Here is a 288,358-nt window from a genome sequence, read left to right as displayed (position 1 = left end):
AATTAAATAGTTAGCGTTTTGGGGGGATGTAAAGTGATCTGAAATGTGTGACTTGAAGTCACAGCTTTTGGACAGCTTCATGTTATGTAGTTTCTCACTTTCAGCACAGAAGGCAAGCATGTACACTTAATGTAGGTTTAATAAAATAGAGAGTAGTGACTAAAGGACTATATTGCCATTAGTATTAATGAAAAAAGAAGTGGATGGCTTCAGGTTAAACAGGGATTCTATTTTATGTTGTTCACATCATCTATTTTTACTGCAACAACTTAGCTGGTATGTCAGTGCTCTGCAGTCAGTCTGATGGGAGAAATGCACAGATGGAACTACAGTTACAAGCACCGCCTAGGCAATATTTAGTCTTGACAGAGTTCTGTTGTCAGACAGCTCACAAGGAAACTCAACACCCCCCCCGAAATTGCTGACTACTGGTGGCCCTGATAACTGAATACCCATGTTAAAATCTCTAAGAAGAAATAATAGCTCAGAAACATGAAGATTCCTCAGAAAACCTTTTCAGTTTTAGGATTTAATAGAACTGTATCTCTGAATGCTGTAAAGATGGATGGACCATACTAACATATTCCTCACTTGCTAATGTGTCCTGTTACAGTGTATTGACCTTCTGCTGTCTTGGGTCAAGCTTTCGCTGGGGACATTAATGTACATTATAGCCAAGATTGTCTGTATCCTCAGCAGTCTGGTTTTGAGGTCAGTGTTTATAAAGCAAGATAGCAGAAAGGGGAAAAAAATAATCATTTTTTCATCATACAAGCACTCCAGTAAGCATGAGTAAATAGCGGCTGAACGGTGATCATTAGGAGAAGGTGAAATAGGAGAATCAAAGAAGTTGAGAGTTCTAAGCTGCAAATTAGGAAGTCTGCTATTTCATCTGTCATTCAAATCTAGGTGGAAAACAGAATATAATTGGGAATAGTTCTTTTTGCCCGTGTTGAGACTTCATACCACTGTTACAAAGAGTGTGGCCATGCTGATCTAACCATATGTAATGATTCTGTTCTGTTTCATATAGTTCAAAATTATTTTGATTAAATAGCACTGGATAAATTATTTAAATTTGCTTGTTTAGAACATGGGAAAAGTAGGAAACATTCTGTGAAATTTCCTATTTTGAGATTAACTTAGAATTCTCTGCAACTGGATTTTTTTTTTCTCTATGATCTTTCATATGAATCATAGCACTTGTCATTTTGGATATGCCACTTTCATGAGCTTTTGATCGTGTCTGTGAGTATTTTAAGCTCTCTTCACATATCACATATTACTGAGAACCTTCTCTAAGCAAATACAGCCAATATGTATCTGGAAAAGAACGGAGTGTTTTCAAACAAAATATTTATGTATTTATTTTCTCTAAAGTGATGGCTGTTTCTGCTCAGATGCATCATCTAACTTGTGCTTTGCTTACAGACGTTTCACAAGCAACAGTTTGAAGTTTACGCTTAACCAAATGCCTAATACAGAAAACACATTACATTTGTATTTGACAGGAAGAAATACAGCACAGGGTGTTTATTTTATCATTCCATTGGCTCCATGTGGTTGTAGAGCTGTGGATTGTCAAGAGCTTGTAGAATATGTTCTTCTATCAGAACTGTTATTCCCTGTGCTGACCTCTGCTTTTTTAAATGCTTTCCAGCTCCTGCTTATTTTTCTGAGGAATCTCTGTAAAATTATTCAAGCCAAGGTAACAGTCTCTCAAGAATTTTATATTTGTTCTCAGTTTTCTTTTTGCTACTTTTCTTTTGAAGAACCAGATGAGACACGTTTTTATATTACTTTGACAAACTTCATTTTACCATTTAATAAACAAGAAGGGAATTGACTCCCTTAGTACTGAAAGTATCATACATTTATCACTGTGATATCTACTTGGTCTTTATGCAGACTATTGGGCAAGCTGATCCTTTGGCTTATCCTCTGCTGCTTGTTTTGTTGTTGTTGTTGTTGTTTTTAATATTTAAAGTATTTTAAAGTTTATTAATTAGCCTTCTCTTTGATATTAACTATTGGTGTAAAACAAATGTATGTATACTAGTTTAATGAAGCATTCAGTATAAGCTCCCTATAAGAAATGAAAACTGTTATACGTCAGTAACTGAAAGCCAGATTTCAAGAACTTAATGTTACTGACATGCAGCTGTTCTCTGAGTGGTAGCCAGGAAAGGAAATTAGGATCATCTCCTTTGAATTAAATAAATAAGGAATATTTGTTGTGGAAAAGATCTGGCTGAGGTGTTGCAGTGCGTAATTGAGAGTTGGAACGCTTTTCCAATGAAGGACGCGATGCTGAAAGTTTACTAGGTTAAGTCAATTGACAGATTAGCAGAAAACAATCTTTTAAGGGCTGTTGAACACAAAATTTCTGAAAAAAAGACGTGAAAATAAAAACAAACAAACAAAAAAAGCAATAAAAAAGAGTTCCATAAAGTAACAAATCTGGATTCTTGTGCAGTCAGAAGTTAGACTTGTCATAAGGAATAGTTATCAGTCTTTTTAATAATATGTATTTTTGGCTTGGACACGGAAGTTGTAATGATTATTTGAAAAGTAGCATCTGTTATGATGGAAAAAATAATGCATCTCTGCAAGAGACAACAGGATTTGTTTTAGATCCATTCAACTTAGTATCTCAATGGCAAAGTGAGGTCTTTAGGTGGAAAAGCATCCAGACTATTTCACGGTCCACATGTAACAAGTACCACTGTCTCACATTAATAATTCCAATGATCGCCTTTGTATATGAATACCTATTGCCATTATTTATGTGCTATCGTATTTAAGAGCTAAGGCTCATTATTCTCAAGAATATTGTAAAGCTAGCTGGTGTTTTGGAACAATGGATTAAACTGCCTATATGTTAAACAAGAATTATAAAATGCTTTATATAATTATGAATAATGAAATACAAAGTAGAGCTAATCATTCATACATGCTCTGAAAATTTCACTGAATTCTACAAGTTATGACTTGACTGTTTTATTTCTCAGTTTGCTCACAAATTGATACGTAGTGCCAGTTGCTATAAAGCCAAATTCAGGAAAATATCTACAAGCGTTTCTATATTTAATGACACACTAAAGCACTCAATTTTGGCTATGCTGAAATGAAATCCCAAACTTCTTTTATGCCTGTTATACAGGTTTTACTAGTGCATATTTTGTGAGAAAAGTACCTTGAAAGCATATAGTCCAAAATTCAGGAAAAAGCTGCTTTTTGCTGCTTATTATAATTACTTCAGAAAGTGGATCTGTATAACTATATAACTACTAAATATTTTTTTCCTAATGCTAATCCTAGTAATTAAGCAACATGAAAAAAATTTGGAATAAACATTGAAATCTGGACAAAAAATACTAATGTTCTATTCTCATCTTGTAACTTTTTCATATAACGAACGTGGAAGCCATACTACGTGGTATAGCAAGGAAAGACTAAAATAATTAAGGAAATATAGCCAATAAGGCATGTGGAGATTATGTGGAGATTCAGAGCATCACAGTAGAAATGTGTGTTCATTCCTAATTCTTAGCTGAGGGTCATCAGTAGCTTATCAAAACAGTGTAATATCAAAAACATCACAAGTGAGTATCTGGTAATACCCTTGGAACAAGCTATATGTCCACTGGCCAGCAGCGATTTCTATATCCCACTGATGATCTGAAAGAATACAGGATAATATCTTGTCTGGCAGAGACTACTCATGGTAAGATGTAGTGAAGCAGATACATTAAAGAAGAGTATGTTTCTCTACTTACAGATCCTTAAACAGAAAGGTCTAATTTGAGACGGAGTAATCTGGTTCACATAGGTCTCAAGAATAAGTGTAGTAACACATGCCTTGTGAAGATATTTATTACTGTGATCTACTATGGGAAGCAGATTGTTTTTTCTAGCTCAAACTTGTTTATTGACTATCATTAATTCAGGAGCTGAAATAGTTGGAATATAATTTCCCTTGCAAATTAAATAGTCATTCCTTTTCTTGTTGCTTGATTGTTTGTGTACAAAGTTGTTGGTTTTGGTGCCCAGTGAATGAAAATCCTATCAGTATGAGTTATGCCTCTTCTATCAGGACAACCCATCTAAGTAACAATCTATGGTAAGGAAGCGAAGGAGTAATGTTTTTACTGTATTTAGTAGTATTTTAAGATGAAATATTTAGTGTTGCTTTTCATGCTGTTTACTGTTGAGATCTTTCAGAATCTTTAGTTACATAAAATACTTGAGCTCTAAAATTAGCAATACCTATTTAAGCTAAAGAAGAGATACCAAGCCATTGTTAACTTGTAGAATCTCCACAGCATGGTTCTATAAGTTTAAAGTTTCATGATTGTGAAGAAACTCTTGATCATGTAACATCAGGTCTAAGGGTAAATGAAAAAGAAATCTTGGGCATTATATGTCAAAACCAGTCTCACAGTAAAAGTAGTTGGAGTTTTAGAAAGCTTGGGGAAAGTGATTTGTCACTTCTGGCTGTTCAGCTCTTCAAAAACTCTAACTACACATCTGTGACCTGATAAGCTGTTTTCTCCTTATCAAAGTGTAGTGTGAATCAGACAATAATGAGGGTGATTTTCAAAATGAATGGTCTGCGTTATTAAAGTAAATGTAGCATGTAGGCCAACTTCTTATAAACTGAAGGAAAATACTAATCTGTTAATCTGGAGAGCTGTAAGTAAACTGCTCCCAGATATGACTAAATTGATGATTGGGTAGCACAATCCCAGCAGAAGTGGTCCTTCCTCCATCTGTTTTGAGGAACAAGATTATGAAAGTAGGTAATAGAACCCTAATTGTAAGTTCTATCCCAGTTTCATTCTGTTCTCATTAACAATGAAGCTGTGATTCTGATTTCTGCAGTATAGATAATTCATCCCTCCCCACCCCCCCAAAAAAATAATTATGCAAAACAATAATAGAAATAAGAGCAGCCCATTACAAGCAAATACATTTCAAATTGGATAGAATTTGTAAGACAGAAGATGGCAAAAGATCAATGCATCTGATTCCTTTTCTGGTCACGTATGTGTCCTTTCACTGGGAGTCAAAACAATATTACAGTTGATACCGTATTAGCATTTGCAGGTTAGTTCTTGGATCATATATTTTCATTTCTTTTGTCCTTTTATAAAAAGAGTGAGTTTGGAGGATTTTAATAAGCATTACAAAGAATATGCAAAGTAAATAAAAATTTAAAAATGAGAATAAATATAGAAGTACCAAGACCAGGTAATCAAAACTCCGTGTTGATGTGAAATGATGGCAGCTATGTATTTGGAATGCTGCTAGATCAGCTGTCTTTAAGAGTCTATTTAAAAGTTTTAGAAATTAAATGATTTAAAATTAGAAATTATATTTAATTAACTTCATCACAGGCATGAAAATGAGGCAGCACTCTATTAAAAATAAAATAAAAAACAACGAAAAACCTACAGCAGTTTTTCAGCTATTTAGAGTTTTAAAGCTCATATAATGTGCTAAACCACTGCTGTCTTCATTTTATTATCTTGTAGAAACATTCAATTGGAACATCCAGTCATAATCATTTTTCATTCAAATTGATCACAGCTTTGAAATTTGTGCTGTGAAAGTAATTGCATCATAAGGAAGACAAGAAATTAGGTCACTTGAATAAAAGGAAAATTATCACACAACTAGAACGCATTCGTATCTCCTTTTGCATATAGCCTGTCAGGGAAAGTTGCACATACAGCAATTTCATATTCCCTCAAATGTTTTAAGTTTTAATGAATTATGAATGATATTATAGCTGGTATTGCCTTACACAGCAGTTGAAAAAATGTTTCTAATTACAGTGTCCTGTGACAGTTCTCATTAGTTTGTCACTCTGAATATTCTCTTGAAACCAGGCATGTGACAGATATCAAATAAAAAATATTAGTAATTCATAATAGAAAGTATTTGTTGTCATAATGAACTAAAATGATCTCTTCTAAGTGATTAATTTATTTCCATTAGAAAGAAAAGAAAGATAGCTTCTCTGGAAATCAAAATTCAAAAATAATGAAATTACTAAGCAGGATTCTAGTAATAGAAGTGCTCAGGTCCCAGACAGATTTGCCTTTGTCAGCCCCTAGGTGGAGTGCATAGAAAAAGAATGATGTCAAAAAACAACAACACAGCTTCCTTCAAAGTATGGAACAATTTATACTTTTCAAGATACAATAAGAAGATTGGCTTTAGAGTGTTGTTGTGCTCTTTTTATTTGCTGTAGTTTCCATGGAAATATATAGGCATTATTTTCAGAGCAACCTATGTACCTTTTCTTCAAACTGGGTATAAAGATTTTAACTTGGTACTACAGAGCACTTGTTGCACAAGAGAGCCATGGACTTCTGTCTGACTCCACACTGCCTGCATAAATGGGGAAATCCTTTGCAATTGTGGGGAGCATGCCCCAAAGCATCTCTTTCAAGAGATCTTATACTGGGCATATTTCCACCATAGAAATCATGTACAGCTTAGCTTGAATTTGAGTTCAGCCATCTAGAGAATACAACCCTTTTATTTTTCAGTCTTCTACTTCAAGAACTGATATGAGAAAGAGATCAAATGCATGTGATTCTTACCTTTCTCATGTTCCTTTCTCTCAAATCCTCAAAACTTTTGTTCTTTCTTTCAGACCAAAAAGGAAATTGCTTCTTTATTTAATCCCTCGTGTATCTAAAGTGGCCAAGAGAAATTCAACCGGAAATTTACAAAAGGACTATTTGCCTTAGGTGAGAAACCTACTAAGACAGATGGGGTAACACTTAACTTCCCACTGAGGGCAGATTTTAGAGCACACCCTTCTAGTTGGATCCGTAAATAATTCTCTGTTTTGAAAAATGTTTTCTATTGAGGTAATAATGGTTGCTTTTTACAGGTCTAACTTGAGGGCAGGTTGGTATCTATAACTCTGAGAACAGAAATGAGTTTTGAATGTTGTTCCCACAATGAATCACCATCTTTTACCACCCTACTTATCTTGCATGTATGAAGCATGCAGAAAGCACCCTTGGCAAAGCCAAGTGCTTGTCATGTGCATCACGAATCTAAAGCCCCACCTTCTGCTAGGAGCACGTTAGTAATAAAATAGGAATTAAAATAGAAACAAAATGTTCTCCTGAGGACAGTGTCTCTCATCTAAAAATTTAAACAAGAAGCAGATCCTTGATAGGCAGTTCACATCAACATTTCCTACTAAACAGATGGCGGGTGAGCTTTTCCTAGCAGGAGGCATTTTCTTTGAGACATATCAGCAATAAAATAATTCTTAATAAAACAAAACTTTCAATGTAGTGAAAATTCCGCCTAAGGATGAAAAAAAGTATTCAGTTGGAAAAGCTCAGTTGAAGCCATATGTTTTCCATAGTGCTGTGTTGCTAGTGTGTTTCCTATTTCTCTTTCATTTATGGCAGGATGTATTTTACCACGTTGATTGTTTCTGATTCTTCAATAATAGATTTATTCATTCTGCATCCTTGCTATTTGGTTTATTATGTGGAAGATGAAATTCTTTGTGTTTTCTTTACTGAAGCTTCTGATATTGATACGGTTTATGCAGTAGAGGAATTAACACGGTCAGATTTACTGCTGTATTCAGGATGAGCTGATTATCTCTGAGGACTATAAGCATCCTCATGTTTCCTGTCAGCTTGGGCAAAGTGGAGATTTTAAACTCTGTCAGTGTCAGCATCAGTTTGGATGTAGGAATAAGGGAAGCTACATGATTCTTTGTAATGTATAAAAAACATAATTTCGGAAAAGAAAAAAAAACCTCAAAAAAATGTGACTTATTTACCATATAAAACATTGTATTTGCAAATATGTTCACTAAGAGGGAAACAGAGGTATAATAAGCAAAAATATGTGAGGAAAAGATAGGATCGTTTTAGAAATGGCTGTGGAAAATTAAGCTACAAATGGTCTCCAGCTGTTTGATATGGTTTCTGTGCTAAAAACTGCTGATCCTACAGCTGGATTAGAAGATAAAAATGTGTGCACCCCCCATTTCAATATTTCTCTGGTTTAGTTTGAGTTTTCTGATGACTTATAGCGAAGTGCTGGTCTTCTTCCCCATTCATTCTTCTCTTGACTAATGTAGCAAGTTTTGTACAGATGCTGGAAATGATAAAGATTTGGAACCTCTGCATTCATTTCAAATAACCAAATGGTTATTTTTCATTTCCATAGCATAAAAAAGTACAGTATTGTCATTTTACACCCCTTCCAAATGCAACACTATTGTGAGATCTGTGTGTAAATAACAACAAACATTTCATAGCTTAACAAAATGAACTACTTTTCAGTTGAACTAACCAAGTAAAGGTCCTAGATAGGAAGTTTAATTGATTTTAGCCAGTTTTGCCCTACATTTCAATTAACTTAGTGTTCAGTAATTACTAAATCTATTCAGTGTTTAGTATTTTAAATACATTTCTGTTATATTTGTCCAGTTCTATTTGTTGTTTGACATAATTTACATCTAATACTGAAAAGGTCCATAATTTAAAATGTGGTTACATTTCTTTGTTTGTTTTCTTTCTTCTTCTTGTAATAAGCACATATATAGGTATATATTGTGGTAATACAATGATGTTGGCTAATTGTTTATGCATTTCTTTCTTTTCTTTTTGAAGAACATTGCATTAGATTTCTGGGTTACTTTTTTTTCTTGGATTGGAAGCTCATAATTCTAGACCCAGTTTTATATGGGAATCTTTCAGGGGGTTTGAATGCATAACTAATTTTACTGATAGCAAATAATGAATTTCCAGGTCGCTGACATATAATTGCAGTTTGCTTTTCTCAGACTACATATGATCATGGATTAAGATGTGTGACCGCAAATACATTTTCATCCTCTGAAGTGTGATCAGTGATCCTCACCTTTTTTTCTTTAAACCAAAAAACCTGTGTGAATACCAAACATTGTGTGGAAGTGCTGATCAGCATTTACATGCCATGAATTTGATAAATAAACATAAATCAGCAAGAATGCGTAAAATCAATTAACTGAACAAATCATGCAGAACACTCCAATGATAGAATTCTAAGTGCTGCAGGTGCAGTCATCTGAATCTCTAGTTATGTCTACCGAGATAAGAAGCTCTATTTAAACATTCTAACATGGAAGGTTTTTGGCAAAGAGTAAACTTAACTTTCTGTTGAAATTAATGACAGAATTCTGGTTCATAATCACTCGTGTATGTTTTGATTGGAGAAAAGTCCAACAATCCCCTAACATCTACAGTAACGCATAGCTCAAGCTTTCAAAAGTAATTAGAGAGATTTAATCAGGTAAACAAGCATAGCATCAATTAAATTTTCTGTATGAGATACAGGGTTTCCATAAATAGAAATTATGAATCTGTCTGTTCAAAGAGCTTTTTCAATGTTTGCCTGCATTCAGAAGAAATATCAACTCAAAGCCTTATACAAATGGAGAGAAAAGAAAATCACAGGGAAGCTTACTAAGTAGTAATTACCTCTACGTGATTTTTGCTCTGCTGAAAAGAACAGTCAGGAGGCACTGATTTCAAAGCACGATACAATCTGAGTGTACTTAGTGGCAATCCTAATAGAAATCTGAGATATAAAGATGTAAAATACCATGTGCATACAGCTTCAGCACAACTGCAAATGAGTAAACCAACACAAGTGGTTCAACACAGACTGCAGATACCTCATCAGTCTGGAATGGAAGAGGTTCATCTTTTGTCTCAAGATGTGGAGTTGCAAGTGATTACTGAGACTGCTCTTGTTGTCCTGAGAGGGTCACTCAACTGTCCTTTTCTGGCTTTAGGTGATGTTTCTTCAGAGAAATCCAGCTCCCCTGGCTGCCCCACAGCTCCCCTGCTTCAAGGAGAACCAGAAAGCTGCAGGTGTGTGCAGATGCAGCAGCTGGGGGGACTAAGATGAGGAAGCTTCCTTAGCTGGCCTTTAGGAGGCCTGAGTCTCATGGAGCCATGAGGAAGTAACTAGTGTTTAGGATAGTGAGATTTCCTTTGGAAGATGTTTGTCAGTAGCTTATGGTATTGTAATGAAGGAAAGATTTTGTGAAGTCTAGACAGTGCGGTTTAATTAAACTCCCTGTGCATCAATAAGGTATAATTTAACTTAGCTCATTCAAAGATAAAGAGGAAAACGTGTGAAAATTCAAAGACCTTTAGCATTTCATAAAAGGAAATTACTGTCAACAGGCACAAGGTGTTAAATGGGAAAAATAAACCTTTTTCCTCCCTTAAAAAACTCTTAATGCCTCCTAAAGCAGTAGTTGTTACAGTAGGGCTTCAGGAACCTTTCATGTTCTCCTTCAGCCATTAGTTGTCTATCTGAGAACCGAAGAAAAGTAGTCATTATAAGGTATAGTTTTATTTTTCGAAGTGTTAAACATTCAAGGATATACTGACAAGGAGAGCTCTGTATACAAATACACATTCAGTGTATTTGAGATCCTTGCCAATGTCATTTTCTAGTGGTAGCTCCACACAGTTTATTACAATCTGTTGTAGTTTTAAATGCATCCCATTATGTTTACATCAAACTTCTGTGCAGGTTGAGACGTCAGACATTCCAGGAACTTGTTAAATCATTTTTGAAAGGTAAATCTCTAACCACTGATGATTTACCAAGGCTGGTGCTAACTCATACTTGCTACAAACGGGTTTTTTGTTGCAGTACAGGCCATGACCACATCTGTATTTCATGTTTTCACAGGGCCAGAATAATCCCAAGAAAACAAAAGATACACTGAAAACTCAGGTAAGGAGATCTGTTTTAAGAGGCTTTTGTCAATAAACTTTTAGTTCCTAAGAAAAATACCCCTGGGAATTCTTTCCTATCTTGGCATGCATCAGGAAGGCAGGAAATAACTCAATTTAGGGTTCCCAGCATGTGTACTTTGTGTGTTTCAGTTGTGAAGAGGCTTCCTATGTGCCAGCAGGATACATGGACAGGTGGAATGCAAAACAGCCTTATTATCAGCAACGGTAAGCAAATATCAAAATACTTTCTAAAAGAAGAAATTATTTCTGCATTACTTGGATAGACATGCTCTATTTCCATACATTTTCTAGTTCTCTGTATCCCTGAATTGTCTTTCCTCTGTGTTCCTGTCTGAATGAAGAACTAAGCAGTTTTCTACTGCTGATGTAGCAAAGTTTGAAAAGCATTAATGGTGCCATTTGGATGCCCTACTAATTCTGAATGGGGAAAAAAGTTTATGGATTGAATGAAGGAAAAGATATAAAAGCTAATGATGGTTTACAGAGGAGAAAGAGCTGAAAAGGAACCATTCATGATGGTTATCAAATAGGTAAAGGAAGAAATAACTGACAGATTTCATTATGAATCTGTTCCTCCTGAGGAATATCAAGGTTTACTGAAAAGAGTCAGGAAAATAAATCATACAAAGTATAAATGATAGTTTGAAGCTGCTCTAGGAAACTGCAAGAAATATAATTTAATTTGCTCTTAATAGCTGCCACACACCACACATTCCACAAAATGCCTCCAAAATTCAGGCAGAAACACTGCAATTTATTTCCATCATGTGCATCATTTAGTATGTAGGAGACTTCTGTGATGATACAGGATATTTTCCAAAGGACTGGCACCTGAGTCCTGTAGTAGATGTCTATAAAAATAGAAAGCATCAGGAACTCAGAAGACAGGGATAAATGCTGTGGTGGATGGTGACCATTGGTCAGATTTTGTGATTATTCTCTTCTTAAAAGCACGATAAGGGCAGTGTGAACCATTAAAGAGAAATGACAGAAGTGTCTTCATTTCAAGGAAGCTATTGTTAGAAGGTAAACAATCCAGAAAAACAAGAGACAGAAGTCTGAAGGAGCAGGTGCACAAATCCTGTAGCTGTTTAAACCTAGAGTAAATAGAGAACAGATCCCATTTGTCAATAAATACTCCACATAATGTGTTTTGCAGAACATTTTTCATTAAGCTAGTAGCTGCAGCTCATCCCTCTCGCGGTGTATTTTCTCTTAAGATCATTTGGTTTTAAAATGAAAGTGAAATTAAAGAGTATTTCTTAATCACAGGTTAATCTCTACTGTGTAGAGATGTGTAACTTCAGGGAGCCTGAGCAGATGAGGGCAATCTAGGTCACAGTGCAATGAGACAACAGTAGCCAGATTGTGCCAGTTCATTCCCAGGATACTGAACTTCCAGCCAGGGTGCTTATTTGGAATATTAAGAAGGAAATCTCTCCTTACTATTGTCAGTACCCTGTTCAGGTTTGGTTTCAATGGTGTTTAGATGTTCGTAGCTCTGTAAATGTTTGAATTTACATCTCCCCTTGCCTGCTAAAAGTCTAATAGCCTAGTGAATGTTGATGGAACAGTATACAGAAAATGACATGAACTCTCTCTGAAGAGCAGTAAAACAGTCAGAATGACCATTTAATTAGGAAGGAGACCTGGCATGCTTCCAAACTAATGGCAGTATAAATATTCAAACTTCTAGGAGCAGTGCTGAAATTCACGTCAGTGTGATCTTAATTTCCCTAGACATCCCTGTTAAAGATATTTGAGAGCCTCAGTTCAGAGAATTACTTTAAAATACTCCTTGTGTACATTCAAAACAACATTGCCTTGAAAATTTTGTTTGTTTGAGTAGGCACTAATAATTTTTAGTGGATTTTAGTGTTTTACTAATGATGAAGATATGTCGTGCAAATATAAAAATATAAAACAAAGAAGTCTTAATATATGCTGGGTTTTTGTTTTTTTTTTTTTTGTGGGTGGTGTTTTTGTTTGTCTGTTTTCCCTTGAGTCACAAGGCTAACTTACAGGAGCAAATGGGGCTAGTAGATTTTAAGATGAGAAATGTGCATCACCATCATCTCTTCAACACAAGTGCAAGTAATACCACAAACGAAATATATGAAAGAATCATGCCTCTTTTTTTTCCCCTTTATTTAGAGTCTTTTTAAAGGATTAACTTATATTTTCTTTCTGGTCAAATATTTTAACTTAAATTTTCTTTCACTTAAAATATTTTCAAGCATTTAAGTGGATGGAAAGCATGTATAAGGCAGACTTATTCTCTTTTGGTTTATGTGGAATCTGCAATACTTCTGTTTCTCAGAGGTTATCTAAAATATTTTCTTGGAACTGTTTACTTTTTCCTTATCAGATATCCTGCTGTTCCATATCAGACATCACTTCTCAAACTCAGATAAATAACTGCATGACAGAATGCAGTATAAAGCTCATACAATTTGATCAGCATTACAGTACTCCTCTGCTGCCACACTTATCTGCAGTACGGTATGCTATTAGCATTAACCAACCGTAGACTTAAATTGTTTATAGTTAGCTGCATATCAGAATACAGTACCTTTAGGCAGACAGGGCTGAGGGTTTTCTCATGTGTTTATTTAAAAGAATAATCTTACTACATGTTTCAAAACTAGGAACTGTCTCGAGCAAACTTGTTGACTTGTTTACCATATACAAGTGGTGTATGGTTTGTAGCATTTTGCATCTTTTCCTTCTTACATTAAATTAGGAGAAAATCGGTGCTGGAGTTTTTGTGTTTTAAAATTGCTCTTTTATAATCTATTATCCAGTATACAAAAATTCTTTTCCTATCAACGGTGTCTCAGAGATGTGTTGGTTTCTCCACTCCCCAGTTCTTCCATGTTGCTCTATGTGATAGGTCTTTGTTGTTGCTGCAGTTCATACTGACACCTAATATGAGTGCTGGGGTCAGTCACTATCTTCACATCAGAGGAATAACAGAATCTACTGGTTTCATCATGCCTTGTGCTTAGAGGTCTGAAAGAATAATTCTGTAGTTACTTGGTACTCCTACTAATACCACCTTATTATTCTCAGCCACTCATATGGTGGTAATTTCTAGGCAATAGCAGTATATTCAAACCAGATACGCTTTATGAATATACTGAATCTTACAGTGACTGTCCTTGTATCGCTTTCTTGCCATGACTCTTCTCTATAAGAAGTTGTAATTGCTAGGAAATAATTTACCTGAATAATGCATGTATTTATAGCTGTAAATGGGAAAATAACACAGGATGTGTAGTTATGACTTTCCTGGAATATAGCTTAAGGATTATTTTAAAATGCTCTTGCTTGTTTCGTTTCGATTTTTGATGCCAGCATCAAAAAATTCATTTATTATTGAGTTTTGTTTGACAGTCCTTCAGTTTCAAGCTTCTTGAGATTCTGAATATAATCAGAGCAGATATGTGTACATCTCTTGTTGCTTGGCTGAGCACAAAAGACTGAGAAGCAATCCTCCAGGAAAAAGACCCATTCCCTTTAAGCATTCTTAAAAATCATTAATGCTTTTTGGCTACAGCATGGAAGGCAGTTGTAATAGTGGAGCAATATAATTAACCTTCTTTGTAAATGAAATGTGCAAATCTAATATGTAGCGCAGAAAGTAGGTAGAATTATCTCTACTTCATTGTAGATTTAGTTGGGAATAAATAGGTTCCTAACAGCTGCTCTGTGGACTGGGAATTTGAAACATCTTTTACTTCTTCTCCTTCAATGATCTACTGAGAACCTGGGGCTAAGAATGGCTCAATGTGAAATGTAGTCATATATTATTATACACAGAATCAATATTTCCAAAGGCCATCCAAACTGTTTGAGAAAAGAATAATTTGCCATACTTTCTGTAAACTTCAAAAGAACTGAAGCTGGTAATACTTGTTTTTCTTATCATTTACAGTTTAACCAACAGAGTTCTGTGTTAAGCAAAGATGTCAAAAGAGGAAATTAATTATTCATGTAGCCACCATTGATTGGGAATACTCTTCAGCAGTTGTGGGAGAGAAACCTTGAATAATCCATAGAAGGTAAATATATTATTCAAAGTAAAAGAAAATTGTCTGAAATGAAAGGGGGGATTATTCTAACCATTTCTGCATAAATGTGGAAGAGCCATTCCCTTCCTTAAGGACAGGGGTGAACACAATCCTTATCTTTTGTGGGATTCTTATTTACATACCTGAATTTTACTCCTTGATACATAAAACAAAGAAGATGCTATGGAGTGTTTCCAATGGAAAATTTTCTATTCTCTATCTGTTTTGGTAGACTCTTTTCCCAGGAAGTAAATTTTAGTGTCTAGGTTTTACACTTTAGTCAGGATGTGTTGCTGTGAATTCAAATATATGATTCTTCCTCTTGGCTAGTTTTATAGCAAGCTTGGGAAATCTGAATGGCATCTGACCATCTATTCAGGAAAGTTAAAGGGTGTGATGGGTATGTATTACCTACAGAAATGGATTTGCTTCAATCTTTCCAGCCTAGTGATGATTTCTTCATTACATTGTAAACAGCATTACAAAATAATGATGTTTTGGTCTCTGTACGCTTGTGGAAGCAGAATTTTATCACAGTTGAATGTTGAAGGCAAGAGATGCATCACATTGAATATCAAGGGACTGTATGCTTATTGCTATTATCCTTACAGAAAAGCAGACCATACCTGATAAAATACATTTTGCTGCCTAGGGGGGCTGTTTAGTGCCATTTTGATGTTCCTGAGCTAGATAAAGTATCTTCATTATGCAATCAGAATAAGAAAAATATTCAAATTTATTGTGATTAAGATGTGTCAATATTTGACTGATAAATGCCCCAGGAACTTCAAATGATTACCCCCTGAGATATTCATCTGCTTCTGCTGTCACAGAGCAATTTCAGGGAGCACTGAGACACTGGTTATGCCGCCTTTTGGACCAGCTAGTCTATATCAATTCAGATATCAGTGTGATCTCTAAAAGCTCCCATGATACCTTCTGTAAATAGGATCACTAACCCCAATATGCTGCCCAAATAACGAGTTCTGATATCATTCAGTCAAGCCAAATTCCCCCTGTACTCCTATGTCAGGTATATCACTCTTCACTTCCTCCTGCTCTGTTTTCTTATTAAACCTCAGGAAAATAAAAGCAGTCAGGACTGTAAGTAATCAAACCTTATTCCAAAAATAGTTTTTCCTATTTTTCCCTCTTCTTCCAAAGGAGTCATTACAAAAGCTGACTTTAAGTTCACTGCAAATTCTTTGCTATATGACGAGACTCAGATATCCAGGTCCCTAGCCTTTTTATCCATTACAATTAGAGGCAGCGCCCAAATATCTTAGTGTGTAGACATATTGGTGGAAAACAGAGTAGGTATTCTCTTATAGAAGTTAAAAATTAGGATTAAGGCATCCGTACTAGAGTACTAGTACTAAGTCTACGTACTAGAAATCACTGTAGCCCAAGAACTTTTTTATCATCAGAATTTGTAATGGTTGTTTAGCCAACCCATCAGTAACCATCTTGCTTCTAGGATCCCATAAAATGTCTTCCTTTTCCTAAAATGAGGTACATAGGATAAAGCAATTAATAGCAAAAAGGTTGCTAGGTTGCTGTCACAGCAGAGCAGCAGAGATCCGCTGCAATTCTGACTATATAGATGGAAAAGCAAATGAAAATTGAAAGGTCTAGTTTTGAATTTCAAACATATATGTGTATCATAATACTAATTCTGTATTTATGTATTAATATATGTATTAACGTTAGAGCATCTCTTTCCTTTTGGAGTCTAAGATTCATCATTTTCTCCCTGCATTCCTCCGCATATATGCCGTATATTTTAATAAAATCACAGTTTGAGGGTCAAGCTCCAGATCAGTTCGTTGCCATTTGCAAATCACATGTTTTGAGACCATTTGGAAGCCTGTTGCAGGATAAGAGCATTCTTTGAAAAGCAGCAACTAAAATTTAGCTTCCCGAGCTCCTCTGGAAGCAAAAAATCTATAGGAGAGCCAACAATAAAAGGACACTTTGGGTTGATGAGGTTCTTCCATCACTCCCTAGGCTATGGATCAACCCAGAGGCTGCAGGTATGGACAAGAGAAGGCTGAGAAAGTGGCAGGTACTGTATGTACTACACAAATTATCAAATTATAATGGGATCATTATAATTATAATGGGGCAGTACTCTGCTTTTAAACATGAGCTCAGTCATCACATTTTCTTTAAGAAAGCTTAAATTACTGTGATACACCAAACACATTTGTAATATTGTCATGTTCCTCACCAAAAAGTTACATTAGATTCCTGTCTCGTATTCCCCTCAAATTTCAATTAGAAGAATTTCAAGCATAGTGAAAGGCAAAACAGAATTAAATAGAACTGTGCAGTATGAACACAGGTCATGAAAATATTTTAATCTGGGGGCAGATTGGGACCCTAAAATATCTTGTACTGTATATGAAGGATTTTAAAGTGTCATTATAGGCATTTAGTGGGAAAATATCTTGATAGAACTGGTTGTTCCTGAAAGAAAAAATACTGTTTTAGCTACCTTATTCATATCTATGACTATGAGTACCATGACATTGGAGGGAGGTGGGCATAGTTATCAGGATAGCAATGAAAATACTGATTTTCTTTGGTGCTTTGAACAACCGTCAAGCAATATGATAATAGGGAATACAAAGTTTTTCTTTCATGCTTGTTTACAGCTGTAAATCTTTTGTGAAGAATAATGAGATAGAATGAAAAGGAAAACAACTGCTGATACTTTAATAACCTGTCCTGCAGGACAGCTGGAATTTTAAAGCTTTAGGTCTATGCATTATGCAAAGTTTGAAGCTTATGAGGAATCTTCCTTTCTGTCCTTTCCTTCTTGTATTTTTCCTTCTTATGTTATCTCTCTGTACCTTTTGAGTCAGGCTAACTCCACTGGAAAGATTGGAAATTATCCTTCCTCCCTTAAACTTTATATATTGCATTGCTGTGCTAGTAATAAAGTCCTTTGCTTAGATTGTTATCTACAGAGGTTTGTGCAGCTTTTGAAGTTCTTTTAGATGTGGAAATGCTTGTCATAGTCAACATATTTAAGGTAAAAGCAACTGAATTTCTCTTTCCGTCTTAAGATTTGTTATCATTTCGTGCTTGCAGAGTAAATAAATTCACAATTCGTTTGGCAAGCTCTAGTTACAGGTACACCAGTTAAAACCAAGAAAATAAAAACTATAACAGGAAAGATTTGTTTAACTGTATTAGCTTTCCTCTGATATTATTCTTCAACAACAAACTTGTGGCTAAATTAACATAAACAGAAGTGGCTCGAGTGTATTCTGTAATTTCTACATTATTGTGAAATTGATGGCATTTCTCTTATAAACTTAAGAGAACCACAGAAGTGCAGGGCTTGGAAGGGATCTCAAGTGATCATCAATTCCAACCCCCCCTGCTAAAGCAGTTTCCCTACAGTAGGTCTGGGCAGGTAGTTGTTGACTCCACAGGTAGAAGGTGACTCCACAACCTCTCTGGGCAATCTCTTCCAGTTCTCCAGCATGCTTACCATAAAGAACTTATTCCATATGTTTGTATGGAGCTTCCTCTGTTCAAGTTTTAGATGCAGATCACTCATGCTTTTTTCATAAAGAAGATGTTCCGGGCCTGTTATCATTTTTATGGCCTTTTGTTGGGGTCCTTCTAGGAAAACCCTGTCTTTTTGAACTGAGGAGTGCAGAGTTGGACGCAGTATTCTTAATGTGGCCTCACCAGGGCAAAGTAGAGAGAGAGGATAATCTCCCTCAACTTGCTGGCCACAGCCCAGGATACCATTGGCCTTGGCCACAAGGGCACACTGAAAGCTTGTGGCCAACCTGTTGTCCACAAGAACACCCAAGTCCTTCTCTGCACATCTTCTCTCCAGCAGGTCATTCCCTAGCCTGTGCTGGTGTATGTTGTTATTCTTCTCCAGGTGCAACTCGGAGTAGTGGAAAAGTTATATAGCGGTGGAATAATTTCTGTAAGAAGTAAAATGGGTCAAATGAAAAATTGAAAGGCAGAGAAGTAACTATGAACAGTTTATTAGAGTCTTTTGAAATAAGCTCTGGGAAAGCAGATTGGTACAGTCCACAAATTAAGTCCCAGCATCATTTTTTTGGTAGTCATTTCATTGTTTGTAAAAACGTGCCTTGTTTGATAGCATTGGTAAAGGCATGGATTTACTTATGGAGGGCAGTTTAGTGCTTTAAATGCACATTCATAGAAATAGCCCCAAGGGATAACACTGTGGAAATCCAGAAGAAAAATATCAAGCTGGAATGGAGATTACGTGCAATTGCCAAATAAGATTAACCCAAATGTATCACTTTACAGTATGACCCATCACAATCATTCTTTACAGTTTTCCTCTCAAATCCACATAGCTCTCAGAACACAGTCAGGGGGAAGATCTGAACTTGTCATTTTCAACATCTGCCTTAGTGTAAACAAAGTTCTTTGTTTAAGCTTCTGCATATTCTTGGGCTTTCAGAAATTCAGTTTATTCAGTAAAATGTAGATGACAGTGCATCTTTAGCTAGAAAAAAATGCAGGAAAATTTATGTGTATTTGGAGCACTGAAGAGATAAACAGTAATGGGGTAAGGTGTGTGCTATAAGTTAACATGTGAGATTTGCAACCCTATTGTTATTTTGCCATTTCAAATTCAAGTGTAGCTAAGTACATTTTGTAGACAACAACTTGCAATGTGTCCCATTTATGAAAATGTGCACTGTAGTGCTGTAAATACTGCATAGTTCTATTCTGATCTAGTGAGGATGCTATGAAGGGAAACAATAATTGATTGCCTTTTTCAGCAATATTAAATCTGTCTGATTTTGAATTTTTGTAATACCTGAAGTAACGTAGATCCATTTTCCTAGCCTTTAATCTACATTCTAGCTTTTAATATATGTATTTATCCCAGGATTTACATTTATACTATTTGTACACTGGTCCTGCAGTTAATTGTGCAATAATAGAAAAGAGCTTATTTACTTTAGGAAGAAACAGAACAACCTTTCTACTGTGTCTTACATTGTCTCTTTAGGTGGTAATTTATCCCTTCTGCTCACATGAACATCAGTTGAGATGGATTGTGAAAAATGCCTTTCCATAGTAGTAAGACTTATTGTAATAGAGGTAATTCAGTATATAACAAGAAAAGAAAAATGCTATATAATACATCTAACCCTCTTGTCTCCATGGATTAGATTATAAAAAAAGGTATTGAATTTAACCACTCTGGGTTTAAAATCTCTGTCAATTTATCCACATAAATTATTCTCCTTGCCAACATAATAATATTTGTTTGTAGCAAATCAAAGAGACATTCAGCAGTTATTGCATTGTCAGTGTTTAAGTGTTGAGACTCTCTCATCTATTAAGAATATACTTGTACTGTTATTTCTTAATAGAAAAAGTGAAGATTACATGGCTATTTACATACGTCTGTGTGGATTCATAATGCAGACATGTTGCTTAATAATCTTTTTTGGCTCATTCATGTATGATCTGATATAAATGTTACTGCAATAAATTTTGCTTCCTTCTTTACCAAGGTGCCTAAATGTCTATATACATGTGCAGACATTACATGTATCTTTGTTTTCTCACAAGGAATTGAGTAAGTCATTGTTTTCAGGTTGCACTTGTGATCTGTAATCAGACCAGATGTGGTTGTTCACTAGTCCACATTGGACTATTATTTCATTACCTCAATAACTGTCCCACTGTAGATTTGGACTATTTTTCTTTTAATTTTATTTTCATTTCCTTTGTTTCCCGAGTTAATGAAATACTTTGAAAGCACTCTTGCAACTTAATAAAGTCTGTGTAATAATTATATATATATATATATAGAGAGAGATTTATTTAAAGTATAATAAGGCTTTGATAATTAATCAAGTCAGACCATTATGTGCATTACCATCATACCACCAGTGCTGTACAGCATTTTCTCCTTACATCTAAAAGATTTTGTATGCCCACTGCTCTTTCATTTCTACTCCTTCGTTTTTTTTCATGCTTCTTAACACCAAACTGTATTGCGGATGGACAGAAAGTTCTTTTTATTGGTCTTATATATACACACAGCAGAATTTAAATAACAGTAAAGAATTGCATTAGGTGATAATCGTGTCTGTTCATCATGAGATTTTACTTTCCTTTCAGCTTCAAAGGAGAAATATATCTATTTGGATTTCTGGTATTGAGTAGTTTAATTGGAAAATTGGAAAAGTTGTACCTTAGAGTTCACATTTTTTTTCCCCTGTATATGAAATAGCTTTAAAATGTCTTCATAAAATGGCAAATAATTCTGAACTACTTCTTGTTTCTATGACAACCTTTCTGTGGAATAGTGGTAGGATAGAAATCCTCTGAAGCCGCCGGTGACTTCATTAAATATTGTATTTTAAGAAGAGAAAACGACACTGTTTTTAACCAGATGGGCTTCTGGACTATTGTTTTAGTTTTTGATCATAAATACACACTTAGTGAACACGTAGAGGCAAACTTGATTTAGTGAACGGAATGGTGTAGCAATATTTGAAATGTTGATGAAACTGCTGTCAGAGCTTGATCTAAGATCTTAAGAAATCAAGGTAAGGGAAAAAACTGGCCAAGACACTCTGCTGTCCAGAGGCAGATTTTTTTTTTTTTTCTGTTAACATGTGAAAATAAAACTGATAAACTTTCTTGAAAACAGATACTGGAAAACCCGCTCTAAAAGTTTGGCCTGCAGTCAATAAGGTCCCTGTTTCACTTAAAAACTGATTTAGTCAGGGATTTGTTTCTTGATAGACATTTAATAGATAATTTTTACTTGTAATTCCTACTTATCCTTATAGATGTCATATTTTATTTTAAAATAAATGTTACCTAAGCATTTTATACCACAAAGACTGCTCTGAAAGTAATGCCTCCTATTTTGTGCTTTCAGCCCATGACGTCAGAGGTGGATTGTGGTGGTAAAGCAGTAAAGGCTGAATCTTCCCACAAGTGCTCCACTCCATTCCATTTTGTTGCTGTGTGACAGATGGCAGCAGAGGGGCAGTCTGACAGAATGGTGACTGACATGGAAGTCAATAATTGCACAGAGAATTTCAATTGTTCAGCCGTAGGATTGAATTTAAGATTTCAGGTAAGTTTCCACATCGAAAAAATTGAAGATACTGAAATGCTGGGCATGCTGTGTTTGATGTTATGGCTTTATGAAGCTCAACAATTTTGGATGAGTTTTGTCTACTTTATTAATTTAAAACAAGGGAGAATGCTTGCTTTTCAGAAAGGGGAGGCAGCCTACTATCCTCTGTAAGAAATGTACAGTGTGCCACTTTCTTAAACAGTTAATCTAAGGAACAGTATCAAATCCTATAAAACAAGAGGTTTAAAAGAGACTTTCTACCTGTCTACATATGATGCTGCTTTTTATATAATACATTTCTCATCCCATATTTCATATGGTAGCATTTTATGTATTTATGCAGCTTTTTATAAACAGCCTCAGCATGCTACTCTGGGCAGCCTTTTCTAATGGTTGGCAACCCTGCCCACGTCAGGGGGGTTGAAACTAGATGATATTTGAGGTCCTTTTCAACCCAGGTCGTTCTATGGTTCTGTGATTCTATGTACAATGGAAATCAAAGTTCAACGCTTTTTCAGCCACGATTAAGACATTACAATCTGGGCTTCTGCATTTAGTGTTGCTTTTTCAGTTGAAAGGTTATAATCTCTTTCATAGTTGGGTTTTAATGCATAGTTTGCATTAATTATAGTACTTAATAGTAATATTTTTCTGCTAAATGTATGTTTTCAGTTGTGTACCCAAAAGCTGAACTGATGACAATTCACTGGGAGTATTGGTGAGGACAGATATGATATGAATAGCTTACAAAAGCTGCTTTTAAGTTTGTCAGTGATAAAATGTGAAGGGGTAAAATAACTTGAGCCGTTACTTCTGCAAAAAGGTCTTTACCATTCAGTTTGCTTCTGTCTTTTTTATTGAAAATAATTTTGTTTTTTCATTGGCCATAATGTTTTTCAGCCCAAGATGTATGTTGGGCTGTTACTATCCAATGATAGAGCTAGAATTCAAGAGACATAACGTGTTTTCCACATATTTTTTCTCCACAGAGGAGTAAGTTAGTAGTGGACAATACAGATCAAAGCATAGCTCATTCAACATATTACTGCATGAATATATAGCAATGAAAATGACGTGTTGGATATTTTTCATCTTTGTTGATGTGTACCTTACCTGTCATATCTACCTATATCCAAAGGAATAAATTCTTTGACAGCACAGTCTTTTCAAAGTGATATTGCATACAGTCCGATAGAAACTATTTCTTAAAATCCAGTAATCCTTTTGAACATATAAAGATAGTAAAGTTGCCACTTCAGTATAATCACTTTCATCCCTAAATACATATTTACTTTTGCTGCTTGCTAACTAATGCATCTTTTAATCTCTCCCATTTGCAATTTCATAATGTGAGAAGAGAGAGACTAACCGAAATATTTAGATGTTGCATTGTTGTAGGATCCTGAGAGGGCAGAGCAAAGTAGAAAGAATTGAAAAACGAGCATACCAAGATGCATGAAGAAAAATGGTAAAAAAAAAAAAAAAAAAAAGAAAAAAGATGTGAAGGAGACTGGGAAAGAGTACAGCTACACCTAAAGCTGTTCTGAGCAAGTAATAGCAATTAAAGTAAACCAGGAAAGTAGTGAGGTAAACGCCAGTAATTCACAAAATTCTTTGTTGAGTCTTCTCCCTGGCTTCTTTAAATAGCTTCTTTAACTATTTTGATCTGCTACATGACAGATTATACCAGTTTCATTCTTGATTATATTTTGTGTTATAAACCTGTAATAATGACTTGTTAGCTGTGTTTTGCTTTCCTGATTCTTTTTCCCTATGAGCTCCTTCTGTGGCTTCAAATACTTAAAATAAACTTAACTACCTGGGACATATTTGATATGCTTATTTTATTCCTTCCAGGAGAAAAAAACACATTTTATGTTAAAGAAAAATTAAAAAAAAAATATTAAGCTGCATCTGGTAGCTAGAGCCAAAGTCTAATGGGAGCAGGTGCTCTACAAGCTTTTCCATAGAGCTCTGCCAACAGAGCTTGCTTCAGTCCAGCCAAACGCTTGTCATCTCATTACCGGCCCTTTCCTGGGCAGCCTGACAATTGGGCAAGCTTTCTTTTTTGCTACTAAAGAGCAAATTGGACTAGATTGCAAGTACTTAACTCATATCACTTCTAAGACACATTTACCTGGAGTTTTCAAGGTATTGCTGTGGCCCTGAGAGCAGCTTTTAGGCTTAAATGTCTTGATTAGTCTCATCTGTGTCTCCTCCATATATCCTGCCCTTGTTATGGGATATCCATTTGAGCTCAGGGATAGGGACCAGGTCCTTCTTGAACCAGGTCCTTCTTGAACTGTACTTGTCTTTGCTTCTCCGTGGATGTTACACCTATGCTGTACCCTTGTTTCTAGCCCTGCCTTGTCTCCCTGGACAACCTTGGTCCATCCTTTCGCCACATCCAAATCTTCCCACTCATCCCAGGCTCTGTGAGGCAGCGACTGTTGGAAAAGGCACAGCCTGTGCTTGGATCACCTTCAGTTCCTCATTGTCACCCTCCACAGAGCTGCCCTGCTTCCACTGTTCCTCAAAAGGATTGTCTTTACAGGGAGTCCAAAAGCTTTGCTACAGAGAAATATGCTGGGGAAATTACACAGCCATGTTTGTAATATTGGAAACTAGTAGAAAATTTCTCCTGATACAATAAGCACGGCCATTATCTAACTCATAATCCCCTACATAACTTAGGCAAGCTTAGATGCCCAGCGCAGCTTTACTAAGGAGTCCTGTGGCTTAGAGCCACATCTGTTCAGTTTATGAAATGGATTCTTATGGGAAAACAGGTAATTAAAAGTTGCTAGTGATGACTCTTATAGGTAGCACCATGAACCCATGTAATATCTGTCTAGTCCAAATTATTTGTATTGGCATCCATTGAGAAGACAGTCATTGTAATGTAAGAAGGAAAAACTTCCCCCTACTTGTTTATCTTGTTTCAGTTCCTTTAATGTAAAAAGGACTCACCTAGTATTTCCTCCTCTAACCTTTGTGAAATCTTAGAAAAGCAATTACTGGAAGAAAAATATCTGAAGTCTTTACTGTTAAGATAAGCTTGCATCTGTCTTTTGCTGTGAAAGGACAAGGGCTGTAATTGACATACAGCCGCACTCTGTCTCCTCTTCCTCTACCAGTTCTCACTCCTTGTGGGCTCAGTTCTCAGTAGTTCAGCAGCCTGGCCAATTTAAATCAAAAAGATAGTATTATTACTTGGAAATGCTGACTTTCTGGAGGATGGTGCCTATAAACTTGGTATGTTTTGTATTTGGTTGTTAATTATACCCTCAAGAAATTCTAAATCATGGAATCTAATTATGCAGCTTTTACTCAGTCTTACGAAAGTTCAGGAAGGAGGGAATCAAAGATTAGGGCAGTACTTTACATCTAATAGTTTTGGTATTACTGCATATGGGTGCTTAATCTTACCTCGTACTGGGAATGTCCTTTGTTCTGACAATTAAAAGAGTGAATAAGTCTCCATGCTTATGTGACCTTTGTACATCCCTTCTCTCAACATCACTGGTGAGACGCCTATTTCTTAAACTTAATTTACTTTCCATGTCTGTAAAGCTGTGTATCATTTGTTTAAGAATAAACAGCCAAAAAATCTGGGATGGTACCAATTTCACACCTGCTACCCCAAACCAAAGTTTAATTAGCACAAAAACAATGTTCCTAAACTCAAGTATTCAGAATTGCACTGTGCAAAGTCTCTAGCAGGTGTTCATCACAGGAGGTGCCATAATGATGTTTTTTTAAGCGCTTTTAAAGCATTATATTTTGAATTTTCTTACTATTATTAATCTATTTTCTGACAGCATAATTTACTGTAACTTGTATAAGCTAGTGACAAAATATAAATGCTTGTAATCTCTTTGTCTTAATTTCCTCTTGAAGATTTCATTTTTAATCAAAATAGTCCTTCATAAACTTCACTTTCCTTTTTTTTCCCCCCTCTCTCCTTGAAGCTTCATCTGAGGTTCTCTGGAGGCATTTCACTCAATTGTAAAAGGTTTTCATCAGCTTTTGAATGCTGCATTTAATAGGAAAAGCAAACAGAAATCAGTGTCTTTTTTTATTATTAATAATTATTTTTACTGCCCTGTAGTTGCTTTGAATGTGCAGTCACTGACTCCATATTGTGCCTTGTTGATTTCAGTGGTATGTTGGGTAATTGAAGCCGATTGTTTCTCTCAGGTGACAAACAACCAGAGAATCTCTGTTTTTCGCACTGAACTGATGAAAGTTAAATACAGTAATTTTGGTATTTCAGTAGTATTTTACTTTAGTGTAAATAAGAGTGAAACTATTCTTCAGTAGTAGGGATGGGGCTGATTTTTTTTGCTCTTGTTTCTGCTGTTGTTAGTTTTACAAGTTGCTTATAGATTTGAGAAAAAAAAAAACAAACACCAGACACTTGTAACAGCTTGCAAACCATTGCACTATAGTACAGTGCAGCCTAGTGGTTATTCAGTTGACTTTCAATGCACAGATGGTTAACATGGAGCACCTTCCATGCTCAAATGCTGCTTGCAAAAGGAAATCCCTATGTGTGAAAGTAAGAATGAATAAGATTTTTTTATGTGCTGATACTATTGTTTCAATTTTACGTTAGAAAAGTCCAATTCATAACCAGTATGAAAAAACTTTCTTGAAAGTTGTAGGAAAGGAAAGCAATGAAACATGCCAGATGAACTGGAGTTTTAAAGGGATCAGTGGAGTTCCAGCGAAAATGCTCTAAGCAAGCTATTTGTATTAGTATTGTATTTTAGGGGAAGTGTAAACAGGAGGGAGAAAACGGTTTACATTGGTGGATAGTGATAGGACAAGGGGGAATGGTCATAAACTGAGACAGGGGAGGTTTAGGTTAGATATTAGGGGGAAGTTTTTCACACAGAGGGTGGTGACACACTGGAACAGGCTGCCCAAGGAAGTTGTGGATGCCCCATCCTTGGAGGCATTCAGGGCCAGGCTGGATGTGGCTCTGGGCAGCATGGTTTGGTGGTTGGTGACCTTGCACATAGCAAAGGGGTTGGAACTAGGTATGATCCTTGAGGTCCTGTCCAACCCAAGCCATTCTACGATTCTGTGATAACAAGGAAAAGTGATGTACAAATTTGTTAATCTTAAAAAACAAAACAACAACAAAAGCCAACACAGAACCCACGTTGTGCTCTATGCTTCAGAATTCTGTGTTCTTACTGAGGACCTGAAATGCTGGTCCTGGGACATATATAGGCATATATAGGCATCATGCCTCTTATTGGGGTATTAAATGAAAACTGAAGGACAGAAGTGTTTGCTGTAAATGAACCTGTGAATTAATCTAGTCTTTGAGTTTATATGAAGTGGAGTCTTCAATGTGAACTCCAATCTGATAGCTTTCTTGGATTATTTGTTTTGAACATGTAATAAAATGGTTATTATTGTTACCTTTAAACACTAAAAGCATCAATCCCATTATTCAATTTCTAATTCACAAGTCCTGTAGCACAGACTGGGTTCTGTCTTCACTATTCACTATTGACTTCTTCTATTTTGTGTACAGACTGTGTTGTACTTTACAGTCTTAGGGTCTTGGTCATCCTGAAGCAATTCCTATTTAAGTGTGTTTATAGTTCACAGTCCCTGAAATAGTGAAGACAGTGCTGCAGCATAAGCTGTCTTTATGGCATGATCCCAAAAGGTGTGCAAAATGCCCTCCGGTATGCTATGAACATGTATGAGCATGTGGTAAAAGATATATACTTGGGGAGGGGGTGAAAGGGGAGAGGGGGATGCCAAATCTGATAGTCTTTGATGAAGCATTTTTGCAAGTCAGTCAGTGAAGTAAGGGTTGTATTAGAGGAAACCTATTAATTCAGTTCCAAAATACCTTTGCGCAAACTAATATATATGCTTTGAGGACAGCTGGAGTATTAGAGTGTATATATTCCTAACTGTTTGGTGTAAACCTGCCCTCAAATATTTATTTAGAAATTTAAAGTATTGGAATTAAGATATCTTCATTGAATTTGTGTTCTTCAGTTTTGGAAAGTTCCATGTATTTGTGCTGTACTGACTGTTGCAGATACAGAATTGATGTCTACTCCAGTTCGTAAGTAGAACAGTGTTATAAAGTTACAGTAAAATATTGCTTTTCCTAAACAGGTAAAGAGCATGTTTGGTACTAGAGCAACAGAAGTTCTATATTCCTATGAGTTTCCATATTAATAAAATTACACAGCATTATAATTTATATTTTATACAGACTTAAAGAACATAAGCCTCTAATTGAAGAAACAAATATTCTGGTAGAGATTTACTATACACTAATAACAACTATGTAAACTGTTTTCTGATTATTAAATGTTTATTGTTATTAAGCTGAACACGAGCCAGTAATAAGCCCTCATGGCCATATCAGTACACAAGTCATTCTGAATGTAATGCCTCCTGTATATTTTTGTGGAGACTATGACAAAAAACATAATAATGTTCAACAAAGCAAATTTTAGCTCCAAAACACTGGTTTTCAGCATAGTCATCACCATTAGGTGTATATTCTAACCAGCAGTGTACGAGAATCTTCACTGTGCTTGCATCCATTGTTTGGCTTCCATAAATGTTCAGCAAGTGTCAGTGATTGTCAGTAGGTGGTACCTTTTCCCCTCATGGAGGAATTCAGTGGTACATTTTTGCTTTGTATACTTTGCCATGTGAGATGCCATTTTGCCAGACTGGCCTTCTGCTGCCATCTGTCACACAGCAACAACATACAGTGGGTTGCTGGTGAAAAAATGTGACCATGTCACCAATACCTGCTATTGATATTGTGGGGCAACATAATAAAGTAGAAAGCATTACTTTTGGAGCAGCCCTTACATGTTGCAGGCATACACTGTAAAATAGACTATAATAATAACAATTAAAAAAAAAAAAATCTCAGTGATGGCAGTAAATCACCTTTGTCATATATGTTGTATTTATAACAACAAGGGCTTTTTGGGGAAGAACATTCACATTTGCAAGGAAAAAGTGGAAAGTCATTTTAGGTACTTTTTTAGTAACCGAATGTATTGACTACCAGAAATGACAGATAATATTTAGATGACAACTTTAAATGCCATTAATTTAGAACTTATACACTACCCTCTAGCAAAGAATATTCATTAAAAGTTACTCCCATTTTTTTACTTTTAACAAATGTCTTTTCCCTTTTTGTTTGCGAACTGTTTCCTATAACAAATCTACTAGTCATGTTCTTTGCTTCTGTCATGGGGTATTGATTTTGCTTCTAGAATTGTTACAGAGGCTTGGTTTGTTGTTTTTTTGTTGTTTTTTTTTTTTTTTTTTTTTTTTCCAGTAATAGAAAAATGATGAATCTGGTAAGTTTTGTTAGATGCTATTTCCATAAGTGAAAGATTGAAAATACCAAAAACCAAAGAAACAAAAGTCAACCACTATCCTTTTGATTATCCAGTATGTCTCTCAATATTGGAAAAGTGTCTTCAGATCATCTTCTTCGTATCTAGTTTAATTGAAATTAACTTGAAACAAATAGCATGGGTGGATAAAAGCCATCATTACAGTTGACCTTTGTGTAATTTCTTTTCATGATGACTTTTTACTGCTTTAGTGCTACCTTGAAAATTAATAACAGAAGGATATTTTTGGCAATAATTTTCCTACCAGTAGCCACTGGGTCAGGATTTAAGGCAAATTAAATAATGAACCAAGTCCCAAAAGCAGAGCCACAGTGGAAAGGAATTTAAGAACTAATAAAATTCATATATAAAAATACTAACAGCAACTTCAAGTACTTTGGAAAAAATCAGCAGCCATTCAAATTTAATCAGCAATCTATTTGTGAAACATTAACTTTCATTCAAACTTCAAGTGTCCTACGAGTAGAGATTTAGCTTATGGTCTTAAGAATTGCTTTTAAACATCAAGAAGGTTGCATTTGTAGCAAATCAGTGTTAATTTGGTTTTCTTTAAAATAATTGATAGATGTTATCATAATGTGTGACAAATGTACTGTGCTTGTTACTAAGCTTTGATATTTCCCTCTTATAGGGTAAGCAGAGAATAAACACCATTGCTAAGCTAGACTCCTAGCAAATAGTGACCTCAGTTTAAGTCATACAATATAGCAATGGAAAGAAATAGGAAAATATTGATATATTAACTACATGATTTTTTGTGTGTATTTTGTTTGTTTGTTTTCGGAATATTTTGTTTACATAGCTTACAGTGCAAGGAATAGCGTGCAGCAAACAAAGATGTGTTTGTTATTAGTTTAAATCAAACTGGCAGGAAACAGTGCATGTATTGAAAAATGCTTCTGTGGTTATGGCAAAATAATCTTAATCATTGAGTTCTTAGCACAGAACAGAGAATAGCTGTTCTATTAAGTGTCATTATAAGAGTTAAATGGTCTAATTTGATACTTATAACTCTCACATGGCTGCAAGTTGGATATTTGGTGAAATACTGGAGAAATTGAGCTTACTTATTCCAAATCTGTTCAGATTCTGGAAGTAGTAAAGCTAAGGTAAATTATCTAATGCTGAAATGTGTTCTGTTAAAGTTTCTTGAAGTTCTGTGCTAAATGGTTTTAATCCTTTTGATGTCTGACTTGTTATTCTACAGAAGTAGCATTATATCTGTACTCCCAAATGAACTTTGCCTGCGAGGTTTACAAATGCATCTGAATGCTTTGGAGCCAATTGAGAATGAAATTTATTGAATCACATGTTCATACATCTATTGATAATTTCGAATTTTATTTACACTTTCAGTGCATCTAAATTTCCATTCCTTTGAAATCTAAATTCTCCAGGATCTATCAAGGAATGATACATCTCTTTCACGGAGACATTTAAGGAAATTTGCCATAGTGCAGTTTTCTGAACCCCCAAAAAATTAAGGGAATGAAATAGGAAGAAGAACCTAATGCCTTGAGCCATCACCTCCAGTGGTGTGCCAGAAGCAGAAGTGCCCCATCCTGAAGCTGTAGTCTTAATAGTTTATAGTTTCTATATCAGTATCTATCCCTGAGGCAGGTAGTTACATGACTTAAAATCTTTTCCATTCAGTGGTAAATTACCAAGAGTGGAAGGATAATAGAAACTCAATATTTGATCTGGAAATGTGGCTCTTCCTGCCTTAGTTCGTAATCTCTTTCTCAACTCTATGCCATTCTTACTGTGCCCTGTATTAAAAGGATGACTCTAATGGAAGAACACCACAGCTATGTGAAAAATTGAAGTTATCCATACCTTCAGCTCGAGGAGAGATGTTTTCAGCTTTTAATAGAACAAATATAAACATAAGGTTTTTATATACGTATATATATACACACACATATGGCTTCTGATTTATGCCACTGTAGGTGAGACTAGAATACAACCTGCAGCTTTCCTGTCAACCACAATTTGACATCTGTACGTAGGTTATCTCACAAGTTTTGAGTAGACCATATGGTCTTTGTCATGAGTTCTCAAAGTACTGTGGCCTTATTCTACATTATATTGCTATAACTAAATATAAAATGATGTCTCATTATTAATCTAGACTTTAAGGACGTTCCAAAGGTAAATTAAGGAGAAACCGTTTTTCCATTAAGTAGCCACATGTTATGTACAAAAATGCTAATATTTTGTTTATGTACTGAACAGTTTTTCTCCTTATTACAAGAAGCTTAATCAGATGAGAACACATATATATAAGTCTATTTGATTCTTCTTCTCTACCAGCAGAGGATATATTGGTGAGAAGTACAGTTTTTGTTGCAATTATATGACATGGCACTGCTGTAAAATAATAAAAAGTTCATTTATGTCATCAGGAGATGTATCTGGTTATCTAACCCTTGAGTCACATGATTTAGATTCAGGTCAGAAAAAGTCTCATTAACAGCTTTTTAGCAGCTGATAGGGTGGGAGGTGTCCTTCAAGTACCTGACACTTGAAAGTCAGTTGTTGTTTTGTGCTTTTATGAAATATTTTACAATATGCTATCACAATCCCAAAGCAAAGCAAGGTTGTTCTTAGGCCTAAACCTAAGTACCTTTTTCTACCGTGGAAAAAAGAACAAAATGGTAGGGAAAAAAACATCTCTATGCCCTCTTAAAATGTGGGAATGAACTCTCTTAGAACACTGCATTAGCACTTGCAATTACTGCTTGAGCTGCTCCAGGCACCACGGGAAATGCAAAAGCTACTGAATCTAATCAGCAATCAAGATGTATACTGAATATATGGAAAGCAATTACCTTATAATAATGCATTACAATAAATTAAGGTCATGTTGACTACACTAAATTTGAATAATTTAATACCATTAAAAACAATATCACATACCTATTGAAACATTCATTATAATAAATTGTTTAGGCTACAGAAAAGCTTACCATGCAGAATTAACAGCCTGTTTTTTCCAGACAACAATTAAAACCAATGATTTTGAGTCTAATATTGAAATATCCTTAATTGCAGTGGAGTTTTTTATTGCAGTGAAGATACAGAAAACGTTAAAACTTGCAATTATGAATTACAGCACGGTGTAGTGTACGAGACAGTTTATATGTGAATCAATATTGTTAATAAAATTGAATGCAGCATTTTTTGAGAAACAGTTTAACAGTCAATACCTGGGCCTCAAAATTGTGCAAAGAAATGAAGTTGCTATAGACAGAGCAAGATCTACAGGGTGTTTTTTTCTTCTTTTTCTTTTTTTTTTTTCTTCTTTTTTTTTTCCCCCCATCTGATTAAGGATAAACTATCATTAGCTTTGAGGGACAGAGACATTTTTAACTTCTGCTCTAAAAGCCAAATGGTATTTTAGTGTTGTCTCTGTGCCATGCTTTTCTATCGTACTTTATTGTGAGATAACTACATGCTAACAAATCCCAGAATATTCTTTGCACAACCACTTCACTTTCTGATTGTTACCATTTGCATTAAGCAGTATTTAGCAGCCCAAGCCACTGTAGTAGATCCTGTGCAACAACATGTAATGGAGGATTGCTGGGAAGTTTCAGCCTCTCCTGCCATACCACCAGCATCTGCCTCTGATGTCATGGCCCAATGTAATAAAGTAGGAGGCGTTATTTTCAAAGCAGCCTATCAAAACTCATTTTCTACAAAGTAGGTGAGAATTCTTAATTAAAACGACTATTCTCAGAGCAGTCTTGATTTTTTCCACTTAAGAAAACATGATTTGTAGAAAAAGCAGACTTTATTCAAATAAGCAGACTTTATTTAAATAATTTATTTTAAATTTATTTAAATAAATTTTAAGCAGACTTTATTTAAATTATATTTCTGATTCAAGAAAGTTATGCATATCATATACATTTTGGATGCTTGTGCATTTCATCTAAGTAGGCCTCAATTTCTCTGTGAGATTACTTGTTTTGCAACTTAGGTGTACTTCAGTGTTGATATGTAAAATCCAGGTTACCTGGAAGTGGACACATTTCACTTTACTAACTAAAAAAAAAATCAGACCATGAGCTGAATTTCTTGAATGCTGCTTTAAGTTCAATGGCTATTTTGACATGATATATAATTTCTAGTTTAGATGATGATCATCACTCTGATTGAGCTCTGTTTTTCTCAAGGTAACACAAGGAAAGTAAATGCAGCACATACAATCATATGTGTTATTTTGTGTTACACTGAGAAAAATGGCTCTTACCTTCAGTGTGTTCTGGCTTTCCCATGTGAGGTGGCAGGACTGAAAGAATAAAAACTACTTTGTAAATTTAGCAGAGGTTATATGGAAATCGCTGAATATAATTCATAAATGTGATTTGCTTTTTTTAATTTGTTTATATATATAAGTTAGTGTATGTAAGGTAAATTGTAACCCACTGAAATTACTGAAAGAACAAAATCCTATAAACTTGGAAATAAATACTGTGAGTACTGAAACGTTAAGTTTTTATATGGTAGATGGTTAAATAGGCAGCATTTGTTTTCTGAGATTACTAACTTTCTTTTGAGACAGAAAATAGGCAGCACAGCTTTTAATTACAGGTCATTGAAATAAAAATAATTCATCAACATTTTAAATCTGTAAATAGAGTCAGAATAAAGTTTCAAAATTAATATGTTTCTCTATAAATAGTGCAGTTCTGTTATTGTCATCTTCTTTGGTGTTAATTTTAACCATTAACTCTGTCCAGATTTCTCTTAATATCTACTCAGGAAAAATAGCAAAATAAATGTGATTATAAGAAGTACTGAATATACTTTGTGGATTCAAACAAACAGAAACAGAAAATATTAAATAACACCTTTCAAAATAGGATCACTTTGAAGTTCAAAAAGAAATTCTTGTGTTCCTTCACGTTAAGACCAACCCTTCCTCTTTTTTCTTTTCAGATGTTATTCAGCCCACTGGAAATCATCTCCCCAAGAGATCAATACTTCGCCTCAGTATGCTGATTGAGTTAGCCTTCAAAAATACACGGAAGGAAATAAAAGCCACCGACGCTAGCAAATCCAGCTAAGCCACGAATGAGTCAACATGTCCGTTAAGATGCATTGACTTTCCATCCATTTACATTTAGAGGTGAGTACACATTGCAAATGAGAAATTGTTAAACAGGTTGAAATGATTCACCGCACTGCCATGCAGCAAGCTAATTTTGTCTACTACTTTCTAAGAGTCTGTCTTGGGTGTTCTTGCTGTGAAACAAATGTAGCTGTCTTAGATGTCATTTAGCAAAGCTAGCTTCTTGCCAGAGAGAGCAGTAGAAAGTTAGTAGATCAAATCTGTAATTCTTTGTGTAAACTCTGAATTATATCAGGATTTATTTATTTTTTATCTGCTTTTGCCTTCCCCTGTATTTACAGAGGTACTCAAACTCATAAATAGGCATTTTGTTAGAATATTTTCCTGTGTTTCCTAAATAGGGTTGGAATATGTTAATCTAATAAGGCATTATATTGACAATTCATGCTATAGCGACAATATAACATTAATTATGCTAGAACTACCTAATCCCCAGTAATAGAATTCCTGCATAAGATTATATGTTCTTAGTTCTGTATGTCAGCTTGATTACTGAATCCTCCTCCATCTGTAATCAGTATTATCTCATGGCTTTAAAACTTCTATTCATGGAAAAAAAAATTGGGCACCTAATTCTGCAGAAATTACTTTATAATGTAATTTTTCTAGAAAAAAAACAAAGACTGGGTTTGATATCAGTGTTTCATTCCTATTCAGTATGTACACATTTGCAGATTTATTACTCTCTGAAGGGCTAACAGATAAAGGAATGAATGTTTATGAAAACAGTTCCGACTCTCAGCTCTGTACAACATGTAGGTATTGCCAGTGTCCCTGTGCCACACATTCAAATAATCAGAAGAATATCTGCTTGGTTTTCTACGTGTGTTACAGCCCTGAATCATTCTGAACTATAAACGGAGGCCAGGGATCTGTCACCTGGTCTGACACAGTTGAGATGGCATTCTCAGACCTACCATTAGTCCTAATGCCTGATGCAGGATCTGAGTCTCATCACATGAAATAGGATGTGTTCCCTTAATTTTTAACAAGAGCTTTTTATCCTTGCCAAATGGATAGTGATAAAATATTATGCTCTGCAAGGTAACCAATGAAGTGATTACCAGTGGCTTAGTTTGAGTGGTGAATTATATAGTTTCCTAAGTATACGTGTACCAAATTGGCTGTCTATATATACTCAATTGCCATGCAAAATCAAGCATATGATCTTAGTAATGATTTCTTCACCTCCTTAATATTTTCATTTAGCAAAGCAGTGAAGTACAAGTTATGTTGAAATGAGTGGCATTTGTTGGAGTTGCATATGCTCACTCACACAAACAGTGCCATACTGAATCTAGTCCAGTGTAACAGAGGGGAAGGAAAATGGTACAGGAAGGGGCATATGTTTGAACTGACTTATATATACATGAAGAATGTTACAATTTCCCACTAAAATTACATCAGAAATAATAACATTGTCTAATAGTTACTGCTGACACACTAATCAAAAGTACACTTCACATATTTTGTTCCACAGCTCACTATATTCTGAGCATGTTTTGAATGTGATTGTAGAATGTTACTTGTGTGCTGAGGATTTAGGAATTTATGTATAGATATTTTTTGTTAATAGTGCAGTACTTGTTTTTTTGTTATAATTTCCTTTTTGTTATCAGCTTTGATGTGAACAGAAACACTATTGCTGCCTGTGAGATACTATCAGACAATACCTCTGCTGGATGCATACATATATTATATATATACACATATATTATTTGTGAATTATTATGGCCATCCTTTCTTTGATCCTAAAGATTGCATACTGTCTAACCACTTACCTCCTTAGGAGTTTTCTTCATTGGTCATTGTAGAGTGCTTTGTGTTCCACTGATCCTTTTGTCTGTGCTTGAAGGACATGGAGGTGTAGCCTAGCATAATAGCATAATACAATAAATGTTTTACACTCAACAGTATATATTTCAGTGTCTTACAGGATCAGTGTCATCTCACTAAGAAATGTGAGAGCTCTTATCTATAAAGTATACCTTATTTATTATTTGTTGATGTAGTGGACTCTTACTATGCCTGACAGTTTCTTCCAACCATATATTTCCCTGCTTCCCTGTTAAGAAGGGAAAAAGTACTTTGATGTAACTGTTCTTTCAAATTTTTGCAGTTACATCTGGACCTATGGATTAGGTACGCAATTTTCCTAACTGGTCCACTGGCCAAAAACTTAATTTTAGCAGTGCAGATGAACAAACACTGAATATATATAAGTCATCAAGAAACACGGAGAAAGAATATTAAACAATCTGCATTTCAGAAAGCAGCTTGATTTGGTATGTCTTTTATTAGACGCACATCAATTAAATAGAATTTCCGTTCTCTCATTTAAAACAAAACAGAAAGCCCCACAATCATGAAAATTTCCTCAAAGCATGATTTGCACTCAGCTCTTTGTGGAGTGAGCTCATATTAACTACCTGTCCATTATGTTTTGGATCATATCCTGTGTTCTGCACTGATTGATGCTTTTATTTCAGTCAACATCTGCTTACTCTGATCATTACTAAGAATGGATTGCTCTCTTCACGTACACTAGTGCAAATGGATTTCCTAGATCACTGTGAAGGGAAGCAAACTTTCTTTCTACAGTTGTCTGCAAATCTGTATGAATAGTGCCAGATACAAACTAGTATCATGCAAGAATTTGTCAGGGAAAATACAAATTTAAATTATAAATAGAATCAACATTTCTCAGCTGGATGTTGTACTTTGATTCTACAATTCACATTAACAAAAAAACAGAAGTAATCCAAACGTCCTTGTTTAATTAAGATATTGTTGTACAGTACTCTTGGCGCATGTCTTGCAGATTAGAAACAAGATCACACTTCTATTGTCCAGACAGATGTAACAATTCTTTTATTCTTTATATACCTTTTCTACTGAGATTATTTCTACCAGTTAGGATGCTGCATGTATGCTGAGTAGAACGTTTAGTCATTACTCAGGCCACAAGCAATACACATTACGTACTCTGACAGTGTTACATGTCCAGTCAAACAGGAACATAAAACATTTTCTTCCAGGTAAATGATTAAATACGTACATAATTTTCTTAACTGTTTCGCTGTGAGATGATCTACTCTTGTCTAACACTGAATAAGAAAATGCATTGAATGCTTTGCACTGTGAGAATATGGATTAATCAAAATCAATTGGATCTAGAAGAAATGCTTCTAGGATGGATGGCCATGTTTTTTTCAGAAGCTCTGTAATACATTTCGAATAGATGGATTGTATGGATAGTTAGACTTGCTTTACAAGGCAAGATGTTGCACTAATGTTACTTCAATATTGTGTTATGCATCAGGGAAGTCCTTAGCAATTCATTTCCACCCATATAAAAAAAAATCACTAGTTTAGGAACAGGTCTGACTAGAAAATTAGTACTCTTTTCAAGGAAGGCATCAGTGAACAAAAAGAGTATTGGCCAGTTTTAGACATAATGTAAACAGAGTAATTTAAAGTACTGGTTAGAATATTGCAGAAATTGCAGTTTGTGTTCCGATTCAATGCAGCGTCTTAAATCTGGAGCTCAGGTACTTAGGTGTGTTAAGAAATTCTATTTACAACAAAATGGCTTGCTCCAACTGAACAGAAAGGATTTGGTGACCACACGTAGTGAGTCCATGGACTAGAAGGATTTTAAGTTGCAAATTTTTGCACCAAAAGCAAATAGTCTACTTGGCTAGTCTAAAGTTGAGAAAACAAGAGTGCTCCTCCACCAGTCCACAGCAAACAGCCAGGTACATGAGCTGCATTTACACCTGCAATAGCACAATGGCATTTTTGCTGAAGTTGTCTGTTCTTACTTTTAGAATTTAAAAGTTTCTCTCTTCTGCCCTTTGTTACCATTTTCTGTATTTAAAGCACAAAGCCTAATCTAGGCATGAAATCACAAGAAAGCAATATTTCCATTACAGTGCAAATGGCCCAGTTCACTTTTTTGGTTGTTTAAATTGGAGTCAAAAGGCATTTTTATTAAGGGTATTGAAGACTGTGTGGTTATCAATACTCCCTTCAGTCTCTAAGATTGTGTATAAGTCTTTAGAAATTTGGCTTCAGACCTAAATACTGCTTGAAAGTTTCAAAATCTTAGTGGGAATTTTAGTACATAATCCTAATACAGTGATATGTCCTTGCATGTATTAAAGCTGTTTCAAATATTCAGATTAAGTGTCAGTTATTTCCTGACTGACTTCTTTACTTGAGTTTCAACCTAGAGTTTTGCTTTTAGGTTTCAACTTGTTGGAATTGGTGATGTAATTGTGCATTATTTGTTGGGGTTTTTTTGCATCATGGCATATATCTTCCTTCTCCGCATGCCCCCAAACCATGTTAGTTATTTATTAAATTTATTAGGAAACCTTGTTTGCAAATAGTTGTAGTTTCAAGAATTTTTAGAATTAAGACATAGAAAAAAAAGGAACATTTCCCTCCTGAGAGGAGTAGTAGAAGGGTGGGAGTGCCTCTGCAACCAGTGCTGTGCCAGAGCATGGGGAAGCATTGCCACAGCTGCTGTGTGTCGGAGTGGGGACAGTCCTGCTGCAACTGCTGTTATGGTGGGGACACAGCCTGCTGCCAGCAGCACTGAGCGTGGCAGGACCTGTGAGAAACAGAGCTGCAGAAGCTGCTCGTTTTTCTGCCACAACTGCACCACCGCCTTTCCTCTCCTCAGAGGAAAGTCTAGTGGAGTGGCAGTGGAAATAAGTTAACTTCAGAACAGGAGGAAAAAGGTCTCCCTGAGTGCGTTGGGTTTTTTTCTTCTTATATTTGAGGCAGTGATCACTGGTTTGCTTTGTTGTACAGTGAATTAAACTAATAAAAATGGGGATGTGGTTCCTTCTGAGGTCCTGGGTGCAGCATGGAAAAGCAGCTATTTTGCACATTCCAATCAATGTGAGTTGAAGTAAAATGACTCCACCTGTGGCTCCTGCAAGGTCCAGGGGGAAAGCAGGTGTGGGTTTTCCCCCTCTTGTTAGGCATGAGCATGGAAGGTGATCACCAGAACAGCAAAGGGCAATTCAAGTAGTAAATCAGAGACTTGTTAGAAATGTTAGGCATCTACAGAACTGGATGAAAATATATGGAAATACAAAGTCAGGACTCTCAATTTAGGATTATCAAATTGGATTCGTGACAGAGGGACAGAGGTGCTAGAAGGCTTTTTTTTTTTTCCTCTTTGTTTTTGCTCCTCAGTGGATTTTCTGTAAGCAGCATGTGGAATTTCCTTTGGTCAGTTCATATCATCATGTTGAATAGAGACAGCAGCTCTCAGGACAGCACAGCAGCTCTCAGGACAGCACAGCAGCTCTGCTTCATGGCTTCAGGTAAGGTAAAATAATATTTTTGAAGCAGTTTTCTCCTGGCATGTGTGGTATTATTAAATGTTAATGAAAATTTTTAATTACGTTGTTACATGGTTGAATTTACAACTTGGCACGTTCTCTGTATTAAAATGTCATAATCAGTTTGTTTGATGCTTCTTAAAATGTAGTGTAAATCTATTAACTGGAGCTCAGTCGCTGGCCTGGCACTCTCCTCAGTACTAATGGGGTTTTAGTTCACTGTTCTCTGGTTTGAAATTCATTAAATCCTTCTGAGTTCAGAGGATCTGCTGGTAAGTTGTTAGATTTGAGGACAGCTAAAGTTTGTCTGTGTTGTTGGGAAAGGTGCATTTAGTTTTGTTCCTGTGCTTGTGGTATTCAAGACACATCCTGAAGTTATAGGATGCCTCTTCCTATTTCAGTACGGTTTACTACTATTTGTATAAATGAACAATCAAAATCATAGTTCACTGTGCACATTTATGTGCTATGAGAATCTTTGTGTAATTGAGGGTTATAAACTTAGTGTTCATAATACAGTGTTTGTGCTACTGTAAGAAAAAATATACTTAAAAATATTAAATTAAATAGGGCTTATCAGCCAGCTACTTTGGCACTCTGCTGCTTAAACGCACTGTAAAAACAACAAAGCAAATATGATTGTGTAAGTACATTGCTTACTATTTAGAGATAATTACAGAATTTGGAGCTAAATCTATAGAACTTAAGAGCAAACAAGTCTGTTATGGTATTTAACCATCGAGTATCATAATCCATTTCACTTCATGTGATCATTCTTGCATTGTTGTACATGACACAAATGTTATCTTAAAGCAACAGGACAAGCCTATTTTCTGATTTAGAATTATATAATGGCTTGGTTTGGAGAGGACCTTAAGGATCACGTAGCTCCAGCCTCCTGCTCTGGGCTGCGTTGCCACCCACTGGATCAGGCTGCTCAGGATCCCATCCAACCTGGCCTCAAATGCCTTCAGGAATGGCACATAAGTTCACATCAATCTTTTTTTCCCCCAATTTCATCACATGAATGAATTGAGCACAGATACAAAAGAAAAGTGAGTGGTCTTATGCTTTCTGATCAGGATATGCAGAGTTATTTATTATGCAGTTTTTCATTTTGTATGGTTTTACTGTGTTGACTTGGAATAGATGTGCTGGCAGAAGGAGCTCCAACTCATCAAATAATGCTAGCTAGAAAATGCAGGGCATGTTAGTCAATGGTACAGAATATGGAGCAAGTGGAATTGTACATCTACTGAAAAGACTGGATATTTTTTCTGTTCATTTTATTTTTGTTGTTTGTTTTGGAATCCAAATCTTGCTGGAGAAACTGAAAGGTCTTCTACAGTGGTGGTAGGTTGGACATATCTAGGTTAAAACCTCATGCTGAGGCATTGTCCTTGTCCAAACAAGTGTAACAACAAAAATAGTTGAATAAAATAAAGCTTTTTTTTAATGAAGAAAATAACATGAAGCTGTATTTTCCTGTTACTATATTACTGTGCACACAGTAATAATAAAACAGCAAGTACCTTGAATGCCTAGTGATCTCTGTTTTGTTGTTGTGAGAGAAACACTTTTGCACCCAGTTCTAGGTATTTTCAGTTGCAAAAAGTATCTGGTGATTGTAACTATTCAAAACTGCAAAGAGTTGTTGGCTTTGAAATGAGCATCTTTTGGAGAGTTTTCTGTAATTCAACTCATCAAAGGGATTTCTTATTAACATATGTTATACCTGAACCTTTGAAGATGCGGAGCTTATAGATCGGAGTTGTGTACACATTTCGTTATTCATTCAGGCACCTTTATGTTATATTAAACTGTTAGTCTTCAAAGTAGTTTTCTGTGCTGTTGGATTTTGGAGAGGGATTGTTTTAGAGGAGAAATTCAGGATTTGTCTGTTTTAGAAGAAAAGTTTCTTTTTAAAGCTTACTTTACACTTCAAACCTGCAGTTGCAATTCAAATATTCAAACATACATCTGAAGCATCCCCAACTAATGTGATAAACTGACTTTCTTCGGCTCCATATGGAGGTCAAAAGTCCAGCATCCCTTAGTACTGTGAAAAGCAAATTAATAATACTCTTTAGGCGCCTGACAAATGAGTGTTGTGATGACTTTAATACTGTATTTATCAGGATAAAGTTGTAGTGTTAGTAGTAGCAAGTGTTACATCTGCATACATAGAAATATACTAATTATTTCTATATGTATGACGTCTTCAAATAAGCAATCTACAGTTAAAGAAAGCCCCAAGCCACGCTGAAATGTTTTAGTCATGTTGGCTTTGACAGGGAAAAATGCTTGGTAGGTCTAGGATATCAAATCCTTTAAGAACAGTTAGTCATGTTTTTTCTGCTGTCTCCTGCAAAGCAGTGTTCACACTAACGTTTATCCCTTTCAAATGGATTAAAGAGAGCCTTACTGAAATTATCATAGTACCACTGGAAACGTTTTCATTAGATTAGAAGAGCTTTAACTGTAGATGTTTTATGGGCTTCAGCATTTTCTATCACCATTAAGCCATAGAAGGTTTAGTCCTTCTGGTACAAGTTTTAGGAAGTCAAGTTGCTTATATAATAAAAGGTGCAACAAAGCTTCATGAAAGCATTTGCTTTGCCAATTATTCCATGTGTGAAGTCAATTAGAAGTGAAAATTTACGTGTGCTTGTACAGACTTGCAGTTCTTACAATTTTTTTTTTTGCTTTTTTTTTTTTTTTTTTTTTTTTGAGAGAAGTATTGTAACTAAAAACTGAAATCTGTAGACTGTTCTATATTAGTAGCAAACTTACTGTAGGAATTTTTGTGTCTTTAGTGAGCTGGGATCTTCCATTAGTCTGTTCTTAAACTGGTTGGCCCTGCAATATAATCTTACACTTAGACTTATTTCTATATATATATATATATATATATATATATATGGTATTTCTATAACATGCTTTTAACAGCCACCTCTGTAAGGTATGAAGTTCTATGAGCCCCACATTGTATTGTGCCCATAGAGCTCCTGAGTGTAGGTTGAAAATGATGTGAGTAAATAAATAGGAAGAACTGTGTAGCATCCTTTTATTATTGAATTTATTACATTTGGAGGACTTAGAAGAATGGGAAGCCCTAAAGAATTGTTACCTGGAAATTGTTTTCCAGGATGTGTTTTTCAAACTTAATCATCTTTGAGTATCTTGACCTGAGCTTATACAGTTAGCTTCTATCTTAATGTTGTATATCTGAACAGAACAAAGTAGCAACAACGTATCAGAGCAAAGTAGAAAGGACGGTTGGTGGCTGTCTTGTTACTCAGTTCTACTTTTACTCTGCCTTATCAAACCTGGCAGTTGCTGTTACTTAAGTTGTAATACCTCCAATGAACTATTAATTTGAGAAAAATAAATTAGCATAAAAATTAAATATAACTTTTCAGTGGTTTGAAAGTTTATGTAAATGACCAATTTCAAAAAGAACTTAAAGTAATCACACAAATTCACTTCTCTAACTGAACATAAAATGTTCTTTGCAAATCTCATTATATGCAGCTCATGAGAATGTAATTAACTTCCTAATTTATATGCAGATAGCCATCTAAATGTCAAAGCACTTTTATTCAGCAAATTCCTTCCCATTTCTGTATCAGTACTTTAAAAAAAAAAAAAGTGCAAGAAAACTTCACAGAGGCTAAATGAGAGGCATCTAGTCCTTCTTGAATACCATTTTGACTGTTCTAAGCAAAAGTGCTTTCAGTTGTCTCTGTTTTCAGGACACATTCTACATCATGTGGTTTTATACATTTGTCTGTTTTAGTATGATTGTTAGTGTAAAGTATGTGTAATGAAACAACTTGGGTTTGGGTTTAGTTTGAGATGTGTTTTTTGTAAAGTCAGGAAAATATATATTGCTATAGTCTCTGTACTTCATACTGTAGTTTGAAGTCATCTATACAGCGTTGCATTGTTTCAATACTTTAGACGTGAATATAAGAATAAAGTGAATCTAAAGTAATCGACTATTAAAACTATACATCAAAAGCATAAGAGAGGTTTCCAGCAAGCAAGAAGGAATATCAAGGACAGAATGATTTTGTTAGAAAATATGTGAAGAGAGGTAAGATGTTACTATGATAAAATATAGATGTATGATAAAACAGATGCACAATAATTTAAAATATTACTTTTCAAATAATTTTAATCTTTCTAAATTTTGAATGTTAAATATTTAAACTGGTATCTACCAGAGAAAAATATCCCTTGCTCCGCAATCACACCTTATTCACATCAGTGCTTCTTGACAGTAAATATCTGACAACAACTGTTTTCAGTGATAAGTACAGGGAGAATAAAATGTCATCCAAAATGCCTGTGAAACCCAAGAAATATCCTCCTAATTGTATACAGCCTAGGCAAGCTAAAAGGTTGAACGCTCATACTGTGGTGAGTTTGTGTCAGGAAAGTTTTGTCACATGTGTTTTAGAACCATGCAGGAATACACAGTTAATATTATGTGATGAAATATGCTGTTTTATCTCTTTGGTTAAATCTTACCCAATAAATGAACTGGGGGGTGGTGGGAGGATTTAAGTAGGAGGAAAGGGAAGAAAACGATGAACTTCTCAGTAGCTGAACTTTTCCATCTGAAGTCTACCCTGTCATTGTACAAGTTTCTAATGGAAACAATCATGACTATTCCATACAGATCAGTGTGTTGGTGGCCAGTGTAGTCTTAGCTTTGGTATTCTGGTGGTTTATAAATACTGTGGTGGAGGTAGACTCATTATCCTTGTTTACTGTGATGCAGAAGTGAGACAGACTTATATGGGAATATATCTACTGTGATTGTAGAATTTCAGGTAGCATCCAAGTAAAAACTTTCAGATAACCTGTAGTTTTGAAATTAAGTGTAATGAGTGATCTTCTCTTTCTCAATTATTTCATGTGCTGGTGTTTGATTATATTACCAGCAGAATTACTTTGGCTTGTCTGTCTAGCAGCAGTATAATTTCCCTGAATTTTAAATAGATTTTTCTCACTAGTAACATTGTGTTTTCCTTTTGTATAGTTTGCATGATACTTTTCCTTCTATTCAGGACTGTGTTTTGTTCCCCCCCCCCCCCCCCCCCCCCATGAGATTCAGTTACTATTCATCAAGAAAATTATTAACTTATGTTAAAGTATAGCCTCCCTTTACTGTAGCAAGGAAACAAATAATTGTTTCCTCTTAATACTCTTCTTCATAGTAAAGTTTTTCCACATGTCATTGTAGAGTTCAACATTCAGCTAAAAATTCCAAATAACTTAAACACTGAGATTAGAAACTTGAGTTGTTTATATGTGATTTGCTGAATATTATCTTGGTTTTTTTCTTCTCTAAGTGTTTCTTTTATCCATACATCATGAACTAGTAGCTCATAAGTCAGACTTAACTGTCAGGTTGAGTGGAGCTGGAGAATATGGAACATTGTAAAATCTTACTAAAATGGAAAAGTGCACGATTTCCTGCATATAATTCAAGATCCATGCTGTATGATTCAAACACCTTAGATACTGTGCAGTATATCTACAATGTGGAACAATACGTGTGTTTTATACTAACCTACACTGCTCCAGTGGTGTTGATGTCAGTGGAGATGCTCAGGGTCAGGCTGGGTGGGGCTCTGGGCAACCTGATGTAGCTGTCCCTGTTCATTGCAAGGTAGTTGGACTAGATGATAAGGGTCCCTTCCAACTTAAAACAATTCTATAATTCTATAGGCAGCGAGATGGAACAGATACATTGCTATTGAGTCAATAGTCAGTGCTGTCTAATTAGTGAGAGCTTTAAAGAAGTACTGTAGTAGTTATGACAACCATTCTGTCTCATTTGTTTCCAATTAGCATTCATTTTCATTCGCATGGCTAACTCCAGTTAGTAATAGGGTGATTCACTGTGTACTAATCCCAGTAAGATCAGCAGAGATCCAGTTATTAACATGGTCGTGTTGACCTTGTAGGCTCTCTTCCTTTTACACCAAGTAACAAACCATAATGTTTTAATTTAAAAGGAAACTGACAAGCTTGGTTATTGTATGTTCTCTTAACATTCTTTGAGCTTTATGTATCATTTTTTTGGAATAGCAGTTTTCATAATGTTTGGGATGCTACATGGAAAACATTAAATATTTTGGAATAGAACAGTATCTCCAACCCTAACTGAGTAAAAAGGCAACAAGAGGAGGTATTGGCAATTCTAAGACAGAAACAAAAAAAAAAAAAAGTCATATGCAGGTATTAAAAAACAGATGTTGGGTAATTTTCAAAAATGCATTTAGTGGCTGAACTTTCCACAAGTGAACTTAATATTTAGATGACACATTTACTTTTTAAAGTGCAGCTTTTCCTGCCATTTTCTAAAAGGGCACATTGCTGTATTTCAAGATATAGTGAATGTGTGGTTATAAATCAGTCAATTTCTTTCACGTTTTTAAACTGGCCAGAGGGAGAAAAGAGTAGCTGGGTGAATGCATCAATTTGGCTCAGTTTATTTCTTAGGCTTCTGCTCCTTTACTGCTGGAAGGAGTGTATACAGAGGGAAATAGGAAGGGAATGATATTCTATAGCTTTACCCTTAAAAAAATAAAAAATTAAAAGCCCTCCTTGTGTATGTTCTCGACTGTGTTTGAAAATGATGGTCCTCTTTCAAAATATATAATAGTAAGAGCTAAGTTGAACAGATAGTCACACTCAAAAATACAGTGATTGCCATAATGGCTGCTGTCAGCTTCTGATTTGCTATCATAGTATCATAGTATCATAGTATCGTGTGAGTTGGAAGGGACCTTAGAGATCATCGAGTCCAACTCCCAGGTTTCGAGCCCCCTGTGTAGCGAAGCGGCACTTCTACCCCTGCGCCACAGGGGGGGGATTCGAACCCGGGCCTTCCAGTGCCGCAGGCAGCAGCTTAAACCACTGCGCCATACAATGTTATACACTTATAGAATGCAGCAGAGGCTAAATCAGAACTTATGCTCAAGTATTAAATAGCTGGATAATTGTATATCTAATGATTAAAAATTAGGGAGAAAATTATCTTCTCTGAAAACTAATGGAGTTGTTATTGAGGATATCAACGGATTTAAACTCTCTTGGAGTAAATGCTGTATTTGGCTTAAACCCCTTTTGGCTATTTCAGCTTTGCAATTATTTCACCACGAAAATAATTTCTTAGTCAGTGTTTATGATTTGTACAATGACTTGCTCTTGTACTTTATCCATGGATACTGTATAAATAACTCATGTTCTTGTTACTAGCCACCTATTGCATTATTTGCAATTAAATATAGGAGGCTTGTCTTATGCCTAATGAATGTGACAGATACTTTTCTTCAGAGTCACTGAATTAAGATCTTCATAAGTGCAGTTTGGATTTTGGCTTCCCCATTTCTGCATGCTGTTTGAAGTGATTGCTCGTTTATCATCCTTCCTCATGTATTCTGATTAGCTGCTGCCTGTTAGCTTGCTTAGAGCTCTTGTCAGAGATGTTAAACTAGATCATGGACCTAGCACTATTTCACCGTGGGGCTAAGAGAAGCATTTCCTTGATTTACCCTTCACTTCTAGAGAGGATTTGGATTACTTTTGTTGAAGTTTCTGAACTCTATGGGAAGATTAAAAAGAAAATTAAAAAATATATGGACTTTTTTTTTGTCTTCCCTAATAATGCTTGCAGTTGTTTCAAATTATGGCATCTTTCCATGAGAAAGGTTTGGTTTGCTCTAGCATTCCTGCTCTGCTTGTAGCAGTAATAAACTCCTTAAGATCTCAAAGTAATGATTTGTGCATGCGTTCCAAATAAACAGTGCAGCTTATCAGGATACGTGTACATAATGTTGTCATGTCAGGAATGTGAGGTTAAGTGGTGGGAGTTGGGAAAGAGCAGTTATGGAATGAGAGGCAAAATAGTCTTATTTTTCTGGGAAAATGTTCTTCATGGTTAGTCCTTTAATAGCTGCTTAAGTTGAGATGCATATCCACTGGATATACCAGAAGTGTAGTCTTTTGAAGGTCCCTTATCTTAAGCCACTTCTAGTGGAAGAGAAATAATGTTATGACAGTTCCTGAAATTTTCTTATTACATTTTACATCATTTGCAAGCTTCCCTTATTTTTTGTGAGTTTATTATTCTCTTATAGTAAAATCTGTATTTTAGCTGTTTCAATTCCAGAAGTATGATGTCTAATTCTGCTTGAGGCAGATTCACTAAAACAAAACAATGCCCCAGCCCCCCTCTTTCATAATGATCTAGTAAAACTGACCTGAGTTGTCTTGGTTTTGCACTATTGTTTTCATAGTGTTAAAAAATAAATAGGATTTGGAGGAAAAAAGTAATAATTATTCAGATGTCTGCTCTTTAAAATAATGAAGCACCTGATGCGCTTTGAAGCCATAGCGTTAACAGAAATATTTAGTGAAAGGGAAAATGTTCTGTTATTCTGCTGAAATTAAAATGTTATGCCAAATAATTTTAATAGCCTAAAAATGATTGTTGATAACATCAGATCTCCTTTCAGCTCTCAGGCTGTTTGGGAACATACATCCTTCTTGGGTTCCTTCCTTAATTAATCCAAATCCTTAATTTGATCCTTCTTGGTTTGTGTTACCTCTCTTGTTTTACCTTGTGTTGTGTTTTTTTTTCTCCCACCCTTCCTTGTGAATTAATTGCTTTGAATAGAATTTTTTTTTTTTTTAAGACACTATTGCCCAATTAAATGTTAGATTCATTATAAAGTGCAACTCTTGTTATTGTGCAGAATAACCTGAGCATTAGAAGGAAATTATTCAGTGCCAACGTCTGGCTTCATTCTATTTTATTATTCTGTGGGGAGCAGCATAAGTCAGACTTTGTGCTTCGACTGTACCCAATCATGACAAGCTATAAACAATTTATGTGCTGTCGTGGTGGTTTATTTTCTTATCTTTCCTTTGTACACAGCCTCTGTACTGTTAGGAGCTAGGCTCAATAATAGAAGTTCTTAAACTTATCATGAACCCAAGAGGGGAAAAAGAAGTCAGAAGATGATCAGATAATTAAACAATCAGAGTTCATTAAAGATTGGAGTTGTTTAATTTAGAGTCATAGAATCCTCAAAGTAGGGAGCAACTATGAGTTATTTAGTTCTGCTCAACATATGGGAATGTTTCTGATTAGTGATAGATGAAAAATGGACAATTTTTATCTGGACAGGTGGTTAAAATAAAAACAGTTCATTTTTGGCTAAAATCAGTTCATTTTTGGTTTAGATCCAAACTTTTCTGTAGAATAAGCAATATTGGAGTCTCGTAATCTGAGGATGAGGAGAAGGGCAGGAATGGGGAAGCAGGGGAGAAATTGAGGGTTTGGATACAAGCTGTTCATGTGGAGCAGTGAGATTTCTGGGGAGTTAATCTCATTTCTTCTCCAATTGCAGAAATAAAGGTAGCCACTGGTACAGATGAGAGGCCTGCCCTCTTCTTTATTCTCTTGCATGGAATTGAATCTTGACCCTCTCCCCAAAAGCAACAGCAGTGCAACTACTTCAAGGGTTTTGTTAGAGTCAGAGCAGATAATAGGACTGAATCTTTTTTATATGCAACTCAGTTTGTTGTAGACTTCCTATTTAGTTTTGTCTCCCTATTTCACCCGTACCTTGTCAGCTCTTTGTTTCTTACTGTCTACTCAGAAACTCTCATTTCCCTGTTCACAGCAGGATTCGAACAGGAATCAGGTTTGTATCTGTCTGCAGAGGAAGAACTTTAAAGTGCACAGCATAACCAAGAAGCAAACTCTTTTCACTTTGCTTCCCTCTGTCTTTCTCCCAATGCTTTTTTTGATTTCTTTGCTTTCCACTGTGTGTGTCCGCTCTGTACACACAGTTTCATTCACAATGATATGTGTTCAGACCTCTCTATCTTCTTACGCCTCGGTTTATATCAGTCCTCAGGGAAGCTTTTGGTGTCAAGCAGTGCTGCTCATACTTTGCCAGTCTAATGGCTTTTTGTTTCACAGTGTTACTGTCACCGCTGTCTTCTTTCAGTTGCTCTTCATGTTTGTCATGACAGGATGCAGGACTGGCTTACTGAGTCCACTGCCTGCCTGCCTTTGTTCTTGTTAATGTTGTGGAACAGGGTTATTAAATTTTGTCATATAAATATATTTGTTTGTTTGTTCAAATATGGCTAAATCCATCAACTTTGAATTTTGTTAAGCAGTCTGTGAGCTATGGGCACTGGAATGTTTTGCTTCTCTCTCAAAGTAACTGTCTCCAGTCCAGCACAATCTAGTTGGACTTCTTAGAAACAGCGTAGAAAATGAAATGTGTTTTATATTCATGATTAATTGGTCTTATGGTATGGTACCTCTCCAGGGTATGGTGGTTTCTATGAAAAAGATTATATTTGCTTCCAAGAAGAGGGAGGGGGGGAATCTTTTTCTGACTGGCAAAACAATCATATTCTGAGACCTGTTTTGCTAAGGGATTTTCCTAATGCGTTTCAGCTCTGCCAGTTTGGAGACAGAGTTAATATTGTTCCCATGTTATGTGAAATGCTGCTGGCCAAAGCACAGTACCATTGTGTAACAGCTGTGATCTTAGTATCATCTGTTAGCTGACAAAGAAACTTGAGCTACATGAGCAAGCATGTCTTCCTTATTGTGCTTTCAAAACTGTTAGACTTGAAAAATCAGTTTGGTGAAGAAAGTCCAGGAGAAAATATGAGAGAAAAAGATTAAAAACTCCATGTGGTCAGAAAATTCTTCTTGTTTAACAATTATTTGGTAGAGTTTTCCTGTCAGATGTGGATGATTTTTTTTGTGTTCCTTCCCCCCCAACCAACTTTGTCACATATACCATCAGAATAGAATCCTTTAGAGCTTACAAGAAATGTGAGATCTTTCTTCTGTGACAATTCTGATTGACCTTGCCATGTCAGGCTTTGTTTTACATAATAAATATTCTATAATGATAACTCCTGTGGATGACTGGTCTAAAATAGATGTAACTTAAAAACTCAAAAGGTTTTCTTTCCATTTTGGAGCTGGTTAAATAAGATTTACGCTAACACTGCAGTTTCTTATCCAGCAGGGCTACACTTCAGTCTTTATTAAGTTATGGGAATACATAAAAGATTGAGACTGACACAATGTAAGAGACATCATATTTGCTCCTGGTTTGTTGCTTGTGGATCCATATTAGAGTGTTGATACTAAAATGTCAGAGAAGAAAAATGTTTACCCTTTCCTCCACTAGTTGCTGCATTCAGATACTGGTGAGGAAGGGAGAGTAAGAACAGTTGGAAAACAGCACTGAGGTTATTCTACACCCATGAGGTTTTCATTAATTTCCATAATTTAGAATGTATTATAATTATCTAATTTCAGTCTTAAAATGTATCAAAAACATTATTAGAGTACCTAGGTGTAGATAATTATCTGGGAAATTTGTTTGTATTATTATTTACCAGCAAATACCATAGTATGTGAAATGTAAGCTCTATCTTAGTTGCAACTCTGTGGATCACTCAATGTACTTTTTACGTATTTTTCTGGTGGTGCTGTATTTCTGCACAACCATTCCAGAGCTCAGAACTGGGCGGATTTATCCATGTTATGTTAGTTGGTCCAGATCCCTAGTGGTGTTTTAAGGTCTTGGAGTTCTTTACAGGCTTGAAACAGTATATCTCAATATTACACTGCAAGTGGAAGATGGGTGCATTTCCAAGGTACTCGAGGGCAAGTAATCAGCATTTGGGAAGCAAAACTTATAAAAGTAACCCAGATTTTTTTTTTTTTATTATTATTTCTTAAATATTCGTTAAATTGTCTAAATGCATACTTCAAATGTGTTTTGGAAAGTGGAGTAAAGGAATTGCATTTCCTTTTTTTTCCTTTTTAATTGCAAATTACCCTCTTGGGTAGTAGCCAGGGAATGTCTGTCAAATGCATGTAGTCTAACTCCATTGGAAAGATGTCACCTCTAAGACATAAATTACTGATGGTTGCACTTGGCATAGCTGATAATAACATTTTACATGCATGTCAGATGTAGGAGAACTATGAAAATCTCCTTTATTTCTCTTTTATGTAAATAAGAGGTACTGGGAGATCAGCACTGAGAACTGGACTGCTGAGTTAGATGTTCGTGTTAACTACAGAAGGGTTTTGTCATGGAAGGCAAGGGAAAACATTGAAGGGGAATAGTCCTGGGTCCTCCAAAAGTATCAGATATTTCAGGAAGTCAGTAAGCACTGACTTAAAACAAATTAAATTGCTTTCAAGTCTTATCTGCTATGTTTTATGAGTGCTCCATCAAAGTTCTTTATTTGAACAATATGAGAAAGAAACAGTGCTGGATACTTCTAGTATCTGCGGTAGTATCAGATTCCCACCAACATAGCACCTTCGTACTCATTTTGACAGAGTGCTCCTTTCCATTTATTTATTGACTTAAATGATACCTGATTCAGTCAGGTAAACTGATTTGTGTCATTTACAGGTTTGCAGGTTTCATCTAGTTCTGTTTTAATGCACTAATCACCCTCAAAGATGATTCCATAGGATACTTAATAATGTTCTCCTGTTAAATGTGGTGCTGTTATCTGGTTTTCATTCGCTTGTGTTATGTAGAATAATGTGAAAAGCCATGCTAAATGAAACATTTTATTGTTCACTGTCAATGAAGAAATGGCTACACAAGTTAAATGAAATTAATGATAAGAAGCATTGGTAGACTTCTGAAATACATTTTAATGCATTGGAATGCATATTGAGTTTTACCTGATATCTAAAAAGGATTCATTTTATGCATTGATTGCAATTGTGTGTCAGATTGGTTAAACTTATAATAAAATAATCATGCAAAACTCAGGTTTTAATGAAGATGCTGCTTGAGCAGCCAAAAGTTAATCCTTACAGGTAACAATGTGCATTGCTAAAGATTCTACAACAAAACTGCCTGCCAACAGATATAATTGTATAGCTAGGTGAGTAGGGATAAAATTGCTGCTGTGTGAATTGAGGGGATTCATGCAGATTGTCTTCAAAAAATGCAAGGGCTGCTCTGAAAGTAATGCCACCTTTTGTAGTATTTGGCTCACAACATCAGAGGTGGGTGTTGGTGGTACGGTAGTAGAGGCTGAACCTTCCCACCAGTGTACTGTGACATGTAACTGTGTGACGGATGGCAGCAGAGGGGCAGTCTGACAGAGTGGCATCTGATATGGAAGCATGTGCAAAGCAAAGGTGTGTCATTGAATTCCTACATGCAGAAAAAATAGCACCTGCTGATGTTTGTTGATGCTTGGTAATTCTGGAGACCAGAGAGTGAATGTGAGTGCAGAGAGGCAGTGGGTAATTTGTTTCAGAAGTAGCAATGCTGGCAGTCACTTCTGCTGGTGCAGATTGTTATGAGTGCAGCATGCAGTCTCTTGCTCAAGGCTACTGAAAATGCACAGCTACTGGTGTTGACTTTGCTGAAAGCTAGTGTTTTGTAGCTAAGAAGACTATCAAATAGTGTTACCGTGCTCTTTCTTTCAGAAATGGAAATAAACAGGAGGCATTACTTTTGGAGCTGCCTATGTAAATTAGCAAAGATAAAAGCTTTTAGAAATGGTACAGATATCCACTTATAAGCAGCCATAGTATGAATGAAATTTGAGTAAATTATTTTTAGTCAGCTCACTGAAATGACTTCAGTGGCCTTGTTCAATTACAGTATTCTTATGTTGGGTGTTGAATAGTTCTCTTTGGGTAAGTATTGTTTACAGGTTACAGTGGAGGCACCTTCTGTTAGCACATATGTTGAGAGTTCATTATGCTGACTGTTCTTGATAGTACTACTTAGTGAAGTAAGTAAAGATTTGAATGCATACTAATTGTTAGAGAACAGTAACACATGAATCTCCAATGGTCTCTGTAGCATTTCTTGTGCCCCATATACCAGTGTTATATTCAAACACACAAATCTTGATGTAAGTGAAACATAAGAAGCAAATTTATGTTTCTTCTTGCTACTGGCTCTAGTTTGGTTTTGCGGTAATATCCCGCATGCAGCATTTAAAGCTTACAAGCTTTTAAAGTAAAAGGTAACATTTCTGAATGTTTGTCAGCAGCAGCCTTACATTAAGAAGAGCATTTTGTATAGAAGGAATTTTCACAGTATCGCAGCTGATGTTAATGAGTCAGTAGTTTGATGAGGGTCACAAAATGAATTCAAGGCAGCTGAAGCCAAATATTCAGACTTTCATTCAGTATATGACTATGTTCAGATGAACTTTGAGATTACTGAGGGTGAAAATGGGAGGAGGAAGAACTTTTGCTCTTTAGGCTGTCATAGCTATTATAGCTACTTGTAACTCTTGTATTTATAAGGTGTTTTTGTTTTTGTTTTTGTTTTTTTTTTCTGATAGTTTTGTGATCTTTTTCTTCAATAGGACGTCTCTCAGTGAGATAGCTAGATGGTTTTTACATATGCTGTTTTAGGAAGTGAAACTCCCTTCTGTTCTCGTAGTCATCACAAATTAAATATTTGATAGGTTTTGGCAAGAGTAACTAATCTTCACTGAGATGGAAAACCTAATCTGAATTGTTTGTTTGTACATTTTTAATAAAGTGTTAAAGGTGAGACAAATTCATAAAATATCCACCAGGGTAATAGTGAATGGTTGCATGGGAGAATATTCATCAGCTGTATGATGTGCTCCATGAGATGCTATTATATATTCCTTGTTTACTTTTGGAAATCTATTCTTGTGTTCTTTGGGTTTTCTGTTTGTTCATTTCTGTCCAGGTTTGGTTTTGGGTGTTTTTTGTTTATATTGTTCCTCTCTGTTAGTTTATGCTAAATAGACATGGTAGGTTCAGCAAATTAATGTACTGACTGAATTGGCTTTTTTCAGCATTACATTACCCCCTTTTAATTAGCATCTGCCACAAATAAGATATATTTTATATATAAATGTTTTTCACTTCACAGTATAATAATTCTGGGTTTGTTTATTGTCATGATGTTTATCACATCTTATGCCATAGCCAATAAATGCGTGAAACTAAATGTTATCCTTTTGGAGATTCTTTTTCTGCGGAGCTAGCAGGGTGCATTCTTGATATGTATTTAATTGCTAAATGTGAACAGAGCAAAACAGTAGACAGCATTTCAAAGTTAATTTCCCAATAAAGTATTAAGTTTCTCTTCAAGTGAGTTTTTATTATTTTCTGGGAAATGATTCTTTAGAAGAATTAATACATAAAAATAGAAGTATGTATTTAAATGTGTTAGTTCAGTGGCACAGCAGTATACAAAATAAGAGAATAGCACATGCAAGCCTTATCAAGAATTAGGGTTATAGCTGAGTATTTTAAAAAACATAAAGATTACACTTGGATGTCCTCACAAAAGCACAGGGCTTTTCCTGCATTTGCATGTGTCCTTTAAGTAACGGGAAAAAATCCTCAAATGGTTTCCTTTCTCATGGAGGAGAATTGTTGGCAACTGCAAGTACAGAAATCGTGAACTCTTATAATTTAAGTATATATTGTGAAATATGGGCTGTAGTGATGCAGGAAGTGATTCTCAGGACCTTTTAGTGGAAATTCCTCATCAGCTATGGAAGCAGAACAGCTGATCATCAGTGTAGATGAGATATAAGCAGGAATGTTGACGCAGGGATAATATCTAACATGTTCCACACTGCATACCAGCTGAGGGTGTTTTTTGTCTGAATACATACATCACTGATGTTCAAAATTGGCTTCCAATGAAAACAAATTATCTCTCCCTCTTCATAATTGCCATAGTAGAATTATATAGCCTCTCCTAGGTTTCTTTCTCTTAGTGCCAGGGTAGTATCTGAGATGGGAACTTTGAAGGGTATGCTGGGAGCACGTGATGCAGTTGAAATGGCTGTGACTTGCCATCTGTGTAGGACAGCTGACAGAGAGCTTGGATTTCAGTTCTCAAGAGTAGAGCTGAACTTGAGGAAGATGAGCTCACTGGGCTGGAAAGCGCCGAATACTTGCAACTGCATATTAATGTGCTACTGAGAAATTATGTACTGCTGTTATTGTTGGTGGTGTTCTCTGAAAGTGTGTCTCTAAAATGGGCTGTCCTTGCCCATGAATCCGAGAGAAATAGAGGGGAAGTTCTGCTTTAGTGTACACACAGACACCTGTATACACGTGCTATTTGCTGATTTTCATTTGAAGTCCTAAGGCAATTGTAAGATGACAAGCTCTGAATTAACATTCATCTAATAAATGATGTAAGGAATTCCCAAATAGAGCATGGGAATAAATAGTTAGAGCTAGAAACATCTAACTGGAAAGTATCAGGAATGGAACCAAGCCTTTTTGTCCAGTGAAATTTCTTCACTCGTGTATTGACTAAAATTGTCTAGTTGTAAGGGCAGTTCAGAATAATACTTATTATTGCCAATTAACTTGCAGGAAGATTGTAAGATGTGGGTTTTTTTTTTGTTGTTTTTCATTGGATTTTTTTGGTAAGATTTAACAGAAAAATACTAGCCTTAATTGTTGATGTTGAGTGGGCATAATTGGGTGGTAATTGTACTTTATGATAGCTGTATGTGTTTAATTAAAGAGGATTATAAGTTATGCATTAAGGTTTGTTTATTTTAAAGTTAGTTTAACTTGACTAATTTGAAGGGGGGGGGGGCTGGGGTTGCTAAAGGATCTGTTGCAAAAATGCTTAGGCATAAAATTCTTTGAATACTTTCAGGCTTCCATTCCAATTTCTACAGTTCAGGGTCTTTTATAGTAGAAATCTGGAAATGTTATTTCAAAAGTAATCAACTATTTAAAAAATTAAGAGATCTTGAATTAGTCTTTGCAGCGGTTTAGGGTAGATATTCTCATAGTATTTTAAGCTTTCTATTGCTGAAGGGTGTACACAGTCAAAGCTATTAAAACAAAGCTCGAGCTTTTATAGCTAGAATTGAGTGGCAGCATGTAATGAGCCTGCTTAAATACTGTAGCATTCCGCAGTGAAACGGATCTTATAGGCATTATAAATGAATTTGTGTAGTGGAGAACATACCAAGTGCAGTTGCTATTTGGAGTCTATTTTTTGCTGTCAGTGGTGTTTTTAAAAGATAATAATGAGGAAGTCAAAAGAATGCATCATGTTGAGTAAACACACTGTGAGTCTGAAGGTCAGTCAGAGAAATATTTAAATCTCTCAAACACATGTAATTAGTAAAAATAAATTAAAAAAATGTGACACTTAATCTAAAAATGCATTTGACCCAAAGGACTTTCTGAGCCATTAATAACTGGCCTTTTTTTTTTTTTTTTTTCCTGGCGCTGTTGTCATGAATGTCAGTGAACTGGCAAAATTATCAATATCCTATATTTTTGGCTTTGTTCTGTGATATGGTCTGTGACCTTTACCTATCAGCTTTACCATCAGTTTGCAATCTGTGATGCAAGTAGATTTTCTTCAGAATATAAAGTATTGAAATGCTCACTGCTGCTTCCTTCTTGCAGTGATATGAAAGTGCTGTATGCAAACAGTATCCTGGCTTCAGCTGGGCTGGAGTTAATTTTCTTCATAGTAGCTGGCATGATGCTATGTTTTGGGTTTAGAAGAAAACATTGATAGCACAGCAGTATTTTTTTTGTTGCTGAGCAGTGTCACCTGGTAGGGTATTTTAGCTTCTCACATTTATACTCCATTACCATAGATTGATAAATGTATTTTCTATACAACATATGTCAGCTATAAACAGCACGCACTATGAAGCAATGTCAGCATTAAATAGTGTTCAATTGCTACTATTTCTTCCAGTTTTAAAATAAAAATAGGTCATTCCGTGAAACAGTATCTAAAGCTTAGTCTTTCTAAGGAGAGTCAGCTCCAAGGACATGGAGGTACTGGAGCAGGTCCAGAGAAGGGCAACGAGGCTCGTGAAGGGCTTGGAGAATCAGCCCTATGAGGAGAGACTAAGGAAGCTGGGGCTGTTTAGTCTGAGGAAGAGGAGGCTGAGGGGAGACCTTATTGCTGTCTTCCAGTACCTGAAAGGTTCTTACAGTGAGAGTGGGGCAGGTCTCTTCTCACTACTGACTTGTGACAGGACGAGGGGAAATGGCCTCAAGTTGCGCCAGGGCAAGTTTAGGTTGGATATTAGAAAGAACTTCTTTACAGAAAGGGTGGTTAGGTACTGGAATGGGCTCCCCAAGGAGGTGGTTGAATCGCCATCCCTGGATGTGTTTAAGAGCCGCTTGGATGTGGTACTCAGGGATATGATTTAGCAGAGGTTTGTTGTTGTGGTATTGTTTGTGGTTGTTTTTTAAGAGATAGGCTACTGGTTAGGCTGCGGTTGGACTTGATGATCTTCAAGGTCTTTTCCAACCTGAGTAATTCTATGATTCTATGATTCTCTGGTAAGATCTTGCAAGGCCTGTACTTCTGGCTCTGACTTGGTCTTCCAAAACACTAGAAAATAGTGAAGATAACATAGTTTGAATGTATCATGCAAATCTTAAGAGCTGTTAAACTGTCAGCATTCTAAATGTTGAAGTACAGGTGGCGGAGCATTCTCCTATAAAGCATTAATAGAAGTTCTCTTGTCTTTATAATATGTAATTGGAGACATTCAGAACTACAGAAACAGATAGCTAGCATGGATTCTGTCTTCCAGAAAAAAAAAGTGAAGCTGCTATCTATTTCTAAGAGCAGTATCCAAAGTTTGTAATGTGCATTGAGAGTAACTAGTGTAGAAAAACATTGTGAATATTGTGGCTAGCTATTCATTTGGAACTGCTGTTAATTTTTCCCATTTGTACATGTTTCAACTGCAGAGAATGAGATGACTGCTTGCTTGGCCAGATTTAGAGCAGAGGTTTGCTTTCTGACTCTCTTTACCCAGCTGTGAGTGTCTTTAGAACACTTCTCTGACTGTTCTCTGATTGCTTTCCTTCTCTGATAGTATTTTGTTTTTGTTGGACTGTATCAGTTTAAACAAGAAGCCTCCATTTGAGTGAATCGGTATCTTCTGTGTTAAACATAAGTAAAATGAAAGTTGCTTGCTCTACACAATGTCTTCAGAGCTGTTGATGGGGCTTTCTGTGGTGTTGATTTCTTTTTTTCTTATGTCTCTGAAATCATTTAAGCTAGAAGGTAAAAATGGTGTTTTTGAACGTATTGTGACTATTTAGACAAGGAAAGTTGTGAGAGAGCAATGCAGGTGTAATAGAGTGACTTAAAAGCAGAGGCAAAGAACCTGATGATAATGCAGTCCATCAGAGAGTTGGAAAGGGAGTGTGCATACCCCATATTTTTACATATTTTCATATGAGATGTTTTAACTCAAGGACTTTTTGGCGCTTTGTGTCTTGAAGCTTTATCAGATGCTAAGAAGAACATGTTAATATACTTAGCTATGAAGTACGAAGTCAGAACCCTAAAGTTGACCTGTATCTTTGTAGATTCAGGTACTGAATGTGGAAAACTTTGTCCTTAGTGTAATACATAGGTTTATAATTATACATAATATTTATGATAGTCAGGTCTCATTCTCAAAGTTCAAGTTCAGGTGGGATAGTGGAGGACAGAGTGAAGTTTTACAAGTAGGTATTTCTATGTGTTTATAAGCTGTTCTGGGTAGCTAGTCAAAGATTTGGATGGTTAGTTCTTCTCATTGTCTTTCTCTTCATTGTCTCACTCCTCCTAGCACCAGAAATGTTATTACATTATTCTTGGATTTTTGTGCTGTTTGTATTTCAGTACTCTGTGCATAAGATTCTATTAATGCTTTTGAAAATAGCAAGTCAGTTGTACTTTATTAGTTTTCTGTGAAATGATACTGGAATATTTTCCAAGTGTAATGTGCTGTTACCTGACTGTCTCTCAGGAATATCTCGTACTATTAAACATCTGCAGAGGCCAGATCACTTCATCTTTGTCCAAACAGGCAATTTAATGGTGCAGAAAAATTCTTTATATTTTTTTCATTTTATCAGGAGGTTTAGAAAGGTTAACTTTTACATGATGTGATCAATTCCACATCTGTGTACAGAATGTTTACGTGTAAATGCAGAGTGAGTGAAGTAATCAATAGCCCTCTTGAACAGAGTATTCATTCCTTGTGACTGACTTTGTGGCACTGAAAGAGTTGGAGATAGTTACACAAAGCATTAGGGAATGTTCTGAAGTAGTCTACTGTCCAAACTCTCAGCCTTGCTTTTTCCACCTTGCTAACTCAGTCTTCTCATGGTACTGAATCATTTCCTATAGATGAAATAATACTCTGGCATCAGAGTTTCCAACTGATAGGAGTATGTCGTACAGAGAGATTACATTTCTGGGCATATATATACAACTGGATTTGTGAGGTCAGAGTTTGATGTGTTGCTTGCCGAATACCAAAATGGCTGTAGTAAGGAAGTACTTGCAGCTGGTGCCCACGTTTGTGTTCAAATAGCAGAAAGGTCTTAGGAGCAAAATCGAACTTGCTAGCTGTAAGTTAGAGGTAGCGTAGCAGCATTTGGAGTATTCTCAGTTGCTATTTCTGATGCAAAACCTCCTTGCAGACAGTCTAAATGACATTTGATAAAACATAGTGAAGAGGAATATCGTTTCATTAGGAACTTGGGAGAATGTTGTATATGAGAAGTCTGTAGTAATGATAAGTTACATCAAACTAAAACATTATTATAAACAACGAGGAAAAAAACATGGAACTAACTATTGAGTTGTTGTTTTTTTTTTGTTTGTTTGTTTTAAAGCAAGTTATGGATGCGGGCATCTGGGAAGGGATAGCACATGGGTCAGAAGAGTCTACTCTTACAGGATTATGTTACAAATCCTATGACAGGATTGGTTAAAAAAAAAAGATGTGAATAGCAGCTCAGGTAACTGGGGCTGTTTTAATAGGGGAAAAGGAAGCTTCATGGCTTTCAATACCTACCCAAAAGGAGATAGCAGTGGTCTGTATTCTTAGATAATAAGTGGAAGGCCAGAAATAAACAGCTTCAGGTTGCACTGGATTTAGACAACTTGAGGGAGAAATTTGTCGTGTGAAGAGGAATTGGTCGTTTGAACTGGAGGAGTCACTACCTCTGGAGGTATTTAAGAGATGTGTTAATGTGGCTTTTAAAGATGCAGTTTAGCATTGGACTTGTAGAGGTAGGTGGATAGTTGGACTTGATGTCAAAGGTCTTTTCTAACCTAAATAATTCTATGTTTCTGTCTTAATCCAGCTTTATTGTTTTAAATATTCTTATACATATTTCTTGGCAAGTCATGACAAAGGTGCAGTTAACATGCTTTTTGACATTTGGTGCCCAGAACATAGTTCTGAAATAACAGGATTGCAGTCCCTATAAACCTGATCTTATTTTGACACATCCTATTTCTGAGGTCCTATAAGGGTCTAAGTGTGCTGTATCTGTGGTTTATCACAGAACATTACATGCAGTATATCATCTATCAAGTAGTAATATTCTTTGTATTGATGCCTTAAATTTGTAACTTAACATCTTGTAGCATCTGTTTCAATTTAACCTATGCTAAACATCCTGTTGATATGGAACAAATAAAAAACAGGAGGAAGAGATACGTATGATAGCAGAAGGATCATATTCACAGTAGCAGATAAGATTATTTGGAACTTCTCCAAAAACTGCTGTACTCTTCAGCTGGCAATATTTACAATAGAAAAAGATATATCTGATTATTTGGAAGGAAAACCTTGTTACGTATGGGTTATGTGCAGTTTAAGAAAGTTCAAACAGGGAGTAATAGGCTTTGTACTTTATTGTGGAAATCTCATAAGAGTGGGGGATATAGATTTTCTTAGTTGTAGATTATAAGTGAGTTATAGATTTTCTTGGACAATAAGTAATTTAGTATTCTGGCATATATCATTCTTAGTACTCTTCTTCATCGTGTACTTAGACCACATAAAATTGAATTTGTTATCATACTAACAAAGGGCATTTGTCAGGATTTTTCACTCTTTCTCTTGCTATGAGGAATCTTATTCTTTTGCAGATGTGTAATTACAGTGAAGACAAAATGTATTTACACTGTGGAATATAATGCACTGCTGAGGAGGTGTGAGGAAGGAGTGTTAATAATTCATTTTACATTTTATTTTCAGCACAGTGTACTAAGCCAACTGAACCATAAGTCATAGGTGAATAGACTTCTCTGCTTGTGGTATTTACTACGTGCTTAAATTAGGTGTTCATAGCAACCAGCTGTCAACCTCCAGATGTAACACAGGCAAGCTGCATAAATTCTGTAGACTCAGATGCCACAGTCTCCCCTGATGAAGGGTTTGGTGGGCTGCTGTAAATAATTCCATATTGTGTAATCTAATTTCATGCCACCTTTGTTTTCGTTTTTATTTTTCCTGTAATTTAATGGAAAGCATGTCTTCGGTAGCAAAGTCTGATTGCAACAAAAGCAGTTGGAACTCTGCTTTCTGAGAACTCAGAATTGCAATAAACTAGGGAACATGAAATTCCAGCTACAGCATTTAGGGAATATTAGACAATAAGTGAGTGAAGAATCCTGATTTCTAATAAACTGTATAGCTATAATGCAAAATTACAATATTAGTAATATAACATGGAGGCGTCTTTCTCCATTCTCTTAATTTTGTTGCTCATGGTGGAATAAGACCTTTAAGAGTCTGAACAGATGAAAGATCTCAGTGGAGCTACTGAATAAATCTGATAGTATAATTGACCATCAAAGCATCACAATACTTTTGATTTTGGTAGCAAAAACTGAACGTTGGATGTTTTTTGCTTGATTCGTATAAAAAAAAAAGTGTATTGCTGTTCTAATTGAAATTTATTATATATGGGCATGACATACTTAATTATGAAATAATAGAATCTGTGTGTTCTCCTATTTTCAAGCACCCGTGCTTGCAACTTGAAAATGTGCTGTGTTAAAATGGAATTAAAGTGCCATTTCAAACTTGAAATGATGGAGAAGGAGGAAAAAAAGGGTTTCAGGGAGGTATGAAGTTGAGTTTTATGAAACCAAAGCCTTTAAATTTTATGTAGTAATGTAGACAAAAAAGAAAAAGACAACAGCCAACCAATACAGCTGAACTGATGCAAAATAAATAAAAAATTGAGAGCTATTACATTTGTCAACAGCAGATTTCAGGAACAGTAGAGTATACTGGGTGAAAAGAGAATCGTAAGGTAAATTTGTGCATCTGTTTTTACTGCAGATAAAGAAGGTGGAATTTTTAGTCATCTATAAAATGATTTTGTGGCTTGAGGGGAAAAAATAATGCACAAGAAAAACCTGTCTTCACAAATCAGGATAGTAGGCGGGAGGTGGTTTGTGCAAGCCTTCCTAATCCTGTATTTGTAGGTGCTTTAAGTTCACTGTATTAAACAAGTTCCCAGCTTTTACTTAATTTTAGGAAAGTTTTTCTCTGCATTCAAATTCCTCTGTTTTGATGGATTTTACTAAAAGGGATTATAGATACTTCCACTGCAAGGCTATTGCCAGTGCAAGGTTTGGTCAGCAAGAGTTAAGCATTTAGCTGGGCAATACTTTTTGTTACCCCTCATAGTCACTTTTTTTTTTTTTTTTTTTTTTTTTTTTTTGCAACTTTAAGTACCTTGTAACTTTTGTGAAGCTATCCTCTGGAAGACCTGAGAGAGTATACTAAGAGTATGAAAAACAAACACACAGTTCTGTCCTATCCTCCTCTCTAGGCAGCTTGTACTACTCTTGTCAATTTTTCACCTCTCTGCTTCAGTGTGACTTTTTTCTCTCACATAACTTCCACAGGTTGCTGTCAAGGTCCCTTGCATCAATTTTAATTCAGGCTGAATTCTGAGCAGGTCAGAATTGCTTAGTATGCCACACGTGTTCTTGTACCTTTGCTTTGGCTGTTGATTTGTTATTGTTGTTTATCCTTTTTGTTTCCTTCCCAAAGGCTTCTACCATCTTGTTTTAGTGATATTGTCCATAAAGCTACTAATTTTCAGACTTTTTGTATATTTCAAGAATGGAGGGAGTCTATTTTGTACCTGACTCTTGATTTACTTATGTAGTTTGTTTGGTTTCTTTCCATTCCTCCGTGGTGATGATACTTCTAGACTTCTGATTCCTCACCTAATTCTTGTAACAAAGTTATGTCTTAAATTAAGACAAAAGATATTATATCTTGTGTTTTGGCTTTACTTAAAAATATTATTTGAATACTCCTATTTAGAAAATGAATTGACACATGACATTAGGGTAGAATAAATATCCTTCAAGTACCTTTGTCCTCTGTGCTTCAAACTTTCTTTACTCGATAAAATCAGATGAAGGGTTTATAATAGTTTAAGACAGATATGTTGAATCTATGGTTCTGCAGTTGAGTTAAGAATCAAGTTACGTTAATGTGCATTATGTATTATTATGCACATTAATATGTAATGTTAGCCATTGTAAATTGATTTTTATTTTTCAGGTTTTGTCAAATTTTCTAATGGAGATAAACAATTAATTCACAGTTTCTAACAGTGCTTGCCAATATATGCTGCAATAACTCAGGTTTCTTGAAGGTAGAGATTTGCTTGAGTTCAAATTCTTCTACCTTAGCTGAAGCAGGTATTGCATACTCTGCAGAAGTATAGCAATATCAGTTTTTTTCCATGTAAGCTTGTATGGAGTGTATAGGTCTAAAGTCTGTGTGAATGCTGAGCTATTTTAATGGCAGAGCAAAGGGAGAAAGTGGTGAGAAAGTCTAGCACGTTTGTGTATGAGTAAATTTTTACTATAAATTTTTTATGCTTGTTTTAATACTTGATGAACTTGAAACTTTTTTGAGAAGTGTTTAACCTGGTATAAAAAATATTTTAATTATTATGTGATTTAGTTGATCAGAAAAATAAAAAAGAAAATAGACAATGCCTTATGCCATTGTCTTGTTAGTATTCCACTTATTGCTTATACTTCTGACTGCAGCCAACTACCTATTGTGTGGCTTAAGGTTACTTCATCAAATTACTGTAGTAAAAAGCAAGTCCAGTTAATTTTAAGTACTATATGGTCACTGTTCACTATAAAAATAACAAAAATAACCTCTTTGCTGTAAATTATTCATAGAAGGAATGCAGATAGGCATAGTAGAAAGATGATGCTTATGCTGTGCTTCTTAAAACATTTTCAGAAAGTTTCCATGTGCTTTAAGTAAGCACACATCTATTTGCTTGCTTCTGCTGTTTTCACATGACAGCCTAAATACTCATCTGTCCTTACAATAGGTCAGTACAGGAACCTGAACCAGTGGGAATTGAGAAGTGCAAAGTATACCCTGTTTCTGCAGAAACAGTCATTTCTGAAATGCATAATACCTACTTGTCATATGATGTGGTTGAGCTAATGAAAACTGGGAACGTTACTAAGATTGTCATCTCATTTGAAATTAAATTCGAGAGCTCCTTTGTTAGTCTGTCTAGGTAACTTGTTCAGTGGATGTCTACATTCACTTACAATTAGAATCAGCTAATTGTAGTTTCATTGTCAGAGGTAGCTAGATTAAAAAAAATTATTTGTGTTCTTGTATGAATTGTTTGCAGCATGTGCTATGGGTAACATACCTTTAAAGACTGCTGTTAACAATTTTTGTCTTCCCAAAAGTTCCGTGCTTAATTCTATTTGGAAAATGGCTCTTGATAATGTTAGATTTAACACGTGAAATCAAAATTATTATTTCATAATTCTGGAGTGGGTTATGTGAAAGTACTCCTGAAGCATTTGATGTGCCAGCCATTAAAAATACGATTTCAGTCCCTTGTGAGATTCATATTAATGTTGCTTTACTTACCAGTTTGTTTTAACATTAACTGTGCATATTGTCCTTTTCTTTTAGATTTTTATTATGATTCATTAGAAAACTAAATGGAAGTTTGTGCACACATAGCAGGGCATACTTGATTGAAATGTGTGCCTCTGTATCATTATTTAGAGGGCAATATGATAAGTAATCAACGAATTTAAAGCTGGTATTCATTAGACATATTCAGATACTTATTCAAACAGATCTTATTTAGCTATGGGTTTATTACTTGTGTTATTTAGTGACGTAGTAGAAAGCTTTTTATCTAAGAAATACAGGCTATAAAACATGATGCACAAAGAATGGGTGTGAATAGAGGAAAGGAGCACAGGAGAAGTTGATACAAGAAGATCTTGACTACAAATGTTTTTCATTTGCTTTCTTTAATTTTAATAGAAGATTAATATTTTAACAGTGGCTGCAGCCATAGCTCTAAGGAAGGTAAAATCCCTGTATTTCACTATTTAATACTTGAAACAGTGGTGACTTTAACTAAAGAAAATATCATAGATTGCTTAAAAATTTTTTCTTCAGCATAGAGGCTTTACTAGTAGTTACGTCAGTAGGACAGACTATCACTTGGTATAGCATTGAGGTCTGATTTATATTAGTGATGATGTATAAAGTTTATTTATTGTCAGATTTCCTGAATTAATTTCTAACTCTCAACCATGTTTTTATTTTTTTCTTTAATCTCATATGTCAGAATATAAAGTAAATATGAGCTTAAAAATAGCTAGTTTTCATGAGATAAACTTGCCTCATTAGTAAACATCTACAGTTGCAATTTAATTAGGTGCTTCTGAGGCTAATTGTGGAATAAATAGCTTGTGGTATGCAATACTGTAAAATATTATGAGGTTGGTTTACAGCTGTTGCTCTGAGTAGCTAACCAGAGGTGCTAACTGCTATACAGAGACATCTGTGTTGACTTCTGCATGGTTTCTGAATGATATTCACTTTATGTAAGTTGTTATGCTCATGATCTTGTTTATAGGAAAACATTAGATATAAAGATAATGTTTTTTTTTAATATATATATATATATTTTTACTGTAACTAATATTTCAATAGGCTAAACCTCTTAAGTCAATGTCCATTACAGAAGGAGAATATATCTACACTGGAAAAGGTCTCTGTACTAATGGACTTTAAATTATTGTGTGTCTGCTTAGCAATGATGTACTCCAACTCCCTGTGTTATGTATACCTTTTCTCTCCTCCCTTGCGTGCCCGTATCAGCATCTTTATTCCAGCATTGGTAGTAGTAAGCATACTACAGCAAGTCATCAGTAAAAGCAGTTGTTTACTGAGGGGAATATCATGTTGTTTGGTTTTCTTTTTTCCCTCACTTGAGTCCACTTTGGGGGTTCTTTTTATTTGTTTGTTATAACATAATTTGGTTCTTGCTCTTTCATTTTGGTCTGTGGCACCGTGGTTTGTCTATGTGTAAGATGCATGATGCTTATTGTGTATGTTAGATGCTATTTCATTGTTTCTGATTACTCTTGAAAACCCTTTTGTCTAGATCTGCTTTTCTTTAACCACTGATATAAGTTATATCTAGCCAAGATATTTCACATGCTAATGCTCCGTCCCACTTACTGTCATCCCATGCTTGTGTTCCTTCCCACTGCCTCTGTGTATCTTCAGCTCTCAAGGCCTCTATTATACCAGGTCTGTATTCTTTTATATCTTACATTTGAATTGAAAACTTGTGATACTATATGGAGATAAGCATAAAACCAAGTAATGGTAGGCACAGGTCAATTAGAAAAATTGTTATTGCACATAAATTCTTCAACATAAAGCTTCAAACATGTAAATTTTAGACGAGAACTCTCAGGAGCCTCTGCTGAGAGGAACTGCAAGCTTAGGACAAGGCTTCCAAAAATTCTAAGGCTTTCAGCTAACAGCATAATCACGTTTCATTAGAGGTACTGAACAGTAAGAAAAAAGATTTCTCAGTGGCTCTCATCTATTAGATTAACAAAGCAATTTGATATGATGTTCCCTAGTTTTAGGATAATGCTTATTCATAACTTTTTTTTATATATCTGACATTCTTGTTTAAATTAAGGTAAGATGGCTTTTTCTCATATACTTAACTAACAGCTTTATTGTGATTCAGGGTGTGTCTGTGGCATTATAATTGTTGATCTGTAATTGTTACTCAGCATTTTGGCCAAGACGTAGTGTAGTGTGGCATCTGTCATTACTATGGTTGTTAATAGTGCAGCCATATACAATGTCATCATTTGATCTGAGTTTCTGGTGTTTACATGCTTTGTGGTATTGTCGATGTATGAGCAATCAATGTCACAATTCTTGTGAGACAACCACAGTACTAACTTTGCCAGCTTTCAAGATTTCCTTTTGCAATCTCCTGTTTTCTCTAGCAAATCAAAGACTAAGCACTTGGACTTCACTTAATGACATGATTCTCATAAGGTCATACTGATCCATTCTGCAAAGCTACCTGGTCTTGTGTGTTTGTGTTCTTCATCAGTCCATTTCTCTTTCTGCTCTTTGCTATTATGCTGTTCTTTTCCAATTTCCCCTGCCCTGAAGCAGTGAGAATGTCAGTAATTTGGGAACATGTAACTCATGTTAATGCATTTCATTTAGATTTTGAATGCTAGAGTACTAGCCAAGTCCTCTTTTAATATCAGTATGAGAAACATCTGTTTTGAAACAGCCTAGTCCTGCTGTTACAGACAATCCTTTCATTATTGCTGTTCCCATATGTGTTCCCTTTTCTTATTTGTTTGTGTGGACGTGAGAATTGAAGACTCCACTAAAGATTTAAATTCCTCTGAACTGTATGATAAAGGCTTATGGGGAAAAGGCAACAAATATTTCTTACCGCTTCCTCCAAGATCATTTGAAATTTTAGAAGTATTTTGTTCTCAGATGAAAATGATCACAATATTTTGCTTTCCGTTGTGCGGCAGTTTCCCATTAATGATCCTTGTGTAGCTTCTCCACTGTAGATTTTTCACTATTTGATTTTCTTGAGAGAATCAGACCTGCCACAGGAGGTTTAAAATAAATAAAGCAGGACTCTGTGGGATTATATGATGTCATGGTATTTCCTCATGTTCCTGTTTCAGTTGTGCCAGGCTTTTGGTCACTTTGGTTCAGTAGAACTGTATCTTCTAACTCCAGATTGTTATCTTCGAGTGGCAGCAGGTGTAATTGTGTAGATTAAGTTGCAGTTATCTATTTTGTGCATGCCTTACTTAACAGTCATCTTTGTACAATTTTGACCTTTTTCATCACCAGTTCACTTGTTATTTTGAAGAGCCTGGTGATTGCTGCAATACTTTGCAATGTCATTAGGCTACATAAATCAAGGAAGTTGGCCATTAACAAAATGTATGGATTTGAGTAAATATCAGCTCACTTCATCTTAGTATTTCCATTTGTTAAGTGATATAATCATGTATTCTTTGCAGTGTGATCTGCTCTCTCTAAGTATGCTTTCTTCATCTCTTCATAGTAGTGATGACTATTGATTGCCACGTAAAATGATTTGCATGAAGCTGCATGAGGACTTCCTAAGCAAAGCAACTTCAATCTCTAATTCATGTCTAAAAAAAATGCTGGTTTGCTGTCTTGCAGGTTGGCTTGCATATTGAGCCTGTGTCAGAATCTTATTTTCAAACGTGTTATTTGCTCTACCACCTAGTTTCCAGATGGATTAACTTGTAAATGCTGAGGCAGGCAGAGATATAAATATTATGAAACTAATAGCCAAGTAAAAAATAAATTCATATTTCATTAATATCCAGGATTAATATAAAAATATCCCTGAAAATATAGTCATCTTCAAGTATGGCTTTGAGAGGTTCTTAACCCTGAAAATCTTCAATAGGAAATAGTAGCAGGAGTTACTATGTAAACCACTTGACATCTGTCTGAATTTATAAAAATAGTTGTCATTTGTTGCAGTGTATTTACTCTAGGCACACACAAATGAAGTGTGACAGACATCCTGGGGGTTCTATTGATGAGGAGATTATTAAACCTTATACATTCATTATGACATCTGAGTCTGTCAAGTGTTGATATGGACAAATATTGCATTGACAATCAGAAGTTATGGCAGATCAGAAGCTGGAAGAAATACAGATTTCAGGACACTCTCAAGAACAATCTCTGATATGTTCTTAATAATAGGTAACTGTGGACTTTCTACTCTATTTCAAATTCACTTAAGGCTATAGCAGTTGTCCTTTTAAAAAGGCATATTAAAGAATTCTTCACATATGTATTTTACTGAAAATTAATACATAACACTAACGTGTTGTTCTTTGATAATGTAAACTTGCATGATTTGGAGCACTATTGCAGCGTTTATGATTTGATTATAATATGTAGGCTATATATATGTATATTTCCAGGCAAGAATGAGTCTGAGTATCTAAACTGAGCATTTTTGCATCTGGCCTGGATATTCTACTTTTTCTAATTTATATTCTGTGAATCAGTGGGTCTGCTAGTGTATATGGGGCTAAAATCCTGTTTCTTCAGAGTGTTAACTGTGGTAGTATCAATAGATCTTGTTGCTGTTGGTAACAGATTCCTTTTCAAGAAAGGTGCTGAACTATTTTTAAATGAAGAAACTGAGTAATAGCGTCTTAAATCATCTTTTTCTGGTTTAGCTGGGATTAGTAGGTCATCTTGGCCAAGCTAGTTTCCCTCCGAGTAGTAAGTCTATTCTAGTTTGTGCAGCCTGTGCTTGAATAGTGCTTGCTATAAACATAGGTCTGTTTTGATGGCTTTTCTAGTGTGTTTTTGTTTTTTCAAAATGTGGCTTTATAATTTTTGGTTTCACTGTGGAGGCTTTAAAGTAGCCTATCAAATGTGTTTGGTTTTCAGTTCAATACATTTGAGTAAATGTTTCTCTCTTACCAGTATCTAAATCAGAGAGAAATAGTAGCCTTTTATGATTTTGTGTTTTAATATGCTTCTGCAGGAAAAAGCACATTATTTCATAATACAGGTAGTCCAACAGAAGACTTAGCCTGTTTTGTGTCATTAATCAAGCGTATATGTAGGACTAATTCGTACAGTTAATGGGGCAGTTCTTGACAGGGCCTAAAGGCTGGGGCTAGACTGTTTCCTTCATTAATCTTGTTGCAAGTACGAAGTCATTGGAGAACTATATGTATACAACTTAACTATCGCTCTATTTGGCTACAAGACTAAGTGTTCTCATTTTTGTTGACAGTTTAGAGTAGAAAGTTTTAATAAAAGAACAGCTACAAATATGAGTTCAGTTTATTCTGGATGGTGGCAGAAGAGAGAATGGGAATTCAGGAAGTTTACAGCCCTTTTTTGCCCAGTAAGTTTGAAAGCAAGTCACAAAACTGTACACATCATTGTTCAACTTCAACAATAGCAAACAGCCTCGACAGTAGCAAACTCGGTTTTTCAGAAACTCTGAGGGCACTTTTTCACTTGGATACGTTTACAGAGGGAAAAGCTATCAAACAAAAGCTGTGTAAAACAGAGCCCTTTGCTTTGCAGTGTTGCATTTGTCCGCATGTTAAATGGTTTCCTTCTTGAGGTCTTCTTACCAAATACAACTACTCCTTGTTTAAATAATCAAATTAAATGTTTGTTATGATGCAGACTTGTATCCCTAGTAGTTCTGTGATGAAATTAAAATGTAACTTAATCAAACTGTCCTGTTTGATCCCATATTGATTTATTTTGGCTATGTGGCTTCTGTTCTGTTTTTCAGTCTGTCCAGCTGCAGCATTAGGTCTGTTCATAAATAATACTTTTCTGGTAGCAGTGTTATTTTACCAGTAGTCTCATTTTTTTTTTGCACGTGTTCAAACAAGCACTGCAGGCCATCATTTTAATTTCAGTTACTGAGGCTTCTACTCAAACATTTCCATGAATCACAACAGGAACATTGTTTTCAGTGATCATTTGAAGTGAACACGTGGACTTGATTGTTTCAGTGGCTATAAGCATTTATTTTTAAAGGCTATGCTCTAAGGAGAAAAATAAAACATTTAAAAAACATCCAAGAAAAAAAGCCTCATGTTTTATACCAGTCAAACTTCCTGGCAGTACTGTGGAATTCTTTTTATGCAATAAGCAATTCTTAAGCATGTACTCACGCAGTGAACTGTTTTAAAGCATTTCAGTCCATATGGCAGGTGATGAAGTTTGGCTACTAATTACTTCTTAACGGATACTGGCAGATTATTTTCTTTTTTACCTTTCTTTTTAGTGAACTAGATTGGATCAGTCAGCTTCAACACTGTTAAAAAGAGGTGCACCAGGTTGGGAAGCTGTGAATTATGAGTATCGTAGGGAGATCAAAGGGTTGCATTCACATTTCAGCTGTCTGCTTTGTTAGAACATCTATGTACACATACACAGGTGTAATGTTTTTGGAGGAAAATTTTTCAAGCATAAGGTATCTCAAATTATCTTTTGCAGTATTGATGTCACAAGATGCTTAATGAGGTAGGGATTAATGATGGATAAGACTGTACCAGAACACCCTTATAATTCAGTAGCTTGAGGCTGTAATTTATTCAGTCTTCGTTGCACTGTTCATTCCCAGAAAGTGCTGTACTTCTTTTCAACACCTAAAATCTTTGCAGAAACTTCAGACCCAGAACAAAATCAGTCTTGTTAAGGAGGTGCATGTGCACAAGCATGTTTACAGCCTAAATTGTCCTTACAGAACAATAAAAAAACAGCTTTCCATGTATGCCTTTGACCGGTAGAACTTAAACATTTCCTGCTGAGTGCAGGTAGAACGGGAACAATCTGTGTTTCTTCGCTATTCAGCTGAGCTTGCTGTAGACTCTTGCAGTGCATTGATATAATTACAGATGATCGAAGACTCTGCTTCCCTCTGTACAAAGAATGTGAAATGATGATGGTTGTGAAGGTGGCTTTGGTACGGAAATAGAAGTGTCAATAACAGCACTGTAGGCATGACTCAAGGCCTAATTGACGATTATGATTAGATTTTTGGGAATCAGCATGATTATGTTGGTACTAAGATCTACAGTTTATACTCAGTTCCTCAGATATTAAGTTAAACTTCAATTAGTTCTCAAAATTTGTTTAATGAGAAGATACTGTAAAATGATGCATTTTCTATTTTTTTATTTTTATTTTTTTGCTAATTTGCATTGTAAAATTAATTCTTAGCCTGTTCTAACCTATATTTGTTTCTCTTTTTAACTTGTTCAGTTGCTTTTTCCACTAGTTCTGTAGTTAAAGCTAATTAAAAGGATTTTGTTACGTTTTGAATTGTTACTTGTTGGATTGTCAGCTTTGTTTTTCTGTTTGGATTAATCTGAATAATAATGCATTTTTAATGTAGGTGTTGTTTCAGTCTGTTATCTACTCGCGTTCCTTATATTCCCATTTTTAAAGTACAATTATAGCTAATTTCTTGTTGCTTTCATTAATTGCTAATAGCTGCAGTTGTATTTTCAACAAATTTCTTGTGTCTCTTTTGGAGTATTCATACAAAGTAAAGCACATGAACCAGAGTTTAAATATGAGAGCTTGTTTTAATAGGCAAGAACGGAGTTTTTAAGTGCAGAACAAGTTCACCATTAAGTCATTTCTAATTTAAGTACTTTCTCAGTTAATAGTGGGTAAAAGATTAAGGTTAAATTGTGCAATTTCATTTCACCAAAAGTCTGAATGATCCCTTTTCTCTGCTTCTTTACATTAACCAGAAGTACTACCACCATCCAGCTTCCTGCAGGCATGAATGAAGTTTAGGCATATCCAAAGCAGTACTGAGTTCCAAGACTGTATTTACAGTACTTAAACCGTATAAATTGTTAAAAGTGATAGGTTTTGCTTCAGTTCATTAGTGATCCTTGTGTTACAGTAAGGACTGCACTGCAGTAAGATTGTCTTGTTGGCAGCGGAGGAAATTCACTGTTTGCATATTGTATAGGTATATTTTGTACAATCCTTGGAAATTTTTAGAACAAACTTGATCATTATAGAGTGATATAAAATGAAGGTTCTGTGGCTGGTAGGTATGTTGCTCAGTGTCAACTCAGAAGTATGCTTTTGCATCCATGGGGAATATGGCCCCTAACTAACATGCAAAGGGCCCTGAGTTGCCGCGAATGTTCCATGTGTGATAATTCAACAGCATGTGCTCTCTGCTGCTACAGAAGGCTGGAAAAGCTAGCTCAAGTGATTTTCTACTGGTAATTACCTATGTATTTCTGGAACAACTTTATTATCTTACATGGTTATGGCCAAGTCTGAAATCCAAGACGCTGTAATAACCAGCTGTCTATAGCACTGCTTTGCTAGGGATTGTGCTTCAATAACAGAGGGCTGAGAGGGTAGGTGTCTGTATTTGATCGTTTTGGTTTTGCTTATTGTGTTGTCACTGAATGCACATACCTCTATAGAATGCAGAGAAACTGGCAGTCTAATTTGCAGATTGAATTAATATGGTAAAGAGCTAGTACTATTGAATAACTATGGATGTTTACTAAGTGAATGTTAGTCGTAGCTTTTAGAAATGTCCTTTGTACAAATTTCATTGCTATGTGAAGCAGTGTTACAAAAGAATTGGATTTGATAGCTGTCTAAACACCTAAACAGGTGAAAAAGAATGAAACTGGGGACAAAATGTTGGGTGTCTTAGATGACAAAAATAGTAACACTTGAAATAATGGTAAATGAAATGAGAGAGCAAGAGGTTCTACTAAATGTCATTCCTGTTGAACTGGGCAGTCATACTTCCCCAGCAAAGCATATATATAATGACATATATTCTGATCTATATATTTCTGGAGATATTCAAGACCCGCCTGGACACCTACCTGTGCAGCGTGGTGTAGGGAACCTGCTTTGGCAGGGGGGTTGGACTCAATGATCTCTAGAGGTCCCTTCCAACCCCTACAATTCTGTGATTGTGTGTTTCTGTGATACCGGAACATCAATTTTAGTGTATTCTCTTTATGGAGCACTAAAGGTGGGAATGATATATATATTTTCAAGACAAGTGACTGACAAAATGACAGCAGTACAATCAGATAGCATCATGATGTGATTTGATAAAGATCAACGAGTCATTAATTCCTATGCACGAATTCTGATAATGATGTGCTTGAACTAGAGACTGTCAATAGTAAGAACAAAAAGTATGATAAAGCTTTAAGGTTCAGTTGACTCCAGTGGGTTTCTAATGAAAAGGAGCAAATAGCTTTTCCCCTCTGAAACTGCCAAATAACACCCGTCTTTCTTACTTAAATAAGTAGCAGAATGGGGGGAAAAAGTATTCCAATTTATATTTTAAGTTTATAGTGTCAGAATTCTTATTCTTTGTTGTTCTTTTCCTTTAAAATTTATGATTTGTGAAATGGATGCAAATACTGGTTATTGTTATCGTTTTACTTACTTTGAGACACTGCTGTATTTAATATTGACATTTTGGTGGATATTGCAGTGCAGTTGAGGTTAGTTACTGGTGTGGGACTTCTCAGGCTTCCCCTAACCTGGATTGATTCTTGAATGATTAATACATGCAGATAGCGTTTCTCTTGATTTTATAGTCTGTTTGACTTGAATTTTTTCAGTAGGCTTTTTTTTTTTCTTTTGCATATGTATGATTTGCTTATAAGCATGTTTGACAAGAGCTTGGTTGTGTTCCCTGTCCTTAGCTTACTTTATAGTGTATTCATACCTTTTTCTCCCTTATTTACAATGTAGGGATGGTTTGTTTGTTTTTGTTAACCAAAAAAGAGGGCCTTTTTCCCCCCTCCTTCCCTGTCTTGAAGAGCAAGACTGTTTTTTGGAGGCTTGTCCTTTATTTGGCACTTTGTGCTGGTTGCTTTGCAGTCCTATGGCAACATCTGACTTTCTCCACAAAGCTGCGTGGAAGAATTTTCTTTATACAGTGTGATCTTTGTTCCAGAATGAATATACAGATGACCATGCGCAGTGTGTTTCTGAATATTCGATGGAATTTCAATTTCAGTGCTCTCTTGCAAACTTCATAAGCAGTATCAATTGCCTTATAAAATCCTTACTATAAGATGATGATATGTTATTAGGGGGCTTTGAGAAAATGGATTTCAGAATACTAACGGAAGAAGCAAATAACTTTTTACCAAATTGCTTTAACTATGCAAAGTCTACTATGTTCTGGGTAGGGATTAGAATCTATTGAAAGTCAGCAGAGAGTAGATGAATTTTAAGCTAACAGGTTTGGAGTGGATTTTTTTGGTTGTTTATTTAGAAATTGTTCTGTAAAACCAGATACGTGTTTCAGAAGGTTTTAATATAATACAGATTAAAAAGATAAGCGCTGTATTGGAAAATGTTAAAATGCTTGGCGTTGTGGAGGAGGTTTTGTTCTGTGTGCTAAAGTGAAGTGTTGAGGCAGAAACCTCAGTATTATTAAATAAGTAAATAAAATAACAACTCAGTCTCTGATTTATGATGTTATTTTAGATCACAGGAAAAAAACATAAGATGTGTTTACTTTGTCACTCAGTGACATAAAAATATTGCATTTTGTGAAGATAGTACTTCATGTGGTTGTAGCTGGGTTCTTCTTGAGCCACTTTTTGTGAGTTAAGGTTCCTCTTGAATGATACATCCCCAAATGCACTGTGTTCCTCATGTGTCTCCAGAGAAGTAAGAATGCATTGAGGAGCCTCATCAGTGAGAGTGGATGATGAGTAATGGGACTTCAACCAAGTCCATTCTCTAATGAAGCATCCGCTGGAAGTCAGGTTTTATCTGCAGCTGCTTTGGCTACTGAAGCCTTCATTCCCTGAAATGTCATCACTGCGTACAAACAACCATCTGCTGAATATTCTCAGTCATTTCATGTAACCGCTCCTTATTGTTTCCTCTCTTGTGTTCATGAACAGAATCGAACCAGAACACTCCACATAAATTTGTGTTTTTTTCTAAAATGAAGTCATCTTGCAAAATTCATTCTTCATAAATATAGCTTTAAATATACAAGACTTAAAAGTTTTAAATGGTAAATAAACCTTCAAGTACGTGCAGCATGATTTTAACATTTCATGTTAATTATTTAAGTGAACTCTAAATATTTCATAACTGTATTTTTATAAACAGAGAAGAAAACCAGTCTCTTAAATACTGAAACAGTGATTATTTTCCTGTTGTCTGTCAGAACTGACCTCAAAATTAGAGGTACTTACCTCTTCTAGAACAAAATCCAAAAACAAAAAGTCAGAAGGCTTGGAGGTAGTAGTGATTTTGAGCACTTCTTATGAAATGAAAACACGTAAGTCTTAAATCCCTGATGGGACAGGAAAATGCCCTGCAGTATATTTTCAGCCAGCAGCGTGCTAAATACAGAATTTAATTACATCTCTGGCAGTCACAGTCGCTTCATTTGAAATACCAACCTCCCCAAAGGCTTCTAGGAATGACATTTATTTGGGCTTGCATGTTTTTTTTTTTCTTTAAGTTCTGCACTCAGAGCAGAGAGGGCGCTGTATTCATTATCTTATTTTAACCTTGTTAATTTTTGCTTTCAATGAAACTGTATGTGAAACTGTTCAAATTGAATTTAAAAAAAAAAAAAGTGAAAAATACTAATAATAGCACTTGTATAAAATGCATGATTTCGGCATCTTTAAATTGGCACAATTGCCTTTCTGCTGCACCAACCAAGTGCAGAAATAATAACTGTGAATGAGTGTAGGGGACTAAGAGGAAAAACTGACATGCAGCATATGAAACGGCCTGTGAAAGTGCAGGGAATGTTGCACTGATGGAGGAAAATACCAATGAGGTCTGTTCATTGATATGCCTGTTGGGTGTCTAGGGAAGTTGTAATTTCACACTGTCTTTTTCAAACCCAAGTGTTTTGGAGTTGTAGAGATGCAATTAAAAATAGCAGAACGGGATACAGAGTAAGGTAATTCATGCAGGCAATTGTACTTTTCCATTTAGCAGAGCTTCATCTGCTTTTTATATGCAGTCTACATGATGCAGAAATTCATTTGTTTTTTCTCTCAACATATTCTAACCTTCCTAATGCCTAACCTGTCCTTGCAGTGCTTCTGAGAAATTACTGAACCCTGTGAAGCAAACCTGACTCCCAGATCAGGTTATTTTTGTCAACAGTCTTTATTAGACAATAGCATTTGTACCTCACCAGTAAGAAAGAAAATGTAATGCCATTATCACCTGTACAATACTGTTTTCACTGGAAGACAGTGGCATTCATATACTGACCTTGCTGTTCATACTCTGTAAAAGCATACAAGCTAATTTGATTGGCTAAGGGAATTATTTGTACTAAGTTCTTTTGCACTATGCGCTGAAGAACCAATTCTGCTTTACATTCCTAGAAAATACATTTAACTTTGTTGCCGAGATATCACCATGAGCCAGCTTTCTAGTTTTGTGTCCCTTAAGGATCTCCTTAACACAGTAGGGAAGTCTCAGGTACTAATAAGCTGTAGAAACTGAAGTAATTTCATCTTAGTCTTTAGTTTGGCAAAGGTATGTTCACAATTGGTATTAATCACACAGATCCATAAATTAAATTTTTATCATGTGAAGCTCTGCTTTGTAGCTTTTTTTTAAGGTATTGCTGTTGTTTTCCAAACTTCTGAGTTGTGCAGAGGTTCTGCTTTATGGACATGAGATTCCGTATGTTTAGATGTATTTATGAATATATCTTCTGCACTCTGAGTGGTGTTTTATTTTCTTAAAGCTTTTTGGAAATGTAGTATAGATATAATTTCACCTCTAATTCTGGTCATCAGTGATGAGGAAAACTACTGTTTTCTGAGAGGATCGGGAATGAAGTGGTTATAAGAAATAATGCCAAGTAACCACACCAGAGAATTGGGTTTAAATGCAGTACCTAAATAGTGGAATTCAATTGTGTAATTAAGTATGTTTCAGACTGTAATTTTAGGAGTTGGCTCTTTGAAGTCAGTGTTTCTAATTCTCATTTGCAATTTTTATACAAAGGTGCTGTGATACAAATAAGCTGAGCTGGACTACCTCTGCTTTTTATGTTTTGATGTTAGAACTGTGCTTCTACATTGCTGAATAAGGTCTTGACTTAGCAGTATATTTAAATCAAAACTCTGCTTTGTAATTGCTTTGATTTTTTTTTGATTTTTTTTTTTCTCCAGCTTTTATACTGTTTTCAGTCTGAACTATCAAACAATTTTTTTTTTAACTGACCTCTAATTAAGGCTAATAACTTTGCCTCCTTTTTTATTTATTTTGGAATAATTGTCTGTGATTCTCCTTTTTTTCACAGTCAAGTTAAATAGTAAAATTAATTGCCTGGAGTATCTTTCAGACAAGGAGTAATAAATTCAAGAGTAATATGAATCACGGCTTCTCTAGGATTTCTTTCAAAGAGGTTGAGTGGATTCTGTAGAAGCTGAAAAGTAGGAAATATCCCTTCTGCTAGAATGCTGTGTTTTATTTCAGAACATTACATTAAACTTAGTTAAATTACATTCAAGTTATATTTATAGCAAAACGTATCCGTCAGATACTCAATGGCTGTCTGCTTCTACTGAAATGATGAGAAATCAGACATTGTGATCTTAAATAATGTTGTACAAATACTTGTAAAAAGAGATGTTAGTGCGGTTGGCTGAGAATATCATATTAATGGCTTTGCTTTTGAGATGCTGTAATCAAAGACAGTCTGTAGGGTTCCTTTGGAGCTTCTATGTGGTGTGATGCTTGTGGTTGTCAGAATGGATTTCAAGGCTGTCAGGTACCTTCTGATGTACAAACCAAAGTTCTTTTACTAGCTCAACAGAGTATCTTCACTTTTCCTTACATTTGAAGTTATCCCATTGCTGAATGCTATTTACAGATTAATTTCAGCTCCATGCCAGTGCTTTCAAATCAAAACAGCTGGAAATTAATGGCTCTGCAGCACCTACCCTAGAACCCATACTTTGTTTGCTGGTAAGATGCAACTAAATCTAGCAGCAAACATCTTGACTGCAGTCAGGAATGGCAGTATTTTTTAATGGTAATGTCATTTCTAATGTTCCACTTCTGCAGTTGAAGTTAAAGAACATTTTTTACTTCTAACATGAAGTTGGGATAAACAAAAATCTTTGTTTTTCCATTTCTTAAGGTAAAAATATCATTAAAACAATTATTTTTCATATCCAGTGTGCATATTACTGCACTGCTGTTTGCGAGTCTCCGAATTTACCCCTTTGTTAATAAACATCTGAAATGCATAAATATAAATAACAACAAATCCATTTGATTCCAGAATATCAGTGCTATGTATCATGAAACTTCAGCAGGGGTAAAAGATCAAGTATTATAAATGCTTTTCCATTTATATTAATATAAGTTTGCTGAATCCAGGACATGTATGTTTACAAATAAAATTCTCACATTATTCATTATATTGCTGTGAAGGATTTGAAATCAGAACTATAAATTAGTTGATATCCAAGTAAATGATTTAGATACTAGAAGTTAACTGTCCTCACGTTTAAATAGTAATAAACACAGCTGCTCTTAATAAATATTTCCCTAGACTGATGAAATGTTAAAGTTTTGCTCCATAACAAAAAAGCAGATTTTTTTTTTTTCTTGTAGTATGTTGTCTCTGTTGTCAAATCTGTAGCAAGACAATAATTAAACTCAGCAGGATTCATGTTCTAATTAGAGTTGGGCAAGAAACTGTTCTCTTGTCCCATGACAGTTTCATGAGATGCCTATTACTCTTATCTAGCTTTCCATAACAAGCAAAACAAAAAAATCCACTGAGGGTAACTTAATGATCCCCTGGTTTGAGAGGTTCCAGTGAAAGAAGTGAGAGTGCAGATTATGTCCAAGTGTGGGTGTTACAGAATAAATTTCACTAAACCACCTTGCTTCTATTTTTATACAGCATGCATGAAAATTAGGATGCTTTGTAAGACAGGCAGTCTAGAATGGAGGAATAGATGCAGGTCTTGACATCAGCAGTAAAAAATCTTAGCTATGTTGCATTTTGTTATTCATGTAGGCTTTCCAGTCTTCTGGTTAGAAAACAAGAATGTCTGAAGGTACACATGATGTGAAAGAAACATATATTCTTATACAAAATTTATCTGATTTTGTAGTCTCTAAAACTGGGCTAGCGAAAGAAAATAAGTTAGCTTCATCTGTGCATCTTGAGTGTTAACTTCACTGTCTACTATTTAACCTTTTCTATGGCATGTTGCCCTTTTGTTTCTGTACTGCCTGATGATATCAAATGGTCATTATTGTTGAGATAATGTTAAAAAATTAAAACTGTGGCTTATTAATAAAACAAAGTTGACAGGGAGGTGTCACTATTGCCCAAAATGTTCTTGGAGTTGGTTGTTGTGACTTGAGTTGGAAACAACTTGTCAGTGCCGAGACCTGATTATGGAGAACTGAGCTTACCAGGCACTTTGCCCAGCCTTTTCTGCCATATCTCCCAGTAGCTGGAAGCAGCTGAGTTGTTTGGGAAGGCAATAGCCAGAGTTCTGCCAGTTTAATCTCCAGTGTGGAATATTGTTGCCTCACTTTCATTGCAACTAGCTGTAGCATCAACAGCCCGCTGTGTGAATGTTCCTATGCAAAAACAAGGCAAGAAAGGGAAGAAAGACAGCAGCCTGAACACATGTGCCAGTTGAATTTAACAAGCACTACTTCTGAAAGCCTCTACCAGTGAGGATATTTGTTTTATGTGGTGTGTTTTGTTTGTTGTTTTTTTTTTTGTTGTTGTTTTATTATTTTTTTTAGCACTAGTAATTTTAGAATTATTCAGGAGATTCACACTGAATTCCATTTCTTTAATAGACTCGCCTATCCACAGTCCTACAGAATTGTCAGAATCACTGATTTGCCTCAGATCCTCATTTCCCTCTATAATGCTCGGGTTTGCAGCCTCTAGTTTATGCAGCTGCTATGGTTTGTTAGGGTTTGTAAACTTAGTAATCCTGTACCTTCTAGAATTACATCTCCCAGTTACTTACGTAAAATCCAATTTGTCCTAGCAGAAAAGCAAATCAAAGACAACTGTGATGTAGCATGTATAATTCCTGTAGTCTTTCCCATACTCTGGGAAAATTCAAGGAATTTTTTTCCAGATTGAAAGCAAGGAGTCTAATGCTAATAGGCTGTTGCAGTAGATCAGAAATTCTGTAGATACCTACTTTATAGGTAGTCACTACCTCTGGAAGTTTAATTTCTACTCTATAGCATGCTCTATTCCCTAAAGAAATAATCACCAGCACGTGATTTCCTTTAGTTTAGAGATGGAGGAGTAGGGTGAACAAAACAAAAGCACTACTAAAATATAATTTTCCTCTTCTTTCAGTAGGTTCTGATCTTAATTTAGTAAATCACTCTTTCTGGACATGCAGGTCTCCCCAGACTATCATAAACTCTAATTACTGCCATCTGTTATTCCTGCATTTTCATTGGAGTTTTCTGTACATACATACATAGCTGCAGGACTGCAGTGTGTATCTCTCTCTATGGGCCATGAAATTGCCACTTCTTTGCATTTATTTCCAAGGAGAAAACTGTGAGTGATTCAGCCACCTACTTCCTGACTCTGCCTACTTTGTCATTAAGAGTCCTCAGGGTTAGTTTGCAATGTAGTTTAGGGAAGGCACTCTGTAAAGTACATCTCACTATTATTTATGCAGTTTTAACACTATAAAATAGCACAGTGTTATTTATTATTGTATTAATCTAAGGATGGGTGTTTTAAAGGGACAGAAAGTAGTTGTCCCTGTGATTATTATTGCCAGACATTGGAAGTTTTGTAGGGGAGGGACAATCTTTTCCCAGAGACTAGCAAGGTATTTAACTTCTAAATGTTCCTGTATACACAGAAGACACAGAAATCATCTTAACAGTTTTTCTGGCTTTGCTGGATCTTATGTGCTTTCTTTTTTTCCCCCTCTGGGTTAAATCCCAGGATTTTAAGATAGCTGTTGCAATTTTGCCTGAGGAATTGAAAGAACAGAGCTCTTATAGAGAAAAAAAGCTCTTCATCTAAGAATGCATACTATAATAATTAACCCAGCAGTAAATGAGAATAGTCAATTTTCTGATATCTGATTATTTGTGTGACTGTGCACTCCACAAAATTATTTTCATGGGAGTGCTATTAGAGGCAAAAATGGGAAGGAAGACCAGAAACTCAGCTGTTGTACTCTGAGCAACTTAACGTCATCTGTAGCTGCCAAAGATTATTTCAATTTGTAGTTGTTGAGGGGGGGGAAATACAATTGTTTTCTCCTTTTGACTTATGAGATCAGATCTCCATCTCTACTGATTCTTTCAGTCTGAGAAATTCTGTGCTAATTGAATTTTGCAGAAGCTTTGCTACTAGCCACAGCAAAGAGAGATTTAGCCTGTATATTTCTAAGCAGCCATTATGATCCTTAGCTGTGATGTTTGTTCAAGTGTATTTAATAGTTACAGTGTTTTTTTCTAACGCATGTAAAGCTGTCTCTATTGAAAGCAGAAAGTTATAGGAATGCAATGTATAGTTGCATTTTGCTGTTATTAGCTTTATAGGAATACAGTGTATAGTTGCATTTTTCTGTTATTAGCTGTCTTTGCCCATTGTGTGTTGTATTGAGGGCACAAACTTAATATGCTTTAAAAAGAAATGCTTAAATGATCCCTTTTAGATTTATGTTCTCAATAATCAGGCCTGTATTTTGTTTCAAAGTATATAAAGTCTACCTTTTTATGATACTTATAGACTCCTGTATAAACTTTCCATATGAATTTGTTCATGAAATCTGAGGTGGCTATTTCCAACAGAGAGGCTTTTACAAACAGATGTGAGCAATGACATCTTCTGCTAATGCTTTCTCGGGAAGCCGTGCCCTGACAGCAAGTATAGGCACTGTGAAGGCTCTGATGATGACCTCTAGAGAATGTTTCAGACATTTCCTGTTCATTTAATCGTTCATGAGTTCACAGATCACAACTTCTACAATTAATTTTTCCATAAGCAATTTTAATTTTTTTTTTTCTTTCTAAATGAAAGATAGGAAGTGTATAAGCTATGCTGTTTAACGCGTCGCCATATTCTGTAGTAGTAGAGAAACCCTCTGTACACGTACTGTTAATGTTCCTTGTTCTAGAACATATTAACCATTCCCAAAATGTGAGTTGGTTCATCTTTTGTCATTTGCTGGAATAAACAAGCAGCCAAATTCTGATTAAAGGAATCTTAGGAAAGAGCCACAGTTTGCTGAGGAGTTACATAGTTGTGTTTAGTTGATGGCTGCCTTGTATGTGCTTTCAGCTGCTTTCAGTCTTTACTAGCATTGTACCTTTTAATTAAAAATAACTGCATTTTCACTTATTAGCTTCTGTGTTCCCAAGCTCATTAATTGAAATTTTGCAGAGATGTAGTAGGAATTAGTCATCTGACTTCCACTGAATTTTAATGATATTTTGACGCATGCTTGCTGCCGTAATGTATTTTCTAAAGGAGATTGTAGACCAGTGTTTTTATACATGCCTCAAATGTACAGGCTTTCTGTACTACTATTTGTACTGAACTGCAACAAGAAAACTGGATTTTCAGAACTGATAGCAGAGCACTAGTCCAAACAAATTTTAAATTACTGGCTTCCAGAAAAACAGGCATTTTTTCTAACAACTGAAACTACACACCTTCATCTACCAGCCTTGTGAGAAAAGCATAAACTGTGCTGGTTATTTTACACTAATGAGCTTATGCAGACCATGCAAAACATTTTTTCCTTTTACATCAGTCTTCTAAGTACTAAGCTGTCTCATGTACTTCTCTGTTATTAACTGGTATGTATACTCAAAGTAGGAAAGTGTTTTACATAACACTATTGCATCCTGCTTTATTCTGCTACATGAAACCCTGGAGAGAAAAACAACAACAACAAAAAAAACAAGTAGCTAGTCTGGGCAAATGTTTGCCATAATCTGTATATAATTTCATTTATTTTCCTGAAATATGTCTAGAATAGACATCTCTGAGACAGCATCTACTCTGATAGTAACCAAATACAATTGTGCTCTCCAAGGTGTACGGAAGATAAGCTGTTCATACTTGTTCCTAATTAGGTCACCATAGTAAATTTGTTCTGTTGATGAAATTTTATGGGAACAGGAAATAAGAAAACAGTAAGATTACATTTTTATTTTTTTTTTTAATTAAAGGTATATATATGTAGTGTATGCAAAGCTTATATTTGAAAGAATATATTAGTAAAAATGGATGATAACTGATAAGAAGTACAGCTAAAATAGCATTATAAAGCTGAAGAGAACGTTTTGAAAAGTAGAGAAAATGTTTGCTCGTTTTACTGTTAGAATCTGAAGAGCTTCTTCAAAATAATAGAGAAAAAGATTTTGATGACTACTTTGTTTTGAAAATGTAAGCCAATTTCAAAAATAGATTTTCTTTTCCTCTAAAATAATTATGCTGATTACTGTGAGGCACTACAGCGCTAATTCCTGTTAATTTATGTAGATAATATTATCCAAAGTTGTCTGTTTGCCCTGATCACAAAACCTAAACAAACGTGAGAAGATTAACATTAATTGTATTCCTACCCCTTTGGAGCCATCTTATTAATTGCATTACTCTATTTTATTTCATCACTATTTCTATTTTAGTCCTATTCGGGGCTGCTTTAGCAACTCTAATTTTATTTGTACTGATTCTTCTTGCTTTGTTTTGTGTTTAGTCTTTTCACTGTCATTTAGCACGAGAGGCGTTTTTCAGCTGCTTTATTTTTTTTCTTCTTTCCCTTTCATATCTAATAGTGTTCTTGCGTCAGTTTCTTGGAAGTTAAATGACTTAATACAGAAATAAGGCTGTAAATCTTCATGTGTTTGTAATTTAATTCGATGATAATGCTTGACGTTATTATTAGTTACTCATCCTAAGATTAAAGAAACACCATTTTTGTACAGACTTTCTATCTGCAGCATTTAAGACAATCTTACTATCTTGTTTTCTTTCTATAAAAATACTGGGGTTAGAGAGGACTTCCTGACATCACGTAGTCTCCATCTTTCACTTGCTGTCTTTCCTTTCTTGCTTCCTGTCACATGTGCTCCTACCTGCAAAGACTTTCTGAAGATGCTTCACAAAATATCCTTGTGGGGATCCTAATGGATTCTGAATCTAGAATCCATTTCTATCCAATCTCTTTGAAGCAGCTCACTTCTAAACACAATGAGTTACTGTGGAGAAGAGTGCAAAACATTGTACTATGTTGTTTATACTGCTTTAAACTGGAAGATCAAGTGATGATAGTCTTTTGTATTAAATTACAAGGGAGTAAGTATTCCTGCATGTTTTTCTAATATTTTGTTCATGTAATATTTGTAACAGTTTCAACCTTAGTATGGTGTATGTTGCAAATGAACATACGAAGTTTTTTCTCCAGGAAAAAAGCTTGACTTGGGAGGGACAATGTATTTCTTACACTCAAGTACATGGATTTAGAGGCAAGAGACCAAATCCCAACTAAAAGCTTGGTTATTTTGTTGTTATTTTGAAGTGCTTTGAGGCTGTCTTACTTCAGTGTACGCTGTATATAATTTTATGCAGGGAGGTCAAATGGATATTTCCCCTAGGCTTCTCTGGGACCACAGGTATCAATTAGAATGCAGACTAAACTCATTTATATTATGACACCTACTTTTGCCTTTCCTTAGTTAATATTTATTTCTTGATCCAAAACAGATTGTGATTTTTTTCTTGGTATTTTTCTGCAGAATTCTTTATTTGATGTGAGAGTCAAGCAATATCACTTCCAAAAAACAAACGTTTGCTTCTTCAGGCAAACTGCAGCAAGAAAGAAAAAATCAGCTACAACTTGATTAGATTGTGTCTAGAGATAAGAGCTGAAATTTGGTTGAATCACAGCAGGGGCAACTTCAAGAGTCGCAGAACGCAAGCAAAATCTAAGGATTGGATCAGATTTAAATATGTTATTTATGCAAAAGTGATTTAAATAATTTTCCTTTTCAGAGGTTAAAAGAACTTTCCTAAGTAAAATAAAGGAAGAAAGAAAGAATCAACAGATATTTATCATACAGCCTACCCCGGTTATCTGGGCCATGTGCAGCTTGATCAGCTATAAATATACATATAAACTCAGTGAATTCTGTATTGAGTGTATGAGGGTGCTTCTACAGTGTTTGCACCTTTCTACACATACAGACTTCTTCTCCTTTATTAGGTTTACATTTTAGAACCTAATTTATTGCATATTGAGTAAATAAAAATATTCTATGGGAAGTACCTGCTAGGGAATAATCTCTTAATTTGATTGTTCAGTCATATGCTGTAATGCAGTAGCATAGGAAAATGGAAGCAGAAAGAGTAGGATGTTGGATTTAGTATGTTTATGGATTGCAAAAAAATCTGTTTGACTTCAAAATTGTCAGAAGTCACATTGTGCAAATTTAATTAAAGAAAAACACACCGCCATGCATGCTCCCTAATGAATAAGACACAAATCATTAAAGCATTAAATTAAATTTGCATGCTTTGACACAGTTGACATTCTCTATACAAGAAGGTGAAGAGGAGCTGGGAAGATCATGACTGATCTGTTAGCTTGAGAAAGAATTCATGTTGCCATTTCTGCGGTTCCTGGATACAACACCATAAAACGTAGGTAAATTGATTTGTATTCTGAATACTTTGAGTTCAGCCCAAGCTGGTTGGTTGGACTTGTTCTTTTTTTCAGTGGGAACACAGAGGTACCTTTAGATCGTGATCTGTCCTGTAAATGTGACAATTGCTTTAAGAATAGGGATTTGCGGGAAATTTCAACAAAATACACGTTTTATTCTTTTGACTTCTTTGTCCTGTTGTGAGGAGGAGTTCATTTTTGCTCTTGTCAAAATCCTATCCAGCTAAAGTGAACTGAAATGGAAAATTTCCTGAAATTTATTAAGCAATGATATCAAAACCTAACTTCTGTGGGTAAAGTAGTCTCCATGAAACGCTTTGCCCTAACTCTCCAGTCTGAGAGCAAAGGGATCTGACTAGTCATTATAACATAGCCTTAAGCATAGTAGACTAATTTCAGGCAGACAGCTAAGGTCTGTTGACTCCTCTGTATAACACTGGAAGGTTCTTCTTATTGATGCTTGTTTTTGCATATCACTATTGCATGCAAGTAATGTTTTTGGTAGGATATTTCTTTTCAGCAATTAACTGCATTCTGTATGAGCCATTATCTTAATCTTTTTCTCTTAGAACACTGGACTGAAAATTTGCGCTTATCTGTACAGTTTAAAGCCATAGAAAGGGCTGTGGTTCCATAACACTTGTGTAAATTAATTGTTGAAGTGACAGTTTGTAAAAAGGCTGCAGATAAGTTGATTGCACAAGGATGATTGCTATCTGTATGAGCAAATCATCAGATATTAAAATAATAATGAAAAGACAGAGTAAACAAAGCACATTTCTGACTGATGTGCATTACTATGCATCAAGTTTGCTCACTGAAAGAGGAGTATAAGCTTACAAACATGACTTGGCGTTGCACTTTTAGTTCTAGGTTGAATGTTGCTAGAACTGTTGGATAGAAACTCCACGTTTTTTTTCATTTCATCTGAAACTGGAACTGCATTCATCTTTTTTTTTTTTTTTTGCAGGATGATATATTTTTTAGAGATTCTTAAAGTATTCAATTGTGGCTAGAACTTAACAGTATTATTTTCTAAATCTCCCATTAGGTTTTGTTTGAGAGTTGTTGCTGACTGACTTACAGTTTACTGCTTTTTTTTGTTTCTTACTCTATTGCACGGTTTATTTTTTGGAATGACAGTGTTTTGTGATTCAGAATGTTGTCTATTGGGAAATCGATTTCCATTTTGATATATGATAAAATTTGCATAGGGCAAAATAGTAGTTTCAGTATTCTGGAAATTCATCATGTATTTCAACATAGTATACTGAAAATATTGCAGTGTGCAAATATTTCATATTTGCATTTCAATCTTACTCTGTGTGTGCAATAATTTGTTTCCTTCTAATTATGTACTGTCTGTAGGGTTTATCATGGTGCTCATAGTCATTTAGCCAGATGTGACTCCCACAGATATCAGTAGCTTGTTACTGATTTTAAACAAAACCTAAACTAAAGCAGAGTTTTACAAATGCACCCTGTTGTGCAAACAGTGTATTTTGAAATCATAAGAACATGAGCTATTGCATTCTGCTGAAAGATTGAAGATGGTAATCTGACTCAAACTCTAAAATTTACCTCTCAGCTGCTAGTATATCATTGTGTTTCCTTAGCTGTTGCTCAGCTACACAAAAAATACATACAGTTAATCAGTCTGTCTTTGCATTGCATAGCTCCTTGTAATCAGCTCTTACTCATCTTTTCAGTTCACCCTGAACCTATTTTGTGACAAGAGTTTCATATGTTAACTTCAAACATCTGCAAGTTGTGTGAAATTCAGGGCTCATGTATGATTTTTGGTGGACTGATTTTTTGTGTAGTGCTTAATAAAGTGCCTAGGAAGTACAAAATACTACAGCATTACAAAACAAACTGATCTGAATTCTGCCAGTATATTTCTAACCGTAGAGTGATCAATGCTGAATGTGGTGACTTGGGTATAGTTGCTTTTAAAAACACAACACTCACCCACCCACCAAGTGGCATACTCAAGTGACAGACTAGGTTTAGATTTGGAATCCTAATTGACATAAGAAAATGGAGCTTTTCTGGGTTTTTTTGTGTGGCTTTTTTAAAATTTTTTATTTATTTTGCCTTATCCAGCATTACTGTACAGACTTACAAAAATATCATATTTTAGCTTTCTTAGTACTGATTTTTTAAGATGTTGTTTCGAATAGAGGCTTGATTTCAAAGCATTCATAAGTATATGCTTAAGGGCTGATCTTTCAAGGCTCCTCACAAAAGTGTGGGAAGCTAAATATCCTTTCCAAAATTTGCATTATAATTAGTACATTTCAAATGTTGAGTAGGTTATTTTAATTGTCAGGTATGGCACATAATTAGTTTTTTTTTGTTTGTTTGTTTATTTCTATAGAAACCTACTGAAAACCATAAAACAGGCTTGCTTAGTTCTCACCTATGATCGTGCACCTTAGAATGAAAGATTTAATTATGAAGATCTGATGAAATGCACTTTTAATACAGAATTTCTATAAGAATTATTTAAAAAATAAAACAAATCAATACCCTTTGAGTTGGAAAGATTTAATGAAGTGTTTAAACTTAAGTCCATAAGTCTTTTATGTTTCTTTCTCTCATCCAACATACAGAAATTTTCCACTCTGATTTTCTCTGAGCTTCATGAGCCTTGCTAAATGTTGGGTCACTAGAGAAATCACCTTTCATCCCTTTTCTCACACATGGAAAAAAGATGAAGTCTCTTTTTGATTTGTAATATAGGTAAATGTAAAGTATGCACTGGGATGGGAAGAGAGAGGAATCCCAAAGTCTGCAACTTCACCTTTGTAAATGAAGCAGATGTCCCTGTGTGAGGATGTAGAGTCCCAATAGAGATCTAACTTCTGGCAAAATGTACTCCCATCATTTCCTGAGTTTAAACTCTATCAAAATGTTTACCTCTTTTAGGGATAGTCAGTCATATATCCATGACATCAAAATCAAGAACTTTATAATGATTTATAGTATATTTCTTTCCTGAAATAAATGAAATGTATAGATACTGGTCTATACCTCATCAGTATTAACTTTTTACATTCCATAAATAAATCCTGAGCTGTTTTCAAGAAAGGCCCACTGCCTGTTGCATGACTGAACTTTGAGGTATGTCATATGAATGCACACAAAAGAGAGGAAGTGGGTGATAGAGCTATGAAAGTTACTGATAAGTTTTTTAACAGTTACATCTGACTTGTATTTTTGCCCGTACACCAAAAAAATAGCTCTTGTTTTATTCAATTTAAGAAACATAAATGTCCTAAAAAGAAATAAAGATGAGGGCTGAAAATGTAGTTTCAATCTTAAAATACCTCTAAAAATGCCTCACAAGAAATTGTCAGTAACAGTAAAATGTCATTCTTAATTTGCAAGCGAACATGCTCCGAAGCCTCTAGTGTCCATGGAAGTAAAAGAGAAAGCCATGATTAAAAATCATTTCCTGATTAGATCCATCGCAAATTATTAAAGAGTTCCGGTCATTTATTTCTTTAGCGTTATACCAATTCAACGATTTTATTGCATGAGTCTCCCACAAAGTCAGAAGCCTGATCTTTTAGTCATCAGGAGGCACTTTGAGAGGGAGCGATGAAATCTAGTTATTATTCTACAGTTAAATCAATTTAAAAGGATCTAAAAACATAGAAAGAGTAGCACAAGCAGTGCAGCTTTCCAGAGTCATTTGTATGCATAAATAGTTCTTCTGTGACTACTTTTTCTGACTGCATTAAGATTACCTATGCAAATGAAGCTTATTCACAGAATCTTGGTAACAGAAGTAGTAAAGCATTATTTTATTAGAGTAAAAGCAAGAATGTCACCACTTTTTTTAAATGGTTACTTATGTTTTGTTTTGTTTTTATAATTCAGTCCTCGAAAAACTCAGCGATAACCAGTTTTTCAATTAGTGTCTTGGGTTTTGAATCAGTACAAGTAAACATTTCTGTTGGATCCAGCTGAGCATCACATCAGCCTTGTGAAAAATCTGTTGGATTTGTTGGAAATTCATTGACCTAGGATTCAAAGAGCGTGTCCCCTAGAACTGAACTTGGTTCAGTAAAAGAATAAGAGAGATCTCAAGTGGAATTATGAGTATGGATTATTCTTCAGAATAGGAATGCTTACCAAGATTACAAGCGAGTCTGCAAAGACTTGGCTTAATGTATCACTCAAATAAATTAAGTGGAAAATTTCACTGAGAGTTTTGTTCATACATATGAAAACTGGAATTGAAAAAAAAAAAAATCTTTTGCTTTTGTAGTTTACAAAATACTGCTCAAGATCTTATCCTTAATTTTGTAGGTGAACAATCCTGTGTAAAGCTGCTTATTTCCATCAATGCAGCTGAGCTGTTAATTTTTTCTTCTAAGTTGAAAGCTAAGGAAAGGCTAGATTCATTTCCTACGGGATGGAATTTAAGCTGCAAAGATAAAGTGAAAAGAAATTAAAATAGTTACAGTTTAAGGCTAATCATTAGTCATATAAAGAGTTTTGAGCTGAAAATGTCTTTTGTTCAAAATCTAGGGGGTAGGATTTCTGATCTGACAAAATGAGTGAGACCATTTAATACTCAGTTCTGTATCAAAGGACAATACGTCCTGCGTTGAGCAGGCAATGGCATCTTGCGTTATGTGGTCTTCCCTGGCGTCCACAGGCTTGGTTCATGATGATTTACATTTCTTAAACATTTGACAGTCTTTGTAGTTAGTCTGTGCTGTACCTGATTGTAACTGTCCCAAGAAACAGCTGGAGATATATGCAGAATAGCAGTACTTAGTCTCTATTAAGTCTCTGACTTGAATTCAGGGCTAGTAACAGTGTTCCGATTCTGTGCCAGCCAAGCATTTCTTCATGTGAGTAAAATCATAGCTAGCAGTTTGCAATGGCTTGACATGCAGAATATGTTGGAGAAACGGTGCAGAGGAAACTGCAAAGGTTGGCAGGTCTGACCTTTCATGGGCATAAAACTTGTGGTCATTATGCAAAATTCTTAAGCATTTCATTATACCATGGAGCAACCTAGATTCAATTCAATTAAGAGAAGACAGAGAGCAAATCAACTTGTTAAATGAATACTTGCTTTGTTTTCTACAATCACAGTGTGTCTATTTTTGTTATCCAAGATTTTTAAATTGGAGGGTGGAAAAATAAAAGCCTCTCTCTAAAGGAAATCAGGATATCCTTTTTATAGGCATGTTTGTAGCACAAGCTTTGTCCTTGAGAGCAGCTGAGGCTTATTGGACTACAAAGACAAAATTACCTGGAACAGAAAGTATTTTTAAACACATGTTATTCCAAGGTAGGCAGCTGCTCACTGCATGTGTCCTTTGGTCACTGCTGTGCTCAGCAGTTAACTTTCACTACTTAGAAGGCACTAGGGCATGGAAGAAAACTTCAACACGTTGTTTTTCTATTATCTTTATTCTCTCTTCAGTATTATCAAAGCAACTATTTTGGTACCAAGAAAATAATGGAAACTCAGTTGAAAGAGGATGAGTTGGTTAAATATTACCTTCTGAAAAAAGGAAGACTTTTCTTTATTAATTCTTATTATTCATACAAACCATGGAGAAAAACTTAAAGGCTGTTGTTCAGAAAGAGTGACCACCTCTCTTATTTTTTTATTTTTTAAACATAGAGTGTTAATTTCTTTCACTGATCGTAATCTTTAAGTTCTGTGAAGTACAAGTGCAGTTACAACAGTTACCAGTTAATATTTTCTTCAGTAACACTTCTAGTGATTAAACTATAGTCTGACTGTCTATATGAATACTCTCAATTAACAAAATGATATCAAGTTAGAATCCCACAAAAGTAAGAGGAAGCAAGGAAGTTCAGAGTATTAAGATTGCAAGGAACAGCCAGAAATATTACTGCATTCCATACATTTAGTAAAATGGTAAGAGGTCAGAAGTCTTTAAGCCCCCTTCTCTCCCAGCCAAAATATAAGATGAATGAAAACATTGTTTCCTTCAAATAACATTGTTTCCAACTGAAAACCTTGGAACATCTTTCTTGCTATTGTTTAAGATCTGCTCCTGTCATCTCCAGAAATTCCTTCTGGATTACTGGATTACTGACTTGCTTGCTACTCAGCAAGCCTTGCATTTAATTGCTCTCAAGAAAATTAGGATTCATAGCACTAACTATTAAGGAATTTGAGTGATTCCTTCAAGTAGTTTCTATGTAGATTTTAAAGAGCAAACTATCTTTTTTTTTTTTTTTTTTTTTTTTATGTTGTGTTTAAAAATTTTTGTTATATCACTAACCTGGTTTCTGAGATTCTTGGATGCTTAAGAAGAAACACTACAAGTAAATATTTGACTGAATATTATAGAGTTTCCGTAAGTACTATGTGTATACAGTTTCTAAAGTGAAAGGTCACTTCAACGAGTAACTTGTTCATATTTCATGATTTCCCTAGTTGTTCTTAGATTTTTACATAGCCAGGATGGTGAGTCTAGCTTTCACCTCTTTCTTTTTCATATGGGCTTTTCATCAGAAATGTGCATATTTGTAATTCCCATGGAGTATAACTCCTTTGGAAGCTCACAGTCACACAGATAATATTTCATCTAGGGGAACCTGTTCTAGGTGACCCTGATCAAGCAGGGTCACTGGACAGGATGACCTCCAGCGGCGCCTTCCAACTTCAGCTGCTCAATGATGATATTTCATGTAGTTTAAGAGAACTTACAGGCAACTCCAGAAAGCAATCTCTGTTGGAGAGGAAGCTAGACTGGAGACAGCAGCAGCTGTGTGATAATGATTAATCAGGGTGCTTGGTCACACAATACATGTGTAGCAAGTAGTTTCAGTTATAGAGCTAAAATAATCAGTCAGAAGCACACAGCATAAGACTGTTATCTCTTAAAAAGTAGGACATCTTACATAGACCCCAGGATATGAGCACAATGGCAAGTTCCTTCTTAGTAAGTGGGTGTGCACATTCATTGTAATGAAATCTCTTTTTATCCTGGGTTCTCATGACAGAAAATTCTCTGCTCATGATAGAGAAATTTTGCCCTAGGATTTATTTTCCTGCTTCAGCAACTTAGTTCTCCCAGTAAAATGGAAGGTTACAGATTATTGGCTATGGAGCATTTCAGTATGCCTGCAGAAGACGGTATGGATATAGCCATGGGTAATTATCTTCCCCTAAATGGTGAACATTTCCTTCCGAGTTTTCAAAGCCATATGGAGAAGATGGTCTACCTGCTTTCCTTTACCTGCTTTTTCTTCTGTAATGGTTTATATCTTGTACCTTCTTATTAAAGAATTAGCATTCTTCCCTACGATAACCCTTGATGTTTAATCTATTTGATAGTATCTTTTCTATACTTCCTACAATATTGTCAGCTGAATGTTCTTTATGTTCAATTTGTCTTCAGGGGGGAAAAAAAAAAGAAAAGTATAGCTATTTCCCAGTAAAGTAATTTTTTATGTTGTTTAGAAGATACCATTCACTGATTACGTCAGGAAGCATATTATCTGCTATCAAAGAGCAGATTTAAAATGGCAAAGAAGATCAAGAGTGTACATAAGAAATGCTTATCTAGTACATAAGTTTATGAAAGTCTTGGTTATCAGTATCCTTTTCAAGGACACAAAGACCATTTTCTTCAGAATATGGGAGGGTAAGGTTTCTTCACTGCTGCCAGAACATAAGGTGTTACTAGCATACCTATTCTTTGATACTAATCTAATCTCTCTAAGAAAAAGAAATAGACTGATGTGTATTCCAAAAATTCTGTAGAAATTCTGTGAATTACCACAGTTGTTAATAATGCATTGAAAGTTTTAGCAAAACAAACAAACAAAAAAGTTAATTGCAAGTACTTGTTTATAAAAGTACCTGTTTGTGAAAAAGATTTTCTTTTGGTGTAAAATTTATTAGTTAAAAAAGTGGTCAAATAATCTGAAGAGGGAATGAACCCTTAAGTCTAAAAAATAGGTATTTAAGAAAGATCTTTTCAATTCAAAACTTTTCTTAGCACTGGAAAACAAGATGTTTAGATATACCCCCATCATTCCAATTGTTTCCAGGCTTTTGGTCCTATTTAAATAAATTCCTGTAGCAACTTTTTTTTTCTACATTACAAACAAATAACAACTTGTAATTTTTTCCTGGCTGGTCCATCTTTTTTTTTGTTAACTTCTAGTCCAGCTCACTAATTGCAACCATCTTCCACCCAGGGAACTATAGACTTCTTTTGCTGCAAGGGTATGGTTGTGGCTGATGTTCAATATACTGTTCACCTAGACTCTTCTGGCTTTTTTTTGCTCCCCCTAACTGGTTTTGAAGTGGTTATCCCCAGCATGATGTGTATACAGCTGGCCTATAGCTGGACTTGGTGCCACCAATCGCAAGCCTATGAGCCTAGCAGTTTGGCCATTATACACTTCACCTCACTTCTAGTTGAACCATAAACATTAGTATTTGTGGAGCTATGATAATGCAGTGATACTGTATAGCTCCAAAAATTTAATACCACAACTTGAACTCTGTTTAGTGCGACTCTACAGGGAAGCGCTCTCCAGTTGTGCAATCCAGGGGGTCACTTGCTGAGGCGATATGCACTGTAGCTCCCTGCAGCTGTACCAAGCATGAGTGCTGCAATGCAGTACTTCCAGCATGAGTCACACACAAGTTACAACTACAGAACTGATGTGTATTATTCACTCTTTCATACGTGCTTCATAGGTAATGAAGCTGTAGTCATTTTCATAACTGTTTAGATGTGAATCTTCCTTGTTTAGGGAGGATGCCTGAAAGAGAAAGCAAATTTGACTTGTTTTTTCCCAACAGCTGAGTTCTTAGTTTTTTGGATGCGAACAAGGGCATGTAAGAGTCCATGGGTTTCAGTTGTACTTTACCAAGCTGTGATTGTAAGCTTAAAATTGCTAACTTGCTAGTAAATGTTTCATCTGTAATTAGTTCTTTTATAGCCCACGATCTCCTATCCAACTTTTAGTTTTGTGCAAAATATATATATATATATATATAGTTATTATTTTTACTGTTCATGCACATTTTTAAATTCAGTGCCAGTCCAAATCTTCAATTAGGTGAGCTTAATAGGTTCAGTAAAGTAACTGCAAAGTACTGCAGATCAGGAAAGCAGAATCCTGGACTGGAACTCAGCTAACAGAGCTATTTCCCTCGCACTCCTGATTTGGATGTGTAGAAATTCAGGGAGTCTGTAGGCACCTGATAAACTGGTCTTCACAATTCCAAAACTTTAATCATTGTAGCTAGTACGTTTGGTCAATAAGCATTTATTCCTATTTTTTTTTTTTTCCATTTGAAGTTTGTTATATTTATGTAACTAAGTACAGTTACGTATATGTCGGTGCAGACTAACTCTATGCATTAGAAATCAGTTCCCAAAATAGATTTTTAGCACTTGAAAAATATTTTGCTTCATTGTTCAGGGAAAAACAAAATACAAACTGAACCGAACCAATATTTTTTTCATGTATAACTAATAAATTAATGACCCAGAAGCCTATATTCTTGAACTAAGTTAAAATGGAATGTTTAAAATAAATATTAATCTTAGGAGGAAGTTTCTGGTAATTCAGTGTTTGTATTGCAGTAGCTGTAAGAACTCATGGAGAATACATTAAGGATAATACTTACTCCTGTGATTGGCTAATATCTATATCTATCTATATATATGTAATGAGAGGTAGATGGTGCTAGCAGAAAATAAACTGAGAAAGGAAATATCTCTAATGGCAACAAAGCTCAAGTGGAATCCAAGTCTGTTTGCTCCCAGTCACGAGCCTGTTTCATTAGCCTGTTCTTTCTCTCCCTCATTGTCCACCCACAACTATTTCAAAAAAGTAAAATGTGACTGCAAAACAGCATTTTCCTGTTGTAATATTGAGCAAGTGTTTAGTGTTTACAGCTTTGTTTCTCCAACATGTTCAATAATATTAAAGACAGTGGTTGAAGGCTGGACCTTAGCCCATAAGAAATTCTAATCCATCAAGTTTCTATTAAAGACATGTAGCTGTAGGAAGGCAATGCAGGTCTTTAGGAGGAGGAGGTACAGTGACCTTAAGCTTTTAAATCTTGCTAAATGTTTAAATGGCAGCGAACTGATGGTAACTGATATTTCTCAAGTAGATCTTTCCCAATGATCAGCAAACGGAGAATGAGGAATGAGTCAAACACGTTTTCTTTCTGGATAAAGCGTAATTAAGATTACCTGCAATTATAATAGAAGCTTTTCAATAATGTTACTCTACTTGAGCAATACCAAACAGTCGTGTGTAAACCAAAAAACTCCATAAAAATATTCAAATACTGGGTGATTTGTTCAATTTCGCGATTTTATAGTTTTCAGTTCTGGCATGCAGGGAGAAATGAGTGCAAGAATCAGCTCCCCAAGGACCCTCTTGCCTCATGAAAGTGAAGTCAGTTTTAAATTTGAGTATATTATTATTCTCATATAGATAAAGAAACTAAATAAAGGCTATACATACTAAATAATACAGAATGTTAGAGGACGTTTTAATAAGAAAATTAATGAGGTCCTTGAAGCATCTTTGGTGCTCTGTATTAAATAATGAGCAGAAACCTAAGGAAGAGAAGCAGAAGTGGATCCCCTCAGAAGGCAGACTATTCTTAAGATTCTACCAGGAGTGTTATGGCTGTTACATGCCTTGGGAAGTAACTGAATATTAGCAAGAACAATAATTTTTTGTTTATTTTCCAGTTCTGTGTTACTTTGCAGATTATTTTCTTTTATAATCTTGTCTCTGGTTTTGAAATCAAGAACCCCAGCTGTTGTTAGATAGAGTATGATGGAAAATTGATGGAGCAATACAGTTTGCATGTGGTTTGCTACAGTTGTTCATTTGCTTATGTCATAGATCTGTTAAATGAACTAATATAGAAGAAAACATCTTGGGCAGTCTAAAGCCTGTAGCAATCCTGAAAATCTTGTTCTTAACTGGCATGGAGAATACTGTTGATCTGTAAAGATCATTCTGATATTAATAATGTGGAATGCCTGAGTGTAGATTTCTCTGTGTTACTACTTATAAGGTTATCATTCTCAATGCAGGGATTTATATGGTTTTTTGTTTTTTTTTAAAGAAGAGCTTCTTTTGAATTTTGTTTTCTGCATGCAGAAACACAAAATGCACAGAGTTCTTCATCCCTAAGCTAGAAAGGCAGAAGTTTGATTTCTTTATTAAATAGGATATTTTATATTAACAGCATTCTTTATATTTCACCAGAATAGCATTTTTATCAATTAATTTATTTTCAGAAGCAGTGTTTTATATGGCTGTGTAATATGCAAGTCTTTTAACCTCATTAAAGTCCAAGGAGATATTTTTAATAGTCAAGGGATAATAACGAAGGGCAGAGTAGTGTCTATCATTTCAATAAAGAAAAGTGAAGGAATCCTTCAAGTCATCTCTACTGAGAGACTTAATTGGTATATAGTAGGTCTCATGGGTTACCATTGTTATGAAAATTAAAGGATATTGGATCAGCTAATTAGGATTTATACGAAAGTACTGATAAGATAACCCGTGTTCACAGGATTTGCTTCCTCCTTGCCCCCCCCCCAGCGTTCCTCAACAAAGCAGTTTTCAATTGCTGTTTATTCAAGCAGCTTCTAGAAGGTGCTCATGATATTAATGAAAGCATAAGCATTGCTTATGGATTGGCAAATTTTACTGTTAACTATTAGAAAAAAATAACTTTTTTGTTTTGAAATTCTATCCTTCATTAAAAGATGGATTATCGTTATGGCACTTAAGGACTCTGTGGAAATATTTGCATGTATAGATTAAAAATAAATATGCAAAGGTGTTCTGGATTGTTTGCTTTACTGTTTTTCCATGTGTTTATATTGTTGACATTAAATCTTGAAAGTACTTATGCAGAATGCATGCTTTTGTCAGACCTTCTACTTCCTTTATAAACCTGCAGATGTGAGAAATGATGTCCTCTGCAGAAACTGTATGTTGCTTTTTAGACCTTGGAGGAAAAGAGTCACAAGTTTTCAGCTTTAGACACATCCCCTGGTAGCGCCATGTTGATGGATAGCAGTAACAGTTGTCTGGAGGGCAGTGGAGAGGTGTGCATTTCAAATGCACATTCAAGCTTAATCAGGCTTAATGATCTAAAAAGCTTAAAAGTGTCTCAGTGCTTGGTAAGACATGATGGTCTTTGAGGGACTTCTTCAGCATCAATGATGCTATGATTCTGTAAGCATTAGCACCCCAGGGTCCTGGCAAGTAATACATGGATAATAACCTCTCGGGTGTGGCTGAAACAAGGAATTTCCTGGGTTTGGGAACAGCAAACAATTCCAGGCAATTCCAGGAAGTCTGAATGGAAAGGTATGGTCCATGGACACAGTATTTTGAAGGCTAGTCTTTCTTTCTTTATTTACTTGTTTTCAGTTGATATTTAGTCCTGAAATATTTGGTTAGTGTGAAGGTTGTTGTTTTTAAAATTCTGATTGGAGATAAGCCTCATGTCATGAGCAGGATCTGAATCATAGTCATGGTTTGTTCTTATGACAGTCAGGTAATTGAATTGTGTCATTCCTTTTGCCACAGGTATTAAGTCAAACCAGGTGCAAAATAATTTTGTCCAGCTACAAGAAGGAGAATAGATCTACAGCTATTTCTAGAAGTTTGTAAGAACCATTAACATAAACTGACTACATGAGTTTTAGAATATGAGTAAATTCTACACATTTGTACTACAGAATATGATATACCCTTTTCTAACATTTTAGTGATAACTATAAAGGAAATAAATGGCATCACAACAGCAATTCAGAATATGCTGTTTGCGAGGCAATAAAGAAGTAGGAATTGCTTTACAAAAAGCACATTTCTCAGCTTCCTACTATATTAAATTATTTTCATGTTAGTGTCAAAAAGGCAAAGTAAATAAGTGTTGTCACACAAACTGTATTTTGTCTTGTCAAACTGTTTAAGATAGATCATCCTGTAATACCAGCTATTATAGTATGAATCTATCTGCCTACTCTGAAACAAATCTTCTCTCAGGTATTTCTTCAACCTTGTCAACAGCTTTTTTACTGTCACCAGTCAGGCTCTGTGCTACAAAAGATCTCATGCTAATGTAGTCAGAGGAGAGATGTTGTGGTTAGATGTAAGGAGCTGTTTTTTTCCCCTCTTTCCCTTGTGGTTTAGCTGAAGTATCTTCAAGTCTTCCAGAGAGGTGTTTTCATAATAATAGAGAAGCTGGAGAATTCACTCTTCTGTTATAACTGGAAGCAAGGGTTATACAAAAATCCTTTGTTTTACCCCTACTCCTGTCATGAGTTTTTAAAGGGAACTTACCTCATGCTGTGATGCATAAATTGTTTTCCTATCAGTGTAGCCATAACGGCTGTCCTTTTAGGCCCAAGAAGAGCCACAGTAATTTAGTTATTCCTCTACCAGAGGATTGTCGGTTTAGTCCTCTGCATCCACAGCTTTGCTTTAGACTTTGTTTCTTAAGAATGATCTCCCCCTTCATTAAGCTTCTGTACTGGACCTTTAATATTTCTTGCTATGGGCAAAGCAGCCAGCTTATGATGGCTGCTTGACTTCATCACCAAATCAGAAACAGACCCTGAGTCGAGTTATGAGTCCTTCTAACACTTAATTTTAGTGAACAGTGATGATACTTACCCAAACTTCCCTTTGAGTGCTGTTTCACTAAAAGTAATATTCAGTTCCTTTTATGTTGTGTTAAAATCTATTAAAGATTGAAGACGTTTATTGAAGTCGAGCATTAGTGTCCTTCATTTGAGAAATCTTTTTTTTTCTTTTTTTTTAAGAATCATTCGTGCACTTGGTTTTGCACAAAGGAGAGAAGTCAGTGATTATTTTCTGCAGTGACCTAGGAAATAAAAAGCCCAACAACCTCATAGCCTAAAAGCCCTATCTCAGACAAATATACTCTTATTTAATTTTAGGAAGTGACAATCATGAAATAATTGTGGGGGTTTTTGCTTTGTTTTTAGTGGCTTTTTTTCTTTCTTTGGTTGATACTACTATGTACATGGAGACTTTGCTGAAAAAGCCTTTTGACATGTTTGGAAATGCGCTGCAGTTGAAGTAAGGTGTTGTAATGAAATGGATTGTCTTCCAAAGCTTCATTTCTGCCACCTCACTTATATATAGTAGCAGTCCTGTATGTTTTCTTTGTAGTACATGCAGGCTGTTTGCATTTACAGAATGGTCTAAGACTATTTCAAATACTTATTGTGTTGACTGCACGCTGATGTGTCACTTTTCAGCTGAGGAAGCCATTTCACGAACTTAGGCCTATTTTAGTTATAATACTTCTGTTGGCAGGCAGTCTTTCCAGGCCTCGTTATGTTCTCTTTGTGTATTGCCTTGTCATCTTAGAGTATTACATAATAATGCAGCTCTCCATCTCCTTTTCCCAGGACCACCAGCTGAAAATTAATCTGAAACATGACCACAGCAGTGCAAATGCTTGCCTTGGTAGGCAAAAAAAATCTGCATTTTCTTTAACACCTATAGTTAATTCACTAACATACATTTGAGTGTACTGAAATGATGTCTGTTCAGAAATACAGGCTGATACACACTCCTAACAACAACAAATGGATATTTAAAAGTTGACAAGCATGTACAGAGCTCTCAGCTCTGCTCCTCTAGACTCCTCATATGCAAAGGAAAGGGGAAAAGCACTTGATCTAAACTCACATTAAGACTTGCCCTGTAGTTGCACATAGAGAGCTAAGATAGAATGTTCTACAATGGTCATGGTGTTGTGTGGTTCAACATCAGATGGATTTCCATACAGATATAGCACTGAAGGAAGTGTGTGTTGTGCAGGAGCAGTGTAGCTATATATCATATATTTGTTTTTGCACATTGGTAAATTACTAAGAGAGACAGAAGAAGCAATGGCATAGTGAGGTACAAAGCCAGTTCAAGGAGTGAAGGCTTTGCCAGGCTATTGGGTAAGGTGAGTTTGCTGCCTGCCTGTCTGGGAGCCTGAAGGAGCAACACACAGTGTAAGTCAGTGTGAAGTAAAGCGTAATTTAATGTGAAATCAAGGGCTAGAAACTTCACTTTCTGTGTAGAATTAATAACTGCAGGTGTCGCTTTTTATCTGGGGAAGAATAATATAATTTGTTTTGTTCCCAATCCTAAATATGTTAATAATGTGGTTTTTTGCATTAGAGTGTAAAAATGTCAGGGAATAATTTGCAAGAAATACGTAACGGATGATCCTGAGCTTTTAAATTGCTGGAGGCTTAGAACATCATTGTATTTCTATAAAAGAGGCTGGTAGCTAGGGAAAAAGGAGATTCATTTGGTTAGGAAATACATCTCCAGATAAACTGTGTTTAACTTGGCCACTTGAATGCCAATAACATTTGAAAAACAAATGACAGCAGTAACAAATAGATTATTTATTTACATATGTTTCATGGAAAAGAGAGAAGGAAAGAGTCTGGGTTTGTTTTTCATTTGCAATGCTTGCAAGCTTTAGTGAAAACTAAAATGAGATAGAATTCTGAGAGATCCAGTGTACTGTTTTGATTTGTGAAAGCTTTACTGAATGTGAGGAGACTGAAAATGTTTGTCACAAAACACAGTTTCCCTGAGAAACATGCCATAACATGATTGTATATTGAACCTACCAGAGTTTAAATAGGTCCTGGAACATCGAAATCCTGTGAACTTGGATACTAAAAGTGTAAGTAGAAAGATATTCCTCAACAGTCAATTTATTTCGTAGAATTTATTCTTAGGTCATTCCAAGGATTCACTTATGAATTCAATAAGCTTTTTTTTTTTTTTTTTTTTTTTGTCTGTAACTGTTGAAAACAATAGGAAAAAGTGTCACAAAGGACCTCTAGAGTTCATTAGCATCTGTTTGATATGGGGAACGTTCTGAAAGTGATTATGAAGTGAAACTAGTTGCCAGCTTTGGGTTCAAATCTCCAACTGTTTTTTTTCTGATATTCCCTCTTTCACGGTAACAAGCAAAACAAAATATTTCTTTGGAAAAAGAAAATCAGATGATTATTTCATGTTGCAACAATAAGGTCCTTTTCATAGTGTGTTCACTAGCTAATTCACCTGTTGTTACATGTTTATTAATGATATGATGCAAGACTTGAATACATACTGAGTAAGTTAGCAGATGGTACTGAATTTAGGAGATGTTGACTCCCCTGAGGGTGGAGAGGCCTTGCAAGGAAACCTTGACAAACTGCATGAATTTTAACAAATGCAAGTGCTATTCTGCACCTGAACACGGCAGCTCTGTATATATGAATAGACAGGGTGACAAGTGGCTGGAAAGTGGACCCAAAAAGGGATCTGGTGGTTCTGGCTGACAGCAAGTTGAATATGAGTCAATATTATCCCTTCCAATTCGGAATATTCTATGATTTCATGGTACTTAGAATTTGAAGCAACAAAAAAAGAAACTGGGTAACTTTCAGTGGTCTTCTTGAAATGAGTTATACAAGTGTTCTTGTACTACAGGATGGAAGATCAGTTCAGGGATGTGTCCCATCTGCTGGTACCACTAAATGTCATAACCAGTTTTTGAAAGTTTTGTATCTGATCATGATATAATGAAATAGTTTGTGCCTACATCCTCCAGAATTTGATTCCTAACTCATGTCTATCATAATGCTCTCTTACTGGAAAGTTCTATTAAGTATTTTCTTTATCCCACTTCATAAGAAAACACTAGGTGTCAAGAAACTCCACCATTAACTCCTCTGTCCTAGACACAAGTTCGAGTCAAACTATTTTAATTATTTCTAAACTGAGAGTTAGGATACAAGTAGGGGGGGAAGAACAATGAGTCACCATCTACTTCCTGCTGTGCATCAAAAATAATTCACTTCTAGAATTTCCCAGTCCAACTTGTGAATGTGAACTGTTGAGAATGGACATTTAAGTTCCAAGTCTTTGCCTTGCCATATTTCCTGACCTGCACAGCATAAATGTCCTGTGTCTCGCTGTTGCTTGCCTTACACTGATAGGTGTATTGTTTCAGGCAGTAGGACTGACATCTTCCCTCCTGAAGGTGAACTTTGTTTAGCAAAGATACTCTTTGGAGTGCTTGGAAATAATATAAAAGATTCAGCTGTAAGCAAGCAGGACTTTTTTGTTCTGTCATGGATGTCATTCTGACATTTTGGCATTTCCTTTAGAGCAAAAAGTTGTAACAAAGAACAGGTGTATATATTAAGTTACGATTAAGAAATGTTTAAAAAAACAAAACAAAAAAAAACAAACCTGATAAAACTATAGTACAGATGACATATATATATTGATGCATAAAGTTAAAACATGTAATATATGTTATTTGAAAATGTAAATGCTTTTGAAGTTAAAACCTTGAAATTGAACGAGAATATGCAGCTCATGATTTTTGACGATTTGCCTGTTGAGCCACATATGCTTTCCTTGAAACCTTCTAGTTTACCAAACATCTTTCTCTACCAAACATCTTTTATGGAATTCCATGGGCTATCAGATTCCTTTTTTGCTCTCAAAAAATGTCAGTATCATTCTCAAATTCTTTAAACAAGTAATTTTTTTCTCATTTCTACATTTCTTCACATCATGACTATGATACAAGAAGTGGTTATAGTTGTAGGTTAAATGTTTCGGCTTAGAAGAGGTTGGTGTTAAAACTCTTGGTTTTACATTGGTGTAAAGGAATGGATAATAGTTTGGACAGATTAAAAAAGAAGTGGTCTTACAGGAGCTTCAAATGTCTAAATAAATACACAAATAAACTATGCACAAATTGTTGTCTGTTTGGCTGTAGGCTGAATTGGATGAATTAAGAAGTGATTGTTCTGATGAACAGTCCTTTTGTTGACAGAGTTAGCAAGGATATTGCAGAGTACAATGCATATCTTGCCCAAATGCACAAGTAATGAACCCTGAAGGAGAAAGAATATAAAAGCAGATATTGAGGGGTTTGGTATCATTGTAACAGTGATATTTTTGCAAACTGTACAATAGTTTTGTTCTCTGCAATGCTATGTACTTGACATTGACTGGAGATAAAACATAATTTACTTGTTGCTTGAGGCAGATTCAGCTAAACTCCCTATGAAGTAAAAATTCTGCATAATATTGTCATTGTTCATGTGCTTTACATGCAATGAAATATATTCAGCCCTCAGAGATGCATTGTGGCAGAGGAAGTCCCTTCAATATTTTCTTTGAAACTGATAACACACTGTAAGAAGCTCATTTAATGGGCATCAGAATTCTAACCTTAAGCTGTTTCCCATATTGCTGAGGATTTTTAATTTAGTATTTAACAGTATACAGATTTTCTTTCATTCCATCTGTGGGGGGGAAGATACTTCCACTATAATTGTTGTTAAATTGATACTTTCTTTACCTTGAAGTAGTGAAAAGGACAGGTATTGAAAACAGATATTGGGCTGTAGGTCTACATAAAAAACAAAAATATGGAGAAAAATAGGAACACTGGTCAATAATGTCAGCTCTCTGTTATAGTTTAGATCATAACCAAAAGAGATAGATTCTAGAGGACAATGAAAGATGTACAGAGGAACTAATCTAAGAATGCTGTGTGACCAAAGACACCCCTACAAAATAGGGAGGAGCTGAACTGAACTTGTTAGCAAGAAATATACATTCTGATGCACTAGAATTAGGGAAGAGGTTAGAAAATTGAGGTACAGTGAAGTCTGACAACATAATTTTATAAAGTTGAGAGGATCTATGTGATGCGTGCTGTTAGGGTATGACAGGTGTCCATAGCAGAGATGCACTTAGAAGAGTAATTATAAATCTTTCACTTCTGTTGAAATAAAGACCCAATGTCAAATTTCATAATATCTATCAATCAGAGTGACAAGGTATAAGATAGGGTGATCTAGTCACACTGAATTTGGTGGCTTCTCCATCTTTTAACTGAAGGCCACTTCCCCTTTAAGCCTTTACCCCCTCTGGGTTAATGTCACCCAATTCTGTACTTCCTTTCCTCATTCTTATGCCCTGGTTTCAGACTAATCCAACAAACGGTTCATGAGGTTAGTTATTATAATGCTTGTTAAACAGCATCCAGTTTGAATCAAGCAGTTCAAATGCTGAAACAGACTTAACAAAGATACTGTTAGTTTAAAGTGCTGTGCTTTTTTTCTTGACAAAGTTTGACAGCTGACTGCTGATTAAATATTGCAGTCTTTACCCCAGGAAGCTCTGAGTCAGCCTAGAATTAAGAAAAATCTTCAAAGCAGTCAGCACTTCAGTACTCTGCTTTGTGAATGAGAGACACTGGATATATAATCCAAAACAGAAAGGAAAAGGAATATAAGACATTTTCCAGATAAGCTTGAGCACAGGAAGCTGACTTTGACAGACAAAGGATGCTCTTTTTTTGACTGATACTTCAGAATACAAGTGATTGATGCAAAGTATCCTAGCTAGGATAGCGGTATTTCTCTACCTGGTAAGAAAGATCCTTTTACTGGGAGTTAGTCCACATATAGATCACTGCCTAAATAACACCTTAAATAAAGATCCATGAAATTGGGTTCCTTTTCCTACTTGCAATACTAGCATAGCTCCCACTATGACTTAGTAAATTAAAAGAAAAGAGTGTAGAAAGCTATATAAAGATTTATTTTTTCCCTAGCTTGCATTAGTTATGTTTTCAAAGGATATAATGACAAGAAAGTGAAGGAAATCAGCTGGTAAAAATGGGAGGGAAAGTGCTAATGATACTCATGTAGTAAAGGTAAAAGTATCATTATTTGATCCATCAGATTACTCCCAATCCTCCTGTCCTTACTGTAACTACTGTTCAACTTAAGGGTTTTATTTTTGTTAAATAACACATTTCTTTTGAATGGTAAACTGTGACTCTGAGACTCAGGGATTGTTGGTACAAATAGACTTCAAAAAAAATTATCACTGTGCCTCTATATATAGTTTGAGCATACATAGAACTAAATGAAGAAAAGTGAAGTGAAATATGCATACCTTTAGTAGAACTCATATGTACATAACACAAGTTTATTTAGCATCTCTTGCTGCTTAGTACACTGAAATCTTGGTTTATGATTAGTGGTTTTTTGGTGGGTTAGTAATGGGGAAAAAAGGCAATATTGATAATAGTGTGAATAGTGTGAAGAGTATTATTGGAAAGGAATTAACATGTGAAGGTTAGCACATTGATTAACACTCTGTTTTGTTTTCCAAGTTCACGCTTTTTTATTGCGTTGTTAACTGAAAGCCTTGTAAACTGAAGTGTATTGGATTTCCTCCTTTTGTTTTTACATTTCTCATGGGACAAAATCCTCAAAAGGCAACAGCAGGAAATAAATCTTTAAAAAGTTTGCCAATTCTTGTAGACCCATAATATTGTACTTTCAAGTATGCACAGCTCTATTGTAAAATATAAATAAAACCTAGAAGTGGGATGTTCAGCAGTTTGTTTTTTAACTGAAAACTCCTGTAATCACATGCCTACTCCTCTTTGGCATTTTGAGATTCGGTGTCTTTGTGAAAAAAACAGTAGCTCCAAAATGCCAAACACTCTTATTTCCTTCTAAACCACTAACATTACTTGCTGTAATTTATATGTACGTATGTACGTATTTATTGTTGATTTTGTATGTCTGGCAAAATTGTGGAGGTGCTTCCACTACTGATTTTGTAAAGCATTATGGATTTTTTTTTTAATTTTTTTTTTTTTAATTTTTCCCAACATCAGTCCAAGAGCTGCTCTGTAGAAACTGTAGCTCTCTATCTGCAAGAATTACACGTCATTTCATGGCAATTATTTCAATTAGCCATAAAAACTTCTTGATTGTGCCAAAATAAATAAATAAATAAATAATCCACACAGTAAGTGAATGTTTCTGACATTCACTGGGCTTGAAAGTGGTCTACAGGGAATGAACAGATCAGTTCAGGAAAAGATCCAAGTCAGTTATATGTATGATAATTTACTGAATTAGTCTAGAATGGAAATTGTAACTGAAACTTGTTGGCAGAGCCAGAGAAGTCCATGTTGCAATAAAATTGTGCCCGTCATATGTAGTAAGTGGAGACTGTTGAACAATGTGATTAATGATTTAATCATGAATATTGAAAGAATAAAGAATTATCCTGTTCTGCAGTCAAGTAGCAGATACAGAAATTTTGCTAATTGAGCTTAGGTACTTGACTTCATGAAAAGCAAGAAATACTGCTTCAAGTATGAGTTGCTCATCTTGTTTTCTTTCAACTCCTTGCATAATAATATATAGGAAGTGAACTGATAGCTAATGGTGGGTCAAATGATGTAGTATTTATCAAATTTTTGAGTGACAGAGAAAGTGCAATTGGAAGGGCAGTCTGTTTCCTGTTGTCAGCAAGGCTATTAAAGTGAAAACTAAACGTTCTGGTCAGGATTCTGAACATCCATGGTGCCCGTCTGGAGATTGTGTGCTGACATGGCAGAATGCTGGCTTGTCTGTAATTTCAGATGTTTTCTAGTGGCATGTAACAGGCAAATATTCAAATAAAGCAAGTGAATTTTTTATGTGAGTTCTTAGAGGATGCAGAGATTTAATTTTACTGAGAAAAGCATCTATGGTTAACAAATTCTACCTGCTGATACCATTAACTAACGAAAAGAGAAAAATGGGCTAGTGGTTATATAAAAGTATCAAATAACCTATAGCATGATTTCGCTATTTGTTTTGAGAAGATTAGAGGTAATATTAAATGAGGAAATGTATCACTAGTTATGTCTCTGTTTCCAGGTTTAACCTAGTTAGGATTTGTTGAGTTTAACAGAACTACTATTGACTGTTACTATTGGAACTTTAAAATATTATTCATCAAATTTTATAGATTTTCTTTTTTAGTTGACTTGATGGTATGTTGTGATAAAGGGTCCTTTCACTTTTTTTGAAAACAATGAAATAACTCCGTGGGTACTGCAGTTAAAAGAAGAGCCTTTCTGGTGAAATAGTTCTCCCTTACTTCCCTGTGGATCTTAGAATGTGACTTTATGACCACCTGAATAGAATAATAATAATCTTGTGGAAATGAAATTGAATTCTAATGTGAATTACTGACTCCTAACAACTGTGACTTCAGGTAGATTTAACTGTTGTATTCTGTGCTACAAACAGAATCATAGATTTTTAGATTTTCATCATTTTCCAGAATGGAGTAAAATAGGGAACGGGAATATTGGGTTTGATTTATCTTGTCCTTAAAACTGAATAGAGTTGGCTACAGAAATTGAAGAATTGGTAATTCAGGCTCAAATCTGAAGGAAGCAGCTTAGAACTTGCATCTGTAACATAGCATAAAACTCAAGTGTGACGATACCCACATTTTAGTATTTTGTTTGTGTGTGCAATTTGAATATCTTTTTCCATAATAAAAATAAGCTTTAATAAAAAGTGAAAAGTAACTCTTTTTCCTTGCAGCTCCGTTCTGTGAGCTAGACCTTGGAATGCCTTTGTGATCTACCACATTTGCTGTCATTGGAGATATCTTATGTGAGTTTTGAAAGACAAAAACCTATTTATTTATGAAGTATTCTAAGTGTAGCTTTTAAAGAAACAGCCTGTAATCATAAAGTGTTTGTTTGGAACAGTGTCACTATAGCTACACTGTGTAAAGACAGACTAGAGGATATATTGACATAGGAAGCCTTCAAAGGATAAGGACCGGTAAGCAGAGAAATAAGAATGAGGGGAAAAAATAGTTCAAAGGCTAAAAAGCTGTATAAAAGAATTAAGAAGGAATGAATAATGGATTAAATAGAAAATAGGTAAATTACAGCTAAACATAAAAGAAAAAAATAGGTCAGGCATAGAAGATGTATAGAATCTTTTTGAATGGTGGTGAAAGTGAGGTATAATATGATGAAGTAGAACCTCTTTCAAGGAAAAGGAAAAAAGTAATCGTGTTGGGAGCCTTGTCAGAACAGCAGGAAAAGGATGGCTTGGTTTCTTTTGGATAATCAGTAGGTAATGGAGAACATAATACGTGATGATGGCTTTTATTGGTTGGCTTGGAAAATTACAAGTGAAGTAACCTGGGTAGCTCAGCATAATCCCTCTATTTTAAACAACTTCATGCCATTGCTTTTCTAAACTGTGTTGGAGTTCTCCTCTTTTTAAGGAGAAACTGCTTAAATTTCATTGTTCTGACTGTTAAAAAATCTTGTAACATTCAGACTAAGAGGATTCACGGCACAGCTTTTCTTGCAGCTCGAGGCTATCTTCATTGCTAATCTATTGGGGTCAATTGATGTGCTACAGGTGGAATCATAAAGTCATTTGTTTTGGAAGGGATTTTTACAGGTCATCTATTTTGTGGAATAGATTTTGTGTGGTTATGATACCATACTGGAAACTTTTTAACACAATTCTCTAATATTATAAATTCTGTCTTTTCTTTGTGGCATTAAAATTCCAAGATATTCCACAGAAGCAAATGCAAATATTTTAATACAAAAAGAGCATCTAGGATCTACAAGGGATTTAAAATCATTTAGCAAGATGCTTTGATGATGGACTTTCAGTAAGGATGACTGTCTTGCTGAAGCACAAAAACTTAGAGCAAACCATATATTCAGGATTTCAGAATGTCAAATATCAGTAATGCTTACAGGGATACTATAGCTCTGGAAGCAATAGAAGAGGCACGCTGTTCCCAAGTAACTGTGGCTTTTTGAAGAACAACTTTGTGGGTTTAGAGAGTAGCAGAGAGGCAGAAACCCCCTTAGGCTAAACCCAGGAAGTTGTCAGAAAGGTTTTAGAAAATAAGTCAGAAGTATCTGTATTGCCTTCAAGGTGCAGCAACTACAGAGCAAGATATGAATGCAAATAAATTTGTTTCACTGTTACAAACCAAATGCTTTAAAGAATTGCAGTAATGCTTCCTATGTCAACATGAAGGTGGAATAAAATAATTTAATAGTGTTGTTAAATTATTCATTGTATGGTTAGTATTTTACAAATCATTACTTGCTCTGTGGGTATGATGCAAAGTTGGGCAACTATATCAGTTTCTATTTTGCTGTAAGCAAAATGAAAGGCCTGTTACATTTTTAGGCAAAAAATAAAAATAAAGGAAATAACAGTTATGTAATTTAGCAGAGAAATTTTAGGTGATAATATTCATTTCTATAATGGAAGGAATTTAAGACAAATGTTTTCAAAATCTAAACAGCTAACATTAATGAGAAGTATTTTACAGGTGTTATATTGCTTAAAGATAGAGTAAATATGCTGCTCCCAGAAGGAAATATATAATGTGAATTTATCTACTGTTATGTTTAACATTTTTTTAAAATTTATTTCAACTGATAAAATCTGAATACAAGTTCAGTTTAAAAAACTTTTTAAAGTGTCTTCTGTACAGTCTCTGATGACAACTGAATAATGGGTAACTTAAGTGAAGCTCAAAACAGAAGAGGTTTTCAGTATTTATATTCAAACAAAAAAAGGAAACTTATACAGATTTTAATGCTGAATAAATATTTGGATATTTGTTCTGGAAATCAGTAGTACAAAAAAAGAGAAAAATCCAACAGAAACCATGACAAACTCCTGGATATCTGTCACATTGTAAGACTTTTTTCACTCAGATGCCTCTGTTGGTCACCATTCAATTAACAGATAATTTAATTACAAAAAAAATAAGAGAGCTTTATTATTAGTCCTTGAGATTATGCTGGCTGCAGTGTGTGTCAGCATAATCAGACTGAACAGTTATAGAATATGCCTAAACAGATGGAACATTAAAATAAGTATGAGTTTTAGTTGTACATTATGCTAGAAAAATGAATAAAATAAGCGCAAAACCACATGCAGCTGCTGCGGGTTCTACATGGCACTGAATTTCTTTCCTGTGCTGTTATTGCTGGAATCCTTTAGAGGATTGGGGGTGATTTGTATCCAACATTTTAACAGCAATAAAAATAGGTTATTTCCTTTATTTTTTGCTAGGCTGGTTTTGACAAAAGTCAGTCACTCTACATTTTCTAGTGGGAGCCTTCTCTTACGATCCAGAACTGAGCATTAACCTTCTATAAATTCCATCAATGAATATTCTGTTTAAATAGATCCTATAACTTTCTAAGGAATTTACACTAGTATTAATATAGCCTATGTTAATTGCTCTAAAAGTGATGCCTCCCATTTATTTCTACAGAAATGACAACCGATAAAAAGAGCATATTGACACTATTTGATAGAGAAAATTCTCAGCTACAAAACATATTTCCAAGATAGGAACCACCATTAGCTCTGCATTTTTGCCAGCAATGAATAAGAGTCTGCGTGCTATGCTCATTAAATCTACACCAGCAATGGTGTCCCACTGTCACCACTGTTAAAACACGCCACCTACTACCTCACCTCGCTGTGCTCACATCCGCTGTTTGGTCTCCATAAACATTCAGCAGGTGTTGATGAGTATCAACGGGTGCCATTTTTTCCGCATGAAGGAATTCAATTCCACACTGTTGTTTCATATGCTCTTCTACATCAGATGCCACTTGGTCAGACTGCCCCTCTGCCGCCATCTGTCACATGGCAATGAAATCAAATATTAATGGGAAGATGCTTCTCCTGCCATAGCACCAACATCCGCCTCTGACACTGTGGGCCAACATCATAAAATAGGAGGCATTTCTTTCAGAGAAGCCCTTAAAAGTACAGCCTATCCAGTTATAGATCTTTCCATTGCATACACCTGTCTTGGTCTCTTGTTGTGTCTGCAGCTATCAGCTGTGTGCTGAAAAGATTTTATATTTTAAAGATCTATACAGTGAAATTCAGCAGCTTTTCTTGTGCTTGCAGAAATGCTGCAAGCTGTATAAATAGACCATCATTTTCACCAGTTGGCCAAATTGCAACCAAATATTAAAGTCAGAGTTTGCAGAAATAGGGATTCATACAAGGTAGGGGGTGGGAAGGGAGGGAATGAAAAGGAAACATATTTGCTCACTTTTTGTGGTTAATATTGGGATCAGCTGGAAAAGACAAATTACCCTTAAATATGCAGATCATCAAGAACTTAATGATTTTAGTGCTTAATTCATGATCCAAAACTAAGCAACACTAAATGCACCATCTGGATAGTTAATGATTATAATCTTCTTTGAGTTCTGTTGCTGTGCTTCCCTAAGTCTGTTTTTGTCATTTATATCCCTTTGTCAGTGTTAAAGTTGTCCAGTCATGTGGTTATTTAGGAGTTAGTTTTGGTGGGGAAAATTACAGATAATTTTAATTGTATGCAGAAAACTTGTAAGGCTGTGTCCCTTCCATGTGTTGTTAACATCTCAGTACGTGCCATCTAAGGTTTTTTATTTATTAAACATTATAGAATGTTAAGAAATGAACTTCATGTGAGTTGAAAGATCAGGACACATGCTATGATTATTCTGGTTTTGGTTCATGGTCCACATGAAGGCATGAACAGAAAACATAGTTTTGTTTGCTTAGTTCTACCTAGAATTTTACAGGAGGAAAGGAATAGTTTGCAATCCCTGACAGCATCACGCATATCATATACAGATGAATATGGTTCCTAGATAGCAATGAAAAATTGTTATCAGAGTGACTGAACCAGTTCTTGTATACCATGAAGAGTCAGATGCCACCTTTGTCCTATGGTTAATTCCTGCTTGAAGATTTTCTAGAATACAATTTCTGGAAGCATGTTTTTTTTCTTTATTTTGCTTGGGTAGTGAATTCAAGTGAAATGAATGGAGAGAAAGGTCTGACAGTGAAATTTCAGTTGCTATTTATGTCTATTTATTTTGCCATTTCAGAGTCATAAATTACTTTGGGCATAAGTTCCTGGGCACTTAGATTGTTGCTTGGCTCTGACAGAATTTAGGAAGAAAATAAAGGAACCTTTCTGCCTCCCGACTGTGATTTTCTTGGCTTCAGCTTTAAGCAAAGTTTATAAAATGTTTGAGCTAACTTCTTGTTATGCAGAAGAAGAGATGTCTAATGATGGAATGACAAAGCTGGTTATATCACAGTTAAATTTTACGTGAGAGATGAAACCTGTATACTCATAGCATGTCTTATTTTGCTAATATATCTTTAAGATGTAGGACAAAATCTGAATCTCTCTATATAAGATAATTTTCAATGAAAAAAATATGCAAGTGCTTGAGAAGAGGATTTGTGCACTAAAAAAGCTTTTTCTGTTTACTGCGTTAGTTCAGTCACTCAGCCAATGATACTGGATTTGACTAAGTGAATACCCTGAGTTTGAAACATCAGCGTATGCATCGTATTTTCAGCTATAATTTAATCTGTACAGCAGTGACTTTCAAGAATAGTTTTTCATTTTTAAGAGTAACTAAAAGATTTTAACTAATTCCTTAATCAAGTATACATTTATTTTTTCCGCTGTAGTTACGAACTTCCATAAGAAAGTATGCAAAAACCACAGCTGTTGCGTGAAGTGTATATTCTAAAATACACGTATGTATGTACACATATTCTGAAACATGACACACCACAATGATTCAGATTTAATTTTTCATATCCAGGCAGCCTGACATAGTGCAGCATTTAAAATATAGTCTAGGATTGAATATCATCAAACACAATCTGTTTAATTCTGACTGGAAAAAAATCAAGATGGTTGATTAGCTGAATAAAAATGCTGCTTGGATGCCAGCACTGTGGGATTTGATGCGTTTAGTTTTTATAGCTTGTATACTTGGTTTTGCAGGCCTCTGTTAGGATTAGCCAAATCAAAGCCAATCTGAATTGGCATTCTAGAAGTAATCTTGTACAACTGCCACCACAGTCTTGCAGTTTTACAAAGAAGACTTCGTCTTCTCCATCCCCTCTAACAGCAGCATTGCGCATACCTGTGTGGGTATCTAACTTTTCCAATTATAGCTTCCTGACTTGGTCTTTTCTCCTAACCATCTGACAGCTAGCTGGAGACTTCCACCGCTTTGAATGACTTAAGCAGTTCCAGAGAGAGCCCATTTACTTTTGGAGTGAAAAGACCTGTCAAGGTCTTTCAAAAATTTTAGATACTCTTAGAATCAGCATTGTAGATTTCCTTCCACGTATGCAGACTTGAGCTTTAGTGAGGAAAGTGTAAGTTGCTATGCATTAATGAAGACAAGAATCAGAACCAGGAATTGAGGCTGTCAGTATATGTGTCAATAATTTGCTAGTACAGTAGACAAGCAGGTGTAAGCTTTATTGTACATATGAATAAGGGCAGTATCTGTCTCTGTCTTTAGGGTGCACAGTCTTATGTTCTTAATTTCCCTGTTAGGAAGCTCTCTTTGCAGCTAGGTGGCATTATATATGTTCAGGGAATCAAAATTATCCCAGTCAGTTCCTCCTGGGCAGCTACAGTAGAACTGAAGGGAGCAATGTGCGCTTGATTTTGTTCTTTGTTTTTCCTCAATGAAAATTTGTGTGCAGCTTTCTTGTGAACCAGATCATTCTTGGCTGTTATCACACCTACAATTTCTTTCTCTGAATCTTGCAGGTTTAAATTTTCAGTACTCATTTTTCTGTAGATTTAGAATAAGAAATCCAAACAAGGACAAAAGGAAGTAAGCAACTTTGAGAGTGCAGATTGGCTTGGAAAATATTGCTAGCAGGAATGCAACTTTAGTAATCAATTCTGTCCTATTATTAATTAGCATACTCTGAATCCCTTACAGGCATATGTTGTGTCAGCAAAATGAGTTTTCTTTAAACAACTTTAGTAACTTAATTGTTTTTATATCCACACCAGAGGCTCTCAGTTTCTCATATCACTGCTCATCCAGGTATGCAAATAAAAGCATGTAAAGTAAACATGACTCGAGGCCGGGAATATAGAGAATGTCGATTTCAAAAATATCAGGAAAAATATGTTATTCTAAATTTTGTGTTGGCTCTTCAATTGAGAAGTTGTGATACTAGTTGAGTTTGGAGCAAAAGAGAAGCTTACCTGTGAACCATGTATAAAATTCAGTTTATATGACTTGTTAGATGGTGCTTTGCCAGGGAAGTAAATAGAAACAGTTGAGGAAGAAACCTAGTCTTCGTAAACAAAAGTGTGGTGAAAAAACATTCTGACAGTCATATTTTTCCTTGATTCTTATCTATAACATCCAAAGCCTGCCACTTCCAGAGCACTTTTTTTTTTTTTTTTTTTTTTTTTCTGATTAATCATTGTTGAGGTATAGACTGCTGCATAGAGACTGCTTCTCAGTAAGCTCCCTAATACTTTTAGTAATTGGACCTATGGCAATCAAAATTCAGGACTAGTGAAGGAATGTAATGTAATGTCTTGTGATGTCAAAACAGGTAGTGCAGAGTTTCTTAAGTGGTGAAATTCAATTTCTATGCTGATCACCAGAATATTTTACCAATTATTTCCATGAGTGACTTTCTCATTGTTGGTGTTCTCCTGATTCCTGAGAAATGCAATGCAGTATTGAGGAATAAAGAGGCCATGGAGAAGGCAAAGCTGCAATAATACAACAGGATGACATGAGACAGGAGCTAGTATGCTTAAAACTTAACCTGGATTAGATGAAATACCTGCATGAAGGAAACAACGGGTTCAGTTGATTACAGACTTAGAGTGAGTAATGGGGTAAGTTTGATTTCTGTTGCCTATTAGATGACTTGGGGGAAAGACAAGCCATAAAACTGAAGGTAGTCAAGAGCAACATACTAGATTAATGAAATACACAGATTTTAATAAATGGAAAAGTTCTTCTGCTATTAGGTAGAACTGACAGTTATTGGAATCATATAGTAACGCTATTGGAAAAAGAAAGCATAAATAGCCTACTGTTGCCTCTAGCATTTGTTGCGTTGGGTTGAAATGGCTCCTCAGAAAATTCTAAAATGTATTACTGCATAGAAATGACCACACACTGGAACTATTTTGTATTTTTTTATTATTATTATTTTTTGGCATGTTGATTATAGCCTGAGAAAGAAAGAAAATAATGAATTTTGTGAGCTAAGTGACATCTATATTTTAAATATTGCTATTCATGCGTGGTTGTTTTTTGTTGGTTTTTTTCCATTTGCCATATTCCTTTGTTACCTTGGAGAAACTAGAAATGAATAGTAATTAGAGTCACCATGAATATTTGATGTATGCTACTCTTTTCTTTTCAAGCCAGCTTAATGTTTTTCCTTCCAGATGTGGCATTTCCTCACAATGGCTTATATTGTTCATTACGACTAAATGACTAAGTATTTTTTGACAGTGCCTGCCCTTAGAAGAGGTACACATATATTGTCATCATGAGCTTTCATAAACCTTCTTTCTAATATATTTTTTTCCCCTGGAGTATACCTGAATGATCTTAAAGGAAAATAATAATAATAATAGAATGAACAGTCTGGAAAAACTCATAAGAAATTCAGTAGCAACAAATGAAAGGCAGCACACTTGGATAGGAGTAATCAGCTTCACGGATACAGAATGGCGAGCAATCTAGGCAGATCTGGGGCCTTGTTTATAGATCTGTGGGGGTTTTGTTGTTGTTAGAAAAGCCTAAACCACAGTAGTATCTATTCCAGCTTTTATTACTATTCTTTAGCAATTGCAAAATTCAGGATCTATAGAGTTCTAATAAAATTTTGAGAATCAGTGGCAATGAGGATAAGAGTTTCCATTAATACATTGCCTGTGTCCTAAGATTTTCATTAAGGGATCTTTAATTTTGTTTCATTAGGCCATGACGACGCTATAAGACAAAACTTTCTATAAGGTCTCAGAGTAGATGTATGTAAAAAAATCTTTACAGCGGCACTGTGTATTTTTCTCAAATTACCAACAGTAATTAGAAATCTTAGTATGCATTCAGCGATTTCAGCTGGGTGTGCCATCCATGGAGGTGCTTGAGGCCAGGTTGGATGGGGCTCTGGGCTGCCTAACCTCGTCACGGCTGGCCAACCCTTAGCAAGGGGGTTGGAGCTATATCTTTCAGATTCCTTCTTACCCAAGTCCTTTTATTGATCATTTAGAATAAAATATGATGTCATCTGAATAACACTAAATGATCTCTCCTAATCTGTGATGCATGTGTTTTCCTAATGGATCAATAGGTGGGGAGGTTGAGATATGTTTGTTTATAACTTTTTTTTAGTAAAGCATATTTAGTCTGAAGTTGATAATAATGTATATTATGTGAACTTAAATTATTTGTAGATGCTCAATGTGAATGATTGCATGAAAAATAGTTTCAATTATAGAACAGTGGGAAAAATGACCCTTTTCCACCGTGTGTGTTTGTAATACATGTGTTGTTCGTGTTATAAGAAGATATAAATAAAGCAATATTTTTCCAATTGAAAGTAATTGGAGTTGCCATTAATTGGCAAATTTAGAGTCATTTTGTCTTTCCTACCCCAAGGCTGATGTCAGAATCTTGGATTCTGTGTGCAGTTTGTATTACTTCAAGCATGGAAATCTTTCTTGATATTTTATCATTCATGTTATTTGTTTTTTAAGAAGTTGTATGAAATATATTGACCTCGATGCAGTCCTCTCTAGTGAATTCCCATTAAGTCCTAGCTCTCCAAATAGTAACCCTGTGCAAATTTGCTTATGCCAGTGCCTCACTTCGATTTCTAGGAGGGAGGCAAGGGTCTTTGATATATGTATACCCAGCATGAGATTAAGAAAACATGGTTTAAATGTTGGTCTTAATCAGGGAGATGGGGAAGGGGAGGACGGATGATCTAGGGTGATGGGGAAGGGAAGGCAGGCGATAGAAAAGATGGAAAAGAGATAGGAAGAAAGCAAGAATGTGTAAAGCGGGGATAGTCCCCACCTGGATGCAGCAGCGTCCTGTCACATGTCACTCCATTGGTCCAAGGCAAAAGCGCAGGAGGGAGCAGCAGCAGAGTGGCTGGCCAGAAGCAGCAAGCTGGTACAGTGCAGGTGGTGGAGGAAGCAGCAGGGTCTCAAGCAGCAGGCCCAGGAGAGTCCATTGGCAGCAGCAGCGGGAAGCAAGCAGGTAGCAGAAAGAAGCCACAGGGTAAGTCCAGGAGCAGGCAGCAAGATTCAGATAGCAGGTCCAGGAGGGTCTGTCAGCAAGCAGGATGTCCGTAGTGAGGGATCGGATGGCAGATGCCTTCTTCTTGTTCTTCAGCACACAAACATCATGTTATGAGGAATCTGATGACAGAAACCTGTCTTGTTCTTCAGCATGCAGGCATCTTTTTCAGCATGCAGGTGTCAGGTTGTGAGGAATCCGATGTTAGAAACCCTCTCTTGTTCTTTTATCCTCCTTTCTCCTGCCTACCTTATGTTCCTGGGTGTTTGGGTAAGAGTCTCTCCCCTGAGACAGACATCTTCCTAAAGATAAGTCCACACAAAAGACCAATTCACGGCCATGGATCTGCAGCTTATCTCTCTGTTGCTCCTGGCCTTGTCCATCTGTATCCCTCAGACAAAGGATTTCTCAACCCTTGCCCAGGACTTGTCCATCCTCAGCAAACTTTGAGGCTGTAGTGCAAAAGCGTGGCCTCTTACAGCCAATAAACGTTAATATGTTTTTCACAGAAGGGGAGAGTCAATATGAATTTTCCAAATCTTTTCCACAGAAACTCTCTTCATGTTGATTAAGTCCTTGAGATTTTAAACTGTGATGTATTTGTGTAATAAACAGGTGTATATTCTATGCTGATCAGTCTCTTCACCAGTTTATTAGTATTTGCTGATTTTTCCCATGTGGTAGGAAGGATTTAAGCTGATTGAAACACCTGATAATATAATACTTGCTTAGCTCTTATAAATGAATAAAGAAGAAAAGTCAGTCACTCAATGTTGAGTAGATTCTATATTTATCTGTATTAATATATTTGAAAAATCCACTCAGAAGTAAATTAGTAACTATGGAGCTTCTTCAGAATAGTGAAGTAATGTTAATTTTCAGGAATCAAAGCAAAAATTGTGAAGATGAATAATACATAGATTTGTTTGTTTGTTTGACCAGTAGCACTTGTCCAACAGGCTTCAAATGAACAGTTGCAAGATTATCAGCTCCTAATCCCAGTCTCTCTTTTTCCCACAGTAGGGAATGCCATCATGTCTTCTTCCTATTCCTCTGCTCTATACTGAGCCCATGATGAGGATCCAAAGTAAAGATGATATTGTGAGGATTTATTAGCCAGCTCATGTAGCCCTTTGAACATATGGAGCTTTATTTGGACACGGGTAACTATTCCAGCTGGTCTCAGTCCAGTTCTTAGTGAGCAGGTGTCTGCAGTTCATAAATAGCAATGACGGTGCTTAGTAAGCCATAACAATAGTATCAGACAAAGAAGAAAAAAACCAACATATTTAATAATGACAGCGGGTCCACTGATTGAGCCATAGAAGCTGAGATGCATAAAATTGTGCTTGGTTTATTGTTAAACTGATTTTGTTGTTGTTGTTTTTGTTTTACTGACATTCAGGTTTTTCTGATGCTATTGCAATAAGCATGCTGCTTCGAGGCTTCAGAATTTGAGTATAAAAATGATAAATTGCACACTGTGCAAAACTTTAGTATTTGTGTCTTTCACATGCTCTGTGAAGATACCTTTAAAAAAAATCTCATTTTGAAATGAAGCTGATTTTAAATATGCTCCTCCCTCCATGTACACCAGTGTTCAAATGCATGAAAATTATTTGTATGATTACTTTTTACAATCTTTTATATATCATAGAATCTCTAGAGTCAGAAGTACCAGTGGAGAATATATCATGGACACAATTGAAAGAGTTTTGTGCATATACTTTCCATTTAAATCAGTTGGCAAGTCAATTAGCAGTCTACTCTTGAAATCTTATAGGATGGTTGACTCTTCTACTGCTGGATTTTTAAGTACCAGCCTCTGCAATCATGTGCAACTGATACGTTTAGACCACTCGCATCTAGAAGCAGCAGTATGGAAAGCAGCTCTATTAAGAAACCCAAAGTGAGGATAGAGGGAGAAATGAAGAATAAAGCTAGATAGAATAAGGTGTTTTCAGTGTCGTGGCACCTTATGGCAGGTGCCTGACTTGATCTATAACTATTTCACCTGAGAATGTGGTCCTGGATTCTTTTGTTCTGATTGTTGATTATTCCTTTTATAGTTATATGCCTTATTCTTCTTCTTAATGTTGTTTGGTATTGCATTTGCATGTATTTGACATCCATATATGTATACTTATAGAAATAGTTCTCAGTATTGTTTTGTGGTAGATCTTTTTTATGAGAGGAAAATTGTTGCTACCATCAAAGGACATCTCGGGTTTGACTGTGAAATCTGTTTGGTTGTTACCATCCAGCAATGTAGCCTGCATTATTTTTTCTCATTTTTCTGCTTCAAAGACTTAGTTTTCATTACTACTCCCGCTCCATACTCCATCTATTTCCAAGAAAGATTTGAGTAATTTGAGATTTTAACAATTCATTGTGAAAGGTTTAATAGCAACTGACTAACCTTAAGTATTAGATTATTTGGCCATATCAAGATTGAAAGGTTGCCAAGAGTATCTGTAAATAGAATTTTATGTGGCAGATGATATTTTGGCATGTTTCTTGTGGTAGCCAATTTAGGTACCTCTAGGCTTCAGTGGCAGCTGAACAAGGGTTTGCAACACTGGTTTTGAATCTAAGAGCCAGTTTTTTTCTTAGAACAATTTTAAGTGCTGGAATTCCATATTTGCATTTAAGAGGATAAGGGCTTCTGTAATGTACAGTTCTTTCATTTATCTAATAACTAAAAAGTAAAGCAAAAATGGCTGCATCTCATTCAACTGCTAGAAGAATTTGGTGTCCTGCTTTACTGGGGAAAAAATGCTGGCTTTATTTCTGTATTTTTTTTTTTTTCATCAAGTTATGTTCAGTTTGTGGAAGCAGAATTCTTAACAATACCAGCATTTATATTCCATGCACATGTATGACTTTAAATCCAGAAGAGCAATCTTTTTATATTGAGTTCCACTGATTGCATTTGATCTGGTGCAGCTCTTAGAACACACAAAAATTAATCAGGATTACATACTGGCAGCACTGAATGTGATGGGATTATAGTGGTGATCCTGAAACATAAACTGCCTGTTAAGATAGAGATACAATGGAAAGTATAAATTTTCAACGAGGTGACTATATCGATCAAACCACAGCACAGAGTTAAGCAGTGGAAATTAGCTCATAATGAGTTTCATATTGCCCTGGCCAGTTTACTGTCAGCTGCATCTGAAGTATATAATTTTAAAAGTGTTATGCATTGAAGTTTCTCTAAAATATCCCTCTGTCAAACTGAGAGTACTTGAATTTCTTGAAAATGATATTTGAAATACACCCCTGAAAATAGTTAAGATACATATATTTAGTTCAGTTCTCTGCTAACTCTGTGGAATGCTCGTATCCCAGCGAGTTGTGCATACCTTAGGGACAGAAAAGTGCAAACATTAACATCTTCAGTAGAGTTACCTCATAGATGACTGTGGGAGTCAGTTGCAGTTAAAATTCCCTTTCTTCCTCTTCTGCTTTCTTCACTCAAAACTGAGATCCTTAAGTCATGATGAAGCATTCCACATTATTCTTTTTGTTGCATTTTAAAAAAGCACTTAATGTGCTTTTTATTCTTACTCCTGTGCTGCTATTTTTGGGGGAAGAAAAAAATATATGAAAAGCTCAGTTTGTGAACTGATATCTTTTATCTGTTTTGGTTTGTTTTTTCTTTCTGTCCTGATGGTTGTTCCAGGCCTCAGTAACACATGCAGTAGTTGTAACTGACAGAGCAAATGCTGCCTTGATAGCATATATGCTGTTCCCACCACTGAAAGGTAATTAGGCAGGTAAATCCGAGCAAATGGAAACTACAACGCTAAGAATGCTGAAAAATTGGTAGGACATGAACTGCCGTTCAGTTTGCAACAGTAATTATGCAGAAGTGTCAGCATTTGGCTCACAGGTACCCCGAGACAGTGATTGCGGTTTGATTTATGGCAGTGCAAATTAGAGGTAACTGTGATGTTGGAGTCAGTGGCATTATGGTAGTGTAAAACAAATGTCGCTTACATACATGCTCTGGATTATTGCCAGTTTTACTATTAGTCAGTCCTAGAGCACAAGTAACACCACTGAAAAACAAGATCTCTTTCTGCAGCTGGGGCTTGTGAGGTTATGACAGCAGCATCACTGATTGTTGAGTGCCACAGCTGGACTTCCTGCAAACATGTAATAAAGCTGAAGATTAGAACTGAAGTGCTTCCAAATTTTAGTGATTAACAAAGTAGGGTCGGAAAAGTAAGGAACGTGAAATTGAAGATAATCAGACAGGTGTCATTTTGAAAGAGAAGTTCATTAGAGATGAAGGGAAAAAATAACAAGGAGTTCAAGAATATTATATTAGCAATATGGCAATAAAGGTTGAACCTTCATGCCAGTATTCCATTACATCTTGTTACCGTGTGACAGATGGCAGCAGAGGGTCAGTCTGACAAAATGGCATCTGACAGAAGTGCGTAAAAAGAAAAGGTGTGGAATTGAATTCCTCCATGCAGAAAAGATAGCATCCATTGACATTCACTGATGTTTACTGAATGTTTATGGAGACCGAACAGAGGAGATGAGCGCAGTGAGGCAGTGCACTTCAGCTGTGGCAACAGCAGCATGAAAGACAAGCAATGTTCTGAATGGCCATGCTCAACTTTCACACAACAAAGTGAAGAGCATCTCACTGAGCTTATCTGTACAAATAGGAATCATGACCAGAGAACCATGTATGGAGTTGAATATCAGCTTCAGTGCATTGGGAAAGATGGACTATCTCCATTTTTGCCACAGTTAGGTCCAACAAATGCTTACGCAGGAACAGAAAGGAACAACATATGCGGACTTGTCAGGACCCATTGAACCAATGCAAGGTTGAAGGTGACAGTCTTCTTGATGGTGCCATCACAGGTGACGAGACCTGATGTCACCACTGCAAACCAGAGTAGAAGTAGCAGTCTGTGGAGTGGCAACATGTGAATTCCCATCAAATAGGAAGTTCAAGACAGCCCTCAGCAGATAAAGTGATGTGCACTGTCCTTTGGGATAGGAAAGAGGTGGTCCTTCTTCTAGCAGCTACTGGAAAAGAGAATAATCTTCTGTGTGTCATGTCAATGTGTGCCAATATCTAAGGTGCAGGAAAGCAAGGGACCAAACCAGACACTTTTCAGTGCTGCACAGTGATAGGACAAAGGGAAACAGCCACATACTGACAAATAGGAAGTTCAGCACAAATGTGCACAAGAACATCTCAGTAAGGGGGATGAAGCACTGGAACAGGCTGACAAGAGAGGTTGTGGATTCTCCTTCTCTGGAGATATTCAAGACTCAAATGGATACCTACTTGTTCAGCCTGGTCTAGGGAGCCTGCTTTGTCAGGGGCTTGGACTCAATGAACTCTAGGGGTCCCTTCCAGCCCCTGCAATTCTGTGATTGCATGATGTTGCATCCATCAGTGGCACAATGCTTAATGCTTAGATTTGGGTGACAAATTTGACTCCTTCAGTATCAGATTTTACCTGACTAATGCGGGATGTCTGCTTAAGATGCCTTTCTGACTCATGTTTAGGTGACTTAGAACACAGCTGTATTGTTGACTTCCTTACCTTAGTTGTAAACAAACTGCATAACAGATCAGAATGCATAGGGCTGATACCAGCTCAGGCATGAGAGCGTCGTGTATGCATACTTCGTGTGTTCGGTATCCAAACCAGTAACAAGCAACTTTCACCAGTGTGATAGATTATTGTTTCTATGGATAGCTCCTACATTATACAGCACAGAGATGTACTTTTAGAACTAATGTACAGATTAACAGAATTTTCTATGTACTGCTGTAAGTCAGAGGGACTTAGGGCTATACACCCCTCTGACATATCAAATTGTCATCTCATGAACTAAGTTTGTTATTTAGTCTTAAAGTCACACTGTCTTGCCTTGCTCTGATGCAATTTGGTGTATATGTTGTTAACTTCAGAGCTTTCTTGGATTCATTGACATGTTCGATGCAAGATGAGAAACAAATTGCTGATGTTTTTCCATAACTGATTTTCTGTAAACAAATCAAAACAGAAATAGCAACACAAGTTTCTTCAGATTTAATCCCTTACTCTTTTATTTTAATTCTATGGCTTTTTCTTTTCTGTTTAGCAACCAGTGTGATTTATTTTTTGGGGGACGTTCTAGGAAAGTTATATCCAACTTTTTTATTTATTAAAGTGTTAAAAAGATTATTTTTGTGAAGCCATATTTCACTGTCTTTTTTTGCAATATGTTTCCATTTGTTTAGCTTAAGTACATTTTGTTTTAAGAGGAATGATCAATTTTGTGTCCGCTACATCTATTGCCCGATCTAAGGTTAACTTGTCCTCTGTAAAGATAGCATAGATCTTAAAGAGGTTCATTTCTGGAGGGCATTTCAATGTCATGTAATTTGAGATTCTTTTGATTAGCCTATTGATTTCAGGCACAAAAGGGTAAACTATGTTTCTTTTTATTGTCTTTTTCTATGAGCTTGCTTTCCTTTTACAAGTAGAAGTTTGGGGTTTCTGGTATAATTTTTTTTAGTGAATGTAATGAATGGGATTCAGCAGCAGCAGGAAAAAAAAAAAAAAAAAAAAAAAACTGTTGCCCCCAAAATTAGATTTCTGTAGATTTTTTTTCCATCTTAGAAAGAAATGCTACGTGCTGATGGTGAAAATATATATTACTCTGTTTTTATTTGAAGATCTTTTCTTAGCTTTTACCAAATGAAATTGTTACGCTATTCCCTTATCCAAAATGGAAACATCAGCACTCTTCATACGCTACAAATAAATTGTTCATTTTTGCAGGATATAAATTCTAAAATGCTCTCTCGACTATTTTCATTGTTTAATTGAAAATCTCTACACGTTATCCATCTCATGCTCTAATTGAAAAATACTACATTTTTCATCAGGAATATTTTCATGCAAAACACTCTGGTCAGCAATGTGGCAAATTTCTTTCTCTGCAAAGAAAGTCTTTGTAAAAATATGTATTGTGATGAGTCATGTCCTGCAGCTGTGCAAGTCAGGAATTTAGCTGTTAGCAATTTTCTGTAAGCGGAGTTGCCCTAATTTAACAAAAAGAGAAATCTCACTGCTGTTGCTTACATAAATACATATATAGAAGAGACTAATTCAAATATGTGCAAACACATATGACCATGACATAAATGAATACAGAAAATAAATAAAGGTAGTATAGGTCTATTATTATTCTTTCATTTATTTCTTACTACTTTTTTTTTTTCTTTAGAGAGCAGAAGCAAAGCATAGTTTGTCTAAGGGAGAAGGTAACAGGTGTAGGAATGGGCAGCAGTCATTTGTCAGTATAAGGAAACCATAATGGTAGCATCAAGGAGAAAATTGTGCTAATAAAAAGTCATGCCTCGTGGCGCCATTAGTACTTGCTTGTGTTGCATGAATGATAATAAGTATTATGTCATTACTTGAATTTCTGAAATGCTTTGCAAACTGCTTGTTTATACATTGCATTCTGCTTCACAGTTGGAAGATTTTCAGCACTTTCCAAAGAGTTTAGACTGTAACATTGCAAACTGTTTCCCTTACTTATTAATGCAAGCGTTATTTCATGTTTTTATAAATCTCCAGAACATTTTCCCTGAGACTTTTCCTCAGTTTTTCATCTGCAGTGGGTCAAAATTTCTGGTGTGAAGAGGCCAGACCACCCTTTTACTTATGTTGAAAACTGCCTTTCCTTATCATATTCTTTCTGTGGATTGATTTTCATCATTGGTCAGCCTTGCCCTGTCCCTACACCCTACAACATTGTTATTTGACAGATGATTCCTCAACCATCCTCTTTGCCATGCAACTGATCAGTAGCTCATCTTTGAACAGTGGCATTGATTCTGGAACAGCATGGTACCACTAAGGGTAAAATATTTCCTGATTGCTCTATTCAATAGTTTTTCACCCCCCTAAGCTTCAGTTTAATAGCTGAACTGTGCATGTGATTTAAACTCCTTTCTAAAACCTCTGAAGTTACCATAGCTAAGTGATAAATCTTTATTTAGCTGCACACTTGCATTATAAAACAAAATTGGCAACATGACTGAGTAGAGCATTCATAGTTTTAATTTACTTTTTGATCTCTTGCACTGCAACTCAACTTCCTGCTCTTACCAACTTTCCTTAAGTGTATGCCAAAGCTGTCTCAGATCGCCAACTGCTAAACCAGAAGCAATAGATGGGTATTAATATAGCTGACAAATGATAGAAAACTAGCAGCGTACATTCTCTCCCTGTGTATTGGCACAGGTTCATTCAAAGTCAGTGTATTTTGATAGTAGGTCTCCAGATCTTGTCTTGTTGAAAGACATGAGTGTGAATCATAGTGATACAATGATATCTTTGTGAAAACACGTGCCTATGATAGATGGAGCTGCAGTGTAAGAAAGCATCTTGATTTAACTGTTGGTTATATTTTTCAAAGCATACTTCCTAGAATATACTACAGACTGTGTGATAACATCCTTATAAGATTTTTGTCCTGATGCACAGAGGGATGTGTTTAGTATTTAGAGTACATTTTATATGAAGTTATCTGTATAGAAACTGTATAGAACCTATTATGAATGGAATGATTGGATGCTTCCACTACTGCCAAGCAGTTATGTTCAGTTTTTAGCAGCATCTGTGTGCCTGAGTGAAAACAGTTTCTGTGTTATTAATTCATAGGCTGGGTTGTATTCTGTCGTGCTAAGGACAAGTCCTCACTATTTTTATCTTCTTTGAGAGTAAGGAAATAAAGAAGATGCCCTCTTCTATTTCTGGACTTTATGAAGCTCATAGCTGCTGAACTTTACAGCTTAGGGTTTCACAATAAGCTGTATTCTTTACCAACCTTATCTAATATTTTTTATTGCTCTCTATGTATAGTTAAGTTGCTTTCATAAAACACAAATATAAAGGATCTTTTTTGAGTCACCTTTATGTTAACTGAAGCCCAAAACTGCATTCAGATAATTTCTGAGTTTCACCATGGTGTTTATTTGCCTTTCACAGCTATGCATGGGAAGCATACAACTGTTCTGTTCCATTTAAATCACAAAGAGAAAGTTTATGCCATTACAGCTTTGAAAATCTATGATGTACTGTTAATTTGCTTTATGAGACTCTTAGGTACCTCATAATCCTTGCTGCAATGCAATACACCTACCTTTATTATAATATGTTGCTCAGTAACGCACATCTGACTTAAAAAGCAGCCAATTGCTTTTTTGTTTATTTGTTTTTTGAGGGTTATCTGTCTTTAGTTTGAGGATGACATCAGTCTGTGCCCGTCTCTCTATAGCAGGAATGAGGATGATAGTTTCCTATCACAGTTGTTAAAGCTGCTGTCATTAAAAGGCTGTAGTCCTCTTGGAATATCTTTACAGATGTTTATTGAATCAAAAGAGCCAATGCACATAAAGGGAAGAGATGCTTCATATAATCTGGAAGGCTGCAGAAAAATGGTACAGAGGGTAGAGCCAAAGAAGGGAGTGGTACACATTAGTCTTTAATGGTCTGCACCTGAATTCAATCATTCCCCTTCTCAGGCCAAGCACTGGACACTTTGTAATCCAGTTACACAGCTGGAACAATATGCTGTCTCTCAGCAAGCCAGAACCACTACGGGTGAGAAAATAGATTCTGATTTTGGTTTTAGAGTTGAAATGCTCTGTTCACAGTAAAAACTGAATTCACTAAAGGCTAATATCATCAGCTGGTTCTGTTAAAAACATATAACTTCAAGTAAACCACAAAATGATTTTAACAAGCCCCCATGAACAAGTGAAATCTCATGTAGCAGCATCCACATACAAGCTACTCAAAGGGAAGACCAGTAGCTTTTTTTTCCTGTACAAATTAATCCGTTTTTCCTCTACAAGGACCTCTGTGCAGACTGAGAATTTCTCCTCTCAATATCTTATTTTAATTAACACCTGAATTGATATCCTGTGAGAGAAACGTTGTGCTGTTCTGAAGCACTTTCACAATTCCTTTCCCATTTTGCTCTCAAAAATGGATAACTTAAAGGATTAGTACCAGACTTGCAATATTTGATAACAAGTCAGCAGAGTAACTTAATTTTTTGGAATAATCTTCCTCTGTGTTAACCTGGCTTTAAATCACATTTGATAACTTAAAAAGAGATACTGAAAAATGACTTAATCCCACTGCTGCTGTATTTAATATCTTTGTAGGTTCCGGCTGCAATAACTTTATTTTCAACTCATGTTAGAAATGTGTATGGTAGGTCTTTTTCCTGTGTGAAGTAGAGCTTGATTCTGCCAAGAGACTTCTGCACATATGCACTGGACTGACTGCCTTCTGTCTCTGACACCGTGGATTGTATTTTTTTTAGAGACCAGAGAGATTCTTTTAAGTCTAACTGTCTTCAGAAATAAAAAAGTGAAAATTATTTGAACCTTAGATGATGTAGGCTGCACTATATTTGTTATCAAAACTTATATTCTCCTGTAATAATATAAATGATACCAGCTTTCTCTTTGGGCTAAAACGTTCTTTAAAACCAATTATATTGCACTGATTGTAATGTGTGTCAGGTGCCATATTTAATTTCATCCACATTAAAATTATATGTGATGATTAATAATTAAAATAACTTGTGGATGAAGTTATGGCTTTGAAGGTTGAAAAGCATATTGCCTACAAAAAGCTTTTCATGTTTCACTTTGAAATTATGTACCGATATAAGGAAAGTAGAAAACAGATTCCACCTCCTAACTCCTTTAAAATTAAAAATAGTAAATATGCAGAATACGTTTATATCATATTTAAACAAAGTCCCTTTGTAGTTCAGTCCAAGCTATATATGCCTAAGTGGTAGAACTGCACTGCAGCAAGTTAATTGCTGTGAGAACAAAACTATTCTCAAAGCCTTTACACTTACCCAATCCCATTTGTGCAAATCATGTTGAACTTCAAGGGATGCTATTGTAATTGTGAGCAATATTTAAATTATTAACCTGTTTTTTGCATCAGTCACTGGAATTAGGTGACTCCCAAAATTTCTATAATGAAAACTGTTTCTTGACTGATTGCCTCTTTCTAAATTCTGTACTATGTGTAAATCACTGTAAATAGTTGGAGGCACAACATCGTAGAATTTTTCTGTCCTACAGTAATTTTTACTTAATTTGTTTGATTTTTGTGAAAGGAAAGTCATTATGCATCTGCTTATGCAGATGTTAATGTGATATCTCTAAGGTTTCTTTCAAAATATGGAAATGTGTCTTCTTGTTAATGATGTGTAATTGAAAGTATTCACAGTATCACAAATGGTGGATGTTTCCCTTATGATGAATGACAAGAAATTAACCATTTATGGTGGCTAATTATAGGAACAGAACTCTTATTCTGATACCAGAAAACCCCTAGGGAATTCTTGTTTGTAAACGGCTTGAAGGGAGCAATGTTTTGAAAGAAAGGTGCCTCCCATCCTCAATGAAGGTCTTCTGAGGATTTAGTGCATCTTTTTTTCTTCCTTTTTATCTTGCTTCGTATTCAAACATACTTCTTAGAGAGTTAAATATTTTCCATTACACAAGGGATGCCCCAAATGTAATGCCTCCTATTTTATTATGTTATAAGCGCAAATAGGAGCTATTACTTTTGGAGCTACCTGCATGCATAGTTCAGAAAGCCTGTGGGCTAAAAGATGTAAATGTTGTGCTTTGGCATTGTGCAAGGGAATGATCCATTCTCAAGTGCATGGTTCAGAGTCTTCAGTATGCATCCAGTCCTTGTACTCTTGGAGTACAGAAGTAACACTGTGACTGTGGAAAGAAATGGATGTGGAGATCCCCTAATAAAAATTATCAGTTTAATTTTGAAATACATAAATACCATCTTCCTTATTACTTGTAAGAAGTCAGAACAGCAGGTAATTGAACTGTTAAATTGCTTTTGATGAATTCTGGAAAATAATAAGAAATGCATCAGGGACAGCACTATCACCTTCTTGCTTCTCCTTCCATTACCTCATATTTTTATATTTCCCTACCCAAAACAAAATTCAAAGGAAAACTGAAATCTTTTTTTTTTTTTTTTTAAACAAGATTCAATATTTCTTATAATTTATTATTAATTTCATTCAGTGAAACTTTTCAAGGTAGCCATAGAGAAATAGACTTCAAAAGAAGTTGAGACTGTTTAGATCACTGCAGAGGAGGTGAGTAAATGACTGTTAGTCTTTCTTCCTATTATCCAGAGAGCACCTTGACTGTCTTTCATCAGGTGAACCAGAATATGATTCAGTTTCCTACCAAGAAATGTACTTTATTGCATTTACTGTGTTGTGGTCTAGATTCAGTGTTTTAGTAAGAAGACAATTTTGAGTGCTGCTCAGCTTAATTTTTCTGAACTCCAAATTACTAAACACCGTCATAAGTTCTGCATTAATTTACTCTCAGTGCTTTAGATACAATGAAGAGATTTAATTGCGTCATTCAGATCTAAATGGATTTCAAAACGTTTCCCATTTTTCAAGAGTTCTAATGTCTTGGGCAAGGACTATTCTAGGTCTCATCCTAAGTCAACTCAGAAAACTCACTGCTGAAAATTAATGTGTGAGAGAATAATTTAATCAAATCCATTTTATTTTCTAATATAAGAAAGGGAACTAATTATGTATTTTCAGGCAGTGATTAATTTCATACCTGTTGCCGTGAGTGCTCATAGCAATTGGTTCTAATCTTGTTGTAATTGTTTCCAGTAACATACTTATGCTGTTACAGAAATGAAAGAACAAAATTTTGACATTGTTTTTGATGTAAATTAGATTGTTTTGGTAACGGAGACAATAGGAGAAGCTCTTGATAGAGGGAATCATGCTGACAAGTCTTTTATTCAGGAAAAAAGGTGTAATCTTTCCTGCAACTTTTAAGTCAGACAGCTCCCCTTCTGATTATCAAACCCTCCATTACTCACTCTGTTACAGTCCAGAGAAGGGAAGAAGCTGCTTTACACTAGTTGAAAAAGCATGATTCCAAGAGCAGATGAGTTGCTTTGTAATATATCTTTTTAGACCAAATCACTGGCTTTCATAACCTTCCATTTGATCAGACTTCTCATTATTATTCTGGTGTAATTTTCAAGGGTTTCAATTAAGCATGTGTTTTATTTAGTTGAAAGGATTTATAAGTCAAAATTAAATGAAATCCTCTTCTTAAAGTAAATATATATATTCATTTTATTGTACGGAATTTCTTTCTGTTCTTTTTCCAATGGAAAAATAGGACAAAAAGTCATATAGCTACCATTGAGTTATTTGAATAATCTGTTGGATTTCTTATACAGAGTTGTGTCAGCTATTATCTGTGGAATGTAGTGGTGCTGATTTGGTTTTTTTAGTTTACTTTTTCTTACTTGTAAGAATAGAGTGGACCAAGCCTTTTTCCTGTTTCAGCTCAATTGCTGTACTTATTTCAGTGCATTTAAATATTCACCTTTCATGTTCCTGGTGATGTTTCTGAAGTGATGGGTGTTTAGTGTATGTAGCTATCCTGTGACATCTTTGCAGTATGCAGTGATGATTTGACTATTGTAAATCTGTGTATTTTGAGGTATCCTTGATACCCACTTCTCAGGTGCCAGTGCTCTTCCTATAGATTTCAGTCCAACTGAGGAGAGGCTGAGAGAGCTGGGGCTGTTCAGCATGTAGAAGAGAAAGCTCTGGGGAGACCTGACTCTAACTGAATCTGTAAGAAAGAAGGGAACAGTCTCTTCAACAGGGTTTGTTGCAACAGGGGGAAGTTATTTCAAACTAAGAGGAGAAATTTAGATGGGATATAAAGAAGTGGTGAAGCACTGGCACAGGTTGCCCAGAGAAGCAGAAGATGCCCCATCTCTGCAGACACCCCAGGTCAGGCTAGATAGGGCAGCTGGTCGATGCGTAGGTGTCCCTGTTCATTGCAAGGAATTTGGACTGGATAACTTTTACATGTTCCTTTAAATTCAGGGAATCTGTCAGCTGATTGCTAGCATATCTGTTATGTACTAAGCATGTTATCATACAAAATATCAAAGTGTGTTAAATGTAGTAAGTTGTATAGAAAAAGCACTAGTTATTTTCTGTGACTAAAATGGAATAACATCATATTATTTTTTCTAAACTGAGCAGGTTGTTTTATGAGGTCTAAATTATTTTTGATAAACATGGGATTTCCAGGCTTGAATATCTGTATTGCACTTTCCTAGATACTTAAACATCTGCCCTCCAAGGAAATACATCTGAAATGTACTCAGTACTGTAGCTTAGTACAGTAGTCTTTGGAATTTAAAATAGAAGTTGACTGTAGTATAACCTGGTATTTGTTGGGTAATGCATATGCAATAAGCTTTTTGTAATTGTTCATGAAGCTTTTAGACAGATATCCCCTCAGGTACCTGTGAATTTCAGTGCAGTGTGTGATGATATTGTTTATTCAGGCTACATATTAGCATTCTCTACATTTCACTACTTCTTCAGACATCTGGGACTTTGTGTAATTGTTTCTGTAAACTTATTTCACCTGCTTACATTGTAGAAATGATTCTGTAGAATGCATTGTCACACGTTGCTGTAGACCAAAGTGAAAGTCATATGACAGCTTCCTTCCAGTTTACAGAAGCCTGCCTCTTGCTGTCACAGGGCAAGTTATACTGGAGGTCAGAGTCTAATCCTAGATATCTTGTAAGTTGGCATGCCAAAATTATTTTGCTGATGAACAGTGGGATGAGTATCTTCTGTTTCAATGAACTGCAAAGTCTAGTGAATTTCTTGGTGCTATTTCACTTAGGTTTCAACATACTTAACTTTACACTTCTCCATAAATAAGAGAAGATTACGTTGTTGAAAAGAGATTCCTCAGCTTTTTTAAAGGTCTGGGCTATAGACTTCCTCATCACCTTTGGTACATCTGGAGTTAATTCTGCTGAAATTATTTTTTTCATCTCAATATTTTGGTACTTAATATCCATACCCAAAAAAAGATATCAGAAGTCTTTGAGAGTCTTCAGTATTTGTGCTGCATCACAAAATTTAGAGCAGGAATTTACAAAGAAATGTATAAGAACTAACAGTTTTTAGGAGGCTGTGCATGCATTTTATGTTTTCATACTGGCTGCCGAATATATGAATGTTATTCTTATGTAATATTTGTTCTGATTAGGTCTGCATTTCAATGCAGTACTGAATAAATGAGCAAAAACTGTAAGGTCATGCTCTTGGGCTACAGTTAAATATATATTTTTTTACCTTCTGGAAATGACTGGGAGGAAATTACATGCAGGATAACTGATGCAGTAAAATATATGATGTAGTCATGAAACGAAAAGTTAATGCAGTTTTAAAATGTATCAAAAGAGATTTGGCAAATAACTCTTCAACAAATACCTTTTCATCTGTACCCTGGTGACACCTCACTGCAGATCCTGCATAAAATTGTAGTGTTTTCAAGAGCAGTAATTAAAAATATTATTTCAGTATCACCAAGGATGATCAGAGAAGTTGGCAGGCATGTGTTAATCACTTGCAATACGTAAGGAGTTTGGTAATTCTTCAGAAATGCTAGGTTGGAATAGGAATTAATGTTATAAAGAGATGAAAATGGAGTCGAGGTACTGCCATGAATTGGGCCTGAGTCCATTTAGATCATCAGATACAGGCATGGAAACAAGATCGGGAAAATCAAAGAGATTTGTCACATCAAAATAATGTAAAGAAATATACAAAAGGAAATGCACAAATTGTGCAACTCATGTCTAGTTCTCTGTTTTACTGGTCTTACTTCTTTAAAGAAGTTGTTTTTGTATTCAATAGAAAAACATTATTAAGGCTTTTTACATGGTTGCATGTTAACACCTTGTAGCTCACATGAACTCTCAGGTTAGCTGTACCTGAAAGAGTTCTGCTCCTGGCTTCCTTGAGTCCAGGTTACACTTAAGTACAAGTTGTCTTTTGAATATGTTCCACTGGCATAGGTACAAATTAATACTAATTACTGCTGAACTGTAAGCGCTAATGAACAAGTTCCAAAAAGTTGCCACAGTATGCATCTCAAGATAAGCCATCTTTGTGTTACAGAATAAGTGCATTATTTTTTCCATGAATAAATTTGAACAGATTTATTTCTCCAGCCTCTTGGTAATGTTTTCTTTGCAATCATAATTAAAGTGAATTTAGTATCCAAAGAAAAAAAAAGCTTATTCAACAGTAGCTTGTTCAAGAAATAAATTTGGGATTTCATTTAGGAGCTACTCTTATGTCTAATTTTTCTTACTTATGGAAAAGAATCCAGAGCTGACAGGCTGTTTGCCATTTACCATGTAGTAACCTACTAGAAAAAAAGTCTGTGAGTTCCCTACAATCAGAAAGTATCTATTTTACCTTTGAGCATTGTGTTTTGAGTAAAAGTAAGTGTGACACCAACTGACATGATTATCATGAGGTAATTGCACCCAAGGGATTAGAAGCATTTGCCTGCAGGTTGTACGTGTAACAACCCAGAAAGTAAATTATAATAATTGCTTCATAATAAAACTCTGCATTGCTGCACCTTGTATTCTAAGTAGCCCGAGGTTAGTGAAATTTCAGATGCTTTTGGCAATCATACTTTTTTATTTATTTAACCTTAAGGTTACTTCTGTTAAGATTAGTTTGATGAACTGAAATGAACAACTTGCAATATGCCTGAATTGTCTTCTGTAACTTAAGTGTTTGTTTTTTTTTTCTAAAGAAAATGTTTGCATCCAGTATTGCATCATTTATTTCCCCCCCCCCCCCCAAGGTAAGTTCTGCATCTTTTGTGCCTTTTACGGGTGTCCTGTGTTTAGGGTATGCAGTGTCACAGAATGCTGAGATTTTTAGGCAAGCCAAGGAGTTTCAAAAAGTTACTTTTGGAAGTTTTTCAACAGGGTAGAAAAGATGTATGAGGTAGTTTTAGAGACTTCAACCTTTTACCCTGAGTCTGAGCTGTTTTTCTGTAGTTAATATTATTTTGTTTATCATACCTATCTTACCTCAACTGCTGACAAAACCAGTTTCTGCACTAGAAACTCCATACATTGCTTAGATTAGCAGATATATAGAAGCCTGACAATGGGAACTAGAAACATCTAGGCACGTAACAGTTGAAAAGGATGATTTATAGATTACTTGATAAAGTGAGTAGCTCTAGCTCTGCCTACATAATCTGGGAAAGAAGAAGGACACGTTTAAGCTCTGCATATGTCACATTTCATTTCCATTTATCAGAAGGAGTTCGGTAGTAGGAAGTTAAAGAGCAAAATGTCCTTAGCCTGTTCCTTTTGATCATCTGTATTTTACCTATAACTGGTAAGAGCTGACTACATTCTCTGCATCTCTGTGGCTTGAAAATGGAATAACCTCAAATGTAATCTTCAAAAATGTAATGGAGATGGCTTTTGTGTGTCTGGCACCAGTCCCACAGAACTGAAGTTATTAAAAAAAAACAAACCTCTGTACTTCCATAGTTAGCATTAAAAACTTTAAAGTAGGTATTCAGTGCCACAGAGTGATAATTTTAATGATGCAGTGATTCAGTGGCATGACTGTGTACTTGAATAAAGGGGGAGAGAGGGAAAGTGTGGTTTGGTTTTATTTTTATAAAAGAGATTTGTTTTCATTTTGATAATGACCCCGCTTGCAAGCCAACATGGAAGAGCTTCCCATGGCTCTCTCAACTCAGATAGGAAGAAACATTAATGTTGCAACTTTGGTGATTTTCAATCTCATATTACTATATCGTTGGTAAGGCAGTAATCCAATTGAGTTAATGTTAGGTGGGGATGGACATACATCTCTCAGATCTTTACTTGCAAGCTTTACTTGCCCTACTGAATTTTCCTTGATTGTTGATATGTATGTTATAATATATAAAGAATGTCTCACAGTATCACAAGTAATGCTCTGAACAGAATTGACGTGTGTTTTCTTGGATGTATGTAAACCTAGAGAGTTCGTGAGATCCATAAAATTTTAGGAAATTACAGATAGCTATCTGATGAACTCGTCTCTCTATCCACCTAGGTTTCTTCCTCTTAATTTTGTTTCGTCTCAGTTAGCAAGCAGATTTTATCTGAGTGACTACGCTGAGTCAGTTTGGTAAGCTATCTTTTCATGGGTTGTCTTACTTAATAAATAGAATAGCACCTTAGAACTGATTTGTCTTTCATTTAATGTATCCTAAGTATTGTTCATCTGAAAGTATGTAGTTTTTTGTGATTACCAGTTTAAATGTTTCATTGGAAAAATAATTTTGGAAATCAGTTGCCTTGGAATAGCAGTAGGAGGCTGGCTGATTTCAGATTGTCTTATCTCAGCACTAAGCATAACAAAGCTTGAATTAGGAAAGGTTACTATGAATGTTCCTAATGTAGCAGATCAGAAAAAGCTTCAATGATAATTTTTACTCGTATTGGTGAGGAGCAAATAATCTCACAGCTGAGGAGGAGGGTAGGATGACAAAATAGTCCTTCTCTTTGATTTTTATGTTTTCTCTTTCTTCTTAAGTACTTAGGAGCTTCATCCTGTTCATCTTCTTAGGATGCTGTTCATCTTTGTAGAGATTGGCACTACAGTAAGAACTATGAGTAATTGCATTTCTCCACCTGTTTGTCAGAAATGAAGTAAATGTCATTTGCACATTTTTGTGACTAAAGGAACAATGGAATCTTTTGTGTTTAAGCAGAATTGAAAATGGAAAATCCCTTTTGTACTCTGACATAAGGTGTACAAACATGCAGGAATTTGAGATATACTTCCTTTTTTCTTTCTGGAAAGTCAAAACCTTGATTTATCCTCTAAAAATTACATGTATGTATGAGTACAACTGAACAATGTTTTTTAGCTCAGTATCGACCTAAGCTGCACAGTCATTAATTATTTCCATCACAGACATATAGTGCCATTAGTACAAAAGCAGAATAACTCCAGGAAATCAAACATCAGCCACCCAAAACTAATATCCTGTCGTTATATTTCTGTTTACCAGCGAACAAAATTCTGTTCTTGCTGATTTGAAAAGGTTCCCCAGAGTAAATGCTTCTACAACATACATAAATCATATCCTCCATCAAGTAACCTAATGATGCTTTGGGGGTGGCCTCATTAGGCTTCTACATAATATTTTGCCTGACAAAGAATGAAAACTATATTTTAATTATCAAGGAACTTAATAACAGGGACAAATAAACAGCTTTAAACTAGGCTCTTTGTTATCTTTTCCTGATAAACAAAGAAACAAAGCAAAACACACCTTTCTGGGTTCCAGTTCTACTTAAATCTCATATCTAATGAATACATTCTTTCTTTTGGTAGGGAGAGAACCAGATTTATTTATTTCATTTTTTGCTTGCTAATTTTACTGCGTCATAGGTACAGTGGATAAGAGGTTTGGGATTTGTTATTAGGAATAGATGACTGATTTCTTTTTATTCATACATCTTTAAAATTTCTTCAAGGTGTTTCTCAAACTGCTGCTACTGACAAAATTAGAGTCCAGTGTCCCATGAAAATTCTGACTGAAGTAGTTACCTTAAGAGAGTAAAGTTATGAACAAATGTTGGACACCACTTTATATAGGCTTATTGGACTCCCTTACACAGAGATGGGGGATCAGGAAGGCTGGAACATTGTGAATCTCATGTCTGAGTTATTCATTTGCATAGATAATGAGTCAGTTCCTCATTTGTAGTCTTCCAAATTGAACATAGCTTTCCTAGTGCTGAAACATATTTCTGTTTAACCAGAATGCCATTGTTAATTTATTTTTTTAAATCTCTTCACAGTGTTTTGAACTCCACAGTATATTCTGTGCTCAAGGTTTGCACAGGTTTAGCATTTTGACTTTCTAAAATAGATTTTGGATTAAAGTCTAACCTGCTGTTAAGCAGGACAACTCACATCATGATAAATCTTTCTGCCCTATCTGCAAGCTGTAGCCCAGACAGTAGAGACAACAACCACATGAATCCTTTTTGATGGTGTGCCTGACAGGTGATTTCCAGGCACTGCTAGCTTCTACTACATACATATAAATATGCTATACATAACGCTGTATGTGTCTGAATGTACTTCAGCCCCAACTAGTTGGATGAAATCAGAGTGATTCTGATATTCTATTAGCCTATAATCACATCCATTCATGGTTTGTTACCCCCTACTCTGCCAATTCTCAGTCTTCAATTATAAAATTAATGAAATCACTAACATTTAAATGTCTTTTTATCCATACTCCAAATAATTACCTGTTTATTCTTTAATGATTTTCTCATACACTTCATGCCATTAAAGACATTAGCAATTTGTCTTTTGTCTAATACCTTTTGAGAAGATATGCATCTTAAGGCTATTTGTGTCAAAAAAATTTTTGCCTCAACATCATCTTCCATAATTCTGAGGTTTAATACAGTTTCCAAATATCTGGGAATAATGTAGCGATTTTTAAAAAACAAATAAATCTTACTATTCCCAAGTTTTTCTTTGAATGATAGCTTTAACTGAGACTACTCAGTTACAGTGTTATATGTCTTCCTGTCAGTGTTTGATGCCTTTATTGAAACATGCCTTCTTTAGGCTGTTAGCTGGTTGTTGTTTTTTGCATTTCATATTCAGTTGGTTCACGTAAAGAGCTATACTGCCATTTCTATAGTACGTTCAAACTATAAAATGTTCTACAAGTGTGTGTAGACAAGTATCAAACAGTAACATTTTGTACTGATGAGCTGTTTCATAACTTGTATTGAAGTAAGAATCTAAAATTACATCTCTTTCTGAGGATTTGGATATAAGTAAATGACAGAGAAAAGGGCATGTTTCACATGCTTTGTGACTGAACTCGTTTTCTCCACAGGAGAAAAACAACAATAGTTTTAAATATGAAAGATTTGTTTTTTAGCATTCACACTAAAAGTGAAGTTTAGAATGGGATATAAGATTTTTTTATTAAAGGCTACTTAGGATTTCTTTTTAGTTCGTGAAGAGAATTCAGAGGAAAATATTGAGGCCTTGTCTTTCGAATGGATTTCAGGATTTTTTGCTCTTATCCATGCAAGAATTATTTACAGGTTTCAATTTATAGAATGGTCTTTATTGTCTATTCTAAGCTATTCATCCAATATACTGCTTAAATTAAGAGGGAAAGACCCCTCAGTAACAATTCCTCCAAGTCATTTTAAAGGTACTTTGTTATCTCCATTGAAAGAAGAAGTTTTACCATAGCTTATCTGAACATCTTCTTGTTGTAGATGCTAACGAGGCTGATTGCACACGGCAACACTTCTTTTTTGGAGGCTGCAGTCTGGTGAGGTAATTCTTGTTCTAAATAACAATTTAAACTGGGGAAGCAGAGTTTGTATTACATAATTTTAATCACCTATAAGCAAGATGTCTCAGCCGAGATGACCTGGTAGGTCCCCTTTAGTCAATGAACAAAGGCTGATGCCTTCAGAGAGCTGAGAGTTGATACTGACTCTAACCATGAACAGTGATTATTATATGATTTACTCTGTGAAACCTTTCTGTTAATTTGGAAATAAGAAGAGCTTTGTAATGTTTCACAGATGGAGCCATAAAATTTCCTAGCCTAGAGGTATAATGAACCAACAGCATACTATGCTGTCTGGACTTTATACTTGATCAGGAAAAAATAGATGAAAAAGCACAGAGATTAAAGGCTTTTTTTTTTTTTTTTTTCCTTTTCTTAGTCATTGAAAATGCAAAAGATCACAAGTGAAAGTTAAACTACAGAACTGATCCCTAGGAATCAGAAATGGATGGCTGTTTCCTTTCTTCTGTCCTAAAGAAGCTTAGACAATTTAGGAAAATAATCTAGTACCATCTGCAGCACAAGTTAAAAGCTGTTATGAGACAAATGCAGTTTCGTATTGTGGATGTTGTTGATGTATGTCCTTCGTTCTTAAGGATTATTTCTGATTTTTGATCAAAACTTTTAGGTTTCAGCTTCATGTTACCTTACAGTTTTTAGAAATATTTGCCATCTTCAATGAGCTCTTTATGTCAGGAATGTGTGATGACATGAAGCATTCAGATAGCTTTCTATTCCATCAAAAGTAGTTGTATATTAGGTAGGACCAAGAGACATCAAAACTGAATTTCTGAATGATCTCCTTATCCTTAGGAACTTATCCCAGATATACTTATGCCTACTTTAATGCAAAACAGAGTAAATTTCATCCATCAGAGGACATGGTATTCTCACTGATCTCATTTCCATTGTTCTTTTCTGTAGACATATTTTGGGAAGAGAAGATGAAATGCATTTCAGATATATTTCTTCAATTTCAACCACCGTTGATCTGTAAGTACCAAATATTCCTTCCAGTGTTTTTTAGGTGTTAGGGATCCCTTAACATAGAACAGTGCATGGCTGGCATTGGGTTAGAATGAATGTAAAAAGTGTACAACTCTGCTTTATATTTCTTTTCACAGTTAGTGTAAATGTATGTCTCGAGTAAGATATATATATATATTTGTATGTTTTTCGAAGGAGGGGTTCTGAGGGGCATTATCAAGTTTGATCTCATTTCAAGCATAATAAGTAATACAAAAGCCTTTCAGGGGAAAATCATGTACACACCGTGAATAGGAAATGAATGTTTTTTTCTGATTCAGTGACGATCCATTTCCATGTTTATAGATTTGCTGCTAAAAACGATATCTTCTGAAAGGTTATTTTTTAAATGCAATCTGTTGTCTCAAGTTGGAAGCCTGTTACATTGTTTTCTCATCGTATGCATAGACAAAAAGTAGTTGTCAGGGTAAGGATAAGACTTGGAAGGTGAAAATACATTCTCATAGCATGCTGCATTTTCTTCGAATTCTATGTAGCTAGTGATGACAGGGGATTCAATGTCCCAATATCTTCTGAAGATTTTTCATTCCATTTCTTCTGAATATTGTAAGCTACATTTATTAACTCAGAGAACTTTCCTGTCTTCAGAGGTCAGTTTTTCAGTACAGTGTGGAGCTGCAGAATTAGCTAAAGTCAGATAAGGCGCTAAGCACTAAGTCATTGCTCTCATTCTAGATTAGGTGTTGTGGGGTTTTTTTGATTGTTTGTTTGTTTGTTTTTGTTTTGCCTGTTTGGGGGTTTTTGTTTTGGTTTGGCTTTTGTGGTTTTTTGTACTATGCAGAGTTGAAAGAGCAGAAATATCACAACTCTTAACTTTCTACAGGCAAATGCCCCTTGTTTCTGTGCTATCATTGATGTCTGTAGGAAAGGGTCTTATAGGACTCCTCAAAGTCATGGAATAATAGTGCACTGGAGGGATTTTGAGCTCTGAAATGACTGTCGTTTTATGAACTCTTTATTTAAACAATACAAGGCCATTCATGACAAAGGAGGAAGTTCTTTTAAAACTGTCTACGTTTAGTTTAGCCTGAGAAAATCCAAGTCCACCTGTATAAAATCACAGAATATGCTTTATAAAATGTTTACAGGCAAAACAAATGGCTTGCAAAATTAGATTGTATGTGCATGATGCTATGAATGCTCATGGTTGTTCATATCATTTAATAAAGCAGTTAAGTCTCCTTTACTTGATGTAGACCACCAGTAAGTTAATGTTATGTTTTTTGGAATTAGAATATGAAGTGCATTCCAGTTGGAAAAAAAAAAGAATGACAATGCAGTGTTAAATTTGCCATTGAGAGATATACTCATTCTTAAATTCTACTATCTATAAAATATCAATATGCCTTTAGAAATAAATTATTTCCTCAATAAAAGCTCTGCCTCCTTATAGCAAGGCTACATGTACTAATGAGTTAAGCTTTACCTTAATGTGTTTTCTAATGTAATTGTGTTGTCTAATGTAACTAATGTGCTCCTTCATCGTATATATGTATAATAACTCTCATTCCATGTCTTTCTGGATAAGGATTTTGCTAGCACTGTTTTGCAGATTAGGAAGGATGTTGTCTTCTAGTTATGAAGTTAAATGTCTGACTGAAGTGTTATTTTGGTTGCATGTGTGGAGACACATAGACTTCTTTAAGACAGACTAGAAACATTAGACACACACTAGCAACAGTGAATCACGTTGATTGAAGACCATTCAGCTTTTTAGTTACTCAACTGCACTTGGTAGAATCTATCTAAACTACAATGACATATTCATGAAAGTGCAGTTTTGTATTATTGTTTAATGATAGGGCTGTTTCATAAATTCCTACATCATTTTAATTAGTATTGTTCCGCATTAGAAATGTAACTAAGATGCCCTTACTACCAACAGATTTGCTGAAGGTATCCATTCAGTTGATAAAATATTTATTGTAGGAAAAAAATAAATGAAGAACTTTCAAAAAATGTAACTTCATACGATGGATTTGGAAACTTACTCTTTAAAATATGATTGTATTATTTCTATTTTTCTTGTTAGGTTAGAGATAACAGAAAAATATTAGAACAGCCATTTGAATGCGTAATCAAAACTGCTGGAACGAAAGAAAGCAAGTTTTCTTAATGGCATCTTTTATCACTCTCTTGAAATCTGTGATATCAGTTTTATTAGCTGGTTGTACCTCATCTTTCAGGTGCCCACTGTAGGGTTAATTTTTTACTGGGAGGATTCCGTAATCCCTGCACACATGGAATGTTTTCCCATATAGAAATAGACTCTGATCTGCTGATCCAAATTATTCCCTTCTATGCATGTAGCATTCCAATGATGTTAATGGAATTGCTCAAGTAAAGACTGCTCATGGGGCACCTGGGAACACAAGGCTGTATTTTGTGGGGAGATTAAAAATATCACTTTGTCAGTATTGCTTAATATGTAAAACATGTTATGCAAAACCCGGTGCTCAGGGGAACAACATAAATTTCACTTTTATATTCCCATTATGCCAGGAGCTTTGCCAAATCATAAGCAAAAATATGTTCTTCTCTGCTCTTTGAATATAAAACAGGCAGCATACTTGAAAAGAAAATGAAAAAAAAGAGAAAAAAGCATCTCTGGAGTTGTGTGACCTACTGGTTGGAGTGTTTATTTTGGGAAAGAATACCTCAAAGGAAAAGAATTCCTCCTTCTGTGTTAGAAGTTTGGATCTTCATCAGACCTTAACATATCCAGGAGTCTTTTGCATTCTTAACTGGTGGTTTATTTAGTTTTCCCTACCCACTCTAGATATCTGAGACAATATTCAGAGATGAAATATCATGTGATTTTTCTCCAGTGACATTTTCATAATCAGAAATAGGTCACTATGAATTGATTAGCAAGAAAGAGAGAAGTAACTTGGAAAAAAAAAAAGCTAGATATTAATATTTGCCAACTCTTTCATCTTCTGAATGTGTTAAAAAAAAAAAAAGAGAGACATATTTATTCTAATTTATATGGATATTATTATCATCAGATGAGCTCAAGCTCAATTTAAGTTTGTTGAAAGAAGTGAGAATCTTATTTTATTTTTTTTTTGCTATTTGTGAGTCATTTTTTAGATAATTATTATTTTGAATCCAGGTTTATGAACTTTGGCTTTTCACATAATCACCATCAGTTAGAAACATTCTGTAGTAGAAGAACTATAAATAGAGATATGAAAATCAAGATTAGTGCTGTCTAATCTGAATATGGTTCCTCTTACATGGGTTTCATTTTCTTTCAACTTGAAAACTTGTGGAACATAAAGCATTATGCAGGTTATGGGAGAACCAGAGAAACTGCACTGGATTAGTTTTAACTTGGGTTTTCCACGCGGTATGCAAGACTACAGCTGATCAGTTATGCAGTCATGTGCCTGAAGCACCACTGCTCAGTGACATTAAAACTAATATTTATTTCCTAGTCAGGATGGAAACGCCAATTCGTACTTTACAGCACATGCAATCTACTCATGTAATCATCAGATTATTTATTCCAGTGTGGACAAGCACCACAAATCTGGATAAATATGGCTTGTCTTGTCGGTATCCTCTGGACCTGGATCATGGCCTAGCCCCTATATATGTAGTAGTTCCACCCCAAGTTTAGATTTCAGTACCACACATTACCTCATCATAGAATTTTTTGTATTACATACTATATTCTTTTTCTTCCCATCTGACACATTTCTTTCCTCTGTTTCTTTTCAGATGTGATTTAAAAAATCAAAATAAAATTTAAAAGAAACAGAAAGACATCCAGAGACACATTGCAAATTATCAACCAGTTGTTTCATGTCAGTCTTTTCAGATATGCTTGACCATATTAAGATACTGAGTGATGCAGTTGTTAAATTGTCACAACATATTTTGATACAAAGAGAACTAAATATGATAGTTTCAAAGCAGTAAGGGCTGTCACATCACTAACATAGGGCAGGTTTTGGTATGATTAACACTTAAAATTGTGTTTGGTCCCTAATTGGTAAATTCCTTTGACTTTCAAAGACACTGTTTCTTTTCACTATGCAGCTGCAGTCTTGCTGAGGAATTAAAGTTCCTATAAATGGCCATACTTGCAGCTCCATATAGTAGTTTCCTGTTGTTTTGTTCTCCAGAATAGTTTGTTTTGTGTGCTCTATGGATACTTTCATCTTTGCTTCTGGGGTCAGACTTTGGTAAAGATTATCGGCATATTAATGTAATCAACAAGGTATTTTTGCATACAATGCTATTTGCAATTGCATTGACTTGGAAGTAACTTAATATGTTAAGTTTTCCAAGATGCTGTAAGTTCTGTATGTAAGGGACAAAGAAGTACAGTATTCATGCAGAGGTATTCATAGAGAAATTTCCCATGCTTAATCAAGCAGGTGTTAATTTTTATCACTCTGTCTGCAAAGATGATTTTTTTTAAGAATCTAGGTCTTTTTATTATTTATTCTCTTCTGCAATCAGACATAGTACATGAGTATGAATTAGGAACTCATATACAATGGAAAGGTTGCTAGCAGCAATTTTTGAGTGTTTAGTTGTAGGAACAGAGAGTGAAGTGTAACAGGAATCACCTTTACAAGTCCATTTAGAGTTTCTTAAGTCCTAAAGAAACAAATAAATAGCATCTGTTGTAAGCGTAAGTGATTGGTGGTTGCTTGCTGAGTGAGAACAGCAGGAGGCTTTGCTGTTAATCATCCATACTTCTGCCAGCAATCAGTACAGCCAATGTAAGTGACTGAAGCACTTTCCAGTTGCAGGGCAAGCACTCTCAATGGAAATATGAAGTACAAAAAAGAAAACATTGGCATCTCAGAAGTGAGAAGTGTTTTTACATCTCACAGAGAAAGTCTGTCCAAGATTTCTACCAGTTTGGAAGGATGTATGCCCGGTGAGCAGGCACATGTCAAAATAAAACAATAGAATCTGAGAATTATAATTGAACTGCTCTTCTGGAGGCAGAAGGGAAGGGATTGTGAAGGGATTTTCCAACCATACTCCAAGCACATTTCATGCCTAACTTATGTGTTCACTGGGATACTTTTGAATCATACCACTTTCTGAAATAAAAAATTTAGAAAGAACTCCTGCTCCTCTTACATTGATTATCATTCTTTGTGCAAATATTTTGCTGCAATAAAACTAACAGGATCTCAACTTACAACAGTAAGTTCAGAATGAAGTGAAATACTTCCATTCCTCTGTACAAAATAGAAATTAATGTTCATATTGGAACTTGATATGGAGCAAGAAAAGTTATTGCATGGTGAGACAAGAGACTGCAGAACACTGGCAGCAAATTGCAGCAATATTTAGCAGTAGTTCCAAGCTCCAGCCAAGTCTCTTCAGGCATGAAAAGCTGTTGACTAGTAAGGGAAAATTTGCTGGTGATCATCTGTCTACTAATATAAGCCAAGGACCTGGGAAAAAGCCTGTTTTACTTTTTTCTGAAGACAGTTTTGAAGTTTTCAATTCCTGGACTTCAGTAGGAACTCAATGTGAGAATCTTGTCAGTGTTGTTGCTAGCGTTCCTTTCCTAGCTCATTAAGTAATACAACAGTTTTCACTATAGAATAAGATGATTTCAGAATCAGATTATGAACAGAAAGCGTGTTCAGAAAAAGACAGCGTTGTACAGTAATATTTTCTTATCCCAATGATTTCTTCCATTGGAAAAAAAAAAAAAAAAAAAAAAAAAGTTAATAAATCTGATGACTAGCTAAAGCTGGCTTTATACAATAATGTTTGAGTTGCATTATATTACTTTGGTTATTTGGAATGCTCTGAGTTATGTATCTAAATGCCAGCGATGTACTCCAGCCCAAATTTCCCTGTATCTTTGCATGGAAAGTAATCTGTGGAATGAACTTCCTGTTTCTTAAATTCTCTTGCTTTGGTGCATTTCAAGTGTAACATTAAAATATTCCAAGTGGCACACTTTTATTATTACAAATGGTATCGGTAAAAATGTGATGATTTCTGAAGGCATCTACTGATACTTTATTTTCTTTCTTTTTAATATATTTGTTTTAAAAGACACATCTGTCTGCATGTTGTGCTGTAGTGAAGTTTCATAGCAGACAGAAGTGCTTATTTTATCATTGCATGTGAAAGTTATCAAACCATTATGTTTTTCAAGCTGAGATAAAACCAGAAAAACACTTCAGCATTCCTTATTGCAAATGCTTGATTCTATAAAACTATCTTTCCAAAAGTAAAATGGCTTTATGCTATAAGCCTTGTTCTTGCCTTGCATTACAACTAGTTGAATCAAATTAATACTATTTGCACAGAGATCATCAATGAGAAAATGCATTGAGTTTGTTCCATGTTCCCTCTTTCCATCCCTATCTGCTTGTAAATTAAAAACATTGAAGGCAGATACAAAGCAGAAGAAAGCATTTATGAGTTTTATTTCTGTTTGGATTATTTTTGTTTTCTTTTTTAGAGAGGGAGTGTTTCTTGCTTGTTGTTGTTTTGCTTCATAGAGTGGGACCCAACTTTGCAAGTGTAATTTGTGATAATTTCTGAAGGACTCACTTCTGTCTTTAGTCAATGAGAGCTAAAAAGAAGGAGTGGGTAACCAAAAGCTATTTTCTTCTGCTAGTATATTAGGCATTGATCTAAGTCTGTCTGAGCTTTACTGAATATAGAGTCTGAAGGGTTTAAGAGTTGGGAGATATGGTATGTATAAATTAAGAAGGGTGATCCATCTAGCAGCCTTGTTTTTGTGTGGTAAGTTTCAAGACGTAATGGTTCTTGCATATGACTCCTCTAAAAGAAATAAATTCAAAATGTTAAATTAATACAGAGAAATTGCCACAGCTTCTATAGAAATAAGCTCCTTTATTTTTTTTTTTTACAGACTGTACTTTTGTTTAGGTATGGTGGAAGCTGAAATGACTGCATCATCCTGCCTATGGCAAAGTAGTTGTATACACCATCTTATTTGTGATTAGTTGTGATACAAACTTTCAAGTTAATTACTTCCTTAAGTATAAAGTTTAAAAGCATCTGTGGGGGCTTGAAAGATCTGTAAATAGAATCACAGGATCATAGGGGCTGGAACAGATCTCTAGAGATCATCTAGTCCACCTGCCCCATTTAAGCAGATTCCCTAGAGCAGGTTGCAGAGGAATATGTCCAGATGGGCTATGAATATCTCCAAAGATGGAGACTGTCACATTCAAAGTAAAGCAGCTCTTTCTCATGTTCAGCTGAAACATTCTGTGTTCCAGTGTGTGCCCTCTGTACTTTGTCCTGTCTCTGGATACCACCAGGAAGAGCTTGGCCCCATCCACTTGACTCCTGACTTTAACTATTTGTAAGTATTTTAAGATCCCTTCTCAGTCTTCTCCAGACTGAACAGTCCCACCTCTCTCAGCTTTTCCTAATGGAGATGCTCTAAGCCCCTAATAATCTTCATGTCCCTCTGCTGGACTCTCTAGAATTTCCCTGTCTTTCTTGAACTGAGGGTCCCAGAACTTAACACAGTACTGCAGATGAGACCTTAGCAGGACAGAGTAGAGGAGGAGGGTAACCTCCCTCAACCACTGGCTACACTCTTTTTAATGCATCTCAGGATATCTTGGCCTTTTTGATATGTGCTGTTATTCCTCCCCAGCTGTAGAACCCTACAGTTGCCCTTGTTGAACTGTATAAGGTCCCTCTATGCCCAAATCTTTGGTCTGTCTTTAACTGCAGCCAGAGTGGGCCTTGTTGAGCTGTCACCTTCCTGTTGCCATTTTCCACATGGGTGTTTGAAAGTAAGACTGCTGCGGGATGGTCCTGCACGCTGCAGCACATTTTGTTTTACTGAGATCAGGACTATTATGATGTGCTTCCATAAGTATTCCCACAACTGTAGGACAAACTGTGTAGACTCAGCCTCAACCTGCAACATTTTAGAGGTGAGCTCAACTGTTTTATTATCAGAATGTTAAATTCACATAAACTAAACTAAAAATAATAAAAAGAAAAGAGAGAGAGTAGGATGTGGGTTTTTCAACACAGTGATATAATTATTATTGTGTTTAAGGTTATAACCCATTGACTGCCCCCTATGCAAGAAGACCAGACTCAAAGCTAGATAGATCAGGAATCCTGTCTGGCAGTCTGCATTTCTGAGCAAGTAAATGAGTTACTTCTACTATAGAAATTCAACACAGGTAGAATTATTTCAAGGATGTCCTGGTTTTCCTTCAGGAAGTTTTCATGCAATCCATTTTCAAGAGCTCTGGAAAATAGCTGTTCACAGCAATGATCTCCTCCACTGAGTTTATGTTTCCAATTATACTTGCAACAGATGATTTTAACTGGTATCATTTTTGAGGTGATAGCTTTCTATTCAAGTGACCAAAAGTCCCAGAGTTTGTGCTCTTTCAATTCCCTATGTCCCCTATGTGTTGTGATCCTGTACAACTAGTTAACATAAGATTCTACTTGAAAAAATTTAACTGGGGAATGAATGCAGTTTTCTGCAAGTTTATGCTAAAACTTGTAATGAAATTGAACCATTTGTAATAAACATTCTGGTGTTCTTTTTTTCCATTTTCAGCCAGTTTTAACAATATCACTATTCTGAGCTTCTGTATGTGCTCTCTCAGAAATGTGACCTATTATTATTGCTCATGAACTCTCACTTATTGTAGGAGGTTTCTCACTATGGTAAGAGTGCTGAAGCCTTACACTCCCTTTAGCAGTGTAGTTGGCTGGGAATGGGATGGATTGCTCTGCTGTAGTTTATCATTTAGGTTAGAATGCAACATGTTTACTATGAAAATCAGTACTGTGCTTTAAAAAAGGAGATCTTAATGAAAAAATAAGGTATTAATCACTACCACGGTCTGCTGATGGCATGTTGCATGATCCTTACCTCTCTGGAATCTCAGTGTACCTTTTCATGTGTCTAGCATGTGTAAGCTTTTGATGACAGTGGCTTATCATGTGTAAACCATCAGGTCTGAGTTTTCTAACTGGTATTGAAATAATTCCTGTTTTGTCTTCAGTAGCATGGTGCCTTTGTCATGCAGTACTTTAACAAGAAGTTGATATTCTATGGCAACATCTCTGTTCTCTGCTTCTTTTCCTTAGCACAGCATATCTGTTTTTATGTTTTTTTCAGAGTGTCAGTTCTGGTCAACCATCTTATAAAATCGCATAGCTAAATTTTCATGGACTACAGTCCACCATGTGAGATAAAGACTCATGAAACAACCACCTATTTTTCTGCTACCGTCTGATGCGAGTTCGCAATTCCACGTTAAATAATATGGTAAATTACAGAAGTTGTAACTAACTACTGCATTACCTTGTGGATAAAAAGATATTCCTTGTAGGGTACAGCTCTTCACAAGAAAAGATTCTCGAGTGATATTTGCATCTCAAAAGATGTAGACTGGCACAGCTGGCACCAAATTGATCTACCTCTGCCAAAAGATATTTATTGTCAGGGAGAATAGTGCTGATTCATTTCTACAGTCTATGATTGTAAAGGTTGTTTGAATCAATCATATTGAAATATACCTAATGATGCGACCTTATCTTACAAATTTTATATTACTCATATTCAAAACAAAATAGAAAGAAAAAATATTGTAACAACTGGCTTTATTGAGCTCGAGTTTAGATTATATAATGTAACCATCATTGTGTTTTCTGTGGAAATAAGAACATGAGCAGTTAGCATTATATATGTGTACCTTCATGCTGTGCTAGCCCTATTGCAAATCCCTATTTACATAAAAAGAAAAGGTTTCTCAGAAAGTTAGGTGGGTGGTTGTTTGGTTTTGGATTCATTAATCTTTTTCCCAGATGAGAGGAGACTGAATTCATACAGTTCACTTGATTTTTAAAGCATTGCTTCTGAAGCTATCTAGGGAGTGGGGTATTAGCTTTTACTGTCATGTGAAATTAGATACTGATTAGCATTCAAAGATTATCTGTAATCTAAGAACTAGAAGCTGCAAGTTTTTACATCTGTTGTACAAACCTAACGTTTTTCAATTCGTTCTTTAATGACAAAATTGAGGAATGGCTTCTTCATTGTTTTGCTGCAGCAGTGTAGCATTGGGTGGGGAAAAAAGTGAACTGAAATGTACTTTGTCCTGTACCACAAAGGACTTTCCAGTAAGAAATGAAGTTTTGAAACTGTGATCAGGTTCTTCATCTAGGGTGTCTTGGTTCATCTTGATATTCACTTCTCTGAGGACCTTGAGACTAGGTTGCTCTGCTGGACGTTTATTTGCTAAATGAAAAATAGTACAAGAGCCAACTTAATTATTCAGCTTTTAGTATAATGCTTTCAAAAACATGTTTTTTATGATGGCAGTTGTTTCTTGTTAATTTTTTAAATGTCACAAATCAGGTTTTAAAGAAAAGCACAGAAGGTGCAGCTTTCCTGTATGACGTAGCGTTTGTGAGAGGCAAGAGACATAAAAGATAGAAATTACTTTCTGATAGAATCTGCCGCTGATAGTCAGCAATTAAAATGCTGCATCATTCAGATATAACCTTTCCACATCCTGTCTGGACACGCTCTCTGATCTTAAAATAGTATATTCATTTGGTGTGGTAGGACAGAGGATAATGTCAGACTCTAAACCAGTTTCTTCTCTAATCTTTCTAAACCATCAGTGTCTTCTTTCAGATACAACTGCAATTTTGTCAAACATTCAATGTTAGAATTTCCAGCAACAGGATGGATGGTTTCTTTTAACACATTTTTGCTTGTATTCTTAAAAGAACCCTTATTTTTCCAGTCTAAGTGGATGATATCCAATGAGAAAGTAAAAGACGTGTCGTGACCTCATCAGACTTGGTTGCAACTGCTAATATGAGTTGCTCATTTCTTAGCACCGTTTCATTACCAGCTTTCATCTTTAAGAGCTTTAATTATTTAGTAATAGTGGGACATTAGATTAATTAGTTAAGCCTTATTACGTATCTTTGTGAAGGACACAAAACATATTTAATCTTAGATAGGGAGAAAAAAAGAATCACAGAAAATTTAACACTCATCTTGTGAAGAATGTGTGATAAACTCAGATATGGATATTTCAGATAAGTGACCTAATGAATGTTGAATATGTGAAATATAAATTGTCTGACTGATTTAACTGAAGTTAAGACTGTTCTAGATGATTTACTTACAGCTGTGTGATTATCCAGATATAATAGCATGCTTCAGTCTTGTATGAAAAATATGTCTTTCATTACCATTTAGAGCTTTCTGACATGTGTTAGTGTCATGCTAACAAAAAATACAAAAGTAATTCTTATTGATAGAAGAAAATCCAGCAATGGAAATGGATGAATGAATGAATGAATGAATGAATGAATGAATGAATGAATGAATGAATGAATGAATGATGGAAAATCCAATCTATCAGTCCAAAGGTTGAAATAGGAAAATAATATTTATATAAAAGTGAGGAGGCCCTTTCAATTCCAGAAGTTATATTCTATGATTAGTGAAATAAGAGGGAGCCAGATGGGATAAAAAGAATCAGACTTCTCTATTCCTCCTGAGTAAAAATGCAGGTAAATTTTGCTGAATCTGTTCCAGTGAAATCCATGTTAGATAAAATCGCTCCCACTGAAGCGAATGAAAACAATCTTAACATTTTCACCAGAGTTAATAATGAAACAACTCTCATTGAAATCAAACTGATCTTTTTTTTTTTTTTTTTTTTCTTGATTTTTTTTCCAGGGCGGGAGGTAAGGAAGAGGCTTTGAAAGCAGAAGAACAGTACAGTGGTCATCAACAATTCTGATAATGCCAGTCAGAGAACATCAGGTGGTAATTAATGTAGGCAAAATATTCTTGCTGTTGCTTAATGTATTTTTAGTCTACTTATATTCTGTAAGGAGATGAAGATGTCTTTTGCAATTAGCACTGAATTCTCGAAGAAGTTGGGGCACCTCTAATCTGTTAATTATTTCACCTCACTTACTGGAGAAATTCATTTACATTGACAATTTTCAATAATACATAATGAATGAACTAGAATAAGGTTAACAATACAGTGTGTATCAGCACATAAACTTTTTCCGTTAAACACTAGTGGCATGAACTGTCTTCTTGCTTTTCTTTTAGAGATAAATCTAGATTCATTGAAGTAATTCTACGTATTCTAAATATTTTATCATCTTTAATGTAGTCATATAGGCAAGACTTTGCAGTAGTCTCAGACATAATTCCTGAATGAGCTCTTTCCTTCATATAATCACTCGTTAATCTGTCTAGAAAAAGATGCATGACTGTCTGCTCAACACAAGGATTGTCAAACCTCTGATATGTTTTTTATGTATAGTAAAATAAAGTAGACTCGACTATGTAGATAAAAACATAAATAATGTTAAGTTATAGCTCCTGAAGTTAAATGAAAATCTGCCTTTTTTTTCTATAGAATAATAAGATTTTTGTTTTCTGAGATGATGAGTACCTCTCATTGTTATCAAAATGAGTGGCAATGGAGCACACTTGTCACTCTTCTGAAGTGACAGAAGAAAATGGAGGGCAACCGTCCTCATTTGTAGTGATACACTGAACCTCATCAAAGCCATTCTGAATTTCCTTCTGATATCTAAATTGTAACTGATGAGGCATCCTTTTTGGAGTAACTAAATGCTCTTCAGATCACAGGTGCTACATTGATAACTGAGACTTCTCTTTGATAGTCTCGGTCACAGTATGGCATGCTGTGGGACAAATGTCTCCTAACCTGAAGAAAGAGACCTTTGTTATCTTGTTTTTTAATTGAATTTGTGTGATGTAGCTGGAAGGGCTAAACATCTTTAAAAGCAACATTTAATTCAGCTAGGAAATCTAGCAGTGGAAATTGCCTCGCATAAATAGTTGTTTATACTTCTTCCCAAATGTCTCTGGGGACCTGTGTGATATGAATCTCACTTGGCTTTGAATGTTATGAATCTATTTTTCAGGATTGATTTTTGGGTAAAAAGGGGGCCAGACCAAGTATCGCCGTATTATGAAATAGCTATCTTTCCATTGTGATTGGCATGAAAATATCTATTACATTTAACAATAATTTGTGAGAAGAAATGGCCAGTTTTGTCCTTATGCTACAAACCAGTGAAAGAAAACAATTTGGGGAGCACATGCTTCCATTAACTTCTGAGTCTAAATCCTCCCAACTTGAAGGAAGAATCTAATCAGGAGGCAAGGCAGTTAAAATGGTTAGGCCTAAATGTAAGAACTCTAGAAATATCTGCCCTACACAACAAAGTGGATTAATTAAATTCGGCTATTCTTCATTTCTAGATCCACCTCAATAAACAGGACTGCTTTTTATTTTTCCTTTTCAGTAGCACACCCACACATCTGTTCTTATGTTCTCTTGATACCAAATTAAGGAGATACTCAGTTTTCGCACCTACAGTACCTTTATCCTTCAGGATGCAATGATAAAGTTAACGCTGTGCATTCTGCAGGAGAATCTACTAGATGAATAAGAATCTGATAAATAACAGTTTGAGGTCACAAACTGACATTATTAATCCACTATGAAATTAAAGAAAAAATGGTGGATAGCAAAGTAAGTGCCGTATATTTTGTGAGTGGAATAAATAATGAAATACTCATTTTCCAGGAAGTGCAAAACCCAGCTTTGCTAGATACCCATTCCTACATGTCTGAAATGAAAATGCAACTGCAGCCTTTTCGTCCATCCTAATTATCCTCTAAAGGCATGAATCCAAGTCAGTACTTGGCTTTGTTAAGTCATAAGCTAGATAACTGCACAGCCTAGTGGCCCTCTGGCACTTGCTAAACATTCAAGTGTAAGAATATTATGTCCTAATTGGAATACTGATCTCCAAAAGCTGTCAACTAAAAATAAAACCAAAGATCAACCAAGATCACAGAATCACAGAATGACCCGAGTTGGAAGGGACCTCAAGGATCATGAAGTTCCAACCCCCATGCCTGGCTTGATCAGATCCTTGCCTGCCTGGCAAGATCAGTTACTTAGAAGCTATGGGAGCAATCTAATATTAACTACTTGCTAGAAGTAAAGAATGGAGCAGCATATGCCTAAAGCACTCTTTGGAAGAATGTAGGGCCATATGCATCTCAAACCCATTAACTGTTATGAGCAATAGTAACTTGTTTACAGTTTATTATGAGAACTAGCTCAAACATTAGTTTGCAAAATTAGTGAATGCAAATGTTTTAAAACTTTTGTGGCTAATTAACACATTTATTCATTACTTACTGCAAAGATTAAATTTGTTAATGGTAGCCTAGAGTGTATAAAATAGTTCTTTAGCTGATGCTTTAACCCTTAGGATATATAATTTATTATGTGGATCAAATGACATTGTTTCAGCTTTCTGATTGAAATGCAAAAACATAGTCTATTTCTGCTCATTTAAAAGTGTGTTTGTTTATTTATGCTTGATTACACCAGATCACAAAGGACTTCAAGTTTACAACTACAGCCATGGATTCTGAGGGAGGAGTAATCTGTGTAAGTCTTTTTTGATACCTGAAGTTGTTCAGTCAAATTCTTGAATGGTAGTTTTCAGCTTTTGGGTGTAGAAACAATTAGCTGTTGAACTAAGAGATGGTTGAGACAGCAAAAAGAGGAACATGGACAGTAACCTTTAAGATTATCAGTAAAAACTAAGGGGCATGATCTGACAGAGATTAAAGGCAGTTGGTTAAATTCATTGAAAGATGTCCGTGTCCATATGGTAAAACTTGCTGATCCAGCTGCCTTTCATAATTTCCAGGTAAGTAATGTAAGTAGAGCACAAAATATAATCATGAAAGAAACTTGAAAAAGTGACTTTTATATTATTTGAACAGTCCAAATCCTCTTGAATATCTACAGAAGTTTAGATTTTGTCTACCTTTCTGACCTATCCTTGGCAGTGTATGACTCATCCACAATATTCAGCTACCTTACTAAGTTCTAAGGCACCTGCTAATTTCTAGCTTCTTAAAGATAAATCTCTACTAACACTATGAGTAAGTTATTTTCTGTGTGTGCAGAATGCTCATCACCTGGCAGTGAGATCCATTTCAGTCAGGTGAGCAAGAACAGTCATCAGAATCAGCCTTAGACCTCTGCCAAGAGCATTAGAATGAGGAAAGCGATAATAATGATTCTGGGTTTTTGTGTTCAGCTGTTGTGCTATCTACCCTCTGTTTATAGTGGATACTCCCATGTAGCAGTAGTCAAACTAAGACATTGCAACTGCTCTTTCATGCTGTACCCTTGGCTTTTCTTTCCATTCCACAGCTACTCCCTTCTCCCCTGCATTTAGCGTGTGTCACAAAATGTGCTTTATTATGAGACCATTTTCAGCTTTCTAGGCTGAGTTCTGCCTATTTTTACATCTAAATGTTTCTGAATTTCTGTCCTCTCTATTTGTGTATGTGTGATAAACCCTGAAGCAATAATCCACTCTGTCTGTGCCCTGCCAGGAGGTTTGCCATAGCATTGTCTTTAGCCAAAGGTGGTTTTGGCTTGTGATAGGTGATCTGAGGTGATCAGTGAAACCTGGAAGGATTTAAAGGAAGATTTATCAGAGATAGGCAGAGAGCCTCACTAACATTGACAGCCTCCTGAAAAAGAGTCAGAAGCCCTAGTAAGGTATTGTTTTATCAGAGATCTACGTCCCAGCCTTAAACCTCTCTCTTAAATGTCAACTCCCAAAACTCAGATCTCTCACCCCACTGATCCTCCTTCCGGGTGTTGCTCTTCTGTTGCAGTAAAACTTTGCAAACCAAGATTTCCTCGAGACTGAGAAAAAGGTATTTTTCCCCTCATTATTGAAGTAGTGATTAAATGTCTTGAGCTGGTTTTCTTACTACTTAATCTTGAAAAGTGCTGGACATTCCTGACCCTAGCACCTTGCCGTGCTTCCTTCATTTAAGGGCATTTGGACTTCTAAAGATATTCATCATTTTTCTCTCTTGAGAAAAAGAAGTTAGAACACAGAGAAAAATTCAAACAAATTTTTTCAAGAAATGGATTTCTGTTTCACATAATCTGCATCAAAGAATCTCATTAGATGACTCAAAAAAAAGATGGAACCATCGTTAACCTTCCACTGCACAGACTAAACTGCACAGTGATCAACTAGTTGCAGGATTTTAAATGTTTTACTTAATCACAGCTCATAATGAATCCTTAATGATGGGAAAGGGAAAGGGAGAAACTTTCATAGACTTCACGTTTCCTCTTTGAATTAGTCTCAACTGACCTTTCCTAAACAGCCCTTAGATTAGATTTCTATTAACTTCTAATTAATATTTTCTACATGATGCTGCATCTACAAAATCTGATGACTTCTTTCTAGTACCCAGGAATTATCATATTTAGTCACAGTTGATTTACAATCTTGACCTCAGTAGTGTATTCAAGATCTTCTAAAATTTGCTTTTGTAGAAGTAACTGTATAAATGCAAAATATTATTGTGAAATAAATGAAGATACAAATTGGTGTTAAGTGTACCAAGAATACTCAAAATACTCCTTGGTATTACAGTTAGATTGATTTTTAATGGATTTTTACGTGAAGGTTATCGAAGATTATTATGTACATTACTGCAAAATCTAGAGACTGATAAATCTCTTTCATCATCATTGCATGTTAAGTTTAACAAAATGAACATTCACTTTTTATCCATTGTAGGACTTTGTAACTGTCCACTAAGATTTTCTTTCCCCATTCTCAGCAAGTTCAGGCATATATAGAGCAGGAAGGAGGTGCTCTTTGCATAAATCTTCTGTGCGGTGACAGATTTCTTGGATCCTTTTTTTATGTAGTCTCTGTATGCAGAAAGGAATTAGCTTAGTTTAGTTTTATTATTTGCTATTAGTATTAGAAAAATCCAACAGCTAAGCAAATAAAGATAGGCTCTTGGCCCTGATTTACAAGATGAGGAATCAGGTTTCAATATGACAAACTTGGTTTTGAACTGCTACTGAACAATACCTTTTCTTGCTTAAGCATTTTAGTGTCCTTTGCCTAGAATGCTAATTATTACATTTTTAACTTAAAAAATAATATGTCATTTGAGAATCACACTTCAGAGTATCTTCTTATCTCGTACTTCACTTGAAGCAAAAGGGTGACCTGAGCACAAGATTATCTACAAGGTTATTCACAACAGAAAGGGATCTCCCAGATTTCTTTTTGATTTAAGTATGATTTCCTTCATCTTTCTCTGTTGTATATATATAAATGTATGTATATATGTATGTACATACATTTATATGTATAAACTATTTTAAACCTGACTTCCAAGTTCTTGCCTAAATGCAATGCTGCTTTGAGTATATTACAGAATCATATAATTATTACGGTTGGAAAAGATCCTGTCCAACCATCCTCCTTCCACCAATACTGAAACAAAGCCATGTCCCTGAGTACTACGTCTACCCTTTCCTTAAATACCTCTAGAGAAGGTGACTCAACAACTTTCCTAGACAGTCTGTTCCAATGCCTAACCACTCTTTCACAGAGAAATTCTTTCTAATATCCAACTTAACAGTTTGCACTCCCTCCCAGCTTGGTGTCATATGTGAACTTACTGGGGGTGCACTCAATCCCATCATCCAGATCATCATTAAAAATGTTAAACGGGATGAGTCTCAACACCAACCCTGGGGAACACCACCTGTGACCAGATGTCAGCTGGAATTTAACCCCATTCACCTCTGCTTTCTGGGCCTGGCCCTCCAGACAGTTTCATATCCAGCAGAGAGTGTACCTGTCCAAACCGTGGGCTGCCAGGTTCTCCAGAAAAATACTGTGAGAGACAGTGTCAAAGGCTTTTCTGAAGTCTAGGTAGAGTATGTCAGTAGCCTTTCTCTTATCCATCAAGGAGGCCACCAGGTCATAGAAGGAGATGAGGTTGGTTCAGCTGGACCTGTATTTGAGGAACCCATCCCCCTGTTGTCATGCACATGCTGCATGATCGCAGTCAAGATGACCTGCTCCATGACTTTACTTAACACTGAAGTCAAGCTTATAATTCCCCAGATCCTCCTTAGAACCCTCCTTATAGGTGTGCATCACATTAGAAAGTCTCCAGTCATCTGAGACCTCTCCTGTTGATCAGGACTGCTGGTAGACAGTGGAAAGCAGCTTGTCAATCATGTCCACCATGCTTTCAGCATCTTTGGGTGGATCCCATCTGGCCCCATGGACTTGTGACAGTCCAGGTGGAGTAGCAGGTGTCTAACTTTCCACCTGAACCATTGGAGGTTTACAGAGTCTGAGTAGCCTGAGGATAACAACCTTGTTAAAGACAGACATAAAGAGGGCATTGAGAACCTCAGCCTTTTCCTTCCACTCAGTGGCCATGTTCCTTGCTGCATCCAGTAAAGGGTGAAGATTCTTCTTTGTCCTCCTCTTACCATTAATGTATTTGTAAAAACATTTATTTCTGTCCTCTGCTACAATGGCCAGGTTGAGCTGATCTTCAGCCTTTCTGATTTTCTCCTTGCATATGCTAGCAACTTCCTTGCCTGTCCCTTCTTCCACAGGAGGTAAATTCTCTTTTTCTTGTGAAACCTCATCAAAATTTCCCTGTTCAGCCTGCTCCTGTACCTTCTTTATTGCTGCCAAGTAAACTTAGCATATTTATACACTGCCAAAATAAACTTAACATTTGTTGCTAATTGGAGTAAGAATACCCAACTACTCACACACTCCCTTTTCTAATACAAAACTTAATATTTTAACAGTATTCTGTCTCTCTGTCAGGAGCGTTGCCATTTGTACAGTTCATGTTTTTACGTGGTTCATGCATGACAGTAATTTAACAGCTGGCAGGCTGTGCGGCAAAGTGCATGCTTCCAATTTTGTTCACATAATTTCTCTCCAGTATTTGTCAAGTATAGGGATTTAGTAAATTTAAGCGATTGCAATCAAGTTGTTTGAGGAGATGAGTGGATTTATTTAAACCTCAAAGCACAGGTCAAATGTGAATTACTGCTTTGTACTATATTCAGTATTACCACTTTTATTATTTTATTTATTTATTTTGTCTGAAGGTGAGTAATGAATCTTGGTTGTAGTCTAAGGGTATCAGTCTTGGTTGGTGTCTGAAGGTGCTGTGTGGACATGAAAGACAGCATCCCAATTTTTTACATAAAAAACCCGAAGTTCAATAGTATCTAAAAATACACCATTTTCTTCTGAGTTTATGCTGAAGTGATTATCAGAATCTGAGTATGTTTCAAACTTCCCATTCTGTAATGTTCTTCCATCTCTAAGATACAATTGTGTTTTCTCAGGAGTGTTGAACTCGCATTTGTGTCTTTAATACCATTTGAATAAGCAGTAAAAACTCTCCTGTAGCTGTAACCTGCCATCTAGATTTTCCAGTTTTACTGGTCTTCATGGAACTTTATGTTGTTCTAGCAAGTGTGTATTGTTTATTTTCTATGTCATTGACCATCTTCTTGGTGCTTTCAGAGACCAGTTGAATTTTTGCAGGCATTATAAACTGAATTGATATATTCCATTTGATTCTTGAAGTCTAAAGAGTTAAGATTTATGTAGCTTTTCTGGGATACATGCACGTAGCCCACTAATAGGTCTGTTCAACTGGAGCTCTGTCAGTTAAGGTGGAATCTGAAAATAATTTAGTTGCCAAAATGTAATCATCTCCCTCCCTTTTTTGGAGGTGAGGACAGATGGTCCTTGTAGAGCCTAACTTAATTGGTGTATTCCTAAGTATAGAGTAATAGATATTCCTTGTGGTGGAGGACTCTTTCTCAAATTGCATGACACTTAACCAAGGTACAAAAGCACTTATTTGCATCTTCAGAACTGTTGGGATATATATATGTATACACAAATATATATATTGAACTACAAACAATTCAGTCCATTTTTTTTCTGCCTATATTTTATGAATGGATTAATGGCTCATTAAATGGGAATATATATCTGTTAAAAGTATCTACCAGAAATACTACAGAATACCTACAAAATCTATACCCAAAGTAATGACATTAACAGTGGGAATTTTCCTTGGTCTTAGTCTGTTCATTGCAAACAAATTCAATTCCAAATAATAATGAAAATATGAAAGTGTTCTATTTAAACTGTGTACAGCGTGGAGATAAGGCAGGTCATTTGCAAAACCAAATCACAAGCAACAAATTTGAACAAACAAAAGTGTTGCAAGCTCTGAGTCAGACAGAATTGATGCTAAATCTGTGACCTTTGAAGTCCACAATTACTTGCTGGAACCTGAGTTTTCACCTCTGAATTTCTTTACTGAGCTTACTTAAGAACTTATATCAATCCTTCAGCTAAAGGTCATAGTGTTGTGCCATGTTATCAGGGTTTTTATTATTTCCTCATAAACTATGACATTTATAAAATGTCAGCATCTAAGGAAATGAGGCCTATATGAATGTGGAAGACGGATAAAATCTGTTTACTTTGGCAATTCCATCAGTGTGGTTCAGAGTTATAAATGTTATCACGATGAATAATGCAGTGTTTTGTATTGTTTACAGGTATTAGTAATTGTTTTTCTGGATAGACATCCGTGTTAGTAAACTTAGAAATAAAAGCTAAGACATATCATGCTTTATTTAGACGGATTTTGTCATGTTCAGGGATAATGGAAAGGTCTTTCTTGTCAGAACTAAGAATAAATTTGGTTCTTCCATTTTCCTTTTCCTTGAGCAACCTTTACACAAGCAGATACTGACAAGGGGGAACAATATAAGGATAAAAGAAGGGAAATTTAGCTTAGGTGTTAGCAGGAAGTTCTTTACTTGGAGGGTTGTGAGGCACTAGAATAGACTGCCCAGAGAGCTGTGGCTGCTCCATACCTGGAGGTGCCCGAGACCATGATGGATGGTGTTCTGAGCAGTCTGATTTGGTGTGGGGCAGCCAAACACAGCAGGGGGTAGGAGCTACTCTTTAAGTTCTCTTCCAATATCAAGTTATTGTGTGACAATACTAACCTAGGGTGACGCATACTCAGGAACTCAATTTTAACAACAGAGTTCAGAGAAAAGTCGATCTGATGCTACTAACTCTCATGCCAGGCTTCAGTAATAAAGAAAGGTCTGCTCCTCTCCTTTTTCCAAGCTCTAACCAAAGCTGTGCTAGCTGTAGCCCTTCTCATTTCTTACAATTATGAATGTTATTTGTGCTCTGTTTAATTTTTATCCTGAGCTCCTTTTCTTTCTTTTTGTATTACTTTCAGGTGGACAACACACAAATGGACATAAACAAACATATGGGCAGATCTGTGTTAACATAAACTTTAGTTAATAACTTAACCACAGTTTTTTTAGCTCAGTCTTTTCAAAGGATAACATAAATAGCAAGAACTGAATCACTTACCCATATTTGTATGATACACTCCTGCAAGAAAACCAGCTCTTCTCCAGTGCTTTTCTTTCCCATGCTCGAGACAAGTTATTTGTGGAGTAAAGAAGGAAAATCGTAATAGCAGTGCGATGGCAGAAAAGATGTAGTACGTTAAGTATATAAAAATGCACAAAAGTAATCAATGTTGGTGACTAAGGCAAGCTACTTCCACTTGCTTCCTGCTGTCATACATTTTCTTTCTACTTTCTCACCCTGTTGCCCATTCAGGCTTGATTGCCCATTGACCCTCATCTGAAATAGCTATTTATGTGCCTGTGGAGGAACAAAAATGCTGGTGTTTTCTAATCTCTATGCAGGGGCATCAAGTGATAACAGACTATGTTTACCAATGAGGCATTAGTTACTTGAAACCAAACCTACCTGTTTGTTTTTCAAAAGCAAAGCTGAGAAATAAGGATCTACTCAGACATAACCATTTTTTTCCAACTTTGGTTCTGTTAAGTTGTCATTTTTCCTGAGTCCTCTAACCCCTAAGAAATGCCCACTGAAGTCAGATACAAACAGAAGGGAATAAACATTTTTCCTTTTAATTGTTCAAATTTCTGCTTATTCACTGCAGTAATTCCCTTTGGAATAAACACAGCAGTTGATTGTTACATCCAGACTCCTTATTTCTAGATTCTAGGTACAAGCATTGACTACACACCTTGGGCATGGCAGGACAGTAAAAGGTGCTGGTTGGGAACCAAGCTGAACACTCGGCTCAGCTGAGGGGAAGTAAATGACAGGTAAGATTTCTGTCTTCAGTTTCATATTTTTCTATGGGAATTCCTGGTGAAATGCAGCAGCCCTATTGTGGGAGCAGTTATGAACCTTCTCTTAGATGTGTGTTATGTTGAGCAGGAGGAGAGACAAGTTCACAGTCTTGGCATTTTGGGAAACAGTTTCATAACCTGTCTGAAGGCAGGGAGGTTTTTAGTGGCCTTTAACAAAGGCAGACGCTGGTTACAAATTAGAAGGTAGAGTGAAGAAAAAGAAGAACAGTAAAGAATGTAAAATTATAGGTAAGGGGGGTGGAGAAATAAGTTGCAAAACAGAGAGGTGAAAATAGTGGATTGCAGGGCATGCATGGCACCCAATATAAACTTCTAAGTTTATTATTAAATGCAATACACATTTTCAGATTCATCCATTACCCAAATGTTTCATATCAAGATGATTTCCTGATCAAAACCAAGCTCAAATGCACACTGAAACTTTGCAATTTATTCATTCTCCATTAAAATTAAACACACTTTCTACACACAGTAACTTTGATTACATTGAGACCAAGGAACATTTCCATGGATGTTCTTGTCTGTTCAAACAGTTTGGGGTATCTCCTGTGTTATATGCAAATTAAAGAAAGTGATATTTGATATTAAATGCCTATGATCATGATTTTCTATTAAAGTAGAAATAATAAGCAAATCAAATAGCAATGTATTTTACATTGCAAACAGTTTTGCATCTCAATTTAAAAGAGTGTTGAGTATATTGAGAGAAAGAAAGGAGTGTGGATCAGGGCTGGAAGAGTCTGGGGTCCACCTCAAAAAATGTCTGACATTTAAGGTATGTTTGTTGACACTTGGATTTGTTCTCATGACTTCCTTAGCTGTCAGTGGAGAGAAAATGAGACAGTGATTTTCCTAAAACTAATATCTAAACTGTTGGTTTGGGGTATTTTTTTCCTACATTCTAATAATTACTTTAGATTTTTGTCTTGTTAAAAACAATCAAGAAGTGGATCCAGGTGTGTAGTTCCTGTAATCACATGGAACAGGGAACAATACATTCATTATCTGCTACCAGTGAAAGGAAGCTAAATATCTTCTAGGAAACCTTCCCATTTTCTTCACACCTTGCTAATTCAACAGATCCGTGGTTGCAATTTAGTGGTGCTTAAATTACTTTTTATGGCTCCCATCACTTTGAATTTTTATTCTAAAGGAGTGAGATTCTCATCTCAATGTCATCAGAGTAAAATCCGTTGTAGTTAATGAGTTACATGAGTAAGGAAATGGTCTATGAGCAGTCAGTATTGGCGATTAAGAATGGAGCTTAATATCCATCTGCAGTAGCTCTGCTACAGTGTCATTGTAATGGGATATTGAGGAAAGTAAGGATTTTTCTTTCATGCTGATAAGGATAGTGCAGTTATATCTAAAGAAATAAAGAAGCGAATCCATCTTCAGAGATGTTCTGTACATCAAAACATCTATTGTTGCTGAAATACCACTGCTTCCAAGGCGATGTGGGGAGTGTTCATGAGAGGGAAAGAAAAATCATAAAAAGTCATATTAGAAATAGTGTGTGTGTCTGTTCAGCTGATGGATACTGTATATAGCTGTGTTACACTTGCCACGTGGTGGAAATGCAGGGGAAAAAAGCCTAAGTGTGATAAAATGCAACATTTTCCTGCCTTGATACAGTCCTGTCTACTACACGCTTCATTAACTCCTCCAGCTTTAATTCTTACCTCCTCCTCGTTTGCTTTGTTCCACTGTGTGATATCACTGAATATTTTAACTTCAAATTTTCTCTTGCTTTTCCTCTTAAAGTGTATCAGACTGACAGCAGATGGATCACTCTGCACTTTTCCCTAAAGAAATAGGATATTTTGCTGTTTAAACACAGAGGGCAGACTGGTATGTTTGAGTAGTTTTCCTTGTTTACAAGTAAATGCAGTAGCTCTTTTACTTGTTGCAGCTTTGTTGATTAGCCAAGTTCACCTTTAGAGGAAGAAAGTCCTGTGAAGATGCAAAGGAGCATTGTTTTATAGCTATTTCCTTGCATTAGTAGGTGTGAATAGGAGGGAATATTATTCATTATTTTCAGTGCAATAACAAGGTTTAGAAATGTTTTTCATAACAGAAGAATTGGTCTTGAAATGCGGTAGGTGTATTTCACTATGTAATCACTCAGCCTTTTTGTTCAGTAAATGTTGGGTTTACAGATCCTCTCTACAGTTTATGCATGACATTTGAACGCTGTTGGATGAAGTGTTGGTTTTGTGTTTGCAATTAGTCACATAAATCCAGTACAGCTGTTTCTGCTCTCTGTTTCAGAGCTTCTCAAACTGGAAAGCAATCTAACATTCAGAAAGTTACTTTGAAGGAAGAGAAAGAAAAAGAAGAAAAGAGGACATGCTTAATGTGCTGGATATATCAGGAACCTGGACATTTTCTTGAGTAGAATTAATTTATTTATATCATCAATTTTAAAGATTCTTGATTTGATTCCATACATTGCACTAAAAAGGTTGTTTCACTGAGGGTCAGCCCTTGTCAACTGTCTTATGACATGGTTCTGATGATTTCTTTGTCAAAGCAGTGTCAGTTTTAGTCTGCCTGGAAGGCAGCTGCTTGAGATCTGTGGGTCCTGTATTCTGCATAGGCTGTGGGACATCTGGCTCCTGATTTCAGTTATTTGGCTATCACTCAGAAGGAATCCAGATAAGCCTTTTAATTTCAGGCTTTTCTTCCTTCTGAAAGTAACGCATTCTTCTAGAAAGCATAGACAGCTTGTCTCGTGGCCTTGTGCCTCAGCATTGCAATATTGTTACAGCAGTTCTTAGGGGAAATGATTGCTGCTGGGGTCAGACTCATGCTGTCCTTCCCTTCATCCTTTCTGTTGTAGTGTTTTTGTTTACTCTACGGAACACAGCAATATATGTTCACAACTGCCACTAATAAATACATCCTCCAATCATTGCTAACAACATCATAAGCTATTCCCCGTGTAAGGAATTGCATGTGGCGAATTTAATGGGTTTTGGTGAAAACTATGTGGTTGCTGTAGAAGCATTATTCAGGCATTGTCTGCTGCTAGTGCTTTTCTTTGCTGTGTTCTGTCTGACTGCCCACGTTAGGAGTCAGTGAGTGTTCTATTTGAAGTGAGAATGGAAAAAAAATTGCTTATAAGACCTTAGTGCGCTGCTGTTCCAAGTACTGCTATTACCTAAGACGCAAAGAAGGAGGGCTTCACTAAAGGGTGAATGGTTTGTCAAAGAATGCAGTATCGTTGCTGGAGAGGAGGAACAAATGTAGGAGTGTCCCTATGCAGATCATAAAGGTACCTCTCCCGGATGCTCTCCACTTTCCTGTGAGGAAAGTCAGCCAGCCAAAGAGGAGAATGGTGTCCCGTGCACCTTGGCATATTTGTAACTGATGTATGTGAAACGAGAATCAGTTCTTTGTTATTCTAACAGGTGCTCAGAAAGATCTATAACAAGAAAAGGGCAGAATTTCTTGTTTCCATTGTGGGATGTTTCTACTGACAAGACGAAGCAGGTCCCCGTGGGCTTGAAACCGCACCTTGGAAATTAATAGAAACATTTTAATTGCTCTCAGAACTGTCAGGTGCCTAGCAAAGCATAACAAGGGGCACTGATGTAACATTTCTTTTTCTACATATTACTGCATGCTTCTACACACTGTTCTTTCTACTTACAATTTTTCTACCCAGTCTTTCTTCTGCTAGACTTAAAAAAAATAGAACAAGTTTTATATTTTATTTATATATTTATTAGTTTATATTTAAAATATTTTATGTGCATTTTATCAGATACATAAGATTGAAATATCATCGTATTGCTCCAGAAACCTGGCTCTAAGTGAGACATAACTGTATAAATTGGATGGCACATCTGGTCTGCCTGGGTTTTTACCATCTGAATTTGAGTAGTTACAGAAACTATCCAGAAAGGAGTTATTAGTTGAAAATATTTGATAAGTGTCTTCATCAAATATTTCAGCTAAATTTGTTTACAAGCAGCCTGTGAACAAAAAGAAGCAGAATGTTTTTGTCGGCTACAAACTAGGATTAGAATTTCCCAAAACAAGAAATAAATTGCATTGTCACAACATATTTAGGTAAGGCTCCTCAGGATGAGGCTTTTGACATAAGCACTAGTGAATGTTGAAACGGAATTTGAAGGTGTAATTAAATATTTGAGATGTTCTTGACTTTTCAGCAAACATATTTGTTTGCGTGGCATGCATATGATTTATTTTCATAACAAGCATAATGATTTTTTACCTTTAATAATCACAGTTATTTAAATAGATTGCGTGTCATTTGGACGTCCACCGTCCACCTTAAATAAACAGTTTGTATAGGAAAAACTTCATGGCCTGACAAAGAAAGGAATGAATTAATTCTCAGCTCTGCACCTCCTGTGCGGCAGTGCAGCCCCTTCAATATGTGTGAAAGAAGTCAGCATACCTGCCATCTGTCAGCACCTTTTCATCTGTGTCCCCTTCTTGCTCACGCTGCTTCACCTGTGAGCTGAATACTCATCAACACCATCCTCCAGTGTTACATGACTGCATCCTGCTGCAGCAGCAGGAGCTTCTTCAAATGTTTGTCCAGTCTTTTTTAAAAAAATGCCAATAATTTTGAACAAATCCCACACTTGGTTACGTTCCACTTGAAAATAATCAACTCCTCCTTTGATTTCATTTGAAATTGCTGAAATATGATGAAATACAGAAAATCGTTTCATTTAAGCACGATATATCATAGAAAAGTTAGATTGGAGGATGATGAACGAACTGTTCTGGAGTATAAGATATTTAATGGATGGAACAACTTTGTCAAAGTAAGGAATAAGCCCTGTAAAGTGGTAGCAATATGTACATCAGTACAAAGGAAAATGAATTAATGGAGAGTCATCTGCATGACTTAGATTGATGATCACAATCTGTGGGATAAATTCATAGAGCTGTAGAAAGATCTCAGAAATTAGTGGGAACTGTGAGTTGAAGATAATAAATTAACCAGGGGGAAAAAAATACATTATTTTCTTTACTAAAAAAGAAAAAAAATGTAGTAAGTGTAGTACACGTGTCATAATGTTATGGTTTGTTTTAAGAGACTATGATGAACCTTCCCTTTTGTAAATGCGTACATTCTAAGAATAATAGGAAATCAGCAGGGAGGGAAGAGACCTTCGGCAATCATCAGTGTAATAATTCCATGGTCTGAAGCAGGTTGTCAGAGCTGGCAGAAATTTGGCTACTTTGTTCTTAAAGCTCTCCAGAACATTAGGAATATTTTCTATTTGATTTTTAGTATGCAAAGGTGAATCATTCATATACTCTTAAATCCACTTACCTGCTTGCCTCTTGTGTTCCAGAGCAGAACTTGAGTCATGCTGTCTGCTTTACATCCATGCATTGCCATTACCACAAGATCAGAAGAGATGCAGAAGCCATCAGACCAGGCCAAGGTAGTTATGAATTTGAGTTCCCTTTTTCTTGTCTCTCCTGCCACAGAATTTGATTTCAAAACTTCTCTAATAGAGGTGACAGTATTTCTTGGGAACACAGAAATCCTTCTTGGCACCATTTTACAGCTGTAAGCCCATGCTGGCTTCCTGAACATTTAAACCCCTAAAAACAAATAACAGCATAACACCGACCACTGTTTTGACAGCGAGGGAAAAGTAAACAGCTGGGGCGAAAGTTCCAAATTCACATTGCACTTGTTTTAGAACCTGTTATCCTTCTGTCCTTAGATGTTCAGAGAGGAATATCTTTGATATATAGCACTGATAAGAGGCTTATTCCATTAAGCTGTAGCGATTCTAGCTTTCATGCATCGTTTGACAGAGAAAATGAGAATTTGCAGAAGTAATGGCTAATGTAAAGAGTATTAGGTTGCAGTGTAGTTAGACAGGTAGAAAATAAAGTTCATGTATTATGTTATAGATGGGCTTGCATACTTTATTGCATGTGCACAAAAGAGAACTTGGTTTTCTGTTTCCATATCAAACATAAAGAATGCTAGGCCCGTGGTTTCTGGAGTTGGCAATATCCTCCGTATCTCCTAACAGAGGATAGGACTTCAGTTTCAATTGAATATTCTTACAGATAAAGATAAGCTGAAGTTGGAAGGAGAAGTGTGAGAAAAATAAGACAATAGTTGACTCAAATAATGGTTTTGAGCTCCATATCCTACTTAATGTCCTCAGGTATGCAGACCCCACCTTAATGCTTAAATCATGTTTGTGTGATGTTTTTTTCTGAACTGTTTCAGCAATTTGTCATTCTATTCTCACCCTGCTTCCTGAAGTTCACTTTGAAAGAGTATTTCTTCACCATTCACTTCTATTTGCAAGAGGATGGAGGAGGAAGTATAGTGAATTTCAAGGAAGCGCATACAATTACAGTTTAAATATTGCCTTTGGTATCTGAGAAGAGTGGTAGAAGAGAACAGAAAAGTAGTTCCGTGATTTGTTGCACAGTGAGTTGTGAAAGTGACTTACAGTGACAAAATCTATTACAATCTATTAAAATACCCAAGCTTTTTGGACACATCATGAGCACTGAGGTGATAGCTATTTCATTCCTGCAGCACTTTAATGCCTCCATAACTTGATGGCACTTGTAAGCAATAATCCGAATTGCCTGTCGGATGATCCATTTACTGCTATTTACAAAAGAGTGAATGAATAACTTAGAATGTCACCATTTTTGTATGGAAGTAAAGTGAGTGTGGCAACTTCTATAATGAAGGGAAGTACAAGCAGTATTTTAAATTGTTCTCTTCACCTGGTAGTGCATAAGAAGTTGGTTTTCATGTAGCAATATGATTAGCTCCTGCATTTCAGAAACAAAGTATAGAGAAACAAAAGGCCCAAATCTGCATTCTTTCAGGCTGTGGCTTTAGAGGAAATGTAGCTTAGCAGAATGTCATGAATAGGCCACGGTTATTTTTACCAGTGCTGACAGTTTCTTGGAAACCTTGGGCACTTCAAAGCATTTTTGCAGCTGCACCAATAAACATTTTAAATGTTTCTGAAATTGATTTTACTTTACATTGCTTTTTCCACCGAGTGTAGCGTCCTTTTACTACCATGTGTGTGCTACCTCTGTCTTCATTAAAAAACAACAACTGGGATTGGTCAAAACTGTGTTTGATTATATATATGATAAAGTTGCATTAATATTCTGAAGTTCTGATTCTGAATCCAGGTAAAAATAGTACAAGTGCTCAAATATGCAGTAGCAAATGGAAGAACATTGGAACTGAGTGAAAAAAATGTGCACATCTAAATGCCTACATTACAATGCATGTCTACATTACTTCAATGCAGTCAGCTCTGTCACCATAAGGCATTGCTTAATACAGAAAACACATATATATTTCTTGGCACAACGTATGCTTAAATTTATTACGATTTGATTAACCTTGTGGGTAGATACTGTAAACAGCAAGGACAGAAACAAGAAGCAGTTTAAATGTATTTCAGTCTACCAGATTGCATACTGAAAACACTGCGTGATAAATAATCTCAGAAGGGGGTGAGATTGCTAACACAAAAGTAGTGTTTAAATGGGTGATAGACTGAACTGAAATTTTTGATCTTCTTCTCTACTGGAACATTGTAAAAAGATGAGGTTTTTTGTTTTATTGGAGCGGAGCGTTTTAACTGATCTGTGTTAGAGAATAATTGGTGTTCGTGGACAATTATTATGGCACACTTAGATGGTGGAATACACAGTTTTCCGGTAAAGATCAGATTGGAAAAACCAGCTAGTTTTATGATGAATGATCATGCCTTTCATGACTTCTTTTGGACATGAGCTGGCTACTGGCCAGTGTTAAAAGGGAAAATGTTCAAGCTCCATTACAGTACTTTCCATTTATTATCAGTGATATTAGACTACCATCTAGAGGCCTAGCTAAGATTGTGTTCTTTAAAAGGAATGCTGATTAAACCAATAGAACTGTTACTAATTTTGCTTTGAACTACAGTCTTGGGTGTTCTTCCAATTCAGCTTCTAGGGCATTTCAGCAAAACATTTAAATACAAATGAAAAACGTTTCATGTTTTGTGTGACCTGAACATTGGCACATATGCTGGAATGTTATTCCTGTCTGTATTTGGTATTTATCCTTATTGGTCAATCCATTATGATCATCTGGGTTTCAGTGTCTGTTTGGACTTCTGAAGTTTTTAGCTTAATTAACATGTCTACTGTAGATTATTAATGAATTATCTATTCACTCTGAGCATGAGGTTGTCTGAGCCTAAAAATATATGAAAAAATGAATTGTTGCTTATTTTGAGACTGTCATTTTAACCATGATCACAAGATGGCATCGTTACAAAACCCTTCACATCAGAAAAACTGGAAAAATTAGCATGTAAGAAACTTTTATCTATCCTATTCTGTTCCTCAGCTGAAGCACTGAGTCTGTTTTCTTCCTTTCAGGGAAGTGTCAATCCATCTGAGAGATCAGTGAGAAGGAAGGAGAATGGTTAGAAGTCCAGAAAACACTTCAGAATTGGGGATACAGGTGTGAACTCTGAGGAGAGACAAGGTAAAACTTTACAGAGAAAAAGAATATTTGTTTAAAATGCCTAAGGAAGCAATTAATTTTTAGTGTAGCATGGTTATATTAGTTTGGATTTGGGAGAGAAGCAGAAGAGTGAGGCATTGAATCAATGCTCTTGAAGGTTTCGGGCTCCAGATTATTAAAAGTAGTTTATTACGTACAGACTAGAGATGGAGATACCTGTCAGAAATGACTTGGTTAAAACTGATCTTATATTGGGTAAACTCATAGTCTCAATCGCCTGTTAAGGTCTCTCTTTGTTCTGTTTTCTGTGTTTATCTCTACACACTCATCTCAGTTCTCTCTCAGATTCAAAATCAGGCTTAAAACTTGACATTGCTCTCTAAAACTCTGAGCGGGGGAAGCACTGGCAGGTGGTACCAGTTTCTTCTCCCTGGCCACTGACAGTAACAGATGAGGGAACAACACAGGGGAGGCTCAGACTGGACATGAAGAAAAAGTTCTTTTCTGTCAGGGTGGTCAGACCGGAGCAGGCTTCCTGACAAAGAGGTTGATACTCTAAGCCTGTCAGGGTGCAAGAGGCATTTAGACAATGCCATCAGAAAATGATACTGAAGGCCCCGTCCAACTGAAACAGACTATTCTAATCTAATCTGCTACAAAGTGTCTTTGTCTTCTGTTTTTCCCCATTGCTTTTACTCTTAGTGATAATATGCAGTGAACACTGTTCATTATGTTTGTATATACTTCCATCTCTTCCTAACCTCTTTACATGTAAAGATTTCTGAAGTTGCAACCTGGTTGTTATGTTTGGTTTTGTGTATTTTTTGTTTTTAACAAGTTGCTGTATTTTAGACACAATATGAAAAAATAGCATTTTAAATAAGTGAGAATTTCTATTTCTTTCCATTTCCATAATCGGAGAAAGGAACTAAGTAAGCAAATAGCTTATCACTGCATTAGCACAATGTATATGCTTATCTGAGTGTAAGTACTATAAGGGTGCTTATGATGCCTGGCCTATGCTAATATCCCTTTACAGAAAGAAGGGCAAGTAACATAAAACATTATTTATTTTATTAGGTTGTACTTTCTAGTAAGACCCAATTAATTCCTCTCCTAAAATGAAGCATCACCTCTCACAGCACACAGTGTAGTTGAGGTAGCTTTGACATACATGAACATGAATTTTTGTAAGGAGAAGCCCTATCTGAGAGCAGAAATGTATATTTTGGGTTAGTACTGCTTAACTGTATACCAGGAGTGCTTCTTTATTTTGCCAGTGAATGTCTGATACACTGATAAAGTCATTTTTCAGATTACTGGGGAATTACTATATAAATATGCTATATATACTACTAGGTGTACAGGTATGGAATTATATCAAAGAAAAGGTGTCATAAATACAGGAGCAGTATTTAGTTACTCATTATGATAGTACTGCACCCTTGAGTGAAGCCAGAGAGCAAAGATCAAATACTCAACATAAACACTGCGTGTCAAATTCAGACACGATGTATATTATGCTATTTTTCTATACTTTGAATTCTGATCGCCCTGCTGTTTGAACCGAAATTAAAGGTCAAAAAAAAAACCTCCCAAATTTTAAACAATTCTTACTGAAAGAAAATGATGAACTTCCAGCTGAAAATGAGACTTGTGGAAATTAATAAAAAAGAACCATTTTAACATAGCAATTTAATTTATTAATAATGAAAAAGTGCAATGAGAAAACAGCTTTCTTGATATTGCTAATAGCAACTGTTGAAAATCAGCATGGAAGGTCTATCCTGAAATCCGGGGAGCTGAATCCTTGTTCCTGGAGTTAAGGTTATTCAATTGTTTATGCTGAGAGTTGATAGTCAGGGTCTGAATAAGGCTCTACTGAGAGAAAGCAGGCAATATCATGATACTGTTCAGTAGGACTTAGCACAACTTAACTCTTAAAATTCTGAGGGTTATGAAATAGTTTGTAGTGGTATAGGCTTTGTAATTAAGACAGACAGTGATGTTTTTATTAATAAAATATATCTAATAGAGAAGTTCCTCGGGCTTCTTTCTCCACAAAAACTTCCCGTGATTGTTTTATAAATGGATAGAAGCCTGTTTGGGTTAAACAAATGGTACCTATCAGAATACCTGGGCAACAAATACTCTCTTTGTTCAGGGACTGGTTGTCTTTTCTGGAGGCCTGTCATCAAAAACTGTTGGTGGTCCTGTAATGATAGAGTATATGCATTTGGAAGATGTCTACTTGGGTTCCACCTCAATACAAAGGGAATACATATATTGCCTCCCCCTTGTCTTTCAGTGTTTGATCTCTACCAAGTCCCATTTTCTCCTTGTCTGTACAAAAAGTTAATTATAGATCACATTACATTCACATAGATGAGCAGATATTCTGTTGGGAAACACTGAAAAAGAGGAAACATCTGTCAGGTAAAATGGGCAAAACAGCAAATGTTTTTATTCATTTTTTGGAGTGAAAACGGTGAAGCAAGCTTTCTCTGTCAAAATGGCTGACTGAATACTGCTTGGTACATTAATTTGTTTTGAATGAGACTCCAGTTAATTCTTAAGCCTTTTTAAAATACAGAAAGAGATCATATCAACTACTCACACTGAAGGAAAACAGTAACGATGCAATGAAACCGTTCTTCATAATGAGGCAATGAATTAATGTATCCATATATTTTCCTCAGGTGTAATTAGTCAAAGTATCTTTTCATATACGCAGATGGCTTTCCAGTGTGATTGAAGAAGAAAGCATATCATATCTGTGCTAGTGAATAATTGATTGTAATATGAGTGGAAATGCTTCCTTTCCAGAAAATATAAAAGTAGGATTTGCCAGATCTGTATCACTCTGTAAAGCTGCTATTATTCTTTGTAGTCAAATACGCAAACACCTTACAAAACATATCCATTTAGGTATCATTAAGGAAAAATAATAAATTAGAGGGAAATTATATGTTGATAATTTGACAGCAAGATACTAAATTCCATTTTGGGATATTCAGCCCTGTACAAAGTAGCTTCATAGTTAAGGGAAAAGTAACAAAAAGTAACGTGATACTTAATAACCTAAAAGTTTCGGTCAAAATGTCTGTGTGAGGTCACTCCAAAAATAATGCCTCCTATGTATTTCCCTGGAAACAGCAACAGTTGTAAAAGAGCATAATACCGCTATTTGATAGAGCAAATTCTCAGCTACTAAACACTATTTTACAACCTAAGCATGACCATTATCTTGTGCATTTTCACCAGTAATGAACAAGAGCCTGCATGGCATCCCCATGAAAATAGGCACCAGAGGCGACCCACTGTTACAGCTGCTGATAGTGAAATGCACCACCCACTGCCTGTGTGTGATCATATTCACCATTTGAAATGTTCAGCAAGCATCAATGAATGCCAGTGGGTGCCATTTTTTCTGCATGGGGCAAATTCAGTGACACAACTTCGCTTCATATGCACTTCCATGTCAGACACCATGTTGTTGGACTGCCCCTCTGTCACTGCCTGTGACATGGCAACAACACGTAATGGGGTATTGGTGGGAAGGCTGAATCTCTGCTGCCATCCCATCAACATCACCTCTAGCATCATGGGCCAACAAAATAAAACAGGAAGCATTGCTTCCAGAGCATCTTTCATACTTTGTAAATTTCTGTCTGACTGAGAATATGAATTGTTTGCTAGTCTCTGTTAGAATTAAGAGACCTTTACAGTTACTGAGTGGACCGACTGGCTGGATTAATAGAATAGGTAGAACAGAGTTACCTGTAACTTTGGAAGAAACTTATTAGATGGATAAAGGAACGAAAGCATCAATCACATCAGAACTTTAGCTGAAGCTTAAGTGAGAAGGTGAGAATATAATATGTGCATCCCAATCATTTTAGAGACATACATTATGATGATTAATGATTGAACTTAATTATCTGTCTTTGTGCAGAGAAGAAAAGATTTCTGTGGTTGTTCAGAAAAATGTAAAATGTGTTTCCTTTAGGAAATCCGCCCAAAGGAATCAAGCTTGTGGACTGAGTTTCCTTTCATGGATTTTTTTTTCTCTTGGTTAGCAGGTTATTTCTACGTGTTGTCCACTGAGTCCCAGGATTGGAACTGCTTAAAGAAAGTTGAGCATATGAAAATGTGAATCTTAATGAAAATGGCCAAAAATGAAGAAATTAAATATTTTTTATTTATGCTTTCTTCTAATTCAATCTGGTGTTACTTCTAATTCAAGCCAGCAACATCTTTGCAGGTCTGCCCTGAGATAGAGGTAAGAATGAAATTCTAGTTATCGTACCTATATTTTATAACTGTGAGTGCTGACCTTTTTCCAGATGAGTAAGACCAGGGAGAGCATTTTAAGAAAAGCAGACCAGTTGTTAAATGAACAGAGATACGAGAGCTGTCTGTATGAAATGCTTTGTCTGTATTTTGTCAAGTGAAAACAGTGAATCAGAAAACGTAGCTCAAACATAACAGAACACAAAATTAGAGGAATCTGTAACACAGAAGAGTTTTAAATTACTATTTTTATGGTAGTTCAGGCTTTGTCTTTACTAACTGCTTGTTGCATGTTTTTCTTTTACTGTGACCAAAAAAAAAGCATGTTAGAGAATGCTGTCATTGATCTAAATAGAAAATGACAGTCATGAAAAAACTGCTAAAGACTGTTATTAAAGTACCAGGCAAGTTTAGACATCAATTTTCTTGTGATATATGTTCCATGAGAAAATGCCTTGTAAACTGGATAAGTTCCCTTTTTCACTCTGCATCCAGATTTTAATACACAGTTATTTTTGGCACACTTTCAAACTTAAACTTTACCAAGCAAACAAAGAAATACAGTTGAAAGGGGAAAAGAGATTGTTTCATGACAAGGAGATAAATGAAGTAATCTCTTTATTGATGGATTTTTAGTATAAAGCAAAAGGTATGTTGCTATAATATAATGCCCAGCAAAATATATCATACAGCCCCAAGGCAAAGTAAAAAACAATAAACTCTTCAAACTCTTCTACAAAATGCTAAATGTTTGTACAACTTTATTCACATCAGCACGTACGTGAGGAAAAGTCTTTTCCACTCTCTGTGTTTTGTGATACCAACATCTCCACCATGGAGGAACTGACAGTTACCTTCATCGCTCTCAAAACCAAAATTGAAGTTATGATCCATAAACAATGAGCAGTTCCTGTACAACATGAGGCTGAGTCACAGGCCTGGTGGGAAGAGACTGAGAAAACAGAGCTTTTCAAGCTAAAGAAGAAGAGGCAGCTTTGGGGACACCTAACAGCAGCGCCTGGTAACAACTATGGGAAGGCAACCAAGATGGTAAAGCCAGGCTCTGCACAGCGGTTTATGGTGGGAGGGTGAGACAGAATGGGCACAGAGTAAAATAAGAGAGGCTCAGTTGATGCAGTTGATGTATAGAGCAACTTTTCCTTGTGAGGACAGGTAGGCAGCAGAGCTGGTTGCCCATGTAAGGTGTCCAGCCTCCATCACTGGAATTGTTCAGGATCAGGCTGAACAAAGCCCTGAGAAACCTGGTCTGGGAACATTGCTGGCCTGCTTTGAGCAGGTGAAATGTATGCAGACCTTCTGAGCTTCATCCAAACAGCATGATCCTGTGGTTCTGCGACTGTATAACATGATGTGATTATAGAAACCTACCTAAAGCCTGCTGAGGTTCTGACTGATTTCAGTAGCATTTGGATGAGAACCAAGACATTACAGTGATAATAATTCTTAGTGAGAAGGGACTTGATTCAGAATGCTCTACCAGAGCTCCAAGAACTTGCTGATGCAAATTTTCCAATTAAGGCAGAAAAAGAATGTTTATTTGGCAAAGTTTACTGAGTGTGTCAAATTGATGTGTGTGTTATGACTGCGCAATTAGAATAGAGATGTGCATCTGGTACCAGAAGTAGAGAATTTGCTATTAAGTATTGCTTTCTTTCTTTAACATGTTTTTCCTAAACTCTTTCAAAACATTTTTATCTGTTCCCAGAACAACAGATTCCTTAAAAAGTGATTTTGTACTGGTCATGGTACAGAAGCATTTATTCATATTTTTACTGTGAAACTTGTGAGAAATCTTTACATTCTAATCTGTAGGTGAAATAAATACACCCTTATTTAAGACATGATGCTGATTCTTAGGGCTGGCTGCAGACACAGGTGGTTCTACTGACTGAGGAATTACAAGCAAGCTGTATGTTATAGGAAGGCAGAAGAGTGAGGGTGGAGTGTTGGGGGGAGGTTTTAAGTAAATGGGAGTTTGTTGGAGGTGAACAGATTTACAGGACTAGGAGGAAGATGCTGATAATCTGAGCTTCTATGGCAGGAAATCTGAAAGGGTAAAGTTTATGTGGTGAAAGTATCTAGGAATGCGGGGAAACTTTCAAAATGCTAATGGAAAGGCTTAGGAAACCTTCTGAGAAAGCATCATGATGTTAGGAAATGGGATGAAGCTTCCTGCCTCTTTTAGTTTACATGCTAGAATTCTGCCTATAGAAATGGCTTCAGCGTTTTGGAGTGGTGCAAACTAGACCTGGCTCAGTAGAGGCAGGGGGTGTTATTCAGCCTCTCTGGCTGCATTAGAGTTCCTGGCCTGGGAGACACAATTGTGGGGGATGTTTGAGTTAGATAGTTTTTTCTCTTTTGAAACCCTCTTTTTACAGGAGATTCTTATTATTTCAGAAACATTCTCACTGTTGCGGTTGCAAGGATATTGGCAAAGTAACGTCTCCTCATCAGACTCCTGCACTCAGGTAAGACTAATCTGAGGAAATGTAAATGTAAGATTATTTTCTAATTGTGATATTGGCTTGTAAAAACACAGTAAGTTTTGCATTCATAAATAACCTCAAACTATATCTGAAGAAGCTCATCAATGACCAGAATTTCTAATTGCCTTTATAGCTGCTGGCTTGTTGTTTACACTTTTGATTATTAGTACTTAACTAATGGGATTTTCTGTTTGATTTGGTCTCCTGACCTTTATCCAAAGGATTTCTGTATTTCAGAAGGTGTAGGAGGAAACTATCATATTTTAGGCTATGTTTTGTCTGATTCAGAGCAATTGCTTGTGCGGTGCCCTGTATAGATATATTCCATTCCACCCTTTTCTAGTCAGTGCAGTTTTTTATAATGGATGTATGTAGCCTAGAAGAAAAATTACCAGTGCAATCCAATTTAAAATGTAATTTGTTGCCTCAGATATTATATTGATTTGCAGTTGTAATCAGGATTGTTTTCCAAACAGTTGCATAGCTTTTTAAGATGCCCAGAGAGAACTCATTATTTTAGCTGTTCTTAAGCTGAAATGTATTCCTCTCCCTTCTAGGCATATTAATAAATTATTTGAAGAGGTTAGCCCGAAAACTGAAGTTGCTTGATACAGAGCAGTACTTCATATGCCATAAGCACTGTGAGAGCATAGCAAAAGCTTAGCAAGCATCGAGAATACTGAGTACCTCAAAGCACTGTGGAGTATTTGAAAGCTTTGTTCATTGGATTACTTGAAGTAAAAAGCTTACAGTTAGCTTATTGGGTGTGAGTGGTGTTCAGCTGCATGGAAGTCTTTATTTTATGTAAATTCATCATTTCCTGAAAGCATTTAAGGAATTTTTATTTATTTATTTATTTACTCCTACCATGTGATGGAGGCAATGCTGACAGTAGTTCTGCAGATGGCAACAATGAAATGATCCTAGGGTGGGATGTGGTGAATTACATAATTCTCAAATGTAGGTTAAGTACTGCTGTTCAGAAACGTTTAAGAAGTCCAAGTCTATAAAGGGAGGGCTGGTAAACTGACTGTACCTGCGTGGAGATTTTTTCTTTCTTGTTGAAGCTGGTAATAAATCTCTTATAGTGACTAAAGGAATTTTCCTGAAGAAACAGGCTTTGTTACAGCAAAAGTAATCAACATGTCCCATGTTTCCCCCTGCCTCAGCTATGTTTAAAAGAAAGAGGAAAAAAAAGAAGCCAGAGGAAATTGCACATATTTTTATCCTGTGTTTGTCTACTGGGGTGTGAAGCTTCTCTGCACATGATGCAGCTGAGCTGCATTAGCCAGATGATTTGCACAGGGTAGTTCATGTAGCTTATTAGTGGGAACACTTAACAACTGAGATGAATTGGAGGGCTACATGTAAGAATTTAACTCCATAGCTTGCTTGGAACCAGTGGCAAATGCTCTGGATTCTGGATGCCTTTTGCTTTAGAATGCTACAGCTTATCCTTGGAGAAAGGGGTACACTGTGAATGAGGCAAGGTCGAAGTCATCTGTGAGCATTCAAAATGCATCTGTGAAAATTCTCTTGTGTTAGAAAGTGGTGTTTTGCTCACGTGTACACTGTAAGATTTTCTTCTGAAGGACTGATGTTCTGCAACTGGCTCCTGTTGTGATTCTGTTGCTCTTTTTCCTTAGCCTAAATGTATTTGAAAGATAATCATAGCTCTGTTCTACTTTCCCTTCCAGCGTCAGGAAAGAAGTAGAAAAACTTAGGAATCTCTGTGCTTATTAAACTAGAGGAAAGACTGGACTTACCTACTTTTTAACTTGGCAATGAGAATTTCTACTTCCTAGTAATCTAGCTGATGCTTTAGGACCATGTAGTTATGTAAAAGTGGCTGGCTCAGAGTGGAATTCATTTCCTTCCTTTGTTACATCCCAGGACTTAGGACACCTAACAGGAATGCTTTTTTTTTTTTTTTTGCCTTCACTTAATAACAAGGATATCTCCAGATCGTTCTTTCTGAGTTTTGTTTTGCTGAAATGAAGATTTAATAATGATTTATTTGGATGCTTCAAAGGCAGACTAGTATAAATACTGAAGAATAAGCAGTATGTGTTCTTGTTTAAGAATCTATCTAGAGAACAGCTGTCTGTCCAATAAGTGAGTAATTAATGTTGGCACTGGGGCAAGTTGTTGCAATAAAGTATCTCATAGTTCAGTTGTTGTCTAGGAAAAAGTCAGGGCAGTGAGCTTGCAAATGTGCCTAGAGATGTAGGAGATAGCAATTGTAGCACTGAGAGTTGTATTTGATCACTTTAATCACAGCTGTGATTAAAAGTGTGTATATTATAACTGTGAAGTGAACTTAAAGAAACGTAAATGAACTTAAATACTTCAATCTATGCAAACCAGTGGGATCAGTAATGACTGCTGATTCTTATACTAGTTGTGTATTGAAACTATAGCTGTACTTTAAGTAGTGAAATAACAAGCATGGCTAAAATTAATTCCATTTGGGAATTCAGGATTAATTTCTACATTCTTTAATACTTATATTGGTACCTATAAAAATCAGAAATCTCTTAGCATTTGTTGTCTTAGTTTGTGGTTATAGGGGTTTCTTAGGTCGTCTAAGTTTTGTTGGGGCTTTCTGAGGACTGGCACATCTCCCCTCTGTCCTCTGTTTTATCCTGTTTGCTGAGAGTTTGCTTCTAACTTCCATTCGTTGTGCCTTGAGAGCTGATATTCAAAATACTCAAGTTCATGTCCATGAGTACACTGTAGCTAATGGAAAGCTGACATAGATACTATTCACTTAACACTTCTTAGATGATCTTGTCAAGAAAATGCATTAAACAGTTCTATATTTTAAAGAAAGCATTCTTAGGGTGTTGAAGGCCTCAGCTTATTTTGCTTTGCTTGCGTGGAGTTCACCAAAGTGGTGACAAAAATTCTGGGTAGACAAGGCTCTTCTCAGGACACTTCCTTATTCCTTTCAACATATTTTCTCTATTTTAAGGTATTTAGATAAGGAAGAGCAACTGAGGAGAAAGTCAGCTTTTCTTTTTGACAAAGGGAATGGCAATTGCTTTATGTTTCTCCAGTGACAATCTGACAGTTGTTGAGTCAGCCTTTAATTAAATGAAGCAAGCAAGAATAAATACCCCTTGCTATTTATTTATTGTTTTATCTGAGGAAAAAAAAAGTTTGGAGAAACTTATCCTACTTTATAGTCCTAGGAAGTATCCAAGCTTTGTGTAATAAATTGAAAACTAGCTTGTAGAAACTTCAAAGTTTTGTTTTTAAATTCACGAAGCAGGAATATTTTCCTTTTTAAGTTTCTTGAGCCCGTGGAAGTTTATACTTCTGTTCAAATTCCATTACTTGACAGCATCATTGCATCAGTAGTATAGACAATGATGCTGTTTTTCTTGTGTCGTTCGCTGATATTCTTTATAGCCTTAGAAGATGATGATCAGCAAGGTCTTAGTCATCTTTCTTCCTAATTACTTCCACTCTCCCTTTAGTATATGTTCTACATCAAGCAAATGAAATACCAATCAAAAAGTTCAAGTACAGTCCTTTAGACATACACTTTGTGATTGTTTTCTAGTGCACAATATGAAGAACATGCATGTTTTAAGCAGATTTCTGCATTTATGCCGCTAGCTCAAAAATATATTTTTAAATACTCTTGTGTTCTTGATGTCATTACATAGAGCTGCTTGTCTTTATTAATTCATTTCTAGATTGTAATACCTGATTTCCTTCAGATTTTGATCTGAATTCAGTGCATCAAAACCAAACAGATCAGTGCTTCAGATTTACGGAATGACTCTTGCAGCACTGGCTGCCTAGAAGCTGTGTTATTATGTGTTGTTTTTGGTGTATTTGATCTGTCACTTCAATTTTCCTTCACAGCAGAAACTCAAAAAGTATTTATTTTGCATTTTATTGATGCAGTAGTAAACAGATGCATAAGTCTTCAGTAATTTAAATACTTTGAAGTATATGAGCTGTTAAATAGGTAGGAAGCTGGTTGTGGTTGAAGGAACTCTTACAACACTTTGACTTGGAAATGAAAATGAAAACTTCATTAACTCATGCTACTGCAGACTTTGAGAACTCAAACTGTGTTAATGTGTGTTCTGGAACTAGAGTGAAGCAGTAAAGGAAACACAATGTATTCCACTGTAATTGTGACTTTTTATTGTAGAATACATAGCTTTTTGTCCCTCTGGGGAAAACACTTCTGATAAGGTAGTAGCTATGTGCTAACACTTTTATCAGGATTTTGACTTCCAAATTTCCTGGTAGTTTTTCAGGAAGGGTTTAGGTATAGAGAGCATGTTTGACTTACTGATGAGTTATGAAGAGAAGAAAAAAATACATACATTTAAATAAAAACTGAAATCAGCCATTTTCTGTGATGGAGAGGGAGAAAAAATGTTGCTTGGCCATCTGGCTTCTGACACTTGGTTTAGAATGTAACCACTTTTGTAAATGATCATAAGTTTAATGTCTCTATTCACTGAGTAAGTTGTCATCACACAGAACTCTGTTCAAGTCTTCTGGACCCAATGACTCTAAAGCTTTATCATCCCTTCTCTAGCACTAAGCATGGATATTACTGTTTCTCAACTTCATCTTTAGTCTCACTGTATTTTATTGCTGATAATCTAGACAAGAAGTATGCGGTCACTGTAAAGTGATCCTTATAGAACTTACTGCTTGGCCACCAAGGAATATGTGTACTATCTCATTCAGTGTTCTTGTAGAGTGTGATTCTTGAAAGGTTTAAATCCCACTAGAATGAGGTCTGAAGATGTGCCAGGGGAAGCAAAGCTGTTCTGCTTCCAGCATAAAAGGTGGCACATCTTGAACTACAGAATACAGCAGTGTATCATCCATGGGTTATTAGAATTGCCTCAGAAGAAGCTGTTACCTTTTATTGCCTTCCTTGTCTTCCAGCAGAATTTGAAGAAATCCAAGTATTTTTGTTCAGAAAGATTGTCTTTGCTTTATTTTGGACATACTGCAAGTTTTCTCCACCTGCTTTTGTTTGCTTTAGCAGATCTCCTAGGGCTAATGAGCAATTAAAAATCGATCAAGGCTGGGAAGTATCAAGCGGCAATAGATGCTGCTGTTCCACTAAGTTAGGTAAAAAAATGGATATACCTGATTGCTTATTTCTACTTGTTTACAGGCTGGTAAATGCCAGGCATGGAGTCCTCACTATTCATGTGGCAGTCTTTAAATCTGTCATGGTTACTTCAGGCAGTGTACAGGGGATGTCTGAATTGGATAACTCAGGCATATATTGTGCATATCCCGCTGAATGCAGAGTAGCTTGCCAGTTGTGAATACTAGGCATATTCCTGAAATCCTGTTTGCCTCCTTGAGGCTCTGTTAGAAAGGCCTTCAGTATGAAATACAGAATTCTTTTAATATTTTGGAGTGAACATTGTATAAAACACTTCTCCTTTTTGGAAATATACAGCTGGAGTAGTCTTCTCATTGAAGGTATTAAAAATAAAGGCTATTCATTTTACAAACACAACTGTTTCTACATGATAGTTTTTATGTGATAGTTTCCATGATGCAACTTGGACAAGATTCTAAGAGATGATTTGAGCAAATGTTTCAATTGATACATCCCTTTTCCCCAAAGTGCGCAGGGAATTTTGTCTTCAGAATTTAATAACTGGATAAATTGTGTATGTGTGGAAGAACACTGGGCTCAATGCACAGTCACTGATACTATTCTGAACCCTGTTGCTACTTCAAGACGCCAATACGAAAAAAATAAGAATAAAAGCTGAGAAAGCCCTCTTTCCAGCTACCTTTTTATCCTCTTAAAAATGGAAATCCTGTGTTTGTGTGCAGGTTTTCTGATTGAAGGTCTTATAGCAGACCAAAGAAATTTCTTATGGATTAGTTTCAGAAGAATTAAGAGGAATAGAAGGAACAACAGCAGACGTCATGTTATTCCTAATAGGAGTGTGATATGGGTTTTTTTCTTGCAATACTGGTAAGCATACTTGCATGTTCTTTAGGCAGCTTGGCATTTTATTTTTTGGAACAATATCAGCTATGCTTTTTTTCCAAATAATAAAAAGAGAATATAAATGTTTTTGAGTGCATTTCTTAGTACACAGAGAACACCAAGGGAGTTCAAACAATTATCAGTTTTGCCACTTTAGTCCACGTCAGTTTTTTTTCCCTAACAGTCCTATATTGATTGTTGTAGCAGGACAGTTTGAACGTTAAGGACATTCTTCCCCTTTTGTGACAGACAGCAAAGCAAGAATGCAGTTTTTGAAGGTCACATACAGCCATGTTTAATTCTGTGAAAGTCTTGACCAAAACTTCTGGGATTCTTGTATATGTAGACTGGAGATTCTGTAGCAGCTTCAGATGCTTCACACGCTGTAGATGCTTTGTTGCGTAGCTAATGCCAAAACCAAGCCTTCAAATCCATTTAATGTAATGTTGTGTTCCATTCATTTTTATGGAATAGATTATGAGCTTCTCTCACTTTCATTATGATAGGTAATTTCATATGAACAAGTATCATATTTGGGTAATGTGAATGACTGGTTATGTTGGTAGTTTGAACAGTTGGAGTTCCGGTATCGCCACGGAAGTGGGGAGGATCAGTGGTATTAGTTGCTCCTTACAGTGATGCTTGCTTATGGCATCATCCACTGCGTCTTCTCACTGACCCACTTGATCTAGTGGATGGTAACCCTGCTTATGGCAGGTAGAGTAGAACTTGATGATAATTAAGCTCCCTTTCAACCAAGCCATTCTATGACTGTCAACTCATCTTAAATTCATTGGTTCATTTTTCATCTGAGCTACCACTTTTTGTAGCTTCATGTCTTACCAGATTTTTGCAAATGTAAGAGGCTGCTTTTATATAATTCCTGTATCTTTTTGAAAGTTCTGCTTCACTTGCTCTATGAAATGCTCCTTTTTGAAATGACTCTGTGACATATTGGGCTTCTCTGAGATCATTTTTCAGTAGATATGCCTCAAGTCTTAACCTGTACAGTGTGACTAAGCTGTGTCATCTGTAAACTCACAGGGCAAACATTCAAGTCCTAGAGGCCAAAGTGGGAGTGAAATGAGGCTGTTCAAATAAAAGTGGGTGAGAAGTTAAGCTTGAAAATTATCTCAGAGATTGTATTCTTGGCACAAGCAGCCTCTTTGGCAATTTTAAATATTAACATATTTTCAACTACACATACATGATCCCTCAACAGACATCAGATAATCTCTTATGATGTGTGTCAGAAGCTTATTCACTGACATGCTGTCACCTTGATAGATATACTTAGAAGCTTCTAAGTGAAACATGTTGGAATCTGTCACTTCTTTAATCATTTCTTCACATTGGTTAAATCATAGCAGTTTTCTGCTAAACTGAAGTTCAACTACAATGTTGAACAGGCGACAAGCTTGACAATCATTAGGAAACTCGTAAGAGTTTCAAGAGACCATGTTTCTAAAATTAGTGACTTACCCGCTGTCACTTTGTTTCCAAAAGCTGAATAAAGTGTACCACTTAGTTTTCAAAATGATTGGTGGAAACTGTATGTATAAAATTGTTAGTTTTGTTGAATTACATATCAAAGTTGTGTTTCCTCTCTGGTATCTTGTCCCACTGTATTGCAGAAGCTATCTTTTCGGCTGGATGCTGTGTTTGGAACATAAGCCAATGGATCAGGTCGGATTAAGTATCTACAAAAAGAAATTACAATTCTTGTTAAACAGACTTGACACAAGCAAGAATTAGTAAACATACTATAGTAATGCTGTTGAAAAGATCTGAGGAAGAGTTAGATTTAATTTACTTTTCGATGGTTAACTTGGACAAGTTGGTAATGCCACTCATACTAGATACTAGTTTCACACTGTGTCTACCTGGGCATCATCTGGATGTACTAAGCACAGTTAAACCTTAATTCTGAGCAAGACCCATCTGATCTTTTAGATGTGTCAGCTCTTTTCCTAGACATCTACTATGGTCACTGAACACACAAGTTTGCCAGTAACTCAGTCTATTTATACATTTGCTTTATTTGTTTTGCTTAGAAGAAGGAGCAAAAGTAAATCAGAAGGAATTCTAAAATAATTTTGTGTGTAAACTAGAGACACGTTTCATACACACGTTACAACAAGTAAAAAGCATGATATTGATAAACAAAGTATAGGCTGATACACTACAGATGGACCCTTACTCTTGAATTTCAAGTGGATCTAACTGTTGCAGATGCTACTTTCAGAGCGGTTCATCTGCAAATGCTGAGACAATTTCCTCATGTGGTAGTTCAAAACTGTATATTATCTGTTGTGCTTTTTAATTGCTCTGGAATTTGTGAGTGAAAAAACAGTGTAGAAGGTCAACTATTTGTTTAGTCTCTCCACTAATAATCCCCCTTGAGTGAAGGTGAGCTGACTGCCTAGTCAAGAGAACCAGAGAATGAGATGATGCGTGCTCCCAAGTGTCAGGAAATGAACATAAATCAAGCTTGGCAAAAATATGAGCGTGTACAGGCTAAGGTTGTGTAGGTAGAACACAGCAAATCCCGTATCACTGCAAAATTATGCATTATTGGTGTGCTGAATATCTTATTTTTGCAAAGGAGGAAAAAGGAAAGCAGGCGCTTAGGCTTTTCACATAGTGTTCCCACTACCCCAGCAGAAATATAATAAAAGAAACTTTGCACTTCTTGTGATTTTTATCTTTCTTTAACTTACACTATATCATTCAGCTCTAATCTTGTATCTGGAGAAGGATTGATCAGGATGTAAGAAAGGTTGTTCTGGTGATCGTTCATTTCATCTAGAGGACACAGATAAACGTACCAAATTAGGCTTAAAAACATATTGTCAAAGGTATAATTTGTAACAATGTAATTTGAAAGATTATCTTTTTTGCCTCAGAGTTGTCAAATAAAATATATCAGATGCCAAGGTAATACCAAATAATTAATCTGATGTATCATCTTTTGAGTTATCAGCTTTCCAAACATGCTTTCATTCTGAATGTTCTCAATTATATTCTTTTGCACTTCTTTCCAGTTACAGCAGTTCTTAATATGACTTGATTTTATTTCAACCAATGTGTTACGTGGCTTATGACAACAAGTTGGAGGTAGCCAAGGCTAAATGAAGGTGTAGGTATTTCTCATCCATTTCCATTTTTTTCCCCAAAGTATTTTAACAAGTTATACTAATGCATTCACCAGTATATTAGCACCGTCATGCCCCTGCTAAAGTCTTGCATAGCCAAACAAGTGTTACGCCTCAATTCGATTAAGTGAATTCACAGCTAATTGAATTTAGAATTGGAGGTCTCAGAGGTTATGTTATCAGTGTAAAAAAAAAACAAAGATGTAAAATTGGCTTTAGGATTATTCCCACACATGGAGACTGGTAAGCAGCTGCGGTAATTCTTTTTCAGTGACCCCCATTCTTATGCAGGCAGATAGTTTTGAGGAATATGATTAACTTTAGCAGTGAGTGAACTGGCATGATTGATTTCTGCCAATTTTGAGGAATGAAGATTAAGAAGTTTCTGTTCTATGCTTCATACTTAATGGGATGAGCAAAGTGTGATGTAGCTTTAAGGTGGGTGAAAGGCTCATGGCATTTATTAGCATGAGGGAGGCAGAAAGATAGCAGTGGGAATGTGATAGTCCAGGTTTGCAGCTGACTTAATCTGTAAAATTGAAGTTTTCTTGTAACTAATATAAATGTGAATCAAATTCACAAAGTTCTTATGGCTGACTAAATGTTAGTGTGGCCTTAGTCACTTCTGCAAAATTCTTAGCCGTGATTCGTCCTGCCGAGAGTCATGCAGTATCCACATAGAAAGTAAGAGTAATAACTATCCAACTGGAGCATGGAATAAAAAGCCTGTATGTAATTGTAAGATTGAACAAAATTATTGCCATATATTTTGTAATAGACTTCTCTCACAACAAACATGATGTGTACATAGCAACGGTAAGAACTGCTGGGCAGTAAGTTGAGAGTGGTGTTACAGGATGTCTTGGTATTTTATTAAGAATGTGTTGTTAAAATGAACCAAGAAAATTCATTTTCATAGGAAATAGATGCCTTAGGCATTGGTCAGGTTTAAATACAATTGTTTCAAAAAATGAGAATGCATCTGTGAAAGGGTGTTTTTTTGTGTTTTGAGTGGAAATTGAGTATGGGAACCTCAGTGTTGGTTACTATAAACAAGAAAGCACTAAGTTTTGTACTGAACCTCCAGTACAGTTGGATAAGTTGATATTTATGAATTCTTAGTTTTCCTAGTAAAAAGAGTACCCATGGTGCTGAGAACTTCCACACAGCTGACTATAAAGCCAAGAGCATAGAAGGCCATCCCATGCAGCTGTGGTGCATATATTAAAGGGGTGTTACAGAATTCTTGTCAATAATGTGGGCTTTTTTAAGTCTTTATGTTGCTGGAAAAGGACTTGGCTTGTAAAAGCAGCCTATAAAGATGCTTCATAAAATGACTTCTATGTGACACTTCTGCATTCATTTTAAACACCTGGTTAAAATTTATCCTCCTTCATACAGACGAGTCCCCAACTTGACTTAAAAACAAACTTCACAGCGATTCTGTCTTCATTTATACTTGAACCAATTAGTTTATGGCATCCATAAAAATGAGGCTTTTTTTCCATAATACTAGTATTTTTGTTAAAGTATTGCATACCGTATCCTGCTGGAGAAAGGCCCAGATGTTTCATTCTGTTTTTCACGAGTTCAGCAAGTTCCTGTCTTTCTGACCTCCTGTAAAGGTTCATTCGCTGCTGGCTTATCCTCTCAGCTGTTTTACCAGAGTGTCTCGGTACTCTTCGGCTCAGCCGTCGAGCCCACTGCATGCTTTTTCGTCGCAACAAGGGATGGTCAGACTGATCACTAGATGTTGAGTTACGATGATTACTACGGTAATTAACCTGATCTCTAGTGTCTTTAGTATCCTCCCATTCTTCTACACTGATAGAGATTTGAGACTTGAAAGGAAAGTGATAAAAGAGAAAAGGCATTAAAAATGGAAGTGGAGTAAAATGCTTTCAGTAATGCAGCAGAAAATCGTGTTTTTAGAAATTCAAGTTATATTGAGAGATTGAGTTTAGAATTTATGATGAAATTCTTTACTCAGAGCATGGTGAGACACTGGCATGGGCTGCCCATAGAATTTGTGGATGCACCATCACTGGAGATGTTCGAGTCCAGATTGGCTGGGGCCCTGGCAGCCTCATCTAGTGAGTGGCGAACCTGTCCATGGCAGTGGGTTGGAACTGTGTAAGCCTTAAGTGCCCTTCCCATCCCAAGCCATTCTTATGCTTCTGTGATTGATTTTTTTTTTAAAGCATAAGAAAAAGGATGACTTGAAAGCGGTGATTGCTTATTTAATAGAACTCCTAATAACAGAAAGAGTTAATATGCTCAAAGTGATCGATGAGTAAAGCTGATTTATCTGAAATGCAGACAAGTTTCTAAATTTCTTTTTTAATCTTAGAGGCTTACCACACTGGTCGTACAGCATATTGATGGTGCTGTTAGTTGTCACTACCTTCAAGGTTAGACTAGAGCTAACCATCAGAACCTGTCCTACCTGTGCTTCAGCTATTCTTTCAGTCAGCTGCTTCTTTGTAGATGAGCAAAGGAATGCAAATCTGTACGTAGACTGGGCAATGTGTTAACCTGACTGTATATGCATCAGCAGGTGGTGACCTTCAGTGGGCTGGAATTAGGTGCGTTTTCAGACATGGCATCCCCAATATTCTTTAAATAAGAGGTAACAAAATCCCATGAGAGTATAGTAAACTGACATACTTCAGACGTTGTAAGCTTTTGGGATTCTGTCCTGTAGACTCCGATTGGAATGTCTCCTGTAGAAGAACAAAGTTTCTGATATAGTCTGGCATATGTTCTAATCCATAAATCCTCTTCTGTGATTTTCATCTGAACAAATAATAATAGGAAGAAAACTTAAACTCGTGAGGGCTTACCTCTCGTTTATTATAGTACTCTTGAAAATTTTGGAAACCAAGTGCTAACTGGTAGTGATCATATTGTAGCATTGCACCCTTCATCCACAATAAACCTGAAATTTCTAGAGGTTGTAGACATCATTCCCTTGTTCTCTGTTCGGGAGACACTACAGTGCAAATGGTTCAGACTGATGGAACGACCTGTCTTTGTTTTAAAGTTACTCAAAAACTTCCTTCATACATCTGAGTCAAATGTAAAAGGATGAATAAAGTATTAGCAGTACTAAGAACCTGGTGGTAGGCTGAAGAACAAGCATGTATTTTGAGTGCATCCTGATAAGTGTACTTTACACCTCATGTGGAGTATTTGCAAGAAGGTAAGAAGGCAATAGGTTAAACGTAAATGTGTAAGAATGAATTCTTAAATTAATTTCAAGTAACAGCTTACACGAGCTTTATTTCAAGATACGTGAACCTCTTGTCAGAGATACAGCTAAATGACATTCGCTGTAACTAAGTTAATTGAATGACCAACAGACTCTGAAGTGGTTTTCTTAAAAACAAACTCCTTCAAGCAATGTTATTTAGAGCAAAGATAACTTCCTTCTTGAGAGCAACAACCTATAATGCTTTTTTACTTGACTAGAAAGAAACTGGCAAATGACTCATCTTCTGTTTTTATCTTTCCTACTGTGGTTGATGGGCATGGGAGAAAATAAAGTTGAGTCGAGTAACTCAATAATATTTTTTAACTGTGGATGGAGGGTATTGACATGTGAATGAGATGACTTTCGCACTTCACTGAAATACACCAAATGACCTCCGTTTAGGTATGTGTATAGATGCTTATTTATGTAAAATTCAATTTTGCCCTCCATTACCTATGATGGAAGAAGTTATAAAATAGCGTACGAATCAGGATGTACTATACAGGAAGAGTTTCTTGTTTTTGGTAAACATAGGTTGTTCTGAAAGTTATATTTATTTCCGTGGAAACTAAAACAGGTACCAAGAGCACAATAACGTTGTTTGATAGAGCAAATTCTCAGCCACAAAACACCATGTTTCAATACAATCACAGCCACTAGCTACGCATTTTCATCCACAATAAGCAAGAGCCTACGTGCTGTGCCCATAAAAGTCAGCATGGCTGTCCAGAATGTGGTTTGTCTTTCATGTTGCTGTCACCACTGCTGAAATGAACCACTCACTGTGTTTACATCCAGTGTGATTTCTGTAGGCATTCAGCAAGCCTAAGTGAAAGTCAGAAGATGCCATTTTCTCACATGGAATTCAGTGGCCTTTGCTTCAAATGCACTTCCATGTCAGAAGCCATTTTGTCAGACTGCCACTCTGGCTATCTTTTGCATTATAGCAAAATGTAATGGAATACTGGTGGGAATGTTCAACCTCTGCTGCCATACCACCAATGTCTGCCTCTGACACTATGAGCAAAATAATAAATAGGAGACGTTACTTTTGGAGCAGCCCTTGTGTTTGGTCAATAAAATTGGTTACTGAACTGCCATACACATCTATTAAAACAATAACAACAAACAAACTTGCACTTTTCTTGCATATTCCTGTATTTCTTTATGCTTCAGAGTATGTATTGTGGTTTTTGGGGTGGGGAGGATTGGTTTGTTTGGGCATAAGTTTATTTTTTAAATAACTAAAACTATGTTATGTTTTCTACCAAATTTCCTGATGTTCCTTTTCCCCCTGCTGGAAAAGGAAACAGATGGCCTTTCTTGGTATTCAACAAACAAAACTCTTCTACAAAGGAAGTAGAGGTGTTTTGCAGACCATATGGAACATTCGCTGTTGCTTTGTAATAGTAAATATACTTTTTTAAAACTTACTGAACAAAGAAACCCAGATCCTGGTGTTGTATCGAGTCCCAGGAGAAGTCTTGTGATAGAGATCATATAATCTTTCACAAATGACTGCAAGATTTTTTGACAGAAGACACAGAAAGACAGAAAAAAGCTTCAGTGAATAGATGAGCAGATAACCACATGCACCATATGTGAATTCCACAGAAACTGTACATCTGTTTTAAGTCAATATCTTCTCTTTATCATTGCAGAAATAGTGATTCTATATGCATGCTGAATCTATTGATTAAAAATCAAACATACAAACAAAAAATTAGTTCTGCATATGTACATCCATAGAGGAGTCAAGGGCATGATGAGGTAGCTTGAAAAGTAAGAATTGCCATCTCTGGATGTGTTTAAGATCCGTTTGGATGTGGTACTCAGGGATATGATTTAGCAGAGGGTTGTTAGAGTTAGGGTACTATGGTTAGGCTACGGTTGGACTTGATGATGTTCAAGGTCTTTTCCAACCTGCGTAATTCTATGATTCTATGTTTATCAATGGAAGTAACTTTTTAGAATTTGTTAATTGGCAAACTTTAATGACTATGTTCTGTGCATAGGAAATGCTGTACTACGTTAGGTGAAGATGCAGTATAGAGTAGTGGGTAATATTAAGGTGAGTTTCCTATTATTTTAACTCAAAATGGAGTCATTTGTCTTTGCTGGTCCAGGTAATGATTTAAGGTAAAATCTGCCTTATCCTAAATCAGGCTTGTTGCTTTGGTAGAATGATAGAAGTTGGAGAGGACTAACCAAACTAAATGTAGGAATGCATGCTAAGGAGGCCAGGAATGCAAATTAGATAAGCTAAAACTGCAAATGCTTCACCTCCTTATCAATTGGAATGCTGGAATCACAAAGCCATGCGTGCTGTATGTGTACAACTAACTGTGGTAGATCTGTTCATTGCCACCTCTCGGGTGTAAAGGCAGCATTCAAAGCAGGTTACCCTTCCTTGGAATGCAACTTGCAACTAGCTCTTTGGCTGTGAAGCATGATGGCTGTTCACCTGGAGGTCTAGTTGGCAAGAGTGAGAGGACAAGACAGGATGATGTAAAAAAAGCTTCTATCAGCAAGTGAAGGTTGCTGATAAAGTATTCATACAAATATTTCTATTGATTTTTGTGATTAGAGGCACTATTTTGTTGGAATGGACAATGAGTATTTAATGCTTTGTTTAATGTTTTGTAATCCGTATTTTATACAGTTTGTATTAAAACTACCCATTGTTTCTGTGGAGAGATTCACAGTATTATAATATTTCAAAGACACTTTGTTCAAGGACAGTCAGTTTTGGTTTGGTGACTTCAAGTAGTGCTGTCAGATAGAATGCGCTCCATGGTCTTTTACCTTTGATTGTTCCTGGCACAGCGCCTACATTAGTGTGTTTATGTAGGAAAACAAGGTAATCCAACAATTAAGTACAAAAAATGGGTGACAACATGGCATGCCTACGTTAAATGAAGGTACATGGTTATTCACAGTACCTGGTACAGCAGTGTGTCCAACATACTGATGCTGAAAACCCTGCCAGCGGCGAAAGGCAGTCGAAACATAAATGCTAAATTAGATCCCTTCTCCCGTTCTTTCTGTATGGAAATTAAAAATAATGGGAAAAAAAATAATAATTACTGCTTTTGGAGGGATTATTGTACCAATTTGGTGCTACTTTGAAAGAGATAAAAAGTATAAAAATCACTTTTCTCTGAATATACTTTCCATGAATATGTAGCCTGTAAAAGTTTTTCAGGTAAAAAGCTTTTGTTAAATGCATATGTTGTTTAAATCATTATATCTGTACTTCGATGTTCTACCAAATCATCTTAAACAAAGATCAAGGTACTTCAACTGTGTTTAAAGCAAAGCTCTTTTTATTCCTTATCCAAATTTCTTGGACAGTGGACTCTAATTCAGGTTCAGAAAGTCTACTAGCGACATGAATTATGAACAGAGAAAACAGATCAGACAGAATAGGGCAGACATTTTTTGCTTTGATGCTTCTGGGGAAGAGGAGCATAAAAACATAAATAGTTATTCATTTTTCTTACCAGAACTCATACATAGAGAAATCTGAGCAATGTGCTTCCAATTCTTTCCATTATCGGTGAGTAAAACTACACATTTGAAGTAATTTTTCCTATTTTAAGGAGGGGCAATGTATCAAGCTTCCAGCTCAGAGTTGTCATAAAGAGCATGTTCTCAAAGTACAGGGAAGTCATGCTTTTGAATACTGAATGGAGAGGCATATGCGTCACGTACATGCACCAATCTGTGCTTGGGGCTAACAGGCTCAGAGGCAGCTTTGTGGGGTGGGATGTGGGGGTCCTGGTGGACTCAGAATTGAACATGGGTTGACAATGAGCCCTTGCTGGGCGTTAGGAGGAATATGCCAGTAGGTCAAGGGAGGTGATATCTTCCCCTCTTCTCAGCACTGGTGAGGCCAAGTGTGGAACACAGTGCATAGTTCTGGGCTCCCCAGTACAAGAAGGACATGGATGTTCTGGAGAGAGTCAAGCTAAGCATTACTATGATGATCAGGGTATTGAAGCATAAGGATGAGAAAGTACTCAGACAAAAGAGTCTCAAGAAAAGGTATGGGGAGCTGTGGGTGGGTCGGTTGATGCTAATTTTGTTATTGTATACAAATATTTGAAGGGAGGATGAAAAGATGGTGGAGCTTGGTTCTTTTTAGTGGTACCCAGTATGAAGACAAGAGGAAATGGACATAAACTGAAATGCAAATGGTTCTTTTTGAGCACGTGGAAATATTTTACTGTTTTGGGTGACAAAGTAGCAAAACAGGTTATGGAGTCCTTCCTTGGAGATGAACAAAAACTGTCTGGATGTGTTCCTGGGCAACCTACTCCAGGTGACCCTCTTTGAGCAAGGGCCATTCACCAGAAAACTTCCGGAATTCACTTTCAAGTCCAGCCATACTCTGATTCTGTGATACGCAAAGCATAAGTCTGTTCAGCTTGTGAATCATCCAGTGCAACTCATTAAGTCACAGCTCATTCATAACCAGGTTGATAGATACTTCTAACTCACCTTGTCAAACAGATCATGTCTTTCACTAGCAATTCTTGCTTCTCAAATAGGAAGTCAGAATCTTATAGTTCAAAGTGCCACCAGTGTCTGAAGTTGTGACAACCACTTGTTAACTCACGAGCAGTATTCATACCAAGTGCTACCTGAATGATAGAAACTGGCTTCCAGAACTCTGGCTGGGTTGAGGTTACTGATTTGCTGCAGGTACTTCTCCAGCTGGTGGTGGGGATACCAAAGCCTGCTGCATAGTAGTCCAACACATCCTGGCACTGTTTTTGAGCTCCCACTGTGACTCAGGGCATGTGAGATGCTCTGCTAACTTTTAAAATGTTAGTTAGGTTCTGGCTTACTGGCTAAATAAGCTTTCCACAAAACAGCAGGTTATTTGCTAACTTGCAGGCAGGTCAAGACTACAGGTGCAGGCCCATATATATGGCAAATTACTAATGAGCAGAATCCTGTCATTTTACATGCAGATATGTTTGTCTATGACAGTACTTTTCAAGTTATCAATGGGGAAATAATTGTAATTAACGTGTTCAACTTCCCTTTTTTCCAAAGACTATTTCCATATTATTCAGCTTAGATTTATTTACCATAAATTTCAATTAAAATAACTTATGTCAGCCTGCTATTGCAGTTGTCGAGAGTCTTTGCTTGCGATGCAGGTAAGCAAAGTAAAGCTAAATGGGAAAATTATCTTGTACGCTTTTATTCTATATGGTCACACTCCTCTGTGCTTTTATGTCACTAGGTCATAAGAAGAAAATATGCCTTTATAGGTCTCCCTTGTTTATGAAGTATAACTGACATAGCGATTAGAGTATGAGCTTATTAATTCCAACAGGCAATGTTGTCCTGTCCACGGGAGATATTTAGAGATGCTTGTGCAGGGCATGTATTTTTTCATGAGTAACCTCTTTAAAAAAATCCAGTAAAATATTTTTCTCCTGAAATTAAATACTCTTTAAAGCATGCTAGAATCTTAAGTATCCTTGTAGTTAAAATATTTTGCATTGTAAGAGTAAGATCATTTTTATTTGATGCTACTGTATCAGGTTGAGTTGCATTGTATTTCTGGAACAATGTAATCACTAAAAGCTCTGCAGAAATGCCAGTTTAACTGAGGAAAATCAATAACTTAAATGAAGAACCAAAGAAGCATGTGTCCAGGTGCATATGTTTTGGGGTTGGTTGTTTTTCAGAATGTAATTTCAAAAGCATCTGGTAAACTTGCTTCTCTTGTTGAATCAATACAAAAAAAGAATACGATATACTTCATCATCCTTAATAAGTTCAGTGTGTTTAGACTTAGAGTTTAAATCTGCCCTTTGTGGTTCAGTTTCATTGCTAAGATTCATGGCTGTTTCTGAGGAACATTAAACCAAATAGAAGTATTGAGCTGAAATCTCAAGCAAGGGAAAGAGGATTGTTGTCTTGCAAAAGAGGGCAGGGGGAGGGGAGCTTGATTCTGTTGAAGTAGTAGCAAAGCTCTATATTTTTATTCATCTATGACTCAACTTTTCTTTACCGTCAAAAAAGCATGTATGCAGGCAAAATGCACACATGTTCTGGTTGAAATAGCAAAGGATGTTTCTAACAAGTGTATTTCAGATAAAATTACGGAAAGCAGCTGCTTCCATTGTACAAAGAACACTTAGAAAAGCATGCTAATATAGATAAGACCCTGCGTATTTATTTTGTAGCTCTACGTCGTGTATTTATTCTGTAGCTCTACGTCGTGTATTTGAATTCTTTTTGTTTATTGCAAAGTAGAAGACTGGAGTTGAAGAAAAGTTATTGTGAATGAAAACTCATGTGTTGTACAGCAAATACTTTAATATTAAAACTATGCTTTCATAGCATACATTACGTTACATTCTTTGAATCATGCCACAAAATATTTTACAGGCAACTGTGGCAATCATATGAAAAAGTCATTTGAATGAGGTTTAAAGCTTTATCCTTCCATCTTTTGGGAAAAATTTGCTGAGGATTTTGGTCTGGTTCCATGAAGGGGTGGTTAGGGCAAAGGACTTATTTTGAGAAATACTTTTGCTTTGTATCCAAAGACATATAGACCATTTGGTCTACTTTAAAACAAGAGCCTGTACATTTATTTTTCCCCTTTATATTAAGTTTCTTTTATATTGCTTCCTTTCTTTTATTACAGACCTGTTCTTTCTTTTTTTCTGGCTTAAAATAGATTTGTGAGAAATGCAATTTTTACTCAGGCATCTGGTGTTGATGTTTTTTTCTCTGTTACCTGCATTCTCATTGGTCTTCTCGAGAATATGGCAGATGCAGAAGCCAGAAATATGTCAGAACACCTGAGATGGTTTTTTTTCCACGTGTGATGCCCAGCAGATCCTTCTCTGACACTTTTTTTAAATTCATGAGAAAGGAGATATAATCACTCAAAGGAAAAGCATATATCATTTCTAGGAACGTAAATAACAGACCGTGGTGCATGTGCAGTTCAATAGAATGCATGCGTATAGATAATGTTTTAAGATAGTTATTAACAGGTTGAGTTATTTACTTCATTCTAATCTTTGCTTTGTGGTTGTGGTTTGATTCAAGTCAGGAAGTTCAGAATTACCACTCTTCTGAGCAGTAACAAATGTGCACTTCTGATTTTGGTAGTTCCTAGCATGTGCCATGCTTCTCTGTATTGCCATTTAATTTATAGTTTATTTTTTTGGGGGGTTGCATTTTGTTAGAACATGAGAGAATATCAGTGTGGCTCAAGTTTTTATCGTGATTTTTACTATCTTTAAGTAAACACATAGTCCATAATTGTTAATACTGTGATGCCAATTACAAAACACTAATTGCAAGCTAACCTGAAGCCTTGCTTTGGCCCTCTGTCAGTGGTTGAAAGAGGTGTATAGCCCATCCTGATTTACTATATTCTCCTACAATATAGACAGCAGTTTGGGACTGCTATGGAAGGCTGTAAATATTGTGTACAAGCAATGCAAAGCTACTGTAAGGAACATACAAGGACATGGTGTGACCCACATGTGTTATGGGGTCATCCAAAAACATAAATGTGATGAAGTTCAGTGGCTTGCTACAGAGAACAGTCAAGTGCACTGTTCGACTTTATAAATACTAGTTGGTGCCCATGTGAGATACAGCTGATTGAAATACAGCCACAGAAAGTTTTTAGTCCCTTTCTTGATGTGAGTGATTTGGGATTGTTATTCTCCACTTCTCCAGTATTTTATGATATATTGGACTATTTTCTTTTAAATGCTTCTGTTCTGGCCTTAAGTGAGGATAAAATTCATACAGGCAATCAAACCAAGAACTTGAATATTTGTGTTACAACCATGAAATGATTTCACTGTTTCCACTTGTTTTGGTAGGATTGTTAAAAAATCATAAAATGTTTTCAAATTGTAACGTTTAAATCTCCTTACTTACCTTTTCCAATTTGGATAGAGCGAGAGAATAGCAGTCTTTGGCTCTGAATTGCATGAATCTCATATTGGCAGGGTGAGTTAGTTCTGTGATAATGCTTAGGCTTGAGAACAACCTGTATTTTAAAAGAATGTTGCAGTTTTAAGCTCTAATTCACAAATTCACAGTTCACAAATGTAAGGCTCTACATAATGCTGTGACTTGTGTTCATGTCCATGTTTTCAATTAAGCACCTGAGAATTTCAGCCTTTTTCAGCAATATAAAAAGCTCATATAATAGACTCTGATATAAGGCTCTAACTTTGTTGTGTTTTACCAGTAATACATGACAGTCATTAATCATTTCATGTGCTTTTCTTGGAACCTGATCTTACTGAGATAATGTCAAATGGATTACACAGTGCATTTTTTCAACTCTTTAGTCCTCGCCCTCAGTTTTGTAGGGATTAACTTCACTGAAATAATTCAAGTAGAGCCTAAATGTAGCAAAATCTGTTTTGAAAACTACCGAGCAGTAGGTGTGTTAATGTAATCTCACTGCAATTGCTTTCTATGCGTGTTGAACTTTTAAAATATAGATATATTACTAGATCATATGATTATACAAGTGCTGGACATTGTTATGTCAGCAGTTCTGTTCCTGTGAATAACCAAATATTGTGATCGTATAAGGAAAAATGGAGACAGTAAAACAGCTGAGAATCTGAATCACTTAATGACATTTAGTGTGCACTGTAGCTTGAAAAGTGCTTTGTATGCTCAGGAGTTTCTGTGGCTGTCTAGCTAGGGCCGTAGTTATATAAAGGCTATTATATTCTACTAAAGGTTATGCACTTAGGGAATAAAGCCTACATATGTATGTTAAATACATGGTAAAAACAGTCTGGAGTTTCAACTGTGGTACAACTTCATTTTTATCATATATTAAAAAATAAGTAAATGAACGTCTTGAAATTCTCTGTACATACAAACTTCTGTCTCTTAAGTAACCCAAGGAAAAAGTCCTGAGGAAGAACGTACTTGCTCTTTAAATTCTGTTATCTTCTGTGTTAATTATGTATTTACATAACATATAATTACTGAAGGTTTTGCTGGCTGGAAATTTTTTTCTTGTGTCTCTGTGTTAACAGGCCAGCATTAAGGTTCAAAAAACAACAGTATAATATTTAGAACTAAAAGCAAATTAAACAACTGGTCTAATGATAAAATGCACATGATCCGCAGAAGATTTGCAAGTTATTAGGTTTCTGCTACAGATGGATTTAGTTAATCACCAAGTTAGAAAAGAAGATTACAAGAGGTGCTACAAATGCGCTATTGGTAAATGCAGGCTACTTATTTAATAGTGCCCTCCAGCGGAAATAGGGAGGAAAAACGTTTCAGATTGTCAAAGCAAGATTGTCTCTTAACCTTAGTTTAAGGCACTGCCTGCGGGCTTTCAGCTATAGGACAGGCCTATTCTTTACAAACGTTCCTCTTTTCGTTTTCAGGATTGTTTGTTTGTTTGTTTTTTATTCAACAAAAATACAGATTTTCTGCTTAAGGAAGCCCATTTTGCTGAGGTGGTAGTTGGTGATTAGCTTCATTTTTTACACTGAGGAAGATCTCTAGGACATAGCTGAAAACTAGTAATTGCTCCTTGTGCTTTTAATCTATTCTAATTGGTTCTTTTCCATCCAAAGGATTAAAAATTTCCTTTTTAATTTAATGCAACTGTTTGAGTTGAACCTCTTTGCTCCTTTTAACTGTAAATCTGCTAAGTTAGCATTGTGTCAGAACTGTAATTGGTATGAAACTTCTACCATTAAAGGTGCCTGCAATCCATAATGAGGTCAGCTGATGTGAGATCAGATCAGTGAGATTTAGGTGAACTTACATTTTCTGAATTACTTTGTTTCATATGACTCAGTTGGAATCTTCTTCATTCATGCAAATATGTTTGAGAACAGCATATATTAGTAAAAAACTCCAATTATATAAAATCCTTCTTTAATACTGTAGTATTTGTTCATTACTGTAGTGCTTCACCGTGTTCATCATCTTCATTAGTTTCTTACAGAGATTACTAGATAACAAAATATCTTTAAGCATATCTTACAGTTAATTTATGAAGTTATTTGTGCTCATGTGATGAAGGTAGCTCATTCTGCAGAATAGATGAATGTCACTACCTTACACCGCTTTGAAAAACTTTGCTATTCCTGCTATTTTGACATAAAAATACAGTGATTATATTGGATGTGTTTGAGGAGAAGTACATTTAGAAAAGAAGGTAAAATGCAACAGTTGACAAAGTTGACAAGGTTTTCTGAAGACTATTTTAATTCTTACAACATGGTATTTCTTTTTATTTATTTTGTAATGGCAAAAAGGACTGTGCGGCCTTTGATTTATACTGACCAGTTTCGTACATGAGTTAAAGCTGCCATCTAGCTGTAGCCATTGTGCAGGACAACTGAATGGTTATAGAGCATGTTCTACTAGTTGGATATCCATGATAAGTAATGTAACACCGTGATTTTATTTTTTTAGTGTTTAATTATTAAGTTGAATTATAGTTTCAGAATGGGATGTGTGATTGAGATGCACCTGTGTCAAATGCACATTCAATATCTAAAAATAGGAAAGAACTAAAGCTTCTTATTCAGCACAAGGACTGCTGCACTAAGGAAAATGAGGGATTTCTTTGTCCTGTTTTAAAAAGTAGCACCCATTCCTTTCCTATAAACCGGAACATTGTCTCTTAGAAGTTATCTTCCAGTTTGGGGATGAGTTTTGTCTGAGATTTCAAGAGAATTAGGCCAAGAAACAGAGTTTTATAGCTAAGGTTTTTTGTCGTGTGAAAAGAAACGGGAAACAAAAATAAGAAACACACCCTGATCTGAGTACAGAAAGCATTATTAGGTATTTCGTGATCAAGGAACATGGAAAAAGAGACTGCAAAAAATTGCTTACCTGAAGAGCGTTTGAACATTTACAATAGTTTTAGCATCTGCCATATAGTCTTCCTCAGCACTCATTGTACTTTCTTTGTCCACCACCACCATATTAGCTGCAAAGGTGACCCCACATCTTAATAAGTCATCTAGGCTTTTGTGAAGAGAAAGAGGGAGAAACAAACAAACAAGTCACTTAAACCTGGAATGCTTAAAAGATTAGTGATGGTTGGTACTGATACATCACGTTGAGTTGCTGGTTCCCTGCAACTCCATGTACTTATTATAACTTCTAATACAGTCTGTGTCAAAAATATCATGAATTGAGGGAATATGAGTTGTTTTCCTTGAAGTCATACAGAATGCACTTCAGCAGGATGTTACCGTCAATCTTCCTAGAATTGCAAATTTATTTCAAAAATTAAAAATGAGCCTTTAATAGTTACATGGAAAGCCTGTATGTCCTCATTGTGTTTCATCAGCTTGCTTCATTATTGTTATTTTTGGCCATAAATGGATCTAAAATGATTTTTAGGTGCTCTTTACCACAACTGTGTTTCAGTTTCAAGATGTTAATAAGGGTTCTAAGAGGATATCTGAAAAGCTCCTCTTTTATCTGTCAGAGTGCTGTTAAAATGCTTTTAGGAGCAGCTGTACCCCAGTAAAACATTTCATCCACTGGACAGTATCTTCTGTAAAGCCTGACCACAGAAAACTCTCACTGACAACTAAGCTACAGTTGCCAGCATGCCTTATGTTTATTTCCAAAATGAAGCACGTTTCAGTTGTTAGTTTCTGTGGGAAAAGTTACTTATAAAACAATTCTGGAAAAGTTTCTGAAGGGTTATTTAGTTAGTTAGTTTTGTAATAAAAGCTGCTGGGAACCAAGCGACTCTTAAGTGAAAATGAGAAGAAAAAATATTTCATGGTTTCCAGGGGAAACTGAAAAGCTGCATTTTTTACATCATTCTGTTTACTTCCAAGGAAGAAAAGCCATTTTGTCATTACAATCGCTTCTCATCTGGCAGTTGATCTAATCTGTGATATTGTCTTAACTGCACTGATTTGACTATTATTGTTCTCAGTGATCTTCTAAGGCTCCTATTATAATTTGAATTTCTAGAATAAGGATATCAACAAATTGGTGTTGATATTACACTTTATATGTGTTCTTCCAAAAGAAATACATGGTTTAGTTTTTGAAACTGCAGCTTAACTGGTGGTTGACTATTAAAAACTAAATCAGTTATGTGACCTGCATTAAGAACATCAGTGCACATGTGGAAATCTGACCTTTCTCTGTGTAATCTGATTTACTGCTATTTCAGTTTCCTGGTTGATGAAAATAGCAGCACATTCTAGAACACAGCTGTATTTTCTGCATTTTGGTGATGAGAGAACTATTCTTTTCTTTAGTTGTACTGCTAGTTTGAACCATTTTTAAAGATGTGGAGAGTTACAAAAATACTTTTTAGAATTCTAATGCAGTTATCAACATTTCTAGATGTTTAACAGATTCCTGCGCTACTGGAATCTGGCCAGTTACACAACTCATATCTTTTATACTTGAAGTCAGTAGATGTTGCTGCCTACTTGGTACATTTTACAGTTCATTCCAGCTGTGGATTTCTGTAGAGCTGGTTTTCTGCAGGCTACTTGCTTCTAACAAGGAGTGGTGTAAATGGGTAATTCCTTTTGTAGTATTCTCTTCTATTTAGTGACATTTCATGCCAAGTGACCACAGAACAGATGTATTAGATAGTTAAAAGGTGGTAGATGGCATTCTTAAACACATTGAAAATGAATTCCAGAGATACTAAGAAAGGAACTTTGTATATTTTACATTGTATCATTTAGCTAAACATTGATTGATATCTATTGGTTGTGTATGTTTTTAAAACATTTAGGAGAACACAGAATAAGTATAAAGTCTTGTTACTGATGAAAATAGATATCAAAAAATAAACTACAGAATCTGACTAGATTTTAAAGTGACTGTATTGTCAGATTTGATGCTTAAGTTTGTGTTAACAATACTGCAAATAAGAGAATTTAGCGTAATGTCTTTGATGGATTGTACTGCTCAGTTTTATGCATTCTTTTCTTTAAAATGCACAACACACCTCAGAACCAATGGGAAAAATAAACCTCTGGGGCAGCATTCAGTGATTTCCTTTTTGAAGTAAAACCAGTAATTTTTATTAGAATTTAATCTTCCAAGTTAATTAAATCAGTATAAGGTCTTTGGGTTATTAATTATTTTGGATACTGTGATTCAATTCAATTAGTCTGCTTCTGTGAATTTTCTGTAACCTTCATAGGATTAAGACCTTAAAAAAAATAGTAACTATTAACAACCTAAGACACATTCTTGCTTTAGAAAAACAAATCTAGTAAGTGAAAAACATCTCTATAGATCCACTGCAGATCTCACAATGAACAAGATACTGTCAAGGTAAATCTGCAGCTCTATCGCTATTATAAGTAGTTTTAAAGCCCCTGCTATACTAGGATGAAACTTTTAAAATGTTGAATACCTAAAATTTTTTTGTTGAAAAAATAATGTCTGTGTGGAGAATGAGTATCATGGCCTTGCAGCCCCACCTCACAATCAAGCTGTTTTGTACTTTGATTGAGCACTTTAGGCACAGGAGCTTACTAAAATGCTAATGAGTCATTGCTCCTCTCTCCCCTTTGACATTTAGGCCTGATTTTTACATTAAGTCTATGTTGCTAAATTCAGGTATGCAAATATATACTAGCAGAATTTCTGAAGCCAAATATAGGAGTAGGTGAGTATTTTAAATAGGGGAAAATGGAGACTGTTGGACACATTTAAACTCATTTGTTTTAGTGTAGTTTACATTCTACAGCTGTTTTACATAACCCCAGTCTGTAAATGATAAAGGATGTCTCTAGAATAAGAGGTATTCCCTGGCAATTTCTAGAGATGTACTAATAAAATCAGTGTTAATGTTTGGGATTTGAAGATAGTAAACTGTGTTCCTTGCCATACTTTTTACTAACAGTATCCTTTAGCAGTCAGAGAGTTGAAATCCCAAACTATAGCACACAGACACACAAACCATACATGCAGATAGATCGTCTTCAAATATAACACACACATAGACATGCAATGACAATACACAAAACAAGCCACTGACCACTACAATGTTAAATTTTCTAACAGTTACTTCACCTACTTGTCGATAGAGCCCACCATGTAGTAAACCATTGGAAACCAACAGATTGCATCCAGAAAATGCATATCTGGCCTAAGCAGCAGATGGGATTACAAAATGAAACACAATATCACAACAGCAGCATCTCTTCTAAAATACTTCAAAAAAAAAACAGGTAGTTTGGATGGTGGTTTGTTAAATTCAAAAAGAAAACAACAACAACACCTTGAAAGTATTATCTCTTTACACAGGTAATAGGGTTGCAGAAAAACTGTGAATTAACAGTGTTGTAATCATAAGGAATGATCAGAATGATCACATGCTTATTAATAAATGCACCTCTTAAATCAGAAAATTTATGGCACAGTACAATTCCAAGTATAAAAATGAATGATTGGTTTCAAAAATGAGCTGCCAAGTTGTATTCCAGTGCATGAATTAGGGATACTTAAATAAGCAGTGAAAACTTGATAAAAATGTGAAATAGAATCTTTGAGATTTAGCTAATAACACTATTTTATTGTTAAGTTTTATTGTTTCTTTGTTCATAACTTTTTCTGGATTTCTTCTTGCATTCTGAGAAACAACTGAAATCTCAACAAATGCCCCGTATAGGTATCAGAATAGCCATACTGGAATAGCAGGTTGGTAAAAAGAGAACAGGATTGAGACAAAGGCACAGGCAGGTTCATCAAAGGTGTTTGGATTCCTGAGTCCACTGAAAGAAATCACAAAATGCCAATTGACTTGAATGGCACCAAGAACTCAGCCTAATGCTTGTATAGAAAAGCATTCTGGCTTTTCAGGTGGGACTCTGCATCCCACTGAATTATGGGAGCAGCCACTGCAAATGCTGTGTAGAAGGTACAAAAATAAGGGTTCTAATTTAATTATCAGCCACAACTTAACGTTTTGCCGTTAAAAAGGAATTTTAGGCATAAAATTATAGCACTGAAGTATGTTAGCTCAGGCACTGTAGTGGAAAAGATAGTGTGCACTAGAGGGCACTGTATGCTCACACTAGGGCTTAAGTATCAGTTTGTAATAAACTTAAAAACCAAAAGTCTTTAAAGAACAGTTCAAGCTCCCACCAAATCATGTAATTCATTTTATACCATAACATATATATGCTTAAAACCTTTGCTTTGTATAGAGCTTCATTAAAAAGCTGTTTGAGGCTAAAGTAGAACAATTCACTGCAGATCTTTGCATAAAAAATTGCTTATAGTAAACCAGAGCACATATATGCAAACCAGGGTCACTTTAGCATCAGTATCTGTACAGCACATCTTCTGATGTAGTTTCTTTAAGTCATGGTTCAACCTTATATTCTTAGAGACTAAAATTATTAAAAATATCCCAATTGAGGCCATTAAGTGCCTTGTTGTAAAAGTAGTGTTTAAAGTGCAGTTTCATAGCTATGAAAATGTTAAAGGGGTTGAGTTCTTTACAGTGCTTACAAAGTTAGTTCACTTTAGCAACTATTCGTATTACTTTGAATATTTTAATAGTTCACTGAATCATCACCTGTGAAGAATAAGGACATTAGAGCCTAACACAGCCATTTACAGTAAGCAAGAAGTCAGTTTTGTGTATGACAATATAGGTTCTGTGTTTTTTCACTTTTTGCAAAGATGTACGTGCCATAATGTTTTTGATTTTAAGTTGGCCAACTGAAGAGTGATCACCTATCAAAGTAATGATAAAATAATTTTCAAATGTACCACAAAGGGAAAAAAAAAAAAAAAAAAAAAAAAGAAATATATTTTAAAAACTACATACGGGTTATCCAGGAGTAATACAATGGGATTGAGTTCTTTCTTTGGTCTGTAATAAGCTCTAAGTGGAACGATAAAATTATATAAGCCATTTCCAGCAGTTTCTGCTGCAACAATAATCAGTTTATTTTTGAATCCATAGGCTTTGGCATCTTCGTAGTAGTTATGCTGGCACCCCTAAAATTAAAACAAGAACTAAGTTCAGTAGATATGAATAAAGAGATCTAGTGGAATGGAAGGTTTTATCACATGCTTGGTGATGAGGAAATGAGGCTGTGATGAAGCTCACATCTAAGCAAAAACTAGAGTTTAACTGTTCAGATGCAGTAGGCAAATGTGAATGCAGTTTTATCCAGTACCAGGAAAGTCCCTTTACCTTATCTAGTCTTAGGCAACAGAAGGGTACTTTTTCATGCAGAAGATGACAAAATGTGGGAGAACTTCCAATATAAGGAGAATAAGGAGGATAGCCTTTGGCGTACCTAGTAGAATAGAAAAAGATATTTTTAGTATAGCCAATGAAACACAATAAATTATGCAGCTGTTTTATGGGATGTTTATACCTGTGTCTAGGTGTAACAATTATTTGTGGACTAAGAGTCAAGTATATTGAATGAACAAGGGTATGTATTTTAAGTCTTTGACCCATTCTATAAAATGTAGTGACAGCTGTCATGTTATTGTGAAATGAAGGAATTCTGTTCAGCATCTTTGGAAAGGAGCTTATACACTGTAGTGTGCAGACCTAGTGCTTTAAACACACTGCAATATAAGGAAAGTTGGAAAATAAAGAAAAAGAAAACAGAAAACATAGTGGGACAGCTTCTCTTCCTTCCCCATTTATCACTGAGAATCTCAAGTGAGATGTGAGGTCGTTACCTTCTTTCACCAAAAATGATATTTCTAATTGGCTTTCATTTTTAATAAGAGACTATGTGATAGTAAGACTGTCACTTGTGATGGGAGGTGCACGTGCACAATCAGAATATCCACAGTCATCAGGGAAGACTGAGAAAATAGGAGGCCTTTTATATTCTGTTATTTCAGTCTGCAGACTGTAGATGACTTATTCTATTATTATTTTTTTTAATTGGATTTTTATGATCTCCCCTGGGGCCTCTCATACTTAGCAAAGTTGGAGATGTGAAACTGCTAGGTGAGCCATTGGCTTAATTGAGTATTTCAGTTTTAATATCCTCTTCAGTAATTCCAATAAACATAATTGACTGTCTTATTTTAATGGCGGTTACGGGATTTGCTTTTTTGTGAGCAATGCATCATTACTTTCAGTAATGTGCTAACAAACATTTTAAATTAGATGTAATAATATGATCTCATAACATTTTGGATTGTTTGTGTATTTTGAAGTCAGATATATAATGTTAGTGTTCAACATGCCTGTTAAACTACCTGATTGTCAGGACAGGACAGACAGCTTACTTCAGTCCTACTAAATATGAACTGTAGGAAAAATGGTCATAAATGTCACTTGATGTGTATGCTATAAACTGCCATACAAAGATCTTAATTACAGCGTGTAGAAAATCTCCCATAAATAGAGGACATGATCTGTTTTTCTTCTTTCAAAATAGACATAACAGTATTCTGCTACCAGACAACAGCATTTCTTAAAAAGAAATACTTCCTTTCTGTGTCTTGCTTGCTACCACTTCTTGGATTGATCTGCATGTCCCAAAACTGTTCAAATAAGCTTACTCAGTTTACATTAAATATACATACTCAAAGCCTGCAGAGATTTCATCATCAGATGGAGTGGTTTCATCTTCTGACTGGTCACTTAGCAGGTCACATGCCTGAAGTGAGGATGAGTCTGCAACCTCCAGAACAGGTGCTATACTGGGCCGTCTGCCCTCTTTACCTCCCTCGGAAGGAAGAGCTAGCGTAGGTCCGCTGGATGTACGGCATCCTGTGTCTTGTAAATCGATAGCCACAGTTCCTGAAGTGTTGAAATTGGTTTTACAATGTGATAGTCTGAATATTTAAATGAGATTCCCCTATTTAGTAGGGATTATCAGACCTCATGGACAAAGACCAAAAGGAATACTGCATCCGTTAGTTGTGTTTATCATATCAAAGTATAACAAATAGTTTCTCTTGAGGAAGCATTTCCTGTGAATTTGCACCATCCCTAACCATGAATATATATGCCAAGTATAATTAACTCATATTAATGTGCATCACCAGTAGTTTTCATATTTCATTTATGCACATCATTTAGTAATAATTGTAACTTTGACACTACGTGTAACGAAGTCCCTAGACATTTTTGCATTACTAACACCTATGTTAGAAGTTGGCACCTGAATTCTTGATACTTTTCATTTACTTTCTAACTTTGAATTTTCTGTTTCTTTTTTAACTTAAATTTCAAGGTATTGTTTCCTGAAACGAGAGAGAAAATGTAATGGTTGGATGAGGTTCTTTGTTGTAATAAAACAGACTGGTAACTTGGTATGGAAGGGTAGTTAAATCTTGAAGGTAATTACCGTTATGTAGATATGAACTAATTCATAATGAATTAATTGATGTTATTTCCACGTGTGTGCAAGCCATAAACTCCATTGTAAAAATAATAAATTTCTGATGTCTTTATGACATTGTATTTATTTATATACATGCACACATATGTACAGTCAAGGGAAAAATACCCTTTTTAGGAGAAGGAGAGGAGAAGTGTTTAATATATTTTCTTCCTGCACCCTTTCTTAATTTCTTAATTGTGGGAATACATTTTTAAAAGCTCAAAATGCACTGCTTATTGAACATGTTGTGAGACATGTTTTTCTATTAACTTACCCATGCTGGCTATTATACTGTGTACAGGCAACCTAGAAGCTCCATGATAAGATAATTTTGATTCATGTCTTTTTCTGTGTTTTTCTTGTTTCTTGAAAGCAGAATTCTCTTCTTTGGTGATATTTATATAAAAGCATATATCTGTAGAACTCATGATATACCGAGGACCTGGATTCAGCAAAATGTTTTTGTTATCTTCCTTTCTAACACCAATCAGACAGACTCCAAACCTTAATTAGAAAAGGAGAGGCATGGTTCATTTTTTATAGTTCTGTATATACTAGAATTTCCACTGTCAAAAATGCGCCTTCTGTATATTTTATGCCCTACAAATTGAATGTTTCCTGAATTTTGGATGTCAAATGTTTGAAAGAATGTTATCTCCTAAGTGGATCACTTCTGATCCAGCAGTTCTTTTTACCCTAATGAGTCCACAGGTATCTGATTCCAATGTGTTTCTTTATCTCCAGAGATTCTTCTAACAATATCTCAGTTAATTTTTCTATCAGGTGATTAATCCCTTCTGAGAAATTATTAATAGACGAATGAATACATTATATGAAGAAAAGTATTCATCGTATTAAATTGTTCCATGTCATGTGAGCTAATTTAAGAATTTTTGGCCATTCACTTCTAAAAATCCATTTGATTAGTGAGCGAAAATAAGGAATTAAAACTAAAAAAGATCTTTTGGTCACATATTATGTGTGGCAATAAAATCAATGTTCAGAGTAGAATAAGTCTGTAAGTTCCATTCACATAGCAGTACTGAATAAGAGATGCATGATCTGGAGCATAAAGATGTATTGATGTTCTTAAGATACAGTCTGAGTGGGGAAAAAAATATTTTGAACAATCACCAGGGTGTAGCAAGAATCATCTTAAAACTGAATACTTTGCATCATGCTGGATTTCCAGCTGACACCTGAATCGAACAACCAAAAACAAAAACAGTGGAAAGGATTTGTGTTCTGGTATAACCTGTGTCTAAGGTATGATTCTTTATGGTTGTCAGCTTATCCTATATATCCTTTATGTTCTGTTCTCTCAGATTGAGCTGCCTATAAAGAACCAATACAAGCTTTTACTTACAGAAGTTACAACTGAATGAAATATACTTCCTAATATACAATAAAATATACTGGTAGCCAGATGTTTCAATCCAGAAACAGAGTAATGCACTATTAGTAGTGCACTATTTGCACTTTTGAATGCAGAGCTACAATTGGACCAAAATTTTAAAGTCAAACTTTTATAGGAAAATAAACATACTTTTTATGTGCATGAAAAGAAGCGTATGTGAAGCTTTTCCCCTCATACTCAGCAAAAAAAGTGCTTTCTTCCAGGTTAATGTGAAACACTTCGTTACCAGAGCATCTGCCATACATTTTCTGCCACTGTTCTGATGATTGCTGACTGTCTCTGAAACATGTACAGATAAAGAGAATAATTTAAAACTTAATGTACCATTCTTATTAATCAGAGCATTATCACTTAGCAGTAGAAATTGTAAACATCTAATGGAAATATCCCATGGGCTTATCTGAAAGAAATATCTGAGATCAAAGCTTGGTGATACTGTAAATATGAAGATTGTTTTGATGAAATAGAGAGCATTTTCTGCTAAGTAATAGTTGGATTGCATACTTCAGTACCAGGAGAAACATGGTGGAATTAGGTTAAATTCACACCATAAGAAGTAGATTCACTGCAATTGAAAGATGACAGGTGAAACCAACAGCATGCTCATTCTATTCATAAAGACAGTCCCTTCAGATGCTCCTTCACAGATTGTCTGGTTCCTGTTCAAAGTGGTAAAGAACAATTGAAAATAACTTATGTAGGCAGGACTCATTTGATTTATGTCACTTTATCTCTAAGAAAGATTTTTCTCTGCATTTGCTCATCTGTTTGTTTCCTTCAGTATTTACCCAGAAGGTGTTTTTAGTTACTGTGCCTTGTATACTATCCTCTTCTATAGTGCAGGAAAAGTAATCGTTAATCATTTTAAGGACCCTTTACAAAGTGCAGCTAATGTTCTTGATCCAAATGCATTGTTGGAGGAAATGTTTCAAACCTTACTAACACCAAAACTTGCAGACTATGGGCCTCTGTGAACCTCCTCCTTTACTGAAATTTTACAAGAAAACAAGTTTCCATCTGTGTGGGTTTTACTAGGTATAGTGGAGGTATATGTATCTTTATCTGAACATACAAGTGACAAATATGCTCTGCATTTTGCCTTCTGGAGCTAGCATCTCTAGATACTGGGACTTTTAGTGTTCATTTCTGCTTTTTCAGTATCTTTGACACAATTTGTTTTTCTTCAGTTTCTATTTTTCCACACCCTCAGCACAGAAACATTTTGTTCCAAGGTTAATGGGTATAAGGTAATCATTTTTATTGCAACGGTATTAAAAACAGTGCATTCAGTATACAGTAGAAGAGCTAACAACCTAATTGCAGAAGAAAATGATTCCACATTGAATTTTACCCCCCAAACCAAAATGTTTACCTGTTCAAAGTCTGCTTGGTTCCAGTTAGTTGTCGAAAAGCTTCCCATGGTGCCGTTCTGTAACAATCACATGAAGGTCAGGTCAGAAATGCTACTGTCTTTCAGAACTTTGTATTGTATGATAAACTGTGTTTGAGTTCTATTAATAGATTGGAAATGTTTAAAGGTAGATGTTAGGATTAATAATAATCAATAATAAAAATTATGAATAAGAATATAGACAATTTGTGCCTCGTAATCTGAGTTCTACAAATAGGTGAGAGTAAGATGAATTGCAACTGGCCTGGCCACTGTGAATATTATTAAAGGTAGTTGGCATAAGCAGCAGCAAACGACTTCTTAATCTTAAAAGAAAGTTGGTCTGATCAAAATTGCTTGGAAAATGAGCATTTTCCCTAACCTCCTCACAGATTTATACTGGTAAATATGCTGTGTTTAATTTATGTGTGTTTCTTTTTCTTTACTCTTTATTGTCGTATCATTCTAATTAGGATAGTACAGAGCAATTATTTTTCTGTGTTCTGCTGCAGTTTATTGCTTTCAATTTGCAGTAATTTCCGTGTGCTTCGTTCTTTTCTGATCATCATGAAGCTTACGTTACTAAGTGTCACACTACTTCTTAGTAAGTATAGGAAATAGATTCCCTGCATGTAAATCTGCATAAATTAGTTGGTACTTGATTTATAGGAGTACAAACAGCTGCATTAATACTTTTGAGTAAATATTTGAGTCTGGCAGGGCTTTTTTTGGTGTTGAACGTTCTTTAGTTCTCTGATAAACATTGGTTAAGACAGCTTTTGGAAGCATCTTTCTTCCAAAAAGCTTTGCAAAAGGGACAAGTTAGTGTCTCACAGCAGGGAGCATTGCTGTGGCTCAAGGCTTCCAAGACCTCTGTCAGCAGTGATTACAGCTACAGGTGGCTGTGAACACCAGCTCCTAGTAGATCTGAAAAATGAGGAGAAAAGGTGTCTGCTTCAAGTGACAGAGAAGGCTGGATCAGAAAGAACTCTAGGAAAGGGACACTGATAAAACTTAATCATAGAATCATAGAATTACTCAGGTTGGAAAAGACCTTAAAGATCATCAGTTCCAACTGCAACCATAGTACCCTAACTCTAACAACTATCTGCTAAATCATGTCCCTGAGCACCACATCCAAATGGTTTTTATACACATTCAGGGATGGTGACTCAGCCACCTCCCTGGGGAGCCTATTCCAGTGATTAATCACTATAAGAGATCACTGTGGGTTGGGAACATGTTTGTTTATTTGAGTAGCAGGGAGAAAAATTTTATTGTGAAGTTCTGAATTATCAAACTACTTTCTGAATGAAGTCTGACCTATGGTATAAATTTGAACAGATGTTCCCAGCCTCTGCATTTAAGTTCCTAAAGTTGTGAGTCAACAAATGTAGGGCTTCTATGGAAATCTGAACTAATCTTTCAGAAAATCCTTTCAGTGGTTTTTGAATAGACTGATAGTCTTGAAAAGGATTACCCAAGATTGAAAGCAGACTCCCCATAATTCTGGCCTATTCTTCATTAAGAGAATACTCTCAGGGATTTTAAAACTCACATCCTAAAAGCTTAATGCAGGTACTAGTAGATAGAATAGTGAAAGGAAAATGAAACAGGAATGAGTGCAACAGAAAGTTTCTGTTAACACTGTTAGTCTATTTATTCAACACTTTAAATCATTAAGATACAGTTTAGTTTGAAAATAAATTTTGTGATTTAAGTATAATATTCCTAAAGATCTACTCCTCTATCTAACTGTGACCTTATTTTAGCAAGCAGTTAAAGCAGATATGAATATCACACATAAGAAGTATGAATAAAAAATGGAAATATATCTGTGAAAATTGGGACACACAAGTAGTAATCCAGGAGAAATAAATTAATTTTCACACATTTAAATCCTTTGTGTGAATTTTTTTTAAAATGTGTGATTATTGTCCTTTGAAGAAAGTAGATTCTATTTAAGAGGTGCATAGTTGTTAAAAATTAGCGGTTAAATCTGTTGTTATTAAAGATCAACTTAATTAAAAGTTAAAAGCTCAGATCTTTCAGGTTAAATGTGTCCTCCATAACATTCAGTTATGAGCAAGAATGTATCCAAGTGCATCATTACAGAATGCTTTCATGAATGCAGTATTTTTTTCTAAACACAGAGCAGTCTAGCAAAAGATAGCCAGCTGTGCCCTCAGTTTGGTAATCCTGAATGCTTGGCGGTGACTTTGGTTCTAACTTGAGCAGATTTATGCACAGGTACAAAATAGAATGAAAAATTAAAATCAGAGTTAAATTAGATTTTATGAAACGTATTCCAGTATTTCCAAGTGATTTTAGAAGTTGTGAGAAATCAAAGGGGAAGAAGTAAACACCAGTCTGGGAATTCTGTATTTTGTAGGAAAGGAATTGCATTTGAGATACTCGATCTTTTCTCACTTGTAGCACTTAGAAGACAACTCAAATTTGCTTTTTTTTCTTTTTTCTTTTGAAATTTGAAGTTATTTACCTTTAGTTTGTTTTTAGCTTCAATATAGCTTTGTTTGAAAGACCAGTCACATCTGTATAACTAACTAGTCCAGTGTTAATACTCATACTCTAAGGTATTCAAAGTTTGCCATTTGACAGTGTCTTGGAATCCCTTTGAAATGAATTGCTCTGTTCAGAGCTGTCTAGAAGATTGATGTCTAAACATCTTCTCTTTTCCAGTCCTTTTGTACTCATCTACCAATTCAGTATATTTCTGTAAATAGGATTCAAAGTAATACTGATATTTCTGTGCAAAAATATATTTTTTTCATAGTTATACAGTAACCAATTTTCAAAGTTTAAGCCACACAAGAAATCAGTTACTTTAACTTTGATTATACCAATTAAATCCTATTGGAAAAAAAAGAGAAGTAATAAGTACTTCTGCATTGTGCTATAGTTATTTGAACCAGAGTTGGGAATCTATATTAAATTATCAGTATGTCTGAGTTAGAAATGCTGATGTTCTCAGGCATGTGGCTTATTTTTGTGCTTATAGAAAACTTTCTGATATCTGCTAAGTATGCTGTTCTTCTTTCATGCACAAATAATACGTGATAATCCTAAATGGCTCTGTATTCTGCTCATGCATGTCATGAAATGAGAAACAGGCAGATAGGTATGTCACCATGATTTTCAGGAGGCATGGAAACAATATTTTATTGCATTCTGATTAACAGATGCTACTTCAGACAGGGGCATTAAAACCTTGATACTTGTTGTTGCTGGTAACAAAAATTCTAGCTGTTATTTCACTGTTCCCCAACTATGGCACAGTAGAATACTGCCAGTGCCATACAGAATGAATATCAAGATATTAATGGGCATGTGGTTCTTTGAAAAAACATGAATTTCTAGCACTGTCGGTTGTGCTGTCTGTATGCATGTACTCCACTTTTACAGATATATTCAGATTTACTTTTTAATGCTTTTCTCTGCCCATGGCATTTTATTAGGAATACCTCAGCATTCCAAGTCAGTAGCCTAACAGGAATAATAGATTTGGTAGAATTCTTCTAGTAAGTATAGATTAGTTTGAAGATGATTATACAGTCTGTAGAGACACCGTAAGTCCATATGCCTTTCTGTGTGCATATGTTACATTAAAAACCATCTCTTTGTATGTGTATTTACTTCTTAATCTTTGTGCGCTGAATAGAACATAATATTTGATATGTTAGCAGTAAACAAATAAATAAAAGATTAAGTCAGTGAACGCTTTCTATTGTGGAACTGACATAATGCTATGAAGGAAAGAATTTGGAGCATGAGAAGGAAAGCTTTTTTGAAGTTATCATACCTTAACTAAAATATCTTCATGTCTTTAAAGAGCTGAAAGTATCAATTTGCTTTTAAAACTGCAGCAATTGCCCAAAGATCAGGGTAAGCAATGTTATACAGAATCTCAGCTATAACTTCTGCAAGGTATGTGTTTGTTTGTTAATGGTAATACACACTTACTGTCCCCTGGAGGTGTGAACCAGCAGTGTGATTAATGTAGAGGTAGCTGGACATATACAGTTGAGAGCTAGCATAGCGTATTTGAATTCTTCTTCACACACAACATGATCTGTGGGGAAAAAAAATAATAAAATATAGACATCAATACATAAAAATACTTTTAATTGAATGGAATTATTAATTCCTGTATTTGCATAAGAAAATAGTGAAGTAAACAGGGAGAAATTGCCTCCAGATCTTCAGCATTCACTTGCACCTGGAGAGCAGTTACATACAATTTACCCCATCTATGCTACCTTTCAGGTTGCATGACTGAAGTTAATATTTCATCCAGTTCCTACTTTGTGTGTAGTTGCAGGACAGAGAGAGGCTGCAATGGCCCTGTAAATCCAAATTCCACTATCATTCTTCACTGGTAGTATGAGTAGGCCTCGTAACATAATTTAGCTAACAAATCTGAATCATTTTGTATGATCTGGTATAGACGTATCAAGCACAGGACAGAGATGTAATTTCTGTACCATGCAATTTCTGTTTTCAGAAAATAGTACAAACAAAGTACTGCAATGTAGGAGTATCTTCTCAATTAGATACACTGTACTGTTTTACAGACTGCTTGTTTGGCGCTAGCTCTGGGATATTTCACCACACTAGCTTTTATTTTGTAGATTTGACTAAAATTTGCCCCTAACAGCAGCTAATGGCTGCTGCCTCTGAAAGGAGAAATTCACTCTTGATCTTTCTAAAGATCAAGGCCTGTTTAAATGTCATGGGGAAAGACTGAGTTTTATGAAGACACTGTCAAATATAGAACAAACCTAGATTTTTCTTCCCCAGTAAATTTCAATTATAGCAATTGAGTATTTGCTGCAGAGGGGATCTCAGACAGAAATGTGGTTTTTTTTTCAGTTGACCATGTGCCACCAATACATCTATCTGGATTTTAAACTAAAGATTTTGAGAGGGTAAGGCGCAGTCTACAACTTGGATGGAATATATATATATTCCATTACCTATACAAAGATGGCAAACATATCCTAGCGAAGAGATTTCTGTTCTAGTCACCTTAATCTCATACATAGAAGGAATGTGCAATGTGTTGTCAAGTGTTTTTACATCTGTTGCCATGTCCATGGAACTCATAGGACAACTTCCACTTGGTGCTTGTTTGATTCTTTCTCTTTCCCCTCCTAAGTTACATTTTCACATTAATAAAATGAATCTTTCATACTGTATATGTTCTTTTCCTCCTTTTTTGTATTAATTTAAAACATAAGTAGTGGTACTTTGGGTTTCTCCTCTTTGGCTGCAGGTAAATTCTTGTATTATATACAGATTAGGTCAAAATGAACTTTCTTCTCCAATTATTTGACAGATCGTAGCTGGACTATAATGTTGTTGTGCTTTACGTTTATGTTCAAGATTCTTATTGTGGACATGTGGCAGTTATGCAAAATATTTAATGCTTTCTCTTCTAAACTGAGTAGAGAGGAAGCTGGGTGATGGTCCAGTAGTTGGGGAAATTGGTCAGATCCTGGGACTTCGGTTACTAATATCACTTAATCAGTCATTCCATATGGCAGAGAAATATATTGGAGTTCATCTTGAATTAAATATTAAGGATGTCAAACTGCTTTAGCAAATGGAAGGATTGCATTTATCCTAAAGAAATATGCCATTTAAATATTTCAAATGTTGTAGTTTATGAAAATACATTTTGGTAGGAAACATGTTAAGTCTTTCACAAATAGAGGTAATAATGCCATGAAGCATGAAGTGAGTTATGATTTCTGTAATGCTACTGTAATGTTAAAGCATATGCAAAATACTGATTAATGCCTATAGCACCAGCCACGTGGTAAGAACACATTTTAGACCTGAAATAACTACTCTGAGAAAACTGGCTTTATTTAATTTGATAAGTTAATGTGGTCACTAACATACTAGATAGGGGAAAATGTCCATCCATTATCTCTAGACTATTTTTTAACCGCAGTTAGGTAGATTAACTATCAGATGTATTCAACATCCATTTCCGTGATTCTGGACTATGTTGGTTTCTAATAATCCACTGAAGATTGAAAATCAGAATTCACCAGTCTGAGCTAATTCATTAGTGCATTTTGAGAGAATTAAGAATGACAAAATATGTTCCCATTCCTGGAACTGTGATTATATAAGTTTTCTGAGCATTCAGAGTAAAGATGTTTATTTTCTAGCAAGCGTATGAAATTTATTAATAAAACTTGGAAAATACGCAATTTATTCTGATCTCTAAATTGAATAGATTTCCTGTTCAGCTGTAGATAACTTTCACTTCATTTCATGTTTGTGCTAAAATGCAATGCCAGATGCATAGATATACACTGTTTTTCAACCATTAACTGTGCATTTTCACCAGCACCTGCATGCTGCACTCATGAAAACATGCACCAGAGGAGGTGACCCACTGTCACTGCTGCCATTTGTGAAATGCACCACTTGCTGCCTCTCTGCTCACATTCACTGCTGTTTGGCCTCCAGAAATGTTCAGCAAGTGTCAGTGAGTGCCAGTGGGCGCCTGTTCGTTTGTTTGTTTTTGCATGCTGGAATTCAGAGTCACACCTTTGCTTCATACACACTTTGGACACCATTTTGTCAGACTGCCCCTCTGCTGCCATCTGTCACACAGCAACAAAACATTACAGGATATTGACAGGAAGGTTTAACCTCTACTGCCATGCTTCCAAAATCCACCTCTGACATTGTGGGCCAGCATTATAAAATAGGAAGCATTACTTTCAGAGCTGCCCGTCTATATAAGCTCCTACAGAGGCAATGCATTCAGATTAATGAAACTCTGTTAGAAGTACAACTAGTAGCAACAAATTAACAGTTAGTAATAAAGAGAAGTGGCCATGGATAGAAGGAGGAGATTGTGGTGCTAAGGGGGAGATGAAAAAGCGTCATCATTTCTGTTGCAGTATGAGTTTTATTCCCTGCTTTGCTATCTCATGGCTTAAGATTATACTTCCATAACTTTTGGACTGCTATTTATGCTTTTTTTCCTTCTTTCCAACCTCGTGGTAAATGCAGTAGCTTTGAAAATTTCAGCCTTAGCTGTTTCTCTGGCATCATTCTGTACTGAAATTTACTTCTGCATCACATTCTTGGGATGATGAAGGAGACTAATATTTTTCCATTTAGCTTTTCTGAATATCGTATGAATCAACAATCCCTTCATGCTTAGAATATCCTTCAAGAAAACTGAATTTTCAGAATCACAGCTTAAAAAGATAGCTTTCCTCCTGTTTCATGGTACTGCTTTTCCAGAGAGAAGTAAAATGAATCGTCATTGTAAAGAGTATTCATATATTTTGCACATAAGTATATGTGTGTGTGTGGATAAACGTGTATGTGACAGAGAGAGACATAAGAGATCCACCTACGCAGTGCTGAGAAAGTTTCTGAATTTAGAGCTAGTAATCCATTCTTATAAGACAGGATTTATATGGTTTTCTTAACATCATTTTGCATTTTTTATTTTCTGAGATACGAATTTCACTGGATACAGAACTACATTACATTTCTCTTTCTAAGATATCTGGAAAAAAAAAAAAAAAAAAAAAAAAAAAAAAAAAAAAAAACCTTTTCATATAAGCTAGGTGTTTTTTTCCCATAAGCTAGGTGTTTTTTTCCCATTTGTTTCTTGAACGAATTTTGACCTTTTCTGACTAGGTCTTTTCATATATCCCGTGGTAACAGTATGCTGTAAGAGTCAGAAATGATTTAATGACATGGATAAAACCTACCTGGATTTATAACTGAGGAGTATCAACGTATGATTTATCTAGTAACGCTGTGCTGTGTAAAATGAGTATCCTTCAAATGCTTATTTATAAGAGCTTAATATAGAAATGGTATTTTACTATTGTTAGGATATATTAACTCATAGTACTTGAAAATGTTATGTTTATAACAAGCTTTTAGCTGGTAAATACACTTAGGGAATCTCCCTTTGCTTGTGCATTCATGAAACAAGCTGCCAAATACAAACAAGTAGTTCAAATGGCTGAAATCGCACACTCACCTGCAAACTTGATGTGGAATTTATTCTCAGGTTTCAGTATTTGGACATACAAAGGACAATTTGGGGCAAAGTCTTTAACAGCCCATGCTCTTAAAATGGTTTGATGATCCTAAAATAAAGAGTAAGAAATCATAGCAATAAAACACGTGTAATCAAGTTATATACATTAGAAGAGTACGCATTTACGAGTCTATATTGCAGGAAACTCATTTCAAAACCATACAACACCATCTGGTATGGACATTTATGTATCTCTTACATATGAGATGTAATATTACTTACATATGACACGTATTTCAATATGTGAATACATACACACACACATTTAGTCAGGTATTGATCACAGGATTCCAAAAGATTTTCCAGCCCATTAGTTTTTCCTGCCTGTTACTGTCAGGAGTGAGTTAACGATAAGAATAATACTTCTAGGCCATGAAAGTATGCAGTAATATATCCACTAATTCATACAATGAATTTAATGAGGTATGGCTAATTTCAATGTACTAGTGATCAATTTTTATTTATTTCAGAACTAAAAACAAGTAATTAAGAACTGCACTTAGAAAACAAAGTTTGAGTTGAAATGTCTTGCCTAGTCATGAAACTGGTGCTATCAATAGATAATATGTAAAGAATGATTCATTAAGTTTGCAGCATTTGCAATAAGAAAGGCCTTCAGACTCGTGAACTCAAGGGATTAGCTTTGCCTTTTACTTAATTGACATTTTCTAACCATGATATTTTAATGTCACTTGAGATGGTAGCAAGTAGTTTTTGCAGTTGAAATGCTAGAATGAAGTCGTAAAAGGAAGACCTTTTGAGGATGGTAAAATGCATTAGTTCATGTGTTTTCAATTAACCTTTTCATGAAAGATGTAGGATTACTGCATTGATTCAGGAAATCTCAGAACTTAGCTGTACCATGCTATAGGCTTTGCTTGTATAAAGTCACACTTTCTTCTCTTCTTCTGTCATATATGATTTCTTATGAGGTGGGTGGTTGAGTTGATTTTGTTTTTGGAGGTCTTTCTTTGCATTTGTGTTTTTGCTTTTTTTTTCCTCTTTAGTTTCAAGGGACTGTAATGCCAGCACACCCCAACTGGGTGTATCTGGGTGATAGGACAGGAGATACACTACAGAAGCCAGTTGTTTTGAAGTGAATTTGGGACAGGTTTGAAAGCCTGTAATATTGCAGATAAGTTACTTTATGCAAAAGGTGCCAGGAAAACATAGCCTTCAGAGTCATCTGCAGTGTTAATGTAGCTACATAGCAGAGTCTGAGGTTGCTAAATTCCTTGCTGCACTTCTGATAATAGGCATGCAAAAAACACACTGGTCTGTAAAATGGTGAGGAAGAGCTATTTCCTGTATACTACATGAATAGAAACGTAGCTTAGATTTAATAAAATTTAGTTGACTGTTTTTGTTTTTAAGGGTTATGTAAGGAGCTAAAATTAAACATACTGTGATAAACCAAAGCTGCACTACCAAATATATTCAATTGTATGCTTCAAGCCAGGTTTGCTCATCCTCTGTTCTTCTGATTGTTATTCATGTATAGAGGATGCATTTTTTTAGATTGTTTTAGAAATATTCCCTTTATAAAGCATAACTATTTGTTGGAAGGTGAAAGAATTTCTAAAGTTGAGAATGATTAAAGCTTATTACAATTGTTAAAATGCAAACGTCCTTGGAAGGAAAAAAAATTATTGAACCTAGACCTAGATACTTAAAAACTCTCAATCCTTTGGCCCATTCTCAGTTTCAAAACTGCTGCATAGATATTGTTCTCCATTTGCTAACTATTTTTGAAGCAATTTACAAATGCGTAACATATAGAAAGTAGGTACTTAAAAACTTTATACACTTTCATGAGATCGACTCAGTGTGTGTGTGCTGTTAATATTTCCCATTGTTTTCCACTGTCACAAGCATATGCTTGTGTACAAAAGCTGCTTATTTAGGAGTCTCACAAAATTAGATTTCTCACTTGTTACTCTCAATTTCTTCTCTGGAGAAGCACTCCAGGGAGAGAAATGAAAATGCAGGTAGGAATTTTAAGTGCTAAGATTCAATCTATTTCTGTAGTATTTGTGTCTCTCCCTTTCACATTTATAGTAACTTATAGTCTAGTTTGTGGTCACAAAAACTTTTGACATTTTTAGCAAATGACACTTTAAAAGTCATTGTGACTTGGATTAATGGTATAATTATGTCATGCAGTTTGATTAAAGGAAAGAAAAAAGTGCAAGCTTGAACTCAACCATCTCTGAATTTTCAGAAGGCTCCTGGCAGTAGAAGTCATCTTTCAAATATTTATATCACCTACTCGTAAGTTATCCACAGGATAGCTCAAAGGACAGGTCCCATCACTCACTGACTTAGACCAGTAGATGCAGTGTTTCAGGAAACTGTTTTGTGCACCAAATTAATACAGACAGCCCACTAGATTTGCTGAATAATTTCACCGACTGGCAAGGACTACTTCGCTAAACCCATCAATCCAAAAACAAAACAAACAAACAAATTAAAAACCAACAACAACAAATTGTCATCTATACATAAGTGCAGTTTGAATTCATTTTTAGGAGTTGCATCCTACTGTGTGAACAGATATCTGTCCTGTGTTATATAGCAAAAGAGCAGCTTACTTCTTGCTCTGAGGTGTCAAAATTGCATTTGATGTAAAACTTAGCAAAGCTTTGTCTTGCCAGAGCAGAGAGAATTTCTAGTAGGAGATTTGATAAAGCTGAAAAATTCTTGGTCTAACTACTCAAGTCCCTATTTCTCTAAGTGAAAAAGGAAGCAACATTTATGAAGCAAATGTCTGACACCTCTTATTGAATTTCTGGACTATTGTCGATACCCATGATCAGAAGCAACATGAATTTAGGCAACAGAACTTAACTAACAAAATAGCAAGTAATAAGAATCCAACAAAACTGCTGGTAGCAATTATGACAAATGAGTAGATCCTCTGCTGAGGACTGTAGATGGAGCAATAAAAATGCTTGCTGGCTTTGAAACATCGCTACTAACAACAGCTGTTCTGGTAAGAGATGTCCTCAATGCATCTGTTAAGTTTTTGACAGCTGTCGCAAGCAGGAGAGGATCCAATGTACTTCTCAAGCTCAGCAGGATAAATAATCAGTTGTAGACTAATACTGACACAGACCAAGTTGAAAATTCTGTCAGCTCAGTAACAAACTGTAGCCTTGTGTATTGTTGAAGTTCCTAGTAGTACCTAGAGCTGGAACAGTGTAGGAAATTATATTTCCTTTCAGAGGTTTAGGAGGCAGTAAAAGAAAAGAAAACAAAACAAAAATAGAAACTGTTGCCCCATATTCCCTGTACAAAGGAAATCTACATAACAAAAACAGAGAGGGAGGTGAAATCTTATTGAGAAACTTCAAATTTTACTGATCCCAAGAGTCTCGCTGTTACAGTTCAGATGCTTGACTTACTTCATTCTCCTTTGGAACCACAGACTGGAAGACTTATTTGAATTTTAATGTTCTGGGATTTCTAGGATCCCAAGTATTTCACAAACTTGAGAGTTGAGACATGACCTAACAGGATCCAAGGCTGATAAACGGAAGCTCAAAATCCTGTTGCTCCCAGCTCCAGGGACTTCTAGTGGTAGGTATTGTAATGGAACTTTAAGCACTTAAAGCTCTGAGATCTCTAGCAAATCTCAAGACTTTCTTCAGACTGTTTTGAAACTGATAGTTTTCCTAGAAACAATTTTTATGAAATGACAAGTTTCCAGCAAACATTTCCTAACTGGAAAGGTTTTAACTCATTCAGATAGTGACGTTTACTGATGTTTTACTAAATATTTGGAGTTCACTCCATTTATGCAAAATTTGTATCTTTACATATCAGCTAACTTTAATCTTCTGTACACAGAAGTCTGAGGGAACAAGGGAAACATCAGGATAAACATTAATTCTTGGTTATTTCTTCAGAACTTACAGCTGCTGTTCTGTCCACCTCACAGCGGCTACTTAGGATGAAACAAGCTTCAGCATCATCCATTCTAGAAAAAATGAGGGAGAAAACCTTGTTACATACAAAAAAAAAAAAAAACAAAAAAAAAAAACAAAAAAAAAAAACCACGACCTTCTGTTGATTCATGTTTCACATTTTATAGCCTTACGTGAGTATAGATACAGAATACAGAGAAAGAAGAGTCTGTCTGCTTTCATGCATTATATGAATGTCAATAACACTCCTCTGTGCACTTACTCACAGTGTACCAGTACTTCTTGTCTAGGTTCTAGGAAATTTTCTTCCCTTGGTTTCAATTGAGGCTGTGCCAAAGTAAGAAAAGCAAGGTGGCCTCAAGCACAATTACTTTAGAAATTACATGTTTATCAGCCATGAGTATAAAAAGGTTAATTAATAGCACCAGTTTGTGTAGGTGTGCAATATCTATGTTATTACTAGTAAGAAGGAATGAAAGAGTGCAGATAATATAGATTTGCCTTGCCTATTACTCTGGACTTGTAGACTTGTAGTCTGGGACCGTAGACTGATGCTGAGAACCCTTTATTTTATGTATTTTACAAAGAGGACAAAAAGACAGCACGTGCCATATTAATCTCTAAATGATGTAGCAAAGGACTAGAAAAGTATATGCTAAATTGAGAAACAGACTGTGAGCGTACATTAATACAAAAAAGAAATCATGATAGAAAGTGATCTTACTAGATATCAGTGGGGAACTGACTGAAGAGAGAATATAATGGGTGATGCCAACATGAATTTATTGGTGTTTCTGAGAAATTCATTCTAGCTTGAAGGTACAGTATAGGTGAAGTCACAAGGGGATTTGTATGCTAATCTGTTGCATGTGTGAGAGAACAGTATTATAGGCTTGTCAGGTTTCCTCTTGTTAAGGCCTAGGAGTTGTATAGTTGTAAGTGAGAATAATATAGGTCATTCCTTGATGGGAAAGAAGGGTAAACCAGAGAAGGATTACAATAAGAGGTGAAGTGATGGACTACGCAAATAATATTTCCAAAGTGTTCAGGAAGAATTGATATATATATTAAAAACCTAAGCATTGTTTCAGTGAGGTAAAAATAAGAGCTTTTGTAAGAAAGCACTGACAACATTTGAGTCCATTTTACATAGGATGCTCTACAACATGATTCCAAACATATGATCTCCAATATTTTATTGGTTTTATTCGAGCAACAAAACTTAAGTTCTATTATTAATAATCTGCAGCTGAAGTTGATAAGTAAATATCCATATTAAGAAGCCAGATAATCTCAGTAATAACCTTTTAGTTTATGACTATAGAAATGGTGAATGGATTTGTGTGTTTCGTGTGTGATCATTCAGAGAAAATATAAATGAAAAAGAAGGATAATTATAGTTTGTCCCATAGTCAGGAAACAGTAGGAAAGCAGGAGAAGCCTCAGATGGAAGAACTTGAAATGCAGTAGACTGGTAAACCACATAACAGACTGTTGGTTTTTTTTGTTTTTGTTTTCACAGAGAATAACAAAAAATTGCAAAGTGAAACTTTGAATGAATGAGAATGAATCAATGAGAATCATTTTTGTAGTAGGGTGATGTACTAGGACATGGGAAAATACACTTCTCAGTTAACTATTTACAAATACGCAGTACATCAATTTATGGTATTCCTTTCCTTTTGTAGTGTGACCTTTATCGTGATATTTTGCATTGTATTTCAGGTATAATACATGTATAAATTTTGATAAACAAAAAGACACTTCTTGATTATTTTTATTTTGTGTGTCTGTGTGTAAAGCATTATTTTGTTTTGGGAGGAACATTTTATAAGGGCAGGTAGCAAATGAATGAGGCGAAATTGCTTTAATCTGAAAGAGGGCAGATTTAGACTAGATACTGGAGAGTAGCTGTGAGGGTGCTTAGACACTGGAACAGGTTGCTCACAGAGGCTGTAGATGCCCCCTCCCTGGAAGCACTCAAGGCCAGGCTGGATGGGGCTGTAAGCAACCTGGTCTAGTGGGAGGCATCCCTGCATACAGCAGGGGGTTGGGACTAGATGATCTTTAAGGTCCCTTCCAACCCAAACCATTCTATTATTTTATTTATTAGAAATTGTTTACCGTGTGTCTTGCTATCTTCTCAGTACAATATATTCTCATTGAAAGGAATATAGCAAACATCTTAGGTACTGCTTTATAGATCAGATTAAACATTCTATTAAGTTCCCACTGTGCTTTTTCCCTCAGTAGAGGTGGAAAATTATTCTGTGACAGGTACATTCAATTACATGTTCCGCAGGAAAAACCTTCATTGAGTATCTCCAGGTTATAATAAGTGAAATTCATTATTATCTGTAGGGAACAGTCTAATTTTTCTTAATGTGTAGAACAAATGTTAGCCAAATTCCCCTATGAATTCTTTCTTGAAAATGAGCAACAAAGTGAAAAACAAAGAATGGCTTTTTGAAAGAACTTCATAATCCTGAACAAAGACCTGCATTTTCAAGTAAGGTAGCTATATAAAGGTAGCTGGGTTTTTTTTCAGTAGCAGAAAGTTGAAGTTAGCACTGCTTGCTAGACTTCTCAAAGATGAGATTCATCAGAATAATTCTTTAGAAGGTTGAATGACACAAGTACTGACGTAATGGCTTCATTTTACATATATATATTAGTTGATTAATATAGTAAGTTCTTATAAAAAGCGGTGCAGATAAATTAGAACAGTTGCTTGAAAAGAATCACCTTTCTCTATGGAGGCTGAAGAGACGCTCCTCCTACATAAATTCCACTGTGAATTCTTTCCACCTTTAAGTGGTTGAGCAGTAGTGGTTGGTTTTGGTAGGTTTTGTGGGGCTTTTTTGTTGGGATTTTTGGTGTTGGGTTTTTTTGTTTTTGTTTTTTCTTTTGAGAAACTCTGTCTGGCTGATACATTTTGATCACTGTCATTCAATACTAACTGGCAAAGAGGTTGTTTTTAGAGGTGGTTGAAAATGTGTGCTAAGAGCAAGATGGTGAAGTTAGAGCATATAGAGGTAGAGTCATAGTTTATGTTACCAGGCTGAACTTAAGAAAACAAGAATATACAAAGCATTCAAAGGGTGATAATTACTTTTTTTCCCTTTTTCTTCCCTTCAGTTGATTTACTGTTTGTGCATAAGGAACAAAATCAGATTCTAGCATTAGGATTTTCAACACAGCTTTTTCTAGAGAAGTTACAGGCTCTGTTTCAACACCTTTAAAAAGAAAAATGAAACAAAACTAGTGATAAAAAGATGGGTCAAATGAAGAGCTTACAAATATGTTCCTTAAAAATTTCCAAACTTAAGGAAAAAAAAATGTAATAAAGATCCCTGTTTTCTAAATAAACATACATTCCTTCTAGCTTTTGTTGTTTGTCAAAGATGGTTATCAAAGAGTATATGTGAAACAAGGTAGAAAATATGTGGTAGCCATATTTGCCTACTTTGCTCTCAACAGGTCTTGATCTTTCAGTGCTGAGCCTTGGAGGTAGATAACTCTTTGAGACCACATCGGGATTTGTAACACTCTCCGGACCTGAGCATCCATTTCAGTAGGACACAAAATAACAACATAGTAGTCCTGCCAAAAGCATAATGAAGAATAATCATGTTATTATCTGATTATACCATTTGTTGTTGCCAGGAAATGAATCAACAGAATAAGGGTATATTAAACTAATGTGATAATTCTCAAATTTGATTGACGAAAGTAATTTGAATACAAGTATTTAAAATATGGAATCATTCCTAAATGAAAATGTCAAGAATGCTCATAAAAGACTTTAAGGTGACCACTAGAATTCTATTATATTTTTGTTTCTATGAAAGCATAATTTTTTTAGACATAGTTCACTTTTCTGTCGTTATAGCTGGAAAATGTAGGAAGCTTTAAATTAAAAACAATTAAAACAGTTATTTTCTCTATCTCTATTACACCTTGAAATCTTTTCCTCTGCATTAATGGGCAGATCCCAATTTTATTTCCTGTGTACAAACTCTATTAGAAGAAAGGTTGCTCTGACATTTATATGTGTGTGTGTATGAGAAGGGGAGACAAGTGGAACATAAGAGGAGAGACTGAGGTTAGGATAGTCTCAATATGAAGTCTTCCTAATCACACACAGTCATCTCTATCCTCTAGCTTCTACTTCAGTAGTGAAGGGAATTAATATAAGTTCCTTCATGCTATATAAGTAGTATTAGGACTTCTCTTGCTTTCTCTTCAGCATATTGCAAAGACTCACCAATTGTTGATCTGTAAAATACTGGATTTCTTTCTACAATTCCTTAGACTTCTTAATTTTCTGATTAATTTGGAGATTATTTTACATTTGGGATTTGCCATGCTGCTACTCAACCATTTGAGGACTGTATTTTGTGTGGTTTTTGCATTACCTATTGAAGTGTGGTGCCACAGGTAACAGTAAAAAACATTGACAGAGAAGATTTTCTAAAATAAATGGTTTATAGGAAAGGTAATGATTAGGAATCCAAGTTGCTACCTTATATAAATAAGCTTTCATGTGATTGGAACAAGTTATGTGACGTCTGTTTTGCATTAACTACTGAATATGCGAGCAGTGAGAAAAAACTTGTTTGTAACCTTGAAAGGTCTTTGCTCTTTAAAGTGCTTCTGTATTTTCCTTCTTCTCCAAAAGCATCTTATCTTCCAAACGTCTTTGGCAAAATGCCAAACCAAAATACACTTTGACTTGTGAGGAGTTTTTGATCCAGTCCTCCCCCCCAAAAAACAAGAAAAAAAAGTCAACATTTTTGAATTCTTTCTGCTTTGAATAGGAAAAAAAAAAAAAAAAAAAAAAAAAAAAACAATAATTCCATCCCTTTTACCTCAATTCAAAACAAATGTCTCCGTACTCTATTTCTCAACCACTCAAATTCTCATTGCAATTACAGACTTTCAGTTTAGCCAACTATTTCTAAATCCAGCTTTACAAATGAAAAGCCATTCCAGTCTACTCCAAAAATCAGTGTTTAGAGATTCTTCTCTTTTTTCTTCCTCTGTAAATACCTGCAGCCTAGGGTGAGCATAGAATTCATTTAAGAAATCCATAAGTAGATCAATCTTCAGAGAGCTGACACACAGCACAACGTGTTTTTCCGTCTGAGCTCTGTGTCGACTGTAGTTGCCACCAGACTTTTGTCTCTCCATCCACAAATACGCCAGCTGTTCAAACTGTAATAGATACGTATCAGTTACGTACAGCCAAGCAGCTGCGCAGTAAAAGCGTATCGCAACTTAAATACATTGCACTGTTCAGATCATACCTTTACTGAATGATGCTCTTAGCACCCAGTGTATTTTTCTTTGTCAAAAGTTCTTGGTATGTGGGTCAAATCAATGGGGGATTACAGAAAAACGTGCAAGTATGGCCAGTTTGTATTGCAAATAGCTGAATAACTTCATTAAAATATCATGTGATTACACCCAGCCATAAAATTTTAGAAGATTGAAGACTACATTGTTTGCTATCTTGTTCATATATTTCGCTTCTCTGAGTTGTTTTTCCAGTGCCCTGTGATCTAAATGCTTTCCTCAAATGAAAAGTTGAAGTTTTCATATACTTAAGTTAATATGAGTATAAATACTTAGACAGAAGCACCATTTTACTTTGAGAAGTGACCGTCTTCATTTTATAGTACTCTGAAGGTGATCGTAGCACTCAATCTGTATACTCACTAATATAACCTATATATATAGATACCACTTAAATATGTGACAGCTTGTAATTTTGCCATCTGAATGATGTATGCAGGTTAACAGTAAAATCTGTTTTGTACTCTTATGAAAGGGAAGCCTAGTGTGCAATCAGCTAGGAAATGAGGAAGAATTATTAAGAATATAAAACGTTGCTCCACTAATCAGAATCCTTTAGACTAAATACTATATTGTAATAATCTGTGCCTTTAATATAGTTCATAAATAAACACTCTCAAATGTCTTGTACTAAGTAATACGCATTTAATCCTGAGCTCAATTTAACTATACGTCTATTGTGGTAACAGCTTTCTCTCATGATTCTTATTGTGAATAATAATTCATTTAATACAGTAGAAAGACAAAGCTCAAGAGATCGCAGCTTGTAGTTAAGGGGTTTAGATCAGTCTAATCCCTGGTGGGGAGCTGTGCTCACTGGTGACAGCGACAGGGCCTGAGGGAACAGCATGGAACAGTGTCAGAAGGAGTGTCAGGGGGGGGTTAGGGAAAGGTTCTGCCCCAGAGGGCAGCAGGCATAGAGCAGGCTGCCCAGGGCACTGGTCATAGCCCCAAGGTGCTGGAGCTCACGGTGCATTTGGACAGCACTCTTAGACATAGGGTTCGGATTTTGAGTGGTCCTGTCTGGAGCCAAGAGTTGGACTTGGTGATCATTTTGGGTCTTTCCAACTCAGGATACTCTACAGTATGATTCTAGATAATGTCTCCCTCATTCTGTGCGTAGAAAACTATGAAGCCTCTTCATCTCTACAAAGATGTAAAAATAAAATAGTGAATAATACTTAGATTGATGTGAAAGGGCAGTAGATTCCAGATTATTTACAGGTAGTGCATAGATTTGGTGTTTAAGTGCATATTAGAAGTACTCGAAAGGTGAAATTTCTATTTCTGTGGAAATTCCAAATTTCTTTACCCATATTTTAGTTTCAAGAACATACATTTTATTAAACTGTCATTGAGTGGGAATATAATTATATTAGTGTGTATGCTTGCATATGCAGACATTAAATATTTAGCTATAATTTAAATGTTCAGGTAGTTTCAAGGAAATTAATTCTGACAGCTTGAGCTTCGGGCCTCACAGGGTTTCTGCATTGCCTGCTCAGAGTTGAGGCTTAGTTCACGATCAGAGAATTAGAGTGTGGAAATCAAAGCTGTATGAGAAGCCTGGGAGCTTCAAGGCCTAGCATCTAGGTCTGCTACAAGATTCAATAAGCATGCATGATGTCTCGCCATACTTCCTTTTGTGGACAGTTAATGCTGTTGCAAGGGTGCCCTGTAGTCTGAGTGTCAGTCATCGAGTCTTTGCTAATGAGCTGATAAATGTCTGGTACAAATTTAAGGAACCTGATTGATTGCATGAAATACTTGGATTTTCATAATTCAACCTAAGCTCATGTAGGCACCAAAAATTCCTAAATGTGCACTTGGATCAGTGTGTGCCAACACACACAGATGTGAAGACAATTTGCTTGAGTTGCAGATTTAATGAGTTCTTTTTTTAAGTTAGCACTGAACTGTGAGAACATGAGGGGAAGTGCAGAGAATCAAGATTAGAAACAGGGAAAGCCTGCAGAGGAAATGCTATACTCACAAAGTACTGGGTACCATTTTTTATTGTTCTTGATTTGGTTTATGTATTTGCTTTGTTGCTTTCTGTGTTCTTAAAATTACCTGTAATGAAGAGGAGGGCTCTGTGGTACGTGACAGAAACAGAAATCTTTCACCAGCAACTGAAAACTGGCTTTAGCACTCAGTATTGTATTATACATTTAAACTAAGCAAAGACAAACAGGAAAAATTTAGGAAAAGAATAGAGGATACAGGAGATGGTTATTATTTCTTATATTTTATATGCAATGGAAAAGGGTGTTTTGGGGGTTACTGTTTTGTTTTAAAAACAATTCCAAAGAGAAAATGAAAAAATAAAATAAAATAAATCCATGTTTACCTGTATGGGCAACACCACAAGAGCAACACAGATCATAATGACAACAAGCAGCTTTGAAGGCCATATCTTGGGTGTAACATCCCCAAAGCCCACAGTGGAAAATGTCACTATGCAGAAATAAAGGGAGTCAAAGAGAGTCAGCTTGTTTCCCGCTCGTTCCAGATGCTGAATTCCACAAATACTATGTAGAGAAGAATGAATAAAGACACGAAAAATAAAAACTGCACTTAGGTTCAGTTCAAGTTTGATGATTACATTATATATGCAAAGAATTACTTCTTTTTGAATGGACACATTGCTTAGAAAAGACATTTCTTTCAAAGAGAGGAAAAATCAAACTAGAAGTCTTATTAATATAGCTTTTATGTCATGTCTGATAATCTCATTTTTTCTATATTTCAATGTGGTATTGAGAACTTTGCTACTAGATTTTTCTTAGTGGAGAGGGAGAAGTGCTATAAAGAACATCACGGACTGATGCAGTTCCTTTCTAAACCAGGACAAGACAGATGGTATATAGTTGCCACCGTTCAGATTTCTTTCTTTAATGTATCTTTTCAGGGAGACTCTACTGTTATGCGAAGAAATTGTATGTAATATTTTCTTTGAATCTGTTGCTCTCTATATTGGTCTATATAGATTGGATGGCAAGAGCTATTAGCATGAAGACTAGTTCATGAAATAGCATTAGTACTGATGGTTACTAACTGTCCAGAATAAACCAGTTTGGAGAACTGAAGGCTATCCAACCGTCAGAGGAATAAGTGCCCAGTGACAGCCTTCAGGTAGAAGGTGCCAACTGGTATGAAGTTTCTGTTTGTTAGGCTTGGTTGTTTCTCCAACCGAACAGATTGTTAGTTCCTTTCAGTTACACATTACTGGGAAAAAGGATAGTGGTATGTGCTGCTTGGTATTTATTTCTCTTGTAATCAGGGTGATTTGGGTAAATTAGTGCTGTTTTGGTTGTGAGAAGCAGTGGCAGAATCTATATAAAGGTCTTATTGCTGTTTCTTATGTTTCATGCTTTAAAAATATTTCACTTTGGAAAAATACACCATGATATTGAGCTTAAAGTCTGATCTTCTGTAAGACAGTAGAATCATTCAGACTAAATCCAATCCATCTTTAAAACTACATTCACCCATTTGAAGAAAATTGATGTGTGAACCAGCCTGAATAGTGTTGTTTTCTTTCCCCTTGGAGCTAGCTGAATTATTTATCCTCAGACAATTAGAGATCTAATTGATAAATCATGCCATATTCCTTGGTAATTATTCTAGAACATATCTAAGATAATTTCTCCATGTGTCCTATCCAGATGGTAAGAGTCACTCATTAATATCTGCTATGGTAAAAATTTTGCATCACCAGGGAGACCCTGTGTTTATAACAGCTTTTCGGTTGTTCTTCTGTTCTCTATTCTGTTCTCCAAAAATAATTCAGTAGTGGGCAGTGGCATTTCCAGAACATATGGATCAAATTGCCAGTTTCCTTTTCACAGTTCTAGCATGTGTAGTTTTCACACTTCTTAAAATGTTCTAAAAAGGGTGCGTGGTTTTTTTTCTGTTTGCATAAGTTTCATCCTTCAGTCAGAACTGATGAGTTTATGTTCCTTTCCAAGTTGTTCCACGTTTTTCACTGGAGTAGTAATCTAGGTCTTCCATCATTTTCCTACGTTCACAGTTATCTCTTTCCCATTTCTCCTTTAAAAATGATTTTTGTCCCTGTTAATAGAGGAACTGTCTGGAAATATGCTAACAAAGAACACTTTCTTTTGGTCTTGGGCATGGAAGTTTCTCAGCTATCTCCTATTCCAGTGTTAATTTGGAATGATAAGCTGTGGACAAATCGAAGTATGAAAAAATAAGCTATTTTAGTGTAGTTTTTAACGTAAGTTATATGTAATCATAATAACAGAGCTATGAAAGATTTTTATCTTTTTATATCATTAATCCTAACCTTCCTGGTATGTTTTCTTTTCTTTGCTTATGAGTACATCTCTAAAATGTAAACTTGACTTCAAGAATTAAGGGCACAACAGCCAGGAGAGCAGCAGGTACACAGAGACAGGGCTATGGCCATGACATGCTAAGTGGATTTATTATCTGCAAATAAGTTGGTATTGAAGCATAATCCTATCATTCACAGAATGTATTTTTTTCTGATGTTGGTGTCTGTGAAATAGCTCAGTGCTTGCATAAGCAGAAGGGCCAGTTCTAATTTCTGTATATAAGGGAATGGGTTAAGATTCTGTTATCCCAGGGTTTTGTGAGTTTGTTTAGGTTTCTTATTTTTTTACATATTCAAGGAATCAGGATTGTTTCTCCACTTTTTATTCTTATCATGAACCTTGCTTGAGTAAAATCTTTACTAACTTAATTGTAGGAAAAATCCCAACTTGATGGAGGTACTTCATTAATATTATTCTTCATATGCTCTCTTTACAACCCACCCATCCATACGTTAGCTTAACTGAAAATACATTCTGAATATACCATGAACCCTTCCAGCCTTTTCTAAGTGAATAACAAAATGTGCACTGAATTGAATGAGCCCAACTTTATTTTCTGACCTGTACTCCAATACATTCCTTTTTATTTATATTCTTTAAAGCCATCAAAATCTTTTTGTGTCTGATTCAGAATGTTATGGATCCAAACTCTCTTTTGTTGAACTCAGTGGGTGTGAAGCCAAAGCATCTCAAATTCAGTTACGAGTATTAAAGTCAACAGGACATGGGAACTCTTTATTATTCTCTGAAGCAGAAATTCATTTATTCTTAGAACTTCATGATGAGTTGATTTATTTGTTTGGAATTACGTGCACCTCATCTGTAGTTCTATCAGCTCGCACCTGAATCCCTAACCCTGAAAGCAAATAAATTCAAAAATAGTTTACCAAGTCTTAATTTCAGTACTTGTATAATCAGTGCAGTATAATCTGTACTACTAGCAATGTAGAAACTGTAGAGATTACATTTTAATCACTTCAATATATCCAAAGCAACATTAGTGAGTTTCTATAGCATGTTCCTACCTGATTATGCTGCACAGAGTGCTGTGGAAATCTACTGGTTCTCCAATAAGCCACGTAAATTAGTTATTCCATTCCCCACAACTTACTGATGTCTTTTATTGCAGCCTAATTATTTATATGAATAATAGTAACCACATCTTTTAATGTTTCTTTTAAACTGTGAAATGCTAAGCATTATTTTTAAAAGATGCATCAATACTACATGTGCCAAGAGTCAGCACGTGTTCTTGTTCTGCTTTCTCCTGTTTCCCAACACAGTGACCTCAGACTTCATCTTTTTTCTATTTTGGTATTTTATGGTGGCGTTTCTATCTCCTTGTTTACTTCCTCCTTCTCTTTTATACCATGAAGGAACAATCTGCTTGGTTTTCCTTGAACAAACATAACTATTTCAATCAGGAAAGCAGCATTTAGCAAAAGCAGTGCTTATACCAACTTGTATTTGTGGAGAAAATAATCTGTTATAATAATAAATACACAGAAAATACCTAATTAAAATACAAGGCCAAATTCACCTCCTTCTATACCAATTTTAGGTTTCTGTAATTCTGACAAGTTGTCTTTTCATTGTGGATTTAAGACAGCAATTATGTCATAACAACACTGGCTTAACGGAGAGGATATTTACATTAAATATATATATATATACGTACACACACCACAAACCATTTGGTCTGCTAAAGCAAAAGCAGTGTCAGCAAATGTACAACAAACTCATGAAAAAAACAAGTGTGATTTTAAGCATGCAAATATGTAATCTCTGATGATTAGTCATGTTTAGTTAGGTAGAACCTGAACTTTTGAGAGTTCAATCTTTGTTTTACTGGAATTTTTTTTTCTAATTCCCGGAATCTTTGCTTGCTCAAGTATTTTGTATGCCAAAACTAACTGCAGTTTGTACATGATCTTTTTCGGCATGCAGTACAGAAGCTGCCTCAAAAAATCAAGTGAATTACCTTCTAAGACATCAAAAGAAGTTAATATATGGAAGGATTGATGGCATGTTTATTAACAGAATTTTACTGCTTTTTTCCCTATCCCTTAGCTGAATATTTAACTGTTTTTAAAAAGAAAGAAACAGTTAAGATCAGGATTCTAATGTACTGACCTGACATATCTGTGCAAATTTATATTTCTTGCTAGAAAGACAGGCCTTCTGTGAGGAACCTCACATGTTTAAATAGATCAGACAGGATGATTGCAGTTAAATATAAAGCTAACTATGCCCACTTCCTTCTGTTTGATTTTCTCCCTTTCACCAGAGGGCCTTAATGCTTCATGCTGCATATCCTCACGTTTACCTATGTAATCCAGTTTGAAATGAACTAACCTGGAAGGGAAAATCTGCACACATAAGGGAGGACACTTCACTCCACAGCATGAATTCAGAAGGCACGATGACATTAGTCAAAGCCAGGGAACAAGAGAAAAGTTTGGGGAGCCTGGAGCTTTACTCTACATATGCAGTTTTGATATAGTGGCATTTCACAGTATTTGGATTATTATCTGCTGCATTTTAATAATTATTTTATAACTTGCTTTTTTTCTTTGGGGGGGGGGGGGGGGGAGGGCAAGGGAGAGAAACAGCAACTATTGCCCAACAATTTTATATGTAAAAGAATGCAATTAGAATGTTCCTGCAGTACTATTAAGTCAGTCACGAACAGTTTAAAATTCAGAGAAATAATGAAAAATTGTGTTCAGGTATTTTCATTTTATTTCTTTCTAAGCACCCTGCTGTTAGAAATAAATATCATAGAGTAAAATAAAACCACATATTAATAATGGTTTTATCATGTATGGTAGCATGTCATAGAAATGAGTACAACAAGAATTTGGGTATCTATTTGCAAGTATTGTACATCAGCCATCCTTATTTATAATCACTTATAAACTATTTATATTATTAGTTTGTGTTTTCTCTTGTCAGTGGTGCCAAATAGGTCTAATTCTGACTTTGTTATTTTTGTATTTATAGCAAATTAGTATTTAGACATACAACTTCCTGAGGTCTGAAGTAATGTGTCACAGTCTGAAGCCAGAAGCGAGAGATGCTTAGGTGTCTTCATGATTGGGTAGCAATCGATAGCACTGTTTTTTCTTCTACTTGCATAGTTCTTTAACTTGCCTAGAAACTTCTATAGTGTTTCAATTAGTTAGCTATAAGGAACAGCTAACGAGTATGTTGAAATCAATGGGGATGAATTTTATCATGTTCAGTGAGCTACTGTGGCACACTCGGTATGTAGATACTGTAGAAGAAATACAGTAATTCCGCTGCCCATATTAAATAAGTGTTCCCATTTAAATTAGTAGTTTCCACATATCTGAACGTGGAATGGGGACAGAGCGAATTCCAAGTTAAATTACAATTATTTGATCATGCTGTGTTGCAAATTGATATTTACATTACTTAAATTCTTCTGATACCACTGACACAATTATTTTTTCCTGTATTGAAAATACTGGAGTGACCCCTCTGTTGACAGACCATCAACTACAGCAAATGTTTATCTGTAAAATTTAAAGAGCATAACAGTGAAAAAGATGAGCATGTTAACTTCCTAGGAAATACACAGCAGGTACTTAAAACACACATTCCCACTGTAGTGGCTGTAACTGTCCAGTTACATCAGTGAAGATTTGGAGTTCACCAAGGATGTTGAAAGAAACTTGCTCAATCAAAATAAAATGTTCACACTTCAGACTCGTTCTAGAAAGCATATAAAATCCATCAGAACTCTGATAAACACACCGACCTTTTGTCTGAAATTGACAAAAGGTGTTTACTGTTGCCAAATATGCTAATATTAAGCTGGTGGTAGACCGAAGTCCTTGCAATGAAAGTGACATTAAGACTAATGTTGTATCTGAGGGAAATAGCCTTTCATACTGGGAGTTGTCCCTGTGGGCATTCTGTGCTCTCTAGGGAGCTGATATAGAGCCAGATGCGGTTTTCTTATCTATTTTCCTACATTTTTACATTAGACATCATTAGATAAACAATTTTCAGTGCTAGTAAAATTATCATAGAGAATCATAAAAGGCTCAGTTTATACTTCACGAAACTATGCAAGTTCAGTGCTGATGTAACCGCAGTGGTATTAAAGTGACTCCATTATTCATTGTATCAGGTACTTAATGAGATACTTCATGTTGATTTCCGAATAATAACATGTGTCCTCTGAATGTTGAGTATCTTTTTCCTAAGAGAAAGCAGCTTTGCAGTCTAGTCCTACAGTCTGAAAATGTGAAATGTTGCCTACTATTTTTCTCATGAACAGCCTAATACCCTAATGCTTTCTGATTCTTGCGTAAATAATGGATAGGCAAAGAAAAGAGCAAGGAGTGATCAAAATCCACAGCAAATAAATGAATGGAGAGAGTCAGAATTTACTCTGTCCAATAACAAAATGTCTATCCTATTCAAACCTGTTAAATCTGAGGTTTTAAGTTGCTGAAAACAAAATGCTTCACTTCAGCCAAGATATATGATTTTTCTCAGATTTTTTATAAAATCTGTTCTGTCTGAACATTTATTTTCTGAAAAGCAGTTTTCCATAAACAACATTAAAATAGAAAAGCAAAATTGACTAGTTTATGGAAATTTGCAATTTCCAACATGTTAAAATGACAACCTAGTACAATGTATCATATATCAAATAAGTATATAATATATATCAAATTTAAGAAACACAGTGAGAAGTTCAAACTTCCTCCCCTTGTTATGTATAGTAGGCTGTAAAACTGCAGGCATAACTGACTTCAAAGACATAGAAATGACTGATAACTTAAAAGACGATGAATGAACTGAGGGAGAAATGCTGATTAGAAGGAAGGCAAAGGTTGTTATGCTCACTGTCTTTATAGTGAGTGAGTAGTAAAATAGATTTGCTATTCCTAGCTGGTAACAAGCAGTCTTGAGCGTGGTAGGGAATTCCGAAATAAACATAGTTAAAGAGTGACTGGACAAAAAAAAGGATATTGCCAGACAGTGTGACCTCTTCTTACACCACTGATCTTGTTCTTGAAAATTATCTCAGATATTTTTGCAACTCTAATCTCATTTCATCAGATAGTCCGAGTCTTAAATAACTATAAAACTCTTATAGTTTTCCTAAATATTTTCTTTTCATAGGCAGTTTTCTTACAAGGCTCTCCCTTTTTCAAAGAGTCACTTACTGAAGTAAAATATTCTGATAACCTCAACAGGCTTTGCATTAAGCTTTCAGGTTCTGTCAGACTTTATGAACAGTTGTTGAGGTAGGGTTAGAGAACTCTTCCTTTTGCTATGCTACAATCATACAGTCATGTTAGAAATGAATTCTGAACTTCTCTTCAGATGAAAAGGTAATCATTTTGTATTTCACTTCTATCTGTAGCCAAAATGCTGTTGTTTGATGATACCATTTTTGCGTATCCATAATATCCAATTATAAGTATTTTCCAGACATTCCCAGGTAGAAGAAGTCTACTGCATCCTAAAATTCACAGTGATGACCACTTCTCGATACTTTTCTGTTTTCATTGATGTTTGAACACTATTAGATCCAAGTCAAATAGTCCAAGTGAAAAGATAAGGTCTGTGAACTCCAGAAACTGATAAAATTCTGTCTCAGCCTTGTGCTCAGTTAACTTCAGAAAAGAGCACAGGGATTCTTAGTTCTTATTTTGTTTTGGCCTTGTGGATGTCTGCATCCCAGACAGTTCTATAGTTAATGTTTATTGCACAATTGAGAAACATCTTCTGAATAAACTGCATCAAATTGTTTTTCACTCACGTCAAAAATCAAACACCGCTTTATTGATGCATTCTGATTAAACGAGAGTTGTAGGCAATTCTCTTGCACAGCTGGCAAGGCCTTGGCTTGCTGAAGCCTCATACTGTTTTGTGATCTCTCGAAACAGTAGAAACCTCTTCAAACTTCCATGCACTGTGTGTTATTGTCTTACAGCTGACAGTTGTAGTTACTTTGCTAAAATAACATCACACAGGTTTAGACACTGATTTGAATACCTGCAGAGTTGTTTATGCTCCAAAAACCTCTTCATAAAGCATCAAAATCATCTAAACCCTAGGATCTTCTCCTGTTTATCATCTCTTTATGATAGTGAAGGAGAAAACTGGTAAGGACAAAATGATTATCAACTTAGACAAACAGAATGTTTCTAAAGGGTGGTCAGAAAGAAATGGCAATATCCATATTAGGTTAGGTGAAGGCTCCCTTCATTCAGAGTTTGTTTCTACTGAGAGCAGTAGCCGATGTTCAATGAAGCAGTAACCAAAAACAGTATAGAAAGATCTTCCCATTTAATACTCTGCCTGCATTAAAGAGTTTGCAATAATAATTCAGTATGTGTACCTTAGTTACAGCTTAGTTGTGCTCCAAGAACAGACTTTCTCTGATGGATGGAAAATTAGGTCTGTGTCTGCTTTAGCGTTGGTACATTTTGTTCTTGTTACAGATGATTTTTTTGCAAAAAGCCTGCAGCTCCTGACCTTCAAGTATCCATTCTAATGTTTCTATGTATTCTGTACTAACCTTCTGTGCTGTGCTCTTGTTATCACACTGAGTTTTCACTTAATTCTCAAGGATATTTGCCAAGGATGCTACACTTTCACTCATTTTTACATGTTCTTGGTAGGCTCTCACTTGCATTATGAGTGCAACATGTATTTTTCTTCCTCCTTTTATAATTTTCACAATCCTGCTATTGAAACAGCTGTTTCAGAACAAACCAAATCTCTTTCCTCTAGTTGCAAAATTTCCATATTAGTAACATCTTAAGCCAAAATTAGTCTGCTGGAAATGTAAAAACAAGCAATACTTAGAAAGAACAGTATTCCTTGCGGTGGTTATCCTGCTGTGCAACTGAGACCATTGATAAATACAAGCAGGAGTGGCCTAAAATGTGCAAGTGATTCACATCCAATTGCAATTTTTTTTACCCACCTTAACCAAAGGCATGCAAATTGCAGCCCATCATAAAGCTAATGTGGGAATTTTTTCTTTCCAGCTTAAATGTGTATAAAATATACCTTCTGTTGCACAGTTCTATCTAATCTTCAGAAGTCAGTTGTCTCCAGACATGGAGTAAGCTGAGTTTTGCTTACCTTATTAATATTTTGTTCATAGATTCTTAGTATGATATTACAGCAAATCCTCACTGTCTGCATGTTCATTTTTTTTCCCCAGAAACTTTCACTCATATTTGTTTTCATCACTAATTATCTGAAAGGACCACACAGTATAATGATAGTAACAATGATAATCTTTTCATGGTGCTACACAAGGAGAACTAAGACAGATACTAGGACAATGACTTCTTCTGAGCCAGTAAATAGGCTTCTTGAACCATAGCCTACCTCATAAACTCCACCTTCTCATTTTCAGTTTTCCATATCTAGCTTGTAGATCACATGCCCATTTTTGGCACTACTTCCACTGGTGGAGAATTGGTAACTATTTATGATTCTTGGTTTCCTTTCTTATATGGACTATATAACTTACGCAAGAAAAAACAGTAATGGAGCATCATTTATTTTTTTTCTTATGTTTCCTGGGCTTATGATTTATTTTATTGGGCATCCAGTAAAACAAAGGAAAAGGAAAATCTAAAGAAAAACAGTGGAATAAATAGAAGACCCAGACATGAAGGCTAGGAAGGAAACTGATGGGAAATATCTGCTTCCCATGACAATTGCTTGCTGTACTTTATGTAATCTGAGAACAAAAGAGAGGTTTGCAGATTTGAAGAAGAGACAGATTGAGGATGATGGAGAACAACTTGAAAGATTTGTAAAGCCCAAATGATAATCACCATGAAATGCTAAAATTATGTAGTAATATAGATATATAATTATTTAGAGATCTATTATGCTTCTTCTCTCACAGTGTTTGTGCTTACAATGAGTTCATTGTGCAGATGGATAATTACAGAACAGATCAATGAAATCCAAGATCTCATAGGGCTACTCTGAAGCATAAGGAGTTACTATTTACTAATCACAAGTATATTTAGTATAGGTTGTTATTAATTCCAAACAAGCTACCATCTCAAAATACAGTATTTGATTGTACTCACCATTTAAAGGAAGAGCATAAGTTGTGTCAGGCTGACCTCACAAGTGAGATAGGGAGCTGATTATAGTAGTCAGAAAAATAATACAAGATGAATAATCACAATACTTGAAAGATGAGGAAGAAGAAAGGAGATCGTAGTGATTAGCAGGAGTGACAGCACATGGTGCAGTTAATCTTTTCTATGTTAGAATGACTGTTTTTTTCTTGAATGCTTAGTCTGTCTAGACTATTCCTACAGTATACTCACTGCAGTCCTTAGAATCAGACCTCTAATCTAAATATTCGATGTAAAGGGCTTACATTAGGCTGTACGTTGGATGATTTTTTTTATTCTTATTTTTCATCTTCTTTCTTTTCTAGTTTCATGTTATTAGCTAGGTGAACAAAAGATGATCAGGTGAAAGAGTTGAAGCATGATTCAGTATCATTCTTTTTGCCATATTTCTCCAAATCTAGTAAATGTACATTTATGCTGTGTATAACTATGTCCATTTCCTAGCATAAAATCATTGCATTTAATTCATTTTCATTGCTCCTCACTGATGGTAACAAAATTGAAAAATATGATTTGTTTATATTGACACAAACTGATAATGATAAATATTCTGACAGTATGAAAAGGTAACTCAAGAATTTATTGGCCTTTTTTGAAGAATTTTATTCTTGCACTGTAGAGTTAAGCAAAGCAGTAGAACACAGGCAATTATAGGAGACCATAATGCATGGGATGCATTTAATCTGTCTTACCCTTACGTGAACTGTTCCTTTTTGTAATATATTAACAAGCATATTTTTTTGCTGTGGAACATAATTAGGCATGGTACACCATGCCCAAAGGAACTGACAATTTGATTTCATGCCCGTTGTTAACTATCCAGTCTGCAAATTCAACCCACAGTTTGTACTTGCATGTTTACTAAATGAATACCAATTCTTGTTTCCTCCTTATTGCTGTGACTAATGCACTTCCACTATAGCTTACAGTATATTTATATACAGAAAATATTTTGCATATGTTGCAGAAGTGCAAGACTTCCAGAAACATAAATCATACAGGTTTTTCTTTGCAAAGAAAGAGGACATTAATCCAACTTTACACTTGCATTTGAGTTATTTTAGAAGTATAGTGTTACGTAATGTAGGACTTATAGGCCTTTTCCAGACTAAACTAGCTATAATTTAATACTTTTAACTTTTTGGCAGATTTTTACATTATATTCAAATCTTCTGTTGATTTCCACAAGCAATTATTAGAGATTGTTTAAATATATTTTCATAATGAATTGTAGTTTTCATTAGTTACTTGCTCTATTTGGTGTCAGTAAATGATTTTTTCCCCTCTGGCATGGGGAATGGGAACTGTATTGCTAAAGAAAGGAATATCATACATAGGTGGTTTAGAGGAATCTGTGGATGCTTAATTTAAGTTTATTACCCAAACGTTATAGTATGTTTGGATGACTGCTTACTCTTCTAGTCTTCACCTGTTTGAAAAATGTCTGGCTAGGCATCATATAATTTCTAATTACCAAATACACAGGAGCACAAGGAGAATTCTTCCATTTAGAAATCACTTCTCTAAACGCATGAAATTTCATCTTTTTAGATCATCTTGCACTGCTGTTCTACTCTTCCAAAGTCTCTGAGACGTCCTTTCAGTATTCAGTAAACTTATATGTGGTTGAGAAATTCCTGGTGGTGGTGCCACCAGGACATTTGCATTTGCAGTGACAACTTCTTTAACTCTTCACTTTTCCACTTTGAGATATATTAATTATGTTAATCTCCTCAGTCTCAGAATGCATTTGGAATATGTAAAAGACAACAAAAGTGATCAAATCACAACATATTGTTACTGTTAATTAGTAACTAGATTAATGAGATCTAATAATACAGTTAAATGTGTTAGCATAAACCAACACAAACATGAGATCTTAGTAATATATAATAAATAGTTTGTCAGACTAATGAATCAGTCATTGAAAGATAAGCATACATATATTTAACTCTGCATGCTAATGAAAACTTCGTTTTTGAGCCAGGAATAGTGAGTGATGACGGGCTGATGCCAGGCATTGAATTTTAATATTGAAGTAACATCCTCAACCTAATTAGTCATCTGCTGCTACACATGGCATTCTATTTGCTCATGTCTAAAATGATGAAGAGCTGTCAAAGACAGCATCTGAATATCGTGAATATCAGATTTTCATTTTTATTGTAAAGATAAGAAGAAGGATATGGTATATAATGCCTTCATGCAATGAAAAAGATGGAAGACAAGTTTTAACACTGGTTATATATATTTAATTCCGTCTTTTAAGAGGAACATTATTGGTTTTTTCTCTTTTGGAAGTCCTCCCCAAACCAAGGATTTGTTTTGTTGCTGTTGTTTTTATATTAGTATGATGATGAAGCATTTCACAGTACGCAAATTCTGGTTGTATTCCAGATCTATGTTTATTCTGGCATTTGGTTTTACCAAAGTTATTTTTGTCAGCCGTATTCTGAAGAGAATATGCATATTTTACATATGTAACATTTATGTTTTCACACAAGGTATCTACTTATACGTCTGTGATTCAGAAGCAGGTGTGTATGTGTGTGCATGTGTATTTATTTGTAAATGAATTGAAAGCTTACCAGAGAAGCCACATTCCTGTAGTTTTCATGGCTTCATATGCTTGTTTAATTTACCATTGTGTCTCCCCATATTCAGGACAAAAAAATATCTGCAACCTGTGCTACAAATTAGCAAAGCTTTAATGTAATTTAAAAAGGTCCCAGGTACCTCCTGAAACTTCTACTCATCTTCCAGGCTATAGTAAAACAACAACAATCCCTCAATCATATTGTTTACTTCTTTATGTAATATTTCTCTATAGTAAAATCACTTATAATCTGCTTTTGACACTTCATTTTCAAGGGCAGGATTCTGAGCTACCGTTTAGTCTTTCTGATTATTTTTTATTTTCAGAAGAATAGATTGCTACAAATGCTATCTGTCACACTCAGAAGGTAATGCAGATTGAACTCTCTACGACTTTGTTCCACAGGCCACAGAATAGGCTAGTCAAATTATTTTCAGTTTCACTGGTCTCTGCAACTACTTTTAAATCTTCCATTACATCTGTTGCACAAAGAATTCCCTGCATGTAGTATGGGAAAGATGCTGACCTAATTATTTTAGAAATAACTGTAGAAAAACCTAAAAAGATTAGCAAAGGAAATATTATGTCACTACCAAATTAGTAACTAAAATAGCATGAAAATCACTGTATAATTATGTGAGTTGCCATAGAAACCACGTTTGATGGGTAGCCAAAAAGACTTCTGATTGGGCTTCTATAGTTCTGCTCTGTCTATAATAAACATGATTTCTTTTCTTGCTTCTGTAAACAACTTGCCAGTATTTTGGTAGCATGTCTGCATCCCATACTCTTTAAGCAGCCCTCTTAAACAGGTTTGACTGCCCATATTCTTTTTTTATCAGTATGAACTCATGTGCCAGACTTCACCAAAACTACCTCAGTAATTTTAAAACAAACCTTATTCAGTGTGCATTTCAGGCAGCTGCAGAGTTTCAATCAGGGAAAAAGAAAAAACAAAAAAAGAAAAAAAAAAAAGAAAAAAAAAAAAAAGCAATTCAGCAAATGATCTGACATATAGACAATTGGACAATGGAATATTTTGTCCTTTTGGTTTCTTTCTAGGATGTAAATATGGCAAAAAATATTCCTTGCAGTAAATTTTTGACTTGAGATACTATCTTTGGCTATATCTCTTCCCTTTTGCCTCTCAGTTATGTCACAAGGAAGCCAAGTACAGGCTCTTCTGAGAGCTTAACAGTTAGTCTACAGCTACAATTGTGCTGGTTCACATTCAGTTTTTCTAAGGTATCCCTGATAGTTCTTGGCCTGAGACTATCCTATCTGAAATAGCTGGAAACAGCACACATCTATTGGTTAGCGATCTTGGCTGACTCCCTTAATAAGAGATACTGAAGAAACAGTTCAGGAGTATAAGTAAATATCCCTGCCATATGCTTACTGACATCAATTCAAGATTCAAGGCAGAAATGTTCTTGGTTCTGAGGCAATGCGATCAGTAATTTGTTTTACTACTTAAATGTACTACTTAAAATGCTTTAATAGTTTAAATCACAAAATACTTATCTGCTGGTTATTTCTAATAGGAAAAGTTACAGTTAGGTATGTTTACTGTTCTTTTCTCCTGTTTCTTGAATGACATATGATGTTGTTACAGCTTTAATGATATCTAGATATAATTTTGGAAACCCCTGGTCACGGCACACACATAGAAATGCAACACAGCCACAGTGAAATCCATGAGTCTTTAACTACTATTCTCATGCCAGAAGCTGGGTTCCATCTCTGAATTCCTCCAGGAACTTCCTCTGCAGTATAATTAACATTATGCTTGTAAATAAATTACTCACCTACCGAAGTTGATGAAAGGTTTTATAGTAGTTGAGTAAATTATTTTGTATTCTTTACATTTACTCAGAACTTCTAATTAATATTCTAGAATACTCTGAACCTTAAATACTGCAACCACCCTTTAGTCTTTATGATCGTGACAATTAATGATCTTTATTATTTGGGAATCACTGGATTTGATAAAACTAAATCACAAAGTTAGTTTAATTTTGTGCTATTTTTGAATGCAAAACATCTCTCTAAATCATAAACATATTGAATCTGAGCACTGGGTGTGCTGTACAGCAAAACTAAACAGCATCAAAAGAATTGCAGGTATTATAAATGTATCTTATTCTACATTATATAATCCACTAATGCTCTCTGAGTGCAACCTACTTAACGTTAGGCATCCTTTTTGGAGGAGTGCCATTGTTGGCTCCTGCTGTAATCAATACAGATGGACAGAGAAGCAGAGTGATTTAGTTAAATTCAGATCTGTACTGTACTCGGAGGTGGCTGTCTCTCTTATTGATAATAAAAGGAACTGAAGCATTGAATTGAGATGTTTTAATCTCTGTAATATTACATGAAATTATTTCTTTTTTTTTTTTTTTTTTTCCTTCTGTAGCACAGTGTTCCAAGTCTGGAAGTTTGTCTTGTTTGGACTAGATTGTTGTCTGGGTTTCTTTTCATTCTTACAAGCAAATTATTTCTATTGTTTCCTCCAGATGATAATTTTTAATTGGTGCTGAGGCTACAGAATTAGTATAATACAGGTATTCTGTAAGTCAGTTTGTGAAAACATCCTTATTTTCTGATGTTGAAGGCACTGAAGGATAGGCAATGTTGAGATTTTCCTCAGTGAGCTTTCAAATATTGCATGAGCAAACTTCATGCAGGCTTCTTACATTCTTAATCTCATTTGTAGCCAACTTGTTTACAAGCTAATCATTCCACACTAGTGATACATGACTAGCATTCATTTAAAACACAAAATCTTAAAAGATGATTCACCATGTCATAGATGCCTGAAATAGTCAATTGTTACTTGTCCTACTGTAGAGTTTACAGAAGTAATTAGTATTCCATTTGGCAAGCAAATGCAAACATCCATTAGCTAAATGACAAAATATATACTTTAACTATGTCTCTTTCATTAAAACTCTATCAAGAGTAATTGCTGAACAGCGTCATAAAGGAGGACACTTCTTCTAGTGTACACATAATTGGGTGGAAGAACACTGAGGTATTTAAAGAAGTGAATTACTGATAGCCTAACTTATCTTTGGAACTGGAAGAGAGAAAAAAAATCCATGTAGTAACTTGTAAATTTTATGTGACTGCTCTTTCTTCTGTAATTTGCCAACTGTATGCAAAAATATACAAAAGCTTCCTGCTAAATTCTGAGCTAGAAAGATAACTTACATAATGATTTTCTAAAAGCTGTAAGATTAGACAATTGACTGTAAACATATTCATGTTTTATGTTTTAATCTGAAGCTTATCCTCGAGTTATAAGACAAACTGGAATATGTCTACTTGTGTTGCTATCTCTTAGAGAACTGCTGAGGAGATCCAACTGATGTTTTTGCTGACATTGCATGGAGCAGACTTGAATTCATTTTCTGACATTTCTGCTTTTGTAGTTGTTCAGTTATTTCGAAAGCATATTTGCACACAGTAGCAAAGTTGACGAGGAAGATGTTTTCTGTAAGTGTTTCTGTTTCAGTGTAAGTAATGCGAAACCCTCAAACTAGTCTGTAAGGTAAAATTCCGTGGACAAAAGTGATAGATCAAATGAAATGCTGTTGTCTATGCACTAGAAGAACAAGTGCAAATGCAAAGGTATTGGACACATCTAATCCTCTCCCTCCATTGTAAAGCAGTGCAAGGTCAGGAGGTTCCACCCAGGTTCTGAGTGTGCTGAGGTATTTCTAAATGACTGGGGACTGAATGCTTCCTCCACATTTATGAAAACATTTCAACTCTGATGCATGGCACAGAGGAATGTTGCTGCTCACCAAACTTGTATATATACAAGACTGAGACATAAGTATCCTCTGACAAGTATCCTCTTATTCTGTAAACACATAGGCTGTTAGAAAGGAGAGTTTATACAGTATACATTCTACAGCTAAATTGTGCTTCCAGAATTATCTGTGAAAGCAGATCAACCCCAATAGGCTTGTTGACATCCAGTTCTTTTGTAACTCTTGCAGAACTATGGAGTGCTGTTGTTACTCAAAAAAGTAAAGAAAGTAACTCCTTTCCCATCTCAAGCATCCAGCAAAAGAAATAAGGTCCTTTTTAATACATTAAAAACACACTCAAAACTCAAAAACAAAATTAAGGAATATATCTTGTAAGTACTGATTGCTGAATAGTACCTATGTTTCAGTATTTGTTTTAAAATTTTTCATAGAAAAGATCATCCCAAGACTTACCAAAGCTTTCAGCCTCTCTAGAAGCAGTAAAAGAGCACTTTTTCTACATTTCCTCAGTGCAGCATTGTAACCAAGAAGGTAAAAACAATTTAAGTAGAAAGGGGAGTCCCTCTTTGACTTTTCATAAAATGGTGTAATTCCTGTTTAAAGTTATGTGCTCCTTTTCCTGTGTGTCTGCTAAAAAAAGCATGGCTTTGAACAGAATATTGCGTAGACCTCAGTAGTGCTGAGAAGCCAATGTTCCTATTGAAGCAGATGGTAAAATCAAGTCTATCAACCAGCACCATTGGAATGCAGTGTTACAGTTTAATTCATACAGTGCCTTGAAGCCATTCTTTCATTAACAATTTTGCATTACCGTAGCTCTACTTCATGAACCAAGGTAGTATCTCTAAATGTCACCAAAATGTTTTCATGAGAGGCCACTACTTGCTCAGAACCTTTCTTTTTGCATTGTTTTTTACTGCACATGTAGACGAGACTGTTTCTAGTCCTGGATGTTAGAGGAGGAATGCAGTCACTCAGTTACAACTTGCTGTTGTAAAAAGTATGAGAGAACAGCTTGAGGAAAGCTATCCTCAAGTAGGCAAATTTCAGAAACAGGCTGTGTTCCTCTTTCAGCATGAAGAAACTCATGTGATCTCTAAAACACATACCCTGTAAAGTGATGTAAAGTGAGATACTGCCTCAAATTCACAACAGATATAACATAATAGAAGACATTAACTTGATTTTGACTGTTTATAGAGAATCTTGATGTACTTGTAAGATACACTCTGTAATATAAGGTCATACATAGATGGGTAAAAATAGTATAAACTACCATTATTTGTGTTCATATAAGTAGCAATAACAGCTACCTAAACAGTATCCGGTGTTAGGCAAGATGCAGATACTTGAACATCTATTTTTGGTAATTCCAAAAGTATTTCATTTCCTTAGTTATTGCATTACTGTGTGTTTTCATCCTATTTAGCTTATTTTGAAGTCTAGCAGGGTCAATACTAGGTCACTCTATAGTAATCTGTAATAAGCTGGTATCTATGACTGTGGAGACCAGACATAATTACCACAGGTCTGCTTAGTCAGTTATCAAAATGCCTGGTACTGAGCATGATGTCCATTTTAGCTGCATTCTCCATATCCTATTAAGCAGGGATAAATACAGTGAGTTCTTAGGAAACATTATTATTGCTAGCTTACCAGAACTGGCAGTATTTGTTGTGGAATTTTGTGGCCCTAAGGCAAAGGGCCATTCATTTAACCACTGACCAGAACAAACCCATATTCTTCAATAAGGGGCATAGAACTGAAAAAGTGTTTTTCAGGACTGAAAAACTGTTATTTTACACTGTTACTATCAAAAGGCTTAAGGTAGAATCTAACAGTGGCCATCAAGAACATTTTAGAAAAATAAGATAAGTAAAAATTGAATCAGTTCCTCCAAAATGACAAGACTCATCTTTATCTGTGTACCAGCACAAAAGCACCCTTTCTGGCAAAATTTCATTTAGGCGTTGTTAACCCTAAACTCCAGAAAGATTCATCTCTGGTCACTGCCCTCTTGAGTACCATCTCATAATGCACATATTCTTCCTACTCTTACTTTTCTCCATATGTGGCACTCAGAGCTCAGATACTGCTGAGAAATTTCTGTTTACTAAGTAACCTCCCAAGCTACTTTATCACTTCTATCTTTGTGTGTGAACATAGGTATGTCCATACTCAGTAATATCAAAGACTCGTGTACTGTAGTTTTTGTCTCCAGCTCTGTTCAACTGTAGATGTATAAAGCATAATATGAAACTGCAACAATAAAGTAGTATTTCCTACAAACATCTTCCTAGCTGCCAATATTCTGCAGCACTTTCATTTTAGGATCTTTGTAGATTTATATTCAGTGCTGTCAGAATACTTTTATCTGTACTTCCAGAACCTCTATAAACTTAAAAGTTTTTGAGATCTTGCAACAAATGTTCCTCATAGTATCACATTCTGGTTGTTTGAAGCTACCATCCAGTACTTTCTGTAATCTAGATTAAGAATATTTACTTTCTTTACGTAAGATTATTACTAGTTTCTCCCTTTATATCTTATCACTGGACTGGATAATCTGAGTGATAAGGCTGAGGGTTTTTTTTTTTTTTGCATTCTTCTGTCTGTCCCTCCCCTGAGAGAATTACTGCCTTAGTCTGGGTACCTTCATTAGTACTCTTCGTATTCAAATGACTTTTCCACTGAAACTTCAATTGTAATATTTATGTAAATTTCCTCCACCTATTTCTCCTGTGTTTTTGCATGACATGTTTTGTTCCTTAGGATGAGAATGAGACCCTCTCCCATGCACATTTTGTTTCCAAACCCAGTGTATCAGGGCTCCAGTAGTACTCAGTGCTGATTGATGTTTGCATTGCAAGTATATTATTGTTTTTATTTCAACACATGATTTCCACAATGCCTATTTTATCACCATGTACTAAAGTGAGAAAAGTCAGTATATATAGTAAAAACAGAAAGATTTTGGTCACTTACCAAGTGAAGATAAGACACAGTAAGGTGGATATTAAAATGAGGACTTGGTTAAACATTGCAGACTGTGTACGTTGGATGGCTCTGTGAAGATCATTCTGCATTAATGGAAAATAGCTGTTATTTTTGGCTTTGAATAAATGAAGCATGAGCTGATTCTATAGAGAAGTTATGCAGAGTCCTAATAAAATTCACTCATTCAAATCCACTTAAAATTTGCTGATCACGTGGAAGAGTGGAAGGGAGCCAGCTGTGATTCAGTGATTGTTTAACTAGTTCTTTGTTCATTCTGGAACAATTCTGATACTACTGCAAGCTGCCTTAAAGTTTGTCTGTTCATATCTAGCGTACAAATTACAGGCTTCAAAGACTAATTAAGGCATAGCAGTTGAATTCCCTGTACTCGAACGTGAATGCATAAGTAGCTGAAGAACTAGCCATTTTAACATCCTAGTGGGCACTGCGACAATTTATACTAATTTGAGATTTCACTTCATTTTTTTTCTAATTTTGATGGAGAAAGCAGCTTTAGTAATGCTTGACCATTTGTGTAGTATAACTACAGATCTGGTTAGCTTGCTGGAAAAGTTGGACAGAGCACGGCAATGCCTAAATCCCAGTTAAATTAATGTGTTAAAAAATAGAAAATGCAAATTAGTTCTTTTCTTTGTGTTACTTACAATCATATTCTCCAAAGCATGCTTTGCTAGCCAACAGTTTAAAAAAACAGGAATAAACAGGTTTCTTAGGACTGGCCAGAAAATCTGAAGGAAAAACAAACAAATTAATTAAAGGTTTTCTATTCAAGAAAATAGCAGCAATGAAGTACTCAGGAAAAGTATATCTTAATGTGTTTCTATGTAAGGCTTTAAATAGTATTTTTGCTTCTTTTTTTTTTCTCACTGCAGACAATAGAGATTCTTTGATTTTTATGTCTGACTGTTTTATTTTATTGATTGTGTTGTAATTTGAGTTAGGGGTCTGTTGGTTGGTTTTGGTGAGGTTTTTGCCTTTTGGGGTCTAATTTCAGTTCCCACGAGCACAATTCTTTCATCCACACAGAACTCACTTTCACTTTATTGAAAAGTGTCAGTGCAAATATAAAAGTGTAACATGTATAATTCAAATAGGTTTACCGTAATGATGAAAGGGACAGCATTTATTATTTCCAGCAGGAAGGGTATTCGCAGAATTTGTTCCCAGATATTTCCCTTCAAAGAAAAAGGCAAAAAAATTAAACGCATGTCACAGTTGGCTTACCTATGCATCTGATGAGGAATATATGCGATATTCAAATGGCACATGCAGAATCTCTCTAAATAATTGAATTTAAGGAAAATTATTTGTCTTACAGATTTAAACACATGTAAAATGTGAACACAGAATACAGGATACTCTGGCCTAACTATTTTTTCTTTCTGCTTATTATAATTTACCTCACATGTATACTGTTTAAATCTGTATTTCTACCACAACAGATCCCTGCATCTATATGACCACATGTTTCCGTACTGTGACCTATTTAGTGAGACAGCAAAGAATAAAAAATTCTAACTGCATTAACTAGTCAACTCATTCTGTCAGCTAATGAAGAGCTTCATTAAATTAAGTTTCTAGTTTTTTCAAAGAGTAATACATTTCTGTTTCCTCCTACTGCATTTTTAGGTACCTTGGAATCCTACAAGATTTGTTATTTATTTATTTGTTATTTATTGTTCTTCCAACGTTGATTTACTTTTATTTTTGCATGCACACTTACACGGAGATAAGGAGATAAGGCTCCTTTCCTAACAAATTTATGTTTAATAAGTCTTTTAATTTTTAATTAATTAATTAATAAGTCTAATAATTTTTCATGGAATCATCACACAGCCCAACCTGGTGGCAAGTTCTGTCTGCAGCTGTTTCCCTGCTGCTGTTTGTTTCCTTTCTTTGACGCCTCTAAATCTAAATACTTTAGCTTTTGGTTGCGTTAAAGTTTTTCTCACTTTAATACTTATTATTCAAGATTGTCTTAAAAACTAGAGACAAAATTCCCCTGTAGTATAAGAATTGTAGAGATACGTATGCAAAGGACATGCCCTACTCAGAAAATTTTGTATTGAATCAACTGTTGTGATTATCCTTATGCCCAGCTGACTGCCCTATGGTTTATATTAACATTTGGTACGAATAATGAGCTGCTCTGTTTGTACTTCTTATAAAATTTCATGTCAGAATATACAAGCTCAAAATTCTGTATTTCTGCCAGAAACACTTCAATACATTTCAGGGCCTGCATTTTGGAACTTGATCTTGCTTACACAAAATTAGAGGTCTTCCCACATAGTTGAATTGAAGCTTACCACTAGCTATGGAATGGGTAAAATACTGTTTCTTTTGCACATCTGAGCAGTAACTGTAGTAATTAGATGTTTGGTTGAAGACTATAAATTTAAAAAAGAAGGTAATTAAAATTGAGTGTCTTACAGGTATACTAACTGTATATCAGTTGTCTATCATAGGCAGTGGAACAACAATGCAGCCTACATAATGTTGCAATGATTTGCCACTGCAGCATCGTCATATTTTCAGCTGCAGTTATATATTAATGTTTCCCATTAAAATAACCATCTGATACAGTAACTGAAAATTAAATCCAATCTGCCTTGTAAATACCATTCTTTCTCTATTTCTAATTTTTCCCCTTTATATCTGGATGTCACTGTACCTATAAGGCATGGGTTATTCTGTGTAATCAAAATTGGTGGGAGTTGACATACTTGAATAATCTGTAATATTTTGTGTGATAACCAGCCCCATAAAGAGAACTGAAATGGTGAGACTGTAAGCCAAATTTTTATTGTTGGAATAATAAAATGAAAATAATATACTGCTAGAATGTGTACCAATAGTATTGTGAGGATTATTTCAGAAAAACTGACACTTTCTTAACATCTGTCTTGTTAAGTGCTGCATCCTAGAAAAGGCATGTTAGAGATGCTGTACTGAATGAAAAAAGCAGCATATGGTACAGCTTTGGATACAGTGGAGATACAAGTCAGGCAACTAAAAGAACTTACCTTGTAGCTAAGATAACTCAGTAATAGTGTTTCAAAGAGACTTATTAAAGCCACTGAAACCTTAAGTGAAGAGACAAGAAAAATATGAACATTAACACCGTTTTCTAAAAACGATATAAAACTGATTCAACTATTAGAGTAAGTGTCTAATCATAAGTAATTAAAACTCATGGTATTTTTAAATGTAGTTGAATAACGCAATGTGAATCTCTATGTCAAACTTTATTCAAATTGTGTATATTTTAGGCAAGGTATTGAAAGGTGTTTTTGTTGAGGATTTTTCCATTTAGTAGAACAGTATACTGCATAGAGGAACAAACAATTGTAATAGCATTGTACAACAAATGGTGCAAAAATATAATGGTACAAACACTTCAGAAGCTTACTAAATACTTAGTGGAAAAGGATAGACTTCATAGGGAGAATTCCCTCAAATGATTCCTAAGTATTGGAGAAAGTGCAAAGAATGGGAAATAGAATTTTATATATTCCATAAATGACATAATTTTTAATAACTGGTAGCTCAATTTTAAGAGACATTAAGTACTTTGAAAGTCCTGTTATTTTTAGTTATTTGGTTAGTTACCGGGAAAAGCAACAAAGTAGCTTTGTCTATAATAAGTCAATTATCCAGAATACCAAACTATTAAAGTGCAATAGTACAGAAAACTACATAAATCTGCTTCACTTTACGTTGTAACTTTTAGGCAGTTTCTTCTTTTTCCCAAACATGAATTAAAGAATTGATACTTCTACAAGAAAAGACTGTCCTAATTCTACAATATTTCCTACAACCTTTCATACTTTATAAATATATGATAAAGGCATACAGTTCAAACTAGGTAGCTGAGATCAGCTTATCTTTCCTTTATGGTTTTGTTGCATTTGTTAATCAAGTAGATTTCTTTAACTTTTCGATATATCATTTAATATCACCAAAATGCTATAAATCAATAGTGTAGGTAGTTATATTGGCCATTTACTTATTACCTGTAATCCCCATAAAGGCAAACTTCGATTCACCCAAATAATAGGAGACCTGTTCATTGCAACATAAGAACAAATATGGAATTTAAATAAATCAAGAGAAAAAAGGAAAAAAGAGAAAAAAGTTGTACATATCAATGGAAATTACAGCAGCTTTATGTTTAAAATATATGCAATGAAGATTTTAAATCAGTAGCTATCTACTGAATACTAGCTATTTTTCTTTCTAGTAGTGAGCCAATAACTAAATTCACATGGGAGTAATAGAATACCTGGTGACACCAAAATGCTTTATTGGCTTGAGTGGCTGCTAGATCATCTCCCATGATTCTAGGAAGACTAAAGCAGTTTGGATTCTAGAGATGCTGAAGAACCATTATTAGCAGCAGTTCTTCTGTTTAATTTTTTTTTTTTTTTTTTTTTTTTTTCAGTTTAACGGTATAAATAGCATCTACATAATAAGAACAACTTATCTTGGAAAAATACTATGTTGTTTTAGTATTTACTAAACTCAACGATCCTTGGTAGAGTGCTACTAGAATCTGGTACCCCCAGTGGCACAGTAGATTACTGTTACATACTTCTAGTTGTAATTTTTTTCTAAATAGGGGTGTCCAGTTTTTTGTTTTCAGCAAGTAATATAGGCATTACGGGAATTCAGATCTTACCACAGCATGCAATCCAGTAAGTCTGTTTCATAATCAGAGGAATAATTAGAATTTTAGAGGTGGTTTTGAATATTAATGAAGTTCAAAGTAACTGATGGAGAGTTATAGAAATGTCATCATGATATATTAATGTATCCCCATTCCAGACAGAGTTGATTTGTCTTCCTGCCCCAGACTCACTCACACAACAGTGTGGATTTTTGGTTTGCTTTTTTAAATGAGGAACTCACCAATCAATTGTTCCAGGTGTGTAATTTTGATTGTAACAATCCCGGTTTAATTCCTTACTGATAGTTGTCATCACATCGTTGCAAAGTCCATTTTCATTAGCAAATGCACATGGGAACACAATCATAAAAGCATAAACGGGAAAGGGATATTAGTTACACGATTAACTATAACATTTTATGAAATTCATGCAATAGTTTGAAACACTATATGATGAATATAAACATTTTAAACAGTAAAATAGTTTTTTGAATGTAGATCTGGATGTGTTCTGTAAAGCACTTCAGGATACATTTTTTTAAGATTTACTTTCAAACATGGTCTGATGTGAAAAAAAAACCTCAAAGTATACTTTCAAAAGCTGAACTCAGCCAGACAAACTTTATACATTAACAGAACTATCCAGCCTATTAAATGTCCCACAGCACAATACAGTGGAGGGCTATACAGAAAAGGCAAACTCTCTAGCAATTATTAAATGTTTAGAAGGAACAAGGAACAAACATATCAGGAAAGGACTGCAGAATTAAGCAGTCTGCAAAATGCAAAAAGATCTCTGCATATGAATATAAAACTATCAAAATACTCTTGCCAGTAGCAGAAGTGCTGTTGTTCTAATCCACTCCCTGTACTCAGTTATACCATTGCTGTCAAATACACTCATTGGAGCTCGCTGCAGTTCTTAGAACAAAATCATATAAACAGTTTTTTCATGTCCGAAACTCATTAGCCACAAAAAACATCTGAACTATGGGTTTCTTTTCCACTAGAAAATTGCATTACTTTAAATTGGATTCATGAAGTCCAATTATACTTTGTTATATAATCATGTTTCAAACTTCAATACCAAGTGCATTATTTATTCAAAACCAGAACTAACATTGTTTCACTTCTTGCAGTATCCCTTCTGTATCTACGTTTATCAAACTACGTATCTCAGTGCTTGGATTTGAGATTTATTTTTTTAAGTTGTATTTGTGGAAAACTGAATGCAAATTAATACAGTTGTTCTGTACTGTTAGAGTGCATATTATAAGGGTGTAGTATGCAGGGTATGACAAAGTATTACTCCCTATGCACACTTCTCAGTGTCTTAAAATTCAAAAATCTCTCTCATTTCATATTACATGTCTTTTCAAATCTGAAATATTACTGCTACTCACTGTGAAGTGCAAATAACATCAGCTTTAGAATCCTGCATAGTGATTTTATGAAAATTTGCTTTTTTTGTTCCTAGTCCAACTATCAAAAGAAGCAACTTGATTAATACTGTGAGATTTCTCTCTAAAGATCAGATCAATTTTTATCAGTTGCTACATCTTAAAACATCACAATGATAACATGTTCTGAAACAACATCTTGAGAGAGGACAATTGACTAAATTGTTCAATTTCTCACAAGAAAAATCAGCAGGACCTTATCCAGATTATTATTGGCTGTTGAAGGAAGCCACTGCAATCTTTGCAATTTTTCATAGGCCTAGTCCCTATTTGATTGCTGCAACCTATTGAAAACATTAAAACACAGTTTTGGCAAACTCATTTTCAGTGAAACCATTTAAGGGGTGTCCATATATGCATACATATGTGACAGGCAGCTGTGTCCACCAGGTAGTGACAAGCATCAGTTTTTCTCGTTGAACTACTCAAGTGTCCTGTACTTCTCTTTTTCACATAAAGACAATATTCTTCATGTAAAATTCATACTCTTCATAAAGTAGGGTCCAGGCACACTATCATAAAGTCACTTAAAGGCACTTTACTGTTAATGATAGCAAGATGCTGTACAACCCAGCTGCTTGGCATTTGTTTTGTGATTGAAAAGATGGGCAGAACTGAATTAAGATATATTTTGGGGCATACAGAATAAAACTATTTTTAGGGAGCATGAGTGCTTTCTGCTTTTCAGATTCACAGAGGAAACAATAATTAGTTTTAAATACTTTTTTATTTTTCTTAACTCACTATAAAATGCTTGTAAAAAGCTGATGCAAAAGTACTGGTATTTTTTGGATGGAACATTGAGTTTCAGCAGAATTAACATTTATTGTGGTAGGTCTTCCTAATGTGATAAAGAAGTAAAAGGACACATACTTTCATGGCTTTTGGTTTGCAATAGAAAGGCAATCTGAGAAGAATCTAACCTCTAAGAGGAGAAGAGAATAAGTTTGTCTGGAAAGCCAAAGAGGGCTGTGCAGCAAGACAGTTTCAAGTCCCTGAGTTGCTGTGGTGCTGTGTCTAAATTTCAGTGATAAATTTTTCTCAATCAGCACTATGGTTTTGAAGACTGCTACTTGTTTCCACTCTACACGCTCCCTCTCCTTGAAGAGACATTTAGGGATACATGTGGAGTCAAAAAATAGTTTTTTGCAGATCTTGCTTTTCAAGGGAAATTTTTTCCAGTCTTTTTTTCAGATGTTCTGATTTCTTACAACAAGTTTTGACAAAAGATTCTCAAACGAATTTTCTGTACTTCCTATTCACACATCCCACTCTCATGTACTGCAGAGGAAAGTCTATTTTTCTTTAACTCGCTTCACTTTGGAGTTGATTCTTGATATCCTGTGCATTAGCTTTTCTAGAGCATTACCCTATATAGTTTTAATCAATTTTAATCAATCTTTAAATCTGCAAATTAGAATTCATACTTAGTCCCTTGCCTAGCATTGTATGAAGAGTGCTAGTTCTGTCACCCTGAGCTTAATATTTGCAGCCGTGCTTTGTTTCATTCAGTACTTAATACCGACAGAATCAAATCAAGTGAAAGCAAGTAAGTTAATTGAAAATGGTGTTCGTTATCATCATTGATAATATTCAGTATTTCTATGATATAAATACAATTGGAGCAAAGGATTGCATAAATTGTAAATATTTTTTTCAAAAATTGGTGATTGATTGTACAGCACATCAGAAAAATGTACTTTTGGTTTCCTCCTCATGTAAGTGTTTAGGGAATTCAGAGGGCTAGAAAGTTATCATCAGCATCATATGCGTGAAAGCTCAGTTTCATGTATTTGTCTGATTGTGTCCAGGATCTAGAATCTTAAGACAGCTAATATTAGAATATCTGTGGCATAGTTAAGTCAGAACTATACACAAGATACTTCTTATTTCCAAATCATATTGACAGGACTTTGCATTTAGGTGCCTGAGAACTAACTACTGCATAGCAACATAAACATTTTCTGGCAGGAGAGTTAAACTTCTAATAAATTAATACTGATTTGTATCTGTTCTGTCAGCTGATGCATCAGAAAAAAAGAAAAAGAAAAAAAAAAAAACCTGCTATCTATGCTATTTAGAGCTATTTCATTTACAAGAGTACAAGAGTAAAAGTAGTGATCCTTAACAGTTCTGAACCATCCCAGCTGATGTGGAAACTAGTTCTGCATAGCTCCTGTCCTACGTTTTATAACCACAAAATACAGAATCCTTGTGTGGTGAATTTATTTCTTGGGAAGCCATTCATAGTTCCCACCAAAATATTGTTCCTTATTCATTTCTTCATAAACCTAATTTATTTTATATATACTTAACAATGCTTTGAGAGAACAAATAACAGAACAAATATTACCATTCACGTCCTTGTGTAGGGTCATCCAGAAGCACGCGAATTATGTATAAGAAACAGCTTAGTAGCTTAAGCGAAAAATTGAATAACCGTATTCTCAGACCTGTTTTAAAAGGAAGAGAAAGAAATTTGGACTCTTTGTAGTTTCATTCACTTTTAAGATAAAACTAAAAGGAACTAAAATAGCCATGATACCACAGAGCAAAGGTCTATCCAGACTGTACCTGACATTGCCCTTTGGCAGAAGTATCCCTGTCAGATGCACTGAAAATACACCTTTCCAACATCCAGAAATCTCTGGCTTAAGATTTGGTCCCTTTTAAAGGGGAGATCCAGACAGTTGTTTTGCTTGAAAGCTATTCAGTACAATCTGTTGTTTCTGAGGCCTGCATCTTTTGTAGTTTTACAAATTTCTTCTCAAAAGGGGAACCAGAATGACATACAGTATTTGAGATGCAAGATATAGTAGCATGAGGACTTTCAATCACAGGCAGAGGATATCCAATGGCAAAATGCTAATATCTGACAGTCTTCATGTAGTAGTTTCTCATAATAGACATAAAATATTGAACTGTAGATATTCAATGTTGAAGTTGCATAATTAGGAATCCAAGAAAGTCTGAAAGTCATGCTAAATGCACAACTGGAACTGATTCAGAAGATTCTTCTATGGACCATATGAATACCAAAATATTCTATATAACAGGTCTCAAATACTAAATACTATCACAGAGTATTATAGTATGTCTTGCAAACCATAGGTCTACTGCACAGAGACAGGATTCCTCCAATGGAACCCAGGTGGACAGTTGGTTCTATCACACAGGCATTTTAATTCAGTGCTAATAGGAGCCACTGTCTACTACAACAAAACTTAATTGTATTTTAATGAATTTTGGAGTCATTAGAGGATTAGCATTTAAATCCTCAGTCTTGTTATTAGTCTTAAAATTAATGAGGGAAGGCAACCTTAAGCACTATGTTTTTTGAGTCATGTCAACCAGGAGTCCAAGTCTACAGAGCTGAGAGGCCTTCAGTCCAAAGCAGAACATTACTGACTGGGTCTCACATAGATCTGATTTCCTTTGCACTGAGTATGTATTATTTTTGAATTGTAAATATGGTATCAAACCTGCTGAACTCCATAGAACTATTTCCATGGTTTGAGAACGGCAGTCTCATCAAGCGTACTCAAATCTGTGCACAAACATGCCCTGTGAAGCTGCAGTTATCACACAAGGACTGGGTGAACTTCTACAGCATTTCATTGTCTGTAAGCTAAGGGTTAAAATCCTGTGTTTGGGTCTTGGCCATGAGAAGTCTCACAGCTGTTACTGTGCTGTTGCTATGCTATTATTTGACCAAAATTACTTCATTTTTTCCCAACTATGCTATAATCTTGTACTGACCCTGGGGGTATTCAAGGCACGACTGGATGTTGTGTTGAGGGACATGTTATAGTGGGGGCTATTGGTAATAGGTGAATGGTTGAACTGGATGATCTTTTAGGTATTTCCTAACCTTGGTGATTCTATGATTCTGTGATTCTATACATGTTTGAACTGTTGGTGAAGAAGATACAAATTCTTTGTCTGTGCTAATGTCGGAAGACTTCTGAATGGTTACTGTAACAGTCAAGCCATTAGAAATAGAGCAGATAACCTGAAAACAAAGGAAGACAACAAAAAAACAGGTGGAATTCTTTTCCCTATCCATTTTGTGTTATTTAAAGTTCATCACTTGTTTTTTCTGTTCTTTAACTCTGTAAATGTTTATCTTGATGTTAAATACTTCTTTTCTGTATTGATAATGGGCCACCTTTTAATAATCATTTGAATTTATTGCTGGTCTGAATTCCAAAAGAAAATACTGCTTTTATGATTTCAAAAAGAAACCAGTACGTGGCACCCATGCTCCTGGCTGCTGCCTTAAATCTTAACTCTCAAGTCTTGATCTTGAATGACTGAAAACTGCTTACATATTCAATATTAAAATTCTCCAGATCTCTTCCATACTATACTTGAAAGTGCTTCAGGTTCTCGATATCCCAACTGGGCTGCTTCCCATAGAATGAGGCAGGGTTTTCACTCCTTATGTACGTTTGTGGAAGGCCTGTAGGCACTGACATAGAACATATATGGTAGTCTGGGTTACATGGACAGGGCAGACAGCAGGACCTGTATATCATACAAGAGTGGTTCAGGCATTACAAAAGTAATGTAAAACAGACTTCAGGTGTAGCTTCTGCTTCAGCTTCTGGATATGTCCTGACACAGGGAGTGCATTTGGTCCCTCCTGCCAAAGCTATAATAATTCATGTAAGTAAATATTTGCTGTTCAAAATATTCTGTAGGTTCATAGATAGGGACGTCATCTGTGAGCTGGAAGAAACACATTTGTTCTACTGTTACGGAGATCTAAGATTTCACGTCAGAGGAGGAGGAGGCAGTCACCAGAAGGCTAGAATTTAAAATAGTTTTTCATTTATTACTTTCTTATAAAGCAAGTATTTCATACTTCTGTTTGCTGGTTGACTATTTTGGTCCCCTACTTTACATAAACTGCTTGATTTAATTTATTTTTCCTTTTTTCCATTCACAGACAGATTGTTCAAGCAGCAGGGTCATTTACACAAAATATCACTGCTTTGATATTGATGCTTGAAACTTGTATTCAGCTACATCAATCATACACTGTTATGAATAGTTTAATGAGATTATAATTCTACCTTGTCCCTGTAAGCACGATGCTACATGTGTTGTCTTCTTCAAAAGAAGAAATTGGCAATAGCAGTTCCAAATCTGTTTGTTTTCTGAAGTTCTCAAGCTGAGAAGGAAACATTAACATTTGAACAGGTATCTGCTATCTTTTTTACCAGTAATTTCAAGTATAAAGTAATAGAACTGGTACTGATCAGGTATAATGCAATTGATGTTTTAATTATTATTATTTTTTCTTATTCTGTCTTCCTAGTACTACCCTTACAAGCATTTTCAGAGATAATTCTCCAATCTGGAGATCTGATCTATATCAAAGCAGGGGTGATAGGGACAGCAGCTGAAGATTTTTACTATCATCTTCCATTTTTATTTCCCAATAAATCTCTAACACTGGCTTTTAGCAAAGTCATCTAAGTAGCAATTGGCTCTAGGAGTTAAATCAAAATGCATTGTTAATAATTCATATCTTAATGACAGTTAACTGTTTTATACTGTCTCCGCTGAATTGAAAATTCACTTATTTTTTCCTTTGAGACTTATTTTAAGCTGTGTGTGATCTTAGCAAGTGTTAGCAAGCCATAAAAATGTATTTTATTTATTTATTTGTAGTTTGCTGACACCTTTTTAAAAAGTCTTTTGTGTACTGCTTTAATTTTATTATAAGCTTGTTTACAGAAGGTTGAGTGGTAGTTAAGCTGAAATCGGATGGGATGGCCTTATTTTACTAGTTCATAAAAACGTGTTCAGAACTGGAATAATGAATGAGGCAGTTGATATTTCATGCCTGTTTCTGGTCTAATTAGATTGGTATTCTATTAAAAAAATCGTATAAATTCTGGACTAATAGCACTGGAGCATGGGTACTACTTCTCACTCTCTGATGTTCTAAACCTACTTGTAAAGTTTTGCACTCACGAAAACTTTGCCAAACATCTGTAAATTGATGTAATACTGCCTGAAAACTTGAGAAAATAACTCAGTAGAATCAGTAATGACAAGAAATAGATGCACAGTATGTGAAGGAAGGTTTTCAGTGTTCTCACTGAAACCTAAGATCTAAAGGGCCAAATCTTTTCTCATTGGTTCCATGATACCTAACATAATCCCCAGTAGGATCAATCAACAGTTGCTTCCCACTCCTTCTTTTAAATGAATTTTCATAACATTCCTCTTCCTTAGCCACATTTTCCCAATGTCTCAGTACAGAGATGCAGAGATGCAGAGATGTCCCAGTACAGTAACAATTCTCTTAACATAGTTAGCCAGAATTTAAGTGTTCAGCAAAGTAATGGCCACAGACTCATAGCAGTTAATTATCTTTACGTTTTATTTTTGTGCTGCTTATGATAAATATACCTGTTTTTAAATGTATGGCCTTCAGTTCTTCCATCAAAACAGGGATTTGTAAAAAGGTTTTTGTTTTCATTTTTTGTTATGATCTAAGTAGAGGTGAAGAATTCCTACTTTTATCTCAAGCAAGTATGTATACATAACTTTTCTATCATATCTGTGAGAAGAGTTTTCTAATGAGTTTGGACTTATTTATGAATGTTCCTATTAAATAAACACGGATACATAAAAATTTGTTTAGTGGGCTCGTTCAGAGAATTAAATAAAGCTATTTACTGCTTAGAGCTTCCCAGATTGTTTTTCTAGCCAGGAGTAATAGCCCTTTCTAGTTCAGTATGCTTTTCTGTCTTGTCTCTTACTCCACTATACACTATATGAATGCTCTTGGATCAGATTCCTGGATGTATGTAAACACAAATGTCTTGGTTTCTCCATATAATTGTCTTCTGTGCTGGCTTATGAATTTAAATGCATACATCAATGAAAATACACTGCTAAATTGGAATATAAAGTTACCATATTCATGAAGACTGGGAATTTGTTATAAATTCTCTATTAGTTTCCTTACCAAATCACTCTTTTTTTGTTTTTGTACAAAGTTTGATGCTTAGGAGTATTCAATACAATTAAACAGTACTGCAAAAGCACCTGTTTTTTTGTTTTTGTACTCAAACAAAATCATCTTTGAGGTGTTTTGCTTTCTTAGAAGTCAAGCAACGATCACTCATAAAGCTGACATTACCATGGAGATTATGTTCATTACCGTAAAACAAGAAAATCTTTTTTTATTTTAAATACTTCTTGAGTGTTATAGAAATAATATAAAACTGACTCCTGAGGGGCAGAAAAAAAAACTGCTGAGAAGAAAATTAATAACTTTGCTGTTGCCATCAATGGAATTAGATTCTAACCAAAGTATTAGTATTGTGCTTAATAGAAATTAACCCAGCTGCTTACTTGATCTTTGGTTTTTGATGAAGAAGAGTTTTAGTCTCTCTTTAAATGTGTTTTCATTCATATAGAATTCAACTTGCACCCTGAAATATAAAAAGAAGGATTAGAATTGAATAAGGAAGACAATAAATTATCATCTTTAAAAAATAACTTTCCTTAATTTGTTCTTTCTTTATGACTGGAGGAACATTTACTGTTCAGCCAAAGGCTCACTCAGACTTGAATGACTTAACATTAAAAAAACTGCAGTTACATACATATATAATCTATCCCCTTTATATTCCGATCATTTTCATAATACCTTGGTACTCTGCACCGGAAAAATTGGAAGCTTTTATGTTTTTAAATTTTCACTGCAAGATTACTTTCATGTTTGCATCTTTGTAAGGATGATTTCACTGATGTTCACGTTAAATCTTCCATCTCCATTTAACTATTTCTGTAAAGTTGGCATTGTAATGATTTTTTCCTATCTTATTCATGTATTTGTTAAGCTTTCATGTCTGAGTCTTCACCTTTAATCAAATACTCCTGCCCCAAACAAACCACTCTCTGAACTTCATTTTTTGTCACAGTAAAAGAGAGAAAAATTATACTGCCATCATCCAACACTGTACAGAAAACAGCTCCCCTTCCTATTTATGCTACTAAAACAATAATGACTTTCATTGACTTTTCCTTCTTTCCTCACAATTTGCCCAGACCTCTTTCATATCTCTGTCCCTCAGTTCATTCTGAGCACCACTCATGCAACAGTGGTCAAACTACAAAGGAAAAGAACAACATTATAGAGTACACTAATCATGCAGAAAAACTTAAGCAATTCTGGAGCTGCACTGCCTACCCTAACATAAATGCAGCATTAGCTCTGTTTTCACAGAAGTCCTTGCTACGTTCGACTAATTGAACTTCTCTCACCAATCTTACTTATCCAGTAATTAATCCTCATTCACTTTACCCCAGCACAATTTCTGTTCCTTTTTGAGAAGTCAGTACTTGATTTGGGAACCACCATACTACTCCTAAAGGGACAGCATGAAAGTGAGTAGGGAATTAAACTGCTTCCTATTCAAAGCATGGTAGAAGATAAGTATTCTGTAGCTTAGAGTATTTTTAAATTCTGTGCAATGAAATGTTTGATGGACTTAAGAGTAAATGCTATCATATACTACCTTTCCTGCCCTCCCTGGCTCTACTTCTTTTCAGATAAGATCTTTAGACATTTGGTAATAAAGGGAAGGAATGCATCTGTCTTCCTCTTTTTAAATTAAGAGTAGCCACAAGTGCATATTTAGTAGAGTTTGGGCTCATAGGGATGCCCTAGAAATTCCCACCAGTCTAGAAGAAAAGCCTATCAATTAACAGCTTATGTCTGAGCTTTGATTGAGGTTAAACACAATGTTGTGCTGTTAAAGACAGCTGGAGTTCTTTGCATTAGCAGAAGTATGGCTTAAATTATTGGTAAGATTAAGGAAAGTTAAGTAAACATGTCCAGTGGTTAATCACGAGGTGAGCAGGTTTGCGAGGGCCTGAGTTTTGCTTCAGTTCTTTTCACAGAATCACAGAATTGTAGGTGTTGGAAGGGACCTATTAGGTCTATGGAGTCCAACACCCCTGATCAAGTAGGTTGTCTAGGAAGGTGTCCAGATGGATCTTAAATATCTCTAAAGAAGGAGACTCCACAGCCTCTCTGAGCAGCCTGTTCCAGTGCTTTGTCACTCAAACAGTAAAGTTGTTCTTTGTGTTTGTATGGAACAGTTCCCAGGGTATTTACTGTCATTGCATTAGTGACAGTTTTAGTGGGAAACATTCCTTGTGATTTGGCAGCTGCAACAGATAAATATATATATGTAATTTTCAAGGATATATTTCAGTAGGTAAACAATGTGGCATAAGCTACTGAAGTGAGGGATGTTATTTAAAATGAGTGAGTACAGTATTGGTGATCTTTGTTTACATGTTTTAAACTAATCTCAGATTTTAGGTAAGAAAATTACAGTCATCACTTACAATGAAAGAACTACATGTTAACAGAAAGCTGTGAATTAATGATAGTGAGGAAAGAGGATGTGGGAGCTAATCAGACTCCTATCACTGCTGCTAAGGACGGCTCTGATAGCCCTCTAGCAGCTGTCTGCTTCTGCCTCGCTTCCCTTAGCAACCAGTGCTGACAGCAGACTGGAATTCCACACTGCAGTCGTTTCCATGGCAAAATGTATTACAAATGCTGCTAACACCACTCCTATGGCTCAGTTCTTCCTTCTTCCTCTGATTATTTTTGAAATTCACTAAAAACTCTGCTAGCCTTCTACATTTGCAGGAAATGCATTATCATATACACGATCATAATACAATTCCATCATATTCTAGCTACCGGACAGAGAGTATCTCATTTAGTTTGCTATTCACTAAGAATAAATGGCTGAAGGAGCCACAGGTAGCGATGAGGACAGGAAACTTTGGATACTGTACTTTTTTTCAATATTATCCTTTTAATTTTATGGGGTAATGCTCTTCAGTCATTGTTGTGGTCTGTTTTACCCCAAGTGTTTGCACTTTTCTGTCTGTTTCCCGCTATAAACTGTAACCTGGAAAATGAGTATTTCTGGAATAGAACACAAATTCTGATTCTCACTTGTGTTGTTATGATTACCTCTTATTAGGAGGGAAAAGTCTTCTCTGGACCCATCATGAACTTGGTAATGAGGATGTTTCAAGTAAGTGAAATTCATTACAATGTACTACTTATATGAAACACTGTTCTGTTGCAGCAGAAACACTAGTTGGAATCTGGGTCCAAGCAGTGGAAGGGTGGAAGCAGAGGTTCTGGTGTTGATGAAATGAGAAACATGCAGTACAGGCTGACTATCTGTGTATGTAAATGACCTGACCTATGGAATAGTTTTAGTTTTGTTCTATGTTTGTACTGTTGAAGATGTTTTTCTTCTCCCTGTACCAAGGCAGTCATAGTTCAGTGCACCCTGATCAAAAAGTAAGTCAAGCTGATGGATTAATATACTCACCCTTGATGACAGACAGAAATGTTTAATGAACACTGGATCTTGGTGTACATAGCTAGTCAATCGTTTCTGACTTTTCTATGTGGTAGGAATTGAATGTTCAATGAAAACCTGATTCGGGGAGCTAAAGAACAGATCGAATGCTTTACTGACTACTGAAAATGCACAAATACAAGTGAGTGTATCTCTGGCACAAATAACTGAAATCATTTACTTCTCTTGAAACATAATGCTGGCTTTTGCATGTACAGGTGGTTGGTTTGCTAAAGCTTCTGTTTAAAATTATATACCATTAATAGTGGTCTTCTCTATTTGAAAATCAGAGAATAGTGATGTTAGTGGAATCTTCCAATCCCATCTGAAAGTACCTAAAGTACAATTATATTATATATTATGTTAATTCAGTCAAGACATAATTTGAATAGAACATTTTAATATGATACAAAATATTGTCACAAAAACACATGAAGAACACTAATGCAAATTCTTCTTTCTCAAGACTGCAAATCACTGTAACCAGTTTCTTAACTATGACTGCATTTTTGTCATTGCTATTTATTATGTAACTCTAACTCCTTAGTCATGTTTTTTAAGTAGTTACATTGTCACCTTGCATCCTCAGTTTTACAATGTTTCTCTTTTATGTTAGAAAGTAGTATCTGTGACAGAAGTAATTCCTTCAGAAATGAAAGTATGAGTGGGTTTTCTCACTGTGTGCATGCTAAGAGATGGAAATTTTCATGTTTACTGTTTCCTGATATTGGAATCTGGTTGGTCCAAGTGGAATGAAAGTGAAGGAACCCATATCTATTAATTTAAATCTTTCTTTATGGGAAGGGAAATTTCATGTTGTCTTTTCTGCAAGAAGAAACTTGTATAAACAGTTCTTTTTAATTGGGATTTTCAAATCCAGTATATGTGAAATTGTGTTAGATTTCAAAATTGAAAGTTTATCAAATATGGTGTAGATAGCTGCTTCAAAATGAAGTTGTTACAGTGCAAAATTGATTTGTTTATTTTTTTATACAGCTTTTAGAAAATGTCTCATGCATATTAATGGTGAATATCTTTGGTAGATGCTCTCCTTTATGAAGTTTTTCAAGTTCAGACATACTGAGTACTCTGATTTGTTTAGAGCTTCACAGAGAAGTCATCATATTATGTTTGTACTTTCTTGGCCTACTTATTCCATCACAGAATTTTACAAGTTGGAACAAACAGCACCCACTGACATCGAAACAGTGTATGTGAGCACAGTGAGGCAGTGGGTGGTGTGTTTCAGCATTGGTGGCCATGCTGAAAACTGGAGAACCTGCTCCAGCAAACAGTGCTACTGTGCTCTGTGTATCTGTTTCCGTGGAAATAAATAAGAGGCATTACTTTTGGAAAGGCCATTGAATGTAAATTATTTGCAGTGGCCTGACCCTGCTCACTCTGGTGAGTACTTTTAAAAGGTACCAAATCCAAAAGGCCTGCTGCCCAAGTGGCCAATGAGATTTCAGGGCTCATTTCAGTGTCCACTGCAAATTTTCCCCTCACCTTCCCTCGGCCCTTCCTAAGCTCCATCACAACATCAGAATTAATATGATCCATCAGGTTATTTGTCAAATGTTACCTCATCTCCCCGCGTCAAAAAAGAAAATAGCAACTAGATCAGTAACTTTCCATTACTGATTTTTAGCTTGGAAAGGTCTTCTTTTTGTTTCTGGTAAGTTATAAGTCCTCAGCTGCTCAGGTCAAATGAAGTTCTGAGTTGTTTTTTTTCCTCCTTACTGAAGGAGAGCAACCCAAAACATCTGGGAAGAATGGGGGTTGCTTACTCCCACTATTAGGAAAGACAACAGTTATTCTTAGTCCATTCTTGAAGTGTGAGACTGACTTTTCTAGGCATCTTAGGATATGGTTTTTAAAGCTAAATCTTTACTGAAGCTATGTGCAAAACATTATGCTGACAAAATCTCACATTTTCAAAAAGGTCCTTTATTAAAGAATACTTCCAGCAAGGGTGAAATTACTAAAGGTGATGGGGATTTTATCTGTTTGTTATGAATAAGCCAATGAATATTTTCAAGAGCTCTGCAGAACAATGTGTGTGATACTGTCTTGTATAGTACTGCCTGTATCTATTCATTTCACTGTCGAGACCTGTAGAATACTGAATTTCAAGCTGTTGCATAGTATTTTGACCTTCAGGTTTTTGACTTTTCCCATGTCACTGGGGTGTCTACAATCACTCTGTAACATCAAAGGAACAGATGTTAGTGGGTTCCAGGTAAATTAGCTTCTATGAATGTAAAGTGTGCTGAATAAGAGTGTTGTGTGCTAAAACTCCATGGCTAGAGACTGCTATTACATTGCTATGAAAGTTACTTTATTATGAAAGGCTGGTGATTCATGATTACCTTTTTCTTTCTTATCTCTCAAAACTGCACCTTTTCTAAAGCAGCAAGTAGAACAAAGCTGAGAACTGCTAGTGCGTAGTATCCTCAAAGACCAGATCATTTTTCTTGGGTTTATTTTTACTTATAAAGTAGGAAATTAAAATTTAGCTATTCGAAAATGAAGCAACAAGGAAAAGATAAAAAGAGCAGATGGATATGCAAGAGAAAAAAAGAATCCAAAAAAAGGAACAAAAACCTTGTGGGTGAATCCCAATCTGTCATTTTTAAAGCATCACATGACCAAGTGTAAACCATAACTTTAAATATGACTTAATAACATGGTATCAGAAATCCATTGCCAGTTACCTATGCCAGACCCTATGCCCGGTACCATCCTATTTCAGTTGAGTAAAATAACCAACTTGTAAAATAATCACACTGGACTTCTCTTATTCCTTCAGGTATTTTGTTATTTTTCTCCCAAAATGAAAAGCATTTTCTTGCTATTTATTTGTACAACATACGCCATGCAAGTCTGGAGATCAGTTTGAGATTCAGAAGAACATATTTATTGATTCTTCTCTAATATAACTCCTCAGCTTTTTATTGTTGACATCTGGCTTTCTTGTTACTTCTGTGACTTTTCTGTTTTTGATTTTTTTTATTTTTTTTTTAATTGTACTACATTAGATCTGCTTGCTAATTTTCCATTAAAACCAAGAGCATTTACTGAAAAAACTGATGCTATGGCAAGATAGAAAAACAAACGTTGAAGGCCTTCCACTAAATGAATTGCTGGGCACTCAGTATGTTAACCTACATTTTTATACAAGGCATAGTATGTTATACAGAAGTGTTAGCTGGACTCCCCAAAAGGAAATATAACATTACAGGAAAAAAAAAAAAAAAAAAAAAAAAAAAAAATGTCTTAAACTAGTTAGAGCTGTCCGTGTTCATGGCAGAACTTACATATTTGTCTTGCTCTCTGGTTAACATTCCTTAAGGTGAGAAATTTCAGAAGTTGAATTCTGAATGTGAAAGTAGAAACATCAGCTTGTCGTGTCAAAATCACAAATTCCAGTTTTTTTTCTAAAATTTGCTTTGTTCAAGACCATAACTGCTTTAGATTTCCTTTATTGCTACTTAAGAAGAAAATCTAATGAATTTTTCCAAGCAAAATGCATTCATCAAGCTGAACAATAGTCTTGGTTTGTTTTCATTTTCAGCATCATTTGGGTTTTCTGACCCAATTATAAAAAAAGCTTCTGAAATTTTCTAAGTTTTTGTAGCCTTAAAGTTTATCCCTGCATAAAACTACTGTGCAAGAGATTAAGCTGCCTTTTCTATCACATTGGCTTAGTGGGAAGTGATCTGTCTTCCCTGTCCAACCTTTTGGGAGCTGTGTTCTACTTATATTCCTTTGCCCTAGCTTGGTTGTCTTAATTGCTTCCTAGATAACTGCATGGAGATGATAATGAGTCTTAGCTGTTTAACAGCTTCCCACTGAGCTCTGAAGTAAAAACAGCATAAATAAGGCCATCTTCACTGAAAATGCTAAGAAAGCCTTCTAAGAAGCATCTGATAAACTGCAAATGTCTGCAGTTTCAGAAAACAACACTGCACTTGTCCTTCAAATGTGGAAATCTTCCGATTTCCCTTCTAAGTGTTAAGCTAAAAGTGAGTATATTTTATACTTCAGATCCAACTTTTTTTTTCTAATTGGACACCAAATGGATATCTCTAATCAATCTGAACTGTTTGATGTCATTCAGACCTGATTTTTCTTTTTTTCCTTCTAAAATTGCATCCTTCAAGATAAGACTAGGCATAACTAAATTGCTTTATTTCTCATAAAATGACCATACTAATGATATTTGGAGAAGAAATGAAGCATGAAACGTAGCCTGTTTCTTTAAAACAAATAGAAATCTGAAGTGCAGATAACTACTAACCATGAGGAAAAAAACATCTGAATGCACTCAAGATACTTTTATATCCACATAGATGGAGATTAATATTTTCAGGCTGCAACAGAAAAAAACCTTGCAGGTAAAACTCATTCCAGTCAGTGAAAGTTTGGCACACACTTCATAATTCACATATGCTTATGCTGCAGACACAATCCAGGTATAAACTATATTTTCAGATGATAAAGGAATTTGCTGTCAGGTAAGTCATGGAAAATTAAACACTGAAATGCTTGAGATAATATAACCTTCAAATATTTAAACCTTTACCAAAATTAAGGTGGTGCTAATTTTAACCCCAAGTGACATTACATGCAGATCATAAATCATGGACTCATAGAATGGTGTGGGTTGAAAGGGACCTCCATCAAGCTCCAGCCCCCCAACTGCAGGCTGGTCCACCAACTTCAACATTCAATACTAGACCAGGCTGCCCAGAGCCCCATCACGCTACAGTGAGGCTACCCCACAGCCTTCCCTTCTCCAGGCTGAAGATGTATGCATTCTTGTGTATTCCTGTGATATAAACACATTTGATTCCTGTATTATTAACCCCATGCATGTTTACTTCAGGAAAAAAAAAAAAAAATAGTTTTTGTTTCTTCATCTTGGGAGATGGAAAAGGAATAAAGTGCTCAATTTCACTTTTTTACCACCACTGCCACTTACTCCTTTCATCCGTAATCCGTGCAACTTTCTCTTGCCACCCCCAGCTGTCAACACAGTTTGGTTTGTCACCTTCTAATCCTCTCCAGAAAAGGCTGAGTGTGGAGTAAGTGCCATTGCTGCTCTCCAGGGCTTCAAGTGATCAATTCATTCACCAGAGTTTATACAGCACAAGGAAGGTAGGGTGAATTTTATGCTAAGTGGAAGGTAAATGCATGTGTACATCTGTGTAGTGATGTAACATAAATTAACGGGTGAGGCTGCTGGGCTAAGATAGTTATGTTCAGAAAATTGACATTTATTTGACAGGTGCTATATAGTGCAATTGAATTTAAGTGTGACAGTCTAAACTACTATTGCAGTAGTAGTCCACAAAGGCCAAATGACAGGACCAAGTATTTCTCCAATTGTGAACTTAAGAAAAAAGAGAGGGAAACAATAGTTACATAGAAGGCACAGACAACAATTAACATAAGAGAAAGCTGTGGCAAATAGAAGCAGCTGCTCAAGACTATAATGTAGTTGGTAGCTACTTTACTTAATGTGGAGCTCAAACTGAGGGAACAAAGTAGGACCTTAATCTCCTTATTTCAGCAATTTGCAGAGCAGAGATTAGCAACTATGAAAGGGAAGAGACCAGAACACTGGCCTTTGATGTCAGCTTGTACTACAAAGAAAGGGCTGCTGCCAGACGCCAGACAGTGAAGAGCTATCTAGACCATGAGACTATGCTTGGACTGCACATCCAGGTCTACTAGTATCAGTTCCAGATATCTGAATCTGAAAGCAGACAACGTGTATTCATAATATGGAAAATACATGTTTTGCAGTTCAGGGTAACTTGCAGAATCATTAAAAAAAAAAAAAAAATGTGGTCTGTTTCAATAACGATATTGATCGTAAGAACAAAATGAAGAGAATATGGAAATACATGTGAGAATGGGGTAAGTTCATTGAGAGAAGAATCAGGAAAGAGAACTACCAGAACGATCTTAGAACAAGACTCAATGTGTTAACTTGCTCTGTTCTTATGCCTTTCCTCTTATCACATACTACTCTCTGCTAAATAACTGACCAATCAGACCACTTTAATCTGCTATTAACAAACCAGACGGTCTTTGATTTTAAAAGAAGCCTAGCTGAGCAGATGCCCAGTAAAAAATTAATATTACGAGAACTTCTATCTCTTGTTAAAAGGGTAAAAAGCTTCTAATGTTCAGTTTCAGCTGTATGAATTTGTAATCATCTGAAAAAATTGTATAATCTGCTAGCTTGCTAAAATAAAGCATGATATAGCTACCTATTCAAGTCTGTAGGGTTCTTAAAATCAAAATGGATCATTTTACACTCATGGTTGCAACTGTGAAAGAAGTGCAAGTAAGAGGATGCCATAACTACGGTATTCCCAGGAGGAGTTTTATGGGTTATCTTTTTTGTATTATGTTACTGCTGCAGTAGTAATAGCTACCCACAGCAAAGAGCTGAACCCTCCCATCCTACTCCATCTACACAAATACTCAGCTACTACATAAAGGCTACCAAGCCCCCGTGCTGTATGGAGGGAAGCAGCTTTCCAGTTACTACTGTAAACTTGTCTTTTTCCTTCAGTAATTCTATTTTCATCTTTGTCTTCAAACGCTATAAGTGCTTCTTAAGTATCAGTCTTTTGCATGCCTTCAGGATTAGGAGGTATTTCAGTATGTGGTACAATTCATTGTTTGATCTATATTTGATAAGGACATTCTCGTCCTGTGTTTCATCTACTTTCTGCAAATTGCTTGACTTCTGACACACTCCTCTTGAAATGGGAGTCATATGCTCTTCTGTCTCCCTGCAGAGCTTTTCTACAATGGTCCTAGATTCAGGGTCTCTGGATTCCATACAAAAGCATATTTTTATATATCCCAGTGCTTTAGTTTCTTATTCTTCTCTTTATGAACTTGTAGGAATGTCTTGTTTAAATAAATAAGTAAATAAATAAATAAAATATAATAAATAAATAAATAGCACAAAGATCCTATTCTATACTACTGTTACTCAAGTTGGAGAAAGCCTGAATATCTTAAAAGAACAGGAGATAATTCTCAGCTTTGGGTGATTTCAGTTTCTTAAGAATCTCATAAGCCATAGCCACAATGGTAGACAACAAATTGTCTGTAAACAGAAAACTGGAATTGTAACCAGACATGAAGTTGTAATCGCAACGTTAGAGTAAAAAGTAAAGAGTACAAAATGGCAACTAAATAAAGTCATGGCAAAAAGCTAATGAAACAACAAAAATGTTTACAGCATATGTTAGGATTGATAAAAATACAAGCACCAGTTAGAATGTTGACAGGATAAGAAAAAGAACAAATGGCACCCATGCCAAGACCTTCAAGTTGGATTTAGGCTGGGAACAAACTAAGAGCAGAGCAAATGACAGATATAAATAGAATATGAGCTGTAGCACTCTGCTCCATTATGAGATAATTGGAAGAGATAGATAAGGGGGAAGTCTGAAGTGAACATCGTGTACTTAATTTTTTATAAGTCATTTGGAAAGGTTCTATGGAGATTGACGCTGCAAGTAATAATAATAATATATATAAGAAAAAGTAATCAACCCAAAATGTTGCTTTGTTTTTGTTTCTGTTTCTGGAATAATAGGAAGTGAGAGCCTGTCCTCACACAAGACATTTTCTTGAGAAAAGAATGTTCATTAACATCGCTGCTATGGCCAAAGAAACAAAGAAATATACCATCATTTTATTATTCTCTTCTAATGGAAGCAAATTAGGTTGAAAATCAAAGAGGAAAGAAAAAACTGAGTAGGAAGGTGATGTAACTTGAAGAATAAAATAACATGAAGTCTTTTGTCATAAACGAATATGTATTCCATCCCCTAGCTAGAACCGAAATAATCCTAATGCTATAAGCCAGGTATTTTCTTACAGATGTACCAAACCAGAGGATTTTTGCAATTATAAAGTAGAAGCAGCCTAAGCAAGATAGAATTAATCATCATTGCCCTTGAACCCAGATGATAAGCATGCTAAAGTAATCAGTAATTCTGAATAAGTATTTCAACACTTATGCACATTTAGTAAGTTGCAATGCAAAGAAATAATAAATCCATATATTTCAATTCTCTTTAGTGTGGTGCAACACCATGTTATATAGACAGAAACATGTTCATCAGCATTAATTGATGTCTATATTGATAACTTTTCAGTCTCAGGACTTCCCATATTCTACTGCATAGTTTCTTGGTGTGTTTTTTTTTTTCCCCACAGAAAGAGAGTTTTTATTATACTTTAAGGAGCAGCAGTGATTCACGAACTCTGGACACATAACAAAACAAGTGGATGTCACTAGTATCTTGGATGTCACCCGTCTGATACTGTTCTTCACAGCCAACAAGGTACAGTGTAATTCTGGATTTCATATAAATCTCATTCTCCTCGGAGTGAGCTATTACACTTTCTAATTAGCCATAAGGTAGGATTTTTAATTGGCTTTTTCTTAGATTAAGAAAACTTTAAAATGTATTTTCACAATATTTTAGCAATTTATTCTATAACTTTTATTCAAGTTAAATAGCACTTTAACAAAGCAATGCAGTGATTTAGTACCTCAGCATCAGAGTGCTGCTCATCAGTAGATTATCTGGCAGAATTCTGTGCTGACTATTTGATGTTCTAAATAATCTCAAACTTCCATAATGTGCTTTAGGTGTTTTTACAGAATGAGTTAGCAGGTGCCTTTGGAAAATTGGCTTGTTCAATGTAAATTAACTTTTCTTCAAATGTGACCTCCCAAATGAAGGCAGATATTTCAGAGTTTGGTGGCTTTAGTGAGGGTCAAATTATCTAAGATCATTTCAGATAACTGTGTTGCTGAGATGGGTTTGAACAGGTGTTGTTCCATAGTCTTCTTCTTATGCTTTATATAGATCTTAAGGTGGAGCAGTTAGTAATAGGTGGAATACCAGCATACATTGAGCAGAGGTATGTGTTTATGGATCAACTGTATTAACATAAGGTCTGATAATGAATTTGTCAAATGCAATGCAAGAAGGCATAGCAAGTACAGCCAACTCTTTCTTCTTTCCATATGAACATTTCTGTCCCTGAAAGTGGCACTGCCATTCCTAGAAAGGAAAGGAATTTCTAAATCCACAGGTCACCGTAGCCCAAAGACAAGTAGCAGCAGATTGTTGGACAACTCCAACTCTCCAACATCTCCACAAGTCTCAGATTAGTCCATGGTGCATGTCACAAGACTGGCTCACAAAAATTCCCTCTCTACCATTTTTCAGACATCCATCCCTACTGATACCCTCAGAGATGCTTACTCTGAAGCATTTCTAGTGGCCCAATTCATTCTTCCTAATTCTTCCTAACATACAATGCCATGCCAATGTTGCACTAAGACAGTTTGAATGACCAAAGTTTAACAAGAGGTGGTGGAACGACACAAAAAAGACATTGCTGAAGTTTTCATAAATCATACATTGCTACAATTTGTTGTATTAAATGAATTTATAATACCGGCATTCATCTTTGTGAGGTTTTCTGTTTTGTGTTTGTTTTTTGTCCTCCAGACTGTAATCTGTAAATTGCCAAATAAGAGGAAAAAAATGGGAAGGAAAAACTAATTAGGCTCCTAAAATTCAAAGCACTTTAAATGTGTAAGGGTTTTTGTGCCATATTAGCTAAATTGTAATTTGCATGCAATCTGTGGTCTGTTTGAGTAAAAAAATTCATGATTACTGGGGTTACACTCTGAATAGATTTTGAAAACGAATTCCTCAGTTATCAACGAGATACTGGACATCTAACTTCTCTTTTCAGATACACCTCAATTGGGATCCTCCTCATTGGCTCAAAAATCCACTTAGATTTTGATAGTCTTTATGAAAAGTGATCAGTTAGTCAGTGTCTGTATACTACAGAATATTTTGCTACGCTTAGTGTTTCTGTACTGTCTCTTTTTGGTGATTACTGAGAGAACAAAACAGTAACTAAAAACCAGGAAATAACTACAAAAACACCTTTTAATTAGTGGTTCATATATCTGATCAAACCACTTGTATAGGAACTGTTGAGTCCTGGCCTGAACCACTGATTGAGCACCTGGGGAAAGGACAGCCCTGGGAGCACAGGTGAAGGTAGTTCAGCTGTGTGACCAGAAGGAGCCTGGCAGTACCTCTCTTAGACCTCATTTAAGGGCTGACTGCAACTAAGGAAGGATCCTTCCCTTGAGGAGTTTCCCTTATGAGCCATAGGAGTTGGGTGAGCACTTTCCCTTTTTCTTTGTAACATCCTTTTATCATACTAGTTCCTTTGTCAGTACATCTCTGGTATCACCATTCTACTGTGCTGTTCTTTTTGATTGTTATACCACTTTAAACAAGTGATCAAATACAAGTTTGTTGTTTGCAGTGAAAACAGAGCTTGCTTACTTTTCAAAAGAGTACATTCAGTTCAGTATAGAGGATAGTGTTCATACCATCTCTGCTAGAGCTGTCTGTGCTTGACATGGGGAATTACAGGGCAGTAGCGATAAGTAACCAGTGCACTTACTTCAATTCAATGTGAATATTGGAAGCCAAAACCCTTCTGGAGTCAGGGAATGTTGTGCATTTACAGATGCTGCCACATAAGGAACAAATATAATACAGTGTTCCATTCTCAACTTGGCTTTTCATATTTTTCATATTTGCTTCAGATTTGGTTTAACACTGTGTTTACCTGTGCTGAAGTCTTTTCTAGACACTAGAGGAAGAAAAAAACAAAGTGTGGAAAACATTAAAACCCCCTAGAAAGATTTTGGCTATTTAGAATAATAGAGCGGCTGTTTTGAAATATTTACTCCTTATTAAGTATCTTAATAATCACTACACTTTGAAGGAGCTCTGTAACTTAAAGATACTTGAAATACAAGTGGTATTAACTCTAACACTGTAAAAAGCTAAAACACAAACTCTTTTTCTTTGTAGAAAGCGATTTGACTCAAATATGGTATCTAGGAGACAGGAAGAGACTTTCCTGGCAGAGCTAATCTATAGCTAGGATTGCTGCTCAAATCTTGTAAATTGCTCCTACCAGGCATGTGATCCTTGTCCAGCTGTTACATTTCCAGTTATTAATGGCTAAAGATAGCAGACCCTGCCTTGAAAGTTGGGTTAAGGTTTTTTCTTGTTCTTAACTCAGTAGATAACTTGCCTGATACTGATTGGTTTTAACATGATGCCTTCCTCCCCCATCTACCATGGTTTGATACTTAGCAAGTCAAGTACAATATGAGACTTAGCAACTGGGTTTCCACCACAAAACTACAGCACTACCTCACGGACAACTCTCTATGTGGGGACAGAATTTGTCCCTCAAGGGATATTTCTCAGTTAATAATAATATCACTGTTTTATCTGGGAGTATAAACACTGTTTTTATCTCTTAATGAGTGTTTCTGTTTTAGTGATACTTCCCACCAGGAAGTTGACTGATAACATAATTAGCAGATGATTGCATGGAGGAGGCTGAAATCTTTTAACAGCTGTTTTAAGGAATTTTGTACCAAATTTTCTGTGCTGCAGAACTTTTACAGTAGTTGAATTATATTCTCTCCAATGACACAGAGATGAAGAGGCTCGTTGAAGAGCTGAACTTACTTGTTTACTTGGGGGGGGAAATAAATAAATAAAACCATGAGGAATCCAATGTTAAAGGACTTAATGGAGTAGAAGAAGTTATTGGATAGATTGCACATACCATCCTTCAGTTCAAAAGATTACCTGTACTAAACTACAGTCTAGAAATTGGATGTATAGCACTGAAATGTTTAGAAGAAGTATTCATAATCAAAGTGTTTTGAAGCTTCAGGCATTTTGGATGTTCCACAGCAGAAGAGGGAGATAACAGAAACCAATACTACCATTTGTTGTAAAAGAGACATTCTGAGAGTAATCACAGTGCAACACATAAATTTACTGTTATTCAATCACAGGCAATGATTATAACATTAAGAGAGAACATTTGGGAAGGAACTGATCAGTTCCCCATGGAATATTATAGCGTCTGCCAGATGTAAAGTAGCATGGATAAAGGTTCTAGATGGAAAAATAAGAGCTTTTGAGTATTAAGTAATAATTGAAGTAGCAAGCATGTTTACAAACTTGACTATGCTGTGCCAGGGGAAGACAGCTTGATCCTTCAGAGTGTTGGAGATACTTAAACATTTTCTATACAAGAAAACTTTTGCAGATGTTCAGCACTGAGGTCTTTCTAGAAAACTTATGGATATAACGTGGAACTGTTTCTCTTTTTGTCTTTTCCTCAAATTCCAATTTGTACTAGATTAAGTGAACTATAGAAATGCATACTTTCTCTTCTGTTGTTGTAAGATTGGTGCTAAAGCAGCAGACGTTAGCATGAAGCCAACAGAACCACCTTTTGTGAAGTATTGCTTCCTCTTCATCTCTTTCATATAAGCGAATGCACTCCCTTTTACCTGTAAGATTATCTAAAAAAGGGGCTTAATCCTAAAATTGGTTTAGAAGGAAGGTGAGTTCTGAAATATGAGTTTAATTATGAAGATTGTGCTCTTAAATCTCAAGTATAAATACAGACCTCTGAGTGTGGCTGATGCATTGGGTTTGAAATGTTAGTATTTTTCTTGATTTTTTTTGAATTATTATTGTTTTATACAGTAACAGATGATTTGGTTACACAGGCTGCAATTTTTTTCAGGTTTTGGGGCAACTCAGACTTTCTAGATAGCACTGTGCAGAGTCTCACCGCAGTCACCATGAAAACATTTTTCTTAGGTAAATAGACCAATAGGATCTTAAGTGGTTTCAATCAAAGTCAAGCTTCAAAAATAGAATTTAGGTTTCTAAATTGCTTAATTTGTTTTGAAGAATTACTTACATTGCCAAATATATCTGGATTTGTTTTTCTTTGCTTAAGATCTTTTACTTTGTAATCTCTGCTAAATGGAAGAACTCCAAAATGAGGAGGTTAAATTGAAGTATACCTTGAAAGAAAGAGGGGGTTTATTTTGAAGAAATCATAATAGAATCTCCTTCTGAGACAACTGAGATTTTTTCATGTGATTTGAATCTAGATTCAGACATCTTAAGTCACTTGATTCAGAAATTGGGGTGGGCTTTTTACCCCTCTTGTTGAGCAATCTCAGGTGACTTCCAAAAGGTAAGGCAAAGGGAGGGCTCTACTTCATCATACACACTGTGACTTCTGAGATTTACAAGCAGCTGTGCCTTGAAAGTAATGAGTCAAATGACAGCAACATACAGTTGTCCAAGTGATGTGTGGAGCTGCTGCATATTGTCTGGATCTCTTTCCAGATTGGTGGGAATGTTGATTTAAGTAGCAAGCAGATTAGAAGGGAAATCTGATTATAATTTAATCCATTCGGTAGCCAATATCAGAAAGGTAGTTGCACAAAGCTAACGCTTGCCTGCACGGTTGTATTAGTAAAGTATATACTATGTATATACTATAGCAAAATGACTCACTGTCATCTTGGTATAGGAGCAGTATTTGAAATGTGTTCCCAGTACCAGGTAGTGTCTCTTGTTACTTATGTACCGAAAAGAAGAAAAAGGCAGAACTGAGAAATGTAAATTTTTGTTCTCTAACTGTGAAATTGTAAACACTTATTGGAACAGCATATGGAAAGTTATGAGATCTGATGCTTTCAGAGTGTGGGTTACAAAATGCGTCAAGGTTCAGTGTTCTCTTTTATTTACATTTTTGGTATGTGATTTTGAAGTGGCATAGTCACAGTGATTCTTCCTAGACCACATTACTTCTTTATGTAACTTGGAAATCCAACAGGTAGTAAAATTTAATAGCCATATAAAATGTTTTTTATTACACAGTCTTTTGTCTAGGATTGCAGATCATATGACAGACTGTATTAATTCAGCGCTCTAATATATACTTTGTGGTCTCTTCATTAATATTGCTAGAGATATTCAGCATTGATAAAATTTACATTGGCATACAGGGTCCAAAGAAAATCCAACATGCTGCTTAATCTTGCAGAAACCCAGAGGGATTTGAAGTGTAAAAGACAGTGAAAACAAAATGTTATATATGTTTTTGAGGTCAACAGAATCTCACACTGCACATTTTTAAAACATCCATGCATTTTTTTTCCTTTTCTGTCTCTAATATATTGTTAGAAAATAATTATGAAATAAAGTTGTTTAACACAATTATTACCTTCAATTTAAGGCTATGCTGTGTATTTGAGGAAGACACCAGTTTTGAGCATGTCTGCTAGTTATAATTGGACCTCCCTGTAACAGAGCTGCCATATATATATATATATGGAAACTGTGTGACTGTGCAGGAAACACAAGCAACTGTTAAAATAATAAGATTTAATAGCACAAATAGGAGAAGCAGCATGTAACGTTTGACGACAGACATTATTTCCACCACAAAATGACAGCGATCCATTTTGGGTACATTTTTAGCAGTAAGATAATGGGCCCAGGCACTGACACAAAATGACATAGAACAGCCTATGCACACACTGTGCAGGGGTGTTTCCTTGTACATTCTAAATGGTCCTCCTGGACACTGCTCAAACAGCTTTGGCTAGCTGGTGATAGCCAGAAGCATGTAGCAGAAATCCCAATAGGGCACTAGTGTAAGCAATCACATTTTGGTGGTGGGTAACATTCCTGACTCTACATGATACCTAAACACTGAACTTAGGACTGATCTTACTACAAAAGCACTCATACCAACAAAATATAAATGCTTATTTTTAATTATTATTTATAATGTGGAATTCTTTCAGCTTCTAGACATCTGGCTTGGCTTTTTTTGAATTATATAGTGAGTATGTATGTACACAAGAAGACAAAACAAAACAATTTTTGTTTTCCAAACAGCTGTTTTGAAAGTTGACATGGGAATCTGAAGTTAATATCATCTTTTTCCATTTTTTTGAGGCAAAAAATTTGCTGGATTTAAACCACATCAGGTCTTCACTGTGATTCTATAATTCACTTATAAGGATATTTTCTACTTTTGTTTTTTATGCTCTTTAACACAGCTGGTAACACTGAGAATTGATTATTGGTAGGCTTATGAAAGTTGAAACAACGTGTTATGCAACTTACTGTTACAATTGTGCTTCAGTGAAATCTTGCCGAACTAATGGATAAGTGGCTGCCACTGAGTTAATCCCCAAGTTACCCCTTTTCTTCTGCTCCCTTCCCAGGCAGACAGACTGTATAATGATGGCAAAGAAAAATGTCTAAGAATATCCAATAAATGAAAGAATTTACTTCAGTTTCAGTTGCTTTCAATAGCAAAAGCAAAACCTCACAAAGGGATTTTAGTGATAATTTACAGAATTAGTGGTAAAGTCAGGTGTTCTGTCTTATCAGCCCTCGTCTAGTGGCTGTATCATTTACATGGCCAGAACAATCAAGGCACCTGCTGCAGAAACACTTGTGTGGCACCTGTGTTCTTCAGCCATTAGACTGGCCTTTCACCTGCTCTGCTGTCTGGACATATGTGAAAAGCTTCCAGGATATTTAAATATTTTACATAGTGACAGGATTGTGAGTGCCTCTACTTAAATAATGATTTAAAAAAAAATAAAATAAAAAATCTGAGTAAATGAGTATTTTTCCATATGAAATGTGAATAGCCAAGTGGGGACTTTGTATGAAAAGACTGGCACAGCACAGTCCAGAAGCATAGACTTATCAAGTTAACTTTATCTAATCATACCTGTTTAAATGGGAGAGCATAAGGTACATTTCAGCTACAATACATACATCTGTTTTTTTCTCCAGGAAAAACTACTCCATGCATTTAGGAATGTTAATACATCATTCAAAGTAGATTTTAACTTAAGTTTATTTTCTAGAGTTTGATTGTGTTGTTGTTCACACAAACTTCTTTTATGGAGAACAACATACAATATGATGGGGTGGCTTTTTGACTATGACAGTACTGAACCTAGCTGTTGCTGAGACCAACTGTAAGGCTGGTTAAGGATCTAAGCTATTCAAGTTGAGTTGCTTTTTCAGAGGGAAGAATGCAGAAACAGTGAGCAGGATGTTGCATTATTGGGAGCTGGTGTAGGTAAGGAATGGACTATGAGTTAGAAACTAAAAAGAAGGAAAACAAAAAACCAAGACTGAAGCTTTACTGTAAGAGCAATCCTAGTGAGAAAATGGAGTTCAGAAGTCTGTCTGCAAACGCGGACAGATGTAACAACAATTTCCCATAATTAGAGGCCTATTACTTTTAGTAATAGAGTAGAATAATAGAATAGTAGAACTCTGTGCATGCATTTTATAAGCAAATAGAATTATTTCTAAAAAATCTGATTAAATTCTCCCATTAAATGGAACAAGCCTAAAACAGCAAATGAAGAGTTCAGGTGTAGCAGATCTGAGATTTACCAGTCACAGGTGGAAACCACTGATATCAGTGTGCACACAAAAGCAATTAGAATTCTAAAGTTGTAGTGAACTGGAAACGTGCAAAAAATTATTCCCAGGATCTTGACCAAGGGCAGATAACTTCTAAAATGGGCCATAGTGATTGTGTGCTACCGTGCAGCCATGCTATAAGGCTACTTCAAATGTATACTACTTGTCAGGTATTCTACTCAATGTCTATTCAGCCTATTCAGAGGATGTAAAGCACCGCCTTTGGCAATACCTGTATTACATGTTAATTAGAAGAAAATACAAGAAAGGTGCTTCACCAAAAAGTAACCTGGATCACTTATATAAGGTCACATAGAAAAAAGAAAAGGTAAAATGAAACAGTGGCATACTCATGTAATAGCAATCCTGTGATGAATCATTTCAGACTTCTAAGGAAGTCCTTGCAGTTCTATAGCTTCTTTATTAAAGTATTTCCTGAAAGCATGTCTAATATTAAAAATATATAATTTTATACAGAGAATGCTTTTGGTATAGTAACAAAATACCAGCAGTGGGATTGTACTAATATTTCAGTATTAGTGATCTCTAATAGAGGAGAAACAGAAAGAGAGAACAAACAAAAAGAGAAACAGTTTCAACATGATCATATTGTAAGGTGGGCAAATAAAAACTCATATTTTTTTTCTTTTTTAAGAGTGGACTTTGTTCAGCTAACAGAAAGCAAGTAGCTAGAGACTGCTATGGTAACTTGAAGGAGAAGAGTGCTGCTATGACAGCCTCGTGCAAAGCACAGCCAACTGCACTGCCTTCCCACTGTGTTGCAGCTGTGTCCAGCCCTAACAGGGGGCAATAGCTGAAGTTCTGGAAAGCCATTTTTTGCTGTTTTCAGTCCTGGGATCCTATTATATATTTCAGATATGGCTAGAGAGATTTGTTTCATTCACAACTGTTAATAAAATAATTGAAAAAACTATTCATCTTCCACTAGTCTGTAGGAGTAGTTTTCCAATAATAATCATGCTCTGTAATGCTACACTGTAGTTGTGCTATAGTTCCAAGGATTTTTATATCTATTTCATTAAGCAGACACAGGCTTGCACTAGAAATTTCCACAGCTAAATGGATGCTACGGTTTATAGTGCTTATACACCATTTCCAGGGTGAGACCAGCCCGTGCTTGTTCCATAGAAGGTAACATTATGAAGTTCAGGAAAGCAAGTCAAACAGAAGTTTGAACTAGAGATGGCAGAAGTTTAACCCAGAGAGTGGTGTGAAGGGTGGCACAGAGACTATTTTATCTTTGTTAGCCATCGCAATCCCAGCTAATTAAACAGTTGATGAAGTAAGGAAGGTTGTGGGCTTTTGGTTGAAATTAAAAAGGAGGTTTGTTATCTGCTTTTTCTGAAGTCCTCAAAGAACGCTGTCATCATAAAACTATGCACACGGAAGACACTTCTAGTTTAATTCATATTTTAAATATACAACCATGCTTTGATAAACATAGAAACTCTCCTTTGCGTTAAACTAATACAGCACACAATGCCATTGTTTGCAACCACCACCACGTTTTTGTGACTATCTTAAGACGTCGTTTAACCATTTCATAACTGTCTGGGTAAATGGAATTTGTTTCATTACTTTGTTGTATACCAACGTTCTTATGCACAAAGAAAATGACAAATTTTGCATTCAAGTGAACTTGCAAGCAATGAGAGCTTCTTCTTTTATTATTTATTTAGGAAAGCAGCTGAAATTGCAAGAGTCGAACAGCATTAAAATCAAAGTTTCTGGCTGTTGAGTTCAAGCCATGACTCACACTGGCAATATGAATGCATTGAATTAAAATCGGTTCAACATAGCCTTACAGACAAGCGGGCGTTTCAGCTTCTCTGCCGTTTAACCATAGGGAATTCTTACTGCAAAGCAGACCTCGCACGGTTCTGCAGGAGCTGCGGGTTAATGGCTCGCTGGCACGGCAGGTCGCACGGTCACATAGCGGCACCGCGATGTTGGCGATCGCCAATACTATTAGCGCTTGGAAATGAAGCACGCGTCGGTGCGCGATTGGTTTGTTTGCTTTTAAGGCATGATTTGAGTCGCCTAGTAATTAAAGCTGCTGACATCCCTTGAAACAGGTCGTAACAAGATTAAAGCAACGGCCATCCCAGCCTGAGATCGCAGCGCTAAAAGAGAACGCCGGGAGGGAGCCTCGCGTGCCGGACAATAGCGCCGCTCCCGGGGCAGCCGAAGCGCGGCTCGGCGTTCTCCCTCGCGGACGGCCCCGCATCCCGGCCGCTCCTCCGGCCCCGTTTCTTCCTCGGGAAAGTTTGCCCGTAAGCGGAGCCCCGAGAGCAAAGAACAGAGAGCACGGCCGCACCTCGCCGCGCCCCGCCAGCCCGGCCCTCCATCCCCCCCGCCGCGCCGCTCACCTGTCGTCGCTCTGCCAGCCCTGGTCACCCAGCAGCAGATCTCGGAAGCGATACCGCGGCGGCAGCGGAGGCACCTCGCTGTCCAAGTCCACCATCCTGCCCGGAGGAGGCGGACCGCCCCGCGTTGCTCCGATCGTTCCCGGACACCGGTCGGCGACTCCGGGGATGGAGCCGCACGGCGGCGGTACCGGGTCGGGGCCGGCCGTCCCCGGGAGCACGCGCCGCGGGGCCGTTAAGGGCCGCCGGGTTGAAAGTTGCGGCTGTCGCCGCGGGGCAGACAGGTGCTGCTGGTGCTGGTGGCGGCGGGCGGCGGCGGCGGCGGCGCGCGCCCACCCACGCCGCGCGAGCGCGCGCGCGCGCACCGCCCGCCCGCCACGGTTGACAACAAAGAGCGGAGCAGCGCCATGCAAATGTTGTTCGGAGCCGCCGCGGAGCCGGCCAGCCAATGGGGCGGGCGTTCGTTAGCGTGCTCCGGTGACGGTGCGGGAACCTCTGCGTGCCGGCCAATGAAGGGCCGTCGGCTGCGTGCCGAGCGGGGGGCTGCTCGCCCCCCGGGGCCGCAGGAGACGCCGGGTGGCGCCGCGCTGCACCTGTGCC

The 288,358-nt window shown here is 35.7% G+C and overlaps 1 protein-coding gene and 1 long non-coding RNA gene across 4 annotated transcripts; one reads left to right on the top strand and one right to left on the bottom strand.

Moving 5' to 3' along the window:
* The first annotated feature begins 153,688 nt into the window (after positions 1–153,688).
* Positions 153,689–164,090, top strand: LOC140255323 (uncharacterized). The gene is made up of 3 exons (XR_011904450.1): positions 153,689–153,771; positions 156,395–156,454; positions 163,986–164,090. It is a non-coding gene; the product is annotated as an uncharacterized lncRNA (long non-coding RNA).
* Positions 164,091–177,991: 13,901 nt separating this feature from the next.
* KCNT2 (potassium sodium-activated channel subfamily T member 2) lies at positions 177,992–288,080 on the bottom strand. 3 transcript variants are annotated; one of them, XM_072342567.1, is made up of 30 exons: positions 287,762–288,080; positions 265,868–265,947; positions 260,844–260,943; positions 257,273–257,329; positions 256,378–256,426; positions 255,388–255,447; positions 253,462–253,536; positions 253,006–253,089; positions 252,329–252,423; positions 232,790–232,970; positions 230,134–230,298; positions 228,548–228,684; positions 225,071–225,134; positions 221,096–221,204; positions 217,027–217,135; positions 213,028–213,084; positions 211,785–211,934; positions 210,513–210,742; positions 209,436–209,652; positions 208,072–208,177; positions 207,700–207,872; positions 205,939–206,010; positions 202,755–202,889; positions 199,803–199,914; positions 194,810–194,911; positions 193,302–193,385; positions 191,282–191,410; positions 190,155–190,455; positions 188,180–188,264; positions 177,992–187,159 (listed from the first exon to the last, which is right to left on the bottom strand). In XM_072342567.1, exons 1-30 carry the CDS (start codon positions 287,854–287,856, stop codon positions 187,048–187,050), a joined length of 3,525 nt encoding a protein of 1,174 aa, XP_072198668.1. In that variant the 5' UTR covers positions 287,857–288,080; the 3' UTR covers positions 177,992–187,047. The 3 variants fall into 3 exon arrangements, with proteins under 3 accessions (XP_072198668.1, XP_072198669.1, XP_072198670.1); XM_072342568.1 differs by lacking the exon at positions 205,939–206,010; XM_072342569.1 differs by lacking the exons at positions 177,992–187,159; positions 188,180–188,264 and having other exon boundaries at positions 190,290–190,455; positions 191,282–191,337.
* Positions 288,081–288,358: the final 278 nt, after the last annotated feature.

This window comes from Excalfactoria chinensis, chromosome 8, assembly GCF_039878825.1.
Source record: "Excalfactoria chinensis isolate bCotChi1 chromosome 8, bCotChi1.hap2, whole genome shotgun sequence".
NCBI classification, from domain to species: Eukaryota; Metazoa; Chordata; class Aves; order Galliformes; family Phasianidae; genus Excalfactoria; species Excalfactoria chinensis.
The sequence above is the reverse complement of the archived record's forward strand: the minus strand, read 5'-3'. Positions and strand labels throughout refer to the sequence as shown.

Coding starts and splice junctions, on each gene's coding strand:
- KCNT2 (XM_072342567.1), bottom strand. CDS start 287,856: ATGGTGGACTTGGACAGCGAGGTGCCTCCGCTGCCGCCGCGGTATCGC. Junction 260,944..265,867: donor CATCAAAAACCAAAGATCAA/GTAAGCAGCTGG, acceptor CTTTTAAAACAG/GTCTGAGAATACGGTTATTC. Junction 213,085..217,026: donor GTTCACACCTCCAGGGGACA/GTAAGTGTGTAT, acceptor TGATTGTTACAG/AACGGCACCATGGGAAGCTT.